Consider the following 288338-nt stretch of genomic DNA (forward strand, 5'->3'; position numbering starts at 1 on the left):
ACTTGTTTATTTCAGAATTTGAAACTGTATTTCAAAGACTTACACCCGTTGCACAAAAGTCTGTTAACTTTTAATCCCGATTAACGCCACGACAACCAATCGGAGAAGTCTTCTTTTCAGAAAACCTCTTATTGATTCTCGTGGAATTTAATCATAGTTATAATCCAACAGGCTTTTTTGCAACCGGGTCTCTGAAGATAAACTATTTTTCTAAGATTCGCTGAGATTTATTTATTAGAAAAAACTATCAACTTTCTCCCATTAATCAGCGCCAGATTTAAATAATTACCCGCTAAATTCGGGATAAGGTTTTTTTTTGCTGAGGATGATAGAGACTTCACAGTATTAAAGTTTTTGAGGTCGATGACTGTCGAATTTGAACTGTACTTTAAAGACCTTCACCCGGTTGCCCACAAGTCTGTTAACTTTTAATCCGGATTAACGCCACGAGAACAGAGAAGTCTTCTTTTCAGAAAAACCTCTGATTGGTTCTCGTGGAATTTAATCATAGTTAAAATCCAACAGGCTCTTGTGCAACCGGGTATCTGAAGATATACTATTTTTCTAAGATTTTATGAGATTTATTTATTAAAAACTAACAACTTTATCCCATTCAGTAGCGCCAGATTTAAATAATTACTCTCTAATTTAGGTACTCGGGGTTTTTTGCTGAGGATAGACTTCAAAGTATTAAAGTTGTTTTTGAGGATGATGCCCACTTTAGATTTATGTGGCTTGTGCGTGGGTAATGAGACTGATGAGTGGACCTACAGTTTCAAGTGGGTTCCAAACCGTGATTTAAAATTTTTTCAATCAGTGGAATAATTAATGCTCACCCAGTACATTCCAATTTCGACCATTTGCTCACCTCTTACAAAGTCATCGTTATGATAGCGACAAAGTTATACAATAAATTGATTATTAAAAGATGAAATGAACTGCCAGTAAACACGAGTCTAATCACAGATTTATAACTCATTTTATTGATTCGCAGAGGTACTAGTCATCTCACAAGTTGAATGTTTACCAAGCCTCTGTGAAAATGTGAGTAAGAACTGATACCAGCTTTACGCCTTTCACTAGGGATATCTGATTCTATTCTAGAGATAGGTAGTTTCTGATATCCAAGATACTATTATAAATTAAGGCTGTGAAAAAAACTAGAAATAAACTTTCTACTCGTGATATTTTTCAAAGTTTCTCGATTTGTATATCATCAAGCTATCAAAATGAAAAAGTTTGCTCAGGAAAAAAAAATTCTGATCATTACTTTTTGAGATATGAGCGTCTAAAGATTAAATTTTTGGGTCAGAACATTTCAAATTCGGTAAGAGATAAATCCATGAGATTTAAAAGATGGATTCTTCATGGTAATGTTGATCTAGTAAAACAAAAATTTTCCGAAAATATCCATTTTCAAGATAGTTATTCAATTTACAAAAAATAACCAAAAATAACTTTTAGTTGAGTTATTTTTGGTAAATTGAATAACTTTTTCAAAAATTTATATTTTCAGAAAATTTTTGTTTTACTAGATCAACAATACCATGAAGAATACATCCTCTAAATCTCATGGATTCATATCTTACCGAATTTGAAATGATCTGTCCAAAAAATTCAAACTTCAGGCGCTCATATCTCAAAAAGTAATGATCGGAAAAAAATTCCTGAGAAAACGTTTTCATTTTGATAGCTTGATGATATACAAATCAAAAAACTTGGAAAAATATCACGAGTAGAAAGTTTATTTTTAGCCTTTTCACAGCCTTAATGACTGAAGCGAAAAAAAACTATAGTCTGTCTGTATTTTGCTCTGAATTGCTATGGTATTCTAAGGCTTATTCCAAATTAAACTAGAGTTGTTCTTAACAAAAATGGAGATATGGAGTTTCTGATATTCAAGACACTATTATAAATTATATTGAAACTGATATAAAGAAAATAAAAACAAGTATTTGCTGTCTGTCCCTTGCTCTGAATCGCTCTATTATTCTGGAGCATATTATTTAACCTTCCGGTAGTCGCGTGTTGAACTCAATCACACGAGCAGTCGCGTGTTGTACGTTTTACAACATCCTATTTTCCAAGTATTATGTACTCTGTTTACTGTCAAAACATATTAATTAATTGTATAATTACTTTCTCCATCTTCTTGGATTACTTTACGCTTATGAACATTTGGATGATTACCATTTTGTAGCCAAATAAGGTACATCGAGCAAAGCCATCAATTCTGTGTTATTGGTTCGTTTACAGTCCCCGTAAATAGTCTTTCCCTATCTTATGTACTGTGCAACTTATGGACTGTCGCGACTAAATGTCACCTAAAGACTGAACCATTGTTCGGTTGATACTGCAACTCAGTGGAGTGATGGGGAGTAAGTTTTGGAATGCATAGGTGACTTATTCACTGACACCACCCCATCCAATAGTTTTGTGCAGCAAAAAAACTGACACTGCTGTACTTTTTACATCAGCGCGACTGCCAGAAGGTTAAAATTTATCTAGAAATATTCTAAAACTGAAAAACCCTCAGATACAATCGTTTATTTTATATGTTGAAAGATCTTTAAGATAAGTTTGAAACCTCGGTTGGTGGCGACGACTTAATTTGGCAGCATGGAATTTGTACATATCTTTCATACCACCTACCGACTAATCCTACATTATCACTTTTTTGAAATAATTAATATATATTTGAATTTATAATATAATTACCATTGTTGAATACGTATTCCTTCTTCCTATACATCATGATAATTCGTCATCATTTGGATGATAAAAATCATTCAAATGATGGATCACATTATTTAGTCAAGACAGAAGGTTATGTTCAAGTATTTAATCATAGATCGAATAAAGAAAAATCGAAATAATATAATAAAAATGTAATAGCTATTATTTATTCGTCAATAACATAACCACCAATCATATAATGATTGGGAAAGAAAAACAGGCTTAGCCCTTATCATCCCATTCATGAATTTTGATTAAAATGAGAATTATAATCTTTATAGTATCTTAAGTATTTTAGTGTCATACACTCGACACAATAATGTATTAACACCTACTTTTATTAAGTTATATGTTTTATGTTATATGTTATTATGTTTGTATTATTCCCCTTATAGAAAATCTAGTGAAATATTCATCGTGCAAGTGTACAGTATTACTTAGAACTTCAATAATATTAATCAATCCGACATCACATCAGGTTAAATATCGTATCTCGTGCATTCAACTATACATAAAGTTCAAACAGAATAATTTTATATCATTGCCTTATCGTGTATCTAATAGACTGTATCAGTCAGATATAATCCACCATATTATACGAATGTTTTGCCAAAGCTTCAAGATTTGAATTTTAGTTTTTCTTGCTGGGAATTTTATCCCTTCAAGGGAAATTATAGATATGGTACCAATATTATAAAATGTATATTCTCAATGTATGGAAATCTATTTTATATTATCTTCTATCGACTGTATTATTAAATTTATATTATCGTATATTATGAAAGTATTGTAGTCTTATATTGATGTTTTATAAATGAATTGTATTTTGTATTCTATTAATAAAAATATTGTTTGATATATCAAATCTGTCAGATTTATCAAGTTTTTAACGAATTACCATTGTGTAGCATCCTAATTTTATTACCTTAATTAAAGTATGTCTGTAGTTTTAAATACTAAGGCCCAGTTGCACAAGAGCCGGTTAAATTTTAACCGTGATTCATTTCACGAGAACCAATTTGAGAAGGTTTTTTTGAAAAGACGACTTCTCTGATTGGTTCTCGTGGAATTAATCACAGTTAAAATTTAACCGGCTTTTGTGCAACCGGCACTAAATATCACAGGCCTACAATGTTTCAAATGAATTAAGAGTATACTGATTAGACAAGTTTTGCTTGAAAACAATATCCTAATTAATTAGTTAAACTTAAATGTTCACCTCATCAGGATATCAGGCAAAATTCTTTTCTATAGTTAAATTGGCTGTTAGTATGCATTGGATAGAAGAATTTACATATTCCAGTGCCTTTTAGCTCAATTCTAGGAGAAATTGGATTGAATCATAGAAAACTCATTCAAAAAATGTTACTTATTTGTTCTAATTAGAGAGTTGTACGGGAATAGTACTTCTTTTTACCAACTTTAAGAAAACAATTTCTCATATTTTATCATCCATAAGATATACTTATCATGGAGAGTTCCGATCCTATTCATGTCCGATATTTCTGTGGGGTAGAGAGGGATAGTGTGACAGGTCACATGACGTCATGTGTGACATGCACCATTCCAGGCCGTTGTCATATCACGGATCGCAGTGGGATCGGAAGCGTTACACATTGAAACACTTTAAAAGTTATCTATTACCATTTTTATTCCATCAAATCATAGATTATTATTTATAGGCTATGAGATTTGATAGAATGAAAAGGGTAGGCCTACTTGATAACTTTTAGGGTTTCAATAATTCCAGTACGGTAGTAGATCTTTGAGAAGAGTAAATATATTTATCAAATAATTGAATAGACTTAGAACGTTGTCAAAAATCAACTTCAATTAAATAAAAATTAATATTTTACAGGAGCATGCTTTCGTGTGTGATCACACATCTTCAGCTGTAAAGTTACAGGAAGTAGAAAGATTCCAACTTAACAAAAGCAAAAGCAAGAGCTACTTGATCATTCTGACTAATTATCATTCCTATTTTTAATTTATGATTTTAATTTCAATTCTAATTTATATTCTTAATTCTAACAAAATTATTAGAAATTATATGATTTCGGCCTACTTTTTATGAAAAACTTTTTACTTATTATAAAACTAACAAAAAGAAAAGCAAGAACCACTTGATCATTGTAATTGATTGTTAATTCTAATTTTCTTAATTCCAACAAATTACTTTAAATTACATGAATATTTCATATGAAATAATTATAAGAAAATAAATAGGTGTAAGGCAGTAAAATAGGTTATCTAAGTTGAAAAGATTTCAGAGTGGAAATTTGTAATAAAATGAAGAAATTGTGAAATATCATCATCACTGTTGGAAATACTTATCAAGAATCCCAGAAAACTACTGAAATTGGGTTAACAACCTAGTCTAAATTTTTTTCCTTAAATGTTCAATAAACTAATTTTTTTTCTCAACATGTTTAGATTTGGCTTGGTTTATTCTAGATGGTCTTGAACTAACCTACTTATATTACAGGGGAATATGTTAATATGATCATTAAGGCTTGTTATTGAACTGTCTTTTTATATTTTTTGAATTTCTACTGTTTCTAAATTATTCAATAGCCTGCTTTTAGGACAAAAGTGCAGTATGCAGTACTGCAGTGCAAGTGCAGTACTGCACAAAAGTGCAGTATTTATCAAATATCAGGTCATGTGCGTATATTATTTTTTTAATTCTGTAGTTTGATACATACACCCTTCCATGATACATATATCCTATATTGCAACAGTTACGTTCTAATAAGATGGTGGAATGAAGGCTAAGAATGAGGTATGCATTGAAAAATATCCATAAAATAGAATTATAGTACCCTTTGAAATTAATAAAATAAGAATACAAATAATAGTATTTTATTAATTTCAAAGGTACTATAATTCTATTTTATAAATACAAGAAAGTAGCCCTGAATTCATACATTTTATGAAAAATAACTATATGTTTAGAATTAGATACAAATTATTATAAGCTAATGAAAGATAAATTATAACTTCAAATAAAAAGTGAAAAAGTATCACACCGATGGTGGAATATGTGTAGGCTACTAGAACGCCATCAAAATGGATAATATATTTTTTGGAGGTTTGAAATACAGTACTCAATCATCCTGACAACTAGAGTTTCGTTACTCTAAGATAATTTACAATGTCAACAGTGAAAAAGAGTGATACTTTAGCATCTCGGTGTACACGGTACACAGATCGCGTTTGCGCTGAAGCAGAACTTAAAGTAACCCTATCAATTATTTTAATAGGCCTTGCCGACCACCTATTGAATAGATTAGCCGACTTCCGTCGAGTTACATCCAGGCTAAGCCCCCTCTAGGAACCCCCCTCTCCTCTCTCTCACTCCTCACCCACACCCCCCGCAACGTCATCACTCGGTTGCAGATCACACGCACCACTTCTAGTGTAGTATCCCTATCCTATCACCATCCTCCTCTTTGTTTAGCATCCCGTTTCAGCCTCGGTTCGCGCGGACAACACACACCGATAATCTATACAGAGTGTCCCAAAAGTGAAGTGCCAAACTTTGGGAATAGGTTCTATGGGTAAACAAAGAGAAAATGTGGAATAAATGTTTTTCCTAAAACGCTTCATTTACAAGATATTCGCCATTTTGTATTTTTTACAAACACATTTTTATCTTCAAAGTTTTCCAACCGATCGCTATAAAAATCGGTAGGTATGTTCAAATAAAAGAGATGAACTGTAGAAAAAAATATTCAACTTGGTCCAATTAGAAAATTAAAAATGGCGGCCATTTTAAACTTTCAATCCAAAATTGCGGGAGAATTTTAGATTGGATTAGATTAGATTTCTTTATTTATGTATGTTACAATAGAATTGATTGATTGATTGATTGATTGAGTACTTTATTTATGTAGATTACAATATATACTGTCTTATACACTTATATACAATAGCTTACAATACAGCAAAATTATAGATGAATTTACATGATATAGACTAAAAAAATAATTGTTGAACTGTATATGATATGAAAAAGCAATTTGTAATATAATAACTATAGATAATAATTATATTGTTATGCATCTACATAGATTGGCGGAGGTTTGGACATATCAATGTCCATTCTTTGGAAAGAATATTAAAAATATCCTCCCCACTAACTCTCTACCAAAACGTTAATTTCATTATTTAAACTAAGGATTTATTTATTAATGGAAATATTGTGAAAGTTTTAATCAATATGAATATTTAAGAGAAAAAAACAGAAAATTTATAAACTAAAATAATTATATAGGTAGATAGGATCAAATAATTGATTAATAAAATGAAGTAGGCTGAAAGTAGATCAGAGTAATCAACTTTCAGTAATATACAGCAGTATGCAGTGGATAATTGAAATAACATGAGTTTATATAGTATATATATATACAATTCGTTCTATAACAGGTTTAAAGGTTTGTATTTGTGGGATGGGTGGGGGATGGTTGTCATGTGATCGTTCTAGGGCCGGACAGTTTCAGTCATTTGTTCCAAAAGATGTTTTTTTAAAGTCAGGATAAAGCTCGCTCGGCTCTCGATGGACCTGATAGAAACAGGAAGTGCATTCCATGCACGACAGGCACTGACTAAGAAGGATTTTGTGAAAATAGTAGTTCGATGATTGGGTATCCTTAAAGTACTTTCTCCGGTTCTAGTATGTGAAGCATCTATCCTCCTACCTTCAGAGACAAATTTGAAATCATCTTTGAAATAGTTCGGATTACCGTATTTCAAGATATCTCTAACAAGCTTGACTATTCGAAAAAGCCTTTGATTGGGAAGCTTTAATGTTGAACTAGCAATGTGGGCTGGGGTGATATGATCATGGCGTTGGAGAGAGTAGACGAAACGTAGACAATAATTTTGGCAACGCTGTAGTTTATCATTCAGAGTGACTTGCATATCGTTAAGAACAGAATTACAATATATTAAATGTGGGAAGATGAGAGATTGAACCAATAATAATTTAATGTTTCTAGGGAGAATATCGTGCATTTTCTTCAACGCATGCATGGCTGAGAATACCTTTTTACAAGTTTTGTTCACTTGTTCTGACCAGTCAAGAGTATTATTCATAATAATGCCTAAATTTTTAACTGAGCTACGGTAAGGAATGTCATTACCATCTACACTAATTTTGTGAATCGATTCAAGGTCAATATTGTTTATAAGACGAGAATATCCAATTATAATGGGCTGTGTTTTGATGGGATTAAGCTTAAGGCCATTTTTCTTTGTCCATTCCACTATCGAATTGATATCCTGATTCATTATTCCAACTGTTTCGTTAATTTTTGTTATGGGACAGCTTAAATATATTTGAAGGTCGTCTGCATAAGTATGGAAACTGGAGAATTTGATAATGGAAGAAAGGTCATTAGCATACAAAGTGAAGAGGAGAGGGCCTAAAATTGAACCTTGTGGTACTCCATGCATAACGTTTTTCCAAGTTGACTTTTTGTCACCGACAGATACACATTGTTTCCTACCTAATAGATAGGATTTAAACCAAACTAACGAGTTGCGACTGAAACCAAGAATAGCCAACTTATTCAGAAGGACTGTATGATCAACAGTATCGAATGCTTTAGAAAAATCAAATAGGGTGAGGATGGTGCATTTTCTTTGGTCCATAGCTAACCTTATATCATCAGTGACACGAAGCAGAGCTGTCTCAGTTGAATGGAATTTTCTAAAGCCTGATTGAAAGTTATGAAGCTTACTATTGTTGTCTAGAAATTTTACAACTTGAGCATGAATGAGTCTTTCTAGCACTTTGGACAATGCAGGTAAAATACTGATTGGTCTAAAATCCTCAACTTTATTGGGTGATGGAACTTTATTTAGAGGGCGAACCAGAGCAAACTTCCAGTTTTCAGGGAAAATGCCTTCTTCAAGTGACTTGTTGAAAATGTATGTAATGGTTGGTAAAACAGCAAATAACATCTTCTTGATAAATTTAATAGGAATTTTGTCTACACCCGTAGCATTACTATGAATACGTTGAATTGCTCTGAAAGTGTCTTCTTCTGAGATTGGATGGAAATGAAATTGATCAGTGATTGGTAAATCTAAGTTTGTAACATGCTCTTCAAGATCATCTATATGATTAGCAATGACAACTTCGTCGCGTTGGTTAGAGTGTGAAACGAAATGGTCATTTATATTATTCAATGGTAAGTCAATTTGTGGATTCGATTTCTGTTTGCCAAGCCCGAATTCTTTTATTCCCTGCCAAAGTGATTTAGAGTCTTGTCTATTGTTTGTCATAAACGAATTCAAGTACCTAATCTTTGAGTTCCGTAATTCCTGTTTAACCCTATTTCTAAGGCTCCTGTACTCTATCAAACTGTCCAAGTCAAATGTCTTTTTAAATTTTCTATGTGCTTTGTCTCTACGTCCCATCATCTTAAGTATGTCTTCAGTCATCCACGGTACTCGTCGTTTTCTATTAATCCTCCTTGTCACATAAGGTGCATGTTTGTCATACAAAGTCAAAGTCCAATTTTCGAAAGTCTTGACCATGTCATCAACTGAGGGTAATGCTTCAATTTGATGCCATGGAGTCTGAGCCACATCAGTCAGGAAGGCGGCTTCATCAAAGTTTTTGAAGTCTCTATAAGTGATAATTTTCTGTTCTGGCTTGGGTATCTTATGGGAAAGTACACAGTAGATCAAATCATGTCTAGAAATAGCTGGGACTGAGATTTGGCCTGCTTGAACAACCTCATTGGGATCACTAACAATGAGAAGGTCAATGAGTGTGTCTGATTCATTAGTATGATGAGTTGGATCGAGGGGTAAAATAGTCATGTTTAGGCATTGGAAAATTGTAGTCAGTTGAAAGTAGTCAAAGTTACGATTCGTCATGTTCAAGTCGGTGTTCATATCCCCCATAACTAGTATACGGTTATAACGAGGCATAAGAGAAAGCAAGGCATTTTCGAAATCTGTGAAATGACCTATTTTTGGTGGGCGATAACAGATACCAACGAGTAATTTATCATTACTAGATAAGGATAATTCAAGTAGCATAAACTCTGGTCTGGAACAATACTCTTGTTTAGATGTGATTAAAACTTTTGTTTTGATACCATCTTTCACATAAATTGCTACACCCCCACAAGCTTTATTTAATCTATCATTCCGGAAAAGATTGTATCCAGGCAATGCAACAAAATTTGATGAAATACTAGGCTTCAAAAATGATTCGGAAATTCCGATTATATTGAAGTCCTGAAAACGGAAGATTGCTCTGAGTTCATCAATGTGGCAACTGAGGGATTGTACGTTAAGGTGAGCAGCCTTGAAAAGTTTTTTGAAAGAGTGGAGCTTATTTGCTAGAAACATACCTGCGTCATTATTACTATTATTGAAATAATCATACCTACTTGAGGGCGAGCGAGCTGACGTGTCAGTAAGAGGCATCATGGAAGCAGCAGACCAATCGTGAACCGACCTCAGAACGACACATGACGGGGGAAATGGGGATGAAACTGATAAAACTTAACCTAAATGAAAAAGTCTCTTGATTCGAGTGCATTCAGTATGCCTTGACAGTTCGGCTCCCTTCACTATTTAAAGCACTAGTTCAGAAATTCACTAAACACAATAAGATGTAGATGTGTGGAGTTTCGGTGATGAATAATCCTAATGGTGAATAAGATGAAGATTGAGGAAGAACTGGTAGTGGGAGATCTGGTCCAAGTGGAGATAGATAATATCCAGTAGTGGAAGAATCGGGTCCAAGTGGAGGTAGAGCGAGAAGGAATCCAGTAGTGGAAGATCGAGTCCAAGTGGAGACAGAGAGAGATGGAATCCAGTGGTGGAAAATCGAGTCCAAGTGGAGATAGAGAGAGATGAAATCCGGTAAAAACTGAAAAAGAGAAGAAGAAGCCAGCAGAAAAACGAAAAATCTTTGAAGAAAGTTATCAATAGAGGAAAGATACATAATACAACTGATAATGAATAATATTCGCATAAAATTGAAGAGGATAGTATGATTTAATGTGGGAAAGAATCGAATATTATATGGATAAATATATGGATATTATAATATAATATATGGATATTAGTAGAAGGTAATTAGATAGAAAGAGAAAAGGTAGAAAGATAAATAGTTATAGAAAGAAAAATAAACATTTGAACATGCTGGATAGCTAGTGGAAAAATCACAGGGAAAATAATGATAATAATAGGGAAGGAAAGAAGAGAAAGAAGGAATGTGCACAAATTGAGAAGAACTTATGAAACTGAACTATAGAATAAGAAATAGAACATTGTATTGTGATCTTGAATTAATCAAGGAGAGAAGAAAAAGAAGAAAAGAAAGAGAAGAAGAAGAAGAAGAAGAAGAAGAAGAAGAAGAAGAAGAAGAAGAAGAAGAGAAGAAGAAGAAGAAGAAGAAGAGAAGAAGAAGAAGAAGAAGAAGAAGAAGAATAAGAAGAAGAAGAAGAAGAAGAAGAAGAAGAAGAAGAAGAAGAGAAGAAGAAGAAGAAGAAGAAGAAGAATAAGAAGAAGAAGAAGAAGAAGAAGAAGAAGAAGAATAAGAAGAAGAAGAAGAAGAAGAAGAAGAAGAAGAAGAAGAAGAAGAAGAAGAAGAAGAAGAAGAAGAAGAAGAAGAAGAATAGAAAAGAATACTAATCATCATCGCAAACAACAATATTCAAGTAATCATTATAAATATAAGATCAAGAAGAGAAACGATTGTTCGATGAACACCGTTCAGATGGGGAAAGTGCTAGATTATTATAGATGAGTTTTAAATAGTATTGAACGGTGAAGTGTGAAAAATATTATATAGTATTAGAAGTATAATTAACTATTGGGAGTTGCAATAACAATAAAAGTAGTAAATTGAGAACTGTAATAGTTTAGTGATGAATGTCTAAGATAACGTTAAATGAAACACAGCCCCTATATAAGCATATGAACAGACTACCACCCCTCCGTTCTATCAATAATTCTCCACACATTAGCTTTTATTGTTCGAGCTGTGGCAATAGTAGAAGATATCATTCTGTATACCTAAATATAGAAGAGATTACTATCTATACCTATAGATTACATCTATATCTATAACGTATGTTAATCATCCATTTTATTTGTAATTTAGCATTTCGAAAATGATTATTAATTATGAATTAAGAATAAGATTTAATTATTTAGTTATGAATAAGAATAATAAAGAATTTAGCATTTCGAAAATAATCATTAATTATGGAAATACTTTTGGTAAGAGATGTAATTATTAGTAAGAATAGAGATAATGATTTTCTTAGTCCCCTCTGGAGTAAAGTAGTTGATGCATTGAACGTAGTTTTGGGAATTAATATCAAGATAAATCAGTATTAACAAATGTGGATCTCTTCAGTTTGAAATAATTGCCTTATTATAATCATAAATAGCAGTGGAAGGATTCATTTATAGAACAGAAAGCCAGCTCATGAAAAATGCCAAGGTATATCTACTGTGAAATCTTTTAATACGAATTTCCTATTATTGTAGTGAAGGGCACCTTAGTCATTGAATCCTGAAATGATTTAATTTACCTTTATTTTTTGAAGGTCGGTCATCCTCTCGACTGTGTGGACCCTCTTGGATCCTCCCTCGCCGATAGAGATCTTAATCCTCCCGTCAGATGACCAGACATTCCTGTGCCCATGACGGTCGGCCGCAGCGTTGAGGATCTTGAGACGCTCCGCGGTCAGATCCTCGCGAATGGTGACGCCGGAACCCTTCAGCTTCCTCTTAGCGTCGAAGATCATCTTCCTGGTCCGGTAGCTGCAGAGTCGAACTATGATGGGTCGGTCCTTGGGTTTAGCTTGCCCTTGTTGAGGTGGTTGACGCCTTCCAACGCGATGCGAGCGGTTTACATCCGCCAGAGTCACGGGCACGTTCAGCTTCTTGTTGAAGACATCGAGCGCCAGCAGGTCCGTGTCTTCTTTGTCGCTCTCCGGGATCCCAAAAATACGTATGGAATGTCGGCGCCCATATTGCTCGAGGTCGTCGACCTTCAGGTGACAAGACACCTCCAGTTCACGAATTCTATCCTGCAGCTGTTTGTTTTCCCCCTTCAATGCCTGAAGTTCCTTTTTTCTAATTCGGAGGGTCTCTTCAGACAGTGATCCAGAAATAGCTGGCCCTGGCTTCGGAGCATTGACCTCATTCTTAGGCGTGCCTCTGTTCGGTCGAACCATCGTGTACCGTTAGGTGGATTTACACTTTTATAGGCTAGGCGAGAAGGTGAACTGAAGAATTAGGAATGTTTTTTTCAACGGAGTGTTTTTTAGAACGGTGATAGATAGAAAAATTGTTAGGAAATTTTATTCATAATCAGTCAACACCAAAAAATGAGAATCGGACAAAGCATAACATTTTCTCAGTACTTTGACTTTCTGATGGAATGAAGCATGCTCAAATGAAAAATGCAGGCGAGCGAAGCGAGCCCGCTGATCTCATTTTTGGACGATCCAGTCGGGGTCCAGGGGGTGGAGCCCCCTGGTTAGACGGATATGGCGAGCGAAGCGAGCCAACACACACCGATAATAACATATATGAAAGGGATGATAACAGATTTAAAAATAAACTTAAGAAGCACCTGATAGAATTAGTTTCTTATAATTGTGATGAATTTTATAATGCTAGACGATGATTGTATTATACAGAGTGACACAGAAAAACGGAAACTTTTAAAAACACCATAAAACATTAGTGGGAAGGGGAAAAATGATTTTATTCAAACTAATGTAAAGTTCAAGATTTGCCATTTGAGATTTGAGAATTATTAATAACATCTATCCCTGTTTTATGATTACTTCTTCAAGATGGCTTCCTCCTGAACAAATACAATCTTGAAATATGTGTTGACGATCCCTCATTGATCGCTGAAACATCTGCGTTTCCTGGTCCCATGATCTGTCCACCTGCGATTTTCTGTTTGTGCAGCTATCTCAAATGAAATGTTGCAGCAGTCGTTCAGGAATCTCAATACAGATTTCAACAGTGTATTCATGTAATTGTCAAAAAAGATAGATGTTGTTAATAGTTCTCAGATGGCAAGTCTTGAACTTTACATTTATTATTAGTTTGAATAAAATCATTTTTGCCCTTCCCACTAATGTTTTATGGCGTTTTTAAAAGTTCCCGTTATTCTGTGTCACTCTACTTTTTATTTCCAATGACGTATTCATGTACATAATCAATTGAACTTTTTGGTGACTACATTCTTCTCGCTGCAAAACAGTAATATAACAAGAGTCCTAGATTAGACGAGTTGTGATTCAAAAAACATGAAACTATAAAAAGTCAAAACTCCTCCCGCTCATGGGTATAGTTGAATTAGATTTTCTCATTGGGACCGAAACTTCTCACATCCTTTCAGATCAAACTTGGCCCTGTTCCAGGAGATGTAGAAACATATGTGTGTGATACCCTGTCACAATATCAGCATTACCGTACATTAAGATTTCTATTCTAGTGGGCGTCTACACTTCAAAGTAATTTATTCGCAGGTCTAGATCACTCATTGCGAATGAAATTCGCTACACGCCCTATCCAAATACGAAACAACATAAACTATCTTGCCTTTACAAAGCTTTGAGCAGTGTTTGTCACTCTCTACGGTTATAGTGCTGGCCCATTAAAGTTTGAGGTTGAAATTTGCACATTGATGTGGCCCCATAGTTGACTCAAGTACGCAAATAAGAGTGTCTCCACTCTCCACTACTCTCCAACACTCGGTGAACAATCGCTTATAAATAGTCCATCAGAACTGAAAAGGTTGATTGAATTTGCATAAGAAATAGATGAGAGATGGAATTATCATACATTTTGGAAACCAATTTCTCCAAATATAAGATTTAAAACTATATAAATAAATGTTTTTCCCAAAAAACTAAAACTACTACATCAATTATTACAGAAAATATTAGATAGTTTACAATTACACACAATAGTTTCAGAAATTTCTTATAATGTGTCCTCTACATGTTTAGTGTTTTTGTGTGTGGAAATTGACCTATGAAAATATAAAAACTATAAAACCTTAAAACTATAAAAATAAATGCTTATTTCCGAAAAAAACTGAAACTACTACATCAATTACAGGAAATATTAGATAGTAACAATTACATACCTAGTATCAGAAATTTCTTATCTTCTACATGTTTAGTGTTTTTGTGTGTGGAAATTGACCTACTCCACTATGGCGTACCATGTTCTAGAGTAGGTTTTAGACTATGTTGATTTTATCATTTTTATTTATCATGAACCATTTCAACTGACTGCTGACTCGATCAGATTTTAGTGAGGAATTTAAATCAAATCAAACAATAGTGGAATCAGCTGATAATCAGCCAATTGGAGAGCTTCCTGCCCAGCCGATTCGTCCCTCGCCTGTGCAAAAACGCTTCATGTGGCTTGGCCCTCAAAATACAGTTGAACAATTGATTTTATTACAAATAGATGGAACAGCTTCATTCAAAACTATATTACTTCAAGAGCTTTTCAGTGAATTAAATGGAATTCATTATCCTGGAATCACAATAATTCAGAAAAGTAGCTATACGGAAGTAAGGAAGAGTCAGTAGTAGACCATGTGTGCATATTTATGAATTCATTACAAACAGGTCCAAGTAATATAAGAAACATCACTATGATAATATAATAGTGATTTGTTTCTTATATTACTTTGAAAGTACAGAGATCAAACTCTGATCAAAGAAGAGAAAAAAGTGAACTTCTTTCCATATTCTTTCAAGTTGTGCTATTACACTATCTCTTCAAAAAATATTCTTCATGACTCACATAAATATAGCTGGCACACATGTTCTATACTATTCAGGTACTGGCTCTCTAATAGTGATTATGATTAAGAGAATTTATTTGACTAAGGGAATATATTATATGAGTAAGGGAAATCACACCTCTGCATGGGTGTGAAACCTGTGTGCCAGTTATATTTATGTGAGTCATGGAATAGTACTTTACGTAACAAGTCCGGTAACGATAATTTACCGCATAAGTATGATTTTTTTCTGTCCGAAACGTAGTTGAGGGCAGAATTATCATACGAATGCGGTAAATACGTTAACGTGCAAGTTATACGTACAATATTTTTTGTCATACTTATCTGAGAAAGGATAATATTGCTGAGAAACAGAAACCATTACCTGCTGCTGCTCGAGCTACTGCATTCTATAAACATGACCTAGCCCGTAGCGCCTAGTTCATAACAGACAGACCCTTTGAGCTCAAATAAAATAATAAAGGCCTAAATTATAAGATTTCAGATGAGTTCATATAACTTGAAACTCCTTAAATGAGTTCTTTAATTATTTGAGTTAGTATATTAATTACTCAGATGTTATTAATCCTAAGATACTCGACTGTAAAGAGAAGATATGATCTCTTTACAGTATAGTATGCTGTAATGAAAATCACATGTTTTCTTTTTCTGAAAACAGCTGTTTACCGGCTTGATTTGATGCATGGAAAACAGCTGCAATTGAATAAGTATGACAAAATAGTTATTTGTGCAACTAGTGCGCAAAGTGACAGTTTGCTGCACCGAAAGAAACGTTTACGCCCGAGCCGTAGGCGAGGGCGGAATGGTTTCTTGAGTGCAGCAGAGGAACTTTGCGCACGTATTTCACATTAAGTTTTTCCTACAGTTACCATTGAATATGAAAAGTGGGTAATTATGGGTAAAATTGCCTGAAATGCATCAAATGTTTTTCTGTGTAATTTTATTATTGATAAAAACCTTAATTTATTGTCAAATTGAATAAAAATGTTGTCCTTGGTTATAATATATAATAGTAATAATTAGCGCGTTGTGCTTCGTTGCACCTCTGCTCACTATAGCAGCCCAGTCACTGTTACCAACTTCATTTTGATTTTGCTGCACTGTTGCTCCATATAACCTACTAAGTAATTTGCGTTGCCATGTTGCAAATCTGGAGTGCAGAATAGTATATTTTGCACCTAGGGCCGAAAATGAGATATTTCTGGCTCGAAATCGGTTTTTAAGTCCGAGGCCGTAGGCCGAGGACTAGAAAAGATTGAGAGCCGGAAATACATTTTTGCCCATGGTGCGAACGCTATTTTTCGCCACACCCAAAAAAAACTCCCCAATATATAAGAAATTAAAAAATAAATAAAATTCAAACAGCCTATTTTGATAGTTTGAATCTTGGTTATGACAACTTTTACTGTCAATTAATTTCAATATTACTAATTAATAATTTACAATAATGACCATATTTTTATACTATTAATATTAGGCGCGAGCTTTGCGCCCGGTGCAATATCATGGATAGATAGAATTTTCATTACTATTTTGAAATAATGTGATGAAAAAATTAATATAATTGCATATTTCACAGTTTTGTCTCAAAATATATCTAAAAAATTGATTGAAATTTAAATTACGGTAAATAATATAAAAAATAGGTAATAAAAGTCGAAATTCATCGACAAAAAAAAAAATCATTGACCGAGATTCGAACCTAGATAATGTTTGTTCACTGACCATTGAGTTCTGACTGAACGCCTTTACGCACTCGGCCATTCCGTACTGTTGAACGTCGGGGCCTGACTGATAACACTTAGCACACACGTAATACTGTAATACTAGACTTCTAAAAAAGTTTACTTCACTCCTAAAAAGCGTACCGTACAACAGACTTTGGCTCATGACTTATATTATTAAAATTAATATTATTATCTGTCTCACAATAAAATTTTCACTCTGAATTAAGTCAGATAACGTAGGCTATGTAGGCTACTATAATAATAGAGTATAGCGCAAATTTGAAGCCGGTTTGCTGGCATTTTCACAACAAAATATTGCTCTGAAAATAGTTAAATCATAGAGAAAACATTCGAAGATTCAATCTTGAGTGGGCCTAATGTTTTCTCTATATGGTTTAATATTGAAGAAAAATTATCAATAATGTTAAAAAATAATTATTAAATATTGAAAAAAGTTTTAATAATGAATTACGGAAAAATTACTAGGAATTTTTCAGTCAAGGCTGAGTTTCACCAGTAGGCTTACCTTAAACTTAAGATCTGTGCTGTATTTGCTTATTATTATTGTTGATTGTATTGCATTAAGAAGTGGAATTCGATAATAAAAAAGAAACAATTACTACTCTACCTCACTTTTAAATATTGATACAATTATTGTACTTTGAATTCAAATTCTATTCTTCACTTTTAAATACTTGCGATACGTACCTTTCTGACAATGGACAATGTAGCCAACATTATATTGTTGAGGCTATGGAGATATATCATCGTATTCTATTGTTTGATATCAAAAACACAATAATAATTAATATTAAATTATGAAACAGTAATTTATATATATTATTATAGACATAATACCGCGATTCACGATACATAATTATATATAGATTATATATAATAGATATAGATTTATATAATTAGATATAGATTATTACAGTCATTATGAGATTATCTCTCTATGATTTTTGTGAGATCGGACACGATCAGCTGTTATTCAAGGTCATTTTACAGCCCTAGGGCCGTAAAGTTTTACCGGCCTGGTCGGAAAACAATCACTTTCGGCCTCCATATGACGCACGTAAACCAGCTCATTACATCCCAGTGTGGCGAAAAAATTTTTCCCGCACTAGAGCGGAAAAGTGATTCTTTGTGTTCTGTAATCAGTGCAGCAATGGCCACTTTTCAACGTAACTGTAGGAAATAGTTATTTGTGCATCTAGGGACTAAAGTGCAACTTTTTCTCCCTGAGGGAAACTGTTGTCGCCCGATGGCGTAGCCGAGGGCGACAATTTCCCTGAGGGAGAATAAGTACTTTAGTCCCGTGATGCACACAACATTTTTCCTCCACCTACACCAATACCTATAACAATGAATAATTTGTATATTGAATAATTAAATAAAAGTTCGCATAAACGAAAACGTACCTTTAGATGAACGCTCTCGTAGGGATGCCGATGACGTTAGAGGTGTGTACTTTTTCATATCCACGTTAGAGGTGTGTACTTTTTCATATCCACCAACGGTTGAACATAACCTAACAATCGAAATAGAGCTACTTATTTCCTAGAGCTAAAATATTCCAAAGATCGAAATAGAGCTCTTTTAGCACACTTGAAATTTGGACAATATGAATGTCAACAATGCTTGCCGTCGTCGACTGCGGGGAAAAGTTCGCATAAACGAAAACGTACCTTTAGATGAACGCTCTCGTAGAGATGCCGATGACGTTAGAGGTGTGTACTTTTTCATATCCACCAACGGTTGAACATAACCTAACAATCGAAATAGAGCTACTTATTTCCTAGAGCTAAAATATTCCAAAGATCGAAATAGAGCTCTTTTACTTTTCCTCTACCGACCACGACAGTGTTGCCACATTCCTCATTCTTCAATCGCGGCGTTGTCGGACTTCTTCCCATGTTAATCTTATGGGTTTATTTTTACTCCCTTGGGAGTAAAAGTGATCACTTTTCCCGCTGGGAATTATTTTTAGTCCCATGGGAGGAAAAGTAGTACTTTAGTATTCGATTCCAGGGTGTAAAATGAGACTTTTGATAGTAGGTGGAGGAAAAATATTTTTCGAAGAGATAGTGTGATAGTACAAATTGAAAGAGGATGAAAAGAAGTTCACTTTTTTCTCTTCTTTGTTCACAGTTTCACTTCTTTGTATTTTCCATTCTTCACTTCACTACTGTAGAAGTTCGCTTCTTCTATATATTATATGAATGAGTAAATGGGAGAGTTAGGTACATTGTTGTTGCACTCTTATTGATCATATCAAAGATAATGTGGCGAAGGGGCTAATAAGTGAAGGTTGGGGACTATTGAAATTATTCACCAGTTGTGAGTTCAAAAATCACTATAATATTCCTCTGTTTATTGCAAATTTGTAAATGGCCAACTTTCAGTAATCAGGAAAAAAATAAAGTTGAATGAATATATTCAGTAATGTTTTAAATAGTTTTTTCTGTTTTGAATAAACAATAAATTCCATGACTGGATGTTGGCTAGGGTCAAAGTGTTCAAATTGTGTTCAAAGTGATTAAAATTTATATTGACAGAATTTGGGAAATCGTAGCTTATTAGAATTTTCACAATAAATGAACAAAGATAAGAGATGTAATGTGCTCGATGGTCACCTTAAATGTCGGTCCCGGCTGCCTAAATAACAGTCGTTAAATCATGTCTGAGGCCAGGAGATCAATCTGGTTGATTACTATTATTCATCAGTGAGTTTAAACATTACTATAATATTTCTCATCTCTATAGCCAATTTGTAATTTCATTTAATATTCAGGAAAAATTAATAAAGTTGAAAGAATAGTTATGTTTATTTAGTAATGTTTTAAATAGTTTTTCTGTTTTGAATGAACATTTCCATGACTGGATGTTGACGAGGGTAAAAGTGTACATGATTAGAATAAGTAATTGAGATTGACAGAATTTGGGGAATCGTAGCTTATTAGTATTTTCACAATAATTGAACATAGATAAGAGTTGCAATGTACTCGGAGTATCATCTCAACTCTTTCCTACTCTATTGAGTTGCATACCACAACTGTTAGAGAGTTAGTTTGAGCCGCCTACTAATAAATAGGTCAAACTTATTGACGTGAGGGATACTATACGTTTAATTAACCAGTATTTCCTCCAGAATTAGACCAAGCGCCGAATTTTAATTACGACAATCACCCTATTTCCGCCCAAACTAGTCATCCGAATTCCGCTCTCGAATTCCATGCAATGTGCCCATGATGACAGGATCCAGCACTTGGTTATCACACTTGATCTTTGATCTTGTCACCCATTGAGAGCAATTAAAACTAGTCTTACTGCTATTGAGATGGATATCACATAGAGGACAACTAGTTGTAACTGGCAAAATTATCGGGTAGCAAACTTTATGTGGCATTTAAATTCCAGATCAAAGTCTCTCGTTCATCAAAATAACTGGACAAAACCTGCCCAGAGTTCAGACCTATTCGTTTACACATAAACAAGTTGTGCAAATTCAATTAAATTATAGTTTTGCTCTGTATAGAAGTATTATGAGACCTCAGTTATTAAGGAGAAATTCTTCTCGCAAGAATGAGACATTTTCTCAGGGATTCAACAGTTTAAACTCATAGTCATGCCTCCTGTTCAAGTGAATGAGTAAACCAGTGTGAGTGTACTCATGCATGCTATGACCCGTACCGAAGAACTTAGCAGAACATCGTGATGCTTTGATTCTCCGTGTATTAATATTGCCAGTAATTTATTCATTTATTTATTTACAACAATATGGGAGCGTACGGGAAAAACCCCCAAAATTGCTCCCTAATCAAAAAATTACAATAATCACTTCACAAAGAAATTGAAAATCGAGAGAAAGAAACAAGGAAAAAACGATTTCATATTAGTGATGAAAAAAAATGTTATGAGAAACTAAATATACTGAGTACTAGAGACTATACTATATAGGTACTAGAAATCATTTACAATATCAGAAAATAATAAGAGAGGAATCAAGAAATTACTAATAACATTCCAAGAATGATGTGAACTATATGCTGAGAATAAATTAAGAATAGGAATGAGGTGAATGATAACAGAGCTAAGAATGAAAGAAAGTCATCTACTAAATATAGTACTCTATGTAAGTTGATGAGGTAATATAAGATAAGAGAAGTGTACAATGTTTTGTTTTGGCTCATCAACTTTGTCCCACTTGATTTACTCACTCGCTGACTCACTCTATTAGTATAGAGTGTGTTAGTAGAACTCTGTGTTTTAGTTTTACTTAGAATTGTATTGGAGGGTTAAGTGTAAGAGAGGGCCGGCTGCATCCTAACTTCGCCCTCCTAGGTTTTTAATAAAGGCAGCTAATCAATCAATCAATCTATTTATTATGTGTTCAAGATAATTGTTAAGAGGTCTACTGTTCATGATGCCGTTTCATTTTCAGTTGAAAACACATGCAAAACTTATAAAAAGGAAAACAAATAGTAAAATCCATGCATGATTTACATCAAAGATAGGTGAAATATTTTGAATTGTCCTAAAAGTTGAAAACTACAAATTGAAAATGTCTTTATCCCAACTGTCATTTCAAATCAGATTGATGAAATGTAATAAAGAGCAAATTAGGTATATACCGTGACTTCAATAGTCAGAGTCAATTGCTAGGTTACATGTATAGCCAGGTCAAAAGTACCTAGGCTATGTGTAGGTACTCTGTTCTTTTTATACTGAACATATATTTAATTTGAAATCGACCAGATTTTCAATAAACTCTTCATAAAATTCACCTGGGTAAAGTACATTATTTTGATGGATTCAAAGCAAACACCTACATCAAAATTAGTTTCAAGAAGACTGAATAGAGCTACGTACAGATTTGCGCGTCACACAAACAAAACCCGAGAGTACGCAGGATGATCGCAGGTCGCGCGACTTAGGTTCGCGCGCAACGAACTGGCCAAGCTCACGCCGAAAACAATCGATCGTGGAGGAAAACTCTCCAATCGCGATCACTTGTTTGAGGAATCCTTGTTTGAGGAACGCGCGTTTGTAACGCAGCGTGTAAATGTGTACGCAGCTTAATGATACATCCACTTTGCTGCTTGTTTTATTCAGATATAGGCCTATATTGTGTAAAAAGAAGCTGAAAAATCTGGTGTGGCGCACTCACACAACTTTCCTTGCCGTTATGAAAATTGATCACCTGACGCTAGTGTTCCCACGCATCTCAAGTCCACTATTCAAAGATTTGAGCCAGCTGGTGACAGGGCAATAACGCTGAAGACACACGAGGTGTGCTATCTCTTCATAGTGAATCATTTAATAGAATCAACAGTTGCCAACAGCTTGCAATTTTGGATAATCACATTTTCTCGAATTTCGAGCTTATTTTCAACTTTAGGTGAAAATGTTACTTAACATTAGTTGTAGAGATTCTCATGCTGAATCTTTTCCACTCGAAATTTTTTGTTTAAATTGTATCTGAAGCCTGATAATTGAGAATCTAAAATCAAACTTTGCTTAGATGGGGCGTAGCTCCTGAAATTTTTACAGATATGGGACTTGTGGCAGTTGATAAAGCTTATCGATGACTATTGCAGGTATAACTTTAAACAAAATCTTTGAAGCCGTTTTCGAGAAAATCGCGAAAAACCCTGTTTTTGACAACATTTTCGCCATTTTAGCCGCCATCTTGAATCGCATTTGATCGAAATTGCTCGTGTCGGATCCTTATATTGTAAGGGCCTAACGTTCCAAATTTCAAGTCATTCCGTTAATTGGGAGATGAAATATCGTGTACACAGACGCACATACACACACACATACACACACACACACACACACACACACACACACCACACACACACACACACACACACACACACACACATACAGACCAATACCCAAAAACCACTTTTTTGGACTCAGGGGACCTTGAAACGTATAGAAATTTAGAAATTGGGGTACCTTAATTTTTTTCGGAAAGCAATACTTTCCTTACCTATGGTAATAGGGCAAGGAAAGTAAAAACGTCTGAAGCTCATCTTCAGTCGTAGAATATGAGCTTTCAAACAAATTATGAAAAGGGTAAAAGGATTCTAACGCTTCACCATAGTTGAATAGGAATTCGATTGCAAAAACATTTTTACAATGTAGCCTATATGGACTAGCTTGCAGCTTAATAATTTATCTCAACCTTGTGTTTAAATTGTTTTGATAAAAAATTACCATCCAGGTGTAGTCCTATTTTAATACGAGTTTTTAATTGAAGAACTTGTTGGAATGTTTCTTGGTTCTTACGTGCTCAAAACTGGATCTGTTCTGGACATTGTAATATTAGCCCACTGTGTACACCGTAACTCACGTATGATTCTATAATTTTATAACAAACGTTTTAAACTACTCCATCTTCGTCCCATTGTGGTAATTAATCATAACATTAGAGACTACCACTATCAAACAACAAATTCAAATCAGTATTTTCATTAATTATTACTGTATATCAATGTAAATTATAATGAATCATAACATTTGAGACTGCCGTTATCAAACAACAAATTCAAATCAGTTTTTCCATTAGCCTAATTATTACTGTATATCAGTGTGAATGATAATGAATCAAAACATTAGAGACTGCCGTTATCAAATTTATTATAGTTTGTATAAAATACGTTGGAGAAAATATCCGTGTTGCCGAACTGTTCAAAATTTCAATTTTTTTAATGCAATCCAATATGACTGGATACATTCAAATTGACGACTCTGCATCGTCGAATTCAAAAAATTCTGTCATAATATGCGATCGCAAAAAAAAAATTGAAATTTTGCACAATTTGGCAACACGGGTTTTCACTTTCCTTGCCCTAATACCATAGGTATTAGGGCTAATACCATAATTGGGATTACCTATAGGTAAGGAAAGTATTGCTTTCCGAAAAAAATTAAGGTACCCCAATTTCCAAATTTCTATTCGTTTCAAGGTCCCCTGAGTCCAAAAAAATGGTTTTTGGGTATTGGTCTGTATGTGTGTATGTGTGTGTGTGTGTGTGTGTGTGTGTGTGTGTGTGTGTGTGTGTGTGGTGTGTGTGTGTGTCTGTGTACACGATATCTCATCTCCCCTTCAACGGAATGACTTGAAATTTGGAACTTAAGGTCCTCACACTATAAGGATCCGACACGAACAATTTCGATCAAATGCAATACAAGATGGCGGCTAAAATGGCGAAAATGTTGTCAAAAACACGGTTTCTCGAAAATGGCTCCAACGATTTTGATCAAATTTGAGCCTAAAATAGTCATTGATAAGCTATATCAACTGCCACAAGTCCCATATCTGTTAAAATTTCAGGAGCTCCGCCTCATCTATGCAAAGTTCGATTTTAGATTCCCAATTATCTGGCTCCAGATACAATTTAAACAAAAAATTTCTAGTGGAAAAGATTGAGCATGAAAATCTCTACAATCAATGTTCAGTAACATTTTCACCTAAAATTGAAAATAAGCTCGGAATTCGAGAAAAATGTGATTATTCAATTGCAAACTGTTGGCAACTGTTGATTCTATTAAATAATTCACTATGAAGAGATAGCAGACCTCGTGTGTCTCCAGCGTTATTGTTCTGTCACCAGCTGGCTTAGATCTTTGTTTATAAGTAGACTTGAGATGCGCGTGAACACTAGTGTCAGGTGATCAATTCTCATAACGGCTAGGAAAGTTGTGTGAGTGCGGCACACCAAATTTTTTCTTCATATCTACACATATTTTATACAGACTCTAGTGTGTTTATTGTTTTGATTATCAATGAATATTCAGCGGTGTTTTTTGTTTTGATTATTAATACAATCAGCAGTTTTTTGTTTTAATTATTATTGATTCAATCAGCGGCGTTTTTTGTTTTAATTATTAATGCAATCAGCAGTGTAATCACTGTTGCTGAACAACAGCTTCACTACAGCTATTGCGCATTGATAATGACTAGCGTACTCTCCAACATCCGGCCTGAACAATGAGGCCTACCTGTCCGATTTACACGCAGAGCGATCATCCAGTGCACTGGAACCTGTTTGATGCGAGAAAGTGTCCGATTTGATTTCCAGCTGAGGCCAAATCCGTACCTACAGTCAGTTCGCCTGTCAGATTGACAGCGTTAACATGCTGGCTAGTCGCTAGTACATCGGCCACACCTGGATGCCGGCTTCAAATCGCTCGTGTGAAACGTAGAGACGCCGCGTCAAGGTCGTAGAAGAAGAGAGCGAATATCACTCAAGGAAAGATTATCTCTGTTGTATTAGTCGACCAGGAGAAGCTCTGTACGCCAGGTGCGCTTGAGCCGTAACTGCGACATCTAGAAGTGAACCAAAGTGAGGATTATTGGGTCCAAATTTTCAAATTCATCTACGGGTACCTTGACAGTCTATCTAGAAGTGATCAAAGTTAGAATCATTGGGTACAAATTTTGAAATTCATCTACAGATACCGTAACTGTCTACCTAGAAGTGAACCAAAGTGAGAACCATCGGGTAAAATCTTTCAAAATTCATCTACAGATACCGTAACGGTATCTATAAGTGAATCAAAGTGAGAACCATTGGGTACAAATCTTCAAATTCATTCGAGGGTCTATCTAGAAGTGAACAAAAGTGAAAACCGTTCGATACATTCATACATATTTCAAAATTCATTTGCGGGTACCGTAACGGTCTATCTAGAAGTGAACCAATGTGAGAACTATCTAGAACCATTAGGTACAAGTTTTCAAATTCATTTAAGGGTATAGAAGTGAACAAAAGTGAAAACCATTGGATACATTAATACATATTTTAAAATTCATGTGCGGATATCATAACGGTCTTTGAGCTCCGTACTGTAAATACCGAAAGGTAGAAATTGAGAGCTCCTCTGCCAGAAGTTGCAAGCTATAAGAAAGTGAAAGGTGCCTCTTTATGTGATTCGACTATAAGTAACATAACTGAATAGCCTACACGTGTTTGTTATGAGTTGTAGCAGAGATTAAATATTTTCTCTGTGGTTTTAGATTGTATCACGTGTGGAGATTACAGTAGACCTACACGTGCTTTGTTTTGAGTTTTAGTCTCGCTTGTGGAGATTAAACTCACTACATGTGATTGTTTTGCTTGGGATCGTGCTTGTAGAGATTACAGTAGGAACCTGTGCTGGAGTCGAGGTTCCAGGAGATTATCTCTACTGAAAGAGGAGGTAGAAGAGTTTAGAAGTGTTCTAGAATATTACTACTTTTTCACTACCTATCTTTTTACGGATATCTACAGAGTGAATAAAAGGTGAATAAAAAGTGTTTGGATTATCATCATGGTCATTATCAGTGAGTATAATTATTTTATCACTTTTCTAATGAACCTATATAGTAGAAGTATAGTGAGGTCCACATTATATAATGGCAGATTTGCAATGGTATAGCTATCCTTGTCTATTATTCAACAAATCGGATAGCGCTATCTCTTTCTCGCTTTGCTCTGTTGCCAGGTCGTCTTTTACAATGTAAAATTAATAATTAATTTGCAAAATATTCAATCTTAATATGAAAAATACAATTTCTTGCTTAATAAAATACAATTTATTATTTTAAACAAGAATGAACAGTTATTTATTACATCAATAAACCTGTATCAGCTACCATCTATAGAAGGCATTGACAAGACAGAGGATCGGCAACGTTTTTCTTCTATCTTTCTCCACTGCCATTATAAGGTGGACCTCACTATAGTAAACAAAGTAGAGAAACTCCTACTCTGTATTGGTGATGTACGTTAGTGACAATTTGTGAATAGAATATGATTGTCACTAACATTGTTTATTTTCCACAAGTCTTCTTCCCGTAAAAGTCTTCTCTGATTGGTTCCCGTGACATTTAATCATGATTAAAATTTAACAGGCTTTTGTGCAACAGAGCTTTAATGATTTCAGGGCACTTTCCATCTGAAGTTGAAGACAAACCTTCTCAGAGTAAATCACTACTTTAATTTATTCAGTAGCCCACTTAGGCCCGGTTGCACAAGAACCGGTTGAATTTTAACCGTGATTAATTTCACAAGAACCAATCAGAGAAGGCCTTTTTGATAAGACGGCTTCTCTGATTGGTTCTCGTGGAATTAATCACGGTTAAAATTTATCCGGCTTTTGCGCTACCAGCACTAATATGCTGATTCTAGAACGTTTAGAACATGAACAATATAATAGCATTTCGGAAAAATTTGATTCATTTCAAATGCGATCGTTTTGAAGGAAAAAATTAATGTGAGTCATGTCTATGACACAAACATAGAAGTAAAGATAAAACAGAATAGACGAAGGTTGTCAAACTTGAAAAACTACCTCAAATAAATAAAAAAATTATGTCATTCCACACAAAATTCTCTTACAACCTTGACCTCAGCCGTTCTTTGTGTTTTTACGATCGACTACAGGATGCCTGCAGCCTCTCCTTCTTCTTCTCCTTTTCCAGAAATGCCTCTCCTTCTCCTACCTCTGTTTGCTTGTTCAAATCAAATTTATTTGTCCTTTTCGCTATTTCCTATCTTTATAATCTTATACAACTTGCAGAGAAATAAAATTAAACTATAGAATTGAGAATCTCTGATCAATCAATCAATCATTTATTTCTTTCCAAAACATACATGAAAATGTACATGAAAAACTTAAAAACTAAAAACTAACGCTAAAACTAAAGCTAGAGAGAAATAGTGACAGTTTAAAATTCATTTTTTTACAGTGAACTCGTTTATACTGTAGCATGCTAAATCTATCAAATATGCTCTCAACGATTCCTATATTTATACTTTATAGCCTGAATCAACTCCTGAATGCAATAGAACAAATTAATTATAATCATGGCAAAGTCAATCAAAATCAAAAATCAAAATTCTTTATTGGTTCTTCAATAGGCCTACAATAACTATACAAAAAAAATACTCTCAGCAAAAATGTAAGAAACCAATCACCTGCAAGGAAAAGTGATTTGAAAACAATAATATATTTCTCTGGAATCCTGGCATGACGATTATGACCTCCAAACTTGAATTTGTAACGAGGAACAAAACAAAATCAAACTTGTTTTTCTTATATCTTTCAGGGGTTCAAGAAGAATTTAGTTCTGAAACTACTGGACTGAATATTTATTCATTCTATTTTGCTTTAGAAGTTATCCATGATTGAAATACTGGGATAAACATATTGACATTATACAGAGTGTTTCAGGGAAACGGGAAATTTTGAAGGTTGAATAATTTCAAGAGAAACAAATCTTCAAATAAAGTTTTTCATATCATTCAATAGTAAAAATAATGCTATTTTAGAATAAATAATACCTTAACATTTATTATTTTGTTGAATATGACATCTTGCAGGTGTATTCCTTTTCTATGCAAACATTCCTGTAGTCTCTTCATCACATTGTCCATGGTTTGACGTAACATTACAACTGGAATTTGAAATCGCTTCTCGAATCTTGGCTTTCAATTCTTCCTTGTTGCAGAATTGAAGGGCAAGATTCGAGAATTCCAGTTGTAATGTTACGTCAAACCATGGACATTGTGATGAAGAGACTACAGGAATGTTAGCGTAGAAAAGGAAGACACCTGCAAGATGTCATCTTCAAAAAATAAATGTTACGGTATTATTTATTCTAAAATAACATTATTTTTACTAGTGAATGATATGAAAAACTTTATTTGAAGATTTGTTTTTCTTGAAATTATTTAACTTTCAAAATTTCCCGTTTCTCTGAAACACCCTGCATTGAAGACTATCGTGATTAATTATTTGGTCTTGGAAGTTATCCCTGATTTGAATACTGGAATGAAGATATCGATGATATTTTATTGGAGATGATCATGAATATTGTATTTGTTAATTATTGAGCTTTTGATTATATGAGATTGATTGATTGGATCTGAAAATCTGAATCAATATTGTTGTATCTCAAAATAGATTATGCATGAAACAGGATAGCGGTATCAGAAATTGTATTACAATGTGAACTTTCATTTTCATTTCCAGCTCCCGAAGAAATGGCTACCAGGAAAACGGACAATTTTGTCAAGAAAAATCTGTTGACAATTTTGACTGTGGGTGGAGTAATAGGAGGAGTTATAGTTGGGTTGATCCTTAAGAACTCTGCAAGTGAGAGGTGAGCTTTAGCAATAGAAGTTTCCTAGTTAAATGACATTTTAAATATAAATTTTTTTCTAGTAAGAGTTTTAAGTGACAAGATTGAATAATTTATCCATCCGGTCCAAGTATTAGAAGATTTGGTATACAAGTTAAATTAAACTACATTGTTAGGGTAACCACTTTAACAGTCGAACTTCTCTAAATCTAAATACCATCTATGAGTTTAGAAATCGTTTCCTGGTGATTCGGAACCCACCAAAAGCGGTAGGTTCACTCATATCTCATCATCATCCGTCTCATTACCCAAGCACAAGCCTGAAGCTCATTTGGGAATCATCCTCAGAGAAAACTTCAATAATTTGAAGTCTATCTTCTTCGTTTTGTTCCGAATGTCTTGTAGCTTAGGTTCAGAAGGAATAAATCAAACTCAGTTCAGTAACGAACTTATAATACTGTAGTATCAAATAGCGTTTGAGCGTAGCGTTCATAGTAACGAACTAGTGTTACTAGCGTTACTAGTATACTAGTGTGGTACTAGTATAGCGTTCATTGTGACGTAAGTTTCTTGAGTGAATCACCAGTGATGGCTTTGCTAATAAGAGTTTTTTGCAAGCTGCTTTAGATGAAGGAAATCCATGGTCAAGTTGTATGACGTAACTTACTGTGATAACTTATTGTGTTTGTTCAATAACGTGACAAAGAAGGACAATAAAGTGAGCACAGCACTCAATTCAAGAGAGAATCCTTTGTATTAAAGGACTCAATCCTTTGGTTACAAAGTTTCAATATTGGAATCTTTTCACTGCTGTGAGATAAGTTTGAATCCATTATAAACTGGAAATTGAATAAAATTGGTATGACTATTGAAGTTTTTGTCAAATGTTATCTATAATATATATTGTAGCTGATACGGCGCTCATTGATGTTACTTGGCAAACATTATTATCAATGAGACTATATCGGAGAAATAACCTGAGGTTCTTCCATAAGGTAATATATTACAAAAATTGTTAGCTGCTAATATGTTAATTCTGAACAAAGAAAAAACCAAAGAAATACCTTTTCGAACTACTAAGGGGGGTAGCTTGAAAATTGAAGGCAATGATATAGATTCTGTAAGTAGTATAAGAGTTCTTGGAGTGGTGATCGACTCTGATCTTTCATAGAAACCACATCTGGAATGCCTGAAAACCAAACTTAATTCAGCAATTTTCATTCTCAGAAACCTCGATGCGCCCAAGATGCGCCCAGTCTCTTGCCTTATGGAGCTTTACACCTGACCCATACTGTGAATGTGGCGAGATACAGACAATGGAGCACTTGGTTTCAAACTGCCCTCTGTTCCCATGTGAGGGAGGATTGCAGGAGGTGCATGCGGCAAGTGATGTGGGGCTTAAATGGATCGAAGGAGTATTACAGAGAATTGACATTTGAGGCAGACCCATAGAGGCCATTCCAAAATATGCAGTAATACTGCATATTATAGCATACTGTCCTTCAATGTACATCTTTGATGTAATTTCTGTTTTGTATTTTTTAAATTATGACAAGTCACTTCTGACGCTTCCACATGCTGGCCCATGAAGCATAAGCTTATATTATATATATATATATATATATATTCTCAGAAAACTAAAGGCTTCTCTGGATTCGATGGCTCTTAAAAGTGTGTATTTCGCCCTGTTTCACTCCCTCCTGAACTATGGAATTATTTTTTGGGGTAATTCTAGCAGTGTAGTGGAGGTGTTTAGACTTCAGAAGTGGGCATTGAGGGTGATGATAGGGGTGTCAATCTGAACTAGTTGTAGGCCCTACTTCAAAAAACTTGGAATTCTCCCACTTCCTAGCATATATATCCTGGAAACAATCTGCTTTTTAAAAAAACACATAAATGAATTCAATACAGGAGAAGCATTTCACCAATATTCGACCAGATACAGGAATAATTTGAGAGATGATGCACACCTCGCTCATACATGGTACGTATGAGCGAGGGGTAAGGAGTTCAGGTATCCGGATGTACATCTTATTGCATCTCACATAAAAGAAAAAAGTCAGGTAAAGCTTTCAGATTTTTATTGAAAAAAGAGCTGCTATCCATATGTGCCTACTCAGTTGAGGAATACAAAGATTTTCACAAACCTCAAGATGGAGGTTTGAGAAGATAGATAACATGTTACTGTTTGATTAATGACAAATTGACATATTCTTATACCCCTTTTACAGGTGGTCAGTGGATGAAATAATAATAAAAAAAAAATTTTTTTCCTTCGTCCTGGTACCCCCAGAAGAAGGGAGTTTATTATAGAAAATATAACAAACAAAAATGAAAAATACACTTATAAAAAGAAATCTTACAAACAAAACAAATGAAGAATAATGAAAAAAAGCAAGAATGACAAAAGATAAGAAGATTCCCTTTCAGTAGAACATTTCAAATATTATAAACCAGACGAATTATAAATTCTCCAAAACCTTCTAAAGAAGGTTTGACTGGAGGAGTCAAGTTTTACATTATATTAAAAAAAAAACCCATAGAAATAGTACATTGATACAATCAATCAGTGATCCCAAAATAATAATTTAATAATAATAATAATAATAATAAAAATATTGACGAGCTTATTAAACTCCAGAACATAGAATGCAATCTATCAACATGAAATCAACAATCTGTCAACAGAGCCTGGATTTTCATCAATCTATAAAAACGAGCTCAACTAAACATTGAATCATCAGTGGAAACTATCTGTAGAGCGTGTTCACGTGGGTTGGCGTAATAGTTGTAGGCTTCATGCAAAAGGAAAATCATGTAGAAAGATTCGATGAATCAATCATTCGTAGAACCCCTTATTTATCACATTGTTTTTTGCTAGTACAGTGTAGGCGGTGAATATTAATCATATTGATCTTGAATTAAATACATCAATTCTCGCCTGGACAGCTATTAATAGATTCCAAGAATATATATCACTTTCTCTCACAGTCTCACTCCTTCCCCTCGCTCTTTTTATATCTCTCACTTTGTCTCTCACTATAACATAATCAATCAATCAATCAATCTCTCTTTCTCACACTATCTCTCACTCTCTCATACACACTCACACACACACTCTCTCTCTCTATCACTATCATTCTATATTTCATTCATTCATTCATCCCATAATTCTAAGATTCAAATCATTTATATTATTTATTTATAATTTTTACAAAGTAGCACTGATTGGGAGAGAAAAACTAAGGATACTCCTTGTACCATTTTTCTCCCAAATTTAGATAACATTTTAAAAGTCCAAGATAGGGTTATGGTTTCACTTTTATAAAATTTAGTCCATTTTCACTAAAAAAACAACGAAAAGTCAAAAAAAAACAACTTAATAAGTTAATCAACTAGTTTTTAACTTATTAAGTAGAGTTTCTTATTTGAACATTACTTCGAGTTATAATTTCCAACCGCTCTAATTCACCACAACCCGGTCGTGTGTTAATGGGAAGGATATTATTTACATCCTTCTGAAAGAATCGACAATTATTTGTTGAAACACCGCCGATTTATGAAGTTACATCACATTATTATATTATCGTTATTCTAATTGCATTTCTATATTTATTCTCATTGATTAATTATATACTTTGTGAAATTCGTTGAATAACTAGCATTATCGTCATTTAATGTAAATTACTGTATAAGCCAGTAAACATTGTAACATTCAAATAAAGAAATCTAATCTAATCTAATCTCCTCTCTGTGCCCTTCTCTCATTGTCTCTGTCTTTCTCTCATTGATTAATTTCTCATACTTTGTGAAAATCGTGGAATAATTATCGTGAATCTCCTATCCCGTAGATTCTTTCCTTCATTATTATAATCTAAGTTTTGTTTCAATGTGCAAGTTGGTGAAGAATTGAAAAGTCGCACACAACCTTTATTTGGACAATTTATTTTATGAAATTGGGATGAAAAGAAGTTTTGGACTGAGTCTGTTTCTTTGTCCTTAAATTGATTGTAAATGATAAATAAATAAATATGTTGAATAATTGATGAGACAACTCAATTGAATTGAAAAAACGTCAATTCTTTCCTTCATTATTATAATCTAAGTTTTGTTTCAATGTGCAAGTTGGTGAAGAATTGAAAAGTCGCACACAACCTTTATTTGGACAATTTATTTTATGAAATTGGGATGAAAAGAAGTTTTGGACTGAGTCTGTTTCTTTGTCCTTAAGTTGATTGTAAATGATAAATAAATAAATATGTTGAATAATTGATGAGACAACTCAATTGAACTCTGGTTCAATAAGAAGAATTCACCCGTTTAACACAAGGACAATCTCTGTTGAATCCTGCGGTTCAATGAAATCTCGATAAGTATTTTCTATTGAGAGAAGATCTTGTGATTTTAGTAATCATTCTTGGAACAAGATGTCTGATAGTGATAGGTTTGAGATTAAACAATGAACAATGTCATGAAAGTGATGAAAGATCATTGTTCTAGAACAATAAACTGCAGCGTGTAAAACTTTCATAGTATGGTGATACAATATCTCATTCAGTATAAAATTAATGAAACGTTATTAGCAACAGCTGCCTTATTAATAGCAATAAGGCAGCAGTGAAATCTAAATGCTGAACCAGAGGTTTCTCATATTAATTATAGAGGGGTCCCGTTATCATTGCAGTGGAGAAAGATAGGAGAACAACCTTGACGATTCTCTTCCTTGCCACTGCCTTCTAAAAAAAATAAAAATAAATAAAGGCCTTTATTGAACAATTGCATGCGTAATAAACATTAGATAGTAATTATTAACAATATTAAACAATATAAATATTAACAATAATAAATATTCATTACATTAAATAAACAGGTACAGGCAAAATGTCGGCTAATTCCCCATGGCATATCGCCGTCTGGGGGAGACCACTGCCTTCTATATGATAGCATAGAGAAACAATAGCGTAAGTAGATATCCCTTTTACTGTTATCTCAAGCCGATTACTGTCGATTATTGTCGATTTTCACTGTTTTGACCGGGTAAGAGGGTATAAATGGTACAATATGAGAGACTACCAGCATCATAAAGCTTCACAGGAAAGAAGTACGTGAACTATAGGCTTGAGATAACAGTAAAAGTTGCGACATAAACGCCCTATACCATGGGATATCTACTTATGATATTGTTTCTCTATGATGATAGCTTCTATATGATACCAGTATATCTGATGTAATAATAACTGTTCATTCCTGTTTAAAATAGTCAGTTATATTTTATTTGTCAAGAAACATATGTTCCAATGATTAAGTAATAAATTTTCATAATTGAGATAAAATATTTTGTTGATCAATTATATTGAGAAAAGATCTTGCAACGTTGCGAAGCTAGAAATGGATGACGCTATCTGCTTTGTCGAATAATAAACAAGGATGAAAAATGTTTACATTGTTAGAAAACGACCTGGCTGGCAACGTTCCGGTGCTAGAAAAGGATAGCGCTATCTGCTTTGACGAATGATAGACAAGGATAGCAACATCAACGCTACTCAACTACTACCGTAATAACGTGGACCTCACTATAGGAACATAGACTATTCAAAATAATGTATTTCATCAAATATATCAATACTGAATACAAAATGTGAATATTTTCGTTTGAGAGATGATTGAAGTTTCATTGAGTGTTTTGAGAGCTCGCGAGTAGTATTTGAACTCTACCAGACAGAAAAGTTTTCTAAGCAAATCATCAGCAAGTGTTTCTAGATTTTAAATCGACTCCGTGCTTAATATTTAAAATCTACCAGACAGAAAGTTTTTTTTTCAATTTGCAATTCTAAAGCAAGCTTGAAGTCTGTGTACAATTTAATCTGTCATGAAGACATGCTCTGTCAGTTGTAGTTAGACTTTATGGGCTATGACGAATTGAAAGTTTTTAGTATTATGTAGTAGCTAACATCACCATTTCTGCATTTTCTATGCAGCTCAGAAGTCACTGCTTGAATAATATTTACAGCTTTGACTTGATAAGAAACCTAGCCGCACTGCTGCGTGTTCAAGACATTGTCATAACAATGAATTTTTTCTGAGATATTATCATGGAGATTTGTTTCGATATTTTTTACTGACCGCATTCCACTACATTCAATAATATGAAATAACTTTTTGATGATGGGTTCATGAAAATTATAGAATCAAAATAATATGTTGGATTGAGAAAATAAGATATAGAATCCTTATGGTAGGTATCAATACATTTTTCTCCTGCGAACGTTACAGTTACCTCATCAAATGGAAAATCTCATGCAATAGAAGGCCAACATGCAGAGAGAATAGGATAGGAATTTAGAATTAAAGAAATTAGCTCTATTTCCAGCTTATCTGCAAATAGATATCCTTCCGTACAGATTTCTGTAACGGATTTTTCATAATTTGAATTTGAATTTATTTCAACATTTACAAAACAATCACAAGAATGATGAATAACTATAAATATTCCTGAGTTGTTATAGAACTCTTATTCAATCCCCCACGAACAATCCCATGTAGGTAAGTAGTTCATTCATTCAGTCGTATGGTCCGACGCCTACACCAGCCTTGAAATTCTTTTCAGGAAATAAAATTAATAATCAGGTCTTAAACCCTCGTCTCCAAAACATAGAGTATCACTTTCAGGCCTAACCTGAAAATAAAAATATTCCGTTCTTCTTCCAGAGTCACTCACAGTTCTATTGTTAGCTGCTTTAACCAGTCTACAGGTCTGTTTGTGGCTTCATGCAGCTCTCTTAGGTCTCCCTCAAAAGAATGGATTGGGCATTCAGCAGTTATGTGGCTCATGGTTTGTGTTTGGCCACACTCACACAAATTTGACTGCTGTAGGCCCCATCTCTTTTGCTCCTGAGCGCATCGCCCTATTCCCGATTGAGAGCACTCCACTCTTTCCTCTGGAGATCAAATCCATGCACTCTTTTAGTTGGATCTTCAACTAGGAAGCTATTTGTGGGTGTATCTTGTGCCCACTTCGATTTCCACCTCTCTCTCATGTTACCACGCTCCATAATCTTTGGGTACATCTTCCATGGGGGATTTCTGGACTTGAGGGTACTTTGTGGAAAGAGTGGTATGTAGTCATCATCAGCAAGCAAACATAAATCATTCTTGCTATACTTCTCTTCTTTAAACGGTTCCACCGATCCAACAAGAAAACCGATATGATACTGCTCATCATAATCAGTGTAATAGGATGATCTTATCTATTTTTTGGGAGGAGGACGTAATTCCTCTGTGATGTAAGTTGTACTCAGTTTCCGAAACAACTTCTTACATCTCTCACCTTCATCTTTAGCCTGTATTATTGAAATAAAGGATAGTCATAAACAAGTTAAGTAGTTTATCTACCTACCTTGAGTCATAAAACATCAATTACAAGTACATTTACCTCGTGTATTATCTATTTATTTATTTCAATAAATCCCAGGGTGCCCATCCCCCCATGGTCCATGTCGCAAATCGTTAATCCCCCCCCCAAAATTTGGCATTCATTTAGGTACTTGAGAACCTTTAGGTACTTAGACTAAAAAAACCTAAAAACTATTTAGGTACTTTAAATTGTATAAGTCCTCCCCATTTTCATAGTTTTTTTTCTTAAAATCCCCCCAAAATTCAGCCTCATGTCGCAACCTGCGACATCAAAACATGCTGTTGGCACCCCTGCTTGTATCCACAAGTTCTACAAGTTCCCGTAATTCAAATTCTACGTATATTGCTGTAATCTGTAGTGATGGAAACAATACTGAATAGAGAATTGTTATAATAATAAAAAAGTACTTTTTATAGGACGATTTTCATGTCATTTTAATGGAGAGTTGGTGTTTGGTTTGAAAGACTTCCTCATGACATATATGATTTTTTTGACAATTAACTATTTTGATATTTTGTCAGATGGACGGGCCGAGAGGTGACAATACATCTAAGTGATAATCATGGTAGCTTTAGATGGCAGTTTCTAGATTTAAAAATGTGTTTGCGAAATGCTTTGTTATGACATGATGATGCTATTTTGATTTTGTCAGATGGACGGGTCGAGAAGTTATGTACGTCCAGTTCGTCGGTGACGTGTTCCTGCGTATGCTGAAGGGCCTGATGATCCCCCTGGTGGTGTCGTCGATCGTGTCGGCGATCGGATCGCTCGATCTGAGCCTGTCGCGTCTGATCGGCACACGTGCCGTCTGCTGGTACCTGTGCACCACCCTGTTGGCGGTCGTAGAGGGCATGCTGCTTGTCAGCCTCATTCAGCCGGGAGTCGGCACACAGAGCGTCCTCGAGTCGTCTGCAAGCATCGGACGTAACATCACTACTGTTGACACGCTGCTAGATCTTGTGAGGTAAGTCATCGGATCATTCGTTCGAGTTGACAAAATTACTACAATTAAGGTACACCATATTTCTTCTTCATGTGTCTCTCCGCTCCCAGACGTTGACTGACTACAGTAAATAAACTGCTACAAGTGTCGATTAAATAAAAGCTAGCAATTGCTGATTCTAATGTCAGGTTGCACAAAGTCCCGTTCAATTTTGAAAATGTATCACTTTAGAACCTCTGCAAAACAAAACTTGTAAATAAAAGTTGGCAATTGCTGATTCTAATGCCAGGTTGCACAAAGTCCCGTTCAATTTCGAAAATTTATCACTTTAGAACCTCTGCAAAACAAAACTTGTAGGAAATTTATTAAGCTTCATTTTCATGCCTCATCACTACAACACATGATGTAGGGGTTGGGATTTTTGATAAGCTCACCTCCAAACTAGTCTCAACAAAGCTGCAAAGTCGAAAATTGTGTTCCAAACATTCCCTCCAAATTCCATTGACAATTGATCTATTGTTGCTGAACAGAAAATTTCACTCTCAGCACTAAAACTGCTGCAATAGTCGTAGGGAAATGCGTAAAATAGTGAAAATATACATCAAATTGAAGATAATTTGATGCTTTATCAGCTCATGACCAGTACAGATTTTTTTCATCAATCGTTCAAAAATTATAATGCCGAAAAGATGAAAAAATTGGAGGGAGAGTTTTTTCAAAAAATGTCTCACCTCCAAGACCGGATATCTCAGAAACTATGGGAGAAATGGAAAAAATGTAAAGGACAAATATTTTTGGTTGTAAGCTTCAATTTTGCACAGAATACAAATGTTCATAAGATGCATAGTTTCCGAGATATATGCGAGAAATGAAAAAATGGTACTTTCAAACCACCCCCACCCCTTTAGCACAGGGGGTAGGGTTGAGGAATTTTGATATGTTAATCCTCTTACTATCCTTAAAAGAGCTGTGGAGTTGAAAATTGTGTTCTAAACTTTTCCCTCTATACCTTTATTTGAGCATTCATTGCCTGGACTATAGTCACAAGATTCTATTTTTCATTCAATCGACCCATAGACTGGCATGGAATTTAAGCTATAGGGTTGAAGCATATATTGGAGCGACGAAGATAGAGCGGAGAAGGAGAGCAAGAGTTGCTGAGAGGGTTCAAAACAATGAATCTAAACGCTAGAGACAAGAGTGTCCCATACTTTGTAACGACGCTCCCACATCTTCAAACTTTCATGTATCAACTGCGAATTCTAATAGATCCCAGATTAGATTTGTTTTGAAACTGTGTTCAAAGAAAAAGTTGAGTGGCATTGGAATTATATATTATGATCCCAAATTAGAATAACTTTGACACTGTTCTCAGAAAAAAAGGTTGAGTTGACATTGGAATTCTATATTATGATTCCAAATTAGAATAGTTTTGATACTGTGCTCAGAAAAAAGGTAGAGTGGCATTGAGATTGGCCACACAGCACGTGAAGAGCGAACTCGTGAATTGTAGGCTGAATAAGTTGAACTAGTTAGTGGAGAAATTGAGAAGAACTTGGATTTGACCCAACAATAATATTACAAGTCGTTTCAGAGGATAAAGAAGAAAACATTTTTGTATCACGAGGATTTTTAGCTTTCAACTCACGGCGAATTTTTAAGGACAGATTAATCTAGTTTTTTATATCTGACGGAATTTATAGTAGCTACTTTATGAATATAAAAATTTTCCCAATAATCTCATTCTTCAACGGGAACTAATCCTGTGTCAGTAGGAATGAGAGAGAAGTTGAGTTTGAGATAGTCAACAGCGAAATGGATTGTCATCTGGCAACAATTATTATTGAGAACATCATGTTGACAAGATTAGTGGATTGTCAACTGGAAGCTCACCTTCCATGTGGAATCATGCTTCTGTCGAATTGAATTTTGCGTTTTCAGAGAATAAAGGGTTTATAATACCCTTTAGAATTTCTAGAGTTATTTGATAATAAAGGGTTTATTATGATTATAATTTCATTTTCAGGAATATGTTCCCGTCCAATATCTTCGAAGCATGCATAGCTCAGGTAAGAATTTTGATTTGAATGTATATTCTTAAATCTAGAATTATTTAATTTATTATATTAAAATAAAATTTATATTCTTAAATCTATAGACTGTCAATATATTATAGAATTTGGAAAACTTATTACATCATTCTCAATTTCAGCTTTCGATTCAATATCTTTTGAATTTTCTGAAGATAGTACTACAGACAAGCTAGTATGTAGCTCTCTTTCTCCTATTTGTTTTTTCCCGTAGCTTTTTTGTCATTCTTGGATTTTATTTTTCTTGGAAAAAGTCTCCTGAACTCATTTATCTAGTTCTGGCTGCACTCATGTGAAAAAATAAAAAAACTGCAAATATATTTTCTCTTCATAGACTTTCAAGAAGAGAATACAAATATTTTTCATGGTCTCAGCTATAATATTATCTCTCTTGTTGATCACTGAAGTTTTTCTTAAACATGAATAGGCCTACAACTGCGATGGCATATCTACATATTTACGATATAGGCTATGCCGGCTTATACACGAGTTCATCATAATATTGGAAATATGATGTGTAGGTTAAATTCAATGAATTTCACAAAATGAAAGATCAGAATGGAAGATTATTGTTCAGAATGAAGGTGAAATGCAATTTGAATTATGATGTAATTCTAGATTCAGGAGTGAGTAGGACAATAATGTTGGGGGAAAGATGGAGAATTGGAAAGTTGGAGAGAGAAAAAAGAACCAATCACAGTCTAGGTGACACATTACTAGCTCCGCCTACTCGGTCTCTCATTGGCCGACAATTACTACTTCTCAATTATGCCACTAGATGGCAGCAGTTACTGGCTTTTTCAACAGTCTCTTCTCCTTCTTCCAATTCTTCAGTAGAGTGTTAATTCAGAGGCACTGAAATTAATCACCTGAATATGTCACCGGCTAGAATAATCTGATAACTGGATTATAATGGAACTGGCCTAAAACAGTCACCCTTCCAATCCAATAGGAAAGCATAAAAAATTATTGTATAGCATAATATTGCAAAGCATAATATATTGTACCCGCGCGAGTAATGATGAAACTCAATTCGCGCGAGTAGGCCTAATTCAGGGATAATAATCTTGAAAACAATAACTATATTAAAATTACTACATCAGAATTTTCCAGGATGGCTGTAAATAAGATATCCTTAGTCAGGCTGATCGCCAATATTCGGAACGAATAGGCACTAGTAGAAGATATTGGAAATCATATTTTAAAAAGGTCAACCCAAAGATAATGTAAACCCGACTACTGTGTTATTCAGTGTAACTATGTTTCAAATTACCTTTTATTCATTATAATTTTTTCAAATTTGTTTTCTCAATCTTTGCAGTACAGGACAGTACTTGTTCCACCAAAGAACGCATCCTTGGAAGGTGAGCAAAATTTTCTATCTTAGCTATTGAAACAGTAAGATGTAATCAATATTGTAACCTATTTCATTCTAAACCAGTCCTGCGAAACCCTCACACAACTTCATCTTCTGAAGCTAAAAAATGTGGCCATAGTGGTGTTGGTGATAAATGACTCTCCGAGAGATATTACGTTTATACAGGGGTCTCTCTCGAAGACTCTCTACAGCCTTCAAACTGTGTAAGGAAAAATCGGTTTTGCCTCTTCATGTTAAAGTAATATCTCTCGAACTAATAAGCTCTCCTCAAACGGTTAGTAGTTTTCTCCCCTGTCAAACGGTTTCCTCACTACGGCTAGGCCCACACCAGTTAGTCAAGACAAGACAAGACATGATCAGACACAATACTTCACATAGTTGCTTAGCACGCAACACACACTGATAAGTCATTGCAATTAGACAAGTCTTCATACGCAATATATGAAGTATTATGTCTGATTATGTCTTGTCTTGACTAACTGGTGTGTGCCTAGCCTAAACAGCATGACTATAATTGAAATCGATTTTTCTTGAAGTGCTCCTAGGTGGTTGAAGATGTAGGAGATATCCTCTCCATTGTAAGGAAAAGGGGTCTGAAGGAAATGTTTGAATACCTAGGTGTCAAAAAGTGGAAATTGAAGCTCCGGAACTACAAAGTTTCTCTCTTTTAAAAATTCGATTGGATTGAACAGACATGATGGTGTCGAACAGATTATGTTTGTAAAGTTGCGTTTTTAATCTGATGGAATTCATAAGGTCGGCAAAAAATCGAACGTCCAAAATCGATGGGTGTGGCTTTATCAGACTAGAATATTATAAAATCGTTCTACAGTATCTGAATCAACACATATCAGTATCAGTTCTACGTCCCTAGTACAGTGAAAATATTATTTCCATGATTTCTTATGGGACTATTCCCATTGAACCCGACCAAGCGAGTACGAATACTCCCATAAGAAGTCATAGGAATTATATTTTCACTATAACGGACACGTTCTCTGATATATGTGGGAATACAGATACTGTATACGTTTATGTAGCCAGCAGTCCCAAACATTAGCCAACTCATGTGAACAAGATTACCGATGGATGAATAGAAGGGTATGTATTACAATGTTTTATTGAGCTATATGTCAATGCTCTCTTTGTACAATACAGTAGCCTAATGAGAAAATAAACAACGCGATGAACCTCCTCAATTACGCCCTCGCCTATAGTGACCTCTCTTCAACCCCTAAACCAAAATAAGTCGGATTTAGTTATCGAATGGACACATTCTCATGCTTTCAACTGAACACTTTATGCACGGCAGGTATTACAGGGGTTGCACTGAACTACAATATTTGAAGTAAATTATACAATAGTTGAAGTGAACTAAAATATTCAAATTAAACTACAAGATTTGAGGTAATAAGCTACAATATTTGAAGTAAGTAAACTGCAATATTCAAAGTAATTTACAACACTTGAACCAAACTTGAAAAAATTTTTTTTATCAAGTGAGCTGTTGGAGAAAACGATATTTTTGAAATCCAATACTCTATTTCTTTAAAGTCATCTTAGTATGTGCCACAGCAGAGAATCGGGTTCGATTCCCGGTCTGGGCAGAATTTTTGGACAGTCTCATTCTTCAAATTTCCTTCTGCTATTCACTTCTTCGGTCAATATTTGCAGTAGCAGAAGTCTATTGGTTCTATTTATATAGCTTTCATTGGATATTTGAAATCATTATTATAAAGAATAGTTATGCATTGATTGGTTTTTAATGACGACAGGTAACATAATGAACTGGGATGTGAGCTCTGAGACAGCCAAGGGCTCCAACATTCTGGGTCTAGTTGTGTTCGCATCGGTGCTTGGAATAGCGATCGGCCAATCAGGGCCAAGCGGCGCTCCCGTCCTCAGGTTCTTCCAATCCATGGGCGATATCATCATGTTGATGACGAATTGGGTCATATGGTGAGTACAACAACAACTACTACTTCTACTATATCAATTCAATCTTATCCAATCTTTTCCAAGTGAATGAGTTCTAGAATATTTTGGATGTTTATACAGTATTTCATAGTCCATTTTTCATTACCGGTAGTTCAAGTTGTAACACTAATGCCCGATTTCACCAAGCTTGGTCAAGACATTTGAACATGGTCAAGCCGATTAAGCTACATTATATTCATAAGTGTGCACTGGAATTACCGATAGTAGCTATTGTCATAGAAGTTCCAGTGCACTTATTGTACGAGTAAATCGTCATTTATGACGAATTGCAGATTGATATATATATTTTTTTTTGGTAGTTAAGAAGTTGATATTGTGGTAATTATTCATATTAAATGGAAAACACTAAGAAATTGTCAAAAAACCACAGATTTATTGATACTTAAAAAGACCGGTTTCGGTTATTACACCATTGTCAATCTCTGATGAACTGAAACCGGTCTTTCCAAGTATCAATAAAACTGTGTTTTTTTGACAATTTATTAGTGTTTTTCATTTAATTGATATTATTGTCTAGATCTCTAGACTTATAACTATTTATCATATTAGTCTGCTAGTCGTTAGCTAACCGTTTTAGTGTTAAAACTTGATGAAACATAGCAGTTTGTAATGGATCAAGAAATTCAAGTCATCATAATCATTCAAAAATGATGATTACCGGTGCACTATAACGATGATTATCATTTCGTCAGTCAATCATTGATTTATGAATCAATCATCTAGGAACAATAATAGTATAAATATCTATAATAAATCAAATACAGTATTGATTTGAATCCAAGCAATATTCTTCTCTTGGTACTGTACTTATATCTTGGAAGCTCATTATTATAATAGCCTATCCCGTAATTCATTCAGTTTAAGATCTGATTGGTCAATTTGGGAAAAGACTTTGTATAAAGCTTAGTTTCTCGGTCGATTTGAATAAAATTTTTCTGCAAAAACATACTTTCGATCAGATTTTGATAACGAAGAAGTAAATTACAATTCGATTTGAATAAAATTTTTCTGCAAAAACGTAGGCCTACTTTCGATCAGATTTTGACAACGAAGAAATAAATTAAATGTCATCTATGTTCCAATAACTCGAGAGTTCAATGCTCTCATTCTCATTTAGCTCTAAAAATATTCATAGACTTTCGCGTGGAATAAAACTCAGCCTACCATAATTGAATGATTTGCATATTCTGATGGCATCAAAGCACTGATGAACACAGCTTATCGACATTTTTATGAATTGGTCATGAAAACTGCTCATGAATTTATTGACATTCATTAACATAAACTGATCGATATCCTACTTATTCTTAGTCACAGCAAACCTCAAGGCAGCTATTTTCCATTTTTTCCAAGGATAAGTTGATTATGTTGAGGTCCTTTTACTACCATACTATATTACTACCATCATTAAGCCAGACCATATTTGGCGTCATTCAAGCGTTTTTTAGGCGTTTTTGTATGTTATGTATGTATAATGGAATTGGAATTGATTTGTGTGTGCCGTGAATCCATTCCTTTCCACTATTAATTTGAACTTTGAATAGAAACAAACTCAGAACATGACCAACAACAGGACAAATCGACGTCACTACTAGAAGGTAAAACGGCAAGACCATATTTGGCGTCATTCAAGCGTTTTTTAGGCGTTTTTCCAGGAGCCATCCGAATCAGCCAATCGGAGAGCTTCCTGCCTTACCTACTCTAAAAACGCCGTCCTGAATACGCCTTAACAATCGCTTTATATGGTTTGGGCTGAAGTGTTTCCACTTTACAAGTTAGTGTTCTTTATTTGAAAATGATTTACAACAATGCGCATATAACTTTATCACAATTATAGCCTACTGCTGTCTGATCTTTTGTTTTCTGTTTTTATTGATGTTAGGTTGTCACCGAAGAGAATTTTCTTTCTGGGGAAGTCAAAGCTTGTCGAGATGACAAGCATCACATTTATTACTACCGTACTAGTAGTTCTGTGAACAGTAGACCTCGCGCAGTTGTAAACCACCGTCTCCTAAGAGTACTGTCCATCAGAGTAAATTCTGTCCTGTCCTGTCGTGTTGTCGAGATAAAAGATTCGGTGTATAAACGAATAATGGCTGTTTGGGTTGTTGTATCGACAATACTGATAATTTGATGTAAACAGCTGTATGCTACTATCATCTAAAGCTTACCCAGTTGAAAGCAGAGAAAATTCGGGAGAAATGCCACTTCAAGTTATCAATTGCATGCCTCACTGCATGCAATTAATAGTCCACACTACATTTTTTTTTCATTAAGTTACATTGAGATATTGAATTGCATGCGTCAATGCATGCAATTTATAATCCACTCGACAGCTGATTTATGATTAATAATTCTATAGTCTGATTTTTACTCTAATATTGGCGTGTGAAGGAGGCTCCTTTTCCTTTTATATTATCCTTGAAATGCAAAATTTCCAAAAACCTTGTATATACATCGCAATTCAAAAAGGAACATACCTGTCAAATTTCATGAAAATCTATTACTGCGTTTCGCCGTAAATTCGCAACATAAAAACATATAAAGAGAATTGCAAAACCGTCGACTTGAATCTTGGACCTAACTTCGCTCGGTTAATGAATCTTAGACCTCATTTCGCTCGGTCAACTACTGTATTGGAATTGAGTTCTGAGTTCTGTATTTTATCCAAATGTTTACAATTTCACCCCAATTACTCTGATGTCTAATTTTGTTTTTTCTTTGATGATATAGGTTATCACTGGTGGGAATTTTCTTTCTGGTGACGTCAAAGATAGTCGAAATTTTTTTTCCCTGGTGAAGTCAAAACTTGTCGAGATGACAAGCATCACATCTATTACTACTGTATTGGAATTGAGCTCTATATTTTATCCAAGTGTTTACAATTTAACCCCAATTGTTCTGATGTCTGATCTTGTTTTTCTTTGATTATATAGGTTATCACCGGTGGGAATTTTCTTTCTGGTGACGTCGAAGATAGTCGAGATGTCAAGCATCACAGAAGTGATGGGGCAGCTGGGGCTTTACTTCGCCACTGTCATGATTGGTCTCCTCTTCCACGGCCTCATTCTGCTGCCCACCTTCTTCTTCCTCTTCACACGTCGTCTGCCGTTCTCCTTCATCGGAAACATGAGTCAGGCGATTGTCACCGCTTTCGGAACGGCTTCCAGGTAGGCACAACTCACACTTACGCCACTCAGGTCGAGAAGAGACTCGACTTGAGTTGAGAGCATGTGTTTCCAAATGGTGACACTCAGACCAGCCGACTATAGTCTTCGCGACTGTCACCATTTGGAAACACATGCTCTCGACTAGAGCCTTATAAAGATCAAATATCAACAATTGCACGGAAACCAAACTCATAGAGCAGATTATTTTCTTTTGGTGTTCATCTTGAATATTTTTAAATTTCTTGTTTGTGCAATTATCTCTTTTCTTCTATTTATATATAAAATATTGTTAATGCCCAATATAGGAATACGATTATGGCATTCAATGTTAAAATAGTATTGATTTATATGTAATATTGTATCCTAGTGGGTATTGTATTCGAGGTATAGAGGTATTGTATTTACTAGTAGTTCTGTGAACAGTAGACCTCACGCAGTTTTCTCATGCACAAGTATCTAATGTCACCTGTTTGAAATCTTAATGGAAATACAGTTCCGTGAGAATATTTCAACCCTGCATAAAAATTAATAATACATAAATTAATACGTCTTCACAGACGGGAGTTGGCAAATCGCTAATGGAAATACAGTTCCGTGAGAATACTTCAACCCTGTATAAAAATTAATAATACATAAATTAATACGTCTTCACAGACGGAAGTTGGCAAATCGCTAATGGAAATACAGTTCCGTGAGAATACTTCAACCCTGCATAAAAATTAATAATACATAAATTAATACGTCTTCACAGACGGAAGTTGGCAAAAGTCCTTAAGTTGGAAAATTATTTTTCAACATAAAAATAAATTTCTCACGATTAAAATTTACTAAGTGTATGTTTTCTGTAATGACCTTGTGTTTGTAGTTCGGCGACTCTACCTGTGTCGATGCACTGCGTTGAGGAGAAGAACGGCGTCGATCCGCGTGTGTCACGCTTCATCCTGCCGATAGGCGCCACTATTAACATGGACGGCACTGCCCTCTACGAAGCCGTCGCGGCGCTATTCATCGCCCAACTGCGAAATGTCGATCTGAGTCTGGCTCACATCATTGGTGTTAGGTGAGATTTTTACATTGCAAGATAAGAACTGATTCCTGAAAATACTTCATGCAAACCTCAGAGCTCTTATTCATACTGAAATAATTCAAACCTCTCTGAGAAGAGTTTTTTCTTTATAACCTGACGATGGTGTGATCATCGAAGCTAGTTGTTGAAATATTTTAGAGTTTTTTGAAACATAAAGGGTGCTTTAAGATTTTTATATTGTTTTATTAATTAAAAATCTGGTGTGGCGCACACTCACACAACATCCTTGCCGTTATGAAAATTGTTCAACAGACGCTAGTGTTCCCGCGCATATCAAATCTAATATTCTAAGATCTGAGACAGCTGGTGACAGGACAATAGCGCTGGAGACACACGAAGTCTGCTATCTCTTCATAGTGAATGATTTAATAGAATCAACAGTTGCCAACAGTTTGCAATTGAATAATCTTCATGCTGAATCTTTTCCACTTATTTTTTTTTGGTTTAAATTGTATCTGAAGCCTGATAATTGGGAATCTAAAATCAAATTTTGCATGGATGGGGCGGTGCTCCTGAAATTTTTACAGATATGGGACTAGTGGCAGTTGATAGAGCTTATCAATGACTATTTTGGGTATGAATTTGATCAAAATCGTTGGAGCCGTTTTCAAGAAAATCGAGAAAACCCCTGTTTTTGACAACATTTTCGCCATTTCAGCCGCCATCTTGAATTGCATTTGATCGAAATTCTTCGTGTCGGATCCTTATAGTGTAAGGACTTTCAGTTCCAAATTTCAAGTCATTCTGTTGATTGGGAGATGAGATGTCGTATACACGAATTTTGTTTTACCTTATTTTTTTTCGGAAAGCAATACTTTCCTTACCTATGGTAATAGGGCAAGGACAGTAAAAAGTAGTCCATGTGAATGAAGTGTTCTTCTCAGAGCTCTATTAAATGAAAAACTTGCTGAGAATAGCTCTATTATAAAATGCAAAACTCTCTGAGAAGAGCTCTCTCAGAGCTCTGTTATATTCAAACCTCTCTCTTTGAAGAGTTATCTCAAATCTTTCAGAGTCTAGTCAGAGTCTAGTCAGAGCTCTATTATAAGCAAACCTCTTCTCCGAGAGATTTTCATGTTATAGAGCTCTGAATAGATAAGATGTGTATTGATAAAGTATTCATTCAACAATAACATTCTTCTTCTTCTTCTTCACTTCAAGGATTATATTTAAACCTCTCTGAGAAGAGCTCTTTCAGATCTCTGTCTTGTCAGAGCTCTATTGTATGCAAACCTTTTCTAAATAAATTTGTAATAGAGCTCAAGAATATTGATCATGCATTCAACAATCGATAACAGGAACACATAAAAATCAAATCAAATCAAATAGTGAGTATAAATTTTGGAAATAATTTACTAGAAAAACTAATGCAAAGGGAAAAACCTCAAAGCAATTGAAACTCAAGTAACCCATCATCGAGTTACTTGATCTTGAGGAAATATATTATAATACAATCAATACCTCGATTAATTGTCATGAAAATAATCAAATATACTCTAGACATTTTTCCATATTTCGTGTCTGGTTGAAGACAAGGGTATTTGCTGGGACGGGAGTAAAAAAAACGGGTAGTCAAGTGGCTCAACCCGCAAGAACCATACATCAGGCAGGTTTCCTTCCCAAAACAGGAGTTAACCCTCAGATGAGTGCCGTTACCGACAGGAGACTGGTACTAATCACCACGAGTTAACTTTTTATTGAGCTCTAACTTACTGTGGACAATTCTGGAATCATATCTTGCTTCATTTGATATTTGGTTATTCTGCTGTTGAATTGATTGTATTGATTGTTGTAGTATCTGTTATGCAGTACAATAAAACTCATGCAAAGAATACAGTATTATTATGCTGTATTTTCCTGTTAAATTCCACGACAAATTAAAATCATATCTTGCTTCATTAAATATCATTTTTCTATTCTGTTTTTGAATTTGAAGAGAAGTTTCATTGATCTCTCCATTGTTTTTGATTTAGTATAACGGCGACCCTAGCAAGTATTGGAGCCGCAGGCATTCCTCAGGCTGGCCTTGTAACTCTGGTGATGGTACTGGATACAGTCGGTCTGCCTGCCGAAGATGTCACGCTAGTCATCGCCATCGACTGGATCTTGTGAGTTCAATCAATTCCGTCAAAATTGATTCAACAATCAATCATCACAATGCGCATGAACCGCATTCTCAAGGATATAGTTGGAAAGAGGAAGAAATATCCAATGAGGTTCATATGAAACAAAATATAATTTGAAATTTGCAATAGAATTTATAGTGAAATTCTCTTATATCGACCTTAGTTTTCGAGATCTATAGAATTTTCGATACTTTTGAAAACTCCAATAACTAGAGAACTATCAGTTACAATCTAATTCTTAAGACATGGTTGGAAAGAGGAAGAAATTTCCCATGAGGTTAATATGAAACAAATTATAATTTGAAATTTGCAATAGAGTTTCTAGTGAAATTCTCTTATATCGACCTTAGTTTTCGAGATCTATCGAATTTTCCATACTTTTAAAAACTCCAATAACTAGAGAACTATCAGTTACAATCTAATTCTCAAGACATGGTTGGAAAGAGGAAGAAATTTCCAATGAGGTTCATATGAAACAAATTATGATTTGAAATTTGCAATAGAATTTCTAGTGAAATTCTCTTATATCGACCTTAGTTTTCGAGATCTATCGAATTTTCGATACTTTTGAAAACTCTAATAACTAGAGAACTATCTGTCACAATCTAGTACTAAAGAAATGGTTGGAAATGTTTGAAAGAAATGAAGGAAGAAATGTTCAATAAGATTCATATTGTTAATAATGTAATGTTCAATAATGTAATTTTCTGATAACTTGCTACTATGAATTATTTCCCACAACTTACTCTCTGCAGAAAAATATTCCACATAATTATAATATCTTCTATTCTGGTAGAAACTAGTTTATGTTATGACTGGTGAAGTAGGACATCGTACTAGTGTCATCTGGTTGGGTATAGACGTGATCTTCTCTCAGTTGATACAGAAATTCAACTGGACCTTTAACTCAGAATTTCTTTTCTTAAGCCAGTTACACTCATTGATTTTTAGACGGTCAATTTTTGCCGCCCTTATGAAATCGAAATCTAGCAGATTAAATAGAACTTGACAAACACATGATAACATCATCTGTTTGCCAAGTTATGTTCAATCTAATCACATTTATAAGGACGGTAAAAAATTCGTACGACCAAAAATCGATGAGTGTGTGTAACACTAGACTTATAGTTTATTATTGTAGTCTATTTCTATTTGTATCAATTGATTACTTTGATTTCTCAGGGATCGATTCAGAACGACCGTGAATGTCCTTGGGGATGCCATAGGAGCCGGAGTGGTCAATCATGTAAGCAAAGACGAGCTGAAACTGATGTCAGAAGTATCTATGAAGATGAAAACTATGAACGGCGAAAGCGAACCACAAATTGAGAGCAATCACTTATAGATCACAATCACAAGATTCTCTTGAGAAATTTGGGAGAATAAAGCCTCGTAATGTATTTTACAGGAAAACATTATTTGAATAATATTAATTGGTTGACTCAAATCTGATGTTACACGATTATACTACTGATTTTCTAAAATCGAAATACTACATAGAATAATTAATTAAATAATACGAGCAGGTGTTACGCAAGGATCTGTTAAGAGCACTGAGATTGAATTCAGTTTTATGGTTCTTTGCTATTATTGAAAGTATTAACTACTGTAATAATTCACATTGGAAAAACTATATTTGATTGGGCTTCTATCTCAAGTAAAGATAAATTGATTAACCTATAATATAATGAAGGAAAAAATTGGCTTATACACGTATAGGAAAGGAAATTCACGAATGACGCGCATCATCACGTCTAAACTACTGGACTTATTAACTTGAAATTTCGCATAAAGATTCTTAATTTACCGAGTATGGTTATAGGTCTATTTAAGATTACTCAACATTTCAGTTCTAAGTTTGTCAAGATTTCAGTTCTAAGTTTCTCAAGATTTCAATTGGAACCTTGCGAAGCACAGGGTACCTGCTTGTTGCTTAATATATATGGAAATTGGCCTATAACTATCCTTGGTAAATAAGGAATCCTCATGCAAAATTTCAAGTTAATCAGTTCATCAGTAGATACGTGATGATGCGCCATCATATGTTTTGTATCCCGCAAATGTATAAGACAATTCCTTCCTTACAGTATAATAGTACATATAGATCACGGTAACATTATTGGGATAGTATATATAACTCGAATAGACAAATAATAAATATTATCATTCCCCAACTAATGTCTTCTATTTAGTTAGAAAATGTTACGAGAATATTGACCAATTACAAGTCCCTTTGAGGGTCTTGCTGTAAATATTACCTTATACACTCTAGATCTCCACACTTGATATAGGTTCTAATCTTATTTCATAATCCAATATGACATTAGAATTAGCTGCTACTTAGCTCATAAGTATAACAAAACTTATAATTTTTGTGATTACAACAATTTTTATTTCATGTTTTGTCTCTTACCTATTATCGGAAATAAATAAACTCTTGAATAGCACAAGTTCATAATTCATTTTCCTATAATCACTTTATCTTGAGCTGATCCAATTTTTGTTTCAATAATTGGAATATATAAATGAATTTAACAACATGGGAAATAAAACTGACGTACCGGCGTAGCCTGGCTGTTCTAGAGCAAAAATTTCAACATCAGTCGCTGAACCGGCATTGATTCTCTCGTTTCTCCATGCAAGCCACATGGAGCGTTCTTCCAGGCATTTTCCAGACTAGTCGGCAGAGCAGGAAGGTCTCCGATTGGCTGATTGAGTTAGCGTTAATATGATCAGCTAATAATCAGTCAATCAAAAAGCTTCCTGCCTTGCTGACTCGTCACCTGAAAAAACGCTTCATATGGCTTGGTTCTTACTTGTTGATATACTCGCATTCATTCCAATAAATTACATTCGGGGTTGAACGATCAGCTGATTTATCTCCGTTTAAGGGTCGCTTTCTCCAAAAATGTTGAACTGAAATTATTCTAGTTTAAACCAACAGCTGACTCTATTGAAACACATCATATAAATGCTGTCGTTTCAACTGGTTTAAGATAATAGTTGAACCAAATTTGGAGAGAGCGACCCTAAATGGTGCATATTAATTTTAGAAACTTACAGGCCACTCTCTAAATACACATTTTGAGGGTCGCTTTCTCCAAAAATGTTGAACTGAAATTCTAGTTTGAACCAACAGCTGACTCAATTGAAACACATCATAATAAATGATATCGTTTCAACTGGTTTGAGTTAATAGTTAAACCAACTTTGGAGAAAGCGACTCTAAATGGTGCATATTAATCTTAGAAACTTACAGGCCACTCTTTAAATACAGCGAGTGGTTCCAGAGATTCCATCTAAGTTATAGCATAGAGAAACAATAGCGTAAGTAGATATCCCATGGTATAGGGAATTTATGTCGCAATTTTTACTGTTATCTCAAGCCGATTACTGTCGATTATTGTTAATTTTTACTGTTTTGTTGGGGTGAGAGTGTATGAACGGCACAATTTGAGAGACTACCAGCGTCACACAGCTGCATATGAAAGAACTATGAATAATTGTGAACTATCGGCTTGGGATAACAGTAAAACTTGCGACATAAACGCCCTATACCATGGGATATCTACTTATGCTATCGTTTCTCTATGGTTATAGTGAGGTCCACGTTATATGGCAGTGTTTGATTAGCAATGGTATTGCTATCCTTGTCCATTATTCAACAAATCGGATAGCGCTATCTCTTTATCGCTTTGCTCTGTTGCCAGTTCGTCTTTCAACAATGTAGAATTAATAATATTAATCAACAAGATATTTAATTTTAATTATGAAAATTCATTATGTAATTATTGAGAAATATAATTCCATGATTAATAAAATATAATTTATTATTTTAAACGAGAATGAGCAGTTAATATTACATCAATAAACAATATCGGGGCACCGAGCTTCGTTCGTTATTTTTGTATTTATTGACTAGCTGACCCGGCAAACTTCGTACCGCCAAATAGTTTAATGCATCTCATGACAAACTTTAGCTGAATGCATACCTGAGGAGGCGCGATGCTGTATTTTATTTACATAGGTAATTTTCTAATTGCAAAATAAATTATAATTATAATTCGTTTCGTTTATTTCACTGCATTTTTACAATAATTTGTAATACAAATACATACATTAAACATAATGGTTGAACATTACAATTGGTAATACAAATACATACCTTAAGCATAATAATTGAACATAGATAATAATATTAAGCATGTAACAGAAAAAACCACAGTGCATCCCTCTTTAGGCTAAACCTGTGTTAAGGAAGGTGTCTCGCTCTCTAGTTAAGTCAACTTAATTATAATACAATAACAATTATGAGGTATCAAACAATAAAGTAAATTTTATACAATAATCAGTGTGCTTTTCACAAGATGGGATTATGAATCTTTAACAATAAATTACATTTGAATGAAGACAGCAAAAAAATGTAAATAATATTACACCTCTATTAAACGTTTTTCTTCATAGAAGCGATTAAGTCTATTCTTAAACAAATTGTAACTGGGTGCATCTGATATATCTGATTTCAGTTTATTGAAAAGTCGTGGTCCCTTAGCAAAAGCATGTAAGGAGGCCACTCTACTTCTTGTAAAGGGTTCTTTTAATTTATTAGCAAGATTTCGACGAGTGGAATATACATGTTCATCCATAACTGGAAACTCTGAACGTCTTAAATACACAAACTTCAAAAGATTTATTTCAAATAGGGTATCAACACTAAAAACGCCAAATTCTCTATACAATACTTCGGTTGGATATCTTATGGGTCTCTTTAAACATATTTTTATTATTCTTTTATAAAGAATTATGAGAGGTTGCAAAATTGAACTCCCACAACTTCCCCAGGATACAATACCATAGCAGATAATTGACTGTATCAGTGCCAAGAATACCATTCTTAATTGATAGATAGGAAGGACATTCCTTAATTGAACGAATTTATAAATTAATTTTCTAAGTTTTGAACAGATGTATGAAATGTGCGAGCTCCACCGTAAATGTACATCCAATACTACACCTAAATATTTTATTTCATTTTCTTTCTCTAATGTAGGACATCCACAGCTGTAGTATGGACTGGCACAATTTATATTATGTGATACTAGTTTACAGTCAGTATTATCTGGAGGCAATCCAGAGGACGACAATGAAAAGGGAAGAAATCTAGTTTTTTGAATATTCAAATGTAGGAGACTATTCTTTAACCAGGACTTGATAACATCAAAGCATTTATTAGCTCTCTGGAAGGTGATTGGCCAAGTTTCCCCCCAAACTATAGCAACTGTGTCATCCGCAAAAGAGTACAAGGAGCAATTCCCTAGATTTATATTTAATAAATCATTTATGTATATTAAGAACAAAACTGGCCCAAGCACTGTTCCTTGTGGAACTCCAATATTCACATTTAATAGTCCACTTGTCTTTTTATCAAGCCTAACTTTTTGTCTTCTACAATTTAAATATGACTCAAAGAATGACAATGCAATACCTCTTATTCCTATTGCTTCCATTTTATCCATTAGAATTCTATGGTCAACTGTGTCAAATGCTTTTTGTAAATCCAGAAATATTCCTAAGCATTTGTCCCCATTATCTAATTTGCTCAAAATTTCTCTTGTTACTCTAAAAATTGCATCGGATGTACTCATACCTTTTCGAAATCCATATTGATTACTGAACAAAATGTTGTGTTTTTCCAAATAGGATACCAGCCTCGACTTTACACACTTTTCAATTACTTTGGATATACTTGAGAGTAGGGAGATAGGACGATAGTTACCAAGTTCAGTCCTACTACCACCCTTATAGAGAGGAATAACTGTAGCTATTTTCATTTCATCTGGAAAATACCCCTGTTGGAAGCAAAGATTTATAATATGCTTCAACGGGTCACATATTGCTGAAGAATTTTCTATCAGACATTTTGAATAGATTCCATCTACTCCCGGAGCAGTACCTTTTTTAAGCCCCAATATGTTATTTCTCACCTCACAGGCCGTAGCTGGATAAAAGAAAAACGACCTACAAAATGATCTATCGACCTTATACTGGATATGATTTGAATTTTAACCTGTCTCTTTGACCCTATTCGAAATTTTCTGTCCAACATCAATGAAAAATTTATTAAACTCTTCAGCCATTTGTTCACTTTCAGTGGATTTTACTACTCTACCATCAGGTATATTAATTTCTTGAATAACATTTTGGTCTCGAGATTTGGAATCAGTAGCGTCATTTATAGTTTTCCACACCTTTTTCAAGTCTTACCGCAATTTACAAACTCATTTCTAAAGAAAATCTCCTTTGCAGAACGTATCAGTGCCTTCAAAATAGTGTTGTATTTCTTATAATAACGAACATTAATCGTGTTAAACGGCTGCTCCCTTATTTTAAGTGACATATTATTCCTTTTCCTGATACATTTCAATAACCCTTTAGTTATCCAAGGTTTCAATCGTTTCTTTCTATTACTACTTTTCTGCTTCGAAGATGAACACGAATTAAAAACATCTACTATTTTATCATAGAATCTGTTAAAAGCTACTTTAGCATCCTTTTCATAATAGACTCCATCCCATGACACTTCTTTAATTTTAATTTTAAACAGGTGGTCGTCAAAAAATAATGCATCATACTGTACAGGCTTCTTATTAGGCTCTAAACTACTATTTTATTCATAAATAATTCACTAGAAATCAATTAATCTATTTGTATAAAAAATGTATTTTGTTTTTAGTCGACGCGTTTAGAATAAAATACATGGGTGGTTAAGGAGCAGCACACATTCTTGTCCACTATCTACCGACGGCTGCTGTATGACGTAATGATTGTAACAGCTGATTTTTATTTCTGTGTGTGGCCAGTTCACAAATCTTCTCCCATAAGGATTACATGTAAACTTTGAAGGACCGTAGAAAGAGTCTTGGAGTCGGATTATAAATTTGATAGGCCATAAACCTGGTCCTGAACATAACAAACACAACTAATAAGGAATCATAAAATTCTCATAATGAAAAAGTTATTGAATGTCAAAATTTGAGGCTCGATTTTTATTTATAAGATAAGATAAACAGAACAATATTATTCTCTGTAATGATCGTGTTCATATTTCACAGCTGGCTATATGTCATCTTATGAATTTCGGAGATGCGATATTTTGATTTTTCACATACTCACTCGCTCACTAACTTTTTTACTATCCACAGCTGTTTCAGTCAAGGATGAATTATTATTTTAATGTCGTTCAGCGAGTTTTTCCAAGGATGGGACCGAGTGCAATCGAATCTTTATATCATGATCCTTCTATGCTCCAAATTTCGTGAAAATCGTTGGAGCCGTTTTCGAGATCCGTTGAACATAAATAATCAGATATAAAAATAGCCAAATATAAAAATAACCAGATATAAAAATACAGAAATTGCTCGCTTAATATAATTGGATTTATCAGCTACCGTCTATAGAAGGCTCCACTGCCGTTATAAATAAATAAATAAAATAAATAAAATTTTATTGTCGAAAAGCCTTTACAGCATAGACAACGTTATAACGTGGACATCACTATAGAGCAGTCAGGTATTGTAGCTATCCCTGCACTCTTTTCGACGACATTCGAATCAGAGCCAGGCAATCAGAAAGCAGACAAAAGAAGTGATGAACAAGTAGTAAGTTAAGACCTGAGGCGCTTTGCATTGAGAGCCCGAGATTCCACAATGGAACAGTCACCCACAATCTTTTTCTAGTGCCAATTTGACAAATGGTGATGTAGCTCCGTATTACTTAATCTCCGATCAAGTGTGCAGTGCATCAATGGTGGAGAAGAGGATCAATCTTCCATTGTTAGATGTGTCGTGTATCACAGATTGTAGCCTACTTCTACCTCAATGCTTCAAGTGAGGTTTAACCTCAACTGGCATGTTCTCAACAATAGGAATGACCTTGAATATTCTACAGATGGAAATTACTGGGATATTGCAATTATTTAAATGCTAATGAATCAATTATTATTATTAAACGAAAATCCAAATTAAATGCTGTAATTATTCACCCCGAAGACTTCTGCTGCTGCAAATATTGACAACAGGGTAAACACCTAGATGGAAATTCGATGAGCGCTACTATTTTCATCTAGCTGTTTACCCTGTTGTCAATATTTGCAGTAGCAGAAGTCTTCGGGGTGAATTACAGTATTTAATTTGGATTTTCGTTTAATAATAATTAATACATTAGCATTTGAATAATTGCAATATCTCAGTAATTTCCATCTGTAGACTGGCTGGCCGCTATGGCTTCGTATAAAATGAGCGCTGCTTTCCATAGATTGTCAGTTTGGTGTAAGGGTAAGCATTCCTGACCGGCAATTAGGAGGTACTGGGTTTGATTCCCGGGCTGACAAATAATTTTTGAATAGTAGCGCTCATCGAATTTCCATCTAGCTATAACCCTGTTGTCAATATTTGCAGTAGCAGAAGTCTTCGGGGTGAATTACAGCATTTAATTTGGATTTTCGTTAAATAATAATAAAAAACTTGAATATTCTTCCTCCGTCCTATTTGTGCAGAAACAGCTAACGGAAATCAATCATGCAAATTGAGCAAATTCAAAAAAAAAAATCAAATTCATTTTATCAAGCTAAAAAAGAACATACAGGCCAAGTCAAAACATAAAAATAGACAGAACAACAATGTATAATTGAAATATATATATAATTTAAGCATATAACTATGGTAGAACACAAGAGAAGAGACAATTTTGAACAAATTTCAAAGAATATAACAATGATATAATGAGCTGAGGAAAATCATCTGAGGAAAATTGGAATGCGAGTGTTAGTGGCGGTTAAGTATGTACGCACCTTCACATTCCTTCATGATTTGAGATGATAATGAATCTGGCTAATGGGAATTGTCGTGGAAATTCACCATGCAAATCGAAACAAGAGAAGAGACAATATTTTGAATAAATTTCAAAGAATATGACACAGGGAATCCATTTTTTCTACTCCCTTACGCTCCGCACACATACATTGATTTTTATTTGTACGATATTTTGTCCTCCTTATGAATTCTATCAGATTAAACGGAACTTGACAAACATCATCTGTTTAATCATAAAACTTCATTGTTTTAATTTTATCAAATGTTATAATATTCCAATTTGTATAGTAATTGTCTTTGATGAATAAACTTTGATTTGATTTCAATTCAAATCTCTTTCAAACAATTCATTTAATCGATTTATTAGGAGTAGTACAACCCACTCGGCCTAGGTTGTCTACATTTCTTATTTTTTATCATTATCGTGAAATTAATGAATTGATTGATTGAATGACACCGCAGATCACAGAGTTGTCATGAGTTAACATAAGTCAGTTGTCAGAGTAAACATAAATTAGATATTTACAAAATATCAGCTATTTTGATAAGTCAATGTGAATAATCTAAATCAATAATTTCTAAATAATTAAAATTCTTAATGTATTATACATTATATTTCTGGATGCTGCGGAGCTAATATTTATTTTATAAATCAAAATGGGTAGGTATTTATCCAATCAATCATTCAGAGTTATACAACTTACAGGAAAGTACCACAGGCTAACTTGGGTATGTAAGATGAGCAAGATTATAAGATCAATTTTAATATTATTCACAAATTTAATTTGAATTTTCCAGTTCAGTCGTTACTGTAATAAATGTATAACAATTTTATTGCAGTCTTAATGTTGAATCCACTTCTGAGAGAAATAACATGAAATATTGATGAAGGAATGGCTAATTTAGTGGTGCACGCCTCAAAAACCTAGGAGCACAGAATTACAAGGATTATAAGAGTTTTCTCTGCTAGGAGCTATCTGATTGGTCAATGGGTTGAGTAGCCGCCATTTCACTTCCACAGCTCACTGTCACTACCAATAGGAAGCAGGCAGCTTGAGAACGTCACATGCAAGTCATCGACCAATGAGACTGCACGTTGTCTTGAGTTAGTTCTGGCTTTCTCCGCTGGAATCATTCTTCTCCAAAATCTCGGAAGTGAACAAAACATTATATTCTTCTTAATATTAGAATAAATATCGGGGCACCGAACTTCGCTCATTATTTTTATTTATTTATAAACAGAACCATAGCCTACTATAGATAGAGTAAGCCATGACAGAACAAAATTATCTCAAATGATCGTGTTTATATTTTACAGCTGGCTATACGTCAGCTTATGAATTTCATTTATGATATGTCACTCGCTCACTTTCCACTATCCACAGACGACGAAAGTCTCAGCTGTTTCAGCCAAGGATGAATTATCCTTTCAATGTCGTTCAGCGAGTTTTCCCAAGAATGAGATCTAGTGCAATCGAATTTCTATATCATAAACCTACTATGTTCCAAATTTCGTGAAAATCGTTAGAGCCGTTTTCGAGATCCGTTTAACATAAATAACCAGATACAGTAACCAGATATAAAAATATAAACAGATATACAGAAATAGCTCGCTTAATATAATAGGATTATAAAGCTGCATCATGATTTATGGTTTTCAAGTAATTAAAATAATAGGCCTGCTATAAATTTCCAAGATATAAGTTGAGGTCCAATTTGTAAGAGACGACTGTACGATTATAGCCGCGCGACGCGCGACGACTGTAGTCTATCACCGCACATAGTTTGTATAAAATGAGTCGAGACTTGGTCCTCCATCTGAAGAAATTACAGCGTTGCCAAATTGTGTAGAATTGCAACTTTCTCAAATGAATAATTCAACCAAAGAATTGTATGTAAATTATCATCCCCGATATTCAGTAGTGCTGAAAAGTTTCAGGGGTAACTTAGTTTAAGGGCTAACAAAGTACAAGGGCTTGCCCCACTCTGATAACTGATAATGCAATATCCACTTCAATGACCGAGCGAAGTGAGGTCTAAGATTCAAGTCGACGGTTTTCATTTCTCTTTATGTTTAAATGTTTATATGTTACGCTTTTACGGTGAAACGCGGTAATAGATTTTCATGAAATTTGACAGGTATGTTCCTTTTTAAATTGTGCGTCGACTTATATACAAGGTTTTTGGAAATTTTGAATTTCATGGATAAAACTGTATATAAGAGGAAAAGGAGCCTCCTTCATACGCCAATATTAGAGTAAAAATCAGACTATAGAATTATTCATCATAAATCAGCAGTCGAGTGGATTATGAATTGCATGCCATGACGCATGCATGCGATTCAATATCTCAATGTGACTTGGTGAAAAATCAGCTGTGTGTGGACTATTAATTGCATGCCTCATTGAATAATTTTATGCACTATTAAATGAACTATTTATTGCATGAAATAACGAACGCAATTATTAATAACTAAAAAAACTTAGTATTGTCTCTCGACTTTTCTCTGCTTTGAACTCGGGCTGCCAGTATGTCTTGAAGGAGATTAGCATTTTGATACACCAACCCCATTAGCCATTTCACACCGATATCTCGCCGACACGACATACAGACAGGATTTACTCTGATGGTCAGTACAAGAGAAATAGAATTTGAGATCATAGAATTCGAAATCATTAACCAGACTGATATGAATTACCCTCAAACTACATTACAACCGTAAAAAAGAATTGCAGTTGTTTTCCCATCACGAAACACTTTTATATAACTCTGTTGTAGTTTCGCCCGATTGCACAGAGGTCAGTTGAATTTTAATCATGTTTAAATTCCAGGAGAAGCAATCAGGGAAGGTTTTTTTTTAAAAAAAAGGCTTCTAAAATAAAAGGTGAACTAATACCTCAGTAATAATATTACAACCTAAACAAATCCATCTCTTACGTCTTACGGAAATTATAATTTCTTATTCTGATTAGTTCTTGTGGCATTTAAGTGGAATTAAAATTGAATAGACTTCTATACAACCGGGTGTTTGTTTGTTTCAAAGTTTAGAGTAGGTACAATGTCTAAGCTACAACAGAGTAAAACATTTTTTTATTTGAATTGAAATAAATACTCCGGTTTAAGTAAAAATAATTGATACCAATGTGCCAAAAACATGTACCAACCAGAGACTTATATCATAGAGAAAGGATAAGCGTAATTTTGTCTCTGCTCATATTATAGAATGTAATCACATTCCATACTCTCTGGTTACAACCGGTAATTGTGGCTGCTAAAAAGCAGACAACGAGCAACAGTAGATCAACAAAAGCGATGATCGACAAAGTTGTTGAATTTGATGAAGTGTAGATCTGTGTGTTGGTAGGAGAGTAGCAAACCTGGTGGGGGGAAGGGAGATTGCGTCGATGGGAGTGCTCAAGTAGCATGGGGGACTGAATAATACTGGGGACCTTGGATTTTAGGGGGGAACGCGACGAGGAGCGGGGGGGACCAAAGTTGCGGATCCAGGGTCGCATTGTTGCGCCCGCGTCAGTCGAACACCGGCTGTGAGCGAGGAGTGTTGTCATGTCACAGGCAGGACGTCGATTCTGAGGAAGTGGTGACAAGCAGGCCGGATGGGACAGTGTGTTTTAGTGCATAGTTGAAAAATTGCTAGTTTTCTCGATATTTGGCGCGAGTTTTCAGTTCAAATATTCTCCAATAGTGTCGCGTCTGTGCTGAAGCTCGGCTCGCACCTGTTGAATTTCGACCAAACTTGGAGCGTCTCAGCGACCACACACACTCCGACTCCTCGACGAACCGATCCACGGTCAGTGCTAAAACCAGGCAATTTCACTGTTGACCTATCCCTATCCACCGCACCTGTCTCCCTTTGTCTTTATGCGTTTATTTTCGGACACAACGCACTCGTGGCGACAAAACACTTGTAGCCTTCCTCACGCTTAATTCTATTTCTAACCGGCATTTGGCATGGATCGCAACTAATCCTTGAATTAATATCTGAATGCATATTAAAATAAAAATACGTTTGCCAACTTCTATTCTAATTCTGATATGGAATATTGTGTGGTGGCTCACAAAGGTTGTAAATGATACTGGATAGCCTACTGTAGGCCTGTTTGACAAATACGATGTGTTTACATGGGAAATCAAGCTATCTGATTCAGAATTTGAGAAATGAGTTAATTGACCAAACGTAGTGAGGTCTATGTTTTAACTCGGATTTTCATTTGTCAGTCTGTATGTAACGCGATCACGGCCAAACACGTTGATAGAATTCGTTGAAATTTGGCAGGAATATTCCTTTTTCAACTGTGCGTCGATGTATACACAAAGTTTTTTGAAATTTTGCATTTTAAGGATAATATGAAAAGAAAAGGAATTCCTCCATATTCTGATATCACTATATATATATATATCATCCACTTTGAAGATAGGATAAATCAGACTATAGAATTATTCATAATCAATCAGCTGACAAGTGGATTATCCATTGCATGCATTAAACAGATGTCTGGCCGTGTCTATTTCTATAAAGTAGGGTTTCAATATTTTTTATGATGCGTGCCCATCAGTATCAATATTCTCACAGTTGAAAAACAAATTTAATAGGTGATTGAAAATAAAATGAAAAATAATTTAATTAACTGGATAATGCTGAATAAATTATAATATTCTTGATTGAAAAAATTAATTTTAAAATAGTTGAGAAATATTTTTATCAGATGGAAAGATTATCACGGAACTGGATGAATTATCATATGGGATACAAATTCAAACGTAAACTGAGTTTAAACATAAGTGAGTTTTTGATCTTGGAGAAAACAAATAACAGTTTTTGAGTGTAAATTATGATTCAACTGAATCAAATAGAACAGGTGACATCAGATACTTGTGAATGAGATAACTGCGTGAGGTCTACTGTTCACAGAACTACTAGTAATATCGCAATCGTATATCTTGGAAAATTTTATTGTGGCCTAAGCCTGACTTAACATTGAACAATGATGTGCCTTTTGAATGCTTGCTACCGTCGGACTTCCTATAGGATATTGCATTGTCCAATGTTAAAATAGAAAATTAATTCAATATTTCTGATTACAATTAGAACTATTAGACATGGAATTCTAGCATACCATGAACGACTTTTTATCGAGGTGCTCGTAAGCGCTGCATCGTTTGAGAGAGATCAATAAAACATTTTATTAAATTTTAGTTAAAGTGAGCCTAATATAGGAGAATCATATCCCAAAAAGATCTTTCGTGTTTGGCAGACTTTGCTTCATATCACCCCCCTCCCTCAATCCCAATTTGGTAGAGAGTTAGTGGGGAGGATATTTTTAATATTCTTTCCGAAGAATGGACATTGATATGTCCAAAGCTCCGCCAATTTATGTAGATGCATAACAATATAATTATTATCTATAGTTATTATATTACAAATTGCTTTTTCATATCATATACAGTTCAATAATTATTTTCTTAGTCTATATCATGTAAATTCATCTATAATTTTGCTGTATTGTAAGCTATTGTATATAAGTGTATAAGACAGTATATATTGTAATCTACATAAATAAAGTACTCAATCAATCAATCTTCAGTGAAGTCCCAAAACCAATATGTGGCTGGCTAAGCCATTAAACCAGCTACTTTATAGTATAAAAGTTTAAGGATAAAGTTACAATCTTCTTCTTACAAACAAGGATTAGGCTTTATGTTCCGACTCACATCTAGCCAATTATTCAAATAAACATAATAAATCATATTATTGGCACCGCTTGCCTGGTCTGCCAACATCTCTTTTGTCTACTGGCTGATAATTATAGTCTTTAATGGTATTCTTTCAGCTGACATCTTTGAACTTGCTCCCTACAATTGTAAAGTTACAATTGTACAATGAATTACGACAATGATGATCTTGTGAATGTGGGAAGGAAAAGATCTATTAGAGAATATCATCTCAATAGAAAGGTCGACAGTAGAATGTCCTAGGACCTGGAGAGTTTAGCAAAGTTAAAATTCTACTATTATACCTCTCCTTCTCTACAGTCATCTGCTGATAGATTAAATATTGCAATACTTAGCTTGAAGCGTGAGCTGTTTCTCGAATCTAGAATAAATCGAGAGGTTTGAGTTTACACAAGAGTTTGTATTTGAACCGTGCAATGAATTGCATTCGAACCGTTTGCGAATTCCCGTTTAAGTACTCAATTCACACTTTCTCAAAACGTACTTATAGGAAAGATTACTATAAAACTTCATCCGGAAATAGAATTTTTAAATCCCATAAACTCACTTAATTATACCTGAAATATTAATTTATCATCTAATCCTGTGGGGTCAAACCTGTGGAGCTATCAGGAAGTATCCTATAGATCCAATCTCAATTTACATACCTGGTATTGGCTCGCTAACTGAAGAAAAACTGATAAACCCAGCACCTATTGAAGTCCACCTTATAATGGCAGCATTTGACTAACATTGGTGTTGCTATCCTTATGCCTATCATTTGACAAATGATTAACGGATGGACACCTTAAGTTCGGTCCCGGCTGCCTAAAAAGCAGTAGTTAGGTCATGTCAGAGGCCCTGAAATTGATCAGTTGCGACCTGAAAACTCTGACACCAGACCTGAGCCAGCCATTATTATTTATTTGACAAAGCAGATAGCACAAAATGAAAAATAGTACTACTTAAAAACCTTGCAAAAGGATTTCATCCATAATATTCATTGAAGAAGAGAAGAGTGAATATCTTTGTTTATTTGCATTGAAACGCACGTACGAGAACAACTTATTCTCTCACGCTGTTTATTCAGGAATATTTACTTGACAATTATCACACGTTCAATAACGTTAATGTTTTGTTAGACGAGTGAAGTTTAACTCACTCATTAGAACCAGAATGTTGTAGTTTGTCATCATCATAGCATAAGTGCTGCTAACCACTGTTTGCTTGTTCGAAACAAATTTGTTTTAATATAATTTTTTGCAATCCCGTTTCAGTTCATTTATACAACGCTGATTACGCAGTTTCCACGTGTTTTGTAGCAATAATCTTGAGACTCAGTTGAACTATTATTGAATTAACTATATTGAAAATAATTATTTTCAATCATTCTTAAGTTGACCATGTTCATCAGAGGTGGCGTTTTCCATTATCACTAGTGGTGAGTGATATGTAAAACATAAACATAAAATAAAACAATTTTACCTTTTTTGTAACCTTGTTTCGAACTTCATTTGCCCCCCCCCCTCAAGAAAAAATCAACATCAACATAAATTTAAAACAATTTAAAAATTTCAACACATTATAAAACATCAACATAAAATAAAACCCTTTTACCTTTTTTTGAGACCTTTTTTCGAACTTCATTGCCTCCCCTCAAAAAATGTCTTCGTCATAGACTAAAGAAACTTAGTTGATAAAGCGTACTACTCCTCGGTGGCAGAATTCTATCAACCATAAACTCTGCACTCAATGACACAAATTAAAATGATCACATTTGCTCTATTTTTAGGACTAAGAATAGCCTAATGATAGACCTAATATAGGATACACTTTGTTATATAATTTTTTATATACTGTTACTGTTTATTTTACCTGTTAGAAATATTACTTAGTTCTAAGGATGCAATTATTTGACAAATCACCTATCAAGTGGGAGTATTCCCAATATTATGATGTAATGTGATGAAATAATAAATAAATAAATAGCCCTCCTCCGGTGGCCATCGCTCTCATATGTAAAATTAAAATTAAATTCTTGTTTTAGAATTGATTAGAATGACATTATTCAATTTGACTCAACCCATATTGTTAAATCATAACAGACCCTCATGATCCCAAACGGAATCATTGCATTATTTTTCAATAAAGATAATCGAATTGAATAAGACACCCAATTTTTGAGAGGTATTTTTCTTCGTATTCATTTTCTATACATCTTTATCTTCATAAATGATAATTCATTTTCATGATCCGCCTATATATCATTGTGAAACTGGCCTCTTTCCACTAACAAAGTCCAGTATTGTGGGTACTTTTGTGAGTACTAGGCCTACATTGGTAACTTTGAAACTCATCATCATCATCTATCATGGACTAGGCTTGTAAAGCCTGTTCCGGTGTCCACCGCTTCCTCGGTCTTCTGAGAGACATCCTTTTCCCATCTTATCTATAAATTACCCTCTTTTACTTTCTTTCAAGACAAGACCTTTTCCAGCAAATTTTGCATGAATGTTTACAAAATTTTTGACACTTTATCATGTTATCAATTATCTTAAATGGAACTTCAACTGCACCTTCCAAGCTTGTAGTGGAAGACGCATTGGTGACATACTTCGCAGGTCATTAATTGTCCGCTTCGATCTGTGTTGTTTTATAATTACTGCTAGTGGTTGCACATTGCAATCACTACGGATTGTTACATTCACATTGCACTCACTACGGATTATTTCATTTTGAAACTTGTCTTTTTGTATATTTTGAGAACATTTTGAGTGAGTAAAAGTCAACGTTAGTTAGTCTGTCCACTAACTTTGAGTAAAAGTAACTTATCTCCAATCTCAATCAATGAAACTGTCTTCTCACTTCTCTATGCGGAAGAGAATACTTTTCTGTGCAATTTTGCAAGAGAGTGTTTCTCTAGGGAACATCAACAGATTTTTCTCATTAATTTAGTTCTTAATGTCTTGCAAATCCATCAGAGAAAAAACTAACATACAAAACACAAAGCATTCTTCATCTATCAAAAAGAGCAACAGCATGCTCATTTCATTGAAGACGTAGACAGAGAGAAAGAGTTAGAAGAAAGTGTGAGTAAAGAATGAGAGATGTGGAGAGAGAGAGAGAAAAACAGAGAGAGAGAGATAGTCAGCATGAGAGTGGAAGAGCAACAGCAATATGTTTGTGAGAATATTAATTTTCTTGGACGAGGCTCTACAAAATGTTCAAGCTGTGTGTAAATTGTTTTGTAAAAATAGTAGATTCACGCTTCTTCATAGATGCTATAACTCAACTTGACATCCACATATGCAGAGATATTAAAAAAACTCTAGGCTTCGCTCATAATAATTCTCAATTCCAAAACAAACTCTACGAAAATAATTTTTCTAATAGTAATATTATAATTGAATCCATAACTCACTCTGGTTTTTTTCAAGTATGACTTTATATCAGAAATATTTTTTGTTCTCGACTAATTAATTTGAATGGTGATGAATTATGAAGTTAGAACTTGGGAAAACAACTGAAACTCGTTCTTCAGCTGATATTATAGTTATTTCTAATCACGTGATCATTAGAAGCTTCTGTAATATAAATCTGAAAATAGAGATTGTCTACTTGAAATTATTGTTTTCTTTTATTCTCACCAAGACTCAATTCATAAATTCTTAGGACAGTCTATGAAAGTGCGTCATCCACTAAAGGTGGCACTCGACAAAGGTCCTATACCTTGTATAAGTGACCAAGGCTTGTTCATCAAGCCGTTTTTCATTGGCTGTTTTCATTAGTTATTGTTTTCATTTGATGTTCTCTTCTGTGATAAAACATTTATATCAATTTATTCAAAAATGTGTTTCAATTTACGGTAACTAATTTTAAACTGCAGACCTTTAGTCAGTGAACACCTTTAGTAGGTGAACACCTTTAATGAGTGACATACACCACAGTCTATAATATTACTTTTTGAATCCTATAAAGACTTGAAGATACTCTCAAATCACTGATTTATTTGAAAGAATTTGAGATTACTTTCGGTTATTACACCATAATTCATCTCTAGTAAACTAAAAGTTTTTGCAACAAATGTAAAAAATGAAAAAAAGGATTGAGTAGGAGAATACACAGTATAAGTGAAGCCTTACGATTGGCCATTAGCTGTTGACCAATGAAGATTGAGTTCAAACATGAGTTTACCTTATTGGAATACTTTGGAGTTACTTACTAGTCTCGACCAATGAGAGTCGAGCTCAACCTTCCTTCATTGGTCAACAGCTAATGGCCAATCGCAGAGCTTCACCCACACTTTATATTCTCCTGCTCAATGTTTGAGCTTTCAGCTAACTGGAGATTGATAATGATGTAACAACAGAAACTAGTATTTCAAATTGTGTTAGTGTGTGTGTGTGTGTGTGTGTGTGTGTGTGTGTGTGAGAGAGAGAGAGAGATTATATTAGATTAGATTAGATTTCTTTATTTATGTATGTTACAATAGTTACAATATGTATGTTACTAGAGAGTGAGTGCGAGAGAGGGAGAGAGAAAGAGAGTGAGAGTGTGTGTGTGAGAGAGAGAGCATGAGAGTGGAAGAGCAATAGCAATATGTTTATGAGACTATTATTTATTTTCTTGGACGAGGCTCTGAAACTAGTATCTAAAATTGTTTCAATGAATTGGTGGTTTGACAATATCAGGTAGTTTTTATTCAATATGGATATCAACCTCAATATCACTCATTTTCACTTCACAAAAACACACAAAGAACAAATAAATTACTTTTTTGTTCGTATTCCAATCAAATTATGAAGCTGTTAAGTTAAACACCAGTATCAATATTGTTTTAGTGAATATAAATAATCGATCAGAATTGTGAATTTCAACTAACAAAAATGAGAAGACAAACTGGATATTGGGTTAAAAATACTGGTTAGTTAACTTCTAGTTAAAATGTGCTGAATCATGAAAACGGAAATGAAAATAGAATTTGGAAACATGCTTGTTGGAAAACTGTTTCTCCAAAAAGAATAATAGGGATTTTCAAGATATTAGTGTCACAATCTCGATCGCAATGAGGGAAATGATTTTTTTGGGAGAATACATTCTCCAATAAAACTAACTTATGATTTCCAAGACATTTGTCACAATATGAAACTCAAGAAAACACTTTTCTTATCATTGGTCCTTAAATTAATATGAAAACAAAGAAATTAGAACCTTATTATCCTATACTATTAAATTAGCAACTTCTGTTTAGAAGTTTGGATGTTTATATGTTTGTATTTCACCGGATCTCGAAAACGGCTCTAACGATTCTCATGAAATTCAGAACATAGTAGGTTTATAATATAAAGATTCGATTGCACTAGGTTTCATCCCTGGGAAAACGAAAACTTGCTGAAGGACATTAAAATGATACTTATTATTCATCCTTGGACAGCTGATAACAACTATTTCGTCGTCTGTTGGTGATGAAGTGAGTGAGCGAGTTCATGTGTGTGGGACTGAGTCAAAATCATGACTCAGCTGTTGAACTTTTGTAATCATTCAATCAGGTACTACTTAGTGCCGGGTGCAAAAAAGCCGGGTTATTTTCAATCCTGATTAATTCCAGTAGATCCATCTTTTTGAAATGGTCTTCTCTGATTTGGTTCACGTGAAGTTAATCAGGATTAAAATTTAACCAGCTTTTGTGCAACTGGGCCTTTGTGAGGGAAATTCTTGCATTCTTCTGGGAATTATTCTCAATTTACTGTCATTAGATAGAACATTTATGTATGAATGTTATTATAATTTTTTCTTTCGTAACAAATTTTTTATGCCTTTGTACTCCAGAGCGTAGCTCGGTCCCCGATATTTACTATAGTACACAACTAAATTATTGTCTCTTCATTTAAAATTAATTTATTTTATCGCTTTCCCATTCGCATCAACTGATTATCAATAAAACTCGAATAAACAGCAATAAATAATAAACAAATATAGAGCAGAGGTTAATGAGCATCCCAACAGTCCAATGACTTGTAGTAGTAGTATAGTGATCTGGCATATTCACGACCTTGACCTGCTTTGCATAAAGAAAAATATTCTTCTATCTGAATAGAATGGGACGGGAGAACGCCCATTCCAATTGTCTATTCTTTTTCAGATTGACGATTCAGTAGCTAAAATTCCAGCGAAACTACGCTAAAATTTCATTGTTAGCCTTACCATTCTTGTTGGAGATATGCTGACATTATCACAAATTATGCATATTATTTGATTCTTCGATGTTCCAAAAATTGATATCAAAATTCACACTAGAATACCATTATCGCATTATTTATTTAAAACTTTGAAAATCACAATATCATTTTCAATTCATGAATGATTGGGAAAGGAACAACAGGAAACAATCTATATAAAATAATTATAATATTATGTAATAAGAGGAAAAAATTGGCTTGTACACGTAGGAAATAGGAAAATTATGTTTGACACATCATCACGTTTGAACTAATATACTGATTAACTTGAAATTTGGCAGATCTTTAAGAATTCAAAATAGGCCTATAACCATCCTCGATTATAGGCCTATTTTGAATTCTTTAAGATTTTATCACGTCTTTTCAGTTTGTCAAGTTTCAAGTTGCGGGGCACGTATTACCTGCTAGTCAGGAATAAATTAATTTTGAATGAAGAGACAATAATTCAGTTATTTACTACAGTATTTGACTCATCCATTCCACCATCCATGACGGACTGCAAGTAATAATCCGTTTTGAACTATCTTTGACGACACTATAGTCTGATTTTTGAATATTAGCCATTAAAACTAGTACTCACATGCGGAGCGCTTTCGGATTTTTTAAATCCATTTTGGATTCAAAAGTCAGACTGTAGTGTCGAAAATAGTATCATATCATATCATATCATATCATAATTTCTTTATTCATAAATTTGTACAGAGTATAGAATGAATAGTGTCATAAATATATATATTTGATTAGATACAATTAAAAATAAAATACATAACAAATAAAACATCTACAGAGTACAACAATACAAACATACAAACATACAATACAATTCAACTCATAGGAGCTGATTTCATTCATTCAAATATTCTTTGATATTATAAAGAGCTCTTCCAGTTAAATATCTCTTTAATTCCAATTTGAATTTATTGGGATTCAGCTCTTGTTGGATTCGCGTCGGTAGCTTGTTATAGAACTTGGCTCCTATGTATGTGGGCTTCTTCTTGTAGAACTCAAGTCTATGGCTTTGCAAATGTAAAAGTGTAAACTGACAGTTCTAACTCCTTTGTTTTCATATTGATTTTCAAGGACCAATGATAGGAAAATGGTATTCTTGAGTTTCATATTGTGACCAATGTCTTGGAAATCATAAATTAGTTTTATTGGAAAATGTATTTTCTCAAAAAAAAATTATTCCCCTCAATTTGATCGAGATTGTGACATTGTGTCTAATATCTTTAAATTCCCGATCAAATTTGTTGGAGAATACAGTTTCCAAATTCTATTTTCATTGCTTTTTCAAGTCGTTTTCATGACTCATAGTTCTTCTAGAAGTTAACTAACCAGTGAATATCCAGACCACGAGTTATGTATGTACTGTATTCAGCCTAATAGAGCTGCTTGCTTTATGTTCTGTATTTAGAGATTCAGATTCAAGTTCAATTTCTTGGCATAAAATTGAATTATATTCAGCAAGGCTGATCTACTGTAACCTTCATTCTAAGTCTATTTCATGATTCCATTAATATATTATTTTGAATAGCAGTGTTGTATGTAAACACATAATATCTATGAACATAGAAAGGTATTATACAATAGTATAACCAAGTTTGGAAGATGGGTTTTAAACGTAGATTCAGATCGTTCTAATTCTTCAAACGTGCATTTAATTGTCTACCACAAATCGGAGGTGCGCCCTTGCATAGCATAACATTTTTACTTTCCTTGCCCTATTACCATAGGTAAGGAAAGTATTGCTTTCCGAAAAAAATTAAGGTACCCCAATTTCTAAATTTCTATACGTTTCAAGGTCCCCTGAGTCCAAAAAACTGGTTTTTGAAAATTGGTCTGTATGTGTGTGTGTGTGTGTGTGTGTGTGTGTGTGTGTGTGTGTGTGTGTGTGTGTGTGTGTGTGTGTGTGTATGAGTGTATGTGTGTCTGTGTACACGATATCTCATCTCCCAATTAACGGAATGACTTGAAATTTGGAACTTAAGGTCCTTTCACTATAAGGATCCGACACGAACAATTTCGATCAAATGCAATTCAAGATGGCGGCTAAAATGGCGAAAATGTTGTGAAAACAGGGTTTTTCGTGATTTTCTCGGAAACGGCTCCAACGATTTTCATCAAATTCATACCTGAAAAATTCATCGATAAGTTCTATCAACTGCCACAAGTCCCATATCTGTAAAAATTTCAGGAGCTCCGCCCCATCAATGCAGATAGATTCCCAATTATCAGGCTTCAGATATAATTGAAACAAAGAAAATCAAGTGGAGTAGATTGAGCATGAAAATCTCTACAATTAATGTTCAGCTAACATTTTTACCTAAAATTGAAAATAAGCTATAAATTCGAGAAAATGTGATTATTCAATTGCAAATTATTGTTGATTCTATTAAATCATTCACTATGAAGAGATAGCAGACCTCATGTGTGTCTCCAGCGTTATTGCCCTGTTACTAGCTGGCTCAAATCTTTGAATTGTAGACTTGAGATGCGCGGGTACACTAGCGTCAGGTGATCAATTTTCATAACGGCAAGGAAAGTTGTGTGAGTGCGCCACACCAGATTTTTGTTTATACAGTAATGTCAAAATCAATTTTTTCATAATATGAAGTTAGTTCGTGTTCTATGTTGATTACAAGGTAGGTACTTCCCTACAGTAGGCCTACGCTACAGTACAACAATAGTATCTCCTCTCACACACAATGATATTCGCAGGATCGCAGTTTCTTAAGATTTATGCGACAAGAACACGCGTATTTCACTTTTCATCAACTGATGCCTTATATAAATATATAAATGATGTATTCTTTATACTGATGCTTTATATAGACTAAACTAGATACTTTTTATCAACTTATATTAATGTATTTTTTGAACGAGCGTCAGCGAGTTCTCACTTTTGACTTAATGGAACCCAAATTCGTATTTCTGTTTGTTTGTATGTTCTACAAAAAGTTTTGTGAGAATTAATCAATCAGCTTCGAATAATTGTAAACATGCATTCATCGAACCTTTTTACAGATCAAGTTAGTTGGACAACAAAATTGACTAACTCCTCCGTCCTTTTTCAGGATATAATAATAACATTGGAAGTGCATAAGAGAAAATTTTTTATGATGTATCATTTAGTCAGCTAAATTGCATGTAATTACTACAGTTTTTTCATTCATTCATTCATAACATCAGCTTAAGGTGCTACTTAGCACCAGTGATGCATCAGTGATGAGAAAAGTGAGGAGCTATCACACGTGCTGACACATAATTTCAGCTGATTAATATACAACATATTTCACAACTTTCACATCAACGAAATGATACGGATTGTTATAATATCAATATGCGGTTTATGCCATTTATCTTCGTCGTAATTTAAGTATTTGAAAGAAGAATATTCATTTTCTCTTGAAACTCTGTATAGAAATCATGTATCACATTTGACCACCTTCTCATTAGAAAAAATGAATTTGGATTCATATGAGGGTCAAAGATCTTGAAGCGACAAAATAATATTTGAAAAGTAGCCTAATTATTTTTGATTTCAAATGGGATCCCCAATGAAACTTACTGTCAAATTATTCTTGTAAGAAAAATATTTCGCTTTCATCATTTTCATCAAATCTGTAGAATTGAAAGTTGCGGGTTTCAAAGATTACAATACAACAGTTCTTGAGCTAGTTCTCCAACCCAGAGGGTCAATAGCTCAAATGTTTAATCATTTTGAAACTTCTAACCAACAGTATCTTAATTTTTCTGTAAAAATACAGATTGGCTATAATAAGCGATCAGTTGATAAAAAGTGGAATGCGTATGTTTTGTGACGCAAAAGGCTAGTTACACACCAGTTAGTCAAGAAAAGACAAGACACGTTTAGTCACAATACTTCACATAGTTGCTTATGAAGACATGTCTAATTGCAATGATTCATTAGTGTGAGTTGTGTGTCTTAAGCAGCAATGTGAAGTATTGTGACTAAACGTGACTAGTCTTGTCTTGACTAATCGGTGTGTGACCAGCCTAAGTCTGTATGCACCTTCAAGTTGTGGAGTAAAATAATATTTATTTTCGCTGGTCTCTGACGAGATTTGAAGGCGAACTCAGAATAGTAGTCCTATTCGATCTCCTTATTGTGTGAAATATATCTTAAGGTTGTGGAGTAGAATTATATTTTTATTTACATTGGTCTCTGACGAAATTTGTTGGCGAACTCAGAATAGTAGTCCTATTCGAACTCCTTGTGTAAAATATCTGAAGGTTGTGGAGTACAATTATATTTTTATTTTCGCTGGTCTCAGACGAAATTTGTAGGCGAACTCAGTCCTTTTCAGGCTCCTATTGTGTGAGATCGAGACCTCTAGATCGGTTCTAAACGAGCTACGAAGGTTCGCTTCTATTATGGTTATAGACATATTACACAATAGTCTGAGATGGTCCCTTTCGTCTGCGACTGTGTAGCGTCTGAAAAAAAATCGCCCACTCTGTCTACAAATAAAACAAGTTCAAGGCCCAATTTGAGCAAGCCTATGTGATAATAACTACACTAGCATTGCTTTCATGAATCGAAATAAATTGCTGCTTCTAAATTAGCGGTAATCTTTTATTTGTTTGGAAGGAATTTGCACCTCAGGTGAGGTGAAGCTTTGAACAGCGAAAACATCTTGAAAATTAAGGCTCTTTTCAAAAACGTCTTCAGCAGTCAACCAGTTTTCAATTCAATTCAATTTATTCACAACACACAAAAATACAATGAGTAAAAGCAATATACAACAAATCAATAACAATGATATTAACACATTAAAAGACAATATTGCTAAAATGATGTGTGCTGGAAGAGAGAGGGGGAAATACCTTGCCAACTATGGTTTCCCATGTAATAGGCACTTTTGGACTGCGTAAACATCTCTATCTACGTTCTTATCGAACGAGGTGTCTCAATGTAATTCTTGGCTGATCAATTCATAGATTGACCAATTTGATCAATAGATTGGTCAATAGTAATTTGATTGATAGCCAATTCTTGACTGACCAATAAATAGAGACTCTGTATGAGTACTTGCTCTAGAACAAATAATAATAAAACTATTTGATTTGATTTGATTAATAGAGACTTCAGACACTGTTTTTGTGGGATATAGTGATATTAATCCATGATAAAACACCAGAATATTGTCTAGAAATATCAGGAATCTATTAAAGAGTTATAAAAATACTTCAACACCTGTAGTATTATTAATATATTAGTAATATTATACATAAAATATTCAGCAACACTGGAGACCATGGGTGTCGAAACATGATTGGAATTTTTTTTTTAATAAAGTCGTGATATTTTTAGACAATATACTAGTGTTTTATTGGAATAGAGACTCTTGTTGGAGCATTGTACAATAATTAATAGAAAGCAAGTATTACTTTCAAATGGGATGATCACTGAATAACTTGAAAATCAAGGGGCTTATCGAAAAAAGCGACTCAATACATTTCTTGGCTGATTGATAAAGATTAGGATAGTCTTAGGTTGAATCGTTGTTTAATGGAAGGCAGGTCTTATTCTATAACAAAAGTATGTATGATGCTTCTTTTCGATTGTGTATTATACCGCAGTTTATGTTTTTTTTTTCAAATCTAGAATTTAATTAAAATCTTGTTGGCTACAAAATTTAAATATTGTTGGAGAATAAACTGTTTTTAGCATATCATGTTGTTCACTTTAAAATCTCCTAATATTCCTATTCCTCCTGTTACGAGATATTATTTCCATCACGAAGAAAGTAAACAAATAGAATATAGCTCTGATACTTTGGAATTTGAGTCTGCTCATCATGGAAAGATGGTTGGTTTCTTTTAATATAGATTCCAAAAATATTTGAAAAAAAATTCAAGTCCTTGAAGGTGCTTACTTAATTTTCCTGAAAGGAAACTCACTCAAACGGATTAAGGTATTTACTCTTTAGTGAAGTGTTTGAAAAAGTACGAAGCTGCTTCCCAAAGTCGGCTCATAATTACCACGCTGAAAAAGCCTTGATTTGAACTACAGTAGTACCATAGAGTAAAGATATTTAAGATTTATTATTTGTCTAAGTAATAATCAAACCCCAGATTATTTGTCTCTGATAGTACTATACATTGAACTGTATGTCCCGCGCTTGCACAAAAGCCGGTTAAATTTTAATCTTTATTAATTCCACGAGAACCAAACAGAGAAGCCGTCTTATCAAAAAGGCCTACTCTGATTGGTTCTCGTTAAATTAATCACGGTTAAAATTCAACCGGCTTTTGTGCAACCGGGCCTAAATGTTCACCAACATTTAAAAAGAGTGAATGTTCTCATTCATTTCATTTATATATGATTAATTATTAACTTTGAAAGGGAATAAATAGCTTTGAAACGGTTTGAGATATCGATTTGCGATTTCCGAAATTCATTTTTTATTGAAATTCTATACGAAAATCATGTATCACATGACCACCTTCCTATTCAAGATTTGTTCTGATTTCAATCAGAGAGCTGTCTGTAATCAGTACTCAATCACGGTTGAAAGTTAAATTAACTCTTAAAGTGATTGAGTACTATACTATTTCATAGGAGAATATTAAAGATATTAAGGATTTATTATTTGTTTAAGTAATAATCAAAACCCAGATTATTTGTCTCTGATAGTACTATACATTGAACTGTATTCCGGGATTATTGATAAACAGTTTTTTGATGTTGTGATAATTAAGCATAGACAAAGCATTTGTCCTAATGAATCACCTAATTAATAGCTCAACTTCGTAAACTGGAAAACCAGTTTTCGGTAACTATTGACCCCAATTCGTTTCATGTTAAAAGTGAGTTTACTCCATAAACAAGCAATTTGAGGTCAACTAAACGGATTTGAGGTTATCAGTAAAAGTAATGAAGACTAGGCCTACACGGGATAAATTTCTATCAGTTTATTCAAATCCTATAGCTATTTTATGATAATATTGATGCGATGGCCTTCCTGGGAATGGGTATGCCCAAGTTTGGTCACTGTAGATGAAGATGAATGAATTCGAAATATGCTCTGTGGCCTAGGATGTGACCTAGATTTTCAAGCATTGTTTGCACTAGAAATGACACAGTATTGTCAAACGATGTTGTAATAATCTCAGCCAGATTTTAAAGTATTAGTGCACCAGGAATGACACAGTATTGTCAAACGATGGTGTAATAGAAGTTCCAGTTGGGCTTCAATGCGATATCATTATATCATTAGTATTATTTATCAAGCTACAATTGTGATATTGTAATTCCTACATACCAAACTTCAGAACTTCATGGCACTTGCTTCTCTCCCCGCTTCCTCTCCAAGTTCTCCACCACAAAACCTTTTCAAAGAGAAATATCTTGATTACTGCAATCTCTCGAACTAATTTTTTCTTTCCTTGCCCTATTACTATAGGTAAGGAAAGTATTGCTTTCCGAAAAAAATTAAGGTACCCCAATTTCTAAATTTCTATACGTTTCAAGGTCCCCTGAGTCCAAAAAAGTGGTTTTTGGGTATTGGTCTGTATGTATGTGTGTGTGTGTGTGTTGTGTGTGTGTGTGTGTGTGTGTGTGGTGTGTGTGTGTGTGTGTGTGTGTGGTGTGTGTGTGTGTGGTGTGTGTGTGTGTGTGTGTGTGTATGAGTGTATGTGCGTCTGTGTACACGATATCTCATCTCCCAATTAACGGAATGACTTGAAATTTGGAACTTAAGGTCCTTACAATATAAGGATCCGACTCCGACACAAACAATTTCGATCAAATTCAATTAAAGATGGCGGCTAAAATGGCGAAAATGTTGTCAAGAACAGCGTTTTTCGCGATTTTCCCGAAAACGGCTCCAACGATTTTGATCAAATTCATACCTAAATTAGTCATTTATAAGCTCTATCAACTGTGCAATCCCAATCGCCCCATCTATGCAAAGTTCGATTTTAGATTCCCAATTATCAGGCTTCAGATATAATTTAAACAAAAGATTTCAAGTGGAAATGATTGAGCATGAAAATCTCTACAATTAATACTCAGTAACATTTTCACCTAAAATTAAAATAAGCTCGAAATTCGAGAAAATATGATTATTTCATTGCAAACTGTTGAAAACTGTTGATTCTATTAAATCATTCACTATGAAGAGATAGCAGACCTCGTGTGTTTCCAGCGTTATTGTCCTGTCACCAGCTGGCTCAGATCTCTGAATAGTAGTAGACTTGAGATGCGCGGGAACACTAGCGTCAGGTGATCAATTTCCATAACGGCAAGGAAAGTTGTGTGAGTGCGCCACACCAGATTTTTAGTTATAGCTCTCAAATTTTCAATCCGGGAAAGCTTTAGAACCACAGATCACAATCAATAGCCTTTTAGTCCTTATAGCCTTATAGCTAATAGCGTCATATTAGATTTGATTGTTACAAGATGGATTTATATTGCTACTACATAAGTCTTATTACAATAAGATTCAGTACTAGATAGCCTATATCTATTGATCTCTTTACTATAGTGAGGTCCACGTTATAGTGACAATAGTCAAAGATAGGTGAACAGCGTTGCAGAGTTTCTGCCTTGACACTGGCTTCTACAGAGGATAGCTGGTACTTGTATATCTGATGTAATATCAACTGTTCATTCATGATTCAAATGATCAATTATATTTTATTCGTTTTGAAAATATTTTTCAAATGATCAAATAATAAACTCTCAAGACTTGGATCAAATATTTTGTTAATCAATCATATTTCTTCATTGTTAAAGAACGATCTGACAACGTTGCGGAGCTAGAAAAGGATAGTGCTATCTGCTTTGTCGGATGATAGACAATGATAGTAGCACCAATGTTGATCCAATACTGTCATTATAACGTGGACCACATTATAGGCACTATATAATTAATAGAATCTATGATGTGTAACAGGAAAAATGCTAATATGTATGAATTTTTCCTGTATATTATAATCAGTCTGCTGTAAAGAATGGAGAAGCGTAGACGATTGCTTTTGCCGTTCTTTATTGAGATTGAATATTTTGTTAATTAATTTTATTTCTACATTCTTGAAAACTGATCTTGCAACGCTTCGGAGCTAGAAAGGATCTGCTTTGTCGAATGATAGCCACAGTATTGCATATAAAATATTGCCATTATAACGTGGACCTCACTATATGTACCTGATAACAAATCTGTTGTAATAATATAATTATGATCTAAAACAGAAAAAGTTTGTATTTGCCCTGTATATGAGTATGTTATAAAGAATTTAGATGCGTAGACTGTAGACGATTACTTTTGTCGATGACATAATTTCTAAACTAGGGCAAAGATAGCCGACTGAAATCATTTTGAATTACGAAATACACTGATAACAAGGATGGTAGGGTATATGGCTTCGCAAACTTATCGTTTTCTGATAACCTTTGTTGCCCTCGACTGGATTTTTTATCACTAATGAATGTCTTAATCAACAAGAATAGCTCATTACCTCACTTTGACTGAGATTCTCGGTACCAAATATAGAGACTGAAAAGTACGATATTGAGAATTCTGAAATTAAATAAAAACGCACATATATTGAATAAAAAAGACTTAGAAATTGTCAAAAACCACAGATTTATTTAGACTTAGAAAGACCGGTTTCGGTTATTACACCATTGTCAATCTCTGATAAACAGAGAATGTACCATTGTTTATCAGAGATTGACAATGGTGTAATAAACGAAACTGTTCTTTCTAAGTATAAATAAATCTGACAATTTCTTTGTCTTTTTCATTCAATATGAACAATTACCACAATATCAACTTCTCAACTACGGTACACAAAAACGCACATAATATATTATCAAGTTCTACAGTTTCATGGAACGGTTCTACAACGTTGATAGTAGAATTTTTGAGAATTCTGATTAAATTATACAAAAGCAAAACATCAACGGAAAATCAGTGAGTATGGAATGTTACATTCTTTACGGAAAACCGCAACAAATAGAGGTTATGAATGAATCTCATTTTACATAAATTCTATTAAATCCGTGTTTCCACGTAAATTCATATCAAATTATTCAAAAATTCGACTGAGTCACTGTCAATGTTGAACTGTTCCATAATGAAATAAGAGCACAAATATATTGTCAAAATCTTCGTGACCACACAGGTAACATTTTCAAGCTGACCAAAGTTGAAAGGTACCGCAAACATTTAATGATTGAATGAATATTCAATCAGGTCACATTTTCAAGCTGACTGAAGTTGAAATCTGACAATTTATAAACCGTAAACAGTGAATGATTGAATGAATATTCAATCAGGTCACATTTTCAAGCTGACTAAAGTTAAAAGGTACCGTGAACATTGAATGATTGAATGTTGATTGAATGGAATATTCAATCATTCAATGTTCACGGTACATTTTAACTTTTATTAGTCATCTTGAAAATGTGACCTGTGTAGTCACGAAACCATGGTCCTAAACCAAATAAAACGGTAGAATTTGACAATATATTTCTGCTTCTATTTCAAATGATTCACATAAATTCTAGTGAGCTGATAAGAATGAGAATGTTTTTATTCCTTTGGAGCACATTTACATGGCCATTGGAAACGCCAGTTATAACACTAATCATTATAATACATTGGGACAATCATTGAATAAAATAACATCGAATTACACATTAACAATGGATCAGTCAATATTATAGAATGTTTAAATGTGATAAAGCCTTCAAAGTTTGAAAAAATCCATTTTTATTTGACAGAAGTCTTCAAGAGAGTAGAGAAGGAAGAGAGAGAAAGAAAGAGAGATTGATTGATTGAGTACTTTATCTATGTAGATAACAATATATATTGGCTTATACACTTACATACAATAGGCTACAGTACAGCAAAATTATAGATGAATTTACATAATTTAAACTGAAATAATAATTATTGAACTGTATATGATATGAAAAAAAACAATACGCAATAACTATAGATGATATTGTTATGCATCTACATTAATTGGTGGAGCTTTGGACATAATTACCAATGCCCATTCTTCAGAAAGAATATTCTAAATATCCTTCCCCAGAGAAGAAAGAGAGGTATCAATTTGGGGAGCGGTTTGACTTAGTGGTCGCGCTGATAAGCTATCGCTTAGACATAAGTTAAGAATCTTGGGCCTGCTACTCCCGTTGGATGGGTGACTCTTGAGCCAACTCCTCTGAATATGATTCATGAGTTGTGAAATCGATCTCCGGTAGTTCGGAGCCCACCTAAAACTGTAGGTCCATTCATCTCTCATAATCAACCGCCTCATTACCCACGCACTAGCCTAAAGCTCATGTGGGCATAACCCTCAGAAAAAAATTGAGCTTGAAAGATCAATCTTGAAATTCTCTGATTTCTCCAGTATATACAAATTGAATACCGACGGTAACTATTTATAGTATACATTAAGCACTTTCAAGTAGGTTACTGTAGGTTACTCTAGATAACAATTTCCACTTCATGAAACGTCGAGTGGCTTGAAACGGAAGACTTTTATAGAATAATGGGTACTTGCTACCGGCAATAAAAAGAATGACTACCTGTACTTTGAAATAGCTTTAGTTCTGGAAGTTTATCGAAAAACACCATAAAAAATGAGATAAGATAAATCATAATGGTTGCAGCGAATGGTTGAAATATCAATTAAATTCATGCTACCTAGATTGTTGGATATTCTATGCGTATCGTATGTACTATTTCAACTACTTCAAATATTCCTACTGTATTATCAAATTGTTATATGATTTAGGCCTACCATAAACTATCAAAATTTGAAGCATCATAATATACTCAAAACTATCATATCTAACGCTTCCAAATTCAAATCTTCTTGAAGAATCTAAAAAAAAACACCTTATCAATAAGATAAGTTAAGCTCCATGCGTCACTACCTTCGTAAACAAAACCATAGTGCATTCTGGTGACGTCAGCACAGGTAGGGCTCCTACACCAATAAAAACACTAGATGATATAGACCGGCTGAAACCAACAAATTCTTATTGGTGTAGGAGCCCTACCTGTGCTGACGTCACCAGAATGCACTATGGCTTTGTTTACGGAGGTAGTGCTTGCATGCGCCCGCTATTTTCAGAGCCGATCTCCTCTAAATACCATTTATGAGTTTGAAAATTGCTTCCCGATTGTTCGGAACCTACCTAAAGAGAATATTCATCTCTCATCATCATACGTCTCATTACCCACGCACAAGTTTAGAGCTCATGTGAGCACCATCTTCAACAAAAAACGTCCTCCACCCCAGAACTCACGTCTCGTTGTATTGGAAAATACATCAGTACAAAAATAGTAGCCCACTATAGAATCAATAAATTGAGAATGTTTTGTACTATTGACGTAGGCCTTCTGTATTTCACATTGTGTTTTCAGTTGATAAATCACTAAATGAATGTGATTATATCTATGATCACAATAGCTTGATCATGTAAACTCGTATATAACAGCTATTTACAGTTACAATGTGATACACACTAATAGTAAAAACATGTCCAATTAATTGGGTTTAAAGTTTGCATGATCGCATTAAAAGTTGAACATTGATGGCCTACACCTTTATAAATATGTAAGCCATCATGAACTGTCGATCCTTGTCTATCAATCCACAAAACAGATAGTGTTATCCTTTTCTAGATCCGCCACGTTGCCGGATCATTTTAAAACAATGTGGAAATATGGTTGATTAACACAATATTATCTCAATCATAAAAATATATTATTTGATAATTGAAAAATATTTTTTTATGAATAAAATATAATTGATTGCTTCAAACAAGAAATAACAGTAAATTCTACAGTAGCTACAGTATCTTAGTCAGCACTACACCGAACAGTAGATACCGGTATCAGTCATCCTATATAGAAGGCGATAGCAAAGTAGAGAATCGGCAACGCTGTGAATTTTTCTCCACTGCAATTATAACGTGGACCTCACTATAGGATCGAGGGTGAAAATAATTGGTTGTTATAGAGCTGCACTGCACCTTCATCGCATAATTATAGAGTGCCACAAATACAAACAGTAGAGAGTAGAGCACAGTATTCAACAGTAGAGCATGTATTGTACGCCTGTCATTGAGCCTTCCCCTCGTTCGCTAAAGAGGAAGATAGTTTCCTCAACCATTGGCACGCTGACTGTACACATTGATATACGTAGTCTAGAAATTTAAATCTCTTACACTAGTAGTTCTGTGAAAAATAGACCTTGCGCAGTTAAAAACCACAGCCTCTAATGTCCGAATTATGTCCTGCCTTGACGTGTCGGCGAGATATCGGTGTATAAATAGCTAATGGCTGTTTGAAATGTTGTATCGACTATAATTTATTAATATTAATAATAAATATTATCTTTAGAATGCTAATAATTTGTTGTAAACAACTATCATTGAAAGCTTACCGAGTTGAAAGCAGAGAAAAGTCGGGAGAAAATAATGAGCTACTTTGAGTTATCAAAATTGCATGCCTCATCGTTTGCAATCAATAATAGTCCACACCACAGCTGATTTTTTACCAAATCACATTGGGATGATAAGCTACTTTGAGTTATCAATATTGCATGCCTCATCGTTTGCAATTAATAGTCCACTCGACAGCTGATTTATGATGAATAATTTCTAATTTTTTTTACGGTAACATTGGCGTTCAAAGGAGACTCCTTTTCCTTTTGTATTATCCTTAAAATGCAAAATTTCAAAAAAACCTTATGTATACGTCAACGCGAAATTCAAAAAGGAACATACCTGTCAAATTTCATGAAAATCTATTGCTGCGTTTCGCTGTAAATGCGGAACAAAAATATAATCATATAAACATAAAGAGAAATGCAAAACCGTCGACTTGAATCTTAGACCTCACTTTGCTCGGTCAATTATTTGCAATAATTGGGAAATGAACGATGCAAATCATCATCGAGCTATGATAAGGGCTGATCACAGACACGGATACACTCTTCACGGAATATTGTTTTGTGAAGAAGTGAGAGATACTATTCTCTAATCATCACACACACCTACTTGGCTTATCAATGGATAAACTTAAGTTTTGTAGTTTCTCATAGTGTAAGACTTATAGTGGAATGAAAATCAATGGTTGGTCTCTGAAACCAGTTGTAATGACAATCCACATGAAAAATACCTGAAAAGATACCTGGTCATCGTTGAAATTTTAAAGTCCCACGTATCAAGATGTTACAATATTCATATTTGAAATTTACCTTGAGTCCATGAGGATAGTTACTATTCTTACATTACAGAGCGATCGATAAGACTGAATTCACATTAACAAAACATAAGAAATGGATACTTAAATTTCAGCAGATCTTGCTTGGTATGCGAATGTATGTACTGTAGTTTGGTAGTGTAATTTTTACTGAATTGATATGTAGCTTAATCATCTTTCAGAAATTGATGATATGAGGGTGAATTCGTGTATTAGATTTTGATGGTAGGCTATATATATATCCGTCCACTTGATTGGATTTACATGTGCACGGTGCATAAATTTGAAGCTGATGAATCAACACTAAAATAACAATGAAGCTCGTATTCTTCTGTTCATCCTCTTCTTAACATAGGCTATATTATGATAATAATATATAAATATGATTCATGAGTTGTGAAATCGCTTACCGGTAGTACGGAACTCATCTAGAACTGTAGTTGCATCCATATCTCATTATAATCCGTCTCATTACCCACGCACAAGGTGGCCTAGAGCTCATGTGGGCATCACCTTCAGCAAAAAATGATTGATTGTTATCAACAATCCAACGTGAAAAAAAACCATTTACTGTCCGATTTCTTCTGCATTGAATTTACTTTCTTATGAAAGTAGTTAATAAGAGATTGATAATTTTCCATAGGAAAAGAGCAATCGTATTCTAATCCTAGCTTGACATTATTCCAATGTTGTGGCCCAAATCAATTTCAATATTATCCATAGGAAAAGAACAATCGTATTCTAATCCTCGCTTGACATTTTCAATGTTGTAGCCCAAATCAATTTCAATATTCTCCATAGGAAAAGAACAATCGTATTCTAATCCTTGCTTGACATTTTCAATGTTGTGGCCCAAATGAATTTCAATATTATCCATAGGAATAGAACAATCGTATTCTAATCCTTGCTTGACATTCCCAATGTTGTAGCCCAAATCAATTTCAATATTATCCATAGGAATAGAACAATCGTATTCTAATCCTTGCTTGACATTTTCAATGTTGTGGCCCAAATAAATTTCAATATTATCCATAGGAAGAGAACAATCGTATTCTAATCCTTGCTTGACATTCCCAATGTTGTAGCCCAAATCAATTTCAATATTATCCATAGGAATAGAACAATCGTATTCTAATCCTCACTTGACATTATTCCAATGTTGTGGCCCAAATAAATTTCAATATTATCCATAGGAAAAGAACAATCGTATTCTAATCCTCGCTTGACATTTTCAATGTTGTAGCCCAAATCAATTTCAATATTCTCCATAAGAAATGGATACTTAAATTTCAGCAGATCTTGCTTGGTATGCGAATGTATGTACTGTAGTTTGGTAGTGTAATTTTTACTGAATTGATATGTAGCTTAATCATCTTTCAGAAATTGATGATATGAGGGTGAATTCGTGTATTAGATTTTGATGGTAGGCTATATATATATCCGTCCACTTGATTGGATTTACATGTGCACGGTGCATAAATTTGAAGCTGATGAATCAACACTAAAATAACAATGAAGCTCGTATTCTTCTGTTCATCCTCTTCTTAACATAGGCTATATTATGATAATAATATATAAATATGATTCATGAGTTGTGAAATCGCTTACCGGTAGTACGGAACTCATCTAGAACTGTAGTTGCATCCATATCTCATTATAATCCGTCTCATTACCCACGCACAAGGTGGCCTAGAGCTCATGTGGGCATCACCTTCAGCAAAAAATGATTGATTGTTATCAACAATCCAACGTGAAAAAAACCATTTACTGTCCGATTTCTTCTGCATTGAATTTACTTTCTTATGAAAGTAGTTAATAAGAGATTGATAATTTTCCATAGGAAAAGAGCAATCGTATTCTAATCCTCGCTTGACATTATTCCAATGTTGTGGCCCAAATAAATTTCAATATTATCCATAGGAAAAGAACAATCGTATTCTAATCCTCGCTTGACATTTTCAATGTTGTAGCCCAAATCAATTTCAATATTCTCCATAGGAAAAGAACAATCGTATTCTAATCCTTGCTTGACATTTTCAATGTTGTGGCCCAAATAAATTTCAATATTATCCATAGGAAGAGAACAATCGTATTCTAATCCTCGCTTGACATTTTCAATGTTGTAGCCCAAATCAATTTCAATATTATCCATAGGAAGAGAACAATCGTATTCTAATCCTCGCTTGACATTTTCAATGTTGTAGCCCAAATCAATTTCAATATTATCCATAGGAAAACAACAATCGTATTCTAATCCTTGCTTGACATTTCCAATGTTGTAGCCCAAATCAATTTCAATATTATCCATAGGAAGAGAACAATCGTATTCTAATCCTCACTTGACATTTCCAATGTTGTGGCCCAAATCAATGTTAATATTAACCATAGGAAAAAAGCAATCGTATTCTAATCTTCACTTGACATTTTCAATGTTGTAGCCCAAATAAATTTCAATATTATCCATAGGAAGAGAACAATCGTATTCTAATCCTCGCTTGACATTTTCTATGTTGTAGCCCAAATCAATTTCAATATTATCAACTACTGAGTGTAGACCAGCTTCTTGACCAATCCTCAATGAAAAGGGAAAAATAAAGCCCATCTTTAGCATGAGAGGACGCTTGTTATGTGTTTTGATTAATGTATCATTAGCAGGCAGGACACGTTAACGATGTGCAATCCAGACACTCCCTAGATTGAGAGTGATATATTGCTTCATCTCATGCACAGCTCTAATCATAATTAGCGTTAGAGCATGGAATTTAGTTGGAATTCATGTCTTCACTGACACACATTGGATAACACTCACTTTATTAATTGAGCTATTCAAGAATCAAGAATAAATTATACTAATTAATCAGCTGAATCCTGAATGGAAAGGAGCTTAAATGGATATTGGGAAATGCGCAACGCAGTTCAAGGTTAGCCTGGGTCTTCATGTTATGCTTTACAGACTACAGATATTTATTTATAATGAATAATGTAGCCTAATCTGTCATATTGTAAGGAGTGTATTTATATTTATTTATTCATAGGAGTGCCAAACATGATAGAAGCTGCTCAAGATAATCCTATCTTTTCAATTCATCCGAATATCCTATTCAATTGATCCAATTCCCTTCTTAATAGATGTTTATGGATGAAATAAGGAGCAAGTTGTATTCTATTTTTCTTCTCGTCTAAAAACATCGTTCCTCTTGATTCATTCATAAGTAGTTTTGTATAGAGTACCATTTAATATACAGAGTGAATCATGTATGGGAACCCTTCAATAAATTTGAGACTAATAATTTGATTGTATGGTATGAGATATTGTGGTATTTCTCCATTTGAGACTGTTGAAGATGTGACACTGTAACTTTCAGGATGGTCAAATATAATTATTTACATCTGTCGTTTATGACCAGTCATTGCAATATGTTGAATTTATACAATCTTTTAAATCTCTCCAATACAATAATACAGTTTTGGTCAAATTCTCTACCTTATGATGTACAAATCAATTTCAATATTATCCATAGGAAAAGAACAATCGTATTCTAATCCTCACTTGACATTATTCCAATGTTGTGGCCCAAATAAATTTCAATATTATCCATAGGAAAAGAACAATCGTATTCTAATCCTCGCTTGACATTTTCAATGTTGTAGCCCAAATCAATTTCAATATTATCCATAGGAAGAGAACAATCGTATTCTAATCCTCGCTTGACATTTTCAATGTTGTAGCCCAAATCAATTTCAATATTATCCATAGGAAAACAACAATCGTATTCTAATCCTCACTTGACATTTCCAATGTTGTAGCCCAAATCAATTTCAATATTATCCATAGGAAAAGAACAATCGTATTCTAATCTTCACTTGACATTTTCAATGTTGTAGCCCAAATAAATTTCAATATTATCCATAGGAAGAGAACAATCGTATTCTAATCCTCGCTTGACATTTTCTATGTTGTAGCCCAAATCAATTTCAATATTATCAACTACTGAGTGTAGACCAGCTTCTTGACCAATCCTCAATGAAAAGGGAAAAATAAAGCCCATCTTTAGCATGAGAGGACGCTTGTTATGTGTTTTGATTAATGTATCATTAGCAGGCAGGACACGTTAACGATGTGCAATCCAGACACTCCCTAGATTGAGAGTGATATATTGCTTCATCTCATGCACAGCTCTAATCATAATTAGCGTTAGAGCATGGAATTTAGTTGGAATTCATGTCTTCACTGACACACATTGGATAACACTCACTTTATTAATTGAGCTATTCAAGAATCAAGAATAAATTATACTAATTAATCAGCTGAATCCTGAATGGAAAGGAGCTTAAATGGATATTGGGAAATGCGCAACGCAGTTCAAGGTTAGCCTGGGTCTTCATGTTATGCTTTACAGACTACAGATATTTATTTATAATGAATAATGTAGCCTAATCTGTCATATTGTAAGGAGTGTATTTATATTTATTTATTCATAGGAGTGCCAAACATGATAGAAGCTGCTCAAGATAATCCTATCTTTTCAATTCATCCGAATATCCTATTCAATTGATCCAATTCCCTTCTTAATAGATGTTTATGGATGAAATAAGGAGCAAGTTGTATTCTATTTTTCTTCTCGTCTAAAAACATCGTTCCTCTTGATTCATTCATAAGTAGTTTTGTATAGAGTACCATTTAATATACAGAGTGAATCATGTATGGGAACCCTTCAATAAATTTGAGACTAATAATTTGATTGTATGGTATGAGATATTGTGGTATTTCTCCATTTGAGACTGTTGAAGATGTGACACTGTAACTTTCAGGATGGTCAAATATAATTATTTACATCTGTCGTTTATGACCAGTCATTGCAATATGTTGAATTTATACAATCTTTTAAATCTCTCCAATACAATAATACAGTTTTGGTCAAATTCTCTACCTTATGATGTACAACTGAATTTCAACCCCTAATAAGAGTTTGACTTAGGGGTGTATCGAATATTTTGATTGTAAACACCCATTGTGTGGTACATCATTTTAATGGCCTTTTTGAAACAAGAAAGATCTCATCGACAAAAATGTGCTATGATACTTGTATCCAAAATGGCGACTGATTGAAATTCGAGTTTTTAAATAAATAATTGATAAATTTTAATCAGCCGCATCATAAAAGTATCATAGAACATTTTTGTCGATGTCATATTTCTTGTTTCAAAAAGTTATATTAAATTAATGATGTACTACACAATGGGTGTTTACATTTTAAATATTCGAGTTACAATCCCTAAGTTACCTTCTTATGAGGGGTTGGAATTCAGTTGTACCTCATAAGGTAGAGTATTCGACCAATAACTTATCCTGAAAGTTAAAGTATTATATCTACAACAGTCACCAATTTATTGAAGGGTTCCCATACATATGACTCACTCTGTATCGTATATAATTTACATCTGTCGTTTATGACCAGTCATTGCATTATGTTGAATATACAATCTTTTAAATCTCTCCAATACAATAATACAGGTTGTAATAAATAAGAATGAGAGATTATAGAAATAGAATATCTGGAAACAGAAAACTCTGAAAATAGACCTCAGCCAACCAGATCACTTGGTATTTATTCATTATAATATTCCAGATATTAGGATCACACGTGATATGGAGTGTAATAGCTCCGGCTCGTTTGTTTCTATCCTCCATGAAAATATACGAGGCCAGCTCAATTCCCGATTTTAAAAATTCTTATCAGGAACGGCCCTGACCTTGGTCCTTTTTAATTATCTTTTTTTGGTAGCTTGACTTTCGCTGTTAGTCTCTCGGGGAAAAAATGCGTAATTCACCTGTCATGTTCATCATGCGTGTCCTACATTAGCGAATATCACCTTGCGTTACGCCTTAATCATTTAATGCTTTAGATTATTATTGCTCTCAAGAGAGAGTATATGTTAACAACGGCACGCTTCAAATTCATGAAATAGCTATGTTCAGCGGCATTATCGTCAGTTATTACTGATTGTATTGGTTATTGAATATCACTTGTTTTATCACAATACACACATTAAAGTGACATGATTGGAGACTTGAAAATCTGAACTAAACTACCAAACTACCTGGTAAAAGATATTCTAATTAAAACAAAATAGATATTCTGGGAAGATTGTGTTCCAGACAAGAACAAGAACTATTAAATAACTTGTGTACGATATCCATTCAGTGAGAATGGATGGAAATGAATAGAAAGAATTCACAAAGGTTATTTATCTAAATAACCATCATTTATCTAATATCTAACTGGCATTTATCTAAACAACAGGATCTCTCCAGGTGCCTTAATAAAATGTCTTAATAATAATATCGTGTTACCTGGCTGGCTCAGGTCTTGTGTAAGAGTTTCAAGGTCGCTCCTGACCAATTTCATGGCCTCTGGCGTGACCTGAAGACTGTCATTAGGCAGCCGGGACAAACATTTTAACGTGTCCATCTGAAACAAGTGAGTGGCCTGAGAAAGTAGATTCTATAGAAGTATAGTAACTCAATGATATTAGTATAGAAATGGTACCTTCCATTCCGTCATTGAGTTGGAACACGAAGCTACAGCATGTCACTAAAATTTTCGAATTCATGTGTCCATTCATGACGACATCTACTCTACCTCGATGAGATAGTAGTATACACTATACAGACACTATACTTTTAGTCTGATAAAATTTGTTGAAAATATTAAACATGATATTCGTGTTGCTCTCTTTGAATCTCTTCGATTAAAATTATTATTTGAAGGAGATGGAGTGAATATCGATCTGAAATTATTTGCTACATTCTATGTCGTTCGAGAAAAAGAATATCAATCCTATTTATATGCTAATATTCCAACAATAAACTTCCAGCCCAATAATCTTTGACAAGCAAGTACAAAAGTGAGCATTCTGTTCTGCCTTGCTTGTGTGAGCCGGGATTTTTTTAAACGGTTATTAATTTTGTTAGATTTCTGGAAATCTTGATTAGAGCTTCACGAATATCGAACGCCCAATGATGACTTAAAATATCACTTTTCATCCATCTTCCAGAGTAGACCTACGTTATCTTACCTCTCAATTCAAGTTGTTCCCTACGGAAATTAAAAAATAACACGTTTTAAGAGATAGTTATAAGCAACAATCTTCAGAAACGAGCTCTCTCATTTTGAAATGGTATGAAGTCCTCAATATACCGTACGAAATCTTGATTTCTGAAATCCCATGATTAAATTTTGACTTTCTCTCATTTTCACTGTAACTGAGAATTTTAGAGAAAACTAATTCTAGCTGAGGAAGGGAGAATTAACTTATGACATCCTGCTCGCTTTCTATTGGTCGTGACTAGTGAGCTGTGAAGGTGAAATGGCGACTAATCAACCCATTGACCAATCAGACAGCTCCCTTTTTTTGGAGGCGTGGACTACTAATTCAGCCACTCAATTTCACTTTATTCATCCTGAGATGTGTATCCAACAATAAGAAAGTGATAGAACGGTTATTTATTCATCCCAAAAACAAACGAAGTAGAAAAGTTTAAATTCGAATCATATCACAGGTTTACCTGGAAGGCTGGGCTGAGAGTTTAGAGACTTTCTCTCATTAATTTATGTTCACGTTTCTAAGGCATTTCATAAGAATTAATTAAATCAACATGTAATTTCCTTTGAGAAGAAGCGACTGCAAATCAGCTCTATATGAAACTTTTAACTCTGGTAATCCCCATTTTCAACTAATATTCTATCAAGCTCAAAGAGCTATACGTGTATAATTTTCTGTCTGAATTTACTGTGTGTATCTATAAGTTATTGTGTATTTTGTATGACAACTCTAACAACTGGTAATTTCATTATGATAGGTAATTATGGCCAGGATCAGATTTTCTTCGAGATTTTAGCTCCAGTTCCAGAGCTTCATACTAGAAATCAACTATATTTTTAATCTTTTCACTCTACATAATCACATTATTCATTTGTCTATCATGAAGATAGACAGTTTTGTATCATGAAGTCTTGTATCAAGTTTTGTATCATGAAGTCTACCGATATGGCCATAAAATAAAAGGCGTCTTCTTCTAATGTCTGTATCAGATCATTAAATTACATTGTAGTATCGTAGCTGCAAAGAAGTTTCAGACCTCTTTAAACTTGTAGCGAATCAGAGGCTACCCAGCTAATACATGAGAACAAACAGAAAAAATGATGAGACAGTGGGAACTCTTCCAACACAAGGAACTAATGTGTGGGCTACATTAATTGTAATATCTGTATTTCACTAAAAATTGACTTGACTGCCAAAATTTTTTGGCACGTAAAAACGCACTGACACTCACCACTTATGAAAACATTGGAACTTTAAAAACATTTTGTTTTACTTCGAGTGGAGGCCACAGGAACGTTTGATGAAACATGTAAATATTGTGAGCATCCTTCTTATGGTCATTACACACCAACGTGGCGTTGCTAGAAATACGTATTTTCAAAGACGTAGCCGACGTATTTTCTAAGTTTTCATTCAGATTAGTATTCCTTTCTCTGTGATTTGATGCTCTAAACTAACATAAACTCACGTAACAATGCACGTCTCAGTAATGAAGTACCATCTTTTAGATAAGGATGATTATTATTATAGCCTATTACCCAAGACCTCAGTAATATCCATGCTCATACTTATTTATGAGCTATTCCTCTAGCATTTCAGAAGGTAACTACTAGATATAAAAGAGTTGATAATACAAACATAAACATCTCAAGATATGATAATTAGTGAGAAGTCATGAAACGTCATAGCTTAACACTGATTGTTGTGGGATAAGATTATACAAGCAAATCTCTATGCAGAAAACGAAGACTATTCTAATCCAGTCAGTTGTGAAGAGTTTTATAAATTTTTTAATTAACAAGAAAGTACTGGAGCGATGTAATGAAATGAATAAGATTATACAAGCAAATCGCTACGCAGAGAACAAAAACCCAAACGAAGACTATACTTAGAATATTCTAATCCAATCAGTTATGAAGAGTTTTATTAATTCTTTAACAAGGAAGTACTGGAGCTCTACCACAGTTACGAAATAGTTGGCTTTCTTGGTCAAAGAGGGGTTACGGGTACCTCATCCCCTTAAGGATACACATACCTTATTGGTATGATATGGTCATTACACTAATGATGTATCGATACATCCCAATTAGCTTCCCGATTCAGTCCACTTTTCGTTCAGTATGTTTATTGGTGTTTGAGATTTTCAATGAAAATGAATTCTGGGATAATTTCATCTTGAAAAGTTTTATTAACTCCATCCTCAATTTTGGTGATGACTTGATATCAATATGGGTGTAACAACTAATATTGAAATGGAATAAAATCATCCGAATATCGTCCATATTTTAACATGTAACAACTATAGTGACAATATCGGGGAAATGATAAAGTAGGTCACAAGGTTGACGTGCATATGATCCCCGAGAATGATTTATCATTGTAATGATTGACCGTTGTCGAAGTCACCGATTCGTCGAAGACACGACAGGACAGGAAGCTTTCCGATTGGCTGGTTCTGGACAGATAGAGGAGTCAATAGAAGAGTGTCAACCCAATCACCCAATCGGAGAGCTACTCGATACTTCAACCTAATCAGCCAATCGGAGAACTTCTCGATACATAAACCTAATCAGCCAATCGGAGAGCTTCTCGATACATCAACCTAATCAGCCAATTGGAGAACTTCTTGATACGCCAACCTAATCAGCCAATTGGAGAACTTCTTGATATGCCAACCTAATCAGCCAATCGGAGAGCTACTCGATACTTCAACCTAATCAGCCAATTGGAGAGCTTCTCGATACTTAAACGTAATCAGCCAATTGGAGAACTTCTTGATACGCCAACCTAATCAACCAATCGGAGAGCTTCACGATACGTCAACCTAATCAGCCACTCGGAAAGCTTCTCGATATGTAAACCTAATCAGCCAATCGGAGCTTCTCGATATGTTAACCTAATCAGTCAATCGGAGCTTCTCGATACGTCAACCGATAAGTTTGGGAACGATCAATGTTGAATGGTCGAGGAATTCTGTGGGAGATATGTTTGTTGCCAGTGTGTCTTTTGAAGGAAATTGAGACTTGAAAAATCTCAATCCTTCTAGAGACAATCATAGATTCCAGGAGCCGGTCACGTGGCTCTTATATCCAATGACTCTCATTATACTGAATAAAGAGACTAGATATTGTTCAAATGAAGGATTTTTTATAAAGGTTGTCCTTCTATATAATAAGAGAGAGTAGGGTTGCGTTTGTTCGCATCAAAACGTTTCTGCATGTGGATTGCATACTGGAAAACGGGAATGATTAAGATCTCCAAATTTTGGACACATATTCTAAAAATATCAATCTCGTGCACCTCGAAGCCCAAATTTGAATTTTCCTTCTAGATTTTTCAAAATTAATGTTTAAATTTCTTTCATTCATGGGACATGAATACATAACATATATGTTAATATAGAACTATAATCTAGAGAGATTACCTTTTCGAAACAGATGGTTAAAATTGGTAACTAAATTAATAACCAGTCCAATTTTGTCAGTTTGCCATTGAGCTGAGGAAGGTTTTCAAACAGGATTTGAGCTCTGTCACTTTATTACGTTAGTACCAAGTTGAAGAACTATACTATAATAAAGGAAAGAACTGGCTTATACAAGTACGGGATAGGACAATTATATTTGACGCATCATCACGTCTATACTTCTGAACTGAAATTAAATTTAAATTTCGCATATAGATTCTTAATTAACCGAGGATGGTTCTAGGCCTACTACAAACTCTTCAAGATTCCACTCGGTCAAGATTCCACTCTGTCAAGTTTTGAAATAGACCCTTGCGGAGCACGGGTTACCTGCTAGTATTAAAATAAAGCATTTATGTAAAGGTGAGCAACATCTAGTCTTTCATCCAGTATGAATAGCTACCACAATATCACCTTCACAGCTACTAAATAAGAAAACTCAGAAAATATACTCAGAAAACTCTTAATATAGACAATATCACTCTAGTCGATACAAACATTTCATTGACAATTCGTATCTTTTGAACTTGTGAATCTTTTGATACAACTCCTTATACTTGTTATAGTCTGTGTAAAATAATTTGAGACTTGGCCCTCAATCCGAAAAAATTACAAGGTTGCCAATTCGTGTAAAATTGCAACTTTCTCAAATTTCCAATTCAACATCAGAGTTGTATGTAAACATGATCCAGACACCAATAGAAAGGAGGCATTCTCTTCTTCAATTTGATATAAAATTATTAAGCATTACGACGTCCCATGACTCTGAGAGGAGTGATATTCAAAAGAAAAACAAATCTTCGCGAAGTTTCAATTTAATCATAAAAGTTGAATATTTCCTTTCAATCCCTCAACCCTGAAACTTTTTTACCACTACTAAGATATCGGGGATGATATTCTACATCCAATTCTGACGTTGAATGTTTAATTTGAGAAAGTTGTAATCTTACACGAGTTGGCAACCCTGTATTTTCTTCGGATGGAGGGCCAAGTCTCAACTTATTTTACACAGACTATACACGATTCGTATCCTTGATACACGATTCGTATCCTTGATACACGATTCGTATCCTTGTGACACGTTTAGTATTCTTGTTACACAATTCGTATCTCTAATACACAATTCGTATCTTTGATGCACTATTAGTATCCTTGATACTCAATTCGTATCCTTTTGACACGTTTCGTATCCTTGGTACACAATTCGCACCTGTGACACACAATTCATCTTTTGATACTCTTCTACTCTATACAGCTCTTCTTATATTCTCATTTTTCATTTCCAGGTTGTAACATAACATGGCGAAAACGAAGGAGAAGAGGAGTTTCTTCATGCGAAATCTTCTCACAATACTCACAGTAGTTGGCGTCTTCTCCGGTGTTATAGTCGGCCTCATCCTTAGGGCAACCAGTTCAACAAAGTGAGTGCAAAGAACTATATTCATTCATATTCAAGCGAACACGTGCAACTTTAGAGAATCTGGACACATTATTGACCGAGCGAAGTGAGGTCTAAGATTCAAATCGACGGTTTTGTATTTCTCGCTATGTTTCTTTATATTCTTATATAGCTTTAGAGAATTTGGACACATTATTGACCGAGCGAAGTGAGGTCTAGGATTCAAATCGACTGTTTTATATTTCTCCCTATGCATCTTTATATTTTGTTATGTTCCGCATTGAAGCGGAACGTAGCAATAGATTTTCATGAAATTTTACTAGTATGTTCCTTTTTTAATTGCGCGTTGACGTACAGGCTATAGGTATAAGGAATTTTGCATTTTGAGGAATAGTATAAAATATCTTCACCACGACTTTCTCCTTATGTTCCCACCTTCATTCTAGAAAATCATCAACTCATCGTAGAGTGGAAGAGAGTTATACGAGAATTATATCTGGAGTTATTGACAATTATTCAAGTTAATATAGAGTTAATATCGGGGCACCGAGCTTCTTTCGTTATCCTATTATATTAAGCGAGCGATTTCTGTATTTATATATCTGGTTATTTATATATATGGTTATTTTTATAACTGGTTATTCTTATATCTGGCTATTTTTATATCTGGTTATTTATGTCTAACGGATCTCGAAAATGGCTCTAACGATTTTCACGAAATTTGGAACATAGTAGGTTTATGATATAAAGATTCGATTGCACTAGGTCTCATCCTTGAAAAAACTCGCTGAACGACATTAAAAGGATAATTCATCCTTGGCTGAAACAGCTGTAGATGGTGAAAAAGTGAGTATGTGAAAAATCAAAATATCGCATCCCCGAAATTCATAAGATGACGTATAGCCAGCTGTGAAATATAAACACAATCATTCTAGAGAATTGTGTTCTGTTTATCAATAAATAAAAATAACGAGCGAAGCTCGGTGCCCCGATATTTTTTTATTTATTGATAAACAGAACAAAATTCTCTAAAATGATTGTGTTTATATTTCACAGCAGGCTATACGTCATATTATGAATTTCGGGGATGCGATATTTTGATTTTTCACATACTCACTCGCTCACTCACTTTTTTACTATCCTCAGCTGTTTCAGCCAAGAATGAATTATCCTTTTAATGTCGTTCAGCTAGTTTTCCCAAGGATGAGACCTAGTGCAATCGAATCTTTATATCATAAACCTACTATGTTCCAAATTTCGTGAAAATCGTTAGAGCCGTTTTCGAGATCCGTTGAACATGAATAGCCAGATATAAATATAAATATAAAAATACAGAAATTGCTAGCTTGATATAATAGGATAGTGCAAGTAAGGAAGGAACCAAGGATATAGTATAGTAGGCCCTATATAGGTTTACTAGTCTTGAGAAAGAACAGCATGGATATGGTTACTAAGATAAACTACTCCCTCTCCTGGATGAGAAATAGGGTGAAGGTACAAGCAGAACTAATCTGGAAATTTAATAACTCCTATTTAAAAACTATTTTTCATTTTGATTCTAAAAAATCAGTACTATGATATTTTGCTGATAAAAGACAATCCCCTCACAAAGCATTGAACACTGCAATTGACTTCTAGACAGCAAGTCCAAGTTTTTAGAAAGAATCAAGCAAGTCCATTATCTTCCAAGATCTCTCATAGTTAATATGGCAGCCTAGCACGCTTTTGCGGCCCTAAGTTATGGCAAAAACGTGTTCACTTACATCACCGTTCAATAAAATTTATTCAAACGATCACTTGACTCTTTAGATGGCAAAACTCATTCATGTAGTTGAAAGTTGTTTAGATTTATCTGAAGTCTGTTAGGCTAACTTGCAATCTGATGGCAAAAAACCAACCCATTGGCCAACCATTCAACCTATAGTTAGGTCCACGTTATAATGACAGTATTCGATTAGCAGAAGGCAGTGGACAAGGTAGAGGATCGGCAACTCCTATCTTTCCACACTGCCATTATAACGTGAACCTCACTATAGCATTGCTGGGCAGCGGATTTGAAATGCCAATTATATAACAGTTTCTGAATGATGCATTCTGAGAGTGAGAATGAAAAATAATTACAGGGCGTGGGTCTGATCGTAGATTGAATGAATTTATTAGCATTATAATATTATAGTGGAGTGAGTAGAGGGTGTTCTACAAAAGGAGACTATTAACTTCGGTAATTATACTTATAAAGGCTTGTAAATCTGCTTTGTGTTGGAGATATTTCGTTATTTCTAATCTTCATCATCGTCATGGATTAGTCTTTTCAAGCCTGTTCCGGCGTCCATCTCTTCCTCGGTCTACCAATACTTCTTCTGCCTATTGACTTGTGGAGTAGGGCATTCAATGGGAAACGGTCTTCAGGCATTCTAAAGACATGATCTGACCACTTATTTCTATATGTTTTTATCAACTCAACACTGGTTGGACATCACATTCTCTTCTTATATTTTCATTTCGAATCCGATCCTCTCTTGTGCATCCTTTGACTTGTCTAAGGAATCGCATCTCTGCTGACTGTATTTTTCATTCAAGTTTCCTTGTCAGCATCCATGCTTCACTTCCGTAAGTCAAAGTAGGTATCGCCATGGCTCTATAAAATTTAATCAAGGTGTTCTTCCAGGCTCTACCTTTAAGGGATCGAGTGATTGCTCGGCATACCAGGTTGAATTTTGATATCTTTTTTTGGACATCCTGGTCGTAATCATATGTGATGTCGCAGCCTAAATATTTGAAATTTGAAATCTGCTCCAGAATCCTGTCTCCTAATAGCCTACTATTTTTGATCGTATCGGCCACTTGCCATTAAAAGCCATGATTTTCGTTTTGATTGCCGAAATTTTCATTTTAAAATGTTCGCTTATTATGTTGAGCTTATGCATTGCAATTTGTAGCTTGTCCTCAGATTCCTGTATGATTACTGTGTCTTCCGCAAACATTAAATGGTTCATATAAGTGCGTCTCATATAAGTGTGGTCTCAATTGTAAAATCACTGTCAACGCGTTCTAATCTTTACACCAGGTAAAATAAGTAGCCTCAAAACTTGAATTCAAATCTCGCTCATTTTACAATTCAATAATAGTTCTTGTGAATATATCTCTCGCTTTGAGTACTGTACTTGTTGATTGGAAGTGATGCTCATACATAAAATCATTCCAACAGCAGTCCAGAAACTTTTTATATGTGATTGTTGGTCATGTTCGTATGTCACATATCGTTATTACTCGAATATATCAGTTTTGATATTCATATTTTATTTAATAAGTTTTCATTGAAGTGAATCAAATCTTTTACTCACTGCCTACATCTCCCCTTAAACTGAAGCTATAAGGTCTCAATTACTCTTGTGAGACAATACAACTCAGAAGTTAGCGGTTGTGGAGAAAATAATGTGGTTAGCGGTCGAAACAAGCTCGAGTCAAAACTACCGTGGGAGACAACTTTCATCAAGAAAAAAATCAGTTTTAGTTCGGCTCACTGATAGCTAGCGTCAAATATTTTAATCCTTAAGGACCGAAGCACACAAGGCGGTTTTTCTGACGAGTCGGCATGGCAGACAGTATAAGAATCTCCCCGTTTGGCCGATTGGTTTGGCGTATCAAGAATCAGGTAATCGGGGAGCTTCCTGTCCTGTCTTGCCATGCCGACTCGTCTGAAGAAACGCCTCGTGTGTGTCGGCCCTAATCCATTGTACTTCTATACAAGCCTGAACGTAAGTGACACATGTTGACTAGGTATTACAAATTAGAATTAAGTTAGAGGAAAAAAATTGAAATTTCTTTGAGGAATTAAAATTAGGCTCTCCAAATAAGTAAGAAACAAGAAAGTACTAGCATCTATTTTACATTACAGTTGTATTGTGTTGCGATGCACTGGTACTTTTCCATAATATATGAATTACCATAATTACATGGAATTGTCAACCAATAAAAGTGGTGTTTGTGTTTTCAGCATTTATTTTATTATATTTTTTCTTTCCATTTAATAAAATATAATATTATAGTATAGTACTACAGTAGGTGAATCAGAAGTTTAACTTTACAGATGTTGAAAGATTAGATTGTAAAAGCTCCATTACAGAGATAATTGGATCGGCCAATAATGAAGAAGCTAAGAATTAGAATGTTGCAAAGCTTCATCGTGAAAATCAAAATTAATATATGAAAGGAAAATCAGAAGCTTGATTTCAACACAATGTTTAGCAATTTTGTGTGAAAATTTAATAATATAAATCAAATAATGAACTCTACATAGCGTCTGGACTGTTTATTTTAAATTAAGGTTGGAAGAAGTTTTGGGGAATGCCTCTGTTGTTCACACCTGAATTGAATCTATTGTCTATGAATGAATGAATAAATGAACATTGCCAGCCTATAAATAGTTCTTATTTGATAGAGTAAACAGTCCAGGATCCTTTTGACTATTGGACACACTATCTCTGTCTTCTTTCAGTTCTCTTCTGTATCATATCACTCACTAGCGCGGATTTCAAGTCAAAACTAACTGATCGAACAAAATGTTATGTGCACGAGCTTCCATTTATTACTACTTGTTTATTTGTTTTAGTACGTGACGTCGAAAAATGTTTACACAACTGCCGATACACTCTGTCGGAAATACTTTTCAACTGTGTGCGCTCATTAGGGGCTGCTTATTAATCTCAGCTCCTCTTGACCTAGAATTATTTCGAGTTCGACTCAACTAAATCCAAATTAGGATTGTGTGACTAGCTTGCCAAAACACCTCGCTACAGTCGCCAAGATCAGTTCAATGCCTCCGTCGTGTCTCAGCTGAAGTAGACTTTGTTCAACTAACCGATTTGTTCGATTTGTCTCACAACCCTGGCGTTTCGAGAACCAGCTAATCGGAGAGCTTCCTGTCCTGCCTTGCAATGCCGACTCGTCTGTAAAAACGCCCCGTGTGTTTCGGTCCTAATCCACTGTATTTCTGTGCAAGCCTGAACGCAGGCCAAGTGACACAACATGTTGACTGGGTATTACAAATTGGAATTAAGTTGGAGGAAAAATTTGGAATTTGTTTGAGATATTGAAATATTGAACAGGCTTTCCAAATACGTATAAACAAGGAAATTACTATAGTGAGGTCCACGTTATAATGGCAGTGTTTCATTAGCAATGGTATTGCTATCCTTCTCTATCATTCAACAAAGCGGATAGCGCTATCTCTTCCTTGCTTTGCTCTGTTGCCAGATCGTCTTTAAACAATGTAAAATTAATAATTAATTAACAAAATAGGCCTAGTTCATCTTAATTATAAAAAATTATTATGAAATTATTGAAAAATATAATTTCTTGCTTATTCAAATATAATTGATTAATTTAAACTAGAATAAACAGTTAATATTACATCAACAAACCTGTATCAGCTACCGTCTATAGAAGGCATTGACAAGACAAAGGATCGGCAACTTTGTTCTCCTATCTTTCTCCACTGCCATTATAACGTGGACCTCACTATAGTACAATTTATTGATTATGTCATAAGCAGAACGTAGAATGTGAATGTACATTCTATACTCACTGGTCATAAGTTTCATCTTTTTCGAAATTATTGAGTATGCTATCCTGATATATGAGAATGAAAACAATCAAAAACAATAAGTAATCAAAAACAAATCTCTAAGTAAACAAGAATAACCTCTTCTGTGGTCCTCTCCCTCTTCTCCCTCTTCTTCTTCTTCTTCTTCCTCTTCTTCCTCTTCTTCCTCTTCTTCCTCTTCTTCCTCTTCTTCCTCTTCTTCCTCTTCTTTCTCTTCTTCTTCTTCTTCTTCTTCTCCTGTCTTCTTCTTCTGTCTTCTTCTTCTCCTATCTTCTTCTTCTTCTCCTGTCTTCTTCTTCTTCTCCTCCTTCTTCTTTTTCGTTTCCTTTTTCTCCTCCTTCTCCTTCTTCAACTTCTCCTCCTCCTTCTTCTTTTTCTCCTCATTCAGCTCCTTCCTCTTCTACATCTCCTCCTTCTCCTTCTAACTCCTTCCTCTTTTACTTCTTCTTCTTCTTCTTCTTCATCTTCTTCTTCTTCTTCATCTTCTTCTTTTTCTTTATCTTCTTCTTCTTCATCTTCTTCTCCTTCTCCTTTTCTTGCTGCTGAATGATCGAACTATCAAACACAAAATAGGCTATTCATCAGGAGTTGCTTCATTGCTTTATTTATTGACCAACTTCAATTGACTGGTGACTATTGATTCCAAAAAGCCAGTTTGAACCGGTTAAGTGCAGTGCGATACAGGTATATAGTATGCAGGACAATGCTATCATATTCTTATTTTAAGTCTGGCAAACGGTTGCTCAATCAAATTCCTGCATCGGCTACATATTTGGACAGGAGCCCAAATCATTCCTGCTTCAATGTTTATAGGCTATCTGTGAATTCTCCAATACTAGGATGTCAGTCACGTAGGAGTTTGACGAAAAATACAGCGCGTTACCGGACTACGTTATATTTTGAGCCACATTTTGTTAATGCAGATGTCACACTCTTCCGGATGCAATAAATTCTCCTCTGTATGTGCAACTCAAACGGAAATAAGATCGTATGCTTCAAGCATACATGATAACTTGCAGGAATAATCTAAAAAAATCTGGTGTGGCGCACTCACACAACTTTCCTTGCCGTTATGAAAATTGATCACCTGACGCTAGTGTTCCCGCGCATCTCAAGTCTACTATTCAAAGATTTGAGCCAGCTGGTGACAGGGCAATAACACTGGGGACACACATGAGGTCTGCTATCTCTGCATAGTGAATGATTTAATAGAATCAACAATAATTTGCAATTGAATAATCACATTTTCTCGAATTTAGAGCTTATTTTCAATTTTAGGTGAAAATGTTACTGAACATTAATTGTAGAGATTTTCATGCTCAATCTACTCCACTTGATTTTTTTTGTTTCAATTGTATCTGAAGCCTGATAATTGGAAATCTATCTGCATTGATGGGGTGGAGCTCCTGAAATTTTTACAGATATGGGACTTGTGGCAGTTGATAGAGCTTATCGATGACTATTTTAGGAATGAATTTGATCAAAATCGTTGGAGCCGTTTCCGAGAAAATCACGAAAAACCCTGTTTTTGACAACATTTTCGCCATTTTAGCCGCCATCTTGAATTGCATTTGATCGAAATTGTTCGTGTCGGATCCTTATAGTGAAAGGACCTTAAGTTCCAAATTTCAAGTCATTCCGTTAATTGGGAGATGAGATATCGTGTACACAGACGCACATACACTCATATACACACACACACACACACACACACACACACACACACACACACCACACACACACACACACACACACACACACACACACACACATACAGACCAATACCCAAAAACCAGTTTTTTGGACTCGGGGGACTTAGAAACGTATAGAAATTTAGAAATTGGGTTCCTTAATTTTTTTCGGAAAGCAATACTTTCCTTACCTATGGTAATAGGGCAAGGAAAGTAAAAACATCTGCACATTTGCTAGAAGGGAGAAAGTGCACTCACATGGAACTCGAACTGACTTGGATGTGCCGCGCTTTCGCCTGTCAAGAGTGAGAGACAGTTTTCCAAGGAAAGTAATATATTACCGAACTTTGATGATGTTGTTTACGTTAATAGATGTAATCTGTAAGCTTTCAAATTTCAAGGATTTTACACATAGTTCTCTATATAATAGAGATCCCGGCATTTCTTACTCAAGCGATACATACGGTTGGTACATGGTTGAATTGGGAACGCGCCAACTAAGTTCCCCGACAGCTGAGCTCCCCGTCAGTAAAGCTCCTTTTAAAACCACTTTCGAGGGGATCAACTGACGGCGTCAACTGAGCTCCTGAGAGAGGAGCTTAACTGACGGGGAGATTGATTGTAGTGAGCATCCGAGGAGCTTGATTGTCGTCTACGGTCCCACCTGAACCAGTAGGGAATTTTCTGTCGGTGAGACTAGTTAATGCTAGCGTGACAGGAGCTTGGTTGTCGTCACCGAATCCGACAACCGAACTTTTCGCAAGCTCCGAGTTTGCCGGAGTTTTCGCGAGTGACCTGACATAATACTTCATGCACTCACTCCATGGATTTCCTCAAATCACGTCTGGTTTTCCCAGTCATTCATTGCTTTTTGATGAGTGATATCAGTTTTTTCAAGAACCAATTGTTCAAACTTCATAATGAGGTTCAAATCAATGTAGAATTATTCCTACAGTTCACATTGCATGGGAAAACAAAAATATCTATATATATATATATATATATATATATATATATATATATATATATATATATAAGCGAAATGGCACTCACTGACTGACTGACTGACTGACTGACTGACTCACTCACTCAATCACTCACTCGCATAACTAAAAATCTACCGGACCAAAAACGTTCAAATTTGGTAGGTATGTTCAGTTGGCCATTTAGAGGCGCACTAAGAAATCTTTTGGCAATATTTTAAATCTAAGGGTTGTTTTTGAGGGTTTAAAGTTCGTCTTTTAGCATGTATATTCTTCTTCTCCCAATCTCTTAATTATAATTGAAATTTCCATATCATATGTTACTACAGAACTATAATCAAGATAGAGTACCTCTTCGAAACAGTTGTTAACTGGCAACTAAATTAATAATTTTGTCAGGTTGGCACCAAGTTGAAGATTTAAATGCATTTGTCGCGGAAAAATTGATTGGGCACTGCTACTTCAATCCTGGGAATATTATATTACTAGCCGTCAGGCTCGCTTCGCTCGCCATATCCGTTTAGCCAGGCGTTTAGTCTGGACCCCCGACTGGATTGTTCTAACATATGATAAAAATGCTCAAATGAGAAATGCAGGCGAGCGAAGCGAGCCTGCTGATCTCATTCTTGGACGACCCAGTCGGGGGACCAGGGGGCGGAGCCCCCTGGCTAGACGGATATGGCGAGCGAAGCGAGCCTGACGGCTAGTAATAGTATAAAGTTTCAATCTGAATTTTTGATTCCATAAGTTGAAGACTAAACAGTAGATCAGAGTTTTGCTTGATAATAATATGGGTTGTTTTTCCAAACTTAACTGCTTAGATATTGTAAGGGAATACACTCGTATTTTGTGCACAGATATTTATTGAATTACATAATCGATAGAATACACGAATACAATCACGCGTTTAAACGAGCGTAGTGAGTACTTACTGTTGACTAGAGCCTCGAGTCCATGTTCGTTTGTTCAACGATAACTTTCGATTGATTTCATCTTCTAAATTTCAAAACATATTCTTTGAACCATTATACAGATCAAGTTCGTTGGTCAACGGAATTGACTCACTCATCTGTCCTTTTTGAGGACAAATGAGTCCTTTTAAGGAGATCTATTAAATACAGTACCGGTACCGGTATATATCAAGATAACATTTGACTCATAGGTACTCCACCCTTCTCCATTATCAATGTTTTCACCGAAAGGATGGAGAAACATTCATCAAAATACAAAGATCCTTCACAATTCAAATTCTAATTCAATTTTTCAATTGAAATGGAAACTTTGATTTTACGCTTATTATAATATTATTTGATTCACGCGTATTATAGTATAAAATAATTTCATGCGTTTCTCAAAGTTTGTTTGGGCCCCTACAGTTTTTAATTTATATAAAAAATACTGGCAATATGCTTCAATGCTTCCAAATTCTTCGTTACCGGCTTCTGTGAGTGATCAGCTACATTATTCATTCTGGTTGTGAAAATATAAAAGCAGAGCTCAGGATTTTTTAACAGGAACAAAAATAATACAAGTATAATAATTGCAAGATACATCTGTATCTTCACTCTCTATGTTTTCACGTTTTTTTATTGTATCAGTCTCACTGCCAAACCTACAACTCCGTATGTGATTAACATTTTCGCCAACCAGAGAATTCACAGTCAATTGATTTTGAAACTATGCCAAAGATAAGAATAGTCATGGTGATGTCTTCTCTTCCGTACTCTGATAATTACTTTGTGTTTGAGTGGGATGTATTTTGAAATGTAATCAACCAGTTATATCTTACAAAAAAGGTATCTGCATTAAATAAAAGATACTCTTACGCCTTCTTCCTTAATCTCGTAGTATTACTCCACGCCTTTCAATACTCCCAATTTTTGTATTCATGCTCAATTGTTTCCGATTACATGCCTGACGACCTTGAACTGAACTTCAAAGAACTTCTCTCTCCATCCTCTATTTTTGTTTATTTATTAAGTTTAAAAATGGCTACTCTTTTGTTATTATCACTTCTACTTCTTTACCATGTCGTGTTATATTATAAGTGGAGTTCTGTAGCAATAAAGGCTTCACAGCTTTTTGTAACAATTATGAGTAAAAACTCCTATTCTATCCTATACTATTAAACGAGCAACTTCAGTTTATATGTTCATATGTTTAGATGTTTGGATGTTTATATGTTTGTATTTCACCGGATCTCGAAAACGGCTCTAGCGATTCTCACGAAATTCAGAACATAGTAGGTTTATAATATAAAGATTCGATTGCACTAGGTCTCATCCCTGGGAAAACTGGCTGAAGGACATTAAAAGCATAATAATCATTCATCCTTGGGAAAACATCTGATGATAATTATTTCGTTGTCTGTTGGTGATGGAAGTGAGTGAGCGAGTTCATGTGTGTGGGACTGTGTCAAAATTATGACTCAGCTGAGCTTTTGTAATGATTTAATCAGGTGCTTAGTGCCGGTTGCAAAAAAACCGGGTTATTTTCAATCCTGATTAATTCCAGTAGATCCATCTTTCTGAAATGAAAATCACTCTGATTTGGTTCACGTGAAGTTGATCATTATTGAAATTTAACCGGCTTATGTGCAACTGGGCCTTTGTGAGGGAAATTTTTGCATTCCTCTGGGAATTAATCTCAATTTACTGTGATTAGATAGAACATTTCTGTTTGAATGTTATTATGATTTCTTCTTTCGTAATAGATTTATTATGCTTTTGTACTCCAGAGCGAAGCTCGGTCCCCGATATTATTCATTCATCAATAGACCCTATTTATTGATCATGAGACCACTAAAAGTCGGTAGGCCATTCTGTTTATATAATAATATTGTCTGTGTTTTGTGAAGATGATGTTGTGGTGAATGTACTTTTCAATAAGCTCCCTCTGATTGGTTCTCGTAGCGTTTAATCATGATTGAAGTTTAACAGGCTTTTGTACAACTGGGCTTTAGTTCACTAAAGATTACCATAAAACTCTAACGTCCCTTGTTTGTTTAATTAGATACCTGATAAAGGAGTCTAATGTGATTCATATGTCAAGATTGAGAGATCGAGAGATAAATGTCTCTTTGGAAGTATCTAGTAATGATTATTCATTAGCCCAAATTTTGTATGAATACTTTCTAATATAGCTCCAAAGTCATAGCCTAATACATTCAGTCAAGTCAATAATAAACTCAACTTCAATTCATGTACGTTATTCTCAGTGGCGCCATTTCACCTAACTGCTAGGGGGAGGGGGGCAAAAACCAAGAGGTATAAGGGGGGGGAAGGAATACCCCCAAAGGATAAAGGATCCTGGATTTTTCCCCATAAATGTTACATTCGAAGATGTTTTAATATATGCTTCATTTTTACAGTTTTATACAAATGTGGTTGAAGTATCAATATAATACATAATAATACAAACATATACATTATTAGTTATTAAATCATGAAATATTTATTAGAAATATAGGTCTCCAGAGAGGTCCTAAAGTACGAATACATTGGAACAGATTTCTTAAAAATCATGGAAACAGATAATTTTTTCTTTTACAATGACAATTTCATAGGGGATCATATTCTAATTGGAAAAAACTTTCAGTTACAGAGCTAAAGAAACATTGAGCTGTTCCCATAATTCTCACCAACTCTGTATATGTACATTTTTGATTTTCTGATTGTGCCCTCTCTTTTGCTTTCACTCTGACATCTTGCAACTTGTTATTCTCACGTTGAAATTTATGCAATAACTCACTTACTGTGCACGATCAATAATTGTACCCATTCTATATTTAGCTTCAACTATACAACAGAGAAAAATATATTATTTATTACTCCATACCCGTAGCCATACTTTCAAGGCAATTTTGCTACATTGTTGATACTGTGTAGAAGGAATTATACGACTGCTGTTTAAAAACAGTATTAAATCAGTATGAAATTCTAAGGATTCGTGTAGATAGACCCGCATTTTCATTATTTATCTGATCCTTGGGGGGGGGGGGGGGCTAGGCCCGCCTGGCCCCCCCCTCAAATGGTTATCCTATCCAGAGAAATGAGCATTTAAAAATTTGGATCATTTTGTTCCAGATGGAAACCCAGAGAGATAATGTACGTGAACTTCCTGGGAGACATGTTCCTCCAGATGCTGAAGGGACTTATAATTCCACTGCTGTTGGCTTCGATAGTGTCAGCAATCGGCTCTCTCGATCTGAGCCTTTCGAGGAAAATAGGAGCGAGAGCGATCGCCTACTACATGACAACAACCGTGGTGGCGGTGGTGGAAGGAATCATCCTTGTCTCCATCATAGAGCCAGGCAGAGGTTCAAAGGCTGAGACCGGCATGACACCAATCACTGGCAGGAATGTCACAACTGCCGACACACTCCTCGATCTTATAAGGTATGTTATAAATTATTCTACAAATCCCGGAACAAAATTGAATTGTAAAGCCGGGTCCACACTGAACAAATGTTCGAAATACCTGTTTGTTGAAGCAGTTTGAGCGAATTTTATTATGTTTCACAAAAAATGATTGCTCGTGGCCAGTGTGGACGCGTCACCAAACAAAATATTTTATAAGTGGGGAGATCATGTTTTGGGAAAACTGTGATTTTCTGTTAGGCAAACAATGATTGTCCAAACTTTTTAAAATGTTTGTACCTGAGTTCCTCAACGAACATGTTTACCGAACATGTACGTCGAACATTTGCTCAGTGTGGATGCAGCTCAATAGAGTGTCTTTACTATTATAGTTTTTTTCACATCACTATTATGTGAAATACACTATAGAACCCCTCGCATATCTACCTGTTTGCTTCCTTGTACCGTTTACATGTAGATATGGTTGCCTTTATATCTTAATGTGTTTCATTCGAGGTATGAACGAACAGCTGCTGTCATTTCTCTGTTTAAACCGAGTATCTGAATATGGCCCCCTCACCCATTTTTCAAAGTGGTGTTTGAAAAAAGTGTTGAGGGTGCAGAAATGAGTATCATGACCTTGGCATTGGGATGAACAAATTTAAAAATCGCGAATTATTATTTAAAATATAGCTCTCAAATGCTGTTTTCAATTAGAAACTTCAACAATTTTCCGAGTGGATGAGTCGAACGGGGGGGGGGAGTCCTGGATTCGCGCCTGTAGTGAGTCCACGTTATAATGGTAGTGGAGAAGGATAGGAGAAGAGTGCGTTGCCGTTTCTCTGCCTTGCTGTAGAGGATAGCTGATACCAGTATATCTGTTGTTATATTAAGTGGTCATTCTTGTTAAAAATAATAAATTATATCTTATTCGTCAAGAAAAAATATTTCTCAATCATCAAATAATTAATTTTATTATTTGAGAATGAATGTTTTGTTAATTGATTATATTTCTACATTGTTAAAAAACAATCTGGCAACGCTGCGAAGATAGAAAAGGATAGCGCTATCTGCTTTGTCGAATGATAGACAAGGATAGCAACACCAATGTTAATGAAATACTGTCACTATAACGAGTACCTTACTACAGAATGCTTTCTACAGAGTTCTATGAGGACCATTTAAGGATCATAGACTCAATTCAATTTTCATCTATTCGATGATAACCGAGGACGCCCTAGTGCTACAGACCATCTATGAGCTTTGTTTCATTTGAAAACTTATTCATTTTTTTCCTCCATGACCAGCCTCACGCGTTTTTTCCTGGCACCCATTTTCCACTTAACTTTCACTCGTCATCCTCTAACCAAATAAGGTTTTCCAAGACCTTCTCTTAGACCTTTCCAAGAGTAAGGGCCTCTTCTCCTTTCTGAGGAGGTTAGGATAGAGATGAATATCTCTATAAAACATGAGGTACAAGCAGAGGTACTATAATGTATTCTGTAAACTACTACAATAATATGCTGTATTCTGTGGTAGAAATAAAAGATCGGAGTGGAGAAAGAGGTACAGTACCTTAATGTTCTCAATATAACAAGAATAGGCCTACATGTTGTACAAAATAGCATCTCTATCTCTCTATCCTTCTCAATGAGGGAGCACCCTTGCACTTCCATTGTCTGAAAACTCATTTAACGTCTTTTAAGAGGCTCATTCTCTCTGACTCACTTTATCAACTCAACGTCCAACTTCAATCTTTTTCAAAAAAATAGAAATTGAAATCAATTAAAATTCAACATCTTAATTTTTTCTACAAATTGAATATTTCTACTTGAACGTTATGTTCCAAAATTTTTTTTAAACCTGGTTGACCGTGAATCCATGAAATCAATTCAATTACTGCTGCGAAATATTCTTCAACTTTTTTTTGTTATTGCTGAAACCCCAGGACTCTGCTCAACACAACGCAGAGTTTTAAACTTTGTAGCTATAGTGAGGTCCACGTTATGAAGGCAGTGAAGAAAGATAGCAGAACAACGTTGCCGATCCTCGAGGATCTATAGAAGGCAGTCTATAGAAGGCATTGACTAGATAGATCTATCTAGTCAATGCCTTCTATAGACTGTAGCTGATACAGGTTTATAAATGTAATATTAATTGTTCATTCTCGTTTAAAATAATCAATTACATTTTATTAAGCAAGAAATTATATTTTTCAATAATTCATCATGAATTTTCATAATTAAGATGAAATATTTTGTCAGTATATTATTAATTCTACATTGTTAAAAGACGATCTGGCAAAGCGAGAAAGAGATAGCTCTATCCACTTTGTTGAATGATAGCAATACCATTGCTACTCTTACACTGCCATTATAACGTGGACCTCACTAAAGCTTCTCTTTTATTTACATTTCTCTTTCATGATTATACGTCATCATAGTTGTTCACTATTATGATTACATCAGGGTATTTAGCTCATATAAGAACCCTCCAAGCGATCATAAACTATAAGGACATCCAATTCTAATGCTGGAGAATTGATTTTTTTTTTTTAAATGGTTCAAGCGATTTCTCAATGGTTCAAAAAATTGAGCTTGTGGGGGATTTACTCGTTCAATTACAGGTTATTATCCTGCAGAATTCTATTCTCAGAGCCTGTTGATCAACATTGAAATAATGAGAAGATTATTAAAACTTCCACTGAATGTTCAATTCAGATATAGCTGTGGCTTCAATTTATACATAATTATATATAGCTTTATAATAACTTTATTTAGCTTTCATTCAGATTTAACTTAATGACAATAGTCCTCTTCCTTCTACTTCAAGTCAATAAAATTTTTTAATCGTATGATTTTTCTTTTTTTCAGAAATATGTTCCCTCCAAACATAGTCAAAGCATGCGTTTCACAGGTAAAAGCAATATTCTTTCCTCATTCACACTCAGCCTAATAAAATGTTCTGTCAAAAAATATTTTCAACTGAAACTGTATGGTATCGAATCAAGCAATACAGTAGGCCTACTAAACCTTACTAGAAAATAGCATTCCGTACTATATTATATTTTGATGATAAATATTAATTAATACAGTATCATAGAAACCTTATAGAAGTTTATGTGTGTGTAACTTAGTATGAATAACTTAGCATTCCAGTTGTATAAGAATAAAACTGGAATAAGAATATTTTATAAAAATAAATAGCTCACGTACCTATTAGTTTTATCTCACAGTACAATGAAAGTTGAAACTCTGCAGTTATGATATTTTGCTATTTATGATATTTTTGTATGCAAAGAAAATATTACTGATATAAAAATTTAAATTCTATTTCTGTTTCAGTACCGAACTGTGATCACAGCGCCAAAAGTGAATTACACTGACAGTAAGAAAAATAATATATTTAAAAATTTTAATAAAATGTAGGAGTATGAAGAGACAAAAGCTCGTTATATATTTATAACCTATATGTTCACTGATATAAATTGGCAAACAGTCGAGACTATCGCTATACAGTGAGCATTATGCGTGGTTCAACACTTTCTTATAGCAGGCATCTCTTAATTATTATAAATTTTATCATCTTTCAATTGTAAATTGTAATATCTGGATTCTAGAATAATTTTTTCCCTATTGCATCAGCAACTCTAAGGTAATTTCATATGATAAATGATTGACAGTGGCGATACTATAATAATATTCATACTTTCGAAACAAAGGTATACATACCGTATGCAAGGAATAAGGTTGAAGATATAATATGGAAATATATTCACTTTCATTATAATTATCTATTGGATTTGAAGAAGGGTGAGACTTTTTGGAAGTTTGAATTCATTTAATTGATCATAATAGAATAATATAAAATGTAGGCTAATAGTAGCATCAAATATATACCTATATGTTTTGTAAAACAATCGAGTAGTATTGAAATTTTCCACACTTTCATCTCATATTTTAGACTTCTAGACACTACCTTAATCTATGTGAGGGGTTGATTTTCAAAAATACATTTCAATTTCATGGATATAATAAATTATACCGTATTATTGATCACATTCTTGAAGTGTAATGATTGCAGATAGAATTAGACTACAATTAGTATTTATGAATTAAAGAAAGAAATTTGATATCCTTTTCAAAATAAATCAATGAATGAGCATCAAAACCCACCACCAGTGCAAAATTCAGTGAGCCAACGATCATCAATAATTACATAAACTATTAAAGCACATTATTTCCCAATTTTAATACCTCCTGACATGCTCTTGATCATTATATATTATAAATCATTGTTGTCACCATCATTCGTATGATTCAGACCATATAGAGAAAATAAGAAGCATAAGAAAATACAAAGCATAAAAAGGTATCTCATGTTATAGGTAGTTTATGCTCCAAATTTTAAGCCTATTTTTTGTTAACTCAAGCCGATGATTGTCGGCTATATACTGTCTATTATTACTGTGCTTTTAGGGCGAGAGTGTAAGAACGGCACAGTATGAGAGACTACAATCGTCACATAGCTTCATCAAAAACAACTACCTACTAGATTTATCGGCTTGAGTTAACAGTGAAACTTGCAACATAAATAATGACCTATATATTTTGGCCTTCCAGAATTAAGTTTTTTTTGGTTCTTTAAATAATTTCTTTTATATGTGAATATTTCCTATTTTAGTGATAATAATGTGAAATTTCTCTTCTATGTTTGGTTTTGAAGAATCTAAATATTCAAGTCTACTTTGTAAAAATATTAAGAACTGAAAATTTTTTGAAGGGTGCAACTACAAGACTTTCGGACTATGTGTAACCGTATCTAAATTTGGGAGAGAAATAGCACAAGGTTACCTTATTGTTTCTCTCCCTATCATTTTTGATAATGTACTTGTTGTATGAATCAATATATTACAATATACAGTATACAACGGGATATCTTCTTATGCCATATTTTCTGTATGCTGAGACCCACATATTTTCTCTCATTTCATGTAGATTTTATTACAAATGTAGCACACATATCTGCAGAAATATTACCTATTTAACTTAGTCTTGTCATCCAGTCACATAACAATGTATAATTATATCAATTCAATTGTTAACTTTCAATTGACACATTGAAGTGTCCAGCTTCCAATAAAAATTGATCAGAATTAATTTTGCAGATTTGTACGAATGGGACATAAGCGGCGAGTACACAGATGGATCGAACATTTTGGGAGTAGTTGTGTTTGGAGTTGTGCTTGGTATTGCTATTGGTCAGCTTGGTCCGATCGGCCTTCCCTTGTTGAAGGTGTTCCAATCATTGGGAGACGTTACTATGCTCATGACAACTTGGGTGATATGGTGAGTATCCACCCTATTACACTACATTAATATTAATATCGGGGACCGAGCTCCGCTCTGGAGTACAGAAGCATAATTATAAATTTATTACGAAAGCAGAAATTATAGTTAACATAACTATGCATAGTTCATACAGAATTTTTCTATCTAATCGCAATGAATTGAGATTAATTCCCAAAGGAATGCAAAAATTTCACTCACAAAGGCCCGGTTGCAAAAAAGCCGTTTAAATTTTAATCCTAAATAATTTCACGTGAATCAAGTCAGAGAAGACCATTTCAAAAAGATGGTTCTACTGGAATTAATCAGGATTAAAAATAACCCGGCTTTTTTGCAACCGGCACTAAGTACCTGATTGAATGATTACAAAAGTTCAACAGCTGAGTCATAATTTTGACACAGTCCCACACACATGAACTCGTTCTTTCACTTCCATGTCAACAGACGACGAAATAATTATTATCAGCTGTTTTTCCAAGGATGAATGATAATTATTGTCCGTTTAATGTCCTTCAGCGAGTTTTCCCCGGGATTAGACTTAGTGCAGTCGAATTTTTATATCATAAACCTACTATGTTCTGATTTCATGAGAGTCGTTAGAGCCGTTTTCGTGATCCGGTAAAATACAAACATAAAAACAGAAATTGCTCGTTTAATAGTATAGGATATTCTTTAATAAACGAAAACCCCAACAAATGCTGTAAATCACCCTGAAGACTTCTGCTACTGCAACTATTGACAACAGGGTAAACAGCTAGATGGAAATAGATGAGCGCTACTATACAAAAATTATTTGTCAGCCCGGGAATCGAACTCAGTACCTCCTAATTGCCGGTCATGAATGCTTATCCTTAAACATTCCTGACCGGTAATTAGGAGGTACTGGGATGACAAATGATTTTTGTAAAGAAGCGCTCATCGAATTTCCATCTAGCTGTTTACCCTGTTGTCAATATTTGCAGTACCAGAAGTCTTCGGGGTGATTTACAGTATTTAATTAGGTTTTTTTGTTCTATAATAATGATTTATTAATTAGCATTTGACAATAATGCAACTTCAAATTTATTTCCATCTAATATTATAATCAGTTTATTTTATATCTTTTTATTACACACCCTACACATTGGTATAAGAATTTTGTAAAAAAAATCTACAAAAGAGGTGATCATCGTTCTCCATAGCGTATTTTGAATGGATGGGGATTGATTAATATTTTTATAATACACCTGACGAATTGGCAACGTCTATGAGTGCAGGGTGGTGAGGAAGTACTCAGCCGTTCCAATTTCCATCGGACTACTTTCGTGCGGTTGACTTTTATAATATTCATATGATCAATATATACTCATGTCGGTATGCCTAGATAGCACTTCTTAATTTGGAGAAAATTGGAAGATGAAACATCTAAATTTAAAAATCTACTTTGTGGAAATAAAATTAAGGACTGGATATTTTATGAATTGAACATCTACAAGACTTGAACTATTTCGGACTATGTATAACCTTTTCTAAATTTGATTGATTGATTGATTGATTGATTGATTGATTGATTGAGTACTTTATTTATGTAGATTACAATATATACTGGCTTATACACTTATATACAATAGCTTACAATACAGCAAAATTATAGATGAATTCACATAATATAGACTAAGAAAATAACTATTGAACTGTATATGATATGAAAAAGCAATTTTTAATATAATAACTATAGATAGTAATCATATTGTTATGCATCTACATAAATTGGCGGAGCTTTGGACATATCAATGTCCATTCTTTGGGAAGAATATTAAAAATATCCTCCCCACTAACTCTCTACCAAAACGTTAATTTCGTTATTTAAACTAAGGATTTATTTATTAATGGAAATATTGTAAAAGTTTTAATCAATATGAATATTGAAGAGAAAAAAAACAGAAAATTGATAAAGTAAAATAATTATATAGGTAGATAAGATCAAATAATTGATTAATAAAATGAAGTAGGCTGAAAGTAGATCAGGGTTATCAAATTTCAGTAATATACAGCAGTATGCAGTGGATAATTGAAATAACATGAGTTTATATAATTATATATATATATATATATACAATTCGTTCTATAACATGGTTTAAAGGTTTATATTGGTGGAATGGGTGAGGGATGGTTGTCATGTGATCGTTCTAGGGCCGGACAGTTTCAGTCATTTGTTTCAAAATATGTTTTTTTAAAGTCAGGTTGAAGCTCGCTCGGCTCTCGATAGACCTGATAGAAACAGGAAGTGTATTCCATGCACGACAGGCACTGACTAAGAAGGATTTTGTGAAAATAGTAGTTCGATGATTGGGTATCCTTAAAGTACTTTCTCCGGTTCTAGTATGTGAAGCATCTATCCTCCTACCTTCAGAGACAAATTTGAAATCTGAAATTTGGTAGAGGAATAGCACAAGGATACCTTATTTTTTCTCTCCCTATCATTTTGATGATTCACTTATTGTATGAATCAATAGAGAATAAAGGATTAAGTAAATTAAGTGTATCAGTATTAAATTGCTAAAAATTGGATAACAATTAGAATATTATTGCGATCAATGCTATTACATTTTTATACATTTTGGTAATATAGTTAGTTAGGTATACTTTTAGTCGTTTTTTGCGCATTTTTTTATAATATTCAGACCTTATTGAAACTCTATCTTAAAGCCAGTATTAGTCGTCATAGAGGTATTCCATTTTCAATTTTTCTTTGACAAATGGAATATATTATTGTATCTTTTATTGTAACATTAATTTATTTTTTTTAAATAAATAATAATTAAATATGAATATCGTATTCACTGACAGAGATAATTGTATCTACTAACGTATATTTCTTAAATATTAAAAACCTTCTCTTTTCTCTCACTATCATTTTGATGGTGTACTTGTTGTATGAATCATAAAGATAGATTGAAAAATAAAATTAATATTCACCTTTATTCACTTACAGGTTATCCCCAGGAGGAGTGTTTTTCCTTGTGGCCTCAAAAATTCTCGAGATGAAAAGCTTCGTGGAGATGATGGAGAAACTAGGTTTATATTTTGCAACAGTGCTCTTCGGACTGTTCGTCCACGGCTTCGTTGTGCTTCCAGCCGTCTTCACAGTCGTCACGAAAACACTTCCGTTCAGGTTCCTGGGAAACATGAGTCAAGCTCTCATCACTGCGTTTGGAACGGCTTCCAGGTGAGCAAGGCACATGCATGTAGAAAAAATCTGGTGTGGTACACTCACACAACTTTCCTTGCTCATTGAACTGTAAGCCTCATTCTCAAACGAGAATAATTTAGGGGAATAACATCATGACAATTATTGGCGGCAACATATTATTTGCAACTACGATCAGACTATTGTATATGTGTATATATAATTATTGTTTTCAGATCCTTCGTGTAAATAAAATTGTGGAATTAGATGATTTTTTTTAAGTCGTCAAAACAGCTGTTCTACAGATGAATTATCTTGACTATGACTGTGTACTTTTTATAAACTGCTCTACCTACCTACCTACCTCATGCACGAGATGGAGGTTACAAAGTCCATTTCTCAAGGATAGGGTGGACCCCCCATTAGTTTCCCAGAAAAAAGACTCATGCCAGTTGATAGATCTGATAAATAACTATACAGGGTATGAATTTGAAAAAAATCGTTAGAGCCGTTTTTGAGAAAATCGTGAAACATGGTTTTTAGTCATTATCCGCCATTTTTCTCAATAATATTACGGAGCTCCTGGAATTTTCCCAGAAATGAGACTCATGCCAGTTGATAGGGCTTATAGATAGCTATCTATGATATAAATTTGAAGAAAATCGTTAGAGCCGTTTTCGAGAAAACCGTGAAAAACATGTTTTTTTCGTCATTATCCGCCATTTTTCTCAAGAATATTACAGAGCTCCTGAAATTTTCCCAGAAATGAGACTCATGCCAGTTGATAGGGCTTATAAATAGCTATTCATGGTATAAATTTGAAGAAAATCGTTAGAGCCGTTTTCGAGAAAACCGTGAAAAACATGGTTTTTTCGTCATTATCCGCCATTTTTCTCAAGAATATTACAGAGCTCCTGAAATTTTCCCAGAAATGAGACTCATGCCAGTTTATAGGGCTTATAAATAGCTATCCATGGTATGAATTTGAAGAAAATCGTTAGAGCCGTTTTCGAGAATAACGTGAAAAACATGGTTTTTTAGTAATTATCCGCCATTTTTTCCGCCATATTGAGTTGAATTTTATTGAATTTCTTATTGTCGGATCCTCATTGTATAAGGACCTTAAGTTTAAAATTTCAAGTCAATCGGTTGATTAGGAATGGAGTTATCGTGTTCACAGACATACACACATACACACACACACACACACATACACACACACACACACCACACACACACACACACACACACACACACACACACACACACACACACATACACACACACACATACACACACACACATACACACACACAGACCAACACCCAAAAATCATGTTTTTGGACTCAGGGGGACTTGAAACGTATAGAAAACTTGAAATCAGGGTACCTTAATTTTTTTTGGAAAGCAATACTTTCCTTACCTATGGTAATAGGGCAAGGAAAGTAAAAATATGAAACTTGCTAAGTAATGAATAACTGCCATGGAAACTAATCTTTTTTTATTTAATATAACTGTTACTAGTACTAGGACTATCGATCGGTTTCTTTCTATCCTAAATCAATATTCGTGTCATTTTACAAAAATAATCTTGTAATAGCTTCTCCTAGTTTCAAATCAGTTCATTCATTAATCACTGCACTGAATTGATATTGGTAATTTTTTCTTTTTCTTTTTGTGTAGTTGAGAAGTTGATATTGTGTTTAATTATTCATATTGAATTAAAAAGAATAAGAGATTGTCAAAAAACCACAGATTTCTGTCAAAAATTTATGGTTTTTTGACAATTTTTTAGTATTTTTCATTCAATATTGGTAATTTTTTCCACTTTCACTAAGCACTCCTGGAGGTTTACACCACATTTGTTGGCTTCATCCTTTTCAATCTCCTCGTCAATGTTGACTTTTCCAAAAGCTGGATTGCCTCAACATTTTGGTGGTCATGTAGAGCCTCTTCATAGGTCCTTGCTGTTTCTACAATCATCTCCTTGACTGTCTCCACCTGAAGGTCGGCGCTCCTGATGAAGTATGGAAAATTGAAAGCATTTCGCAGAAACTTGTTTTGGAATCGTTGGGTGATTCCAATATTGCTCTCTGCTGTACGAAACTAATCATGATTAAATAAAACATTGACAGTGACTTACTCAGTCGAATTTTTAATAATCATGTTAAAAATGAAACATACAAAATAATGAATAGCTTGGTTTTGATATAGGTAATTTCTAGTGGCTCCATAGCAAGATTCATATCACATGGAAAGAGCTGCTTGGAAAGTAAGCCTATCCATGGAAAAATATATGAGACTTGCAAAATAATGAATATCTTGGTCTTTTTTATTCAGGGCTACTCTTAAATATAAATAGAAATTAGAAATCCTTTTGAAATTGTTTAATCACAATCTCAATCTTACATTTTTAAATATAATTTATGAATAAAAAATATTGGTTTTGATGATTAATATTTTAGTGGCTCTAAAGTCCAAAGAAAGAGCTTCGATGGAAACTAATCATGATAGAAATGAAACACAAAATGATGAAAAAATTGATTTTTGGTGGCACTAAGTGAGAGTTATATCGATATTTAAAAGTGGGCCCCATCCATGAAAAAATATGAGACCTACAAAATAATGCTGGGTTTTTTTTGGTTTTGTTGATGAATATTTTAGTGGCTCCAAACTCCAAAGAAGGAGTCATGGAAAGTAACCAGGAAAAATGGAACATACAAAATTATGAATAAATTGATTTTTGGTGGCACAAAGTGAGAGTTATATAGATTTAAAAGTAGGCCTATTCATGAAAAAATATGAGACTTGAAAAATAATGAATGAATTTTGGTTTTGATATAGTGGCTCCAAAGTAGAAGTTACAGCTTGAAAGTCATTAGCTATTTACTGATACCTCGTCTTTATAATTTTATTTATTCACAATAATAAATAAATAAGCCTTTGTTTTTCGTGATCATTAATGGTGGACATAGACACAGTTTGATTGATACTTGAAATGTTTGCGGCCATAAATCTCATGATAAATACATATTGAATAAAATGGTCTTTATTGTGAAAAAATGAAAGATACATTATATATTGCACAATAAAATTTCGACAGAACCGTATATAATACAAATAGACAATAGGACATGCATTTTACTGCAATATCATCAGATAACTTATGGCATCCGAATTATTCAAATACCTATACTTTCAAGTGAAGTCAACTTTTATGAATGTAGAACTGAAATTCTAGAATTTTTCAAGAGGTAATTTTTAGTTCGGATAACGGTACTTTTACACTCGAACATTTCTTGTCGAAATATTTTTCTTTCTTTGAAATATTGTATCCTTTTCCCATTAAATCGATTCATATTTCTATTTATACATCTTTTTCCACTCAAGCAGTGATCCATGATAAATGAAATAAGTACCTATTCACGTCTCATGCTAATCGATACCGTTTATACTCTTACAAAGCTGTACGGTATTTACATACAGCAACAGTGACGGTGAACGGCAGTGAAACTATATTAATTCTAATTGGATCATCCCGGCCGGGTTAGTATGAATAATACCATTAGAGCTTATGGGAATTGAATTTCACTGTTCACTTTCACTGTTGGGTGTGAATCCAGCTCCAGCTTGATGGACTCCATCAGACTACTGCTGTAATATAAATATTCTTTCTTCATTGAAAAAAGGTAAAGAACATACTATATTAGATAAATAAATCATACAATTTTAACATTGAATGCCCTAAACGTATTCCTGTAGAAGAGAAAAGAAAATTGCACAAACAAGGAATTTAAAAATATTCAAGTTGAACATCAAAAGAAAAAAATCTATTGTATGAGTTTGGTTTCCGTGCAGTTGGCATTCAGAATACAGTCTTTGTACGTATTTTGTTTTAATCAACTAATCTCAATTAATTACTTAACCATCGATACCATATATTTTATAGACAGTTTTTATTCTTATCTTGAAACCCAAAGAAATTGTCACTGTAATCGAAAATTAAAATACAAAAAAATATTGAACCAATTAGAAGAAGATTTCAATATTATCAATTGATTGAATGAAATCCCTCAAACTAACTCTCAACTGCCCTACTAGAATTAAGCTCTCTTATTTCTAAAGGTAGAACATTCTAAATTTTCAATGCAATATAATTTAAAAATCTTCTGTTATGCTCTAATCTTGGCATTGGCAAACTTATATTATTCTGATACCGTGTGGAATACAATGCTGGACGCTCATGAATTTGAATGAGTTTACCCTTATTCTTAAAAATGTGCACAAAAATTGCTTTATGTGAATAACCATTCAAAATCGGAATCCATCGATCATGTTTGCCTTGGCAGTGCCAAAAGCATGAATAAAAAGTAACTCCTATTATTCTTATTAGAGGAACTTTATCAATTTTGATACTGATAATGATTGATACTGGACATGCCATATAAGATTATATAATTGTATTTTTTTCTTTAGAACTACTCTTGAATATAAATAATAAAAATAGGAATATAAGTACCCTTTTTAAAACTGTTTAGTCGATTGTTTAAACAATTTTGAAAGGGGTACTTGGTTTTCTTTTTTTATTGATATGATAATATTGATATGATTGATTATGATATATGATATGATATGATACTGATGTGTTCCAGTTCAGCCTCGCTGCCTGTATCGATGTCTTGCCTTGAAGACCTGAACAACGTCGACCCGAGAGTGTCTCGATTCGTGATGCCAATAGGAGCCACAATCAACATGGATGGCACTGCTCTCTACGAGGCTGTAGCCGCCTTGTTCATAGCGCAGCTCAGAAGTGTTCCCCTCACTTTTGGGAATATTGTTGCTGTCAGGTAAAGTTTCAATTATTATTCTGTGTTGTCAATCCATTCTTCTCCACTTATTATGAACTTTAAATAAAATCATGAAGTAGAAACACTTGTTTTTTAGCAATGACAACGTTTCATGAACTTTAAAATAAAATCGCATGAAGTAGAAACACTCTTGCTTTTTAGCAATGACAACGTTTCAACTTGTTTTGAGTAGTTTTTTTGGGTCATCACTTGTTTTGGGAAAACTGATTCTTGCTTCAAGGTTGAGAGGTTGAGTATCCTCAGTCAAAAACTGACCAACGACAGGTTAAAACGTCCACGTTTTAATGGCAGTGGAGGAAGATATGAGAAAAACGTTGCCGATCATCTGTTTATTCCTGTTTAAATTTATTTATTTATTTATTCATTTACAATGCAAATGACACTAATGTAATAACATTGAAAGATAAAATTAATAAGATAGTCCTTGTTCTATTTTTCTTCCAAATTTATAGGTGAAAAAGTCCGAAATAGGGTTAGAATTTCACGTGTACAATTTTGTTAAAATTTCAGTCCAAAACAAAAATTATAACTATAAATTTTGAATTTAGATGGCTTGAATTAATAAATTAATTAGAAATATTACACTCAATTACCACTTGTAACGAATAATATTGAGTTATTTAAGAAAATTTGGAACCATTCAAGCAACACAAACTCGTAAACACTGTTAAAATAATCAGTTAAATTTTGTTAAGCAAAAAATTATATTTTTCAATAATTTCTTAATGAATTTTCATGATGAGGATGAAATATTTTGTTGATTAATTAATAATATATTCTACATTGTTAAAAGACGATCTGGCAACAGAGCAAAGCGAGAAAGAGATAGCGCTATCTGATTTGTTGAATGATAGACAAGGATAGCAACACCAGTATAAATCAAATACTGCCATTATAACGTGGACCTCACTATAGGAAGATGATACGAAGATGATACAAGGATGATAGACAAGGATAGCAACACCAATGTTAATCAAATACTGCCATTATAACGTGGACCTCACTATAAAAAGATGATACAAGGATAGCAGTACAATATTGCTAATCAAACACTGCCATTTAACTTGGAGCTCACTATAGTGTTGCAATATAGTGTAAAAAATATTTGATCATGAAAATGATGTTGTCAATGACAGTGTTTGTTTGTGTTGACAGTATAACCGCGACTATGGCCAGTATTGGAGCGGCTGGAATTCCCCAAGCGGGACTTGTAACCATGGTGATGGTGTTGGACACAGTCGGGCTTCCAGCTCAAGACGTAACACTTATCATTGCTGTCGATTGGCTACTGTAAGTTTTGCTTATCACAATCAATCAATTATTATCAACCGATATGTGCAATTTTCAAAGAAATAGTTTTTTTAAACGAAAAAGGTTTTCCAGATTTTCTCAATCTAAATGGGGAGAGTACTTATGTTTTTATTGCTGGGCACACAATAAATGTGATAATAGAAATTTTACAGAGTGACACAGAATAACGGGAACTTTTAAAAACGCCATAAAACATTAGTGGGAAGGGCAAAAATGATTTTAATCATACTAATGTAAAGTTCAAGACTTCTCATTTGAGAATTATCAATAATCTCTATCACGTTTTGACAATTATTTACTTCTTCAAGATGGCTTCTTCTTGCACGAATACACTCTTGAAATCTGTGTTGAGATTCCTGAACGATTGCTGCAACATTTCAGCTGGGATATTGTTAATTTCATTTTGAATTGTCTGTTATGATTCAACCACAGCTATTGGTCAAGTTGTGAAAACGTTTGATTTGAGATAGCTCCACAGACAGAAGATTGCAGGTGGACAGATCATTGTACCAGGAAACGCAGATGTTGCAGCGATCAGTGAGGAATCGTCAACACAGATTTCAAGAGTGTATTCGTTAAAAATGAAGCCATCTTAAAGAAGTAATTGTCGAGAAGTGATAGATGTTATATTAATAATTCTCAAATGGCAAGTCTTGAACTTTACATTAGTTGAAATAAAATCATTTCTGCCCTTCCCACTAATGTTTCATGGCGTTATAAAAATTCCCTTTATTCTGTGTCACCTAGTATATTTTTAGACTGAGTAAATTCAAGTTGAACAATAGCTGTGGTTGAATCATAACAGACAATTCAAAATGAAATTAACAATATCCCAGCTGAAAAGTTGCAGCAATCGTTCAGGAATCTCAACACAGATTTCAAGAGTGTATTCGTGCAAGAGGAAGCCATCTTGAAGAAGTAATTGTCAAAAAGTGATAGATGTTATTGATAACTCTCAAATGGCAAGTCTTGAACTTTACATTAGTATGATTAAAATCATTTTTGTTTCAAATCAAAATTGGAATAATTTGTAAAACATTCCGGTACAATACTGGAGAAATGAAAGAGGTCACAGAAGATCTTTAATATAGAGAAGAGATAGCAAGCATATAAGGTATACTAAAGAGTGATTTTTCAGTCCTGTTACCCTATTTAAAATGTGTGGTAATTTACTATTAATGAGGGAAAATTTTGTTTTGTCGATTGAAGCTAGTAGCCCTACTCAATCAGTACCGGTAGTACTTTGTGTGATTACTTATTTACATAAATACATACATGCAGACAACAGGTTAAACCCTTATATGTCTCCTTCAAACATTACAACATCTCAATTCAAAAATTATATTTAGAATAAACAACAAGCTAAGGATAAAACAAGAGTAAAATAGAATAAGAACAAAATAAATTGGTAACAAGAAAAAACGTCCTAACAATAGAAATATGGGTTTTTATAGAAATCCTATCTTAAAATTATTTCTGAATCTACTTCCCAGGAGAAAGAATGAGAGGTGAAAGAATATACACTTAAAATATCTTACATGGGCTCAAACCATGTAATACAGAACAAAGATTCATGTGGGAACTGAGAGAAAATAGAAAGAAAAATGTAATAAAAAAAAAGATGAAAAATGTCACATAGAAAATGTCGTCTGCTATGATGAAAGGTAAAGTCGTCTTATGATGAGAAGAATGTATTCTACCTTAGAACATGAATATAATATGATGAAAAGAGTTGAAGCGTGTATAACTTTAATGGGTATTAGGTACTTCAACTGTATAAATATAACTTTTGAGCATATCTTTTGATAATCTTCAGTAACTATATGAAATGAGTAATAAAATATCATATTTCTATAATATACAGCAACTATACACTTATATTAAAACTAAATTTCAGCTTTATGAATTAATTAGTGAAAATAAAAAAAAACTTACAGGAGTTTCGTTTTTTCTATTTATTTTCTCTATGTGAAAGATTAACTGTCATGATAGCCTCAAGACGTCACAATAATTAATTGGATTATCACTTTACCATATAATATGTAGTATTCTTAAGTTTTGTTTTTTCCAAACATTTTTGATTTTTGTAAATTAGTGTAATACTCTCTTTAACATCATCAAATTTGAATTTATATTAAATACTTGAAGCAGAATAAGTGAACTTCAACTCACTGCTAACACACAAGGTTTCTTATGTTGGCAGTGCCAAATATTACATTGATAATATTGTTATACTCAAGTTGAAATCAATGTATATTTGTATTGTATACTCTTGTAATTAATATTGTACAAAGATGTATTTTCGATTTTTGGCAATAAATTAAAAACTGGGTAAACGAACTAAAAATTCACCCAATACTTTTTACCTTATGCTATGTTCTCTCTATGATTTCAATAAATTGATGAATTTTTAATCAAGCATTCACAAATATAAAAATTATTTCACTTTTTATTCTCAGTGACCGATTCCGAACAACAATCAGTATATTTTATGCTATCTTTTCTCTATGATTTCTTGATTCATTTATACAATAAGTACCTACACTATGAAAATATTTTTATCACTGCACTTTCAATCTAGCATTTACAAATATAAAAATCCTTTCACTTTTCATTTTCCATGACCGATTCCGAACAGCAATCAGTATAAGTTATGCTATCTTTTCTCTATGATTTATTCATTCATTTATACAATAAGTACTCTATCAATATATTTCTATTACTGCACTTTCAATCAAGCATTTACAAATATAAAAATCCTTTTACTTTTTATTTTCAGTGACCGATTCCGAACAACAATCAGTATAAGTTATGCTATCTTTTCTCTATGATTTCTTGACTCATTTATACAATAAGTACACTATAAAAATATTTTTATCACTGCACTTTCAATCTACTTTCATTTACAAATATAAAAATCCTTTCATTTTTCATTTTCCATGACCGATTCCGAACAACAATCAGTATAAGTTATGCTATCTTTTCTCTATGATTTCTTGATTCATTTATACAATAAGTACACTATAAAAATATTTCTATCACTGCACTTTCAATCAAGCGTTTACAAATATAAAAATCCTTTCATTTTTCATTTTCCATGACCGATTCCGAACAGCAATCAGTATAAGTTATGCTATCTTTTCTCTATGATTTATTTATTCATTTATACAATAAGTACACTATCAATATATTCCTATTACTGCACTTTCAATCATAAGCATTTACAAATATAAAAATCCTTTTACTTTTTATTTTCAGTGACCGATTCCGAACAACAATCAGTATAAGTTACGGTATGCTATCTTTCCTCTATGATTTCTATTACTGCACTTTCAGTCAAGCAAATATAGAAATCCGCTCTTCTTTGAATTTTCAGTGACCGATTCCGAACAACAATCAACGTTGTGGGCGATTCTCTTGGGGCAGGCATTGTGAACCATTTGAGCAAGCGCGAGCTAGAGGCGATGTCCGAAATGCCCATGAGTAGGATCGCTACCTCTGATCCAGACCATGTGGAATCATAAAGCTACAATTCACAGCTCAGGTCTCTTTGATTTGTGAAGGGAGGAACAATAATACCAAGATTCAAATCTTTGTGTTCAACAAAATTCAACATCTCTTATTAGTTGTAATTTGTAATGTGCGAACAAGAAAACTCAACAGTGGGGTGTGGTCACATTGGATGTGTGTATGTGCAAGTGCACACTTGGTTATACATGACCAAGCGTTCAGTTGAGGAACAAAATTTGGAAAGAGCACAGTAGGAATATACTGAAAGCGTGCACTTGCTGTTCAATGTGAGCAGGTACGTCATGCAAGTCACAACGTGTTTCAATGGCACTTTCCAGATTTTGTTTCCCGACTGATGCCTACTGCGTGAATGGAGAAGGGCTTGCCCAGTTAAACATTTCTCCATTAAAAATTCCCATAAATAATTCTAACATCCAATCTCTTTATTTCTGATTGAGTACCTAGTTCAGTTAATCATGTGTCAGTTATGCTGTTGAAGTCTCTGTCGAAGTGCACTTGAACATCTACCGGTACGCTTTCAATGTGATCACACCCCAAGAGGAAACAGGTATCTTTTTCATATTAATAGTAGAATTGAAACAACCTCTGGCTTGAAGGGAAATGCGGAGTACCACTTAAGCCAATGAGAGTGATGAATAGATTCATAGATAGGAGCGCGGTTGCCAAGTTGACGATCAGACTCAGTTAATGCACAGTGCTTTTAGAAAGAAAACTGGGTGTTATGAGGTGTTAAACACTCCCTAAAGACTATAGAACGCTGTCTGCTCCAGCACGGCAACATCGCCGCCGCTATATCCTTAAGCCAGGCACACACAGATCGTCATCTGACGGACGGCACGCATCGGACGGATCGGAAGATTAGATTTGATACATTGTTTTCTATTGGAGTGTGCATACCTATACAATGCGGATAGGTATGCGCACTCCAATTGAAAATAATGAATCAAATCTAATCTTCCGATCCGTCCGATGCGTGCCGTCCGTCCGATGACGATCTGTTTGCGCCTACCTTTACACTCCACATATCCCTCCAAGTCAGAAGTTTTTTTTTTAATTCGACTACGGTATAGCATGACAGTAGATGTGAGTTCGACCTTTTGCATTTATGTAGGATTTGAAAGTTCATCAAAATTATATTTTTAGCAATGAAAATTTGATGGTTTTAAACCGTCATGAAACATCATTTTTCATCTTAAAACAACAGCATTTATGTAGGATTAAATAACTCATCAAAATTTATATTTTTAACAATGAATCTTTGATGGTTATAGGCCGTCATGAAACATCATTTTTCATCTTAGAACAACAAATCGTGATGCATATTATTGATAATAGTGAATGTAGCCTGTAGTTTTCATCCTACTGAATAGAAGAAATAAAATATTTGAAAATCTCATCTTCATTTGGTATCACAAACTTAAATTTAAATTACGGGAATGCTGCAAGATATATTTTGATTATTATTGAAAGAATCTCTGGAAAAAAACAGAACATTTTTTCCAAATCTTACAATTTTTAGACGATTTATCAATGGAAATGAGCCGTATTTAGAACTTCAAATAATAAAATTTAGATGTTCAGTGTTGTTATGATTGAAATTCCATATAATTTTTCAATCAGTCAACAACTTGCTTGAGGCTTAGTGTAGAATAATGAAGAATTTTTATAGAATTACAAACAAAAAAATTATAAGAAACTAAATATTTTCACTAACATAAAACATAAGGTTTGTGTTACCACCATTAAAATTAGTTCTATGAATGATAGCATTTAAGTATTTTAGTACAACTCTTGTAATGATATTATTTATTTTAAGGCATAGCCATTTTTAATTATAATTATTAATTAGATAAACCGAATTTCAATATTAAGAATAAAACTATTACTAGTCAAAGACGATGTGATTTTTGTACGATCCACAATCCTCTTGTTGTCAGGAACACTAAAAATATTATTTCTTAATGGACTAGTAAAAATTATGTTCTCCTCACCGAAAACTACACAACATCTGAAAGAATTTGGAAATATACAGTGTATATCTAGGCATTTGAGACTCATGAGCTAAATACAGAGTGTTTCAGAGGTAGTGTCGAACATTTTAGGATATTGTTCCTGGATGATAGGAGACTACAAATGTCCTATTTGAAGTGTCCAAAACTCAGCTGTTATCCTTATAGCTGTCATTTTGTTTTTTTCACTTATGAATTTTATCTCAAGAACGATTTATGATGTATTGATCAGAAATTTGGCATGAATATTCATGTTATGAAGACTCAACTTGAAAAAATAAAAAGTAAAAGTCTCGATGTAAATTTTCAAAATGGCGGCTATTTCAAACTTTTGATGGCAAATTTCACGAAAACCGTTCACTTTACAGAAAATTTATAACAGACAAAAGTTAGCAAATTTTATCGAAATTTCAAGGGTACCTCATTTATTAAGATTGGTTGAGGAATAACAGGGGAATTTATTATTTTTGTATTGCATGCATGACCACTTTCCACAATTTAAACATCAATATTACATTTTTAATTCCAATTGTATTTAAGATGAAGCTTTGAAACTCAGTATGGCTCCATATGGCCATCCAGCTGATTTTACAATGTTTTCCAGATGATCTTTTTTGTTCATGATCATGCATGCTGTACGAGAATAATTAATTTCTCTGTTATTCTTTGACCAATCTTGATAAGTGAGGGGTATCCTTGAAATATTGATAAAATTTGCTAATTTTTTTGTCTCTTGTAAATTTTCTGTTAAGTGAACGGTTTTCGAGAAAATTGCATTCAACAATTTTAAATGGCTGCCATTTTGAAAATTCACATCGAGAAGTTTTCATTTTATTTTTCAAAGTTGAGTCTTTATAGCATAAATATTCATGCCAGATTTCAGATAAATACAACATTTCGGTGTTGAGATGAAAACTCCTAAGTGAAGAAAACAAAATGGCAGCTATAAAGATAACCGCTGAGTTTTGGACACTTTAAATACGCCATTTGTAGTCTCCTATCATCCAGGAACAACAACCTAAAATGTTCGACACTACTTCTGAAACCCTGTATATTTGTTGTGTATCTGCCATATGCTAAATAATGATTATTATTATTTCTAATGGCATTATTCAAACTAGCTCGGCCGGGCTAAGTGAGAATAGTCCCATAAGAACTGATAGGAATAATATCTTCACTGTGCCTGACACCTTTACTGATAGGTACTGATAAGTGGGATCATCCAGCTTGACCTTGAGAAATGTCCAATTAACACCGCAGCAGACATCTGCTATTATATTGAGGTCGTCCACGTTATAATGGCAGTATTTGATTAGCATTTGTGTTGATATCCTTGTCTACCATTCAACAAAGCAGATAGCGCCATCCTTTCCTGGCTCCGCAACGTTTCCAGGTCGTTTTCTAAAAATGTATAGATATAATCAATTGACAAAATATATACAAAATATTCCATCTCATTCATAGCAATTTATTATTTAATAATGGAGAGATATATTTTATTTTCTTGACAAATAAAATATACCTAGGAATTGATTATTTGAAACAAGAATTAACACTTAATATCACATCAGATATGCCGCTATAAGTAATCCTCTATAGACGGTAATGGCAAGGCAGACAATCGACAACGCTGCCTCCTATCTTTCTCCACTGCCATTATAACGTGGACCTCACTATAGCCCCAAAGCCTAAACTGAGACATCTTCCAGGGGTGTTACCCGAAAAGGGCCATCTGATATACCAGTTTCAGCTGTAGAAGACAGAAAATTAGCAACCGTTTGCAGATTCGGATTCCACGCTTCAAGGAGCATAAGGAGGCATAGTTGATGTCGATTCTCTTCACACCGGAAGAGTTGATAATGATCCTCTTCATAGGCGCCGACTCCATGGGGCCCAAGGGGCTCGAGCCCCCCCAAAAATTTAGTTGAGGGGGCGGAGCCCCCCCAATAATTTGTTGAGAAGGATAATTACATTTTGCTTGTAAGTTTAAAGCATCGCGTGATACGCTACTATAAACTCTTTAAACAGTACTAAACCAATTACTCTCAACACAATGTCATACTGTGTTGTGCTTTTACGAACTTAATACGATGTAAAACTGAGTAAGTTTAGCCAAAGAGATGAGTGTTGAAGCATGAGGGTAAGGGGAGTCATAGATAGTTATAAGAATTTGGAACTGTGCTGCGACGCGAACCACTGTTATTGTTATTGTCTACTTGTTATTGTTATTGTCTAGAAGGCGTAGAGGGCGACGACCCGGTAAGTCAAACAACCCACCCCTCCCCGCACACTCATGCCAAAAATTGCGCCACTGCTCCTGCACTCACTCTAGCAGTGTGTCCAGCCGTAGTACATTTTGCGAGGGATATTTTGATAATTAGTACTTAATTTTTCCCGGGCTGGACACACTGCATTCTAGTCTGTCTTGTGTTGTGTAGTTGTGATAGTTGGCTAGTTGCTTCTTGCTTGTCAAGTGAGTTATGACACGGTCGCGTTCGCGTATAACCTAATTTCATGTGTTGACGTGTTGTTAGGGCTGCAATTGTTAGAATTGTGCACAGTATGTAGTGTTTTTAGAGTAAGTGTTTATTTTGTCGGCTTCTGCATTAGTGATTTTTTTTGTAGCCTATAATGGATAAATTCATCACTAAGAAGCCTCGCATTGACACTGCAACCCCGGCAAATGTCGAAACAACTGCTTCAACATCAGGCGTGAGCTTTTCACAGCAAAATACAAAACCTAATGACAAGCCTATTGGAGGAAGATCGTTCCAGAAGTCTTGGGTGACTAAATATAAATGGTTACAATATGACGCAACAATGGATAAAGTTTTTTGTCAGACCTGCAAAGAGGCAGAGGCCAAGGGCCTTCTCCAATTGACTACCAAGAAAGAAGATGCGTTTACTACTGTTGGTTTTTCTAACTGGAAAAAGGGATTGGACAAATTTCGTACTCATGAAAATACGTCTGTGCATAAGGAAGGAGTTTTAAAACTTTCATCTTTAGCAAAACCAAGTGTAGCCGCTCAATTAAATGATCAATTGAACAGTGACATGAAGAAAGCCCGTTTGGCTCTTGAAATTATTTTTACAACAGTTAAGTACCTTTGCCGGCAAGGTTTGGCCATAAGAGGACATGAAGATATTAACTCAAATTTTTTGCAATTGCTAGAACTTAGGAAAAAAGACGTTCCTGAGTTAAAAGACTGGTTGGGGCGTTCTGGGTATAAATGGATCTCACATGACGTTCAAAATGAGATAATTGATATATTGGGCAAATCTGTTGTGCGCTCAGTGCTAGATAAAATCAAGAATAGTGAACACTTTTCAATTATTGTGGACGAAACAAGTGATATATCGATTCATGAGCAAGTGTCATTTTGTGTTCGAACTGTAAGTGACGATTTAATAATCAATGAAGACTTTATTGGTTTATATGAGACTCCTAATACCGAAGCACAAACTCTTTTCAAAATTGTTAAGGACATTTTTGCGCGGCTTAATTTACCTATTGAAAAATTGAGAGGACAGTGCTATGATGGAGCGGCAAACATGAGAGGAAGATTTAAAGGCCTGCAAAAGTTACTTTTGGATATTCAGCCCCAGGCACACTACGTGCACTGTACAGCCCATAGTTTGAACTTAGCAGTGCAGGACAGCCTTTCTTGCCTCCCATGCATGAGGGATGTTATGGCCTTAGCCAAAGATCTAATAAATACAGTTAAGGAATCTAACAAAAGAATCAATTTATTTAGAAACATACGCCTCGAAAGTGAAAATGATCAAGCCAATCTTCGACCACTTTGCCCGACCCGATGGACAATGCGAGCTTCAAGTATACAGAGGATTTTGAAAAACTATGAAGATCTCCTACAGTTTTTTGAGATATTTTCCTCAACAGACAAAACTGAAGCAGGTTATAAATGTGCGGGTTTTCTTGAATCTATGATACTGTTCAGGACTTATTTATTTTTGAATTTATATTGCCATGTAATGAACGTAGTAGAAGAAGTTAACGAAAACATTCAGAGCCCTCATCTAAGTGTAACTGAAGTGGAAGGCATGTTTAAAGGATTGATTAGCATTTTAGATGATAAGCGAGATGGCTTTGAGGAGTTTTGGAAGTCGTGCTTAAAAAACAAATTTTCACAAGTAGAAGAGCCTGTGATTCCAAGGAAACGGCGCGTTCCAAATAGATATGAAAACGACGGAGCCAGCTCACCACATAACTTCAACACCCCAAAGGACTACTTCAAAGCTCTCTACATCGAGGTGTGTGAAACGGTGCGATCTTGCATCAAAGAACGCTTTGAGTCCACGGGCTTGTCGCGGCTCGTTGCGGTCGAAAAAGAGTTTTTGAGTGTGTTAGTGGCGAACGAAGAAGGTTCAAGTTTCGAACAGTCGAAAGATTTTTTTAAAAATGACCTGGATGTTGAAAGGTTGCAAATACATCTAAACATGTTAGCCGATATTAATAGGCAAAATAATTTAAAAATGAAATCAATGCGTGATGTAAGGAAATATCTTTCACAAGAGCCAGCCATTAAAAAAATGCTGTCAGAAGTGGTTAAAGTGATCAAGCTTCTTCAAGTAGTGCCAATTTCGTCGGCAACGGCAGAACGCTCTTTTAGTGCACTCCGTCGACTGAAGACGTATCTGAGATCAACAATGGGACAGAAACGGCTGAACAATTTAGCAGTCCTTCACGCCCACCGTGATGTCCTGGACGAAGTTCACTTGAGCACGGTGATGAACGAGTTTATAAGCAGCAATGAACTCAGAAGGCATACTTTTTCAATGGTATAAGGAGAAGGACATTGGCCAATCAATGGATATGTATGTAAGTTAAACTGAATTAAATACAGTAATTATTTTATTCTTCATACTCTCTGTATTTTAAGTAAGTAGACCTAGGCTTTTTATCTTCTGAAAATTTGGCTTTTCGAGTAATATTAGATATTCTTTATGCTATTTTTAGTTCATTAATTTTGCTCATTTTTATTTTATTTTAGTGTGAAAGAGTAAAATGTGATTTGTTTCTGCCTATATTCTTTATACTGCATAATTAAATACAGCGTTTTAGGTCTTATAAATTCAAAATTGGTCCATGATTTAGGGACATTGGCCAACCAATCAATATGTATATATACATATTGGGTTAAATACAGTAATTTATTCTTCATACTCTCTGTATTTTTAATAAATAGAAAGAAGTAAGCTTTTTTCTTCCATAAATTTGACTTTTTGAAAAATATTTTATACCAGTAGTTAAATAAAGCATTTCTAGGCCTTATAAATTTTTAAAATATTTTATTCTATTCAAAATACCAGCCAACAAATATTTTTGATCTGCAATTCAAATCTGAACCGCGTGATCTGGAGTCAGCCATTTTTGGTAGCTGCTCAGCTGATATAGTTGCTACAACTTTTGCCGATAGATAGCGCAATCGGCAGTGCCAATCAGACGACCGGTTTTTAGGTTTTAGATTTAGGTTATGTTGTAAGGAATCATTGTCACCAATACGTAAGTTATTAGAATGATTTTATTTGCAGTTTCTATAAAAAAATGTAGATGGAGGAAAAATGTTGTGTACATCACGAGCGAAAAATACTTTTTCTCCCTCAGGAAAATTGCTGCCCTCGGCTTCGCCTCGGGCTTCAAACTTTTTCCCACAGGGAGAAAAAGTCGTACTTTTCACTCTAGATATACAAATAACTATTGATCAATTATTATTATCTTTCCATAAGCAACAAATGTTCTTTTGTATCTTCTCAGAAGCAACGTGTTGCATCCGAAAAAAGGATGCCACAATTGACCATCCTACAAGTTGACAGTCATTATGACGTCATAAGGACCAGATGGTAATGAATGATACAGAAGGAGCTCTATAGTGAGGTCCACGTTATAATGGCAGAAGATAAAGATAGGACAATAGCAATGCCGATTCTCTGCATTAATTATAATTATTTTTCTACACTGTCAAAAACATAGGGCATCGTTGTGAACGTAGAAAAGGATAGTACTACCGGCTTTGTCGAATGATAGACAAGGATAGCAAAACCAAAGTTGATCAAATACTGTCATAATAACGTGGACCTCACTATAGTAGATCTTTCCATGAGCAACAGATCCTCTTTTGTATCTTCTCAAAAGCAGCGTGTTGCATTCGAAAAGATACATGAGAAGCTTCAAAGTATCTTTCCATAAGCAACAGACGCTCTTTTGTGTCATCCCAAAACCCACTTGCCGCATCTGAAAAAAAACACCTTGTAAAAAAGCAACAGATGCTCTTCTGTATTTTCTCGAAAGCAACGTGTTACATCTGAAAAGATACAGAAAGAGATTTTTGCTTTTTGGTAATGTATCTTTCCATGAGCAACAGATGCTCTTTTGTATCTTCTCAGAAGCAACGTGTTGCATCTGAAAATATCTTTCCGGGGTGTCACAATCCTCAGACCGGGTATAGAAACCCTTTTGTTACTTCTCAAAAGCAACGTGTTGCAGCTAAAAAGATACATTGGGAGCTTCACTGTTATCCATAAACAACAGATGCACTTTTGTTAACGTATTGCATCCGAAAAGATACAGAAGGAACTCTATAGTGAGGTCCACGTTATAATGGCAGTGTACGATTGACAATAGTGTTGCTATTCTTGTCTTTCATGCAACAAAGCAGATAGCTATCTCTAAGCTTTGCAATGTTGTCAGTTTAGTTAGCCAGAAATATTTTATTTTTACTTTTGACAGTGACTGTACAGATGACTGGAAAAAGTAATCAAGTCTAGATTGATTGGTTACTTAGTCAAACACGAGGTCATTCATAAACAGCAGTATGGCTTTCAGACTAACAAAAATACAATTGATTCTATAACTCTCTTAACTCAAACAATTGCCAATAACTTCACTAATAATAAGAAAACAATAGCCATTTTCCTGGATTTAGCTAAGGCCTTTGACACCATTCCTCATTCAAAATTACTGAACAAGATGGAGAAATTAGGAATTCGTGGTGTACCCCTTAGATTATTCACCAGTTACCTGAGTGATAGACATCAAAAGCTTACCTTAGAAAATAAAACTAGTTCTAGATTTTTGAGTGATTTTGGTCTCCCACAGGGCACGGTGCTATCTCCTATCCTTTTTCTCATTTACATTAATGATTTAATCAAACTTGATATTGAGAACTGTGTGACACTTGCTTTTGCAGATGACACCGCCTTAATATTTACTGGAAATTCATGGGAAGAGGTTAAAAATAGGGCTGAATCTGGATTAAGAACTGTTAAAGCCTGGTTAGATGAGCATATTCTTACCCTCAACGCAAAGAAAAGTGTATTTTTAGCCTTTTCACCGAATGTTGTTGGTTTGCCGCTTGATCTCACTCATATTCATATTAATAGTCCTAATTGTAACCTTTCAGATCCATCAGATTGTAGTTGTCCAAAATTAGGTAGAGAAAAATTCTTCAAGTATCTGGGTGTCACTGTTGATCAACATCTTCGGTGGGATGTCCACATCAATGTCACTTGTAATAAGCTTAAACACTGGATCAACAAATTCTACACTATCAGTAAATTGAGTAACATAGCCGTTTCTAGATTGGTTTATTGTGCTTACATACAGTCTTTTCTTCAATATGGGATTATCGTTTGGGGCGTTGCCTACATGAATCACTTGAATAAGATAATTGTTATTCAGAAGACCTCATTAAAGGCAATTTTTGGAAAGCCCAGACGTTTCCCTAGTGACAATCTTTTCAGGGAACTGAATGTGCTGACTGTCAGGCAGCTTCACACGAAAAACTTGATAATCTACATGAATAAGCTTAGTAATCTTTTCAATCTCCGTTTATCACCGTACAATCTTCGTCCCTCATCCATCACTTTCGAATCTCATCATACAGTTTTATCCATTTGTAGAAGGCAGTTCAATTACATTGTCCATAAACTTGTTAACGTAATACCTGATCATTTTATCTCCAACAATTTGACCAGAAATCTTTCTAACGAAATAAGTCAATGGATCACATCGTATAACTCTACTGATTTGTTCGATTTCTTGTAACTTTTCACCTTTCAACTCTTATTTTTCTCTCAAATAAGCTCATTATTTCTTGTTAATTGTCTGTATTCTCGAGATTTTTTATTATACAAATCTCATACTTATAATTTATATTTTTGTTTTATATGCTTTCACTTTGGTTCTGTAGTTTTTTTGTAACACTCGGCTCCTGCGCACAGGCTTTGCCTTTGCAGGGACCTTCCGTGTTTTTGTTAACCTGCTATTTTAAGTTATTTATTTCATAACTACTTTGTACAATAACTATGTTGTAAAAAGTGTAATATTACATTTTTCTTCTCACATTTGAATCGAATCTTCAATTTGAGATCTATGGAACTTTATAGTAAATGTCAGAGTTATCAATAGACGGACAAATTTTTTGACGGAGAATTTATTATCGTAAATGTTTGTTGCATTGTTCCATGGTGTCACTGAGGCAGGGTTAACAAATTACTAAATAAATCGTTTATTTAAATCGAGATATATATAAAAATTTAAAATAACATTTTCAAAATAAAGTTTTATTGAGAATAGATGTAGAATGTGAATTCTAAACTTATAAGTTATAATTTTTTGATGACGTGTCTGTGGAGATCGATATTGAACAGGGCGTTGTTTTCATGACTGGCAACTTATGTTTTTTTCCTGTTCAGCCCTTCTTCAGAAAACATGGCTGGCTGTTGCTTGTGTAATTTTGTGCTCTGAATTATTGTCTGTTTAAGTGAATTTATTAATGTTTTAAATTGAGTTTTATATAAATTTTTGTGCATAATTTGCTGTTTGTATAGTCAAGCCAATAGCCACTATGTTTCAACTGTAAACTAGATAAGTATTTTAGTTCGTAGTTACTTGAAATAATTAGTCTTAAGATATTTTCTCTTTCTGTATTTTGTGTATTTTCATCTGAAGATTATAAGTTAATTTGCTCTGAAAACTGGATTTCTCATTCATAGGCAATAGATCCATTCACAGTTTATCAAGAATCTATTTTATTGGAGCCGACAACTATTCTTAGGTTGATAGGTGTTAAATGCTATTCCAACCGTTTAAGGAAAAATTGGTAGCACGGCAAATATTACCCCTGTGGTGGGACCGAATTACAAAATAAATATGTCCCAAATGGTACGCCCTGGTGTGGGACTCAAACTACAAAATATATCCCTGGTTATAAAAAAAAAATTATTGGTAGGATAGATATCTTGATGAATTGTGAATGGGAGATGCTGCTGAGTGGGAAATCGGTTAAAGAAAGTTCAGATTTTAATGAGTAAATATTTTTTATGCAGTAGCAAGATGGAGAGCAATAAAAATAATGAAGTTTTATCCAGTGAAAACATTCAAAACTTAGATGAAGAATCACAAGATTTAGACCTAACCTTAAACAATGACTCAAACGATAGTGTAGCTGTAAGTGAAAACATTTCAAATGTAACAAGTCATGAGAAAGTAGTAGAAATATCAAATGAAACAAGTATGGTAGGAGCTAAAAATGATATAAATCTTATAGAGTTCTTAACACAAAAGTTTGATAGACAAGATGCTAGAATTGATGAGCAAAATGCTAAGTTTAATGCTAGATTTGATGAGCAAAATGCTAGATTTGATGAGCAAAATGCTAGATTTGATGAACAAAATGCTAAGTTTAATGCTAGGTTTGATGATATGAAGCAAGAATTTGCTAGCATAAGCCTAGATCAGGTTAGTACAAAGCGGGAAATAAAAGAGATAAAAGGTACATTAAGTAAAAATCACAAAGAAATAGGTCAACTACAGCAGAAAACTAATGATCTTGAAACATCAATGTTAGATGTAGAAACATCAATGCAAAACAAAATCATTCAAGTTTCTGATAGGGTCAGTGAGGTTAATGAAAGAGTAAATAAAAATAAGATCATAGTTGAGCAACAAAATACGACACAAAATGCTATCAATGCAGAAAATAATGAAAGTATTAAGCATGTTGAAAAAGAGGTTGTAGAATTAAACGAAAAAGTAGACAAGGAAATCAAGGTATTATCCTCTTTGAAAATAGATTGTCAAGAAAATACAGCTGCTATAACTGAGGTTAGAAAAAACATAAATAAAATTAACATGTCAACAAAACCGATGTGTAATCATACTGGTAACAATAGTAATTTCGATAAGTTTGAATTCCAAATGCAAATTGACAAAAAGAATCCAATGCATTTCTTAATAAACTTGACCGAGTATCTTGAGAGAAATGAAATCACAAACTGGATCAAAATTAAGGGTATTTTGGAAAACAATTTTAATTCAAATTTTGCTCATCGTGATTGGTGGATTTTCATTCGTTTTGATATAAATAACTTTGAAGAATTTAAAGAGAAATTCATTGCTAGAATGTGGTCAGACAACATTCAGTCATCTGCTAGAGATGATTTGAGATTTGGAAAATATAAGCCAAACTTATCTAAGAATCTTACTGAGTATTATATTTCTCGTTTCAACATTGCTAAGAATCTAATTCCAGCCTTAGATAAAGATACTATTTTCAAGTTTTTGAAAGGTCATTTTGATGAAACCATATCTACAGCTGCTATTATTCGTAACATTAAGACTAGTGATGAGTTTATTTGTTTGTTGAATGAGTTTGACAATACTGACACTTACAAAGTAAACAGACAAATGCCCCGTGATCATAACAATGCTCAAGCTGGAAGTCAAAACAAAACAATAAGTTTTCATCAGAGTGAACATAGGGATGATAGAAATAGGTCTCAGAATTCAAATGGTGTGATGTTTCATGATAATAATAAGCAGTATCAAGGAGGTAGGAATTATTTCCAAAATCGACGGTACCAAAATGGACCAAACAATAATGGTTATAGAGATCAAAATTTTCAGCATAATTTCAGAGATAATAGAAATCATCAACTTGGGAATTCAAATCAATCAAATCCAAATCGACCAGCTAACAACTACCAGTTAGATTTCAGCCTACCACCGCCAGGTTATATGTCTGCTCAAACTTCAAATCAGACAAATGCAAATCGTCCAAGACATAATGCTCCTTTAAACTAATAATGGGACGACGAAACGACAGCCCTGCTCTCCCAGTTAAGGAAAGGTCAAATTTTGATATAACTGTAGACATGAATAAAATAAATTTTGATTCAGAAACTTCAAACAGGTTTGAAGTAAGAAAGCCAGAATTAATCAGTCAAATTCATGTGCAAGAAAATAGCTGTAAGAATTTAAGTAATGAAGTAATGCCTAGTTATCAAGAAAGTCATATTAAAGCATCAAGTGTAAATATGGTACATACTCCAGAAATTTAGGTAGATGAAGCTATGAGTAAATCTGAAATTGTTTGTCAAGAAGAACCATACATGATAGGTTGTATTTTTAATGAACTATTGGAGGAACAAGAGAATACTCCACCCACTGGATATGACTTAGCAGAAATAGAAGTACAAATTTTCAATAAGAAATATCAAATGATTATTGACACCGGCTCTGAGGTAAATGTAATTAATGAGAAACTTGTTGATGAAATGAAGAAAAACAATCTCAAGTTGAACTTGGTACCAGCTCCTAATGTAAGTATAGTTGTAGCTACTGGTATGAGACATAAGAAGATAAATAAACAGATTATGTTAGAGGTATTTTTTGGTAAGTTAGAATTGCCAATAGTTTTTCTTATAGTTCAAGATTTAAATGTGGATATTTTGGTGGGTTGTGATTTCTTAAAAGATGCTGGAGCAATTATTGATTTTAATCAAAATATGATATCACTGAAAGATTGTTGTTTTCCATTTATAAAAAAGGATACCTTGAAGTACAATAGACTTTTTCATGTTAACATGGTAAGAGACCAAGAAACGTTTGATACTTTATGGAAGCAGCAGATTGATAATTTAAGATTACAGCTAAGCGATGAATCTCCTGAATTGGTAAACAAATTAATTGAAGTATTTGAAAATAACAAAGATATTTTCTCTGATAGTCCTGGATCTGCAAAAGACTATTTATGTCAACTTAAAATGAAAGATGATGTGAAATTAGATAAGAAGAGTTATCCGATTCCATATCAGTATAGAGATCAAGTCAAGAAAGAATTGAAGAAAATGTTAGATCAGAAAATCATTGAACCGGGTAGCTCTGAATATACAAGCCCTATGGTAGTAGTGAAAAAGCCAAACAATGAAATTCGATTATGTTTAGATGGAAGAGAAATAAATAAGTACATAATAAGGGATTTTACAGAAACTGAACCAATAGATAACTTGATCATTCGTTTCAATAAGTGCAACTACATTAGCAGTTTTGATCTCACTCAAGGTTTCAATCAGGTAAAATTAACTGAAGATAGTAAAAAGTATGTAGCTTTCAATGTTTTTGGACAGACTTATCAATATACACATCTACCATTTGGATTGAATATTAGTGGTTCTGAATTTATCAAGTGCTTGTACAAAATGCTAGGTGAAGAGGTTTGTGAGTTTACTATTGCTTATATTGATGATGTTGCCATTTCTAGTATATCTCTTGAACAACATATCAGTCGAATTGAACTATTATTCAATAAGTTGAGGGAAAGTAATTTGAAGTTGAAACTGAATAAATCGAAATTTATTGCAGATAAGATAAAGTATTTGGGTTATATTATCAGTAAAAATGGTATTGAAGCAGATGACTCTAAGCTAAATGCTATTCAGAAATTTCCCATTCCTCAAAATTTGAAACAATTGCAGTCATTCATAGGTCTCTGTAATTTTTACAGAAAGTTTCAGAAAAATTATTCATACTTGACAAATCGTTTTAAGCATCTTCTATGCAAGAAAAATAAATTCATTTGGACTGAAAAAGATAATGATACCTTTCAAGAAATCAAAGATAGGTTCATTGACTGTGTGATCTTGAAACATCCTGATTATAACAAAAATTTCATTTTGGCCACTGATGCCAGTGATGTAGGAATTGCAGCTGAGTTATTTCAGGAAGGTGAAGATAAGGAACACTGTGTCATTGGAGCGCGCCTAATTGTAGCGGGATTCGAAGGTGAACTTTGGTGTCACATTGTAAAAATTTCATATCAAAATCCTTAGCATAATCAATCATTCAACTTCAATTTATTTTGTCCATTCAAATAAATTTATTCAACCGTCAAAATATTTACAATTATATTTTTATATGATTTTGTCATTGCCATCTCGATCATACTGTTAACTGTTCCAAGGAGGATAATAAACTGTTCTAATACTCTGTTACAGAATGTAGTATCTGTTCCATTTTTAAATTATTACTATAGAAGTACTGTTTTGATTTGAATAAATTATTATTATACAAGCTTTACTAACTGATCTTCACCTTCCAGTCTTATGTTTTGTTAAGACTTTATTATGAGTTCAAAATGTAATTATATTTAGTATACTGTTGAGTGTTTTTTGAATGTGATAATTGAGTTTCTTATCTAAAATATTTAAAAGTGAATCTCAATATAGAACTATCTTTTTGCAAATATTTCTGTAATAGCCGGTCTTGAGCTGTTCTTGAAGGTAAAACTAGTTTGTTTTTTTAATTTTCTATAATAGAATGTTTATAGTTTATGTAGTCTGTTGAGATTTGATGTATTTATTTTTACACTTATTCTTTCTTAAATGTATTTTTTAAAGGTAGGCTAGTGTATAATACAAATACAGTAAAGCTAAAGTTTATCTAATAAGCTCAATTTTTTATGTTGAATGATTCAATTAAGCCTATTTAAATTGTGCGAGCAATTAAATTTTGTAGAAATTGGGCAGCAAGGATTATAATTTACAACTGAAGCTTTCAGTTAGGTAACTATTGAAATCACGTAACCTATAGAGATTTGGTGAAAGACTCCAATGTTGGCCATAAAATGTATCATTTATTCAGAAGACAAAATATTTCAATAGAGTAGTAAAAGTAAAGAATAGAAATAATGTGATTTTTTATAATAATATACAAAAACCATTTAAAGTAAATGAAAGGTTAGTCAAATTTGTAGGTTAGGATTGGAGTGCAAGGATGCTAATCTATTTAAAACTTTTATTCATTTATTGGATAGAGCAAACAATACAATAGTTGGTGGAGAAAAAACAGGCTATTGCCTAAAACTTCTTCAATTTCCTAATTCTCTCTTGAATTGTCCAAATATTATGTTGGTTAGGTATGTCCATTTTAATTTATACACTAAATCATTAATCTGAATATACAAATCAGAATAAAACAAACAATTGATATGATATTCAAGTCAAGTCAACTCCATACAACAAATATTTTTACTCGAGTAGGTAACTTGAGCATAAAGAGTAACATAAACTAAATTCTACTTAGAACTGTGCTTTAGTAAACTAGGCCTATATCCTGCTCAATTATAAACTTCCTATTGCTTGAAATTTCTAAAAAAAAGTGCCCTATATGGGTGTCTGTCAATAAATCTTCATGATTTAAATAGGTAGTTCTTTTTCAGATGAATATCTTTTCAAATGGCAATAAAATACGGTACACCTTTTTCCAAATGTATGAATCTACAGTAATCAATTGATCGCTTGGAAAGATCATTAAAATATCATCTGGTTTGTTCATACTAATTTAAAATTCACGTCACTTCTAGAAAAGCTCATACACTGCAACCTGTGGGAGTAAAATAATAATATAGGCTACATCGACTTTTGTGATAAACATTGATCAGTACGGTACTGTATGGATTTAAAACCTACACAACCCATACCAAACCTAACTAACTTAATTGTCAGAAGCCCATAAATATAGTGCACTACACCAAAATTGTTGTTTATTATATTACTCATACTATATTATGTCATAAACTATCTTATTACGGGTTGAATCAATTGGCTGTTGACCCTATTTATTCCTATCTCACAAATAGAGTACCATACAGTATGTTTTAAAAAAATGGCGAGTATTATAGAGGTGGAATAGTCAAATACGGTGTGCCACAAGGTTTCATTCTTGGTCCACTGTTATTCATTGTTTATATTAATGATTTGCCTAATATTATTGATTCTTGTAATGACGATAGTGCTTCGTATTTGTTTGCAGATGACTTAGGTTTGAAAGTGGCTAATAAGAATAAGGATCATTTGTATTCTAACACATTGAATAATACCTCTAAAATTGAAGATTGGTGTGCAGCAAACAATCTGAGCATTAATTCCACAAAAACAGAGGATATAACTTTGAGCTTTGACAGAAAAATTAATGACATAAACTCAATTAAGCCTAAGTTTCTTGGCGTGAGAATTGATACTAACCTGACTTGGAAATGTCATATAGGCTAACTAATCTATAAAAAAATCAACAAGGGCATCTTCCTTTTACGTAGATTATGTAATATTGTAGATATGTCTGTTTTAATGAGTGTTTAGTTTGCCCTTATTCATAGCCTTTTGCTATATGGAATCCAGCTGTGGGGAAATGGCTCAACTACAGACATCTTGTTTAAATGTCAAAAGAAAGCAGTGAGAATAATTGCCACAAGGCTCCTCGTAGTCCATGCAAATCATTATTTATTGAACTCGGACTATTAACTCTGCCATCTTTGTATGTATTGTCATGCTTGATTTCAGTGAAGAAAACTGAAAATCAATATGATGTTAACTCTAGTATACACCAACATAACACTAGAAATAGGAATAATATAAGAGTCGAGTATTGCCAGTTTACAAGTTCCCAAAAAAACTGGCAATACATGTCAATAAAACTTTATAACTCTTTGCCTGAAAATATCAAAAGAATGAGCTTTAATAGTTACTGTAAATATTTAAAAAAGTATTGGTCAATGAAAGTTGAATATTTCTTTGTAATAGATTTTTAAACTGATGTTTCTGTGTTATTAATGACGTTGTTGTAACATTTTAATGTTGTGTGACAATAAATGATTTGATTTTGATATTATTTAACGCATAGCCTAAGTTAAATTGTGTACGGTATATAAAATCATTTTATTTCAATTTACTTCCCAAAGTGCTATTCCCAACAACTCATCGCTAAGGGATTACGCCTTTAGTGAACAATTGTAGAAACCAACTGATTAACAACTTCTAAACTTGAATTATTCTTCTTTATAGAATGAAGTGCAAGAATATTCCGGCTGAGTTCCATCGTGAAAGAGTTGGCGTTGCATCTAGTGCAGATGCTCGATTCACCCATAACAAGATCGAAGGTAAAGGTCTAATTTATTTTTCATTTAAAATTACCATATAACGCAAGCGGCAAATGTCACGTTGAATATTATAAGATACAGTGTAGGCTATAACAAGGTCCTTAAACAATAAGGATCCGACTCGAACAATTTCGATCAACTGCAATTTATGATGGCGGCTAGAATGGTGAAAATGTTGTCAAAAACAGGGTTTTTCACAATCAAATTTATACCTAAAATAGTCATCGATAAGCTCTATCAACTGCCACAAGTCCCACATCTGTAGAAATTTCAAGAGCTCCGCCCCATCTATGCAAAGTTTGATTTTAGATTCCCAATAATCAGGCTTCAGATACAATTTAAACACAAAATAAGTGGGAAAGATTGAGAATGAAAATCTCTACAATTAATGTTCAGTAAAATGTTCACCTAAAATTGAAAATAAGCTTGAAATTCAAGAAAATGTTATTATTCAATTGCAAACTGTTGGCCACTGTTGATTCTATTAAATCATTCACTATGAAGAGATAGCAGACCTCGTGTGTCTCCAGCGTTATTGTCCTGTCACCAGCTGGCTCAGATCTTTGGATAATAGACTGGATGCGCGTGAACACTAGCGTCAGGTGATCAATAATTTTCATAATAGCAAAGAAAAGTTGTGTGAGTGCGCCACACCAGATTTTTACATCAATTTTCACTGGATCCAAACTGCTCTCGTAGATATGAACCACTAGAAGTAAGGAAAAAGTTGAATTTTCTTGGTATTCACATTGTTGAAAAACTGACCCGGGAAGATCATATCAATTACATCACAAATAAAATAAATAGAAATTCCTACATTCTCAAAAGGCTTTCCAAATATTTAACTGAAGATCGGCTTCTTCTGATTTATTATGGAATCATGTACTCTCATCTAGCCTATGGTATAATATGGGGAGGAGCTGCCAATAAATACATGAATAGACCTTTTCCCGTTCAAAAAAGAATATTGAGATATATTTTTAGACTAGGATATAGAGACTCTTGTAGAACTACATTTCAAAACTATAAAATATTGACAGTTTATGCTCTCTACATATATAAAACCATAATCTTCATCCACAAAAATTTACATAAATTGACTGCTTCAAGTGACATACATAGCAAGAACAGTAGAAACTCTAAATTTTATCACAGTATAAGGGTAAATAAGAAACTAACAGAGAATGATTAATTTATTAAAGGTGTCATATTTTTCAATAAATTGCCAGAGCACATCAAATCCCTGAAAGGCAACCAATCAAAATCTCAATTAAGAAAGATCTTGGGAGACAGGCCGATATATAGTAGGCCTATTAGTGACTACTAATATCGATCATATTACTATATGATATTAATAAAACAAAATAAAACTTGAACAACTAGTTTCGGTTCTAAAACCATCTTCAGGTTCTAAAATAAATAAATAAAATTCAATAACTGTTTACTAACTGATATAAAACTGACATATGTTTAAATTCATATGACTAATATTTATGGTAAAAGTTATTAAATTTAAATTTATATTTTAAAATTTTAATTTTATTTATTCATTTTTAATTTTATCAAAAATAGGATTATTTAAGTCAAATTGGATTATATTTATTAAATTATTCTTGATAATTTCTTGATAGTTTCTTTGGAATCTTGGTCACGCTTTCTTGGCAGTAAATATGCAGGTGAGAGGGAACAATTGTTTGTGTTAAGTGATGCTAGACACCCCTTTCTGGATAGAGAATTCACTTTGTGGGAGTTAGATCAGGTAATATCTAAATCAAAGAACAAAAAAACACCTGGTGTCGACGGAATACATTATGAATTTTTCAAGGCTCTACCAATGCAATGGAGAGATTATTTGCTAAGATGAAACTCTACGATGCGGTAGTGCTGCCTTCGATTCTGTATGGCTCTGAAGTTTGGGGTCTTGGTTGTGCTGACGTTTTGGAAAGAGCACAGTTGTATTTTCTGAAACGTGTTCTTCTGTTGAATGTCACATCGCCGAGTTGGGCGGTACGTTTGGAATTGGGCAGATTGAGGCTCAGTCACATTCTATTGAAGAGAACTTTTGGTTTTCTTTTAAGGGTCCTACAGATGTCTGAGTGTAGATACCCTAAACTCTGTTTCTCGGTGTTGTTGGACTGTGCACTGGAGCAGAACAATATACATGGAGCCTCGGGATGGTTGTCTCATCTCCAGAAAAAGTGCGGTGATCAGGGTATCGTAATTGCATGGGGAGATAGAGCTGACCTTTTTCACAGGTTGAAGGCTGTACAGGGAATCTTGTTCAGAAATCACGCAGATAGTTTGTATGCGGAAGATGTAGGAGCAGCACTCAGCTCTATGAATTGCCCTCACTATAGAGAATTAAATCCTAATTTCAAGATGGGTGAGCAGCTTGGATTCCAAATGCCCATTGTCAAAGTCCGTTGTATCACTCAATTGCGAATGGCCACTAATGTATCTATATACTTGTATGTTAATAATAGAGGTACAAAATTGAACTGTATGTCGAATTGTCCTATTTGTAATATTCGTGAGAGAGAAGATATAGAACATTTCTTAGTACGCTGTCCAATGTATAACTCTATTCGTTCCTACTTTCTTGGCGAATTCATCCAAAATGTTGTGTCAGATGCCGACAAAGTAATGGTACTTCTATCAAATTTGAGTGAGAGGAAAATAAATAGAGTATTCCTTTATGTAGTAAAAGCAATTGATATTCGCTTCTTGATTTGTAGTGTTGATACTTGAGTACGTGATTTCACAAGTGGATTTCCTGTAACTCATATAAAATATGTGTGATGATTGCTATTGCATGCCCCAAGTAAATTAATCACATTTTGTTTGGCTTGAAAAATTGAATTTCCACCCAAGTTTAGTGTAGTCTTATTGTAAATCAATCGTTCTGACTTAACTACCATCATTATACTCATTAGAATGCCTGTAAGTTTATTCAATTGCTTGAAACCTTGTAGTTAAAATTATTTAGTAATGTACCTGTCCTAAAGTACCTGTTCCAATCCAAAGTAGTATTATAATGTAATGTTAATGTTCCTGTAAATTTTGGTAATATGCTATGAAGTATTGTTCGATCTATAATTGTGATATTGCTGTGTTCTTTAAGTATTATTTAAATTATAATTGTTCCATTGATGTCTTGATACAATATTTCATGTTATAAATTTTCAGATATGCAGTAATATTCTATAAGTCCTGATTGTTTGATAATCCACATGGAGTGGAGACATTTATAACAGACATAGAGAGTGAAATCGTGCTCTCTCACGAACTGACACTTTACTTTAGAATTCATTTCTATTGGAGGTTATTGTTGGAATTATAGAATAATTGTGCATGTATCTCTATTTAACTGTATTTCTGTATTTGTATGGCTGGTCCAAGAACAAATAAAATGATTATTTATTTATTTATTTATTAAATTATTCCTATTCAATTTTGCAGTTTTATAGATATAAAATTCTTCTTTTACATTCAATTTATTACTTTCACTACCAATGCTTAATATTTTCATATTAGAATTTATATTGATATAATTATGATTATTCTCAATCAAATGTTCAGCAAACGCTGATTTTTGAGTAGTATTTTTTGAATTTAAAGCCTGAATATGTTCATTGAACCTTTTTTGAAAACATCTACGTGTTTGACCAATGTAAAATTTTTCACAATTACTACATTCCAGTTTATAAACGCCTGATTTTTTAAATTGTTCTTGTTGTATTTTTTTATTAGAAATCTTCTTTATTAAATTAAAAGCATTATTTGTTGTTTTGTATCCTAAATAAAATTGTTTTGCAAATGTCTTCCTAATTGCCTTATTGAGAATAGTGTTGTATGGAACACAAATATATTCCTTATTTTCTGAATTTTTATCATTTTGTGGATTAATTTGTTTATATTTTTGCTTATATATCATCTTATCAATAAATTTGGTATCATATCCATTTGTTACTGCAAAATGTTTTATAATTTTCACTTCTTTTTCATAATTTTCTTTTGACATAGGAATATTTATCAATCTATAAATCATTGATCTGAATGCTGCTGTTTTTTGCTGCCATGGATGGTTAGAGTCTTTTGGAATAAGAGTATTTGTATGCGTGGGTTTCCTGAAGATATTAAAATTATGTTTCTCATTTCTCTTACTTATTTCCAAGTCTAAAAAATTTATTTTCTCTTTTTGAACTTCCATAGTAAATTTTATAGAAGGTGAAATTGAGTTTAAATATTTTTCTAAATCTTCATGTGTTTCATCGTTATTATTATTGTATAAGCATATTATATCATCAACATATCTATACCAATAAATGATATTTTCTCTCAAAGGATTATTATCATTCATAATTTTAGACTTTTCCAAATTGTTCATATATATGTTAGCAAGGTATCCTGATAATGGTGATCCCATAGCTAAACCTTCCTTTTGCTTATAAATTTTGTCATTGAAAGTGAAATAATTTTGATCTATGCATGTTTTTGCTAATGCTATTAAATCATCTATTTCATTACTGTTCACATCATTTTCAATCAAGTTTTGCTTTAAAATGTTAATAGTTTCATTAATTGGGATAGAAGTATACATGTTGACTACATCAAATGATAGAAAAATTGCGTGACTTGGAATAGTTATTCCCTTGATTTTTTGAACTAGTTGGTAAGAATTTGTTACATTATAATTTTCATTTATTATTATTTTTTGAGGAAGTACTTTATTCAGATATTTACAAGCTTTATAAGTTGGAGCATTTCTATAGTTTACCACAGGTCTTATAGGTATACCTACTTTGTGAATTTTAGGTTGACCTCTGAAAATTGGTGAGGCAGGATTAATCATTTTCATTTTAAACTGATCTATTTTAGAAATAGTTCCACATTTTGATATAATATTATTTATATTTTTGCAGTATTCTTTAGTTGGGTCTTTTCCTAAAGTTTGAAATTTATTTTCTCTAATAAATTGTTCTACTTTATCATTATAATCTATTTCTTTAATGATAACTGTAGTGTTTCCTTTATCTGCTTTTGTTATCATAGCTTTTCCATTAATTAATTTTTTTGAAATTGAATTAATAATTTTCATATCTTCTTTTGCTTTTACTAAAATTTCTTTTTTCTTAAGATTGTTATCTTTTCCGAGTTCCTGCGCAAAATTGTTCCTCAAAGTACCTTGGATCTCTCTCTTCTTGAATCTAATTGAGGTTTCAATATCAAAAAGTTGTTCTTCAATTACATTCGTTTTATTATCCAAATTGACGTTATATTTTGAAGCTTTTGAAAGTAATTCATTCTCTTTCTTATTAAACTCAATATCTGTTAAATTTTTCATTTTTTCAAATGATTCATACTCATCAATTTTATAATATTGATTTGAGTCAATATTTTTCTTTTGTTCAAAGGTTAGCATTTCTATTTTTTTCAAATGTATGAATTTCTTCTTTTCAATGTATGGAGTAATCCAAGATTTAATTTGTAATTCAAATTCTTCGATCGATTCCTCATGGAATAGTTCATTTATTTGTGTATGTATTATCTTTTCTTCTACTTTAAGCTTTCTAAGTTTTGCAAAAATTTAAATAATATTATATCAAAATGTGGAACTATTTCTAAAATAGATCAGTTTAAAATGAAAATGATTAATCCTGCCTCACCAATTTTCAGAGGTCAACCTAAAATTCACAAAGTAGGTATACCTATAAGACCTGTGGTAAACTATAGAAATGCTCCAACTTATAAAGCTTGTAAATATCTGAATAAAGTACTTCCTCAAAAAATAATAATAAATGAAAATTATAATGTAACAAATTCTTACCAACTAGTTCAAAAAATCAAGGGAATAACTATTCCAAGTCACGCAATTTTTCTATCATTTGATGTAGTCAACATGTATACTTCTATCCCAATTAATGAAACTATTAACATTTTAAAGCAAAACTTGATTGAAAATGATGTGAACAGTAATGAAATAGATGATTTAATAGCATTAGCAAAAACATGCATAGATCAAAATTATTTCACTTTCAATGACAAAATTTATAAGCAAAAGGAAGGTTTAGCTATGGGATCACCATTATCAGGATACCTTGCTAACATATATATGAACAATTTGGAAAAGTCTAAAATTATGAATGATAATAATCCTTTGAGAGAAAATATCATTTATTGGTATAGATATGTTGATGATATAATATGCTTATACAATAATAATAACGATGAAACACATGAAGATTTAGAAAAATATTTAAACTCAATTTCACCTTCTATAAAATTTACTATGGAAGTTCAAAAAGAGAAAATAAATTTTTTAGACTTGGAAATAAGTAAGAGAAATGAGAAACATAATTTTAATATCTTCAGGAAACCCACGCATACAAATACTCTTATTCCAAAAGACTCTAACCATCCATGGCAGCAAAAAACAGCAGCATTCAGATCAATGATTATAGATTGATAAATATTCCTATGTCAAAAGAAAATTATGAAAAAGAAGTGAAAATTATAAAACATTTTGCAGTAACAAATGGATATGATACCAAATTTATTGATAAGATGATATATAAGCAAAAATATAAACAAATTAATCCACAAAATGATAAAAATTCAGAAAATAAGGAATATATTTGTGTTCCATACAACACTATTCTCAATAAGGCAATTAGGAAGACATTTGCAAAACAATTTTATTTAGGATACAAAACAACAAATAATGCTTTTAATTTAATAAAGAAGATTTCTAATAAAAAAATACAACAAGAACAATTTAAAAAATCAGGCGTTTATAAACTGGAATGTAGTAATTGTGAAAAATTTTACATTGGTCAAACACGTAGATGTTTTCAAAAAAGGTTCAATGAACATATTCAGGCTTTAAATTCAAAAAATACTACTCAAAAATCAGCGTTTGCTGAACATTTGATTGAGAATAATCATAATTATATCAATATAAATTCTAATATGAAAATATTAAGCATTGGTAGTGAAAGTAATAAATTGAATGTAAAAGAAGAATTTTATATCTATAAAACTGCAAAATTGAATAGGAATAATTTAATAAATATAATCCAATTTGACTTAAATAATCATATTTTTGATAAAATTAAAAATGAATAAATAAAATTAAAATTTTAAAATATAAATTTAAATTTAATAACTTTTACCATAAATAATTAGTCATATGAATTTAAACATATGTCAGTTTTATATCAGTTAGTAAACAGTTATTGAATTTTATTTATTTATTTTAGAACCTGAAGATGGTTTTAGAACCGAAACTAGTTGTTCAACTATTTTAAGTTTTTTAATAAATAAAGGGTGCTACAAGTTTTATTTGGTTTTTATTCTTTATCCATACGATCCAAGGGCCAAGCCACATGAGGCGTTTTTCAGACGAGTCGGCAGGGCAGGAAGCTCACCGATTGGCTAATTATCAGCTGATTCCGGAACGCCTACCCAATCAGTCAATCTGAGAGCTTCCTGCCCTGTCGACTCGTCTGAAAAACGCCTCATATGGCTTGGCTCCAAATCTTACGAACGGCACGTTAATCCTCGGTTTCTTTCTCTCTTCAGTGATATTGTTATGTTGGTATTAAGCATCTACTTGATGCAGTCATTATCCCTCACTACTTAACGTATTCAATAGAAACGATACTTTGATTACTCACGTTACTTCATTTAGTACTTGGTACTCAAATGCATCTGATTTCCGGTAACCACACATTATTAAAATAATTTTCAGATTTATGCTGAACTTTTGCATTTTGCTTGCAAAAACTAATAACGCTACGTAACTAGCACTTGGCAGCAGACTCAAGTTAGGCGGCCATGTTTGTGTTTGTGGTTCTATAACTATCAAAAATTCACGTTCTGGCCGCATGGATCACAGGGCGTTTGGTGGGAATGATATTTAACTGTTGAGCTCTGTGAAAGTTGCCCCCCTATCGCTTGTCTGTGTCTTATGATATGAGATCGGAGGTTGAAAAAGATGACCCTGGTATAATCCTGCTTACAAACAATAATAATTCATTCTCTTCAGCGACCATACAACTTCCTATAGTGAGGTCCACGTTATAATGGCAGTGTTTGATTAGCAATCGTATTACTATCCTTGTCGATCATTCAATAAAGCAAATAGCGCTATCTCTTTCTCGCTTTACTCTGTTGCCAAATCGTCTTTTAACAATGTAGAATTAATAATAAATTAACAAAATATTTCATCTTCATCATTAAAATTCAGTATGAAATTATTGGAAAATATAATTTCGTGCTTAATAAAATAAAATTGATTATTTCAAACAAGAAATAAGTTAAATATTATATCAATAAACCTGTATTAGCTACCGTCTATAGAAGGCATTGACAATACAGAGGATCGGCAACGTTGTTTTGCTATCTTTCTCCACTGCCATTATAACGTGGACCTCACTATAGAATGGTTGTGAATATCATAGAAATTATATGAGCAGTGATGAACGAGAGATGATGGGTGAGCTCATTTAGCTTACTACATCCTAACAAGAATTATTTCTTTCCTACTGTAATCACAACTCACAAAATTTCATTCAGTTGGCAGTGTCAAAAGTGAAATCTTTTTACAGTTTTTGGATATCTCATATTGTAGTTTGGAATGTAGTTTTGTAAGTTTTAATTGTCTGTATTGTGAATATTTCATACTCATATTGTTTGAAATGTAATAGTGTGATATTGAGTGGATATAATTGTAGTTATTTTTTTCTGTGCATCTTATATTCTTTTGCAGGTTATTGAACTGAAAGAACTTTGATTTTTACCTTATGTTGAACCTTGAGTTTTTAGTATGAGAATTGACCATGTTTTTATTGAATTTGCTAACTTGTTGCTTAGTTGTCGAAATTAAAGCAATTTTCGTGCATTTTTAAATACAATTTCAATTTCATGTCGAAAAAGCTTCTTTATTTGGGAATTTTACGAACGTTGACCTTTTTGCAGCTTTGGCTTTTCCACTGAAAGTTATGCTCAACGCTAGTGGAAGGGGAATAATTTTCAGTGAAAAGGCCACAGTCCTAATTGAGACGTTACCGGAAAACATCGTGTAACGGTGTGCGAGCCTCGGTCCTCTGAATGGGTCAATTTCCCATCCAGAGGGACTAATTGACAAATTTCAGTTATCAGTAATTTTTATCTATATAAATAGGAAATCAAATTTTATAGAGTTAGTAAGAGAAGAATCAGGAAATAATTTGTGCGTGTGAGCTCAAGTATAGTGAGTTTTCTTAAATCGTATGTGAGTGTCTCTGAAGAGTCCAAGTTTAAATTGTTAAAATGGTGAGTGGCAAACTCTTGTTGTTTTCTTATAAGCTTATAGCTCAAAATTCAGTTTCATAGAATGACCGAGGCCCAAACCTACAATAGTTGCAGCAAGTTAGCAAGTTCCCAAGTATTGAAATTAAAAATTGAATATGCCTTCTTGACCTGAATTGATTGCTGAATAACTTTGTTTTGTTTGAAAATTTCAAATGTGACATGATTCTATTTATTAGTTTTGATTAGTTTAATAAGCCTGAAGTCGAATTTTATGAATATTTTTCATTAAAGTTCCTGGCTCGTAGTTGCTAGTTTCTTAACTAGGTGACAATTGAATAATGATAATAATCTGTGCATTTGTCACTATAAGCTCCTAAACCAATCAAAAGAGATTTCATAGCAGTTATTTTAGAAAATATTATTGAAGAGAAGAAACACCCCCTCGATATACCTCGCACAGCAGTAGTATAATGTCTATCGAACCACATGCATTTTTATATATTTCATATTTTGGAAAATTAACTAAGTCATCGTATAGAGAGATTCTCAGCTACATAATTTTATGTACGGTGTGAGTTGAAGAGGCTTATAAATAACCATAGCCACTTCTAATACAAGGCCCCGGCCTACGATATTGCAACGTCGCAGTGTAGGCCTAGAATCTAATACATGATTGGTAAAAAGATTTTTTAAAATACCAGCTGATCTTTTTCACCAATCATGTATTAGATTCTAGGCCTACGCTGCGACGTTGCAAGGCCGGGGCCTTGTATTAGAGGTGGCTATGATAAAACACTCCACCGTTTACAAGAAATATTCATATATTGAATATTTTTCATATTCAATATTCAATAATTTCAGCACTTATATGCCTTGTAATGAAGTAATAACAAATTTCATTAAAAGCTTATTATTCCTTGGTATTTTGCTGTTGTTTCTGATCGCTTTTCTCTCCTGTTTCAGTTGAACTGGTTTGTCGCCGCTTCAACGGAACTTGCTATTATACCACACAACCAAGAATATCACCATCTATTTCACTTGACTATTTCGTATGGATTGGTGATTTATACACTTTGACTGTTCTGTACTGTATGGAATTTGAGTATTCATAAGAATGACTTGTCTTATACTCCCTCCTGAAGTCTCCAAGACGAAATCTTAAAAAAAATCTAGTCTATACACCAGGCTGCATCATAGATTACTTCTGCTTGGATCACCATGCTATAATAAGTCAATTGATAACATCTCCGATATGTCAATAATCCTCATTTTATAGTAAACCCTTGAGATTGAAGTGCTAGATGAATTACTTGAAAAGGTGACGGTCAACCCGAATTTATGTTTCTTGAATTATCTTTGTTCGGTTGTGAATCACCCAGAATTGTGCATGGGTTTTTGCCAGATCAATGCGAATGAAGTTTACCATAAAAATATTTTAAGGGACGGTTTCCGAGCTCGGGATTTAGCTAAGTTCTAGACTTTAAACAGCTGGAGTCAGAAAACTGGCTTTCCGAAACGGGGCCTCGTCGTAGTCCACGTTTAAATTAAATTTCCCAAAAACACTTAAGTTGAACACAAAATAAAATAACGACTAAATTGTGTAAAGTTTCAGCTATTTTAATTATTTAGGAATGCTTCATTTTGTCAAGAAAAAATGTTTCCAATATTTTAGAAATGAGAAAATAAATATCTTAAAAACCACGACTACTCTCCATATCGGAAAGCCAATTTTCTGACTCCAGCTGTTTAAAGTCTAGAACTAAGCTAAATCTCGAACTCGGAGGCCGGCCCTAAAATTATGTCTCCTTGTTGCTCTACTTTCAAGTTACTTAAACATAAATTTGAATTGAACTTCTAATAATTTTTTTTATACAGTGATGAAAAATCGTTAGCGATCCATACCGATATTTCCATCAGTCAATAAATGAAATTAATATTCATGTAATAGGAAAAAAGACTCACCACTTTTGTATTAACTTATTGTTAACAAGATAGCTGACAAACAAGGATCTCTGGGCCGCTTTTGGTAAAGTGAGGAAGTTGTTTTTAAAATTGATAATTTCCCATTCTACTGGAAGCGGCTGGAGAGGTATCTACACGAAGAAACTATTATTCTGCTCATATCATATACGGTAGTTAAGTTAGTTGAGTTGAAAATGTATTTATACAGAGTAAGTCATAATGTATGGGAACCCTTCAATAAGTTGGAGACTGTTGTAGTTATAATACTGTAACTTTCAGATAAGTTATTAGACGAATACTCTACCTTTTGACGTACAACTGAATTTCAACCCCTCATAAGGAAGGGGGTGACTTAGGGGTTGTAACTCTAATATTGTTAACACCATTGTGTGCTACATCATTTTAAATGCTTTTTTAAAACTAGAAATATGGCATCAATAAAAATTTTCTATTATACTTCTACCAAAAATGGCGGTTGATTGAAGTTTTAGTTTGTAAAGAAATGATAGGTAAAGTAATGAAACTTAAATCAACACTTTTTTGAATGAATAACGAAATACATTGAAAAACATGGTTATTTATTTAGTAATCTGTCTGCTACTAACATTTCATTTTAAAAGATGCTTGAAATTACTACCTCCTTCTCTCGTTTGACAGTGAGCCAGTCTGTCATAAATGTAAATGAAATGAATATAGTAGTATGTAAAATAAAATGTAAATAGTAGGAGACTGATTACTATATAAATAAACAGTTTTTTCAATGTGTTGCGTTATTCATTCAAAATGTTACTCGTAAATGTGGATCTTCTAGAGCTAGATTAACACTAATTCCACTTCTGTATTGAATTGCAACTAGCATTTCGCTTCTGGATAATCAGTGTGATTTTGACTTATTGAAAATATTGTTCTCAATAAATATCCTAATTTAGTATGGCTGATAATTTATGTTTCTTCCGATGATAAAATTAGTTCCTTATGTGTAATGTGAACGTTGTGTGTTGTTGTAAGATACAGAATGGCCCAAAAAGGATGGTCGGTTTTTAAATTACTATAACTTGAATAATTTCCAACATACATTTAGTTTTCTATATTGCTGTGTTTGTTCAATTGTCAAATTTCAGAAAACGTCATAATTAACATACATAATACTGTAAAGGAAGAGCGGCAAACAAAGGCCAAAAGATAATCACGCCACCTAATGGAACGTCGACGACTTTGAAGCAGTTTTGTTAATTATGACGTTTTCTGAAATTAGACAATTGAACAAGCTCATAATATATAGAAATAAAATGTATGTTGGAAATTATTCTATAGTCACTTAAAAGCCGACCATTCTTTTTGGGTCATTCTGTAACAACCTAAATCTCTTGAATTGTATAACCTACAAGTTGATAAAATCTAATATTGGGGCACTCTGTTTGTTGAAGTAGTGTAATGGTAATCTTTTTTAACAATTTGATTATTTTGCCTCTAAAATAAGTGTTTTTGTTTAGAATTATATCGTAAAATTGTAATTGAGTCTATTTTTTACTATCTATGAATTAAACAGCATTAATTATAATTATTGAATTCATGTCATTTTTTCCGTTTTCTCACTTTAACTACTCTATTGTTATTATTTAAATCTACTTTTGGCGTCTACTAGACCTGGTAGCGGCTACTGAAAATCGGTTTATTATCCCTGTGAGGAGGGATTCGGACGGGACGTTGCTAATTGTATCCTGCCAAGAGGTGGAATCATATTTTTTTAATGGGTCACAATTTATCAACTTCGTTAATTCACTCATACATACAGCTGAATGGAATGAACGGACTGGAATAATTGGAGTGATTTGAAAATATAAAATATTAGGGCCAGTTTCTGAGCTCGGGATTTAGCTAAGTTCTAGAATTTAAACAACTGGAGTCAGAAAATTGGCTTTCCGAAACGGGGCGTCGTCGTAGTCCACGTTTAAATTAAATTTTGAAAAACTATAAAATTGAACACAAAATAAAATAAAGAGAAAATAGTGTAAAGTTTCAGCTACCTATTTTGAATTATTTAGAAATGTATCATTTCGTCAAGGCAATAAACGTCTCCAATAATTATAGAAATGAGAAAATGAAGATTAGCATAAAAACTACGAATACGCCCTTTTTCGGAAAGCCAATTTTCTGGCTCCAGCTGTTTAAAGTCTAGAACTTAGCTAAATCCCGAGCTCGAAAATGAGCCCTTGAATTTACTTGACGAACAAGTGGAAATGTGGCAGCACATCCACCAGAGACGGCACTCTTATTTTAAGGGACGTGAGTTTTTTTGTCTTATTTACAATTGCATAGATATAACTGTGATTAATTATTTTGAATTTGAAGTTGCAATGGGCATTGAGATTTTATTCAATAATTTTATAGAAGATGTCGATATAAAAAACTAAAATATAATTTTTTAAACAATAAATAAAGAGCGCAAATGATTTATACGTTATTAAGAATTAAAAATTTTTATGATAGTCTGTTTTCCTATTTTTTGTGGAAGTTTTTTACTGAACGTGTTCCTCGGAAGAGCGGGTACAGTATGTGAAATAATGATGATGTGGATATGGAAAGGATATAATATATCAATATTTTTGATGGATATGATATAATATTATTCCAAGGTGGGGTTCGATTATTAAGCAGAGCCAGTTCAAGTGCGGTCATTGGTTTAAAGGAGTACGGTAGCAGCCTTGAATCTTTCATCGTTTTGAGCGATAAGATACAATATATTGTATAATAACTGCATTCTATATTGTAGGCCCATACAGGTAGGCTATATAATTATGTGCATAATATTTTTTTAAATAGAAATCTAAAAAAGCATAGTTAATTATTTGATACTTGACACAAGAAAGTACCGGAGCTATGCTCCGGGAGGGTATGGAATGCCTCCCATGTGGAAGGGAGTATACTGTAGTCTTCCCCCGGGAAATTTTTTTCTTTATTTAATAAAATTGGCCAATTTGTATCAATTTTGATTACTATTCAAACGAAATTTTTCCTGTGTCAGGTTTAAATAAAAATCATCAGCATTAGGTCAATAGTATTTTATATCATGATGACGATTCATTTTCATGTTTCAGTTTTAGTTGAAAGACAGCAAACATAACATATACAGGATTAGAATAGGATTTAAATTCTCTTAAATGTATTAACTGGGATGAAATTAAACTGCTGAATATATGCCTAGGTAGAGGTAGGTACTAATATTGTTCAGCTCTGTTGTGCACCGGTTTAAATCTAGCACTGCTTGGCAGTAATATTCATGAAAAAAATCCTCATAATATTACTGAAAACGGAATGAAATAAAAATTCTCATTGCAAGTAAGTAGTTACCTATATAGCTTTCAAAATGTTTCATCAATTTACCGACTACTGACATGAATCGACTATTTTTCTTTGCCATTTTCAATTAATTAAGTTACTGTAATTGAAAAATTAATCAATATTATAATCAAACATTTCAATAAATTACTTAAGAATTTTCATTGATTCTATCAATTTTGATGGCCATATAAGGAGAAGTGAATATATACGGTAACTTTGTTTCCATATTGCAATTATTATTTTTAAAATGTAATGTTATTTATTTACTTGCTTAGATCTTTCTAGTTTTCAATTCAACAATATGCTGGATAAATAAGGAAGGATATTATTTATCTAGGAATTAGTCACCATCATTCAATTTTATTTGATGAAGTAGGCTAAGTTTTGTAGCTTGATGAAAAATAATAATCGAACCTGGCATTTGAAAAATCTCAATAATTATCAAAAGATAAATTTTGTCAGTCAAATCATATTTTTTGTTCATTTCAGCATGGTCGTAACAGCATACTTTATTGCTTGATTTTTCAAATGACAGGTTCGACTATTAATTTTTCATCAAGCTACAAAACTTAGCCTACTTCATCAAATAAAATCTCGTAATTCATCCATCAAACAAATTTATTCCTAGTAAATTAATATAATTCGCAATGTATGAATCTCGTGATTGAAATTAAAAATTCGCGGTTAAGTAGGAATAGGAAGTGATAAAAAGGTAACAGCTAACAAGAACTGCTATCCATCCGCTACAGTAGCGGTTACCAGGTTTAGTTGGTAGCTCTGTCTTATCACTGTTTCCGACACCAAAGTCTGCTAGTGAAATCGGGGGAACCCCAACTGTTCGATGGGAGAGCCGATCGACAGTAAACAGAGATGGCCTTGAAGTTCCTAGCGTTCCACAATTCCACTATGAATACTTTGAAGTAATGCGCATGCGCTGGATCGACCAATAGAATTTACACGCGCGACTAGCCATTACATTTTAAAATTGCTAATACTTTGAAGTAATGCGCGTGCGCTGGATCGACCAATAGAATTTACATGCGCGACTAGCCACTACCACAGAATTAATAATAGCAGAATTAATTATAGGAGTTTTCTCTGCCACTACATTTTAAAGCCTAGGTTTCTCTTGACGTAATCACGCAAAAGTCTGCTGCAGCTATTGCTAGGGAAGTGTTTTCTCTGACTTCACGCGCGCAATCTCTGTAATTCCCTCTGCGTCGCGCACTCAAGAATTTTACTAGTAATTCAATTGTTCCAAAAAATAATAATGCTAATAGGTTTCAACTTGATTCAAATCAAATCATTTATTTGCCATACAACAAATACATATTCAAAACGAATAAAAGAGAATACATAATTTTATAAACAAAAGTATAAAATAATAAAACAGAAAGTAAGCATAAATAATACCAAAATCATAATTAGATACTTTTCATTAACTGTTTTGATCAATTTTTCATAATTTTTACTTCAGTTCTTGAACTTGAATTTTTTCTAGGGGAGAGGAATAAACAATTTTCCCAAATATTCAGGGATGTATCTCCCCTGTTAACGATGGAAATTAGGCTACCCCCATTTATCATAACCGGGAAATTTTAAGGGTAGAAGAAGCTGCTGGTGCATTGTTTAAGGATATGAACTACTATAGGTGGCCATACTTGTCTTCTCAACCACATACTTGAAACTCAATAAACTATGATCAACTCTGAAAAAATATAAGCTACATTGAATTTCTTCAATATAATAGATGGTGAAAAGTAACAAAATTGACTCACTTTAAAGTGCTATATTTTTATTTTCATGCTATCTCAGTCCATATATATACTAGACCATTCACTGTCTAGCTTATAATTTCATAATTATCATTGTGCTATTCTCTCATCTCCTAGATATTTGTTCGACTCATACAATATAAAGAAAGCTAACTAAGTAGTTGCTGAATGGGCCACGAAATAAATGTAGGTCTCATTTCGCTGGGGGGGGGATACATCCTCATATCCCCCCTGGATATGCCACTGACACAACAGCACAGGACAGAATTTACTCTGATGGACAGTATTAGAGGAGGCTGTGGTTTATAACTGCGCGAGGTCTACTATTCACAGAACAGTACCTCATAAAACAAAATGTATTGAAAGCCTAAAATATTCCCTAAACTTGGTATCTTTATCAAACAGATGCCTGGTAATCACAATTATAGAAAACCCTTCTTATCCCCAGTCAATAAAAAGTTCAATGGGTTTTCATTTACAAAATTCATTAATAGATCATTAGCTACAGTAACATGTTGGACATCTATGTTGCCTATGACTGAAAATATAATCGCGCGCTGCGAGGTTGCTGTCAGAGAAAACACCCACTTTTTTATCACACACGCGTGATTTTCGCGTATCACGGTTGACAGAACCCACAATAACGCTGCGTGGTTCAGAGAAACCTAAACTTAAAATAATTGCTAATACTTTGAAGTAATGCACATGCGCTGGATCGATCAATCGAATTTACAAAAATTGCTAATATTCTCAAGCATGAGCAACGATCAACAAGAACCTATTATGTTAACATAAATGTTATGTTATTATATGTGTAGACTTGGTTTGACCGAAGTATAATACTAGTAGTTCTGTAAACAGTAGACCTCGCACAGTTTATAAACCGCAGCCTCCTCATATACTGTCCATCAGAGTAAATTCTATCCTGTTGTGTCGTGTCGGCAAGATATCGGTGTGAAAACGGCTAATGGCTGTTCGGGTTGGTGTATCAAAAATGCTAACATCAAAAGCTAATCTCCTTCAAGACATACTGGCAACAGGACAGCCCGAGTTCAAAGCAGAGAAAATTTGAGAGCCAATACTATGGTATTTTAGTTATTAATTGCATGCGTTATTGCACGCAATCAATAATTCATTTAATAGTGCATAAAAATTGCATTCAATGAGGCATGCAATCAATAGTCTACACAGCTGATGATTTCTTTCCCAAGTTACATTGAGATATGCGTCATGGCATGCAATTTATATTATAATCCACTCAACAGCTGATTTATGATGAATAATTCTATAGTCTGATTTTTACTCTAATATATTGGCGTACGAAGGAGGCTCCTTTTTCCTTTTATATTATCCTTGAAATTTCCAAAAACCTTGTATATACGTCGACGCACAATTTGAAAAGGAATATCTGTCAAATTGCATGAAAATCTATTACCGAGTTTCGTCGTAAATGCGCAACATATGAACATTTAAACATAAAGAGAAATGCCAAACCGTCGACTTGAATCTTAGACCTCACTTCGCTCAGTCAATTGATAGACCTGCAGTTTTACTTATGCTAGGATCGAAATTTCAGGTGGGTTCCCAACCACGGAGACGTGATTATGCAGCTCATAATTTTCTGAGCTGGCCTATGAGATCCTACGTTTATTCATTTATTCAACGAAGATTTAATCGATGATATTATTCGAACAACAGCTGTTTTTCTTCAATTTACATTGATATATTAAATTGCTTGCGTCATTGCATGCAATTTATAATCCTCTCGACAGCTGATCTATGATGAATAATATTCTAGTGTGATTTTTACTCTAATATTGATGTATGAAGGATGCGCCTATTCCATTTATATTATCCTTGAAATGCAAAATTTCCAAAAGCCTTGTATATACGTTGACCCACAACTTAAAAAGGTACCTGTCAAATTTCATGAAAATCTATTACCGCGTTTCGCCGTAAATGCGGAACATAATTATAAACATAAAGAGAAATGCAAAACTGTCGACTTAAATCTTAGACCTCACTTTGCTCGGTCAATTATGTTCCTATATATTGTTTATTATATATTATTTACTACATCTATATAGGCCTATTGCTATACAGTTTATACAAGCACACTATATTCAAATTGCTATACAGTCGAGCCTCTCTATAACAAGCCACCACTTAATAAATTCTTCTAAGCAACAAATATTTTCACCTTGTCCCATGACATTTCAGAATTTTGGCTCCTTATTTTCTTCTATAACGAATTTTGTACCTCTCAACTACAAAGTTATCTCTCTTCACTTCAACATACAAAATGTAGTGTGAATAAGAAGCCAACAGTCAGAATTGTTTAGTTTCAGCAGAAAGGTCAATAAACTAAAAATAATGACAAGTTCAGGTAGGGAGAAGATAGGATGGTAAACAGTGAATAGAGTTTGAAACACATGTTGGAAATTGAATGCAAGTTACTGGAAATAGAATTTCAAAAACCTGTCATTCGTAGAACAGGCAGGTAGACAGGACTTTCCCATCCTTCTGCTTTTGTCACGAATTTCAATTCTTAGAGCTGATGATGATGATGATGATGATGATGACTGTGACGAATCTGAAGAGAAGAATCCGTCAGATCAAGAAGTTCTACAAGCTTTCAAAATTATCAGGCGAGGATTACAACTGAAAATAGTGTAGACTACCAGACAACATTTTCAACTGTTTGAATAGAGATGTGAGTCATTTATTGAACGTGATGTTTCACTCAAATGCAAAATTTAACCGAAAATTACTCACTTTTTCAAGTAAAACGTTAGAAAATGGAAAAATTGAGTCATTATAGTAACTATTTATAGTAAAGTTATTGACAAAATTACTTCTTATTCTCTTATCCGATTTCCCATGGAATAATGTGTTCTATATCCTGTATACACTGTATAAAATATGAATAAGGAAGAGAGTTCCGTAGTTTAGTATAAGATATTTCAGAGAACTTTAAATTTAATTTTTTTCCTACTCACACTGGCGATCAAGAGTCATCTCACGCCAGTGGTTTTTTCCCTTACCATCTACTATCAAATTATTGAATTGTATTATCATGCTGAACTTTATTTGAATTCTGCATTATATATTTATGTGTCTGTGTGAAGTATTTAATATCTTTTATAGATTCATAAATAAAGTGATATTGAATATTTTTCATATTGGTCTCATTCGATGGAGCCCATTCCTATACTATTCTCATAATTTGTCTCAAAAAATTCAACCGTGAGAGACTTTAAAAGTTTTCAAATTTGGCAGGCCAGCTCCACTACGTCCAGATTGGAGAAAAGTGTGAATCAATGAAAACAATTCTGGGCTTCAGTTCTATACCATTTTCATAGTTTGGGATCAAAAATCATGCTGTCAGCGGAGGAGAAGGATGTAGGTAATGAGGTCCTCTGCTGCCCCAGGTAAGAATTATTGAAGGAAACTGTGATGAGAATTTATGAATCAAGTCTTCAGCTATCACAATAAACTTTCATAATTTGGGCTCAACTAAGATGCTGCCAGAAGACGGAATGGTTGTAAGTAGCCAGGTCCTTTGCAGCCTCCAGAGAAGAACTATTTTTAAAATATGATGAATTCCAATAGGATAACGCATCATGCCATCATATTACGTTCATCCATCATATTACCTCATAATTTCCGCTCGACAAGTACATGGTACGCTCTCAACAGAAGTTAGCACGTCTGCGAAGTTGGCCCGGATGATGTCAGCCCTCTCAATGAAAGTGTTATAAATCATTAGTTTAGCGTTAGTTTAGGTTTGTTTTAACAAATTTGACGTTTGTTTGGGTTTCTAAATACCAAATTTGAAAGTTTCAAATTTTCCGGGCCAACTTCACACTAGCCCGGAAATTTTCACAAAATTAGTTGAAAATAGTCTAGATCGTTGGTTTAAGTTTGTTTTGACAAATTTGACGTTTGTTTAGGTTTCTGAATACCAAATTTTTGGAAACTTCAAATTTTCCGGGCCAACTTCACACCAGCCTGGGAATTTTCATAAAACTAGTTGAAAATAGTCTAGATCGTTAGTTTAGCGTTAGTTTAGGTTTGTTTTGACAAATTTGACATTTATTTAGGTTTCTAAATATCAAATTTGGAAGTTTCAAATTTTCGTCCGGGCCAACTTCACACCCCAGCCACAGACCACATTAATCAATGGAATTGGTTGAAAACTGTATAGATCGTTAGTGTAGCTTATAATAGATAAGATTTTAGCTTATAATAGGGTATAGACTAATAGATTGGAACCCACCAGTCATGTAAGTGGCTTCTTATACATTCATATCTCCTATTGTAACAGTCATGAAAGCGTTTCTACGTGTACTGCTGAGGTGAATAGGATTTTTATTAGCAGTTGGCAGTGCATTCTTTCAAAATCATTTTTTTCCATTATATCAATGGAACTATTGCTCATATCTATCAGGAACTATAGAACTATTGTGTCTGCATCCAGAACTATCGTTTTCTAATGTACCGTACTTCTGACAAATGTTCTGCTAACTTCACACTGACCAATAGTGTCTGTAATCTTGTTATTCTTCAATAGGCTTAATTACAGCATTATAATATAGCATTATGACTTATGTTATTCAACATTGAAGAATATTATCTACCTCTAAACAGAGTATTAAAATATGCTTATTATTACAATTATCTGTACTTCTATAAATGAGTGTGAGTGAAATATAATATTGACTGCAGAAAATTTTCTTCATAATAATATCGATTGAGAAATTCACCAGGAATGAGTTTTTTCACGTGGTTTAATAACCTGAATAGTTGAAACATAATATATACATCGAAAGTGGGCTTTATAATAAAATATATATATATAGGCTGACGTGAGACCGGCTAGTCGATGGGTGAAGATGTCAAAAACAAATGCCATAATGGAGATACAAGTCACATGTCATGGTCTCGAATAAAGAGAAGCAGACATAGAGCGAATGGCGCCGAAATGAATACCCTACTGTTCAAACAAAAAAGTAGAAAGGGCACTCCGTGCTACGAGCATGGTCATGCTAATCAGTGTTGTCTTGTGGACAGTGTTGGGGAAGGCCAGGCAGGTTAATAAATTCGTCAGTGTCCACAACGATAAAGATGACTTTTGGCGCACTAATGCAACAATATGAGCACAGAAGCTAATAAGGGGCATACGTCTGAAAGAATTCTGTCTCTGAATCCAACCAACCATATACTAATGTACCATAGCTAATATTTTTCTATTTGAAACAGTCTACATTATTTCAAAGATTTTCAATAGAAGGGTTTCCAAGAATTTTGTAGAAAGAAAGCCGACAGTTGGTGACAATGTTGAGGAATGGAGAAAGAAGAAGGATGACCTTGTAAAAATCTCTGTATGTCCGCCACCAGCAGTACCTGCATTCAGATGAATTCAACATAAAATATAGCATTTATTCAGCATTTATAATAGTTGCGATTCAAAGTTCTATCAAAATTATATAAAAAACCGCGTTTTTCTCAAAAACCACTCCAACAATTTTGATCAAGCTCATAATATAAATTGACATTGGTAAGATCATCACCTGCCACAAGTGCCATATCTGTGAAGGTGCGTACAGATATACGCGCCGCGAACATGAACAATTCACTTTTAATCAGCTGACTATATCTGTATTTTCACAGAAACAGAAAGATACAGATATAAAAAGCTTGGCATCAGCTGTTTCGGATGGACACGTTAAGTCATCGGTCCCGGCTGCCTAAAAAGCAGTCGTTAGGTCATGTCAGAGGCCCTGAAATTGATCAGTTGCGACCTGAAAACTCTGTCACCAGACCTGAGCCAGCCAGGTAACTCGACATTATTATTATTATTAGCTGATTAAAAGTGAATTGCTCATGTTCGCTGCGCGTATATCTGTACGCACCTTAAGAATTGCAGGTGCTCCGCCTTATCCATGTAAATTTTTATTTTCAATTTCTAATTTCTGAGCGAGCCGAAGGTGAGCAAAGCTCTTATACATGAAATTGTTATTATTTGTTGGATACTCCTCCTAGACCGTTCGACCAATGGTCATGAAATTTTGCAGAGATATTAAGTTTGACACGGTGACTGCTACTAGCAAATAATATTCTTTATCCGACTTCAGGACTTCTTATTGATTTTTAATAAATTCAGGAAGGTTATTGTGTTATCTTTATTTGAAAAAGTATGAAACATTTTGTCCAATATCCTTTTCCACTGAAACTTCGAGGTCAACATTTGAAGTCCAAGACTTAAAAACCAGAAAATCCTTTAAGCCACGTTTATACCAAAGTTGTTAACAAAATGCTAATAACTCAATCCTTATAGATTCTATTAGATTGAACGGAACTTGACAAACTCATATGATCATCATGTGTAACTATGATAAGTTATGTTCAATCTGATGAAATCTATAAGGATTAAGTTATCAAGATATTGTTAATAACTTTGGTGTAAACGCAGCTTAAGAGCATTTAATTTATTATATGGAATTCTAAATAATAATATTCATGCCAGATTTCAGCAATTTGAAAAATTGCCATGTTCCATGCAATAGAAAAAGACTTCTTGGTGAAAAAAATCTTGTGAAAAATTATGCTGCTCAATTGATGATTAAATTATTATTTTTGAGCTCTACCAACTCTTTCTTCTTTCAACTGTTTCTTATTTCTTTGTATAAACATATTTTTCATACCCCTTCACTAACTTACCTGAATCTAACTAAAATACTGTTCTCTTCTAATCTTATTAGTTATACTGAATCGTTGAGAATATTTAATTAAGTTCGTTATTATTTTCTTCTGTTTTCCTTTTTAATTGTAAAACTATAATTATTATATAACTACACGGACACGGACACGTAAGGACAGGACATAATTCACTCTGATGGACAGTATTACAAGAGTTTTGAACTGCGCGAGGTCTACTGTTCATTGAACTACTAGTCAGCTGATCAATTTCAAAATAATAATACATCACAATGTGGTAGGTTAAATCCAAATTCATATCACATATGGATTTCAAATCATAGTCCTAAACCGAGGTTTATTGTGATAGTGGTTTATTACAATAAGGCTTTGAGCCAAGTTTGCTCAAACCTCTGTTCACACGACACCAACTTTAATACAAACCTTTATTATAAACTAAACCATATATAAATATTCTATATGAAGTCTTTGAAGTGTTTATAAACATGAGATGAATAGTAACTCAAGCCTCCTCCTCCTACTCCTTCTCCTCCTTGACCTCCTCCATCACCTCCTCAACCCTCCACCTACTCCTCCTCCTCCTCCCCCAACTACTCCTCCTTCACCTCCTCATCAACCCCTCCTTCTCCCCCACCTACTCCTCCCCACCCTTCTCTTCCTCCTCCTCCTCCTCACCCTACTCTTCCTCCTCCTCCAACTATTCCCCCTCCTCCTCAACTCCTCCTCTCCCTCTTCTACCTTCTCCTTCGCCTCCTCCTCCTCTTCCTCCTCCTCCTCGCCCACCTACTCCTCCTGCATTACAGATCTGACTCGACTGAAGTTATAAAAAGTATAATGTACAGCAGACAGCATTGGAATATTCAAGAAATAGATTGAGAGTCATAAGAAAATATGATTGGACTAATGTGAATAATAGTGCTTACTATTTAATTTATAAAATCGATCACTTTATTTTTTAATCACACAATAATTATAATACAACTTGGATAAAATATAAAAATGAAAAATATAAATGAATGTTTAAATATAGATTGAAATACAAACCTCAGTACCCTTTTAAATTATTTTATCACAACATGATTCAGATATTAAATACCATTTTCAAGTTTGAAAATTAATCTGAATGTTTCAGACTTGGAAATGGCATTTAATGTACGAATCATGTTGTGATAAAATAATTTAAAAGAGTACTGAGATTTGTATTTCTATTTATATTACAAAAAGCCCTAAAGAAAAAGACAAATGAGTGTTTGTATGTGATTGAGAAACTACTAGACCAATAAATTATTATGAAAGTTTGGGAATATGTTGTGTGAATAAGTCTTAAGTCTAGTAACACACACATCAATTTTTGAACTTTTTTATGCCATCCTAATAAATTTGATTAAATTGAACAAAATTTGACAAACATATATTATGATGTGATCATGAGTTTGTCAAGCTCCTGGTAGAGTTTATAAGGACGAAAAAAATTGTTCATTCAAAAATTGATGTGCGTGTAGTTAGACTTTGGACGTTCGATAAAAACTTGTTAGAATTTTTATTGTACAACCAAAACTTGAAGTAGCTTTTAGACACATTGATTCTATATCGTGGACGTGCATTTTCAATTATTTGCTCCAGCTGCTTGCCAGCAGTAACATATTGCCATTTAAAAGCCAAAACATGAACTCCCACACATTTTCTTTTACCTTTGAACCAAATAAAATACAATTTATTAGGTCATGTTTATTTATGACTCGACTGCCTGTGTATCAGCCTGCAATGTAAACGCAATGCTGTGACAACGTCCCATGTTCATGAACATCACAATGTCCTACTTTTGTTTCTGTTTGTCTGGTAGGAATATGCACTCGAAGATGTGAGACACTCCCTAAAGTAGGAACTTTGAATAATTTTACCCATTGAATAGTCAATATTGTAAATGAGGATATTTATTTAAAAAAACTCTTATTTTTCTGAAATACAAAAGTTTTTCAAGTTGCCCGATTTGAAAAAAATGTCATAATTAGTTTGTGGTTTATTTCTGGTTCAAAATTTTTCTTAATAACTCAATATCTTCAAGTTTTGAGAGTTTATTGAATGTCATCATTCTATTATATTCGGTTTTTAATCAAATAAAAATTTTTAGTTTTATTTCTGGATTGAAAAAATAACTCAAATCAATTCAAGAGGATAGCATAACCTATCATTTTTATTCATTCATAACTCCACCTTCATTGTATTATCATTCATCCCATCATCATCACCTAGGCTTACAATACTTCTACAAAGTCGCCTTTGTAAAATAATAAATAATCAATATTATTGATTGATAAATTAACAGGATTGGCTCGTCAAGTGCTTCAAAGGCCTAGAAATATTTCTAGTTTGATCACCGTATGACTTGTTTATCAATAATCACCTCGGTCGGTCTTCTAAAGCTGCGTTTATACCAAAGTTATTAACAAAATGTTTATTTTTCCGTCCTTATAGATTCTATTAGATCTTGACAAACACATAGGCACATCATTTGTATGATAAGCTACAGTATGTTCAATCTAATAGAATCTATGAGGAAGGAAAAATAAACATTTTGTTAATAACTTTGGTGTAGACGCAGCTTTAGCTAGCCACTAAAAAGCCTTCCAACGGATACCACCAAATAGTAGCAAAACTGCCTTAAATATTACTAAGAATATTTCTGATATGAATTATGGAGTTGTCTGATACTTTCATTTAGGATGAAACTTTCATTACACATAGGATGTCTAATCTGGCAAGTCAAGCAGTTTATTCAGATCCAGTTATTGCAGATTCGGCTCATAGTTTCCAATACCGTACCTATGATTGACTCTTATTGGTAGAGAGATTATCGGTATATTTAACTTTGAATATCATATTTTTACACTTTTGAAAATGAATATTTTTACAAATTTTGAATTTTCTTGGGAAGCTGTCAATTGTAATTAGGAATTGTGAATTGTTATTGAGAAATAGTAAGATGTAAGTTACTTGGGAAAGTGTTAATTGAAGATTAGAAAATAATCCACTTGTCCAACATCATATTCCATACTTGCATTCTTTGCATGAATTTTAATTCATGAACAAGATCAACTGGATTTTCAATCAGATTTCTTAATCAAAACAGAAACTTCTGACTAACAAATCTTATTACCGCATCTCAAATTGAATTCATACTTTCTCAAATACAATTTACTATTCTTAATATTACATGATGTGATAACTTCTAAAATACAAATGTCTATTCTCAATTATTACAATTGATACTTTCTTGAAATTTAAAAAGGTATAGGTTATTACAAGTCTGGTATAGGTAATACCTACACATTTATAATCAATTCAACCAGATTTTAGCTAATACTTAGCCGTGATAAAAAATAACCATTTAATAACAATAATAATGCTTTTATTAAATCAAGAGCAATGTTGAATTAATACAATATAAAATACCTTTAAATAATAACTTATCCACTGAGTAAACTAAATTTCATTCAATCACAACAATACATGAAAAAGGATTGTCTGTTTCATTGTTAAATCATGACTAAGTGCCAAAAGCCGGTTAAATTTTAATCGTGATTAATTCCAGGAGAGCCTATCAGACAAACTGTCTTATAAAAAATGCCTTTTCTGATTGGTTCTCGTGAAATTAATCACGGTTAAAATTTAGCCGGCTTCTGTGCAACTAACATTAATTAGAGATTATTAATATAAAATTTATCAAACAAATATGAGAAAAATAACATTGTAACAAATCATCTGTCTGTAATAATCATTTTAGTAAAAATAGAATATTGCTATTACCCGATTTCATTCTTTACCTATTCTTCCAGTTTTTTTTTTAATAATGCAATGTTTCCAAATACCGGTAACATTGCCTATTAAAATTACGCCAAAGATAAGGCTAAAAACAGCGTTTTGAAGTGCATTATTGCATTTCGAAAATTACACAAAGTACATCTAATTGAAATTTTGTGAAGTTTATAACAAGATAAGCAATGCAATTATTACTGATAAGAATGTACTAGAATAATAATGTTTTAACAAAGTGAAACCGGTGATTAGGTTAGTGATTAGTTTCCATAATGGGCCTACATTTTTAATTCATAATAAATTATTTTAAGTTGCTGTACTACTAACAAAGAATCTACTTTATTATTGTAGCTACAATACATACAGCCTATCTAAATAATCTTCTACATAATTTATTTTATACATTAATACAAATAAATGTGAAAATGATTCAAACTTTTCTTTTAGTTAGCTCTACGTAACGTATTAAATATATATTGTTTTAAATTATTTTCATATAAGTATGTTAAGTTTTAAATCAGTTACCTTTGATTAAGCATGTAAGCAATAAACAGTAACATAACCTTTAAACCGTGAAGTGTAAAGCCACTGTGGTAAAGCTTTTACAGAGTGGAACCGTGGAACGATCCTATCGTTCCACTCAAGTTTATTTTTGTTTACATTTTTGACTGTCGACCAGCTCTCCAGTCGAACAGTTTATACCCACCCGTGAAATCCGCGTTTCTTAGGCGACTCGGTACCATTGCATATGCTAGCAGAAGCTTAACGAAATCTGAATTAAATTACACAATATGTGAGAAAGAATGTTTAGCTGTATTATTTGGCTTGATGAAACTTCAAAATTATTTTGGTAATCAAAAAATAGTTGTCCGTACAGATCATAAAGCCTTGACCTTTTTAAAAAAATGTAAGATAGGACATGGTCGTTTGGGAAGATGGATTCTTGCATTACAGAATTTTAATATTGAGTGGGAATTTGTAGCAGGAAAGGATAACATTGTGCCAGATATCATTTCTAGAACTGATTATGAAGGTAATTTAGAAAATCGAAATTCAAATGAATTCAAGGTATTGAATATCATTAAGAGTGATAACAAGTTAATCGAGATAGTAAAGAAGATCAAAGAAATTCAAAAAGATGATGTTTGGTTAAAAAATGTAAGAGAAAAGTTGGAGACAGGTAATTTGAATATCAACAAATTTTTTAAAGTAAATGATGATCTTTTGTTCACTAGAAAATCTGGAAAGAATAGTTTTTGGAAAGTTTGTGTGCCTTCAGCACTGTATGAAGAATTGATAGTTGAATTTCATGAAAGATTAGGTCATGTAGGTATATCAAAAACATGCAAATTTATTGAAGAAACTTTTTACATAAAAGATTGTTACAGACTTGTTACCAAAACTATAAGATACTGTAAGTATTGTCAACTTGTAAAGACATCAAATGAAAAGAAATTATTAGAAATGCATACCATAATTTCTGAGAAAAAACATCACAAAGTGTTCATTGATGTCTATGGAGAATTACCAGGTGGCAAGTACAAATGGATGTGCATTATTCATGATGGCTTTACTAAGTTTACAAAGTTGTATCCTATAGTTAAGGCTAACGCTCATAATTTAGTAAAAGTTGTTGAGAAATATGTAAATGAATTTGGTAAATTTGAATATATAATCAGTGATAATGGTACTTGTTTTCAAAGCAGATTGTGGAAAGAATCTATGGAAAGATTAGGTATAAAATATTACTACATTTCAGTTTATCATCCCCAGGCAAATCTTAGTGAAAGACCGTTGAAAGAGGTCAATCGCATATTGAGAACTTACGTTCCTGTAAATAAGCATAATATTTGGTACAAGTATATTGATAAGGTTGAATTTGTCATCAACAACAATTTTCATGAATCGACTGGTCACATACCCATGGAGCTTATGATGAATCATAAATTGGCACATCTTGTTTTCAAATATATCAAATATCCTGTAGAAAATAAGTTTGAACTTGAAGAAGAAAGTATCAGAAACAAACGAATACTGTACAGAATAAAAAATAGAGGTGTCATCAGGAGATTCAAACAGAATATGCATAATAAACCCAAGTATAAATTCAAAGTTGATGATCTAGTTGTAATTCGAAATTACATTTTGTCGAGCAAGCTGAAGAAGTTTTCTGCCAAGCTGTGTCCTAAATATCGTGGACCTCACATAATAAGAGATGATCTCAATAAAGGGTGTTTCAAACTGGAAGAGATAAGTACAGGTAAAATTGTGAGAGTCAATCAATATATGATGAAGAAATACCATCAGAAAGCACACAATGATTAGGAATCCTGTGTCATGCCGGGATTCAGAATAGCAATGACCGTAAATACTACGTATGGTAAGAGTCCATAATTGTATCTTTTTTCTTTCCTGTAGCCTATTTTTCTTGGCCCTTAATCTTTTCAATTTTCGATTCTTTCCTGTCTTTGTGTAATATTCAGTAAATTTCTTCTATGAAGCATATCTTAACCAATCTTGTCCATAGTCATTTAAATTTGTATTTTTTTCTGAAATAATATTAGAAGTTGAAATAGTAGCTTATTTTCCTAATCTTTAAATTGTTGATAAAAATTAACTTTTCTAAAATCTATCCATTGTTGTGTAAATAATTGTTTGCTTGCGGTATATTTTTTCATCATGTATTACTTATTTTAATTATGTCTATTTTGTCAGGTATCATATTAGGTAATTAGGTTTTTCAGAGCAATTTTGTCCCATGTTCTCATCTTTCATTGCATATTGTGCCATAAGCCATATGTAATTAGGTTATAGTTTTCTTCTGGGCTTTTAACCCATTTTGCATTTTATTTTTTCTTTGCTGTCCAATACTTTGGATTTTTGGTAGACAAGTAGGTGTGATTTTTTTTTTAGAGGTGTGGGCGTGAACCACATACGGCTGGACTCGATTATCTGACCTACTTGTTTGCGATATAAAAACCTTAAGACTGCAACATCAAATGTTTGTAAAACCTTTTGCATACTTTTGTTTTTGTGGTCCGATACTAGAGTCTGCTATCACATTGCCTTACAGACATCTAGGAACTTTCCACCCAGTCACAATAGTCAACATATTTTTTCCTTCACCAGTTGTTTTTGTGGGAGTGATAGCTCACAATTATAACAAATTAGAGTCATACTTGGAATTTACAAAATTCCATAGTAGTATATTTTATTAAATATACTTCCTCATGAAAGTTCAGTACTGACATGTAGGATAGGCTCTAATTAATCTTTCTCTTCTTTGTATTGTTTTAGGGAATTTATTTACCCAGTTTTCTTTTTCTCTTGTTTGTATTTTTTAGGGAACTTATTTACCCATATTTCATCTTGATCATCTTTGTATTATAATCTTGAAATGTTTATACTTATTATACAGTCTTTAAAATTTTAAATTATTTAAAAAAAAATATAATTGGTTCAATTTAAAACGTTTTGTTATATTATTAATTGAAATAAGTTTTTGTGATTGATTTTTTTTTAAATTTTAAATTTGTTTGTTCTATAAATTTTGATATGATTGATTATCGTTTGAAATGGATGCTGGAGTGTATGTAGAATTTTTAGTGGGGTTTGTTGATTAGAATTTTGCTGGTATGTGATTGTTTTTTGAGATGGAAACCCATTATTGCCTAAAGAAGGAATAACAGAGGTTATGACTTAGAGAGGCAGTAATGAGATAATATTTTTTGTGTTGATTACTTATGTTGATTGCCATAGATGCAAAAATAATGATTAATAATGTTGATTGCCATAGATGCAAAATGATGATTAATTATGAATATTGTTTGCCTTTGAAGCAAAATGTTATTGATGTTTTGAATGGTTTCTTGTTTAATGATTGATAGTAAAGTTTTGTCATGAAATGTAGTTTGTGTTTAGAACATTGAAAAGTCGAAATAAACTATAGTATCCAACAAACGATGATTAACAATATTAAATAATTTGCTTTTTATACAATTTTTGAACAAAATTAAAACTAAATAATTTTGAAACCCTGAATGATAAATCATAAATGTGAAATGAACATGCTATAAATGGAATGTTATATTAAATAATAATGAAATGCAGATATATTATGAAATGATTGTGAATAGAAGACCAATTGTCTGAAATTATTGAAATATGTATTGAAATTAAATTTTTTGTTGTGATAATCTGATGTTTTTTTACAATTTTGATAATGATACAGGGTGTTATGAAATTATATTTCTATTTTGAAGAATGGATTAAAATTTTGATATTTGAACAGTGAATAGATGAAAATGATTTTTTTTTAAATTTATCATTGATATGTCCATATTTCACAATTTATGTATTGCTGACTGTATAATAAGATGTTAACAAATTTCAATTTCATAGATACTTAAAATAATTTTTATGTGTATTAGATTGTATTGATAGCCTAATCAAGTTTTTCTTTTTAGTTTATAAGCATTTTAAGATAACAGGTACAGCACAAACATTAACATTGAAATAGTTATCATGTGAATCTCGAAATCAGTAACAAGTGAACGCCATGAAGAGTGTTAAGAACATTTGGGTGATTTTCAAACTAGTGTGACATAACTACGCCAATATCTACGCCTAAATCTACGCTGCGGCCTACACCAATAACTACGCTAATGTCAACACCAATATCAACACCAATAACTACGCCAAAATCTACGCTGATGCCTGTGCTGATGTCAACGCCAATATCTACGCCGATGCCTGCGCCGAAGCCAATATCTGCGCCAATGCTGATGCCAAAATCTGCGCCAATGCTGATGCCAACAACAAAAATCAATGCCAATGCCTGCGCCAATGCCAATAGCTACGCCAATGCCAAAATCTGCGCCAATGCTGATGCCAAAATCTGCGCCAATGCTGATGCCAACAACAAAAATCAATGCCAATAGCTACGCCAATGCCAAAATCTGCGCCAATGCCAACAACAAAAATCAATGCCAATAGCTACGCCAATGCCTGCGCCAATGCTGATGCCAATGCCAATATCAACGCCGATGCCAAAGCCGACACCAAAGCATACACCAATAGCAATGCCAATGCTTATTGCTGACTCTGTATCTCAAACTTCAACACTACTGCATTACCTGGAGGTAATTGCCATCCATGTTCACATTCACAACTTGGAATTCAGAAGAACAGTCACAGTATCATGAAAGAATTGATTCAAAAAATCCTCTCCTAAATTATTCCTGTATGCAGAACTCTAAACCTTGAAAGCTGAAAATATAAAAAAACCAAACCTTACCTAAATTAATCCTCACCTAAATTAATCCTGTATGCAGCGTCCATCTCTTTTCCAAAAAACGAATTACATTGTCATTTCAAGCCTGAAATGTACATTGTATAATTACAAATATGATACAAAATTTATGTGACTCTGTATTGAATTTGGAATGCAGCCGTCTACTACAAACATGAAGCAATGCTAACTGAGATGTCACCTGTATCGAGTTTGATATGCATCAGTCGACTACAAGTATCAGCTCAACACTACGTGCATCCAGATCAGCCCAACACTTAACGTCATCACATTGGAGTCACACTTAACTGAAAATCATACTGAGTGCCTTAACAGACTGTTTTCCAAAATGTGCATCAATAAAATCAACCGCGTCAATAGTGAAAGAAATGAACATTTTTTGATTTATTGAAATTTTATGTGAAAATTAAATGTAACAATTCATCAATTCATTTAAAAAAAAATAATAATAATAATAAATTTTTCATTCAACATACTAAATTTTTTTTATGCAATAAAAATTAAATTTTTCTATCTATTAAATTTATGTGCAATTTCAAAAAACTATTCTTTACATATTAAACTTTCTGTTGAGATATTTTTCTTTAAATTATAAGCTAAATCAAAAGTAATATTGATATTCTATATTTTGAGATATTGTTTGGAAACATATAACAAACGCTATTGATGAATTTTTATAATAATTTTCAATATTTTTGGATGACATGTATTGTTTTTTTTTCTAGAAAAAATTGTTACTGTTCTCGAATTTAAATTTCAACAATTTTCATTAGGGTCAATGTAAATTTTTTTTTTTAAATTTTCAAACCGTAAAATTTTTTTATGTCAAGAGGGGGGTATTTGTAATATTACATTTTTCTTCTCACATTTGAATCGAATCTTCAATTCGAGATCTATGGAACTTTATAGTAAATGTCAGAGTTATCAATAGACGGACAAATTTTTTGACGGAGAATTTATTATCGTAAATGTTTGTTGCATTGTTCCATGGTGTCACTGAGGCAGGGTTAACAAATTACTAAATAAATCGTTTATTTAAATCGAGATATATATAAAAATTTAAAATAACATTTTCAAAATAAAGTTTTATTGAGAATAGATGTAGAATGTGAATTCTAAACTTATAAGTTATAATTTTTTGATGATGTGTCTGTGGAGATCGATATTGAACAGGGCGTTGTTTTCGTGACTGGCAACTTATGTTTTTCGCTGTGGCTACAGTTACGGTAACCGTAACTCCATTCGCGTTCCGGTAAACATTTGCGCAGGCGCGGCTACCGCTATTTACATGTGCATTGTGGTGTTGATGGTTTTTGGTGACATGGTTATGATAACCTATCGTTTCAATGAAGTTAGTTAGGAATAAGTTAGTTAATAATGAAGTTAGTTAGTTACTTAGAAATCATAACCATGTGACCAAAAACTACAAGCACCACAATGCACATGTAAATAGCGGTAGCCGCGCATGCTCAAATGTTTACCGGAACTCGATACGAGCTACGGTTACCGTAACTGTAGCCACAGCGTATGTTTTTTTCCTGTTCAGCCCTTCTTCTGAAAACATGGCTGGCTGTTGCTTGTGTAATTTTGTGCTCTGAATTATTGTCTGTTTAAGTGAATTTATTAATGTTTTAAATTGAGTTTTATATAAATTTTTGTGCATAATTTGCTGTTTGTATAGTCAAGCCAATAGCCACTATGTTTCAACTGTAAACTAGATAAGTATTTTAGTTCGTAGTTACTTGAAATAATTAGTCTTAAGATATTTTCTCTTTCTGTATTTTGTGTATTTTCATCTGAAGATTATAAGTTAATTTGCTCTGAAAACTGGATTTCTCATTCATAGGCAATAGATCCATTCACAGTTTATCAAGAATCTATTTTATTGGAGCCGACAACTATTCTTAGGTTGATAGGTGTTAAATGCTATTCCAACCGTTTAAGGAAAAATTGGTAGCACGGCAAAAGGATAAATAAATTGAATTGAATTGACTGTAACAGACAATTCTCAGCCGTCATATTTTTCTTCATTCTACCAAAATACTTCAGTAGCCTACACAAGTCGTCCTATAATTGATTTTAAATGTAAATCAATTCATTGATTTGATTTTGTGCTAACTATATTATTTCATGAAAACTGATTCCAATTATTTAAACTGTATCAATGATCAAAAGGACTATAAGTCGTAGAAGATAACGGCTGCATCTTCTGAAGATGTATTTTCATGAATGTAGGTAATGTGAAGAGATAGAAAAAAGTAGCCTACAAGATGGTAGAGTCAATGTCATTGTCCAGGCCACTCGCATAATTGATTGGGAATAGATTCCCACTATTGTTATAATTATACTAATGTCATATAATTATGCTGAAGGTTAACAGTTTTTTGATGAGGAAATAGCGTTGGTAAGTTGTTGAAAAAGTGAGCGACCTTTGTTGCACTGCCAGTGCAGAGTGCTAGAAAATGAAAGTCATCATGATTATACTTAATTAAGTGTAGGCTACTTTGAAATTGACAGCTTTTCTCTGTGCTCTTTCTCGTTGGTCATTGCAATAAATGAATGGCCCTACTGAGTAATCAAAAGTGAGTTAATGTTTTGGTTTGCAATAATACCTATTTCAATTTGGTTTTCGTTTTGATATTGTTCAATATATAGGTACCTGCATATTTTATCGCGTACCGGTAAGTACCGTCACGTACCGTGCACATACAATCTGTGTTTTGGTCCTTGGCTCTCCAAAATTTTATGAATGAAACCTGTCTATTTATTTTCATGGAATGCTGACAGATTAAAGAGAATTTAATTAATTTACTGTATGTTCTCAATAAATTGCTCAACTGTTTGAATAATTTCTTATTTCTCAGCTGTTCATGAAGAATTGTCAAGGAAGAAGGAAGGGGAATTTACAGATAACCTCTCTTTATGTTGACTGTTATCTGTCAGAGTGACTGTCATTTCTTTGTTATCAGGGTAATTTTTTTATTTATATCACATTACATAATATTTACTCTATAATAATGTACATACCTTTTTATTCTTCTATTTTCATTGACATTTGAGTGGTGTGAGGGTATTATTTTTTGGTAAAGTAGGCTGAACATCCAATGTTATCAACCAATAATAATATTTTAAGGTTAGCTTTAAAGCTTCCCGATAAGTACCTTACTAAGTTTATTCCTTTTACTGCAAGGAGGTTTGTGGTTTTGATTTTCCTTTTTGTGTTTTAAGCGTTTCTTTAACCATACTGTCTTTATCAATTAACAATTCTAATATTTTTTTTTAAATATAGGGTAATTTTAGCATTATATAATAAAGAAGTGATAACATAACCTATATAAATATAGTCCAAATTTTGGACTATTTGTGTCAAAATTTGGGAAAGAAAAAACTAGTTTGAAGCCACAAACGGTTTATAATTAGTTAGAAAGTGTTATTGTATCTACATAAAATGGAGGTATAAGTAAATGTTTAAAATTAAAATAATTTATTAGCCTATAGCCTAACTTGTAATGATTGGGCAAATTTCAAATGCCCTATCCATTACGAAAAATTAGTTTGAGTTTATAAAGAGAAATCTAACCACATTGATATCAAAAGTTTAGTAAAAATGTGTATAAACTACTGTGATGAGGGTAATAGTATATCTTGTGTTTATTTTCGAACAAATAATGTGTTGTAATCAACGGTTTTACATCAAATGAATTTTAAACAAGTATTTAAATCAGATACGAAAAATTTGGGATGATTGAGAATTTTTTCATTTTTATATAGAAATGTATAGTGAGATATGGTACCAATGATATAATGTATCAATAAAATAAGATTCTGTAGACTACCACAGCGAAGAAAGAAATTTCTTTTACTTTGTGAGTCTACCCAGAGCATTATGTTATTCAAATTGGTACAGTTTCGTATGTGGTGTCCCTGTAATCGATATTGAAAATATGGAATGCAGTACCATTATACGATAATAATTATGTATGTATTCTTTATAATACCAGAATTTTAGCATTTAAGAGCAAAATCCTAATCTTCCTAACCTACTGTTTCATTTTTTGAATACTAACCTTTAGGTTCTAAAAGGTAATGTTAGGCTCTAGGTAGGTAAGGTTAGGTTTTACGTTAAAACAGAACCTTTTAAACTTGAGTGTAGTGTATCTTTCTGCCTAGGAAATCATTCAATTCAGTTTATTTACAACACACAATAATACAATAATAAAAGGCAATTTACAAAAAAAAGTAACAATGATATTAACACATTAAAAGACAATATTGCTAAAATGATATGTGCTGGAAGAAAGAGGGAAAAAATACCTTGCCAACTATGGTTTCTCATGTAATAACTGAAAGGGAAGAGTGTGTGATAGGGACATGAAAGGAGATACTGTAGTTAGATAGGCAGGGCTGAGGGAAGGGAAAATAGGATGTAAAATAACAATACAGATAACGGTTACAATAATTTAAAGATTTAAAAAATAATTGCTTTTTTCCAATTAATGATTTCCTGCTTCATTTTCTTTGTAATTATAGCATTGTTGAGATGATGATCCGAAATTTTATTGATTATTATAGTACTTAGATGTATAAATAAGTTGGCGTCTAATTGTTTCAATATTAGTATTATTTATCAAATACTTTTTTGAAGTAGGTCTCAAGCTGTAATGTCTATTTAATGACATTAATGCTTGGTTTTGATAAATAATAGACTGTATATCATAACACATTAGAACATTAAAGTTCTATTGTAGAATGTATGCTAATATCCTACAAAGGTCATCTTCTTTGGAGTATGAATGCATTTAATTTTTTGAGTTGTTGAATGTCCACAACACAATTAACAATGCCGGTTTTATTTTATTAATAAAACTGGTTTTGTAGAGGCTGAAAACTGTTCTCAAAGTATTGTGATACTTCTTTAATAAGATAGAAGCAGCCTATTCACTTCTTTCCAAAGTATTGATTTCTAGGCAGAGAAGGAATCAGGTCCGAGTAGTTAGTCTCTGCATTTTAAAAATTTTTAATTGAAATCTTGTATTGCATTATTACCTTCCTATATAAAAAATTAACTCACTATTAAAATGGTCTTGATTTTGAAGTCACAAAAAAGTAGTATTTTGAATAATTTCAGTAGAAATCTCAATCCCATAATATGTCCAAAATATGATCTGTTTTGTTTATTCTTTTAAAATATAGTTCCTTTTTCATGAGTTAGAGTTGGATCAATTTAACCTCTCGCAAGCCAAGCGATTCCCCCATTATAAATTGTTACCATATAATGTCTAAGGTTGTTCTCACAACCCTATAATACCAGCTCACTACCATACATAATATAACCCCAATAATATATTATATTCCTATTTTAAATACCCCATTAGCCTACATGGTGGAGGCGCAGTAATCATGGAGTATTTAATAATATGGAAATATATTGTAATGGGGTAATTATTATTGGTAATTGGGGTTATATTATAGGGTTGGTTTTGAGCTGGTATTATAGGGTTGTGAGAACAACCCTAGACATTATGGTAACAATTTATAATGGGGGAATCGCTTGGCTTGCAAGAGGTTAAATTGATCTAACTCTATAACTCATGAGAAAGGAACTATATTTTAAAAGAATAAACAAAACCGATTATATTTTAGAGAACTAAGTAATCGATTTAATTAAATTGTAACTCAAAATGAAACTGGAAACTTGAATAAAATAATATTAAGAAACTTTATAAACAAACAATAGAATAATTACAGGATTTGCCTTCAATAAAAAAAGATGAATAATATATAATAATAAAATTGATAATATTAGCAACTCACTGATCCAGAAAAATGGTGTCTCGGAACAGAGGGGTAGAGCCGGGCCCGATTATCTGCTGTAGATAGTTCCAGGTCCCGTCCTCGTAACCGACTGCCAAGAGGCATACATTTTACTTGTCATGAATTTTCACCGTCGTCGACACTTTTAATTTTTAAAAAATGGATGCTCTCGGATTGTGAAAATTCATGTCAAATAATCGGCTACATTACAGTCTACATTATCCAATATCCAAAGTTTTGATCGGGGCCAGGTCGTCCTGGAAAGATCGTGTCAATTAAAAACATGGTACATAAACTGTAGGCAGCGTCACAGTCCAGCAAACCTTTTGCCGAAAAAATCATCTAACTGGGAGAAGCTCCTCCCAACAAGCCACTTTGACAATGAGCTTCTGAACTTATTGACTGATCGTGCCAAAACTGAGTTCGGCAGGCAGTTGAACATTTGCACTGCCAAAACAGGAAAACTGTCTCTCACTCTTGACAGGCGAAAGCGCGGCACATCCAAGTCAGTTCGAGTTCCATGTGAGTGCACTTTCTCCCTTCTAGCAAATGTGCAGATGTTTTTACTTTCCTTGCCCTATTACCATAGGTAAGGAAAGTATTGCTTTCCGAAAAAAATTAAGGTACCCCAATTTCCAAATTTCTATACGTCTCAAGGTCCCCTGAGTCCAAAAATGTGGTTTTTGGGTATTGGTCTGTATGTGTGTGTGTGTGTGTGTATGAGTGTATGTGCGTCTATGTACACGATATCTCATCTCCAAATTAACGGAATGACTTGAAATTCGGAACTTAAGGTCCTTACAATATACACGAACAATTTCGATCAAATGCAATTCAAGATGGCGGCTAAAATTGAGAAAATGTTGTCAAAAACAGGGGTTTTCGCGATTTTCTGGAAAACGGCTCCAACGATTTTGATTAAATTTATACCTATTAATTAATTTATAGTCATTGATAAGCTCTATCAACTGCCACAAGTCCCATATCTGTAAAAATTCCAGGAGCTCCGCCCCATCTATGCAAAGTTTGATTTTAGATTTTGAATTATAAGGCTTCAGATACAATTTGAACAAAAAATTTCGAGTGGAAAAGTTTGAGCATGAAAATCTCTACAATTAATGTTCAGTAACATTTTCACCTAAAATTTAAAATAAGCTCGAAATTCGAGAAAAAGTGATTATCCAATTGCAAACGGTTGGCAACTGTTGATTCTATTAAATGATTCACTATAAAGAGATAGCAGACCTCGTGTGTCTCCAGCGTTATCATCCTGTCACCAGCTGGCTCAAATCTTTGAATAGTAGACTTGAGATGCGCGGGAACACTAGCGTCAGGTGATCAATTTTCATAACGGCAAGGAAAGTTGTGTGAGTGCGCCACACCAGATTTTTACTATGATATTGGCGTATGAAGGAGGCTCCTTTTTCCTTTTATATTATCCTTGAAATGCAAAATTTCCAAAAACCTTGTATATAGGCCTACGTCGACACGCAATTTAAATGTCAAATATCATGAAAATCTATTACCGCGTTTCGCCGTAAATGCGCAACATATAAACATTTAAAAATTAAGAGAAATGCCAAACCGTCCACTTGAATCTTAGACCTCACTTCGCTCGGTCAATTAAGTCGTTTCCAAAATTCTCACCACTCTATATAGTTTGAACCAAGAATTAATTTTCAATTCTAGTTTTTTCAAACATTAAACGCCCAACTAAACGGTTGTCTTAGAAGCGCTGCTATTTTTTTGTTCTTAAACCGGATGCATTGTCCCTTATTGGCCTTATAGGGTAAACTACACAAGCGTGAAAGACACTCCCCAAAGATGCCATGCATACTGAGGACGCGCAAAATAAATTCATTGATGCCTGTATAGTTGGGGTCTAAAAATAGGTTCCAAAGTGGTTCAATTACATGTATAGTATAGTGAGGTCCACGTTAGAGTGGCAGTGGAGAAAGATAGGAAACCAGCGTTACCGATATCTGCCTTCCCACTGCCTTTTATAAAAGATAGATGATACCAGTATATTTGTTGTAACATTAACTGTTCATTTATCTCTTTTCTGTATAGGGCTATTTTTTATAGAAATGGAAAGAAAAATAAAAATCTCAGTACCCTTTTTGAATTATTCAATCACAACATGTTTCGGACATTGATGCCATTTTCAAGTTAATTTTGAAGGCATCAATGTCCGAAACATGTTGTGATTAAATAATTCAAAAAGGGTACTGATATTTTTATTTTTCTTTCTATTAACTGTTCATTCTTGTTTCAAAAAAATCAATTATATTCTATTCGTCAAAAACATTTTTTTCTGATGATTTTTTTTTATAGCATACCTAGATAAAGACTAATACGCTATTCTCTTTCGACTTAAATTTATAAGAATGTTGTTTGTGAAGGTAAAACCCATTGGTTACGCCTTATATATTGGTCAAGGATTAAATTGAAGATTATTTTCAGCATAAAAGGATACAGTATTCTTCTTTTGTACTTCTATTTGAACACTTTAGCACTTAGTTGCTGATGATTTTCTGATGATCAATAACTGAGATGTTTATAACTGAGATTGTAAATTAGCTAATTGAATATAATCTATATTATAAAAATGACCTGGCATCGTTGCGGAAAAAGAAAATCTACTTGTCTATCTACTTTGTCGAATGATAGAAACTTATACTGATATTTTGCAATCAAATACTGCCATTATAACGTTGACATCACTTTAGTTGTTTGTTCAAACTCAATCCAAATTTGATGCACTAACCCTTGTAGTTTTGACTATTCTTTGACAGAATTCTGTCTATAGTCAGAGCTTGTAGTCAAAGTATCAATATATTAATTTTTATTAACAATATGCGTACTTTATTTATAGATTGTTGTAAATCGTTTAGCTCAAAAACAGAGAGAAATACAGATTTTTTCTTTTTTATGTTTTCAGGAAAAAATTATCAACAATGGCGGCCAATTTGAAATTTAATGATCGAGTTGTAGTTGTGACTGGAGCGGGAGCTGGTAAGTTCCATTACATATGAATTCATTAAATAAATTATTGGTTTATGTCTGTAAATATTCAATAATTTTGGATTCTATTTTGTGGATACTATAATTTTTGTTTGTGCAATTTGAAGTTAGTACATTGTAGCAAGTGAACAAAGAATTTAATTGTTTTAAATAATAGTGCTTCAAAAGATTTTTCAATTGAAAGTAAAGAGAGAGAAGTTAACTCTCTAAAAGAAAATAACAATAAACTAGAGACAAAGCTTTTATGTTACTTTACATTTGTTTGAAGTTGAATAATGAAATTGAACTCTGCTGTAGTTATTATCTTATCTTTTCATTGCCGTATCCATTACAGAAAACTTAATTGAAGCACGAATAAAAATTGAATTTAAATAAAAATAGAATTCCAAGTACCAGTTTTAAAATTATTTAGTTACAACATGTTTTGGCTATATGATGCCATTAACGAGTGATTGGAAATATAATGTCATTTTATTTATTTTCCAATCACTTGATAATGGCATCATATAGCCAAAACATGTTGTGACTAAATAATAAAAATTTATTTGCCAAAAATAAAATTACATTATAAAACTTACTATAATTTAAATTATACAATTCGAATAATTTAAGTTTTTTACAATAGAACAAAATAAATATTACTTGTTGGCACAGCCGGCAAGGAAAACCTGGAGCGCCTGCTGCGTTTAATATTTAAATAATTTTAAAAACGGTACTCAGATTTCTATTTTTATTTAAATTCAAGAGTAATGCGTTCTTGCATTACACAATATTGAAAGAAACTTTTTCAAAATTAATTTTCACTGTAATGAGGTCCACGTAATAATGACAGTATTTGATCAACATTGGTGTTGCTATCCTTATCTACCATTCGACAAAGCAGAGAGCGCTATCCTTCTATAGCTCCACAACATTGCCAGATTGTTTTTCAATAATGTAGAAATATAATTAATTGAAAAAATAGTCTATTTTAATTAGGTATAAAAATTTATATTTCATTAAATCATTGAGAAATATTTTTTCTTGACGAATAAAATATAATTGGTTATTCTAAACAAGAATGAACAGTTGATATTACATCTGATGTAACCAGAGATCTTGAAGATGCATAGACTCACATGCAGCGTATGTGTCGTACTTGGAAGTGAAATCGGCCATTGAGTGGGCAACCTGATAGATTATTACCTACCAAAGACTTCATATCTATGATATTGCAAATTATATATCATATCTCGCGCTGAAATACCTCAATGGCAGCCTTCAATTTCAAGTAAGAGCTAGCATTGGGAAGGCATATCCATTGTGGATCCATACCTTTTTACTTTCCTTGCCCTATTACCATAGGTAAGGAAAGTATTGCTTTCCGAAAAAAAATAAGGTACCCCAATTTCCAAATTTCCATACGTTTTAAGGTCATCTGACTCCAAAAAAGTGGTTTTTGGGTATTAGTCTGTATGTGTGTGTGTGTGTATGAGTGTATGTGCGTCTGAGTACACGATATCTCATCTCCAAATTAACGGAATGACTTGAAATTCGGAACTTAAGGTCCTTACACTATAAGGATCAGACACGAACAATTTCGATCAAATCCAATTCAAGATGGCGGCTAAAATGACGAGAATGTTGTCAAAAACAGGGTTTTTCGCGATTTACTCGAAAACGGCTTCAACGATTTTGATCAAATTTATACTTAAAATAGTAATTGATAAGCTCTATCAACTGCTACAAGTCCCATATCTGTAAAAATTTCAGGAGCTCCGCCCCACCTATGCAAAGTTTGATTTTAGATTCCTAATTATTAGGCTTCAGGTAAAATTTAAACAAAAAATTTCGAGTGGAAAAGATTGTGCATGAAAATCTCTACAATTAATGTTCAGTAACATTTTCACCTACAATTGAAAATAAGCTCGACGTTCTACAAAATGTGATTGTTCAATTGCAAACTGTTGGAAACTGTTGATTCTATTAAATCATTCACTATTCGAAGAGATAGCAGACCTCATGTGTCTCCAGCGTTATTGTCCTGTCACCAGCTGGCTCAGATCTTTGAATACTATACTTGAGATGTGCTTGAACACTAGCGTCAGGTGATCAATTTTCATAACGACAAGGAAAGTTGTGTGAGTGCGCCACACCAATTTTTAAGGTCTCAGGATGTAACGGTATCAACTATTCTCTATAGAAGGCAGTGGTAAGGCAGAGAATCTGCAACGCTATTCTCCTTGCTTTCTCCACTGCCATTATAACGTGGACCTCACTATAACTTATATGTTCTGTCTAGATTCTATTGACTATTTCTCTCTTTTTATTCAGGTTTGGGCAGGGCGTATGCATTGTTGTTTGCCGAGCGAGGAGCTTCAGTTGTTGTGAATGACTTGGGAGGGAGTCGCGATGGCGCAGGGAAAAGTAGCAATGCCGCTGATATTGTTGTCAATGAGATCAAGTCAAAAGGTACAGTACACATTTTTCTAACCATCATCTTCTACAGAGTCCGGCATAAAAACTCGGCATGATAATTAAAGTGTGTTTCGTACAATAAAGTGAAAAGTGTAAATTTAAAGTATTGTGCTCAATATAACCTTAGTGTCCGGTGTTTCCCATTAGGGAACTTTGGACTATATATGGTGAGGTGGAACTACCCTTGGGTCTCCCCACCATTCAAAGCCGTACGCTAATAATAATAATAATAATGATAATAACAATTAAAACATGTAATATCCTATTATATTAAGCGAGCAATTTCTGTATATATCTGGCTATTTTTATATCTGGTTATCTGGATATTTATATGGTTATTTATGTTCAATGGATCTCGAAAACGGCTCTAACGATTTTCACGAAATTTAGAACATAGTAGGTTTATGATATAAAAATTCGATTGCACTAGGTCTTATCCCTGGGAAAACTAGCTGAAGGCATGAAAAGGATAACTCATCCTTGGAAAACAGATGATAATTTCGTCGTCTCTCGATAACAGAAGATGCGTGTGCCTGTGTGGGAGAGAGACAGAATTATTTCCAGCTGTGTAATCATAATCAATCAGCGAGAAATTTTATCTAGCTAGACAATTTAATCGACTTGATCAACATAATCTGATTTGTTGACATGACATGATAATCCTCCTAAAACTAGAGTATATCATAATTTTCAATGTTGATCATTATTTGACAATTTTAAGTGATTAGTGAGTGTTATTTTGTTATTCAATTTGGTTCGTAAATAATCTAAATTAGAAATTTTTTGTTTTCAAATGTTTGAACAGAAAATTGAACCTGGAATCAAGTGCATGGAACATAACCTACTTTCTGGACTATTTATAGTGTATAAATCAAAACTCGGGGAAGAAACAGTTTTGGGCTGAGCCTGTTAGTCCTTCCCCAATCATTTTAAAGAATTGTGTTCGGTTTATCAAAAGTCCATAAATAAATAACGAGCGAAGCTCGGTGCCCCGATATTATCAAATTAAAGATCAAATTCTGCAATTCACAGTAGATTACTCACAAAGTATTTTATTTGAAGATTATGTCATCCAAATGTTTTCCGTTACTTTTCACACACTCACTTAATATAATTTTAAAATTTGCCATTGCTCGCTCAATCATCACTTGTGGTATTGCTTCAATTTCTCGTTGAATGGCTTCCTTTAGTTCTGCAATTGACTGTGGTCGACTACTGAAGACTTTATGTTTGAGATAGCCCCACAGAAATAAATCAGAAACTGCTAATCAGATGAACTTGGCGCTGGCCAAGGGTTGTCGTTGAATCGGGAAATCAAACATCCCGGAAAGGTTTCACGCACAACATTCATTGCGATTCTCTCCGTATGGGCGGTGGCCAAATTTCATGTCCTTGAAAGTCATTCAGTTTCGGTAACATGTTTAGGTATCGATGAGATGTTACTGTTACTCCGCGATTCAAATCTTTAAAAAATAGCTTCAATCACAAACGCTTGATGTTCACTTGACTACGACATACTGTCTACTGAAATAGACCTGTCGATGTACAACATTCCCGCCTTTTCAATGACAGTGGTGCCAAAATAACAATTACTACAAAATCGTCAGATTAATGTGCCGATCCCTGTACTCAATCTTGAAGCAATCTTGTTCAATATTTTCTCCTACCTACCATGCAACAGGGATACTACACTCCAAAATACCACAGTATTCATGGAATAAATTCAACTGCCAAGTCTACGTGGTTATTTTTATGTTTTAGGCCGGTTACAGAGCTCGACCGACCGTCAGTGCGTACGTCAGTCGCGGTTTCCTTTTCCATAGATATTCCATGTATCCGTACAGAGCAGGACTGACGGCACGCATGCGCACAGTCAGGACCATGTGTTTCATACTGCGTACGAAGACCATCGGTGGAGCTCGTGCGCATCCGTTCCATCGGTCGACTGACGTGCTATTGAAACAAATAGAAGCTTTCAGAGCTGTACTGATCAGTAGCCCGATCGCAACATAACCAATGTGCTGACACCTCTGCCCGACAATCAGCTGATATTGAATTCAATTGCATAATGAATGAATTCAATTAATGGTGTCTTAATTTTTTTGAATTTAGAGTTTTTCTATACATTTCTTCAATCATTTCTAAATTTTTTATTGGAAAAATCATATTTTATTATTATCTACCTTTATGTGATCCGTAGCTTAAAGTGACAGCAAGTATTCCCAATGGTGATACAAGCTCGAAATAACTCATCAAAATTTCTGATGGACATTCTAAGGTAATTAAAAAATGTATCTTCATCCCCAAGCAATGAATTATATAATGGTACTAAATTCCCTTCGAAATGCTCTTTGGGCGACCATCGGGTGAACTTGATATCTACGTCTTTTAATCTTTCGTTTACGAAGATAATAAGCTGCAATTAAATAATCTGTGAAGGCGTCCATTTTGTGAGTCAGAAAAACTGATGTATGGATGCGTATGGTCAGGATGGTACATACGCACTGACGGTCGGTCGAGCTCTGTAACCGTCCTAAAGCCCATATGTGCCATCTCGATTTAAACGGAGATAGATAAGCTGTTGGTTTAGACCCGCGATGAAACAAATTATATTAAATGTGATCATGCCCACATGTAATCATAGATTAGTGCTCAACGTATAATATCATGCTTCATATGACTTTCATGCAGTATAGGTACAATAGTATCTTGATTAAAAAGTCCTGAAAAATTGCTTCAACCCTCTTATCATCAATTTTGATTGTATGATTTTTGAGAATTACATAAATAGTAATTAAATCACTATGGGCTCACCATCTCTAAAATCTCTATCTCTTATATCAGTAAATCAATCATTTACCAATACAATATTACAATGATCTGCAATAATATATATCATAATCTGAAAACTAAGCTTTCCTCTTTCAAATGTTAAGGCTGTGCAAAGGCTAAAAATAAACTTTTTACTGGTGATATTTTTCAAAGTTTTTCGATGTGTATACTATCAAGCTATCAAAATAAACAAGTTTTTTCAGGAAAACATTTTTTTTCCGATCATTACTTTTTGAGATATGAGCGCCTAAAGTCTAAAGATCAAATTTTTGGGACAGAACATTTCAAATTCGGTAAGAGATAAATCCATGAGATTTAGAGGATAGATTTTTCATGGTATTGTTGATATAGTAAAATAAAAATTTTCTGAAACTAGCAATTTTTGAGAAAGTTATTCAATTTACCAAAAATAACTCAACTAATAAAAAGCTCAAATAACTAAATAAATAACTAATAATAAATAACTAAAAAAAAAAATATTTTTGGTCATTTTTTGTTTATATGTTGCGCATTTACGGCGAAACGCGGTAATAGATTTTCATGAAATTTGACAGGTATGTTCCTTTTTAAATTGCGCGTCGACGTATATACAAGGATTTTGGAAACTATAAGGATAATATAAAAGGGAAAAGGAGCCTCCTTCATACGTCAATATTAGAGTGAAAATCAGACCATAGAATTATTCATCATAAATCAGCTGTCGAGTTGACTATAAATTGCATGCCATGACGCATGCAATTCAATATCTCAATGTAACTTTGTAAAAAATTAGCAGCTGTGTAGACTATAAATTGCATGCCTCATTGAATGCAATTTTTATGCACTATTTAATAGGATGCAAAGAACTTATAACAGCTCGTCTGGGCGCCTAGATGTCTTCTGGTTTTCTCGCGCTAAATTCCGGAAAGCGTTATATGATAATTAAATCTTGTGTAAGCATGATCTGATCAAATAAATAGTTAGGCCCTTGTTATACGGACAGAAAAAACGCGACAGATAAAACGCCGACGCTGAACTAACAATTCAGTGCTGTTATACGAGCAGCAATAACGCCGCGTCGTCGACGCCAGGGAGCTGTTATACGAGCAGCAAACACGCCGCGGCAGGCTCCGAGGGAGCCAATAGGGAGAAGTGTACGCCCGGAGGAGTATGGTGGGGGAGGAAGTACGGATCTGCCGCGTAAAAGCTGCCCGTATAACAGTACTCGCGTCATTTCTATCGCGTTTTTTCTGCCAATTTTACCGGTCCGGTCGCGTTGTCGACGCTGACGCCGGGTTTACAGGGTCCGACGCGACAGATAAAACGTTCGTATAACTTGCACACAGTGACGTCCATTGCTCGGTAGGCTTGGCGTCTACGTGGCGAAAAATCTGTCGGGTTTTTTCTGTCCGTATAACATGGGCCTAAGTGTATCAGTGTGGATGTGCTTATGGTTTGGGACGTCGTTATATCTGCGCGAGGTCTACTGTTCACAGAGCTACTAGTACATATTATTAACATACATGGCAGCAATCTCAATCAAGTGTTGAAAAGAAATCCGGAAGGACGACGACCGAGAGGAAGACCACGACGGAAATGGTGAGTCAAGTGAAGGCCGATATGGAGAGAATTGGAGCAACCGAGGAGGACGCGGAGAATCGAGAGAGGTGGAGGAGCTTTGTTGGTGCGGTTAAATATATACTTAGATATGTATGGCCTTGACAGTAAGTATATATGTATATACATATTATTGACATTCCTTCTTATTTGTTCTAGGTGGAAAAGCAGTCGCTGATTATAACTCTGTAGTGGATGGAGACAAAATAATTCAGACAGCTTTGGAAAATTTTGGAAGGGTTGATGTCGTCGTTAATAATGCTGGAATACTTCGAGATAAATCTTTCGCCAGGATAAGTGACACTGATTGGAGTAAGTAACTCTGTGATTTCCTAAATACTCGTACATCAGATTGAAATAACACTATATTGAGTTCCACGTTATAATGGCACTATTTGTTCGTGTTTTATTTCTGGTTCAAAATTCTTCTTAATATATCTCAATATTTTCAAGCTCTGAGAGTTTATTGAATGTAATCATTCTATTATATTCGGTTTTAATCAAATCAAATTCAAAATTTCTAGTTTATTTATTTCTGGACTGGAAAGTGGACTCAAATCGATTCAAGTGGATAGCATAACCTATAATTTTTATTCATTCATAACTCTACCTTCATTGTATTATCATTCATTCCATCATCATCACCTAGGCTTAAAATACTTCTAGAAAGTCGCCTATGTAAAATAATAAATAATAAATAAATAATTTAATTAGCATTGGTGCTGCTATAACTTGTCTGTCATTCGACAAAGCAGACAGAGCTAACCTTTTCTACCTTTTCCACTTGTTAGATCATCTCTTAACATATAAAATATACAAGTATAATCGATTATAAAATATTCAAGCTCATTTATGATAGTTTATTATTTATTTAAGCATTGATAGATACAATATAATTCTCAACTATGAATGATTGGGGGAGGAACAACAGGCTTGAAGCCCAAAACTGTTCCTTTCTTAATCATTGAAAAATATTTTTTCTTGACGAATAAAATATAATTGATTATTTTAAACTTGGAATAAACAGTACCGGTATCAGTTATCCTCCATAGAAGACAGTAGCAAGGCCGAGAATCGGCAACATTGTTCTCCAATCTCTCTCCACTGCCATTATAACGTGGACATCACTATAGTTCTCACACGAAACTGAGAGGCTAACAATGCCCATTAGGCCCTTTGCACACTGGGCCACCATGGAAGCGCTTCCACGGAAGCGCCACCATCAAAATTTGATAACATTGCACACTACAGCCACCACCACGCAGCCACCGATTGACTCATCACTCCAGTTCACTAGTCAACTCATGATCAGTTGAAGAATGTACGTGGAAGAAGCACGACTATTGGCAGATGTTGAATAATATAATGAATAATGCTCAAGAAAAGTGGTTATATGACGTAACAAATTCATTTTGTTTATTTTTTGTGAGTTTATGTTTTTCAATGAAAAGATTTACCAGCTCCCTCCAAGAATTTTTCTTCACATCCCGGCCTGCATATAATTTTGAAGACATGTCCCATATAGCTGGTCTGCTTTCAACTTCAAGAATGAACCTTTCTGTATCAAATTGTTCGCTATTCATTACGTCGACTTCAGACAACTGTACTGAACTTGATTTGTATTGAAACTGGACTGGAGATGATTTTGTGGTGGCTGGTAGCTGGTGGCTCTAGTGTGCAATGACAGATAATACTCAATGGTATGACGTGGTGGCGCGACAGTCTGCTGGCTAACAAAATCGGCGGCTCGAGCCACCACATTCCTGGAAGCTCGGCTGGTGGCGGGTGGCTCTAGTGTGCAATGACAGATAATACTCAATGGTATGAGGTGTTATGAGGTGTATGAGGTGTTAATTTTCATAAAAATATTTCTATACATTCACATTACACTAGACATAGGGATGATATAACTAGACCTACAGTTGGATTGACTAAAACTCTAAAAAGTCATAAGTACCTACAAATTCGCATGTTTAATTTACTACCAGATAATGTTGAGCAGTTACCATTGAAAACGTTTTGTATTGCTGTTGATAAATGGCTCAGGTCTGAAGCTTTCTATTCTGTTAATGAGTACCTGGAATATTTCAATATATATGTGTGAATTTGTTCGTTTCTATAGTCCAACTTGTGATATTTTACTACAATATTTCAATGTGTATTTGTAAATTTGTTCGTTTTTATAGTCCAACTTGTAATATTTTACTTATTATTGACGAAGCCTATTTTGCTTACATTTTTGTAATGTTGTTTTATGGCCAATAAAATTCTTGATTCTTGACTCTTAATAATTTACAGGTGTTTAAAAAACGAGTTCTTCATTAAAAAACTGTTTTTAATAGCAAAATTTATTATTTCTTCATCATTTTGAAAAAAATTGTACACAATCACTTTGAAACAATATTTAAAATAGGTTTCACAATTTAAAATGGTATCTAACGTTCAGATAATTTTGAATTTCTAAAAACCTATATTCACATGGGCAGCTTGCTAGATTTACTGGTATTAGAATGATTAGATTTACTGGTATTAGAATACCATAGAGAAAAGATAGTATTAGAAGATATCACTGTTTGTACAAGCCGATAATCCACGTAGTTCTTTTACTTCAAGCTATGTGACGCTGTTAATCTCTTATACTGTTCCGATAGTGTGAAATAGCTAAAAACCTATATATTTTTTTAACATCTTTATTGCCCATAAAAACAAAATGAAAAACTTACAAAAGAAATATTCTAGATTAATATTATGCTACTTTACAAATAAATTAAAATACTTGGCACCACCCAGCAAGGGCAAAACTCTGACCGCTGAGTGAGAGTATCAGCTGTTTAGACAATATAAAAATTTATTTACTAATAATCAAAGCTACAAAAAATCGAAGTTTAACAATAAATTACTAGTAATTATAATATTTGACTGATATTTACATAGGGCAGCTTGCTAGATAATAGAGAAAAGATAGTATTAGAAGATATCACTGTTTGTACTAGCCGATAATCTACGTAGTTCTTTTACGTTATGCTATGTGACGCTGTTAATCTCTTATACTGTGCCGTTCAGGTACTCTCACCCGATCAAGACAGTAGTAAACTAAATATTATTATTAAACGAAAATCCAAATTAAATGCTGTAATTCACCACGAAGACTTCAAGTAAACAAGACTTCAGTAAACAGCTAGATGAAAATTCGATGAGCGCTACTATACAAAAATTATTTGTCAGCCCGGGAATCGAACCCAGTACCTCCTAATTGCCGGTCAGGAATGCTTACCCTTACACCAAACTGACAATCTCTGGATAGCAGCGCTCATTTTATACGAAGCCATAGCGGCCTGCCAGTCTACAGATGGAAATTACAGTAGTAAACGACAACCGTCGAAAATAATCGGCTTGAAATAACAGTAAAATTTGGAACACAAAATTAACTAAACTGAACTTTATTTTCTAAAAAACATTACAAACAAAGAAAACGAAAAACAATAAGGGAACTTACTTATTGCATTAGCATGCATATTACAAGTTGATGCTAACTGTAGCCATATATTTATAGTTTATTAAAAAGAAAGTAACATTTCTGCTAGAATAATTCTTATGTCTATTATAAATAATTACGGGTAATATTTGAGGGAAAATGATACCTACATAGGTTTAAAACCTGTGCGCAGGTAGGTGTGCGCAAACGAGATATATTCTTATGCTATTTTTCCTCTATGATAATACACACAGTAGTAAATGAAGTGTAGTTCAAATTATCTGTTATTTTTACAAAAAGCACATAATTGAAATGACCGAGAGAGAAAATTGAGCTGATACATTTGAGTTTCATTCTATTGAATTGGTCGTGTACTAACTCAAAAACGTGCTGTTTCTATCTTCCAGAATTGATATATTATTTGATGCTTCATTTCTCTTTATTAGATTGATTTGATCGTCTACAAACTTATATACGTGTTCTTTACTCTTCCAGATTTGATATTCCTTCATTATATTTATTTGATCGTGTACAAACTAATATGTGTGATCTTTACTCTTCAGATTTGATATTTGATGTCCATGTGAAGGGCTCATTTAAAACCACCCAGGCGGCTTGGCCACATTTCAAGAAGCAAAACTTTGGAAGAATCATCATGACGTCATTAAATGCTGTAATTCACCACGAAGACTTCAAGTAAACAAGACTTCAGTAAACAGCTAGATGAAAATTCGATGAGCGCTACTATACAAAAATTATTTGTCAGCCCGGGAATCGAACCCAGTACCTCCTAATTGCCGGTCAGGAATGCTTACCCTTACACCAAACTGACAATCTCTGGATAGCAGCGCTCATTTTATACGAAGCCATAGCGGCCTGCCAGTCTACAGATGGAAATTACAGTAGTAAACGACAACCGTCGAAAATAATCGGCTTGAAATAACAGTAAAATTTGGAACACAAAATTAACTAAACTGAACTTTATTTTCTAAAAAACATTACAAACAAAGAAAACGAAAAACAATAAGGGAACTTACTTATTGCATTAGCATGCATATTACAAGTTGATGCTAACTGTAGCCATATATTTATAGTTTATTAAAAAGAAAGTAACATTTCTGCTAGAATAATTCTTATGTCTATTATAAATAATTACGGGTAATATTTGAGGGAAAATGATACCTACATAGGTTTAAAACCTGTGCGCAGGTAGGTGTGCGCAAACGAGATATATCTTATGCTATTTTTCCTCTATGATAATACACACAGTAGTAAATGAAGTGTAGTTCAAATTATCTGTTATTTTTACAAAAAGCACATAATTGAAATGACCGAGAGAGAAAATTGAGCTGATACATTTGAGTTTCATTCTATTGAATTGGTCGTGTACTAACTCAAAAACGTGCTGTTTCTATCTTCCAGAATTGATATATTATTTGATGCTTCATTTCTCTTTATTAGATTGATTTGATCGTCTACAAACTTATATACGTGTTCTTTACTCTTCCAGATTTGATATTCCTTCATTATATTTATTTGATCGTGTACAAACTAATATGTGTGATCTTTACTCTTCAGATTTGATATTTGATGTCCATGTGAAGGGCTCATTTAAAACCACCCAGGCGGCTTGGCCACATTTCAAGAAGCAAAACTTTGGAAGAATCATCATGACGTCATCAGCTGCTGGCTTATATGGAAACTTTGGTCAAGCCAATTACAGGTAAAGTAGGCCTACATTTCAAAGTATACTCTATAGGCTAGTTGTATAAAAATTCAATAAATTCGACTGTTGTAGAATGAAGTAATCTTAACTCATCGAAAGCAAGGAGAAACTGAACGAATCTGACGTAAATGCGCAAAAATCCAATGAATTTAACTGGTGTAGAATGATGTCATCTTGGAGTAACAAAAGAATCAAGAAACTATGTACGAATCTGACGTAAATGCACAAAAATCCAATGAATTTAACTGTTGTAGAATGATGTCATCTTGGAGTAACAAAAGAAATGAGAAACTATGTACGAATCTGACGTAAATGCACAAAAATCCAATGAATTTAACTGGTGTAGAATGATGTCATCTTGGAGTAACAGAAGAATCGAGAAACTATGTACGAATCTGACGTAAATGCACAAAAATCCAATGAATTTAACTGGTGTAGAATGAAGTCATCTTGGAGTAACAAAAGAAACGAGAAACTATGTACGAATCTGATGTAAATGCACAAAAATCCAATGAATTTAACTGGTGTAGAATGATGTCAACTTGGAGTAACAAAAGAAACGAGAAACTATGTACGAATCTGACGTAAATGCACAAAAATCCAATGAATTTAACTGTTGTAGAATGATGTCATCTTGGAGTAACAACAGAAATGAGAAACTATGTACGAATCTGACGTAAATGCACAAAAATCCAATGAATTTAACTGTTGTAGAATGATGTCATCTTGGAGTAACAAAAGAAACGAGAAACTATGTACGAATCTGATGTAAATGCACAAAAATCCAATGAATTTAACTGGTGTAGAATGATGTCATCTTGGAGTAACAAAAGAAACGAGAAACTATGTACGAATCTGACGTAAATGCACAAAAATCCAATGAATTTAACTGTTGTAGAATGATGTCATCTTGGAGTAACAAAAGAAACGAGAAACTATGTACGAATCTGACGTAAATGCACAAAAATCCAATGAATTTAACTGGTGTAGAATGATGTCATCTTGGAGTAACAAAAGAAACGAGAAACTATGTACGAATCTGACGTAAATGCACAAAAATCCAATGAATTTAACTGGTGTAGAATGATGTCATCTTGGAGTAACAAAAGAAACGAGAAACTATGTACGAATCTGACGTAAATGCACAAAAATCCAATGAATTTAACTGTTGTAGAATGATGTCATCTTGAGTAACAAAAGAAACGAGAAACTATGTACGAATCTGACGTAAATGCACAAAAATCCAATGAATTTAACTGGTGTAGAATGATGTCATCTCGGAGTAACAAAATAAAAAGAGAAACTATGTACGAATCTGACGTAAATGCACAAAAATCCAATGAATTTAACTGTTGTAGAATGATGTCATCTTTGAGTAACAAAAGAAACGAGAAACTATGTACGAATCTGACGTAAATGCACAAAAATCCAATGAATTTAACTGTTGTAGAATGATGTCATCTTGAAGTAACAAAAGAAACGAGAAACTATGAACTAATCTGACGTAAATGCACAAAAATCCAATGAATTTAACTGTTGTAGAATGATGTCATCTTGAAGTAACAAAAGAAACGAGAAACTATGAACTAATCTGACGTAAATGCACAAAAATCCAATGAATTTAACTGTTGTAGAATGATGTCATCTTGAAGTAACAAAAGAAACGAGAAACTATGAACTAATCTGACGTAAATGCACAAAAATCCAATGAATTTAACTGTTGTAGAATGATGATATCTCGAAGTAACCAAAGCACCGTAAAACTATAAGTGAATCAGTCTTTAATGCGATGATGGTAGCTAAATTTAATTTGATTTTCTTGCAACTGACTCTATAACTTTCAATATCATACGAGTTAGCAATGATGTATGTGATTTTTTAATTTTGAATCTCTTATTCAGTGAATTGACTAATATACCAATATACAGATATTTGATTTAAATTTGTGTAGCTCCTACACAAAAAAGGCACAACAAGAAGAGATTATTTTGCGTGTTGTTTTTAAAAGAATAATAATATAGTTCACCAATAACATATTGAAATGACAATGGTACCTGCTGAAAAACCTACAGTTTAAGCAGGACCCCACACTGTACACACATTTCCAATAAATTGATTGATTGATAACCTAGCGAACTGTCTTGGATTTTAGGGGTTCTAAATAACAATAGCAAAGTGCCTTAGGCCCACGTTATACGAGCGCTAATGCCGCGGCGTTGGCAACGCTAATCCAAGTTATACACAGCGTTGTTAGCGCGCGCTATGGAAGTACCATTGCCCAGTTAACGCTATGCTAAAACGCCGCGGCATTAGCGCTCGTTTAACATGGGCCCTAATCCCGCCCACAATAGTCTAATTGGTGTTTAGTTACTATTCAGAATGCTCAGTTTAGTCATGGCTGCTCTAAACAATGGAAGAAAATTTTTCAATTTAAACAACTATTGTCAAATTGTTTGGGTTGTCAAATGTGTTTTAACAAATTGTTTGGGTTGTCAAATAATGTTGATTGTCATATGTAATGTTTGGGTTGTATTGAATGGTCTCTTGGACTCTGTGGTAAACCCATCAATAAATTGAAGTCTTATGTTGTGAGCAATGTAAGGGTGGCCACTTACGACAGGACAAGTATGTTGAACATGTGTGTACACACCGTCATGTCGTCATAGATTGTTATATCAGCACAGCTAAATGCTTCGAATAAAAGTTTTTGAGGTCAAGCTTTTTGTATATTCGATTTTTGTTGTTTATTTTTCCGCTGCTCTATTTGAGGCTGAATTATTATTGAATGATTGGTTGAGTTCAAAGCCACTGATCGGTGAGTGAACGATGAGACCGGTGAGTGAACGTGGCTCTGAACGAAGCACTTTTTGGTCGTTAAACGATGCATAGACTCACATGCAGCGCTAGAATAGTTGGAATTGAAATCGGCCATTGAGGGGACAACCTGAAAGATTATTACTACTAAAGATCTTGAAGATTTTTGTAATTTGTATTACAAAAATATGTAATATATAATATCTCGCGCTAAAATACCTCAATGGCAGCCTTTAATTTCAAGTAAGAGCTAGCAATGGGAAGGCTTAGGCATTGTGAGTTTATACCTCTTCAAGGTCGTTGGTCTAACAGTGTAACTGATAAGAAAAAATATGTCATATCCTGCGATCGTTTACTGATCAACTTACTTTTTTAACCGATGAAAAAGAACGTAGAGTAGCTGAACGTAAACAGACATGGCTGAATACGAGGTTGTTTACAATTATAATGGACTCCATTATAATGTATTTGGGAGCACAGAAATGCATGGTTTTATAAATTCAATAACATTTAAAATATTATCCAAAGCATTTCTAACAACTCCAATCACTTGATGGGTTTCATTACAATTAATTATACAATGAGATAGGTTAGGTTCTAGTTTTGTTTACAAAATAAGTAGCAGTTTCATCTGTCAGTCATGACCCATGAGCAACCGTTCAGCCACAGAATACATACAGAATGGAAGGTATCAATCTAACCAAGACTTGAGTGCACCAAGTCCTCGACAAATGACTGCATCATATTGTTAGAAATTAAAATTACCGCTATATTACAATGTTACACTTTCTTTCAAGACGGCGGATTTTGGCGTCAGGATACTAGCCGACTTTCCATTCTGTGATTCATCTGTGATCAGGTTTTTTACTGAACGTAAACAAAAACGATGGAATTGATCAGTGGCTTTGAACGCAACCATTACAATTTTCAATAATTTCCAGTGGTTTATTTATTGTAATTCGTTATTTTTTCTATGTTATAAACTGCTGTAAAACAGCTGTTTTTAGGATGGTGTAGAGAAATCGCATGTTTTCCGAACCGCTAGTACTCGGCGACGGGAGGGAGTATTGCCCTTGAACGAACGTTGGCAGACGACCCATACCACAGAATAGATACAGAATGGAAACTAGCAATCAAACGCCTATCCAACCAATGCTTTTTACATGTCACAAATACTTGAGTGCACCAAGACACGTCACGTGACTGCGCCATCTTGTTAGAAATCAAAATCCTGGTCTTTTTATTGGCTCGCGGCAGTGAACGAGATCAATTGATCCGCATTAGTAAAGTGATCCGAACCTCCCATCTATACTATTACTAGTAGTTCTATGAACAGTAGACTTCGCGCAGTTATAAACCGCAGCCTCCTCTTATACTGTCCATCAGAGTAAACCCTGTATGTATGTCGTGTCGGCGAGATATCGGTGTGAAAGCGGCTAATGGCTGTTCGGGTTGGTATATCAAAAATTCTAACATCAAAAGCTAAACTCCTTTCAAGACATACTGGCAACATGACAGCCCGAGTTCAAAGCAGGGAAAGCTCGAGAAACAATACTATGTTATTTTAATTATTTATTGCACGCAATCAGTAGTTCATTCAATAGTGCATAAAAATTGCATTCAATGAGGCATGCAATAAGCAGGGAAAGCTCGAGAAACAATACTATGTTATTTTAATTATTTATTGCACGCAATCAGTAGTTCATTCAATAGTGCATAAAAATTGCATTCAATGAGGCATGCAATTAATAGTCTACACAGCTTTTTTACCAAGTTACATTGAGATATTGAATTGCATGCGTCATGACATGCAATTTATAATCTTTCGAAAGCTGATTTATGATGAATAATTATATAGTCTGATTTTTACTCTAATATTGTCGTATGAAGGAGGCGTCTTTTTCCTTTTATATTATCCTTGAAATGAAAAATTTCCAAAAACCTTGTATATACGTCGACGCGCAATTTAAAAAGGAACATACCTGTCAAATTTCATGAAAATCTATTACCGCGTTTCGCCGTAAATGCGCAACATATAAACATTTAAACATTAAGAGAAATGGCAAACCGTCGACTTGAATCTAGACCTCAGTTCGCTTGGTCAACAATGCTGAACTTTCTAAGAAGATGGCGGATTTTTGTACCAGGATACGAGCCGAGATTCCATTCTGTATCTATTCTGTGCCCATACTATGCCGTTTCAGTCACTTTGGAGCATTGGAACATCGTATGTTTGCAGTAGAGCAGTTTTTTTTAGAAACAATGAATCTGTAGTCACGTCTTTTCCGTCAATATTTTAGAGTTGGACGTCGAGGTCCATTGCCTCATCGAAATACTGTACTCCGATGAGTTCCAGCGTTCAGAAGTACTGGTTCTGTGATGAAAAGAAACCACCTGGTCTTCCCTCGTTCAGTTCGTAGTTCGGAAAATGTTGATCGAGTCCGAATATTTACGGAAAATACGTTGCACCGTAAATACAGATTCAGATTCATTGTTTCTAGAAAGCTGCTCGACAGCGAACACACGATTTGTTCGTTCCAACGCTCCATAGCGAATAAAACGGCTTAGTATTGACCGTTGGCCAGCATTTGTATAAGGTCAATACCCCCTCCTGTCGCCGAGTACTAGCTGTTCAAAAAACATGCGTTTCCTCTGGACTAACCTGTACGAAGCCTCGCGCTGACGACACAGCATGCATGACGAGCATGTGTGTACACACAAGTTCAACACACTTGTCCTGTTGTTAGTGGCCACCCTTAGCAAAGGTTGTTTAAATATCTTAATAAATTCTTAGCCATTTGAAGCAACCATCTTTATTCACGTAGATAACAAACTAAACTCAGTAAACAACTTATTATATTATCAAACAGTTATCATGTGATTAAGTAACATCACATGATATACAAACATCTTCCCCTTTTGCTACCTCAAACATTTCCTTTTTCAACCTTTCCTTTGATTTCATCGTCTTCTTAAAAACCTCTCATTTCTTCTTAATATTCTTCCACTATTGGACTTCACCACATAGGACCGTGGGGCATCAGCTTCATTAATAACTACTCCAGGCTCCCATAATTTTGTTCTCCAATCTTGGAAATAAATGGGCTGATTTTCTTTGAAATAAGAAACATGTTTCCGTGACTGCTTATCGTATGTTTCTTTCTGTTGAAATTTATGGTTCTTCATTTGCACTGCTATTTCTTCTCGAGGAAGTTGATGAAGTTTTAAACTATCTTGAGGATTAGGGAACTTTGTTCTTATCATTCGACCAAACATTAACTGAGCAGGAGAATAATTGAGACCCGCAACACAACTATTCCGATAGTTAAGCAAACTCAAGTTTAAATCGGTTTTGCTTTCAGCACACTTTCTTATCATAGTCTTTGCTCACCCCCTTTTCAGCTAAGCCGTTAGACTGAGAATAACGAGGACTTATTGTAATAAATGATTGACCTTCCTCTTGTTTGCAAGCTATAAAATTGTATACATTCATGATCTCATTCTTCTTTGGTAAACAATAGCTCTCTAATATTTTTAACATTGATTCTACCGTTTCTGGCTCATCCACATCTTGTAACGATTCATATAAAATCAAAGCTTCATTGCCTAACAAGTTTTTAAATCTTGCAACTTGAATTTGGTTGGATTTTTTATTTGTTTCAGTCGCTATAAAATAATTTACGATATTTTTCTTGAATAATTCGAAATTTTGTGAAACATTTTCCCCGTTGCATAGTAACGGTTCTGGCTTGTTGAATTCCATGTTCGTCTTTTAAGAAAAAATATAATAATACGATAATTACCCAATCTCATTACTCACTCAATCCTGTCGTTGTTCACTCACTCAATTATTCTCCTTTTCTGTTCAATTCCTTGACTGCGCCATGTTTAAATATCTTAATAAATTCTTAGCCATTTGAAGCAACCATCTTTATTCACGTAGATAACAAACTAAACTCAGTAAACAACTTATTATATTATCAAACAGTTATCATGTGATTAAGTAACATCACATGATATACAAACAAAGGTATACAAAATAAATTCGCCTCTGATACTAGTTTTTATATTATGAAAATAATTTTAGAATTCACTTATTTCAGTGCTGCAAAAATGGCTCTCGTTGGTCTATCAAACACGCTTGCCATTGAAGGTGCCAAGAATAACATCCACTGCAATGTAATTGTCCCCACTGCGGCGTCTCGGCTCACTGAGGATATTCTACCTCCAGGTGAGACATTCACTTCATCAAGATCTCATTTGATCAAGAATCAGCCCGGCTGGGCAACATCAAGATTTCAGTTCGTCCAGTTCAGTTTAGTTCAACAATGGATACGGTATCATACATTAAGGGCCGATTTCCGAGCTCGGGATTTATAATTCACTCGACAGCTGATTTATGATGAATAATTCTATAGTCTGATTTTTACGGTAATATTGGCGTCCGAAGAAGACTCCTTTTCCTTTTGTATTATCCTCAAAATGCAAAATTTCAAAAAAACCTTTTATATACGTCGACGCGCCTTGTTTCAAAGTACTTGTATACAAAATTTTATACAAATCAGGCAATAACTGCGACTGTAACTGCAGTACAAACAAACAAACAGACAAAAGCCGATTAAGTCGAAACTAAGACCTCAGCTTCGCTTCGGTCAATTAATTGTTAAGATCTTGAAGAAGTAAATATCTCACCTCCTGGAGGTAAAATGTCTTCAGTCGACCGGTATTATTTGATAATTTTACAATTTAGGGCCGGTTTCCGAGCTCGGGATTTGGCTAAGTTCTAGACTTTAAACAGCTGGTGTCAGAAAATTAGCTTTCCAAAACGGGGCGTAGTCGCAGTTTTTATTTTCTCATTTCTATAATTGGAAACGTTTTTCTTTGACGAAATTAAACATTTCTAAATAATTCAAAATAGCTGATACTTTACACTATTTTCTCTTTATTTTATTCTGTGTTTAATTTTCTAGTTTTTTGAAATTTAATTCAAACGTGACTTTGAAAAATGATTACGACTACGCCCCGTTTCGGAAAGCTAATTTTCTTACTCCAGCTGTTTAAAGTCTAGAACTTAGCCAAATCCCGAGCTCGGAAACCGGCCCTAAATTGTAAAATTATCAAATAATACCGGTTGACTGAAGACATTTTACCTTCAGGAGGTGAGATATTCCCTTCTTCAAGATCTTAACATTTAATTGACCAAAGCGAAGCTGAGGTCTTAGTTTCGACTCGATCGGCTTTTGTCTGTTTGTTTGTTTGTTTGTAATGCAGTTACAGTCGCAGTTATTGCCCGATTTAAATAAAATTTGGTATACAAGTACTTTGAAACAAGGCGCGTCAACGTATATAAAAGGTCGCCATTGATCAGATATCAATACTGCATGGAAAAAATAGGGATATTGTATTCTCATTTAAAAAAGATTAAAACAATAACTAAAGTACTTTTGTTTTTATTGACCTTTCAAATAAGTAAGTTTCTCTGGCGCACCGTGTACATTCATGAATTCATGCATAGTTCTCCATTCATTTATCTTTTTCTATTTTTTTTTATTTTCTTTATATTCTCCATTCATCACTTTCATCTTCTCTTTCCATCTGAAATAATCATTAATAGAAACGTTTGTATTGTCATTCATCACCTAGGCTTGAAATACTTGTGGAAAGATGCGTTTGTAAATAAATGAAGCTATCTACTATAGAAGGCGGTTGGAAAAAATGCATGACAACAATGGTGTCCTATAATTTCCACTGACTAAATTACTAAACGTAAATTACATTACGGCAAACTTGTAATATTGTGAAATTAAGTGGGTATATTGTAGTTGTTTTTTTGTGTGTCTTATTTTTCAGGTTTTTGAACTGGAATGAACTTTGATTCGTACTTTCAGATTTTAGTGTGAGAATATTTGACCATGTTTATTGAATTTGCTAACTTATTGCTTAGTTGTCGAAATTAAAGCAATTATCGTGCATTTTTCAAATATAGTTTCAATTTCATGTCGAAAAAGCCACTATATTTGAAAATTGTACGAGCATTGACCTTTTCCAAGCTTAGGCTTTTCCTCTGGAAGCTATGCTCGTGGAGGGGGAATAATTTTCAGTGAAAAGGCGACAGTTCGAATTGAGACGTAACCGGGAAAACATGTAACGGTGTGCGAGCCTCGGTCCTCTGAATGGATTTGTTTTCCATTCAGAGGGACAAATTGACAAGTTCTCGTTATATTATCATTAATTTTGATCTAGTTTGAAGAAGAAACCGATAAAATTAGTAGAAGTAGAATTAGGAGATTAATTACGTGGGTGAATCTGAGTAAAGTGTAGTGAGTTTTCTTAAATCGTATGTGAGTGTTTCTAAGGAGTCGACGTTTATATTGTTATAATGATGAGTGCCGAACTTATGTTGTTTTTCTTATTAAGCTCAAAATTTAGTTTCATAGAATGACCGAGCCCCAAATTTAAATACAGCAAGTTAGCAAGTTCCCAAGTCTAGAAATTGAAAATTAAACATGCCTTCTGTCCGAAACTGGATTTGTTTGAAAATTTGACAAGTTACATGACTTTTATTAATTCGTTTTTATTTAATAAACCTGAGGTTAAATTTTAAAAGTATTTTTCATTGAATTTCCTGGCTCGTAGTTGCTAGTTGCTAGAATAGGCGACAATTAAATAATGATGATAATCTGTGCATTTGTATGAACGAATCCACTGTAAGCTCCCAACCAATCATGGATTCAAACATAAGTTTAGTAGTATAATTTCAGCAAATATTGTAGAAGAGTAGAAACACGCCCCTTCCGTTTACAAACTCATTAAGGCATCTTTAGCAGCAAGCTTTCTTGTAGTGCACAGTGAACTATACCATAGCCACCTCTAATACAAGGCCTCGGCCTTCGATATTGCAACGTCGCAGTGTAGGTCTAGAATCTAATACAAGATCAGCTGGTATTTTTTTAAATTTTTTTCACCAATCATGTATTAGATTCTAGGCCTACACTGCGATGTTGCAATATCGTAGGCCGAGGCCTTGTATAAAGCTGCGTACACATATTCGCGCTTCCAACCCGCACCGAGCACGCTCCTCCCTCGTACCGCCCTCGTACCACCATCGAACCACAGTCGCTCCTCCCACGCACCCATCATGAACGTTACGGAAGATGTTAGATCTTCTCGCGTTCCCCGGTCGAACCACTGTTGCTCCCCGGTCGATCATCAATCGCTCTGCTGGAGTGACGTTCGGTTGCGGAGCAGAGCGAAAGTCTGTACGCACCTTTAGAGGTGGCTATGACTAACTCATGAATATATAGAGAGAATAACAGGTTCTTTAACTCGTTTATTATATTTTTGAAAATACTTTCAATGAACATTTTCTTCAATCATTCTAATATGTTTGCATTACAATACTTGTTGTCTTTACATCCAGTTTCATTATTTTTGTCACTGTTTCAACTTTTTACTGTAAATTGTTTACAGATTTCTTTGCTGAGTTGAAGCCTGAACTTATAGCTCCTGTAGTTGTGTGGCTGTGCCATGAATCTTGCGATGAAAATGGATCAATTATAGATTCTGCTGTTGGGTGGGCATCCAAATGTAAGTATTCAATTCACATGAACTTTCATGAATTTTATAGCCAAAACCTTGCTGACATTTAGAGAGATCTTATCATTATCTTATTATATTAGAGCAATTTCTGTATATAACTTATTTACATTTTTATATCTGGTTATTTTCATATCTGGCTATTTTTATATCTGGTTATTTATGTTTCACGGATCTCGAAAACTGGTCTAACGATTTTCACGAAATTTGGAACATAGTAGGTTTATGATATAAAGATTCGATTGCACTAGGTCTCATTCTTTGGAAAACTCGCTGAACGACATTAAAAGGATAATTCATCCTTGGAAAACAGATGATAATTTCTTCGTCTCTCGATAACAGAAGATGCGTGTGCCTGTGTGGGAGAGAGAGAATTATTTCCAGCTGTGTAATCATAATCAATCAGCGAGAAATTTTATCTAGCTAGACAATTTTTAAACGATTTGATCAACATAATCTGATTTGTTGACATGACATGATAATCCTCCTAAACTAGAGTATATCATTATTTTCAAAGTTGATCATTATTTGACAATTTCAAGTGATTAGTGAGTGTTATTTTGTTATTCAATTTGGTTTGTATAATATAATCTGCATTATAAATTTTTCGTTTTCAAATGTTTGAACAGAAAATTGAACCTGAATTCAAGTGTATGGAACATAACCTACTTTCTGGACTATTTATAGTGTATAAATCAAAATTCGGGGAAAAAATAGTTTTGGGCTGTGCCTGTTAGTACTTTCCCAATCATTTTAAAGAATTGTGATCGGTTTATGAAAAGTCAATAAATAAATAACGAGCGAAGCTCGGTGCCCCGATATTATTTGAATTAAAATAAATATGCCTTATAATTAAATGAATTAAAACCTGTAATGAGGTCCACGGTATAAGACCCGCCGCAAAGTAGACCCACGCCAATCCACGAAAAGCAACCCACGTCGTGGGATGTTTTGTAAACCATTGCTAGGCTTCTCCAGACATCTGTGTAATGATAATAATACATGCAATGAATAATCTACTTGTCAGCTGATTGATTATGAATAGTTCTATAGCAATGGTTTACTAAACATCCCAAGGCGTGGGTTGCTTTTCGTGGATTAGAGTGAGTCTACTTTGCAGCGGGCCCAATGTCAGTGTTTGATTAGGAATGGTATTGCTATCCTTGTCTATCATTCAACGGAGCGGATAGCGCTATCTCATTCTCGCTTTGCTCTGTTGCCAGATCGTCTTTTAACAATGTAGAATTAATAATTAATTAACAGAATATTTCATCTTAATTATGAAAATTCGTTATGAAATTATTGAAAAATATAATTTCTTGCTCAATTGACCGAACGTAGTGAGGTCTATGTTATATGCTGCTGTGTGGACTATTAATTGCATGCCTCATTGAATGCAATCTTTATGCACTATTAAATGAACTATTGATTGCATGCAATAACGCATGCAATTAATAGCCAAAATAGCATAGTATTGTCTCTCGACCCTTCTCTGCTTTGAACTCGGGCTGACCTGTTGCCAGTATGTCTTGAAGGAGATTAGCTTTTGATGTTTGCATTTTTGATACACCAACCCCAACAGCCATTAGCCGTTTTCACACCGATATCCCGCCGACACGACATACAGACAGGATTTATTGTGATGGACAGTATAAAAGGAGGCTGTGGTTTATAACTGTGCGAGGTCTACTGTTCACAGAACTACTAGTTATTAAACGAAAATACAAATTAAATGCAGTCAACATGGTTATTTACAACCGTCAACACAAGAATTCGTTTATTTATTTATTTATTTATTTCATTGACAATCATAAATCATAATTATAATATATAATATGATTGGGAGAAGACAACAGCATAGCCCAAAACTGTCTTCTCCCAAATATTTACAAATAAAAGTTTCAAAAAAGAATGAGGTTAATATTTCACTTTTCACTTCAAAAAGTCTGATTTCCACTTCAAAACTAATAAATAAACTAAAAATCTTAAATTTTGATGATTAAAAACTAATTGAAAACAAAAACATTTCACTCAAACATCTACAAATTGGATTTTTTTTATGGGCTATTTTATCTATTGATTCAAGATACACAATAATTATTCATTAAATAATTATCTGTAATTCTTGCTTAGGTCAAATTGTGAGAAGCAAAGGCTCGATCATCAGGCATTCTATCGCGGATAAAGTGACTCCAGAGTCTGTCCAGAACAATTGGAGAGTCATCACAAACATGGATAAAGCATGTAATCCAGGATCTATTCAGGTTTGTCAAATTATTTTCAGTTTTTCAACTTCTGCTCTAATATAATTTCATACATAGGTTTAGGACACTTAGGCCCGGTTGCAGAACAGCCGGTTAAATTCTAACCGTGATTAATTCTACGAGAACCAATCAGAGAAGCCGTCTTTTCAAAAACGCCCTCTCTCATTGGTTCTTATGGAATTAATCACGGATAAAATTTAACCGGCTTTTGTGGAACCGGGCCTCAGAGTCGTTTCAATTGTTGAATTTTGCTTCCATTTAAGTTCAGCAACTACCTCTAAGTGGGGTTTCACACCAAAGCTGGGCCGAGCCGAGCGGAATCCAAGTGCGCGCTAACTATGCAGGATTTAGTCGCGAGCATTCAATTCAACGCCGGGCCGAGCCGAGCGGTGCTGGGCCGAGCCGAGTGGTGCTGGGCCGAGCCGAGCGGTTTTTTGCAGTCGGCTTGACGCCCAACTCGAGCGTTTTCGGCCAAGCGGATTCTGCCTTCTTTCAGTTTAGTTCGATCTTCCCACGTAGTGAGTTCTTACTACAAGGCTAGAGAACCTACTGAGTGAATCGGCTTCAGTGCGAACGCAGGCAGATTCCGCTCGGCCGATCCGCCTCCGCCTGATTCCGCTCGGAAATGGGCCTAAGGCTCAACTCACACTTACGCGACTCAAGTCGAGAAGAGACTGCGACTCCAGTTTCTTCTCGACGCAGCATGTGTTTTCAAATGGTGGTGACACTCAGACCAGTCGATTCAAGTCCTCGCGACCTCACGACTGTGAAACTGAGTCGAGAATCGACTCGACATGTTGGTCGAGCCTCGACTTGAGTTGCATAGGACCGTGCATTTTTAATGAAAGTGAGGTTATGTTAGATGAAAGTGATGTTCTATCATTTTAGATAATACAATAATAGGAATTAGATAAGACAATATATTCGTAATAATTATTATACAACTTGTTACATGCGCAGAAGTGTCAAATTGGATCTCATATTTTTAATAATGTGAGGTTAGAAATGGAGTAGCATGGAACAAAGAACTTGAAGAGATATAGACCCACAATGCCTATGCCTTCCCAATGATAGCTCTTACTTGAAATTGAAGGCCGCCATTGGGGTATTTTAGCACGAGATATTATATAAATAATATTTGTAATACTATAGATCACAAAGGCATTGGTGGCATTGGTATGTAATAATCTTATGGGTTGCCCCCTCAATGGCGGATTTCAATTCCAAGTACGAAACTAGCGCTGCATGTGAGTCTATGCATCTTTAAGGTCTTTGGCATGGAACTAAAGTAGTGACAATGAGCAAGTGAGTCGTAAGGTCGGGAGACTGGAGTATCCTCGACTTGAGTCGTACGATTTGAGTCGAGGTAGTGTGAGTTGAGCCTAAAGGTGCAATTCCTTTGTGGAGAGACGGCGCGACACGCGCACCTTTAAGCAGGTGTGTCAAGACGCGTGCGGCTATAAGCAGGCAGCACGTGGCGCGTCATTACAGCTGTCACGGCTGGAGCACAAAATCTATAAATTTATTAGATTTAATGATTCATTAGATATGTATCATAAAAGCAACATTACTAATTCATCTGTCGCCAAAACGTTCTTCATACAACATAAAAATCCAATGATTGAATCATTCAATGAGTCATTGAATCGAATGAGTTTTATTTTTATTTATTTTTCCTCCACCTACTGTCTAAAGTACTTACTTTACTCCCTGAAACCTAATACTAAAGTGACACTTTTTCGCTCTCGGTAGTAAAAAACAGAAAAACTCCCTAGGGAGTAAAAGTGATTCCATTTAAATAACATGGGGTGCATCTCTATATTGAAACTTACATTGTAATAGGTTAGAAGGTCTAAGCTCAGATGAGAAAGCATAATAGAGGTGTCTGTCATTGAGTCAACTGAATTCAATACCACAACCAGAAATTTGATTAACTCATGAAATATATGTTTGTATGATAATTATTATATTCTTAATATTAGTAGATGATAAAAATTAATACAATTTTTAAAATATTTTATTCTATTCAAAATACCAGCCAACAAATATTTTTGATCTGCAATTCAAATCTGAACCGCGTGATCTGGAGTCAGCCATTTTTGGTTGCTGCTCAGCTGATATAATTGTTACAACTTTTGCCGATAGATAGCGCAATCGGCAGTGCCAATCAGACGACCGGTTTTTAGGTTTTAGATTTAGGTTATGTTGTTAGGAATCATTGTCACCAATACGTAAGTTATTAGAATGATTTTATTTGCAGTTTCTATAAAAAAATGTAGATGGAGGAAAAATGTTGTGTACATCACAAGCGAAAAATACTTTTTCTCCCTCAGGAAAATTGCTGCCCTCGGCTTCGCCTCGGGCTTCAAACTTTTTCCCACAGGGAGAAAAAGTCGTACTTTTCATAGATATACAAATAACTATTATTAATTTATTATTTTACAAAGGCGACTTTCTTGAAGTATTTTAAGCCTAGGTGATGATGATGGGATGAATGATAATACAATGAAGGTAGAGTTATGAATAAATAAAAATTATAGGTTGTAGGTAAATTATAGGTAATTTGAGTTTGATTTGATTAAAAACCTAATATAATAGAATGATTACATTCAATAAACTCTCAGAACTTGAAAATATTGAGCTATTAAGAAATTTTTTAACCAGAAATAAAACAAAAACTATTTCACTGAAAGCACAGCTGTTATAGTTCATAGGTTATGTGCTCTAGCCGTAACGTCTGTAACGACGCGTCTTGAGCTGAGCTGCCTCCTTATAGCCGCGCGTGTCTCGACACGTCTCTTGGGAATTAGGCCCGCCTCAAAGTAGACCCACGCTAATCCACGAAAATCAACCTCTGTAATGATAATAATACATGTAATGAATAATCCACTTGTCAGCTGATTGATTGTGTATAATTTTATAGCGATGGTTTACAAAACATCCCACGGCGGGGGTTGCTTTTCGTGGATTAGCGTGGGTCTACTTTGCGGCGTGCCCGACACCTTTACAATATATATTGATACCTGATGTATTTCTAGTCAATTCCGTTATTAGTAGACTCCTTATAAGTCACAGTTCTAATAGTCAAAGATCTAATATGAAAATACTGTTTTATACTGTAGTTGTACTGTGAGTGATGTTGTGTGCTTCTCCGTAGTAAAAATATGGTTGAAAACATTACTGAGTGCCGGTTGCACAAAAGCCGGCTAAATTTTAATCGTGATTAATTCCACAAGAACCAATCAGAGAAACCGTTTTATCAAAAAGGCCCTCTGTGATTGGTTCTCGTGAAATTAATCACGATTAAAATTTAACCGGCTTTTGTGCAACGGGCCTTAGTCTTTTGTTTATTCAAATATTGTATTCTTGAGCTCATTTACTTTGTCAATCTTTATGATTCTTGTTGTGAATAATAGTTCTGTAATGTTTAATATCAATTTATATATTCTAATCTGTAATGTAGAAGCTAAAATTGAAGCTCAAGGTTTTTATTTTTTAAAGTTACAACTTTTATTTTATTATCTTTTTTCATCAGGAAGCTACGGCTGGATTGATGGAACATCTGGAAACTATGAAGAATCACGCAGACCCCAACACACCAAAGAATATCGTGAGTATGATCGTCATGAAGCTGTGATTTTTGGAGTGAGTTTAGTTTTGATTTTGGTTTCTAAATTTCTAAATAATTCAATGTTTTCAAGTTTTGAAAACTTTACAGTTTACAGTTTGGTGCAATATTTTTATTCTTTTCGTTTTTCAATCTAATTAAATTCTAAATTTTGGTCTGTATATTTCTGTACTCGGAATTTGATTGAAAGTGAAGCAACACTTTTACGCAACATAAAGCAACATAACCTAACTTTTAGACATTGGCTTACTACTATCAAAATTCGGGAAGGGAACAGTTTTGGGCTAGGCCTGTTGGTCCTTTTCTTACCATGTATTTGATTTGTGCATTTGTTAATGTGAATGAATAATTGAATTTTATGAATTGAACACTATTTGTGTGTACTTTTGAGCTTGTCTGTTAAATTTCAGTCATAATAGAATGCCACGAGAAACAATCACAGAATCCTATTATATTAAGCGAGCAATTTCTGTATTTATATATCTGGTTATTTATGTTTAACGGATCTCGAAAACGGCTCTAACGATTTTCACGAAATTTGGAACATAGTAGGTTCATGATATATAAAGATTCGATTGCATTAGGTCTCATCCTTGAGAAAACTCGCTGAACGACAATAAAAGGATAATTCATCCTTGGCTGAAACAGCTGTGGATAGTAAAAAAGTGAGTATGTGACAAATCGAAATATCGCATCCCCGAAATTCATAAGATGACGTATAGCCTGCTGTGAAATAAAAACACGATCATTTTAGAGAATTGTTTTCTGTTTATCAATAACGAGCGAAGCTCGGTGCCCCGATATTGCTTTTTTGAAGGCTTCTCTGATTGGTTCTTGTGACATTTAATCAAAGTTGAAATTTCACAGACGTTTGTGCAACCAAACCTTAGCCACTAAAAGGGATATGATTATATTTGAATCACCAAGACCAAGAAAAATTGAAGACGAATTTTTGATCACGGTATTTAAATTACCTTATTTTGTATAGCAGGTACCAACTACGACTCTGGGTCCCGGTTGCACAACAGCCGGTTAAATTTTAACTGTGATTAATTTCACGAGAACCAATCAGAGATGGCCTTTTTGATAAGACGGCTTCTCTGATTGGTTCTCGTAGAATTAATCACGGTTAAAATTCAACCGGCTGTTGTGCAACCGGCACTGAGACTTCATGTTACAACAGCTTTTCAATGTGATGATTCTTTTCCTAAGTTATATACAGAATTTCCTTTATGCTTTGCAGGAGGAATCTTCATTCAGCTTTACGGCTAGAGATGCTATATTATATGCACTTGGAGGTATGCTATTTTAGATTTGTAAAAATTATTTTCGAGACAATTTTCTTTTTTGAAATTAATTTTATTTGCCAAATACAAAATACAGGGTGATTATAAAAGGACTCTACAACTTTGTAAGCACATAAATATTTATTGAAATTACTTACAGAATTGAGAAAGGTGCCATTTTGTTGCAAAACACGTTAAGTTTAAGGTGTGGCCGTGCTATTTTGGTTGGATGTGACAGCCATTGGTAATGCGACATACATCCCACCGATAATCGATTTCTTGCCACACTCGTACCAGCATATCAGACTTAACTTGTGCAACCGCAGCGATCCTATTTCGGAGCTCATTAAGATTTGTCTGGTAGAGGCTGAACATAGACCTTATCCTTAATAAAACCCCTCAGGAAGAAATCCATCGGTCTTAAATCCGGTTAGCGAGGTGACAATGCAATTGGCCCTGCACGGCCAATCCAGCGAAGTTGAAAGCGAATGTCTAGAAAATCCCAAACTTCTCCGTGGAAATGAGGTGTTGTACCGTTATGCTAAACAAGATGAACAAGTGCCCTTTTACTTTCAGCATTTATTTATTTATTATTTTACAAAGGCGACTTTCTAGAAGTATTTTAAGCCTAGGTGATGATGATTGGATGAATGATAATACAATATTTTTGACCTTATTTTTTATTTATTTATTTATTGAAAACAAGAATATGTGGAAGCAATGATCCATTTTGCTTCCATTACATTAATCGTTTGAAAAACAAAGAAAATTTGAAGTAAAACTGAACAAATTAATATTGGAAATAAGAAATTAAATGTAGAAACATTTATGATGATGATTATAAATATAATACAATAATATAAAATGCAATTACATCAAGTGATTATACAATTTTAAGTAAAACTTCAACTGAGTTGTGGTCGATGTTGCAGAAACGTTCCATGATGAAATAAAAACACATAGATGTTGTCAGTTTTCTACACTTTAATTTGGTACACGACCATGGTTTCGAAACCATGGTCGTGTACCAAATTAAAGTGTAGAAAACTGACAACATCTATGTGTTTTTATTTCAACAATTTTAAGTATTGCACCAAATACTAAAATGAAAAATGAGTGAAATGAAATAATACTTGGAAATAAGATTAATTCTCCCACACTCTATGGATCAACGACAGTTCAACTCTCCCATACTCCCTTCCATCCAGTAGGGCCTCTCTAACTTCACGACGAAACCGACTCCCAGAAAGGTGAAATTAGTCAATTCTGTCCGCAACCGTATTGAACAGCCTGGGCAGCGGGTGCACCATCTCATTCGCACGGAGAAGTTCGGATTTTCTAGACAATTGCTTCCAACTTCACTGGATTTACCATGTAGGACCAATTGCATGGCCACCTCGGTCACTGGATTTAACAGCGATGGATTTCTTCCTGAGGGGTTTTATTACGGATAAGGTCAATGTTCCGCCTCTACCAGACAATCTTAATGATCTCTGAAAATATCGGATCACAGCGGTTGCACAAGTTACGCCTGATATGCTGGTACGAGTGTGGCAGGAAATCAATTATCGGTGGGGGATGTATGTTGCATTACCAACGGCTGTCACATCGAACCAAATTAACACTCACACCTCAACCTTAAGTGTTTTATAACAAAATGACATCTTTCTCAATTCTGTAAGTAATTTCAATAAATATTTATGTGCTTACAAAGTTGTAGAGTCCTTTTATAATCACTCTGTATAAGCAAACTTGAAAAAATATAAGAATATGCTAATCTACTAAAGTAAATACATAACTTGAAGTATAATACAGAAACTGCTTATTAATAAATTAGAAATAATTATTAAATAGTGATTTGATAATCCTTGTTCAATATTCATTATTCGCTTCCATTAATACGAATTATCAGTGAATAATGTTGCATTCAATCTTCATTGTAATTAATAAGTTTTTATAATATGTGAGATTTGTTGCATAATTAGCTGCTATACATACTATTTATTGTAAATTCGTGTATAAAGCAGAATGTATTGTGACTTACGTGAATAAATAAATAATTCTTAATTCTTAAAAAAAACCTTTAGAGCCTATATAAATGGTACAGAGATTTTTGACGTGACTACTGCAATTTCTTGTCATTTAGTGCAAAGTAATATCCTATCGCATATAGTATTGGTGGCAATAGTAACTACACATATCAGTTCTGCACTTTTAAAGTATACTGAAATAACAAAATTATAATGTCAAACTAATTTGTAAGCATAGTACGAGTAATAATTGAATCAAATTCTTTAACAATTGTTATAGAAATATGATCATTTATCTCTACATCCGAACGGTGATTAATAACGCTATAATATTATATTTTTCATGGAATAAATGGGGTTGGAGCCGTATTATAATATAATGAATGATTCTCACGGAGTGATCCGTGGTCTAGTGGATAGAGTGCTTGCGTAGCAACCTAGAGATCCCGGTTCGAACCCACTCAGTGCCGAAAGTTTTTGAACAGGTCACTCCCGTGTTATCAAATGGGCACGTTAACAGACGGTCCCGGCTGAAGTATGACAGTCGTAAGGCCCATTGACGGCTCAAATGATATATTCAGGCGAGGTGGAACTTCCGTCAGGGACTCCCCACCAATAAAAGCCATACAAATATTATTATTATTCTCAGATTATCTTAGTACTTTGTTGCCTAGCAATAATTGTACTTATTTCTCGCTCTTATTGGTTGCTAGGCTAAAACGTCTTGCTTAGTCAAGAAGAATTGAAGTGCCGGTTGCACAATCTTCTTCTTCTAGTGCGTCTCCTATCGGAGGTTCGCTATCAGCACAGCAATCCGGATCTTATTCACTGCTGCTCGAAACAAGTCTTTGCTGCTGCAGTCAAACCAATCCCTCAAATTTTTAAGTCAGGAAACACGTCGCCTTCCAACACTCCTTTAAACAATAGCCGGTTAAATTTTAACATGATAAATTTCACGAGAACCAATAAGAGTATCCTTCTTTCTCTCTAAAGCCTTCTCTGATTGGTCCTAGTGAAACTAATCACGATTAAAATTTAATCGACTTTTGTGCAACCGGGCTCAAGTCTTGTATGGAGAGTTAGTGTTAGAGTTCCCTGGGCAAGTATTAACTATCTTGTGAACTCTCCCAATGAAAACGTTCATGGTAGAATAGAATGACCGCCTTCATTTTATACCTGGGAGAGCGAAGTTAGGGCGCAGTCGGCCCTCTCTTACACTCAACCCTCTAACTAGTGGTAGAGTAGTCATGCTAGAGTAATAGTTTTTAGTAGAGTAGAGTGGGATAGTACCATAGCCACCTCTAATACAAGGCCCCCGGCCTACGATATTGCAACGTCGCAGTGTAGACCTAGAATCTAATACGTGATTGGTGGAAAATATTTAAAAAAATACCAGCTGATCTTTTTCACCAATCATGCATTAGATTCTAGGCCTACACTGCAACGTTGCAATATCGTAGGCCGGGGCCTTGTATTAAAGGTGGCTATGATAGTACTCTACCACTTGCCTTCCCCCACCACCGCTTCTCACTCTACTCGACCACTTCTATGCTAATGAAAACAGTCCCAAGCTTGTAGAGTCCAATTTAATTTTCTTCTTCTTCAATAGCCGAATCTCTGCAAGCAAAAGATCAGCCGCATATATCAATGCTTTTTTTAAAACTTTTGTGACTGAACGGCGATAATCAATGTTCTGTATTGAAATTTTAAGGTTAGTTCTGTTCACTAGATAACACGTTTTACCTACTATTCTCAATTGTAGTGAAAAAAGTTACTCGACCAAGTAAGTAGAGTAGAGTTAGCTCGGTAGAGTTAGCATGCCAGCTACTCGACCACTAACTCTACTAGTGAAAAAAAACTATCAAATCAAAATCCATTTATTGCCAAAGACAAATTACAATTTGTATAGGCCACGTCATGAGAAAATTACATAAATCATTACATATATAATCATACAACATAAAAACAACAAGTAATCATCACATCAACGTCTTGAAAATTCTCCATATTGAAGGCAAAATATTCATCATTGGTATAAAAACAGTTTCTTATTAGAAAATCCTTAATTTTAAGTTTATATTCACTTACTAGTAAGCCTCATATATGTAACGGTAACTGATTATAAAACCGAATTGCGCAAGCCCTAAAACTAATATGACTAGATTTGTACCGACAATATTCGTTTCTAAGGTTCAACCTATTTCTTGTGTTGTGCGAATGAACATCAAAATGACTAGAGAATGAGAGCAAGTTAGTATTTACAAATAATAAACATTGAAAAATAAAAACACATAATTTTTAATTTAACAGATAGCGGTTTGCAGTGCGTAAGGGGAGGAACATAACACATGGTTCTTATTGTTCTTTTTTGCAAAACAAAAAGTGAATTGGGAATCACTACAATTGGCCCATAATGTAGCTCCATACAAAAGATGTGATTGCACATAACTATAGTAGACATTTACTAAAATTTTTTGAGACACTATTTCCTTTAATCTTCTCAACATAAAAGCACCTCTTGTAACCTTGGGGATAGTGCAGTCAATATGACACTTCCATTTCATATTATTCTGTATATTGATGCCTAGAAATTTGACAGAATGCCCTGAATTCAAGTTATTATAGGATATAGTTTTGTGTTTTGTTCAAATTCAGAGCAATTTTATTAGCATTACACCAATCAGACATTAGTTCTAATTTTTCATTTGGTAAGGTTTCTCTTCTGTTGAGATCGGTCATGATATTCAGGCAGACCCTAAAAAATGGATGTATTAATAGTTGAAACTGCGCTTGTCGACAGTTGGCGCCACAGTGAGAAACGGCGATGACTTGAGGTTTCTGTACGAGGGACATGAGGACTTCTCCCCGCTGCCAACATTCGCTGTCATCCCAGGTATGGTGGGAATCATGAACTCTGACGTCATCACATCAGCCATCCCCGGCAAAACTATCGAGTTGTCCAGTGTAAGTTGACATTATGATATAATTTTGAAATTATTTTATGTTATCAACTGTTTATTCTAAGGGTACTAACAAAACGGTCTGGTCCATGAAGATTTCAGCTCGCCAGCATTCTAAATTTTATTGACCGAGCAAAGTGAGGTCTAAGATTCAAGTCGACGGTTTTGCATTTCTCTTTGATGGATATGCTTATATTTATGTTCCAAATTAAAGGCGGAAACAGATTTTCATGAAATTTCACAGGTATGTTCCTTTTTGAATTGCGCGTCGATAAAAAGGAGTCTCCTTCGAACGCCAATATTACCTTAAAATCGGACTATAGAATAAATTGTTCATAATAATAATAATATAATTTTTTCTTGTCATTCAACATAATAACAGTTATAGACAACGTCAAATCAGCTAGTCAATTATAGTTACAGTCAACAAATAACTTAATCATAACATAATATATACCGTACCATAACCATTAAAACGTGGTTTAGGTTTCCCTAATTAGGTTTAAAATATTCTATTTCATAGAATAGGATCTCTTACGTCTAAAAATTCATTCACTGAATAAAATGGGTTTTTAATCAACCAACTATATAACTTACTCCTGGACACTTGGAATGGTGCATCTATTAGATCATGTGGCAATTTATTAAACATTTTCACTCCAATTAAAACAACTATTCTGTGACTTACCCAGTCTACAGAAAGGTGCATCGATATGTCTATTTCTCCTAGTATTATGAGAGTGTATATTACTTCTTACATGATGTTTAGACAGGCTGTTTTTTGTGTATATGAGAACAGTAAATATGTAAAGATTTATTATGGTCAATATCCTTGTTTCAACAAATAATGGTTTGCAGTGAGCCAATCTGTCAGAGTTTGTAATAATCCTGATAACGTTTTTCTGAATTAATAGAAGATCCTGCACATGTGCGCTATTCCTCCAGAATAGAAGCCCATATGAAATAATATTCTGGAAGAACGCAAAATATGCAGACATCACATATGACTTGGGGACGTAGTTCATCAAGTTTCTCAATAAGTAGACAACTCTGGACAGTTTAACACTGACATATCTGATATGTGGCTCCCATGTCAATTTGCCATCAACAAAAATACCCAAAAATTTTACACTACCAGTATCCAAATTGCTCTCCACAGGTGAATTTCTCAAACTAAATAGATTTTCTTGGGTCTTAATCTCATTTAGCAAAAAACCATTAGAACCAAATTGAAACTTGTGATAAGGTGTTTTCAGCAACAGCTTGAAGGTCGTTAAAGTTTGTGCAGCATAGATCAGCTGGATTATTAATTACATGCAATGACGCATGACGCATGCGATTAATAACTGAAAGTAACATAGTATTTTCTCTCGACCTTTCTCTGCTTTCAACTCGGGCTGAGCTGTTACCAGTATGTCTTGAAGGAGATTAGCTTTTGATACACCAACCCCAACAGCCATTAGCCGTTTTCACACCGATATCTCGCTGACACGACATACAGACAGGATTTACTCTGATGGACAGTATAAGAGGAGGCTGCGGTTTATAACTGCGCGAGGTCTTATGTTTACAGAACTACTAGTAGGCTTGAATTAACAAAAATAGGCTTGAAATTTAAAACATGAACGACTTATAGGTACGGTACCATGAAATATTCTCTTATGCTTTTCTCTTTGGTTATATGCAATTTTTAAGGAGGGAAAAAACTATGATAACAAAAGAGAACAGAATAACTAGAACTTTAATGAGTCTTTAACATATTTTACATTTAAACAAACAAGATTAATTTTATCATAAAAAACAATATTGATATGAAATTAATGGGGAAGCTACTCGCTGCTGCTAAAGATACAATCTTTGTGGTTATGATTAATTAGCAAAGAAAACTCAAAAAAGATAACACCTACCTTTTGAAGATGGCTTCTCCCTTTGGAATTCACTGGTTGAAACGCGACCTTAATTATTAGTTTAAAAAAATCAAAATAATTGATCTTGTCACAAAGTGAATTTTTGTGACGGATGGAGAGCCGTCGTCCAGCGTAAAATTAGCGAAATTATTCTATTTTAGAATAGGAATAGGATCGACTGCCGGATATATTTTGTTAGATTTGTAGTTGTGTATATGCATTATCACCATCGCCGTCAACCCCTTTAAATCATCAGCAACAGGTTCATCATAACCAGAAATTTCCAGATTTTGTTTACCACTCTGAGCGTCCTCGTATTTTATATTGCATTAGCAGCATCCGTATCATCAAAACGATAAGCGGCTACCGAGTCGGGTCGCTATCGCTCTTCATGAAATTTCTGGAATAGAAATATTGTTTACCGGCCTGAATTAGTGTAGCAATTAGTATCATTGTCATCATTAGCTGCACCCTTAGCATCAGCACTAGTGGATTCAAACCCTGTCACATGACCAGTGGCGTGATCGTCTTTTCAGACTCCCATTGGTCGGCAATCTCTTTTCCCCCGGCCTCCTAACTTTCAGCGACCCGGTATTGCTTCAAGAAGACCTGGGAGAGAAGCAGTTGTTCGGTGGTTGAGCGTGAGATCGGGTCGCGAATCTCCTCTCCTTACGACGTTACCGATACTAATTATTATTCTATCTTGTGTTAACATAGAATATTGTAGGTCGAGTTCCGAACAACTCGGAGTTAGAACTCCCTGTTGGGTTTTTCTTTCTTGTCAGCTATTTTTCCCGAATTCGTATCACTGGGGGTGAACGAGTTATCCTTGGTTTTGAAACCTGTAAGGGATCTCAAGTTTGTGCTACAAATAGTTGAGTGGGGAAATTTAGCTAGGCTCTTATAGCAGATTATTTTTTGAGGGCTTAATTCTTAAGTCTCGACTCTGTCGCTTCACGACGTTTAAGTTTTGTGCGGGAATTTGTTCGCTATTCTCAGTATTTGGTCCTGCAGTGATTCAGGTAACTGTATGTTAGGACTGGTCACTTGTGTGCATTTCCTCTTCTGTAATAAGGTAATCTCAGTTTTTAGGGATGTATTTTCCTTATTAATTTTCATACTATAGAGTGGCCCTGTATTTTAAATTCGCTTAGCAGTTTCTGACTTGCTGTAATTCCAAGTAGGAAAAGCCCAATCCTTTTCCTAGAGAACTCAGGTGCAGCTTGAGCTCGTCCTCGTCGAAGTTTCTAGACTGCGACATCCTTTCTCTTTCTCTCTCTTAACTTTCCCTATTCTATAATCCTTCTAGCTCTCAGGTACAGCTTGAGGACTTCCTCACCGAAGTTTCTAGACTGCGGCATCCTTTCTCTTTCTCTCTCTTAACTTTCCCTATTCTAGAATCCTTCTAGCTCTCAGGTACAGCTTGAGGACTTCCTGGCCGAAGTTTCTAGACTGCGGCATCCTTTCTCTTTCTCTCTCTTAACATTCCCTATTCTAGAATCCTTCTAGCTCTCAGGTACAGCTTGAGGACTTCATCGCCGAAGTTCCTAGACTGCGGCATCCTTTCTCTTTCTCTCTCTTAACATTCCCTATTCTATAATCCTTCTAGCTCTCAGGTACAGCTTGAGGACTTCCTGGCCGAAGTTTCTAGACTGCGGCATCCTTTCTCTTTCTCTCTCTTAACTTTCCCTATTCTAGAATCCTTCTAGCTCTCAGGTACAACTTGAGAACGTCCTTGTTGAAGTCACAGACTGCAACGCTTCCTGCTCTCAGGTACAGCTTGAGAACGTCCTTGTTGAAGTCACAGACTGCAACGCTTCCTGCTCTCAGGTACAACTTGAGAACGTCCTTGTCGAAGTTCCCAGACTGCGACGCTTCCTGCTCTCAGGTACAGCTTGAGAACGTCCTTGTTGAAGTCACAGACTGCAACGCTTCCTGCTCTCAGGTACAACTTGAGAACGTCCTTGTCGAAGTTCCCAGACTGCGACGCTTCCTGCTCTCAGGTACAGCTTGAGAACGTCCTCGCCGAAGTCCCCAGACTGCGGCATCCTTTCTCTTACTTTCTCTTCACTTTCCCTATTCTAAAATCCTTCCTGCTCTCAGGTACAACTTGAGAAGTCCTTGTTGAAGTCACAGACTGCAACGCTTCCTGCTCTCAGGTACAGCTTGAGAACGTCCTTGTTGAAGTCACAGACTGCAACGCTTCCTGCTCTCAGGTACAACTTGAGAACGTCCTTGTCGAAGTTCCCAGACTGCGACGCTTCCTGCTCTCAGGTACAGCTTGAGAACGTCCTTGTTGAAGTCACAGACTGCAACGCTTCCTGCTCTCAGGTACAACTTGAGAACGTCCTTGTTGAAGTCACAGACTGCAACGCTTCCTGCTCTCAGGTACAACTTGAGAACGTCCTTGTCGAAGTTCCCAGACTGCGACGCTTCCTGCTCTCAGGTACAGCTTGAGAACGTCCTTGTTGAAGTCACAGACTGCAACGCTTCCTGCTCTCAGGTACAACTTGAGAACGTCCTTGTCGAAGTTCCCAGACTGCGACGCCTCCTGCTCTCAGGTACAGCTTGAGGACTCCCTTGCCGAAGTTCCTAGACTGCGGCATCCTCTCTCTTTCTTCCTCTTAATTTTTCCTACCCTGTATAGCGCGAGATCTCAGTTCCAGACTTGAGATCGTTCCCGTCGCGGTCCTCAGACCAGCGAGAGGTGTAGGAAACCTTGTGTAGAGCAGGATCTCAGTCACAGATTAGAGATCGACCCAGTCGCGGTTCTCAGACCAGCGAGAAGCTTAGGAGAATCCTTGTAAACCCTACCCTATCCTCTCATAATAGTCGACATACTGACTATTAATTTAAAAGCGTTTCGGACGATTGAGAGTGATTCCCATACCCTTAAGGGCAGTCACAGATTGGCCCTTAATAACCGGCGCGCAGTCATCAGATTAGCGCGGGAATCCTGTTTAGCAGTTTCAGAATTGCTGAAAATCCTTTCGCAGCTGCAGGCTCGCGATTCAGAAATCCGACACCCGAAACCTCATCCTTCGAGCTTTAGTTATCATAAAATTGACATAGATATACTATCTTTAGCTAGCAGGTTCAGCTTGCTGAGAACTATATCGCGATTCACAGATCGCGAGTTATTGAACCAAACCCCATTAGTTACAGGAAGGAACAATCCTATTAACGAATCTCCATTCCCCAGGCCCGATAAAATATTCCCTATACCTCAAACTCGGTATACCATATCCTGTACCTTATACCACTTACGCCTCTCCAATCATATTGATCTAATACCGGGTGCGCAGGTTCAGTCTGCACACCGACAGCCCGCAGTCTCAGATTGCGAAAACCGTAACAAAAATTCTATATCATTCCTTGTTAAACCCCATCCCGAGTTCCTCCACCTACAACCTTTATTCCGGGCTTGCAGGTACAGCTTTGCTCGCCGTCAACTCGCAGTTGGTTCAGATTGCGTACTACCTTTACAAATATAATTATTTGTGGGGATCTGATATCCGGTTCCGTATCCTTGGTTAAGGTTACCTCAATTCTCCCTAACACCCAACCTGAATTCCAAGAGCCGAGGGCCGAATCGGCCAACAACGGCACGGGCACACACTCTTCCCTTCAAGTTAAATACCTCCCGCCAAAGACAGAGGGTAAAGAATCAGGACAGGGGGAGAAGTGTAGGTCCAGTATCTCCACCAGTCAATACGGTCACCGACCCCGACCCATACCCGGCTGTAGCTAGTCCGCGTCGTAGCAATACTTCGCAATTATTAGGAAACCTAGAGGGTGGAATAGGACATTCTAATAATCTAGTGAAATGGGATCAGATCCCGTCTTATTCAATAATAAAATTCTCTTTAAACTGCCCGAACTGCGACAGGAAAATCTATCCTTTTCACCAGAACAGCCGGACTTTACTGTCAGTCCTAACGAACGAGCTCTTCCCCAAAAGCTAAATTTTGGGTATTAATATAAACTCAGTCAATGCCAAACATAAAAGCCATTTCAAGTACATATTTTTAGAAACAAAGCGAAGCTACGTTAATATTGACAACAAATAAAATAAACAATCTTTCTGTCGATGACAAAGATTGTTCAAAGACAAAAACACTGTTCATTGAACTTTTAATTAAAAAACTCTAAAATTCTGATCAATATGAGATAAATATATTATTCATATATATGTCCCATATGACCAGGTGACAAATTTGACTGAATTTACATGAAAAAACTCATTAGGAGTACATTCTATTTATCAGCAAATTATTGATCAATTCACCTGTTACAGATTCTCCACGGTGAACAGTATTTGGAGCTGTACAAACCAATTCCGGCAAGTGGAGAATTGAACTCTGTCATTCATGTGGCTGATGTCTTGGACAAAGGGAAAGGTGCTGTTATTCTGTGCAATGGTAAGTACAGCTCTTGCCGCAGCCATATGTTGGCCCAGCTGCTGGGGCCTGGTAAATGTGCGTGCAATTCCTTACGAAGGCCAGAGCTGGCAACATGAACGACTTATAGGTACCATGAAATATTCCATCCATACACTGGCGCTGGTCGACATTGGGCCAACATAAAGATGCGGCATCTCAATGTTTCCTATATGCTGGATATTTAAAAGAACATATTTATAAAATAGAATTATAGTACCCTTTGAAATCAATAAAATAATAGATTAAAGCTGCGTTTACACCAAATTTATTAGCTCCAAATTGTGTTGAATGAGGACTTAGAGTTAATGGCAGAATACTTCCAGCAGTGGTTCTTGAAGCCAAACCCGTCCAAAACTGTCTCAACAATATTCCATCTCAGTAACCAGCCTGCAAAAAAGACAATTGATCTCAGGTTATGTGGCAAAAGAATATCTCATCAGGAAGCTCCCCGTTACCTAGGAGTCAGACTTGATAGATCCCTCACATATCGACAACATCTGCAGGGGTTGAGAGATAAACTGAAGACAAGGCTAAATATCATCAGCAAACTTGCGGGAACAACCTGGGGTTGTGACATGAATGCCCTTCGAACATCAAGTCTTGCATTTCTGTACAGTACAGGGGAGTACTGCTCTTCTGTCTGGGCTCGCAGCAGACATGTTGAGAAAATTGATACAGTTTTCAATGAAACTATGAGGAAGATTAGTGGGACATTGAGACCAACAGAGACTGAGTGGTTGCCTGTGCTTAGTAACATCATGCCTCCAGATCTCAGAAGGTTGGAGAAGAAGAACAAGTTCATTTCCCAGTTGCAACACATTCATGAGGATCTCCCAGTCTCTAGAGATTTGGCTAACCCTCCACCAAGGCGCCTCAAGTCGAGAAGATACTTGAGACTTGACGAGCAAGAGGAAATTAGAAATGCAAGGGAGTTATGGAGACTGAGATGGTTGCAGGGAGAGGTCAGGAACAAAGGCCTTGTGGATGACCCTAATGACATTGTTCCTGGCACCCAGCTGAGACGTAGAGAGTGGTGTGGCCTTAACCGGTTCAGGACGCAGGTCGGAAGGTGTGCTGAGCTGATGACAGCATGGGGATACACATCTGATCCTCTGTGCCAATGTGGACAAATCCAATCAATGGACCACCTAATATCTGAGTGTCCACAACACTCCTATCATGGAGGGCTGTCGGCCCTCCATGATGCTGGAGAAGATGCGTGTCAGTGGCTCCAGAACGTTCTAAATTCTATTGGTATTTGAAATATTAAGTGTAAAATTATGTTTTTTTCTAATTTTGGCCTATGTATGCATATGCATATATATATATATATATATCAAATTTATTAATAAAATGTTTATTTTTTCGTCCCTATAGATTCTATTAGATTTTTTTTATTGTAATTTGACTGCAATCTAACACTTTGGTTAATGAACAGTTCAATTCTAGCTTAAATTAATAGGTTAAAGTTTGACATTAAAGGGGTATTCACTCCTTCACAGTCTAAGTGAGCAATGCCCATGCACTGTTTCTTTCAGAATCACTCTTACTACATTCATCCGAGATCTGTAGGCCTCTTCGTTTTCAGTCTTCTCACTGTATTAGAGTTGTCAATGAGGTGTAGAGCTTGGATGTTCTGATGATTATGTAGAGTCTCTTCATGGATTCTGGCAGCCTTTGTGATCATGACATCGACTTCTTCCATCTGCAGGTCCCTGTGGAGATCCGAGTTTCTGACAAAGTATGGAGCATTGACAGCATTCCTCAAAACCTTGTTCTGGAATTTCGGGATAGTGTTGATGTTACTTTTTCTTGCACAGCCCCACAGCTGGATGCCATACAACCACACAGGCCGAAGAAGTTGTCTATACAATAGTAATTTATTGTAGGTTGAAAGGCTTGAATTTCTCCCCAATAACCAGTACATTTTCGAGTATTTGAAATCCAGTTCTTTTTTTTTTCTTGACGTGTGACTTCCATCGTAGCTTTGCATCTAGTGTCATTCCAAGATACTTAGCTTCATTTGCAAACGGAACTTCTTTGTTGTTTAATCTTATTGGGATGTACACATAATGCCTATTTGTGAAGACAACATGTGTGGACTTGCTTTCACTCAACTTAATCCTATTCTATTAGATTGAACATAACTCATTATACACATGATGTGCATATGTGTTTGTCAAGCTCCGTTTAATCTAATAGAAACTATAAGGACGGAGAAATAAACATTTTGTTAATAACTTTGGTGTAAACGCAGATTAAATACTGTACATTAAATATATAGGAGGAGAAGAACAGAGAAGTATTGGATAAGAAAGTAGGAAAAAATAAAAAATGTGCGAAAAGTCCACTTTCAACAAATGTATCTAAAAGAATTGACCTTGCAATTAGTAGTTTGAGCAAAAATCTCGAGATTCATACGTCGATATGGAAGAAAAAGTTACTGTATGTCCAGGTTTTTATTTCTAGTTTAGATGTTTTACTAATCTTAGAGTCTATGAGGAAGTGATCCGGAATAAGGTCTATTATTTTGTGCTTATATAGATCAACTGTTTCCTTAAACATTCAATATTGGTGTGATATGTGACATATCTATTTGCAGTGGGCCTTGAATGATAATTATTTACAATTGAATTTAAAGTGCGAGGAAAAAGGGATTTATATTTTGAATAGATGCCTATAGTAAGGTCCACGTTATAATGGCAGTGTACAATTGACAATACTGCTGCTGTCCTTCTCTATCATAGAACAAAACAGATAGCGCTATCTCTCTCTCGCTTTGCAATGTTGTCAGTTTGCCAGAATATTTTATTTTTATTTTTGACAGTGACTGTATAAAAGTAGACAGACATTATTCTCAGCCGCCATTTTTTTCCTTCATTCTATCAAAATATTTGAGTACACGAGTCGTAATTGATTTGAAATGTATTTTTGAACAATAAAATAATTTTTAGACATTACCGTATGAGAAACACAAATTAAAATACCTGAAATAAGATTTTAAAAGTTGATAACCAATCATCCTAGACTTCAACCATGCTTCAGTTGGCGTACACGTATAGGTTAGACCTACTGGTACCGGTATAAATAATATCGAAAGGTTTTTTCAGAATTATTTACATTGAAATTACTTTTTTTGGATATTACTATTTTTCTATTATCTTTAAAAGGAATTGGAGTGGAATACCTACCAAATAACTTAATTTCTGTTGTTTTGAAATTCAGATTGTTGTATCACAGCTTTTTAAATTAGCCACCATTTCAGGTTTGTATAAAAATAAAAATCTGATCCCAGTTATTAAAGCAAATTTATGAAAAAATATATTTTCTTGATTAATTTGACATTAAATTGATTATTTTATCAAGGAAATTATAATTATCACTAGATCAAATTTAATGGGATGAATTGAGTAACAGCTGTGTACACTCAGTGGCAAAATGGAGAGACTTGGCAACGTTTTTCTCCTATCTTTCTTCACTGCCATTATAACGTGGACCTCACTATATCAATCAAAATCTAATTCGGTTGGAAAGAGGAAAAAAATTCTAATAAGATTCATACAATTTGTTCCTTTGTTTGAACTTTTTTTGTGTTTTCTTGTGTGTTTCTAGTTGAAACATTCGATGAGAGAGGTGAAAAGGTGGCATTCTGTCAAACGAGTGCCTTTGCCGTTGGCTGTGGTGGTTTTGGAGGCAAGAGAACATCTGACAAATCCATTGCCACATTTGATGCACCCAGTAGAGAGCCAGACACTGTTGCCATTGCTAAAACCAGCGCTGATCAGGTAATCATTGTCTTAATCAGAAAGGCGCAAATTGATAGGTTTTGTATTTCCAAAAATCAAACTGAAAATTCTAAGAATATAAGATAGGTTTTGTATTTCCAAAATATCACAAAAATAAACTGAAATTTCTAAGAATATAAGATACTCAAAAATATACTGATAATATTATACTCTGTATATACAGCTACAACCTATGAGTTATTAGTTCTCTCCTCATAAAACAGCAAATTTTTGTGGTGTAATGTACTAAATAAGAATACATTTTATTCAACATTCATTTAAATTTAGTTTACACAGCTTACATAATTCTTTTCAGAATTAAATTCTTTACTATTTTTGTTGCGAAAAATTATTGGTTTACTGGTCGTTAAAGAAAGTTATTGGACATCAAACGTATAAGTCTGTGTTTTTCTACTTAGATTTTTTGCATATTTCAACTTTTTTCTCAAAAACTACTTACACTACAGCTTCCAGACTAGTTTTATTCAATTTTTCAGATATTTTCCATATGAATCCAGCATAAGTTTTTCAAAAACTAGTCCCCAAACAATTCAGCATCGGTGTATTTCACCAGAGAAAATGAATTCCGGGCGAAATCTTTCACCCTGTATAGCTCGCTAATGAAGCGTTTATGGATATATGTTTATAAGATCTTTTTTTCTTATTTTCACCTCTACTATCACGTATTAAATTATTTTACCATAATAAGGAATCACCCTGTAGTATACACGGACATTTTGACGAAAGTTTTCCCTTGTTCACTTCAGCTACTACCATGGTATATAAACTGAATATCCATAGCAATTGTAAGTTTGAATAAATCTCAAGCCGCAATTCCTCAGCGATCATTCGAGACGCGTGCCTAAAGTGAGGTCCACGTTATAATGGCAGTGTTTGATTAGCAATGGTACTGCTATCATTCAACATCCTGTCGTTAGTGATCAAACTAAGGTTTGCACGGACCATAGCTACTACTACTTCTGACTAACTAGCAAGTCCCCCCGGCCTAAACTACTTGCCTACAGCCTAATTAAAACAAATTTTAGAATATTGGTACTTGTTTATAGCAATGAGAATGCATATTGCTAGGTTTGTATTATTAGTAATAATTTTGTAGAGAGTTTATTGATATAGTGTAAACTGTGGACTGAGAACTTGAACTGAAAGATTTTTTATTTCTATTAAAACTAGTCACTAGGACTAACCATTCATTTTGTTCTCTTTTTTCTTATCCTGAAATATTTATTCTTATTGCTAAAGTCTTCCAGTGAAGCCTTTAGTTCCAATCTATAATTTCACTACTTTAAATTTTTTCATTACACTTTTATTTAATTAACCGAAGAAAAACTGAGGTCTTAGTTTCGACTCGATCGGCTTTTGTCTGTTTGTTTGTTTGTACCGCAGTTATTGTCCGATTTGGATGAAAATTTGGTATACAAGTTCTTTGAAACAAGGCGCAGAAACGTATGTGTAACGATTTTTGATAAGACCTCCGGTTTTTTTGTAATTTGAAAAACCGCAGACCAACCTACTTCCATAAAGTTACTTTTTCGTATCTAGCGCCGTTATTTTGCAAGATACAGCAATTTCATTCTATCAAAATATTTGAGTACACGAGTCGTAATTGATTTGAAATGTATTTTGAACAATAAAATAATTTTAGACATTACCGTATGAGAAACACAAATTAAAATACCTGAAATAAGATTTTAAAAGTTGATAACCAATCATCCTAGACTTCAACCATGCTTCAGTGGCGTACACGTATAGGTTAGACCTACTGGTACCGGTATAAATAATATCGAAGGTTTTTTTCAGAATTATTTACATTGAAATTACTTTTTTTGGATATTACTATTTTTCTATTATCTTTAAAAGGAATTGGAGTGGAATACCTACCAAATAACTTAATTTCTGTTGTTTTGAAATTCAGATTGTTGTATCACAGCTTTTTAAATTAGCCACCATTTCAGGTTTGTATAAAAAAAAAAATCTGATCCCAGTTATTAAAGCAAATTATGAAAAAATATATTTTCTTGATTAATTTGACATTAAATTGATTATTTATCAAGGAAATTATAATTATCACTAGATCAATTTAATGGGATGAATTGAGTAACAGCTGTGTACACTCAGTGGCAAAATGGAGAGACTTGGCAACGTTTTTCTCCTATCTTTCTTCACTGCCATTATAACGTGGACCTCACTATATCAATCAAAATCTAATTCGGTTGGAAAGAGGAAAAAAATTCTAATAAGATTCATACAATGTTCCTTTGTTTGAATTTTTTGTGTTTTCTTGTGTGTTTCTAGTTGAAACATTCGATGAGAGAGGTGAAAAGGTGGCATTCTGTCAAACGAGTGCCTTTGCCGTTGGCTGTGGTGGTTTTGGAGGCAAGAGAACATCTGACAAATCCATTGCCACATTTGATGCACCCAGTAGAGAGCCAGACACTGTTGCCATTGCTAAAACCAGCGCTGATCAGGTAATCATTGTCTTAATCAGAAAGGCGCAAATTGATAGGTTTTGTATTTCCAAAAATCAAACTGAAAATTCTAAGAATATAAGATAGGTTTTGTATTTCCAAAATATCACAAAATAAACTGAAATTTCTAAGAATATAAGATACTCAAAAATATACTGATAATATTATACTCTGTATATACAGCTACAACCTATGAGTTATTAGTTCTCTCCTCATAAAACAGCAAATTTTTGTGGTGTAATGTACTAAATAAGAATACATTTTATTCAACATTCATTTAAATTTAGTTTACACAGCTTACATAATTCTTTTCAGAATTAAATTCTTTACTATTTTTGTTGCGAAAAATTATTGGTTTACTGGTCGTTAAAGAAAGTTATTGGACATCAAACGTAAGTCTGTGTTTTTCTACTTAGATTTTTGCATATTTCAACTTTTTTCTCAAAAACTACTTACACTACAGCTTCCAGACTAGTTTTATTCAATTTTCAGATATTTTCCATATGAATCCAGCATAAGTTTTTCAAAAACTAGTCCCCAAACAATTCAGCATCGGTGTATTTCACCAGAGAAAATGAATTCCGGGCGAAATCTTTCACCCTGTATAGCTCGCTAATGAAGCGTTTATGGATATATGTTTATAAGATCTTTTTTTCTTATTTTCACCTCTACTATCACGTATTAAATTATTTTACCATAATAAGGAATCACCCTGTAGTATACACGGACATTTTGACGAAAGTTTTCCCTTGTTCACTTCAGCTACTACCATGGTATATAAACTGAATATCCATAGCAATTGTAAGTTTGAATAAATCTCAAGCCGCAATTCCTCAGCGATCATTCGAGACGCGTGCCTAAAGTGAGGTCCACGTTATAATGGCAGTGTTTGATTAGCAATGGTACTGCTATCATTCAACATCCTGTCGTTAGTGATCAAACTAAGGTTTGCACGGACCATAGCTACTACTACTTCTGACTAACTAGCAAGTCCCCCGGCCTAAACTACTTGCCTACAGCCTAATTAAAACAAATTTTAGAATATTGGTACTTGTTTATAGCAATGAGAATGCATATTGCTAGGTTTGTATTATTAGTAATAATTTGTAGAGAGTTTATTGATATAGTGTAAACTGTGGACTGAGAACTTGAACTGAAAGATTTTTTTATTTCTATTAAAACTAGTCACTAGGACTAACCATTCATTTTGTTCTCTTTTTTCTTATCCTGAAATATTTATTCTTATTGCTAAAGTCTTCCAGTGAAGCCTTTAGTTCCAATCTATAATTTCACTACTTTAAATTTTTTCATTACACTTTTATTTAATTAACCGAAGAAAAACTGAGGTCTTAGTTTCGACTCGATCGGCTTTTGTCTGTTTGTTTGTTTGTACCGCAGTTATTGTCCGATTTGGATGAAATTTGGTATACAAGTTCTTTGAAACAAGGCGCAGAAACGTATGTGTAACGATTTTTGATAAGACCTCCGGTTTTTTTGTAATTTGAAAAACCGCAGACCAACCTACTTCCATAAAGTTACTTTTTCGTATCTAGCGCCGTTATTTTGCAAGATACAGCAATTTTTATTCTTTTCAAAATGAAAGATTATTGTATTTACAATAAATGTTAAGAGTGAATCTTGCCCAAAATAAATATAGGTAAAAAAATAGCTCTAATTTTTCATAATTGAACTTGTGCCGCTCTAAAATGTGCTGTATTTATTAACTGTAGAAAACTCTCTTAGATGCACAATTTTTTCCATTTTCAACACGAAATTTCCCTGTTTCATAGACGAATAGTTTCTAGAAAACTATTAGCTTTATTTGGTTTTCCTTCTAGTATGAGAAGGGAAACCGAGTTGTGAGCATTCAACATTCTGCATTGCATAACAAGCCATAACATTAGAACCACTTTCCATTAAAACCATCATTAGCAACCTCCTGTTATTGACACCTACAAACCTATCTTATTTAGAATAATTTTCTGTCTCACTATCATCTGTGAGACGATTCATCGTCTAAATTGCCTACTGCATATTCCATTTTTCCGTCAGTTGACCAATATCGTATAATTCATTATTAAAAAAGTTGTAGTATAGGTTAATATTGTAAATATGGGGACGATGTGAAGGTACTTCCTCGAAAGAAATTTATAAGTCCGATGCCCCTGGAAACATTTTCACTAGCATCTTCAATTTAGGGGCGACTGCACCAACATGACAACGTCGAGGCGATCCAGCTGCTAGACAATGGAGGGTTGGTGCGGAGGCTCAAAAGGAGGAAACCATTTGAACTAGTGTTGTGCTTGTTCAAGTAGTGTCCAGTGAAAGAGCAGAGCAGTGATTGAGTGAATCTAGCTTCTATAGTGCAGTCAATAAGTGTACATATTAATTAAACAATAGCAGTAAGAGTTTCTAATGAGAAATTCACTGTTCAATTTTTCAAGTAGTAATTTAGGATAGAAAAAATTAGCTCATTAGTCTTTAGACTAGATGGCTATAGTATTAACCAATAGAAAAAAAATCTTCAATGGAAAAATAATAGATGACATTGCTAAATCTTCACAATATACTGTACTTTCATAATGGCCCTTCTCATTATTTTGAAAGTTATATCCATGAGCGAGGTCTACTGTTCGCAGAACTACTAGTATACGTTTTTTACTTCACTAGCACTACACTAATTCGAAAGTCTTTGTTCTTCTCAGCCTCCTTTTGAGTTCAGTGTTGTCCAGTAGTTGGATGACTTCGGTGATGTCGTGTTGATAAAAACGTGACTCATAATGGGCTGCCGATCGTCTTATCTCACTGTTCACAGAGGGGATGTGCAGATCTCGGTGCAAATCGCTGTTCCTTATGTACCAGGGCGCATGCACCATGCTCCGCAGTACTTTGTTTTGGAATGTTTGAATCTGATTGATGTTAGAAGTTCTAGAGCAGCCCCAAAGCTGAATTGCATACGTCCAGACAGGTTTTAGAATTTGTTTGTTAATCAATATTTTGTCGTCCAATGACAGTTGTGATTGTCGGCCCAACAGCCAATAGATTTTACTGTATTTGAGTCCTAGCTCGATCTTTAGCATGCTCTTTCTGCACTCTTGAACTGAAAGTGTCGAAACCTTTGTAGCGGTTCTACTTTCTATGTTTTCTGCAATGAAGATTTTGATTTGAAAAGGCTATTTATTCATTCATATAATTACTAACTTACTTATCATTAAAATTATTTTACAGATGAACCCTTTAATATTCCTCTCCCAAATTTAGATTATATGAGTTCTGAATAAAGCTGTTACTTTTTACTTTCCTTGCCCTATTACCATAGGAAAGGAAAGTATTGCTTTCCGAAAAAAATTAAGGTACCCCAATTTCCAAATTTCTATACGTTTGAAGGTCCCCTGAGTCCAAAAAAGTGGTTTTTGGGCATTGGTCTGTGTGTGTGTATGAGTGTATGTGGGTCTGTGTACACGATATCTCATCTCCCAATTAACGGAATGACTTGAGATTCGAAACTTAAGGTCGTTACACTATAAGGATCCGACACGAACAATTTCGATTAATGCAATTCAAGATTGCGGATAAAATAGCGAAAATGTTGTCAAAAGCAGGGTTTTCCGCAATTTCTCGAGAACGGCTCCAACGATTTTGATCTAATTTATACCTAAAATAGTCATTGATAAGCTCTATCAACTACCAAAAGTCCTATATCTGTAAAAATTCCAGGAGCTTCGCCCCTTCTATGCAAAGTTTGATTTTAGATTACCAATTATCATGCTACAGATACAATTTAAACAAAAAGTGGAAAAGATTGAGCATGAAAATCTCTACAATTTATGCTCAGTAACATTTTCACCTAAAATTGAAAATAAGCTTCAAATTCGATAAAATGTGATTTTTCAATTGCAAACTGTTGGCAAGTGTTGATTCTATTAAATGATTCACTATGAAGAGATAGCAGAGCTAGTGTGTCTCCAGCGTTATCACCCTGTCACCAGCTGGCTCAAATCTTTGAATAGTAGACTTGAGATGCGCGTGAACACTAGCGTCAGGTGATCAATTTTCATAACGACACGGAAAGTTGTGTGAGTGCACCACACCAGATTTTTACTTTTCACTTCACAACGCAATAAATTTTGTTTGTTTCAGGCAGCGCTGTATAGATTGTCTGGAGACTTTAATCCTCTGCATATAGACCCTCAATTCGCAGCCATCGGTGGATATTCTGAGCCCATTCTGCATGGACTGTGTTCATTGGGCTTCTCAGTGAGACATGTCCTTGCCCAGTATGGTGGCAACGATGTTGCTAATTTCAAAGCACTCAAGGTAGGCCTAAGTCTTACTAGATTCAGAAACCCCGCTTTTCAATTTTAGTACGGGCGCAATGTCATGAATAAGGCACTCCGTGGTCATTTTTGAGTAACAGCCGTGGAAGATGTCTCAATTTCTTCGTTAGGTCTAGCATAATAAGGATCGTGATGATGATAAGTCGAAATCACAGGCAAACACCTCGGAAACAAGATGGCCGCCAAAATTTTCAGGGTTTTAGAACAGTCACAAACACGATATTTGGAAAGAGAAACAGGCAATTGCCCAAAACTTCTTCAATTCCTTGATTTTGGCACATAAATAGTCCAAAGTGAGGTTAAGTTTAAAATTTCTGTTTTCACCAAAGATTAACACTCAGAGAATACGTATTCGAGATATGACTGATGAATTTTGAATTTCGAAGGGTTGATAAGTGCCGGAAATAACACTAAACAATCCGAAAGTTTCAATAATATTGAAATAAACTTGAGAATCTTGAGCAGAAAAACTACTATTACTGCAACTATCAGCTGATTTTTTGCTGTATAGCTTGTATTTCAATAACCGTTCAAGATATTCAATCGTTTTGTTCGACGAAAATATTTTAAAACTCTTCCTCTACAATTTTTGCTTTATAAAATTTTCCTCTAAAACGTATATTTTTTAGTTATAACCTTCAAAAGCACAAAAAAAAGTTTTTTCTAAATTTGCTGAAATTTAATTCCATTATAACTTTCTTTTTGCAGAGATATTTTTAATCTATGAAATTTAGAGCGTTTTTTCAACTTTGGAACGATATATCTTCATGCGCTATACGTCAAAAAATGAGTTCTTCAGCGCCCGCCAATTTTCCATATGCATGAGGTAACAAGCTAGAACTATAAAATCGATTTTTCATGGCTACTTTGGTCTCAATCTCATGGCTACTTTGGTCTCAATATCTTCGTTACAACAAGACGAATAAGAATATTGATGATGGAAACAACGAAAATATTCGACATTACTGAAAAATACAAGAAGGCGGTCATTATTGACAGAAAATTTTATATCGCTTGTTATTCAGTTATTGTGAGAGATATCGGATTGGTTTTACCATTAAAGTGTTTAGAATTAACAAAACAATGATGTTCGAGAGAATCATCTCATTTCAACCACTCTTACCATTATTTATTCAACTTCAAAAACTTGAAACATACATTTTTCGGGGACAATATTTTACTTTCCACTCTGTATATGTATTCGCAGTAAACAAACACTAGTATTATTGGCACAATGTTGTAGAATATTTCCAAAGCTTCAAAATGACATCTGGTTGGAGGCTGTGAGTTCATTACATCTGTATTCTATGGCTGGAGCGTCATCGGAAAAAGAGTAAAAAGTACTGTTTGCAGCGGAAAACACGCTTTTTCCACCAATGCCAATCCCTACAATTAGAAAACCGTGTAACTCATGACTCCTTGAAGGTTATAAAACAAAAATTGTAGAGGAAGAGTTTTAAAATATTTTCGTCGAACAAAACGGTTGAATATCTTGAACGGTTATTGAAATACAAGCTACATAGCAAAACCCTGAACATTTTTGCGGCCATCTTGTTTCCGAGGTGTTTGTCTATGATTTCGACTTATCATCATCACGATCCTTATTAGGCTAGAGCTAACGAAGAAATTGAGATATTTTCCACGGCTGTTACTCAAAAATGACCTCGGAATGACATTTGCGCCCGGACTATTTCTAGGTAATTCTAGCTATAGTGAGGTCCACGTTATAATGGCAGTGTTTGATTAGCAACGGTCCTTGTCTATCATTCAACAAAGCGGATAGCGCTATCTCTTTCTCGCTTTACTCTGTTGCCAGATCGTCTTTTTGACAATGAAGAATAAATAATTTAACAGTAGACGTCTACTGTTCAAAATATTTCATCTTAGTTGACCGAGCGAAGTGAGGTCCAAGATTCAAGTCAACGGTTTTTGCATTTCTCTTTATGTTTTTATATATTGCGCATTTACGGCGAAACGCGGTAATAGATTTTCATGAAATTTGACACGTATGTTCCTTTTTAAATTGCACGTCGACGTATATACAAGGTTTTTGGAAATTTTGCATTTCAAGGATAATATAAAAGGAAAAAGGAGCCTCCTCCATACGCCAATATTAGAGTAAAAATCAGACTATAGAATTATTCATCATAAATCAGATGTCGAGTGGATTATAAATTGCATGCAATGACGCATGCAATTCAATATCTCAATGTAACTTGGTGAAAAAACAGCTGTTGTGTGGACTATTAATTGCATGCAGCGAGGCATGCAATTGATAATTAGAAGTAGCATAGTATTTTCTCCCGATTTTTCTCTGCTTTCAACTCGGTAAGCTTTTGATGATACTGTAGTAGCATAGTTGTTTACAACAAATTATTAGCATTCTAATGATAATAATTATAATTAATATGAATAATTATTGTCGATACAACATTTGAAACAGCCATTAGTTGTTTACACACCGATATCTCGCCGACACGTCAGGACAGGACATAATTCACTCTGATGGAGGCTGCAGTTTTCAACTGCGTGACGTCTACTGCTCACAGAACTACTAATTATGAAAATTCATTATAAAAGTATTGAAAAATAGAATTTCTTGCTTAATAAAATATAATTGATCATTTAAAACGAGAATGAACCGTTGATATTACATCAATACACCTGTATCAGCTACCGTCTATAGAAGGCATTGACAAGACAGAGGATCGACAACGATTTTCTCCTATCTTTCTCCACTGCTATTATAACGTGGACCTCACTATAGATTTAGAAACTCAGCTTTTCAATTTTCAATTGTTTCTTGTCAATTGTTACCGTACTTATTTATTTTACTCCTTCAGAGAATTTTCACTTTCCCAGTATGGTGGAATAGTATATTTCGCACCTAGGGCCGAAAATGAGACTTTTCCGGCTCGAAATCGGTTTTCAAGTCCGAGGCCGTAGGCCGAGGACTAGAAAAGATTGAGAGCCGGAAAAAACATTTTTGCCCATGGTGAGAACGTTATTTTTCGCCACACAGAAAAATAAACAATATAAATATGAGAATAATATTGTTTATTAGGCACTTCTGAAAGCAAAACAGGAAGGTCATAGCTCTAGCAAATCTGAGGTAATCTGAATATCAGGAAATTGTCCAAGTATTTTTATATTTATTCTGATTTGTCTAAATAACCTAAAAGATTATGTTCAATTATGTAAGAGGTTGAGTTTATACTTTTTATTCTTCCAAATGACAATAAGATGATATGATATTATTATAAATGTTTTGATTCTTGAATAATAAACACAAATAATGAAAAGTTTTTTGATCAGCTGTTTTAGCACACTTGAAATTTGGCCAATCTGAATGTCAACGTCAACAATGCTTGTTGTCGTTGACTTCGGAAGTTTAGGTTAGAAGTTCTATCCTACTCTGAAAATCGAATTTGAATAGATTATAATATATATCTTATCTGTATTTTATTCATCCAAATAAAATGATAGTATCTTATTGCAGAATACTTATTCAATTCTAGAAGCATAAACTGATTCCGTTTCATAAACCATTTTGTAAACACGTTCACATCAAATCAGAATCAGCTGACTTCAAGGTTATTTTACAGCCCTAGGGCCGTAAAACTTTTACCGGCCTGGTCAGAAAACAATCATTTTCGGCCTCCATATGACGCACGAAAACCAGCTCATTACATCCAAGTGGGGCGAAAACTATATTACTAATTTCAAAGCATTGAAGGTAAATTAACGAGATTTGGAAACCCCGCTTCTGAATATCCATTCATTTCTTGTCAGGTGAATAACATCCATACAAATTCGATTCGGTTCGAATCTCAACCGGGGCAAATGTTTTTGACCACAGCACAATCACATAGATACGGCCACCCCCCGTCTTTCGGAGGAGACGATAACTGTCGGTCCCGACTACCGAAATAGTAGTCGTCATCTCTCATCATCACCCCTCTCACTCATTACCCACGTGCAAGCCTATGAGCTTATGTGGGCATCACCCTCAGTATTATTTATTTATCATTTACAATCAACTTAAGGACAAAGAAACAGACTACAGTCCAAAACTTCTTTTCATTTTATTATTATAATTAAATTTAAGAATATTCAAGGTAATGTATTTGAAGGTTTCAACTCATGAAATAATTCGGGTGGGTACTGAGGTTCAAATACAAATAAAGACTGATTCAATTTGATTTGATTTGATGACAAGTGCTCATCGTTCTATAGTGAGGTCCACGTTATAATGGCAGTGGAAAAAGACAGGAGAACAGCGAGGCCGTTTCTCTACCTTGTCATTGCCTTCCAGGCCCGGCCCCAGGGGTGGGCGGACCGGGCGGCCGCACAGGGCGGCAGATTTTTGGGGGCGGCAAATTTTAAGGAACGGAAATTTGTTAAATGCAAATAAATAATAAATTCAATGTGAATAGTAAAATTTTATAAGAAGCTTTTCCAAACTCAAGCTAATGAAGACATATATCTAAGATCAACAATGTCCCAGGAACGTCTGAGTGGTCTAGCGAACATAAAATAGCTCAGTCCCTAGATCTTGAAGAACTGGAGAAGGAATTTTTCTATGCAAAGGTCAGACGAGTTTTACTTAATTGAACAAGTGTGTTGAACAAACTCGTGTTGTAGCAATTGTAGTTTTGATTACTTAGCAAGTTAAATAGGCCCAATACTATGTTGCAGTCTCTTGATTTGGAACTACCGTCTTAATTATGTTTTCTTATTGTGTACCGTATCTGTTCCGAACATAAAAATAGTTTAATCAGATATTTTATGTTACTGTTCTAGTCCAGTCAATTAAAGATTATAGAATGAAAAGTTTGGAACACAATTTTCAACTCCACAGCTCTTTTAAGGATAGTAAGAGGATTAACATATCAAAAGTCCTCACCCCTACCTCATGTGCTTAAGGAGTAGAGGTGGTTTGAAAGTACCATTTTCTCATTTTTCTCATATATCTCGGAAACTATGCATCATATGAACATTTGTACACTGAACAAAATTGAAGCTCACAAAATTACCAACAAGTTTTGTTCTCTACATTTTCTTCATATATCTCATACTTTCTCAGATATCCATCCGCTCTTGAAGGTGAGACATTTTTTGAAAAACCACTTCTGCCTCCAATTTTTTCATCTTTTCGGCCTTATAATTTTTGAACGATTGATGAGAAAAATCCGGGCTGATTATAAGCTGACGGAGCATCTAATTATCTTCAATTTGATGTATATTTTCACTATTTCACTATTTCCCGCATTTCCCTACGACTGTTGCAGCAGTTTTAGTGTTGAGAGTGACATTTTCTGTTCAGCAACAATAGATCAGTTGACAATGAAATTTGAAGGGAATGTTTGGAACTCAATTTTAGGCTTTGCAGCTCTGTTGACACTAGTTTGGAGGTGAGCATATCAAAAATTCCAACCCCCACATCATGTGCTAAAGGGATGAGGGTGGTTTGAAAGTTGCATTTTCCACTTTTACTTACATGCTTATATCTTGGAAACAATGAGTTCTATTGACATAATCATCCACATAAAAATGAAGCTCAATGAATTTCCTACAAGTTTTGTTTTGTAGAGGTTTTCAATAAATATGATACTAACTTTTCAAGATATATATGTTCTAAAGTGATTCATTCTCAAAAACCCAGTTTTTCTTCCATTTTACGCTCTTTCAAGTCTTTTAACTTCTCAACAATTGATGAAAACAGAATGTGCTAATTACGAGATTTGAGAGCATTAAATCATCTTCCATTTCATGTATAATTCGACTATTTCAAGCATTCCTTTACGACTGTTGCAGTAGTTTTAGTTTTGAATGTCTTGTTTGGTAGGAAGTTTAGAAACACCCCCTGTGTTCAGTTCCGCAGACGTTCCAATACGTCTGGTACCAATAAGTTCCAGGTACTCAATATGGATGTTCATACTGAAGCACACTCCAATTTATCATCACAGAATAGTGTGATATTCGAAAAAAGTCACTTGTTGCAAATCTTGATATTTGACTCTCAAACCTAAAACTGCTGGAACAGTCATAATTATGGGAATGCGTGAAATAGTCGAATTATACATGAAATGAATGATAATTTAATGCTCTACAATCTCGTAGTAAGCACATTCTTTTTCCATCAATTGTTGGAACGTTATAAGAATTGAAAGAGCGAAAAATGGAAAAAACTGGGTTTTTGAAAATGCATCACTTTAGAACATAATATATCTCAAAAAGTATCAGATTTATCGAAATCCTCTACCAAACAAAACTTTCACTCTCAACACTAAAACTGCTGCAACAGTCGTAGGGAAATGCGTAAAATAGTGAAAATATACATCAAATTGAAGATAATTTGATGCTCGCGCTTATAATCAGCACGGATATTTTCATCAATCATTCAAAAATTATATGGCCGAAAAGATGAAAACATTGGAGGTAGAAGTGTTTTTCAAAAAATGTCTCACCTTCAAGAGCGGATATCTCAGAAACTATAAGAGATATAAAAAAAGTGTAGAGAACAAAACTTGTTGGTAATTTTGTGTGCTTCAATTTTGTACGGAATACAAATGTTCATAAGATGCATAGTTCCCGAGATATATGAGAAAAATTAAAAAATGGTACTTTCAAACCACCCCCACCCCATTGGCACATGGGGTAAGGGTGAGGACTTTTGATATGTTAATCCTCTTACTATCCTTAAAAGAGCTGTAGAGTTGAAAATTTTGTTCCAAAATTTTCCCTCCATACCTTTATTTGAGCATTCGTTGCCTGCACTTATTCCTCAATATTTATATTTGTCAAATATTTGTTTAAATGTCATTTTCAACTTGAAAAGCTGATAACCTTCGGGCAAATTTTTAAGTAAACAATATTATTAGATGGGATACCTGGGGTGGGGGGGGCGGCGTTTGCCGATTTCGCCCAGGGCGGCAAAGTCCCTAGGGCCGTGCCTGTTGCCTTCTATAGACGGTAGCTGATACAGGTTTATTGATGTAATACTGTTCATTCTCGTTTAAAATAATCAATTATATTTTTTAAGCAAGAAATTATTCTTTTCAATAATTTCATAATGAATTTTTAAGATTAGGATGAAATATTTTTTTAGCTGATATATCTTATGTTCTTTCTAGTTGAAAATAATAAATTATACCTATTTTATTCGTCAAGCAAATGTATGTTTCAATGATTAAATTATGAATTTTCATAATTGAGATTAGGTTTGTGTTAATTGATTATCCTATCATATTAAGCGAGCAATTTCTGTATATTTATATCTGGTTATTTTTTATATCTGGTTATTTATGTTCAACGGATCTCGAAAAACGGCTCTAACGATTTTCACGAAATTTGGAACATAGTAGGTTTACGATACAAAAATTCGATTGCACTAGGTCTCATTCTTTGGAGAGCTCGCTGAACGACATTAAAAGGATAATTCATCCTTGGAAAACAGATGATAATTTCGTCGTCTCTCGATAACAGAAGATGCGTGTGCCTGTGTGGGAGAGAGACAGAATAAATTATTTCCAGCTGTGTAATCATAATCAATCAGCGAGAAATTTTATATAGCTAGACAATTTAATTGATTTGATCAACATAATCTGATTTGTTGACATGCCATGACAATCCTCCTAAATTAGAGTATATCATAATAATATTTTCAAAGTTGATAATTATTTGACAATTTTAAGAGATTAGTGAGTGTTATTTTGTTATTCAATTTGGTTTCTATATAATCTAAATTATAATTTTTTTTTGTTTTCAAATGTTTGAACAGAAAATTGAACCTGAATTCAAGTGTATGGAACATAACCTACTTTCTGGACTATTAATAGTGTATAAATTAAAATTCGGGAAAAAACAGTTTTGGGCTGTGCCTGTTAGTACTTCACCAATCATTTTAAAGAATTGTGTTGCGGAGGTATAAGAGAATAGTGCTATCTGCGTTGATGAATGATAGACAAGGATAGCAACACCAATTACTGTCATAAGTTTTTGACATGAGCCTGTTGTGCCTTCTCACATAATTAGTCTAATAATTGTACATGACTGAATAAATAAATAACTTTATAACGTGGACCTCACTATATGCTACTTGTTAAGGAAGCTGGATTATAAATTGATGGAATTATTCATTCTCTGTAACCTTGGTGAACTTAATAAATTTGGCGGAATCTGCGTTTCTGGTAGAAATATTAAATTTAAATTTTTTGTAGTTTAAATTTTTGGGACAGAACATTTCAAATTCGGTAAGAGATAAATCCATGAGATTTAGAGGCTAAATTCTTCATGATATTGTTGATGTAGTTAAAAAAAATGTTCTGAAAATATAGATTTTCATGAAATTTATTCAATTTACCAAAAATAACTCAACTAAAAGTTATTTTTTGTCATTTTTAGTAAATTGAATAACTATCTTGAAAATTGATATTTTTAGAAAATTTTTGTTCTACTACATCAACAAAAACCATGAAGAATCTACCCTCTAGATCTCATGGATTTATCTCTTACCGAATTTGAAATGTTCTGTCCCAGAAATTTAATCTTCGGGCGCTCATATCTCAAAAAGTAATGATCGAAAAAAATGTTCTCCTGAGAAAACTTTTTCATTTTGATAGCTTGATGATATACAAATTGAAAAACTTTGAAAAATATCACCAGTAGAAAGTTTATTTTTAGCCTTTGCACAGCCTTAAGGCGAACGAATCAAATGAAACGGCTAGCTAATGTCATTGCACTCTTATCTATTAGACAATATTGTCAATAATAACATTATTCGTATCTCATAAATATATTGATGCTGTCGAAAATCTGGTTGTGATTCAACCAACTAAATAAATCTCAATGAGATACGCTAAGTAGGCCAACTCTGTTTTTTACATCGAGATATAACATTGAAGGTTGAAATACTGGTTTCAGCAAAGAGTGTGTGACTGGTTTTTTATGTGAATCTTCAAGACTGCTACTCGCTACTGAATCAATAGTCATGCACTGCAAACAGTTCTGCTCTATTGTCTGTGGTTCTCACATTAATGCAGCTTGTTGAATTGATAATAGCTCAACGTTTCAGTCTTGTCTTCCGTTTCTATTGAAAAGCTTTTCGGTTAACTGCGTTGGAAGCGAATTATTACCTCATACTTTAGGCTTACCTGTAAGTTTCATCCAAGTACATTGTATAATTTTTCAATCAAATTCAAATTTAGATCTGCTATCTTATAGACAGGAATACATCTTACATCACACACGAATAAATCTATAATTACACGAATATACCTTTATGGAATACATATAAAATGAATCTATTATTACCAAAAATACAACACGTAAAAATACCAATCTTATTACCAAAAATACAAAAATCATAAATTTTATATGGATTTGATTTGTGACTAATCAATTAATATCAATCATTGAATAAATATATTGAATGAAATAATATAGGAAATACTTTCAGAAATGAAATAATAATACTATAGTGAGGTCCACGTTATAATGGCAGTGTTTGATTAGCAATTTTATTGCTATCCTTGTCTATCATTCAACAAAGCGGATAGCGCTATCTCTTTCTCGCTTTGCTCTGTTGCCAGATTGTCTTTTAACAATGTTCAATAAAATATTTTGTTAATTAATAATTAACTAACAAAATATTTCATTTTAATCATGAAAATTCATTATTAAATTATTGAAAAATATAATTTATTGCTTAATAAAATATAATTGATTATTTCAAACGAGAATGAACAGTTAATATTACATCAATAAACCTGTAAATCAACTACCGTCTATAGAAGACATTGACAAGTTAGAGGATCGGCAACGTTGTTCTTCTATCTTTCTCCACTGTCATTATAACGTGGACCTCACTATAGTCATTCTTTGTATTTATTAATAAATAATTCACAATATAATTCATTAATAAATTAGAACTATAATATTATTATATTATTTATTAGAATAGATGAGTGCTTAATTCAAAAAAAAAATTATCGTCTCGATAATATTATGCATTTGTGTATTGAAATTGATTTGTAATGTTGTATAAATTGAAATGAGTTTTGGGCATAAGCCTGTTGGGTCATTTGAAGAGTTATAATATTGTACAATATGATATCAATAAATAAATATTCTAATCAGTTGAATTATTGGTGTCAAATTCATTTTTCAATACTAGGCTTATTAGTGTCAATATCTTTTGTATGTGTATTTCAGCTTCTCTATTCATGAAATTGAGTTGCATCAATATAAGATATAATTATTGATGTGTGAAACATTGTGATTCACGTGAGGTCATCAGTTATTTTTAGCTCATGAAATGGTTTTATATTGATAAATTTAAAAATATCTGGATAGTAGCTCTTATCAAAATTATTTTCAACTTGTTGAAGTCAATTCCTTTCAACTATAGTGAAATCCACGTTAAAATGACAGTGGCTTTATGGTTTGCACAGGAGTCAATAATAATTGATTCCTTTGATGAGAAAATTTACATTTTATAGTCCCTGGATGTACAATTTTCTAAATTTTAATATCTTGTAATTATCGTTTTCAGGCAAGATTTTCAAAGCCCGTTACCCCAGGAGAAACACTGAAAACAGCCATGTGGCGGTCGGGAAACAGGGTTCACTTCCAGACTTCGGTTGTCGAGAGCGGGAATGTCGTTCTATCTGGTCAGTACTATTTGGTTTTTTTAATGTACAAACATATTCTGTCAAACTTCAAAATTAATAATAAAGAGCTTCGTATTAATGTAGTTCAGCTATTTGTACAATCTCATCCTTAACATATCACCCCAGCACACATTGCTAGCTCTACCCTGAAGCTTCCCGATCAGAGACGTTTCAGAATAATCAAACTTGTTAGAGATACTTCAAAATATGGCAATCCCAACTATTTCAAAAATGATTTTAAATTTGTTTCCGATGGTAGGAGGATAGATGCTTCCCATACTAGAACTGGTGCAAATACTCTCAGGATACCTAATCATCGAACTCCAAATCGTTCCTTGTCAGTGCTTGTCGTGAATGGAATAAACTTCCCAACTCTATTAGATGCATTGAGAGCCGAGCGGGCTTTATCCTGTCTTTGAAAAAGTATCTTATAGAGAAAATGACTGAGTCTGTCCAACCCTAGAGCACCGCATGACAAATATTCTAATCTCTCTTCCTTTCCATTCTTCATCCCATTCATTCATCCATTTTCCACATCCAATCTCCATTCTACATAATACATACGGTATTCATCTTCCCAAAAGAATGCAATGTTGAACCTTTTTTAGCAGAGCTTTTCATGAAAAACAACCATAATCTTGACGAAAATGAATTTTTTTTATTAATAATTGTATTTGATGAAATTGATACTTATCTCATAATAAGCCTGTTGTCTTCTCCCAATCATATTATATTATTATTGTAATTATGATTTGTGATTGTCAATGAAATAAATAAATATATGAATCCGTCCCTTCAAAACATCTACATCTATCTCATAGATGACAAATATTCTAATCTATCTTCCTTTCCATTCTTCATCCCATTCATTCATCCATTTTCCACATCCCATCTCCATTCTACATAATACATACGGTATTTATCTTCCCATCTCAAGATTTTCTGTTCTTTAGTATTGTACATTGTTAATATTGCCCAATCAATTTCTGAAATTTTAATTGAATCTCACCCTATAACATTTGTTTCATTTATCTAATTTCAATAATTAATGCAATATTGTATTCACTATCATTCATTCATTCATCCCATAAATTCTAAGATTCAAATCAACAAGTTTTCAACTTATGAAGTAGAGTTTCTTATTTGAACATTACTTCGAGTTATATTCCCAACAGCTCTTATTCATCACAACCCGGTCGTGTGTTCATGAGAAAAATATTTTATATCCTTCTAAAAGAATCGACAATTATTTGTTGAAACACCGCCGATTTATGAAGTTACATCACATTATTTATTATATTATCGTTTTTCTAATTGCATTCTATATTTATTCTCATTGATTAATTATTTATACTCTGTGAAATTCGTTGAATAACTAGCATTATCGTCATTTAATGTAAATTAGTGTGTAAGCCAGTAAATATTGTAACTTACATAAATAAATAAATATTATGAATCCGTCCCTTCAAAACATCTACATCTATCTCATAGATGACAAATATTCTAATCTCCCTTCCTTTCCATTCTTCATCCCATTCATTCATCCATTTTCCACATCCCATCTCCATTCTACATAATACATACGGTATTTATCTTCCCATCTCAAGATTTTCTGTTCTTTAGTATTGTATATTGCTAATATTGTCCAATCAATTTCTGAAATTTTAATTGAATCTCACCCTATAACATTTGTTTCATTTATCTAATTTCAATAATTAATGCAATATTGTATTCACTATCATTCATTCATTCATCCCATAAATTCTAAGATTCAAATCAACAAGTTTTCAACTTATGAAGTAGAGTTTCTTATTTGAACATTACTTCGAGTTATATTCCCAACAGCTCTTATTCATCACAACCCGGTCGTGTGTTCATGAGAAAAATATTTTATATCCTTCTAAAAGAATCGACAATTATTTGTTGAAACACCGCCGATTTATGAAGTTACATCACATTATTTATTATATTATCGTTTTTCTAATTGCATTCTATATTTATTCTCATTGATTAATTATTTATACTCTGTGAAATTCGTTGAATAACTAGCATTATCGTCATTTAATGTAAATTAGTGTGTAAGCCAGTAAATATTGTAACTTACATAAATAAAGAAATGTAATCTAATCCTGTCAAACGATCAACATTAATAATAGAGAACTACGTCGTAGCTAAATGAATTTAAATTTAACAACGGTTAGTTAATCGGTTAGTGACGTCTTGTTAAGTCTATGACGTCTGAGGGTCATATGTACTATAGTGAGGTCCACGTTATAATGGCAGTGGAGAAAGATAGGAGAAAAACGTTGCCGATCCTCTGTCTTGTAATGCCTTCTATAGACAGTAGCTGATACAGGTTTGTTGATGTAATATTAACTGTTTATTCTAGTTTAAATTAATCAATTATATTTTATCAAGCAAGACATTATATTTTTCAATAACTTCATAATGAATTTTCTTAACTGAGAAATATTTTGTTAATTAATTATCAATATTCTAGATGTTGAAAGACGATCTGGCAACAGAGCAAAGCGAGAAAGAGATATCGCTATCCACTTTGTTGAATGATAGACAAGGATGTGCAATACCATTTCTTATCAAACACTGCCATTATAACGTGGACTTAACTATATCTAAGTGAAACCTTAGAGAAGAGAGTATAAGACGATATCCCATAGTATAGGTCGTTTATGTTCCAAATTTCAAGCCGATTACTGTCGACCACTGTCTATTATTTCTGTTTTGTTGGGGTGAGAGTGTAAGAACGGCACAGTATGAGAGACTACCAGCGTCACATAGCTTCACTAATATAGCTACTAGGACTATCGACTGGCGTTAACAGTGGAATTTAGAACATTTCTATGGTTAAACACTGAAGCACGATTACTTGTTGATATGGTCGCATTCATTCTAATGTATTTCACTGCTTTTTTACAATAATTTGTAATACAAATACATACATTAAACAGAATGGTTGAACATTACAATTGGTAATACAAATACATACCTTAGGCATAATAATTGAACATAGATAATAATATTAAGCATGTAACAGAAAAAAACCACAGTGCATCCCTCTTTAGGCTAAACCTGTGTTGAGGGATGTCTCAAATTTCAAGCCGATTACTGTCGATATCGCTATATCGTGAACGGAAATTTCGCAACGAAAGCCCACTTCAAGTTGAAATAATTTATATTGTAACAATATCGGAACGATGCTGGAAGATGATTTCAAATGAGGTTAAGATTCGACAACACTGTTCATTTATCTTTACATTCTGGGTTTAAACGATCAGCTGATTTCAATCCATAAAGTTAGAGAACGATTTAGGCGGGCTACACACTGGTGTCGTAGACATGATGTCTACGACAAATCTCATGTCCGAGGCATGTCGCATATGAAACCAACCTGTGTTGTAAAATCATAGCTTACTCACTGCTTGCGACAGATGTTCGAGGCATCGCCTGTGTATCGGACAGGTGTCGATACCGGTTAGCCGGTTCCATGCGACTCGATGTCGTGCGAGACATCACTCCGAGCATGCGCTCCAGCCACTGTCTACTGCCAGCACTGAGCACTTTTTGTCACTGCTCATGCTCAGTTTGTAAAACAGACAACAACAGCCGAAAATCACAAGACATGCGACAAGCGACAGAGACATGCAAAAGACACGCATGTCTCATGAAATTTGATAAGACACGACACCAGTAAGTAGCCCGTCTAACGTTTCAAATTTCAAGCTGTTTTTACTTTCCTTGCCCTACTACCATAGGTAAGGAAAGTATTGCTTTCCAAAAAAAATTAAGGTACCCCAATTTCAAATTTTCTATACGTTTAAGGTCCCCTGAGTCCAAAAACATGATTTTTGGGTGTTGGTCTGTGTGTGTGTGTGTGTGTGTGTGTATGTGTTTGTGTGTATGTGTATGTGTGTATGTCTGTGAACACGATAACTCCATTCCTTATTAACCGATTGACTTGAAATTTTAAACTTAAGGTCCTTATACCATGAGGACCCGACAATAAGAAATTCAATAAAATTCAATTCAAGATGGCGGAAAAAATGGCGGATAATTACTAAAAAAACCATGTTTTTCACGATTTTCTCAAAAACGGCTCTAACGATTTTCTTCAAGTTTATACCATGGATAGCTATTTATAAGCCCTATCAACTGACATGAGTCTCATTTCCAGGAAAATTGCAGGAGCTGCGTAATATTCTCGAGAAAAATGGCGGATAATTACTGAGAAACCATGTTTTTCACGATTTTCTCAAAAATTACTCGACTGATTTATTTCAAATTCATACTCTTTATAGTTATTTATCAGCTCCATCAACTGGCATGAGTCTCCTTTCTGGGAAACTAATGGGGGGTTCATCCCATCCTTGAGAAATGGACTTTGTAACCTCCTTCTCGTGCATGAGGTAGGTAGGTAGAGCAGTCTATAAAAATAACACATAGTCGAGATATTTTATCTGTAGAACAGCTTTTAAAAAATCATCGGATTTCACAATTTACACAAAGGAAAAAGTACTCTGAAAACAATTATATACACACATATACAGTAGTCTGATCGTAGTTTCAAATAATTATGTTGCCGCCAATCGTCATTATGTTATTTTTCTAAATTATTGTCGTTCAAGAATGAGGCTATAGATCAATGAGCAAGGAAAGTTGTGTGAGTGTACCACACCAGATTTTTTGTTATCTCAAGCCGATTAATCCCTGTGCACAAACATTGATTTTTGTTCGTACGGTATTTTTCCCTCCTTATGAATTCTATCAGATTAAACAGAACTTGACTAAAATCATCTGTTTAATCTAATAAAATCTATAAGGACGGCAAAATATCGTACGAACAAAAATCGATGTGTGTGTGTGTGTGTGTGTGTATGTGTGTGTGTGTGTGTGTGTGTGTGTGTGTGTTTGTAGCTAGCCTTAAGGTAGGCGCACACAGATCGTCATCGGACGGACGGAACGCATCGGACGATTAGATTTGATGCATTGTATTCAATTGGAGTGCATATACCCATCCGCATCGTATAGAACGCATCGGAAGGATCGGACGATTAGATTTGATGTATTGTATTCAATTGGAGTGCACATACCTATCCGCATCGTATAGGTATGCGAACTCCAATTGAAAACAATGCATCAAATCTAATCGTCCGATGCGTGCCGTCCGTCCGATGACGATCTGTGTGAACCTACCTTTATGCCCTGCACACACACATCAATTTTTGTTCATACGATATTTTGCCGTCCTTATGAATTCTATTAGATTAAACATGATTTCAGTCAAGTTCTGTTAAATCTGATAGAATTCATAAGGAGGGCAAAATATCGTACGAACAAAAATCGATGTGAGTGTGCGGGCCTTACTCTTAATGTCGATTATCCTTATCACTGTTTTGGCCGGGGTGACAGTGTTATGCTATCTTTTCTCTATGGTTTAAACTGAGATGGTGCATACGTCCCTGAGAATAATTATTCCTTACTTTTCAAGTATCCTAAAACATTGTTTTGCTTTGAAAGTAATTGTTTCAAAGCCATACATGTTCAAAGTATGGTAGTGTAGATGGCTTAGTTTGCAATTGTTTCGTCAATTTCTTAGTGGGGAAAAAGTAAAAATTTTTATGAAGTGAACAACTAAAAGACAACCTATATATATTGAACTATCTGTAAACTTATCTAAATTTGGGAGAGGAATAGCACAAGGTTACCTTATTTTTTCACTCCCTATCATTTTGATGATGTACTTATTGTATGAATTAATCAATAAGCTGAAACGGTTTGGTACACCATGTTCCCCCAAACAAGTGGGGATCACTTGTTTAGACCTTTTGGGTCTCCTCACGAAAAATAACCCACCATTATTAATAATAATTAACAGAGCGAAGTGAGGTCTAAGATTCAAGTCGACGGTTTGGCATTTCTCTTAATGTTTAAATGTTCATATGTTGCGCATTTACGGCGAAACGCGGTAATAGATTTTCATGAAATTTGACAGGTATGTTCCATTTTAAATTGCGCGTCGACGTATATACAAGGTTTTTCTAAATTTTGCATTTCAAGGATAATATAAAAGGAAAAAGGAGCCTCCCTCATACGCCAATATTAGAGTAAAAATCAGACTATAGAATTATTCATCGTAAATCAGCTGACAAGTGATTACACAGATGTGTGGAGAAGCCAGTCTATTACTGTATTATTGTATAAGGTCTATAGTTTCAATCAAAGACCTTGAAGAGGTATGCATCTTTAAGCTGGGTTTACACCAAAGTTATTAACAAAATGTTGATAACTTAATCCTTATAGATTCTATTAGATTGAACGCAAGTTGACAAACACACATGTTCATCATGTGTATGATAAGTTATATTCAATCTAATATAATCTATAAGGATTGAGTTATTAACATTTTGTTAACTAGTAGTTCTGTGAACAGTAGACCTCACGTAGTATTCTCATCCAAGAGTACCTGATGTCAACTGTTTTAAATGTTAACAAAATCAGTTCACGTTTGAATTTGTATTCCATAATAAATTATTAATATTTAAGTTAATTTAAACGATGAATAGAATATATTTCTATTCCAGAATTTATATAATAGGCCTATTCATCCAGTTCTGTGATAATCTTTCCATCTAATTTTTTCAATCAAAAATATTATAATTTCTTCAGCATTATTTAGTTCATTTGATTTTTTTAATCACCTATTAAATTAGTTCTTTCGAATGTGAGAATATTGATACTGATGGACACGCATAATAATACCATGACTGCAAAGCAAAATATTGAAACCAAAGACCTTAAATCTGCGATTAGACCAAATTTATTAACAAAATGTTAATAACTCAATCCTTATAGATTATATTAGATTGAACATAACTTACCGTATAACTTACATGATGGACATGTGTGTTTGTCAACTTGCGTTCAATCCAATAGAATCTATAAGGATTAAGTTCTAACATTTTGTTAATAAATATAAAGAAAATAAAAAACTCAGTACCATTTTTTGAAAAATGTTATCATTACATGTTTTGGACATTTATGCCATTTTCAAGTCATAAACTTGGGTAATGAGATTTTTATTTTCTTTATATCTATATTTTGTTAACAACTTTGGTGTAAACCCAGCTTAAAGATGCATACCTCTTTAAGGTCTTTGATTGAAACTATAGACCTTATACAAATAATACAGTAATAGACTGGCTTCTCCACACATCTTTGTAATCACTTGTCAGCTGATTTACGATGAATAATTCTATAGGCTGATTTTTACTCTAATATTGGCGTATGAGGGAGGCTCCTTTTTCCTTTTATGTTATCCTTGAAATGCAAAATTTCCAAAAAACCTTGTATATACGTCGACGCGCAATTTAAAAAGGAACATACCTGTCAAATTTCATGAAAATCTATTACCGCGTTTCGCCGTAAATGCGCAACATATAAACATTCAAACATTAAGAGAAATGCCAAACCGTCGACTTGAATCTTGGACCTCACTTCGTTCGGTCAATAAATTTGGTCCAATCGCAGCTTTAAGGTCTTTGGTTTCAATATTTTGTTTTGCAGTCATGGTATTATTATGCGTGTCCATCAGTATCAATATTCTCACATTCGAAAAAACTAATTTAATAGGTGATTAAAAATAATCGAATGAACTAAATAATGCTGAAGAAATTATAATATTTTTGATTGAAAAAAATCAATTTCCATTAGATGGAAAGATTATCACGGAACTGGATGAATATTATATAAATTCTGGAATAGAAATATATTCTATTCATCGTTTAAATTAACATAAATATTAATAAATTACGGAATACAAATTCAAACGTGAACTGATTTTGTTAACATTTAAAACAGTTGACATCAGGTACTTGTGGTTGAGAATACTGCGTGAGGTCTACTGTTCACAGAACTACTAGTAATAAGAGGGGGGAAGGAACATATTTCTCTAAGAACTTTACTAATTTGATATGTTTTATTCGTAGGAGCGTATGTGGACTTTCATAAAATAGTCGCATCCGACATTGTCCAGAAACTACTATCAAGCTCAGAGCTTCAGAGCGAAACCATCTTCTCAGCTATGTCCGAGCAAGTGAATGCCAACTTGGATAAAGTGAAGAAAATCAACGGAGTCTTCTTGTATGTCATTACAAAGAATGGCCAAGCGGCTGGAAAATGGAGTAAGTAGATTCTATTTTGTTTTCATTGTAGTCCAAGTTATTACTGTACTCGTTAATTATTACTTTCCTTGCCCTATTCATAGGTAAGGAAAGTATTGCTTTCCAAAAAAAATCAAGGTACCCCAATTTCATGTTTTCTATACGTTTCAAGGTCCCGAGTCCAAAAAATTGGTTTTTGGGTATTGGTGTGTGTGTGTGTTGTGTGTGTGTGTGTGTGTGTGTGTGTGTGTGTGTGTGTGTGTGTGTTGTGTGTGTGTGTGTGTGTTGTGTGTGTGTGTGTGTGTGTGTGTGTGTGTGTTGTGTGTGTGTGTGTGTATGAGTATGAGTATATGTGCGTCTGTGTACACGATATCTCACCTGCCAATTAACGGAGTGACTTACCCACACACAAGCCTAGAGCTCATGTGGCATCACATTCTACAAAATTTAGTTATACATTGTTTGTTTAATGTTTAATGGCCAATAAAAATTCTTATTCTTATGTACAGTGCTATTTTTTTGTACCTCTATGTGCTGGTTGCACAAAATCCGGTTAAATTCTAACCGTGATTAATCTCACGAAAATCAATCAGAGAAGCCGTCTATTCTAAAATGCCTTCTCTGATTGGTTCTCGTGAGATTAATCACGGTTGAAATTTAACCGGATTTTGTGCAACCGGCCCTATGTCTCATCAGACTCAGTGGAAATTGTCGAAATAAATAAGTAGTTTGTTTTGTTGGAATAATTTCAACTAATAAATACTGCAAACCTTCATATTGTGTGTATTGTGAAAGTTGTGTGTATATTTTTGGCTTCAAATTTTTCTGAAATAACTCAATTTATTCAAAGTGCGGTGATATTAAGTGCAAAATTTGACTATAATTTGGTATTTTAATCATTCTAAATTCAAAATTTCTAGCTAATATATATTCTTGGACAGAACTTTGAACTTTAAATTTCCTCAGTAAGAACATAATTATTAACCTATTTTTTCGGACACTTCATTATTTATCAAAATTTGGGAACAGAATAGTTTTAGGCTATGCCTGTTGTTCTATCCCGATCATATTGATATGCTTTGTAATTATATCAACGAATAAATAAATAAATAAATATTCAAATACTTTTTTTAAAATTAATAACGGCTACTTGAACTGTAATATAGGGCTAATTTACTTGCAATTCCTCCCAGCTGCTAACCAAAAAATTAGTGATCCTATATGTATCGTTTTTTCGTATTGTACGGAAAAATCGAAAATAATTTACTGAAAATCTATTTAAATGATTCAAAAATGTAAAGCAAATATAATTGTTGACGCCAATTCGCGAGGTTTTGATGGAACTGCAAAATGTTTAGAATCAAGTGCTTGATGAATTACTAGATAAGACGTTGGAAAATATCAACTAAGGTTGAGCCTAGTTATCAACTCATTTTATTGGGTGGCTCGTTGGAGTAAGTGATAACGCGTCGGTCTACTGATTATGAGAGTTCGAATCTCGACCGGGGCAAAAGTTTTTGCCCATAGCACAATCTCATTGAACGGCCACCACCCTGTCTTCCGGAGGAGACGATAAGTCGGTCCCCGACTACCTAATAAGTAGTCGTCATCTCTCATCATCATCATCATCATCATCATCATCATCATCATCCCTCTCACTCATTATCCACCCACAAGCCTAAGAGCTTATGTGAGCATCATCCTCAGTATTGTTGTTATTATTCTAGAAAGATATAACATTTTTATTTGAATCGAAGGGTCGTTAAATTAACAATTTTAATTGCTCATTGAATATCTAGAACGACTTAAATTATTGCTCATGATAGAATAAAAAATAACGAATTTATTACAAAATTATATATAAACAGTTGCTAGAGAAACTTTTAAAGTGTGGGTTTAAAGAAATTCATTGCCAAAAATAAATGCTGAAATTAATTTTAAAAAAATTCTTTTGTATAACAAGCATATTCCTTGTCGTCTATTCAACCCAAAATAGTAGTGGAGCTAGAAATTTACTTCTACCTTAATCATTTGTTAATAATATTCTGTAATTTGTTTTCAAATCTGCCGACCTATTGTAATTTATTGAACTGTATACTTGATTCTTTGAATACTGATGGTATAATATTGTTGAAAATATTATCTATACTATAATAAAGGAAAGAACTGGCTTATCCAAGTACGGGATAGGAAATTCACGAATGACGCACATCACGTCTCAACTACTGGACTAGAAATTTTGCATAAAAATTATTTATCTACCGATCATGATTATAGGCCTATAGTTCTTCAAGATTTCAGTAGGTCAAGTTTTCAGTTTGTTAATCCGATGTTAAAGCCGATGATAATATTCTGTAATTTGTTTTCAAATCTGCCGACCTACTGTAATTTATTGAATTTATTTATACACATGATTATATGATGGCATAATATTGTTGAAAATATTACCTATACTATAATAAAGGAAAGAACTTGCTTATACACGTACGGGATAGAAAATTCACGAATGACGCACATCACGTCTCAACTACTGGACTGATAAACTTGAAATTTTGCATAAAAATTCTTTATCTACCGATTATAATAAGGCCTATAGTTCTTCAAGATTTCAGTAGGTCAAGTTTTCAGTTTGTTAATCTGCTAGCATAGCCACCACTAATACAGGTATTGCTGCTAGTTAATAGATAAAATTAGAACTATAGAATTATATGAATTGAAATATTGAATAGATGAGTGCGTTCAATTAAAAAATATATTATCAAATCGTGTTAATAATATATTATGGGTATGTATATTCTAATCAGTAGGAAAATTAATAATAATAATTTCTCTGATTGCCAATGAATTGCAACCAGAAGAGTTTATTGACAAAACATATACATAATTATTATAATATACATACAAAAGTTGCTAATAATAAACTTATTTCTAATTATGATACCCCACTATAATAATATGTGTCGGGGTGATCATAATATTCTTTTATAAAACATGTTTTAAAAAATTTAGTTAGTAATTTTAGTTATGAAGGTTTGTTAGTTAACTAACTTTTAAGTTAGTTAATTATGATTGACGCATCATCAAGTCTGAAGTACTGGACTGATTTAACTTGAAATTTTGCATATAGATTCTTAATTAACCGAGGATGGTTATAGAGGATGGATTTCATTACGTCAAGTTTTCAGTTTGTCAAGTTTTAAAATAAACCCTTGAGGAGCACGGTTTTCATGCTAGTATTAATTAAATTTCAATTTTTGTTTTAGCTTTGGATTTGAAAAAAGGCAAAGTGTACAAGGGTGAACCGGAAAGTGGAGTAAAAGCTGACACGACTCTGACATGTGACGATGATGTAATGGTTGATATTGTAAGTATCCTCTCAATCTTCTCTGATTATCTGTAATGGTGCGAATTGAATGAGTGGGTCGCGGTTCAGCTTTCATTACAGTCGATGCTACCCAACAGCTGGCAAAGTTAGAAACATTTGAATGTCATATAAGCCTGGTTTTCACTAGTAGAGTCGTGTAACTGGCATACTAACTCTACCGAGCTACTTACTTGGTCGAGTTAGGCTCAACTCACACTACCTCGACTCAAATCGGACGACTCCAGTAGAGGATACTCCAGTCTCTCGACCTTACGACTTTCTTGCTCATTGTCACTACTTCAGTTCCATGCTATTCCATTTTCTAACCTTAGTTTATTAAAAATATAAGATCTAAATCGTCACAACTTAGCATGTGACAAATTTTATAATAATTATTATGAATAAATTGTCTTATCTAATCCTTATCTAAAATGATAAAACATCACTTTCATCAAACATAACCTGACTTTCATTAAAAATGCACGGTCATATGCAACTCAAGTCGAGGCTCGACCAACATGTCGAGTCGACGCTCCACTCAGGCTCACAGTCGTGAGGTCGCGGCGACTAGAATCGACTGGTCTGAGTGTCACCATTTGAAAACACATGCTGCGTCGAGTCGCAGTCTCTTCTCGACTTGAGTCGCGTAAGTGTGAGTTCAGCCTAACTGTTTTCACTACAATTGAGAATATTAGGTAAAGTGTGTTGTCTAGTGAACAGAACTAACCTTAAAATCTCAATACGGAACATCCACTATCGCCGTTCAGCCACAAATTTTACAAAAATCATTGATATATGCGGCTGATCTTTTGCTTGCAGAGATAACTACGGCTATTGAAGAAGAAGAAAATTAAATTAGACTCTATAGTCTGAGATATATTACTTTTAACATGAAGAGGAGAAACTCATTTCTCCCTCCACAATTTGTAGCGTAGACACAGACAGACATCCTGCGCACAATTTGGATGCGCCGTGTCATTTTGCTTCATGCTCTTGTGATGAGAACAATATTATACCTGCTGACCAGTATATGACTTGGAACATTGCCAGCAATAGCTGGAAGGGGAGTGTTGGTGCGTCGCGTTGGAAAGCTCTCTCACACAGACACAAAAGAAGGAGAATGCTGCTAGGTAGTGGGAGTGATTAGTAGAGGATAGAGCATCGGACCTCTCCGTCTTCGAGAAAGAGCCGTGTTAAAAGTATTTTCTCTCCAACTTTAGAAGTTTGAGAATCTTTTAATTAGCATAGTAGTGGTAGAGTAGAGTGAGAAGCGGTGGTGGGGGAAGGCAAGTGGTAGAGTACTATCCCACTGTGCTATCCCACTCTACTCTACTAAAAACTAGTACTCTACCATGAACGTTTTCATTGGGAGAGTTCACAAGATAGTTAATACTAGCCCAGGGAACTCTAACACTAACTCTACTAATGAAAACCAGGCTATAGAGCTAGAACGCGTTCGAGACCTAGGCCCAAATTCACCAAAAACGAAATCTAGGTTTGAACGGCAGTTGCTTCTAAGTCAGATGATTTTTTGTTTATTTAGAATCAACTGGCGCTCAAACCAAGTTTTTGTTTTGATAAATTCGGTCCTTAACCATTCTGATCACTCCCATGCTTCTTAATATGTTTATGTCACATGAAGGTCGATTTATTTATTTATGCATACATTATATGATTATGCAAGCGCGACCTAAACTGAAATCTAAACATCGACCTGATTGTTCTGTTCGTACCTTTAAGATGTTCAAATATTTTATAGCTATATTCAGCTGATGGAAAATACTTAGAAATATTCAAGTTCATTTACGAGAGAATGAAAATCGAGGTTAAATTGGGAGGAAAAGAGAAAGTCGTGGAAGTAAGAAGAGGATTAAGACAAGGCGACATTCCTTCGGCAAAAATATTCAATGCTGTCTTGGAAACATGTTTCAGAAATCTCAATTGGGAAGGATATGGAATAGACATTAATGGCCAAAAATTAAATACCTTGAAATTTGCTGATGACGTAGTTCTAATAGGGAGCAGCGCAGAAGAAGTTCGTTGTATGCTAGAGGAACTAAATAGCGAAACAAGGAGGATTGGATTGAAGGTGAACTATGATAAATCCAAAGTCATGTCATTCAACTGCCAAGAAGAGGAAAATTACTGGAGGAAGGGAAAATAGAGAGAGTGGAAAACTTCATTTATTTGGGACAAAAGATTGGAAAGGACGGTCAAAGGGGAGAGATTACCAGGAGGATTGCGTTGGGCTGGTCGATGTTCAGACGTTTCAATTACCTATTCCGATCTAAAATCGACATGAGTGGCAAAAAGAAAATTATTTCAAATGAGCGTTCTGCCAGTGATATTATACGGCTGTGAAACTTGGACATTGAATGAAAAATTAATAAAAAAGCTAAGAACTAGAATAAGATCGATGGAAAGAATAATGATCGGAGTGACAAGAAGAGATAGGAAAAGAAATACTTGGGTTAGGAATGAAACAAAAATCGAAGACCTTGGCAAGATAATAGTAGAAAGGAAATGGAATTGGGCTGGCCATGTGGTGCGAACAAAGGACAACAGATAGACGAGAAGAATATTGGACTGGCATTCACGGAATAGGAAAAGAAGCAGAGGAAGACCTAGCTACAGATGGGATGAAGAATTCCGGCGAGTTTGTGGAGGAGTAACTTGGCAGAGAGTCGCACGGGAAAGAAAGGAATGGGAGAGGATGAAAAACGTGTACAAACACGTGGCTCTACAGGGATTGAAATGTTTAAGTTGAAATTAATTTTATATGAACTCTTACTAATATGATAATATACTCATTTTATCCTAAATACGATACCCCAGCAGATGCTGAATTGCGAAGAATATAATTTTATTGTAATTGCAATTATATTAATTATATTATGTATATTAAGTTTTAGAAGCAAAAAAGGGTTATTTATTTATTTATTCAGCTGATTTCAAAAAGCTCTATCGCTTCTTTATTGGTGCTAGAAAGATCTCATTACTGTACATTCAAGTAAACGTAAAACAGAATAAATTCTTCAAATCAAAGTTCATATGAATTTTGAAACCTTTCAGTATTTCTGTCCCAGGATTGTTTATAAGGTTGATCAGTTCTATAAGACAGGAGCAGTGAACTATAGTAGTATGTGCATTTGAGATAAACGCCAAATTTACATTTCGACGTTCTAAGCTTATCATTTTTATACTATGTTCACATTTTGTAGTCAATTGTTCTTGTATCAAAATTTATTGACCGAGCGAAGTGAGGTCTAAGTTTCAAGTCGACGGTTTGGCATTTCTTTTAATGTTTATATGTTTATATGTTGCGCATTTACGGTGAAACTCGGAAATAGATTTTCATGAAATTTGACAGGTATGTTCCTTTTTAAATTGCGCGTCGACGTATGTATAAGGTTTTTTGGAAATTTCGCATTTCAAGGATAATATAAAAGGAAAAAGGAGCCTCCTTCATACGCCAATATTACCGTAACAATCAGACTTTAGAATATTATTAATCATAAATCAGCTGTCTAGTGTACTATAATACTAGCCTACCCGTTCAAAAACATCGAACATCTTGAAAATGTATCTTTCCATCGACGTTAGTAGACAGTTGACTACTAACTTTGTCTTTCCATAAGCTGAGGCCATGATTCTAGTTTAGAGTTTGAAGTTATTGATAGAAAACATTTTTTTTACATTTTTCTTTTTAATCTGATGATCAAAATTGCAACAAATATTATTGAAAAGAAATTGATTTTAGTCCAGTCAAGGAAAGGTTATAGAGGGAAAAGTTGGGAAGATAGTTTTTGACCCCACAGTTCTGTTTAGGGTAGTAAGGAGGTAAACATATCAAAAGTCCCAACCCGTACCCCCTGTGCTAAGGGGGTGGGGGTGGTTTAAAGGTACCATTTTTTGGTTTCTCGCATAAAACTAATAAAAATCTGGTGTGGCGCACTCACACAACTTTCCTTGCCGTTATGAAAATTGATCACCTGACGCTACGGTAGTGTTCCCGCGCATCTCAAGTCTACTATTCAAAGATTAGAGCCAGCTGGTTACAGGGTAATAACGCTGGAAACACTCGAGGTCTGCTATCTCTTCATAGTGAATCATTTAATAGAATCAACAGTTGTCAATAGTTTGCAATTGGATAATCACATTTTCTGGATTTTTGAGTTTATTTTTAATTTCAGGTGAAAATGTTACTGAACATTATTTGTAGAGATTCTCATGCTCAATCTATTCCACTCAAAAATTTTTGTTTGAATTGTATCTGAAACTTGATAATTAAGAATCTAAAATCAAACTTTGCATAGATGGGGCGGAACTCCTGGAATTTTTACAGATATGGGACTTGTGGCAGTTGATAGAGCTTATCGATGACTATTCTAGGTATAACTTTAATCAAAATCGTTGGAGCCGTTTTCGAGAAAATTGCGAAAAACCCTGTTTTTGACAACATTTTCGCCATTTTAGCCGCCATCTTGAATCGCATTTGATCGAAATTGTTCGTGTCGGATCCTTCTATTGTAAGGAGCTTACGTTCCAAATTTCAAGTCATCCCGTTAATTGAGAGATGAGATATCGTGTACACAGACGCACATACACTCATATATATATATATACACACACACACACACACACACACACACACATACCCAAAAACCACTTTTTTGGACTTAGGGGACCTTGAAACGTTTAGAAATTGGGGTACCTTAATTTTTTTCGGAAAGCAATACTTTCCTTACCTATGGTAATAGGGCAAGGAAAGTAAAAAGGAACATACCTGTCAAATTTCATGAAAATCTATTGCCGCATTTCGCCGTAAATGCGGAACATAAATAAATATAAACATACGTCAATTTGAATCTTAGACCTCACTTCGCTCGGTCAAATATGAACCTCCACCCCTCAAACGTTGAAAAAGTGGCTGGCGTGATAGGGATTTAGGGGTTGGAATATCTCTCTCACACAATACAACTCACGGCCTAAAGCACCAACCGATGTATTATTTTTCTGGTTTATTTGTTTTGTATTTACCTAGAAAATATTTCTTAGGACTTTCCTAATCTAATAATTAATACTGATATAATAATAATTAATATTGAAATCAGCTTTCAATATTTTGTTTTCTTTGTTGCAGGCAACAAGTAAACTCAATCCACAAGTAGCCTTCATGAAAGGAAAGCTGAAAATCAAAGGCAATATAATGTTGACACAAAAACTAAAGGACTTGATGAATGCTCAATCGAAACTCTAAGATAACTGACGTACAGAAGACATCACTTTTCATATTCAATAAGGAGATGGGTTGATTATTTTAAAACTTTTATGAACTTTCAGCTACTTCCAAATGTGAAATTCGTTCTTATGGATTTCATTTTTTTATTTTTTAAACTCATAATGAGAACCAAGACTTGGAGTGGTGGTGTATAGACTATTATTGGTCAGTATTTTTACATAGGCTACTTCTGTCAAATTTAGGTTTAATTAATTAATTCCAATTGATTGAAGAGAATAAAGATTTATCAGTTTGGTGGTGGGAAGTACGAAACCAAAATTACCAACTGAAATAATTATCTAGACGAAAATTAAGATAACATTATCTATAAAAGCACAATCAACAAATACTTATCATTCATTGGAACTCCAGAGAAAATAATATGTCTTTATGCAAGTGATATGCCACATCTAAATATGATATTGATTATCATTCGTTGATTTCCATCCAAATAGCAATGTGGCACAAGGAATTAAGCTGGAACAAATTATTCCCTTGACTTGATATTATTGTTATGATTCTTTCAAATACTCTTTTCATACATTTCAAATACATATTTATATGTTTTATATTGTTTCTATTATCGAATTATATATATTTACGATTTGTTAAACGTTTTCTTCTTCATCCTTACTTTATATTCTCATTTATTTATGTAGACAACAGGTTACTCACTACGGTACCTTTTTAGGCTCTAATATTCAAAAACATTGAAATTTTAGTGTAATATTTAAAAGCAAAAGAAGATATTCACTATTTTGGCGTACCGCATCTTGGTCCAAGCTCCAAATTTTCAATTTATAAGATCAAATAGGAGCATAAATACAGTAGAAGAAGGTGGATTTTAATAAATTATCAGAGCCTGTTCTCTAGTTAAATATTATTAGAGCCCTAAGAGTAGTTCAGAACGCATACCAGATTCGAAATTTGTAAGTAAATCATCATTCAAAAGTGAAACTGTCAAATTTCTTCATCTCATAAACATTTAGTATGGTAGTGCACATACTCCACCAAAATTACAGGTGGTAGTGGTATGTGACACCGGATATTTCATATTCGGTACAGCCTTTGACCGTTTTCACACTTACCGATTCCGAGACGGCACGGCATGGCAGGACAGGTAGCTCTTCGATTGGCTGAGTCTCGATACGTCAACCTAATCAGCCAATTGGAGAGCTTCCTGTCCTGTCGTGTCGTCGAAAAATCGGTGATTATGAAACCAGCTGATGGGTATAAATTTTGACGGATTGGGCTAAGCTGGAAATATAACATATTTCATCATTCTAGTTGACTGATATACCTCTTTTTCAATAATAAGCAACTATAGTCTGAAAGGAGAGAGTGACATGAATTCAAGTTGACTTTTGTGAACATAATGGTTGAGATATGTGTTGAGAACTTTCCCAAAATTGCTCTTAGCAATTTAGCAGCCACTATGACCTCCTCTCGAAGGGGTATATGGACTTGTCAATCATTTAAATTATATAACTTGAATTTTGCATTTATAAAACTGATTAAATCGTTTATTTATATACTTATTTTATTTTAATTTATACTTTCTTGACTCATTCTCTGTCTGATCATCAGATGTTTAGGATTCAATTAGAAATTGAATGAATCCCTTGAAATCTGGGAACACTCAACTCCATAAGAGCAATGCTGCAGTGTAGAGGTAGACGCACACAGATCGTCATCGGACGGACGGCACGCATCGGATTATTAGATTTGATGCATTGTTTTCAATTGGAGTGCGCATACCAATCCGCATCCGTATAGGTGTGTGCACTCCAATTGACAACAATGCATCAAATCTAATCATCCGATGCGTGCCGTCCGTCCGATGACGATCTGTGTGCGCCTACCTTAAAGATGCAATTTAATTCTAAATTTGGGACAGAAATAGTACAAGGAGTATCCTTAGTTTTTCTTTCCCAGTCAGTGCTACTTTGTAGAAATTATAAAGAATAAATAAATAAAAATAAACAAAATTCGATTCCAGACGCGTGGCCAGCCACTGAGGCTAGAGCGCATAACCTATTAATTCATAATTATGTATAGTTGACCTATTAAGCTACATACCACTCATAGATCAGAGAAATCACTCATCTTCAAATGCTTATAAGTCAAGAATAGGAGTGAATTTCAATAACTCATTGGATTATTATGTTGTATGAACGTTTTGGCGGCAGATGAATTTAGAAGTCTTGTCTACTATATTGCTTCTACGATCCATGCCTAATCAATCATCGATCCCAAGGTATTTATTGGTATGTGCTCTAGCACTACCTCCCTAAACAAAGCCATAGTGCATTCTGGTGACGTCAGCACAGGTAGGGCTCCTACACAAATAAAAACACTAGCTGATGTAGATCAGCTGAAATCAACAAATGTTTATTGGTGTAGGAGCAATACCTACTATTACTATTAAGTAATAGTAGGCAATACCTACTATTACTATTAAGTAATAGTAGGTAATGGTAGGAGCCCTACCTGTGCTGACGTCACCAGAATGCACTATGACTTTGTTTACGGAGGTAGATGCTCTAGCCGCCGCGGCAGCTCTTACCACGCGCCTCGATACGCCGCTAAGGAATTCACCTTCAGATTTGCACAGAATATAGATAAAATTTGATAAAGGTTTGAGATAAAAACACTAAAAATATCAAACATATCTGAAAAACGTGTAATTTTACAACTTCAACATTACGGAGAGACGCATTTAAATTAAGATGATGATGATGAATGAAAGACAATGATGGAGACTACATCTAGGATGAAAGGCTGAGATGAGATGTCAGGAACACAATGAGATGATGAAGAACGAATGTACAGTTTTTCATTTCACTTTCACGTTCATTCTTTACTGCCTTTGTCTTTTTTGGGCTTGTTCATCTTCTCGTACTTGTTCTTGCTGGTCCACCACAACAGGAATGGAATGCCGAGTGAAGGCAGCGCCATCAAGGCGAATGCACCCCAGTCAATCTGCAACAATATGTTTTTTAAACATAAAATATAATCAGAAATTACAATGACAATGGTTAAGTTCAAAGCCACTAATCGGTGAGTGAACGTGGCTCTGAACGAAGCACTGTTTGGTCGTTGAACGATGCATAGACTCACATGCAGCGCTAGTATACTTGGAATTGAAATCGGCCATTGAGGGGACAACCTGGAAGATTATTACATACTAAAGATCTTGAAGATTTTTGTAATCTATAATATTACAAAAAAAATATATAATATCTCGCGCTAAAATACTTCAATGGTAGCCTTTAATTTTAAGTAAGAGCTTGGGAAGGCATAGGCATTGTGGGTTTATACCTCTTCAAGGTCTTTGGTCTAACTGATAAAAAAGAAAAAGAATATATCCGGTTCGTTTACTGACTAGCAGCTCATCGTACTTTTCTACCGATGGAAAAGAACGTAAACAGAGTAGCTGAACGTAAATATACATGGCTGAATACGAGGTTGTTTACAATATTATTATTATTTATTTAGGAGCAGAGAAATGCATGATTACATAAATTCAATAACATTTAAAATATCTTACAAAGCATTCAAAACATTGGTTTTCCATTTTAATTCATTATACAATGAGATAGGTTAGCTTCTATTTTTGTTTACAAAAATATAAGCAGCAGGGGAAACATCTGTCTCATTAGCAAGCGTTCAGCCACAGAATACATACAGAATGGAAGGTATCAATCTAACCAAGACTTAAGTGCACCAAGACCACGACACGTGACTGCATCATCTTGTTAGAAATTAAAATTACTGCTATATTACAATGCTAAATTTTCTTTCAAGATGGCGGATTTTGGCGTCAGGATACTAGCCGAGTTTCCATTCTGTGGTTCATTCTGTGATCAGGTTTTTTACTGAACGTAAAAAAACACGATGGAATTGATCAGTGAGTTTGAACGCAACCAATCAAGATTGTCAGAACAAATAGAGTACAGTCCAGGTCCTGCACCTTTGCCTATCGGCGGAAGGCCACTACACTACAATACTACCCGTTCAAAAACATGGGAACATTTTTGAAAATGTATATTTTCATAAGCAGCAGATGCTATTTTGTATCTTCTCAAAAGCAACGTGTTGCATCCGAAAAGATACATACACAAGGAGCTTTTTGGAGTTACGTCCTTTTAGCACAACACAGCCTATCAGCTGACATTCGTTCAACATGCTCTTTCCATTGTTGGTGATACGTTGCAACTCGATTATTCACGAAGAATCTTTGTATGTAGGGAGCTTCCTCCATCTAGGGATACAGGGGCCCTGAAGCCTGATGTTTTTGCAAAGCCGTGAATATTACCCCGCGAACCATACCTTGCCTATATGCCGTTTCAAAGACACGTAGGCAAAGCTGAGGAACGCGTAATGTACAAGTGTAAGAAAATGAAAAAACTGCGACTTTCTATTAAAACCAATGACATTTATCATTTTGGTGGAAAATTTGCCGTGGTGAAAGTTCTATAAATTGATACAACAAGAATAGGCTATGAAATGGAAAACAGTACAGTACAGTTACTGTACAATACAGTACAGTACAGTAACTGGAAAGTTAAGTTAATATTTATGAGAAATAGCAGCATTTAGTGCCTTGCAAAAGTCGAGCTGGTACTATCAAGCCCTGACTGGAAGCTACTTTTCAATTTTTCTTTTGAGAACATTCTGTTTATGTTGGGAATCTGTTACAATTATGAAAAAAAATTGTGGCACCGGTCGAGACAGTTCTATTACCACGTGAAATATGCTGGTGAGAAATGAACTAATTTTCATTAAATAAGATTTTAACTGCAGAGTATCAAAATGTATAAGTATCAAAAAATAAATCTATTCACATTAAACGAAATACTTTGATATTCATTCTTTTGGTTGTCATTGGAGAAAAATGCGCTCATTTTCATTAAATACGATTTCAACTGCAGAGTATCAAAATGTATTTAAGTCTATTCACATTCAACGAAAGACTGTGATATTTATTTATTTATTTATTAGAACAGTCACAAACACGATATTTGGAAAGAGAAACAGGCAATTGCCCAAAACTTCTTCAATTCCTTGATTTTGGCACATAAATAGTCCAAAGTGAGGTTAAGTTTAAAATTTCTGTTTTCACCAAAGATTAACACTCAGAGAATACGTATTCGAGATATGACTGATGAATTTTGAATTTCGAAGGGTTGATAAGAGCCGGAAATAACACTAAACAATCCGAAAGTTTCAATAATATTGAAATAAACTTGAAAATTTTGAGCAGAAAAATTAAAACTACTATTACTGCAACTATCAGCTAATATTCATTCTAAGCAATCATTATTCAATAGATTATTCCATTAAATGGTAGTAGCTATGGAGATAGCTTTCAAAAAACTATAGGCCTATTAAAATTCAGCCAAGGAATATGAATTTACAAGATTATTAAACCAGACGTAACAAAACGTCAACTTACCAAATGTGGAGAGAACTTCTTGTCAAAATCAATGTAAGCAATGATAAGTCCCTCGCCAGGCTCACTGGTGACTGCTACTTGCACCTGCAAGAAAAATACATATATTTTAAATAAATACTTCATGATAATGACAAAAATAGCAATTTCACTTTCTATGAAAAAATTCATCCGTACGAATAAAAATGTATCAAATGAACAGTATCTAACTAGTGTCATAGTATGATGAAGGTGACAAATTGTGATGGCAAGTTATTGCATTATTTTTAAATTACTGTTGCATAATAATTTACAAGACGAGTTCCAGACCGGTAGAAAATGTACCTGGACCTTTATCAATATTGGAAGGACAAGAATACAGCTGCATTATAATTTATTGATTGATTGTCTCTATGAAGGCTAGGGCCACACGAGCGCACAAAGTGCGTCTGTTGCAACTCACTTTTTGCGGCCGTCGCCAATGACACCACACGAGCGTTGAGTGTGGTGCGTCAAAGTCAGTTGGGTTTACATAATTGAACCAGACGAAGCAATAACTTTTGCATGTCTCGACGTGCGTTGTAGCATTTCTGCGCAGTTCAAAAATCACCGTCCGTTACGACTTCCGTTTTCTTGGTATGCACGCACGTACCTCGTGTGTTGTCACCAATTCACTTCTATGTATTTCTACAACGGACGTCAAAAAGTAAGTTGCAAAAATAAGTGAGTTTAGGAGATCGAATAAATTTTTTTCACTTACATGCCTGTTGTTTACAAACTTATGCTTCTAAATGAAATTGTACTTTTGTAATTTATACAGAGCTATTTCTAGTCTCTACAACATGAGAATGAAGAAGATATCAAGGTCCTGTTTCAAGGGAATTTATATTAATAAATATTTCCTAGAAACAGAGTACGAACTACAGTTCTAACTAACAATCGAATCATGAAAAGTTTCAACTATCAATACAGTATTATCAGTGAATTCAATTATTGAGTCGCCTTCTTCTTGGCTAAGCCTTATCCATGGGGTCAGCATTTCCCTTCTTCAGCCGTCTCCTCCACAAAATCCTGTCCATCTCCTCCCCGCGTCACCAACCCCTCTCCCGCGAATCAGCCTCCACTCTTTCTCTTCACCTAATCCTTGGCCTTTTCCGCCCTCTTGTCCCACCCAGATTCAAATCACGCACCCTCCGTCCCACATAATCCTCCTCACGTCTCTGCACAAATGTGCAAACCACCTCATCCTGGCCTCCTGCATCTCCCTACCCAATGGTCCGACCCTAACTGTATCTCTAATCACCTCAATAAGAAACCTATCCCTTCTCGTGACCCACACAACCTTCTTAGCATTCTCATCTAAACCATTTCCATTTTCTTCTCTTGCCACTTTGAAACAGGCCAGGTTGCCGCGACATTCAACTAACTTAGCTGGTCTCTGAAACTCCAGGCACAAATGTGGGTCAAGGCTGGCCGGGCGCCCTAGAGGCAGCTTGGCCACCCCTTCCTCAGCGGTAGGACCTTCAAAGAAGGCCAGTAGTGGAACTCACGTAGGTCACGAGGACTAATCAGTCTAAAGAGACTGACAAGCATATCACACTAAATTGCAACAAGCAACCGGGTGATGAATGGGATGTTAGTATAGGGAAAGACTCCTGGTTCTTGTAAAGGACACAGGTATTGGTTTGCCTAACTAATATACTACTTGGGAACACAATAAGCTTCGGTTGACGTGTGGGGTTCTTTGAACCTTTGGATCCTTGAATCCGTCCCTTCAAAACAATAAACAATAGCTGGTCTCACCAGCTTACACCAAGTCATCATAAGCTACGTACACATATAAGCGCATCCAACCCGCACCGAGCACGCTCCGCCCTCGTACCGCCCTCGTTCCTCCATCGAACCACAGTCGCGCCGCCCACGCACCCATCATGAACGTTACGGAAGATGTTAGATCTTCTCGCGTTCCCCGGTCGAACCACTGTTGCTCCCCAGTCGATCATCAATCGCTCTGCTGGAGTGACGTTCGGTCTTGGAGCAGAGCGAAAGTCTGTACGCACCTTTACAGTTCACTCTCTTATCGCAGAGCACACCACTCATCCTTCTCCAGTTGGACCATTCGCACTTCAGTCTATGCTGTATTTCTGCATCCAGCCCACCGTCCCTCTGCAAACTTGAACCCAGATACTTGAAGCTCACAGATGATTTGAGCTGGCTTCCATCTATAGTGAGGTCCACGTTATAATGGCAGTGTACGATTGACAATACTGTTGCTGTCCTTTTCTACCATACAACAAAACAGATAGCGCTATCTCTCTCTCACTTTGCAATGTTGTCAGTTACAACCTATGAGTTATTAGTTCTCTCCTCGTAAAACAGCAAATTTTTGTGGTGTAATGTACTACATAAGAATACATTTTATTCAACTTTTATTTGAATTTAGTTTACACAGCTCACATAATTCTTTTCAGAATTAAATTCTCTACGATTTTTATTGCGAAAAATTATTTGTTTACTGGTCATTAAAGAAAGTTATTGGGCAACAAACGTAGAAGTCTGTGTTTTTCTACTTAGATTTTTTGCATATTTCAACTTTTTTCTCAAAAACTACTCACACTACAGCTTCCAGACTAGTTTTATTCAATTTTTTAAATATTTTTCCATATGAATCCAGCATAAGTTTTTCAAAAACTAGTCCCCAAACAATTCAGCATCGGTGTATTTTACCAGAGGAACTGAATTCTGGGCGAAATCTTTCAACTGTATAGCTCGCTAATGAAGCGTTTATGGATATATGTTTATATGAACTTTTTTTCTTATTTTTACCTCTACTATCACGTATTAAAATATTTTACCATAATTATGAATTTTTTGATAGTGACTGTACAAAAGTAAACAATTCTCAGCCGCCATTTTTTTCTTCATTCTATCAAAATACTTGAGTACACAAGTCGTATAACTGATTAAAAATGTATTCTTGGAACAATTAAAATAATTTTTAGACATTACCGTATGATAAACACAAATAAAATACCTGAAATGACATTTTAAAAGTTGATAACTAACCATCCTGGACTTCATCCATGCTTCAGTTAGCCTTTACGTAAAGGTTAGACCTACTCGTAACGGTATAAAATAATATTGAAAGGTTATTTTAGAATTATTTCCGTTGAAATTACTTATTTTCAAAAATATCTATATTTTTCTATTATTTTTAAAAGAAATTGGAATAGAATAACTACCAAATAACTTAATTTCCGTTGTTTTGAAATTCAGATTGTTGTATCACAGCTTTTTAAATTAAATTTCAGGTTTGTATAAAAATCTGATCTCAGTTATGAAAGCAAATTTTTTAATCAAATTATGGAGAAAAATTATTGATTAATTTGACATCAAATTGATTATTTTATCAAGGGAATGATAATTATTAGATCAAATTCAATGGGATGAATTGAGTAACAGCTGTGTACACTCAGTGGCAAAATGGAGAGACTTGGCAACGTTTTTCTCCTATCTTTTTTCACTGCCATTATAAAGTGGACCTCACTGTAGTTCCACGGTCAGTTCCTCATCGTTCCCCAATAAACTCTTGTCTTTGTCCGGCTTTTCTCATGCCTCTTTCCTCAAGCGTTTTTCGCCAGCTTTCCAATCTCTCTTCCAACCGGTTTCTAGTCGCTTCGCAGAGCACAATTTCATCCGCAAACAGCATGCACCATGGCACTGGCTCTTAGCCTCAGATGATCCTATGACATCGATAATCAAGTCAAACAAGTATGGACTGAGTGCTGAGCCTTGGTGAAGACCGACTTGTACTTGGAAATTATCAGTTCTTCCCACTCGGGTTCTTAATTGAATTCAACCATTGAGTACTTAAATAAAAGTGGATTTTTTTCGAAGATAATAGGATAATCTTGAGAGATTCTGTGACTCTAAAATTGAAGCGGAGACTAAAACACAATTTGGAAATCAACCGTTTGTTTACCTGTTTAGCATCCTCAATAGGTTTGTAGTTGACCTATAGCAGCGTTGGTGGGAATGCGAGCGGCCGCAGTAACATCTTCCACCCAGCAATGTTCGGCGTAGTTCCGCCTAGCGGACAGACGAATGATCAATCCAGTCGGTTATTTGATCCCTCCAGCCAGGCTCAGCCAAGCAGCCGAGACAATAGAACAATGGAGTGACGGTCTTATTCGCGTTCATCAGCAGTTTTCTTTCTCACGATTATTTTGATTTTTGTGTGTCAATAATAACTCCAGTCACCAGTAAACAGTCACCCAGAAACGTGGTGTACTACCATATTAATGACTTTTCATGATGATTTTTAATTATTTAAAAACATTGTTGACATTCTGAGCCTTCAGACTAAACTTGGGGTCGCTGAGAACGAATCTGCAATCAGAATTTCTCTATCACGAAAAATAACGAAAAAAATCCAGCTGTTGATCTTCCGTCAACCGTTAACAGTCATCCTGCAATGCGGCCGAAACTCTTCCAAGCCAGACACCCATCTCGAACGACAACAACGCCAAGCTGTGAGAAACCATCCTGCACTGCCGCGCTAGGTTAAGGGCCAGGCGTTTTTCAGACTAGTCGGCAGGGCAGGAAATTCTCCGATTGACTGATTTTATAAACAGATTTTTAAATGCCAATCCATTAGCCAATTGGAGAGCTTTCTTCGCTGCCGAATCGGCTGAAAAAAAAACACTCGTGTGGCCTGTCCTTAAGGAACGGCTACTATGCCACCGCTCGCCTTCACTTTCCTTCGCTCTGCATTTTTTGGAGATAAGACGAGCAACTTCCTTCTACTGATCTTCATGGGGCGCTCGTCTTCTGCCTTCTGGTCACATTGCAGTGTTACTACAACCATAGCCACCTCTAATACAAGACCCCGGCCTATGATATTGCAACGTCGCAGTGTAGGCCTAAAATGTAATACATGATTGGTGAAAAAGATTCTAAAAAATACCAGCTGATCTTTTCCACCAATCATGTATTAGATTCTAGGTCTACACTGTGACGTTGCAATATCGTAGGCCGGGGACTTGTATTAGAGGTGGCTATGCTACAACTCAAGCCGTTCCTGTTGACTATTTGGCGAGCGACTTGGAAAAAGTGTGGACTAAGCGTGAGACTGAGCAGGCCATACTACAGTGTTGGTGAATATATGAGTGATGATTTGTCGGAAATGCGGTCTTGCTAAACATGCCTTATGAATGAATGAAGTTTTATTCTCAATAAGCTTAATAATACAAGAAAATGTAAAATACATGCATATCAAAAACAAATAAACAAGTTTATAATATACAGAACTGCATTGTAACGAATCACAAACCAAATTTAATATAACTTATTGAGAAACATACGATCCAGCATATAAGATGCAACTTACGGACCGCTGGAGAAGATGCAACTTACGGTCCGCTGGAGGAGATGCAACTTACGGACCGCTTATGTATGTTTGTTTTTGTGTATATGTTTTTGACGCCATCAATCCCATATTTTGGGTAAAGGACACAGATGTAGGTATAAAGGTACTGTGAGACATTTGTTGTTGAATGCACAAGTGTAACTTCAATTTAGAACTAACAAACTCCAACTAGATAAGGTATACCGTATTAAAATTTTAGATGGAATCAAAAATGTTTTTTAATATTTGATTCATATATAATGTGGCACAGCAACTAGCAGCTATTGACTGTCAAAATTTTACATACATTAATCATAAAACAGACAATATAATACACCATTAAACCCGCTGAAGATTAAATAATAATCTCTTAAATATCACATTGAAAATGAAATTGTAAAAAAACATACCTGAACAGCAATATCCATATTTTCAACTAAGTATTTGTTCAAAATTTGTTTTGAAACTAGAAGGCGTGCTCCAGATGATGCAGCAACTGTTTCTTCACCAGATAATACTGATGAGACAACTCCCAAAAGGAGTAGAAAGACCAACTTTGTTCTCATTCTGAAAGAAGAAGAAAATAATAAATTAACAGCTGTCAAAAATCTAGCAAAAATCATTACGGTCTTAATGTCTTGACACCAATTAGTTAGCAAACAGCAGTAAGAGTACAAAAAGTAAATAGCCTAGGCATGTTTGTTTGATTAATAGCTCAAGTAAAATTAATTTCAAAGCTGATCCAGAGTTATCTTGTTGAGTATAAAAAAAGATAGACGAGGTGGACGGCTATAATTAGACTCCCAGAAAAATTCTCTAGTGATGTATTTGGTCATCTAATTGTATATCATAGGTTAGGAATATGGTTTTCCCAAAAAAATGTTTTAAAAGATACAAATCAAAAGTTTATGAAATGTTGCTACTCTGGAAAGGATACAAAATTAGAGGAAAACAACGTGATCGTATTATATACCTCATAAAGATAAGAATATTATGCTTCAAGTGATGTAGGTTGAGTAACGGCTTCCTTGTAAACAGTTGTAGAAACCAAAAGTAAAACTGCAGTTTCTAAACCCCAAAAATAAACGCTAATATACAAGAAAATGAATAGAAACGAATAATACATTTTTAGATTTACCTGCAACTTTAGATGTCTTCTTCTCCTGAACTAAAATTTTGCCAGCACAAAATAGACGTGACCAAATTAACCCTGCTGCTGTTGAAAGAATTCACTCCAGCAGAAGCGTAGCGAAGCAGACTGCCGTGTTGGTTGCTTTTTTGATCATGTGTACTGTTTTGGATTGGGATTGCCAACGTGGTATTGTACCAGCCACGTAATATTATATTCTCCTATATAAAACCAAAATGAATCTAATCTTGAGCCTGAAAAAATATTTAATCACAAACTTTCGCAAATATAAAAGTTTATTCCTCAAATTTTATTCTGTAATTTCTTTATACAGTGCCGTCTGCATTATGAACAGCTGATTTTGACATCTTGACAAAATTTATGGTTATGTTTACTTTCCTGCTGTGAGCTGTATTTTGATTTGATGGATGTCTTGAATTTTGAAATGGTAAAAAGTAATTACATTTTACCATACTTCTGACAAGTTGATAAAAAACTTCATGTGTTTTATCAGGTTATGATTTGAGTTTCATTGGTGAGTATATATTTCATGGAAAAATATTTCATGCCTTCATGTCATGTAACATAACTTACATGCTTGTTTTTATTTATTTAATTCAATACAAACCTTAAGCTGGTTAGATCTTGTCAATAATAATAAAAGTAAAACATTTTAACGCAAATTTCACGAAGATAGAACTATAAGATGTGAGGATAAAATAACTCGCCATCAACAATGGTGGAGGAGCTTGACCTCTTGTCCGCCAAAGGGAGGTGGATCAAGCCTCAGTGTACACAGAAGATTCTGAGTCTTTCCCTCATTCAGGCACAACTTGTTTGATGAAAGCCACTCGTCAGCCTTGTCATGGATGGGCTGCATATGGCCGTCTGGGGAGCTTCATCAATGCAATTAAGGTGGTATCATACACAAATAAGAGAGCCTTTCATCTGAAAGACGTCGGAAAAGCAGTAGACCCAATATGAAACCCTGTGGGACACCATACATGACATCCTGCTCCTGAGATTCTGCTCTCTGATCAGTGACAACCTGCTTTCTTCTGGCAAGATAATCCCTCAACGTCCTAATAGCTACTCCAGATATACCATATCTCTCCAGTTTTCCCAGCAGTATGTCATGCAAGACACAATCAAATGCCTTTGTCAGGTCACACTGGGTCTTAAGGCCGCCTACTCTTAGAAGTCCTCAACAGTCTCTCAACCAAACAATGCAGAGCGCCAGATGTTGATCTTCCACGGCGAATTCCAAACTGTTCAGCCTGGAAGACAAACTTACTCTCAAAATAGAGAGACATTTGCATATACATGACTGACTCTATTATCTTAGCAAATATCGGGATGATTGATTTGACAGCACGTCTGGATTACCCTTTTTGAAGATGGGTAAAATCCTCGTTCTTTTCAATTGAACAGAAAATACTCCACAATTCAGACAGTCCAGATCATCCAGATGAAATGAAATATTCTTTATTAGGCGGAGTTAGGACTTTCAAGTTCTCTCTACCACTCAACCTCCAGATCAATCTGCACAGGGGAGGGGGCTGCTAACACCTCAATAACAGCTTTGGTGACAACAGTTGAAATGCCATATATGTCAATACTTTGTGAGTTTTGTAACTGCTTGCAATATCAATTACATCCATTGTAATTATTCTTTCCCACTTTGAGAATGATAATAAATTATTTAAGAGTAGCCCTAAATAAAGACAATCTATGATAATGTAGAGGAACATGATCTATTACACTATATATTCTGGAAATGCCTTCACTAGAGCTATATTAGAAAGGAACATTAAAATAAAATTGATAATTTTAAAGAGAATAAACAGTTAATATTACATCAATAAACCTGTATCAATTACCGTCTATAGAAGGCTTTGAATAAAAAAATGTCATAATCATCTTGCATTTCTTAGCGGTAAAGGGTTTTTATTCTTTGAACTATTGATGATGCCCCAAGCAGCCTTACAGGGGTTTGATGCACTCTTTATCAACCTCTCATTGCTAGCCTTCATGGTCCTGCTAAATTTCTGGTGATATATCCTCTTGAGTAGGATGGAAAGCAGAGTAGAAATTTTACCTTGCCTCAGCACCTGAACTATTCTTATGTAGATTATATGAGTCATAAGTATGAACATACTTATGTAGAGTATGGAGATTATATAATAATAGAAGTGTTGACAATTTCAATTTGTGTTTTCATTATGGCTTATGTAGAGCATCTTATCCAACTAATTTATGTACCAGGATTTATCAACTTTCATACTGGAGGCTCTCATCTTCACGACAGGTTGCTTCAATTTTGATGGAAATAAATTATTGAAGAGCTCTAAAAACTTATTAAAAAATTGACAAAAAAAAAATCATCACAGTTAATAACAAGATACCAATCCACTCCCTCTAGTACTCCAGCAAAGAAATACAAATCATAGAGTCTCTTGACATCCAATGACCTTGCTCTTATTCAAAAAGTATGAATCAATTTTCATTCATGAATTTTTGCTCATTATTCATGCTGGAGGTAGCAAATCAATTATTTCTCTCTCTCTTTTCGTTTTACTCATATCTTTCATCAGTTTTCTAAAATACCTCGTCTCTTCATCATTCTCACTTTACTCTTTCAACACAATTTTTCCAACTTTTCCATCCATTTTCAGCTTCCTCTTCATCTTCATTCCTCTCCCACCTATATGTTCTTCTCAATGATTTTCTCTCCTACTCCCGACCATTAGAATATTGAGTATTTACTTACTTACTCCTTGGCGCTACAGCTCATTCAGAGCCTTGACCTCATTCAAAAAGGCTCTCCATTCGTCTCTATCGGCAGCCTTACGTCTCCATCCCCCAACACCCAGCTTCCTAATGTCGTCCTCAACATCCTCCAGCCAACGCTTTCTCGGACGTCCTCTCAGCCTTCTCCCTCCTGGGTTGTTCCTGAAGACCTATTTTACAATTCTTGAGTCACTCATCCTCTCAACGTGTCCCAGCTAACTCAAACGCCTCAGTTTTATCTCGTCAACAATTTGAAATTTCTGGTACAGATCACGCAGCTCTTGATTTGATCGTATTCGCCATTCACATATACAGGGCCAAAAAACTTTCTCAAAACCTTTCGCTCCCAATTATTTAATAGATCATCATCCTTCTTTGTCAAAACCCATGTCTCTGATCAATTGGCTTTATGACTGTTTCATATATATTTGTATTTTCACTTTCCTGTACAGGGTTTTGGATCTCAAATATTGGGTTACAGCATAATAGCATCTGTTTGCGGCAGCTAGTTTGCTTTTGCTAGAATATTGAGTATTTATAGAATATTCTTCTCTCCTTCAACTTCTAACATTATCTCTAGCATCCTCTCTCTTATCCATATTCTATCTTTGTCATGCTCCATTTCTCTCTTCATCACGTTTCCTTTTCCACTCATCTATTATCGGTATTACCGGCGCTAAGAAGTACAAAAAAGAATTCAATTCTAGAATGGATTTGAAATTGATTTGAAGCTCGATTTGAGGAATGGTGGTAAACTGCTTTAGCCTGCTATTAAACATGATATATCACTGCTTATTAAACTACGTATCAAGGAATATTACCGTGCAAATCAATTTATGGGTGATAATTTGAATTTTACTGAATAACTGTCATCTAAATCCATTTAAGAGGAAATTCAAGTTATTCAAGCTACTGAAGTTTGAGATTTTCTGACTAGCCCAATATACACTGTTGATAAAATAACACATTTCATGTTAAAAAATTGTTTGTAATGTTAGGAAAATTTTTTCAGAGTCTGATAACAATTGTTCTGGAGAAAATCTTCTGAAAATGTCAACTACCTCCAAACTTCCAATTGAAACACCTAAGAATATCTCCAAGCTCTATATAGAAAAAATCAAGCGTGAGGTAAGAATTACAATTATCTTATCTTGAGTTGAAAAATCTGAATATTCAGCTCAAATAATCGAAAATGCACCCAGACTTTGGAAATGGATCTATATTGCATTTTGAATTATGCGCTTATTGGAATTGAAATGGTATTCCAATATTTTGGCGTATCCCGATTTTTCTGTTGTAACTTATAATAGCTAGCCTACATTTCAATTATCTATAATAGCCTACATTTCATCACTAGGATAATGTTGTTTTAACGAGTTCCATTCATAAAAATTACCAGTTCCTTACACTCAAATATAACTCCTCACACTTATATTTGAACGTGTAAAATCACGTTTCAGAGTGTGATCACATTGAATGCGTGTATGTGCAAGTGCACGCTTGGTTACGCATGACCAAGCGTGCAGATGAGAAAAAAAATCTGTAAAGAGCAATAGGAACACTCCCACTGAACACGTGCTCTTGCTGGTTGTGTTCAGTGTGAGCAGCTACATGCAAGTTACAACGTGTTTCATGGCTCTTTCCGGATCTTGTTTTTCAGCTCGTGTATGATCTGACGTGCACTTGCGCAGAACCAAATTTCACTAGAACCAATCAGAGAAGGCGTTTTTGAAAAGACGGCTTCTCAGATTGGTTGTCGTGGAATTAATCACGGTTAAAATTTAACCGGCTGTTGTGCATCCGGCACAAGTGTTATAAATCAGACTATGTATTCAAAATATCATTTGATATAGTAGAAGAAGGGGCTGGTAAGAAAGAGAGTTAGAAATTCAAGTATGATAAATGTAGTAAATAAATGAGTAAATGACTCAATTTGTGATAGGAAGACGAGGACCAGTGGATCTCTGGAGAGGAGCTGAACACGGACGGTAGCAGTGATGAGGAGGAGAAAGGTCGCGAAGGGTCGAGGGGCAAGAGGCAAGGTCACCGGGGAGGGGCACGACCCAAGGTGCCGCCCCTTGCGGCCCCCAAGGAGGGTGCCGCCTCCGAGTCAGCCGACGAACCGCCCCTCAATATCTCGTGGAAGCCCAAACGGGGCAGTATCCGTCTACCGCATGTCATCTCTGATACCGAAATCAACCCCAAAGACACTACTTCCCAAGTTCCCAAAGAATGAAAAATGTCCTCAATAATAACCGAATACAAAACTCTCAAATCTATCACCAATCTTAAAAATATTAAATATTGGTGATATCTTGAAGATTTGCATTGTGGCAATTCGGGCAATCTTGAAGAACCTCAAACTTATTTCTGAATGATAACCAATTTATAAAAATCTCAAACTGATTGTTCACTGTTGGTTATCATGGTATAAAATTTGGGCTCTTGTCACTTGGTATAAATCAATGAACAATGATAATCTGCAATTAGAATATTCAGATTAACTACTAGTCCTCAATGATAACCGAATTCAAAATCTTAACTAATTTCTGAATAATAACCAATTTAGAAAAGTCTCAAACTGATTGTCCACTGTTGGTTTTCAAGGTGTGAAATTTGGGCTCTTGTCACTTGGGATAAAGTAATGAAGAATGATAATCTGCAATTAAAATATGCAGGTTAATTCCAATAGAGATCAAACCTGGATCAAAATCCAGTGGTGCCACCAATATTTTGTTTATATTGTAGGATGATGTTTGGCCTAAATATGTACTTACCTCAAAAATTGAACAGAACTTGTCTGAGAATGTATGGCCTAAATGAATTACCATTACCATTTGTAGTGTATTCAACATTAGGGATAGTAATTTTATATGTTTAGAATTTTAATGAGAAATTGCATTTTATCATAGGCTAATGAATGTGAGATAATTATTAAACAAAATTTCAGTTATTATCATCGATTATTTCCCTTCTAGCTGTTCACTCTATTGTCAGTACTGTATTTGCAGTAGCAGAAGGTTGACCGCTTTCAATTTGGAATTCCGTTTACCAATTATTTTGTAATTTTGAACTATGCAGAATGTACTCTAGATAATATAATATTTTATACTTGCTTCACTATCCGCTCAAGAATCTGCAAATAATATTGAAGGACTTTTCCTCTGAAATAATTCGACAAATCCAAAGTTGAATGAGAAACAACTAGTTTTAGAAAACACTTATTGGAAGGTGTTACTTTGCAATAAGCTTGATTCTTAAAGCAATTGGAAATGAAAATATAGTACTTTATTTTATTATACAGTATTCTAATGGATAGAATAATTATTTCATAGTCGATATTATAGGAGATTGATTGTTACGATTTATTGAATATTTACCACAAAAATTAGCATTCGAGGATTATCTCCAATATGCTTGATGTCTTGAAAAAAAAATCCAAAAAGAACAACATTTTGAGTGAGGGTCAGAGTGATCTAGGCAAGCACCTAATTGAAGTAGTAAAGTTATAACTTTTCACTTCTGTCAAGCTTCTAAGGATTTATATAAGCTTCAGTTAGTTTACTTCTTAAAATGTATGTATTCAGAATGTATGTGTTTTTAATCTGTTATTTTATTTTTAAAACTTTTCAAAAAAGGTACTATGATGTTATTTTATAAAGCTTCAGTTAAATAAATAATACTCAACCAATATTGAACTTTGCAGTAAGCCTCAGTTATCTCAACTGTTTCTTGTAGAAAACACCTATGATGAAAAATGGCTCAAAGTTATGCTCATATAATATGTCCGGGACATGCTTGAGTAGGCCTACCTAATTTCTTGATTATTGATGCGTGGATAACATTTTCATGCAATTGATACAGTATTTTTAATGATACTCAATATACCAACATAAATATTCCTATACAAGTAGAGCTTCCAATCTATAATAACAGGGAAAGAGACTCATATCAATATTATTGAAGGTCTTTATAATCACGGTTAAAATTTAACCGGCTGTTGTGCATCCGGCACAAGTGTTATAAATCAGACTATGTATTCAAAATATCATTTGATATAGTAGAAGAAGGGGCTGGTAAGAAAGAGAGTTAGAAATTCAAGTATGATAAATGTAGTAAATAAATGAGTAAATGACTCAATTTGTGATAGGAAGACGAAGACCAGTGGATCTCTGGAGAGGAGCTGAACACGGACGGTAGCAGTGATGAGGAGGAGAAAGGTCGCGAAGGGTCGAGGGGCAAGAGGCAAGGTCACCGGGGAGGGGCACGACCCAAGGTGCCGCCCCTTGCGGCCCCCAAGGAGGGTGCCGCCTCCGAGTCAGCCGACGAACCGCCCCTCAATATCTCGTGGAAGCCCAAACGGGGCAGTATCCGTCTACCGCATGTCATCTCTGATACCGAAATCAACCCCAAAGACACTACTTCCCAAGTTCCCAAAGAATGAAAAATGTCCTCAATAATAACCGAATACAAAACTCTCAAATCTATCACTGAATGATAACCAATCTTAAAAATATTAAATATTGGTGATATCTTGAAGATTTGCATTGTGGCAATTTGGGCAATCTTGAAGAACCTCAAACTTATTTCTGAATGATAACCAATTTATAAAAATCTCAAACTGATTGTTCACTGTTGGTTATCATGGTATGAAATTTGGGCTCTTGTCACTTGGTATAAATCAATGAACAATGATAATCTGCAATTAGAATATTCAGATTAACTACTAGTCCTCAATGATAACCGAATTCAAAATCTTAACTAATTTCTGAATAATAACCAATTTAGAAAAGTCTCAAACTGATTGTCCACTGTTGGTTTTCAAGGTGTGAAATTTGGGCTCTTGTCACTTGGGATAAAGTAATGAAGAATGATAATCTGCAATTAAAATATGCAGGTTAATTCCGATAGAGATCAAACCTGGATCAAAATCCAGTGGTGCCACCAATATTTTGTTTATATTGTAGGATGATGTTTGGCCTAAATATGTACTTACCTCAAAAATTGAACAGAACTTGTCTGAGAATGTATGGCCTAAATGAATTACCATTACCATTTGTAGTGTATTCAACATTAGGGATAGTAATTTTATATGTTTAGAATTTTAATGAGAAATTGCATTTTATCATAGGCTAATGAATGTGAGATAATTATTAAACAAAATTTCAGTTATTATCATCGATTATTTCCCTTCTAGCTGTTCACTCTATTGTCAGTACTGTATTTGCAGTAGCAGAAGGTTGACCGCTTTCAATTTGGAATTCCGTTACCAATTATTTTGTAATTTTGAACTATGCAGAATGTACTCTAGATAATATAATATTTTATACTTGCTTCACTATCCGCTCAAGAATCTGCAAATAATATTGAAGGACTTTTCCTCTGAAATAATTCGACAAATCCAAAGTTGAATGAGAAACAACTAGTTTTAGAAAACACTTATTGGAAGGTGTTACTTTGCAATAAGCTTGATTCTTAAAGCAATTGGAAATGAAAATATAGTACTTTATTTTATTATACAGTATTCTAATGGATAGAATAATTATTTCATAGTCGATATTATAGGAGATTGATTGTTACGATTTATTGAATATTTACCACAAAAATTAGCATTCGAGGATTATCTCCAATATGCTTGATGTCTTGAAAAAAAAATCCAAAAAGAACAACATTTTGAGTGAGGGTCAGAGTGATCTAGGCAAGCACCTAATTGAAGTAGTAAAGTTATAACTTTTCACTTCTGTCAAGCTTCTAAGGATTTATATAAGCTTCAGTTAGTTTACTTCTTAAAATGTATGTATTCAGAATGTATGTGTTTTTAATCTGTTATTTTATTTTTAAAACTTTTCAAAAAAGGTACTATGATGTTATTTTATAAAGCTTCAGTTAAATAAATAATACTCAACCAATATTGAACTTTGCAGTAAGCCTCAGTTATCTCAACTGTTTCTTGTAGAAAACACCTATGATGAAAAATGGCTCAAAGTTATGCTCATATAATATGTCCGGGACATGCTTGAGTAGGCCTACCTAATTTCTTGATTATTGATGCGTGGATAACATTTTCATGCAATTGATACAGTATTTTTAATGATACTCAATATACCAACATAAATATTCCTATACAAGTAGAGCTTCCAATCTATAATAACAGGGAAAGAGACTCATATCAATATTATTGAAGGTCTTTATAATCATGCTCAATTGGAGTGCCAGCCAATGTCTGAATCAATCTCCCCTACCTCAAAATTGAATCTTTTCTATAAAACAAAAATGTTCTAATTTGAATATAGTTTGATAATTCAGATGAAATAGAACTTGTGTCCAGATTCTCAATTATTTTTGAGATCCACTCATAAATTATTTTGGAAGAGTTCTTCCTCGATGAAAGAAGGAGATTTGTGGGACAATTAACCAAAATGGGGACAATATGTTTTATGGGTGTAATAAATAAATATAGATAACCGGGGATGAATCCCAGGATGTATCTCCCCCAACAATAGGCCATTCAGACAATATTTTAAGGAATTTTGGGTCTTTTAGAAAATATTTCAACTATAAATTGAGTTTTGTTTGTAGCTCAAAACACATTTATTCTCAAAAATCAGTAATTTGATACTTTTTAAATATGTAAATCTAATTAGAATCTTGGATATTGAATTTGAACAGAACTTGTCTGAGAATGTATGGCCTAAATGAATTACCATTACCATTTGTAGTGTATTCAACATTAGGGATAGTAATTTTATATGTTTAGAATTTTAATGAGAAATTGCATTTTATCATAGGCTAATGAATGTGAGATAATTATTAAACAAAATTTCAGTTATTATCATCGATTATTTCCCTTCTAGCTGTTCACTCTATTGTCAGTACTGTATTTGCAGTAGCAGAAGGTTGACCGCTTTCAATTTGGAATTCCGTTTACCAATTATTTTGTAATTTTGAACTATGCAGAATGTACTCTAGATAATATAATATTTTATACTTGCTTCACTATCCGCTCAAGAATCTGCAAATAATATTGAAGGACTTTTCCTCTGAAATAATTCGACAAATCCAAAGTTGAATGAGAAACAACTAGTTTTAGAAAACACTTATTGGAAGGTGTTACTTTGCAATAAGCTTGATTCTTAAAGCAATTGGAAATGAAAATATAGTACTTTATTTTATTATACAGTATTCTAATGGATAGAATAATTATTTCATAGTCGATATTATAGGAGATTGATTGTTACGATTTATTGAATATTTACCACAAAAATTAGCATTCGAGGATTATCTCCAATATGCTTGATGTCTTGAAAAAAAAATCCAAAAAGAACAACATTTTGAGTGAGGGTCAGAGTGATCTAGGCAAGCACCTAATTGAAGTAGTAAAGTTATAACTTTTCACTTCTGTCAAGCTTCTAAGGATTTATATAAGCTTCAGTTAGTTTACTTCTTAAAATGTATGTATTCAGAATGTATGTGTTTTTAATCTGTTATTTTATTTTTAAAACTTTTCAAAAAAGGTACTATGATGTTATTTTATAAAGCTTCAGTTAAATAAATAATACTCAACCAATATTGAACTTTGCAGTAAGC

The 288338-nt window shown here is 34.2% G+C and overlaps 6 protein-coding genes and 1 long non-coding RNA gene across 10 annotated transcripts; 5 read left to right on the plus strand and 2 right to left on the minus strand.

The window, feature by feature from the left end:
- The first annotated feature begins 25415 nt into the window (after positions 1–25415).
- Positions 25416–52089, plus strand: LOC111046138 (excitatory amino acid transporter 1). The gene is made up of 10 exons (XM_039420775.1): positions 25416–26635; positions 29329–29458; positions 37504–37815; positions 39821–39863; positions 41206–41248; positions 43038–43221; positions 46197–46430; positions 47296–47490; positions 49491–49625; positions 50826–52089. The coding sequence occupies exons 1-10, from the start codon at positions 26623–26625 to the stop codon at positions 50986–50988; spliced, it is 1452 nt and encodes a 483-aa protein (XP_039276709.1). The 5' UTR covers positions 25416–26622; the 3' UTR covers positions 50989–52089.
- Positions 52090–62022: 9933 nt separating this feature from the next.
- On the plus strand, positions 62023–129467 carry LOC111046139 (excitatory amino acid transporter 3). 2 transcript variants are annotated; one of them, XM_039420777.1, is made up of 10 exons: positions 62023–62321; positions 96597–96731; positions 109074–109385; positions 112220–112262; positions 112691–112733; positions 114514–114694; positions 117669–117902; positions 122516–122710; positions 123887–124021; positions 126502–126568. In XM_039420777.1, exons 2-10 carry the CDS (start codon positions 96610–96612, stop codon positions 126551–126553), a joined length of 1317 nt encoding a protein of 438 aa, XP_039276711.1. In that variant the 5' UTR covers positions 62023–62321; positions 96597–96609; the 3' UTR covers positions 126554–126568. The 2 variants fall into 2 exon arrangements, with proteins under 2 accessions (XP_039276711.1, XP_039276710.1); XM_039420776.1 differs by lacking the exon at positions 126502–126568 and adding an exon at positions 127419–129467 and having other exon boundaries at positions 62044–62321.
- A 13171-nt stretch (positions 129468–142638) lies between these two features.
- LOC111058640 lies at positions 142639–156659 on the plus strand. 2 transcript variants are annotated; one of them, XR_005570432.1, is made up of 3 exons: positions 142639–143163; positions 145723–145817; positions 156075–156659. XR_005570432.1 is itself a non-coding variant. In XM_039420778.1 (2 exons), the coding sequence occupies exons 1-2, from the start codon at positions 145724–145726 to the stop codon at positions 156221–156223; spliced, it is 243 nt and encodes an 80-aa protein (XP_039276712.1). In that variant the 5' UTR covers positions 145155–145723; the 3' UTR covers positions 156224–156659. The 2 variants fall into 2 exon arrangements, 1 of the variants encoding a protein (XP_039276712.1); XM_039420778.1 differs by lacking the exon at positions 142639–143163 and having other exon boundaries at positions 145155–145817.
- Positions 156660–180964: 24305 nt separating this feature from the next.
- On the plus strand, positions 180965–266604 carry LOC111057072 (peroxisomal multifunctional enzyme type 2). Its single transcript, XM_039420779.1, has 18 exons — positions 180965–181230; positions 186793–186866; positions 189189–189326; positions 193920–194072; positions 198814–198958; positions 205879–206006; positions 209246–209362; positions 211505–211635; positions 215171–215245; positions 216507–216561; positions 221380–221543; positions 227744–227867; positions 231501–231673; positions 238300–238476; positions 249052–249169; positions 257173–257367; positions 260610–260710; positions 265854–266604. Exons 1-18 carry the CDS (start codon positions 181142–181144, stop codon positions 265968–265970), a joined length of 2274 nt encoding a protein of 757 aa, XP_039276713.1. The 5' UTR covers positions 180965–181141; the 3' UTR covers positions 265971–266604.
- Positions 266605–268651: 2047 nt separating this feature from the next.
- On the minus strand, positions 268652–276292 carry LOC111058792 (translocon-associated protein subunit beta). The gene is made up of 4 exons (XM_039420010.1): positions 276161–276292; positions 275408–275440; positions 271450–271533; positions 268652–268973 (listed from the first exon to the last, which is right to left on the minus strand). The coding sequence occupies exons 1-4, from the start codon at positions 276290–276292 to the stop codon at positions 268845–268847; spliced, it is 378 nt and encodes a 125-aa protein (XP_039275944.1). The 3' UTR covers positions 268652–268844.
- A 1006-nt stretch (positions 276293–277298) lies between these two features.
- Positions 277299–278124, minus strand: LOC120349815. Its single transcript, XR_005570433.1, has 2 exons — positions 277971–278124; positions 277299–277399 (listed from the first exon to the last, which is right to left on the minus strand). It is a non-coding gene; the product is annotated as an uncharacterized LOC120349815 (long non-coding RNA).
- On the plus strand, positions 278108–286841 carry LOC111058790. Of its 2 annotated transcripts, none has more exons than XM_039420780.1 (3): positions 278108–278496; positions 281764–281879; positions 284902–286841. In XM_039420780.1, the coding sequence occupies exons 2-3, from the start codon at positions 281802–281804 to the stop codon at positions 285193–285195; spliced, it is 372 nt and encodes a 123-aa protein (XP_039276714.1). In that variant the 5' UTR covers positions 278108–278496; positions 281764–281801; the 3' UTR covers positions 285196–286841. The 2 variants fall into 2 exon arrangements, with proteins under 2 accessions (XP_039276714.1, XP_022202054.2); XM_022346362.2 differs by lacking the exon at positions 284902–286841 and adding an exon at positions 282694–284623 and having other exon boundaries at positions 278330–278496.
- The last annotated feature ends 1497 nt before the right edge of the window (positions 286842–288338 follow it).

The sequence above is a fragment of the Nilaparvata lugens genome, chromosome 2, assembly GCF_014356525.2.
Source record: "Nilaparvata lugens isolate BPH chromosome 2, ASM1435652v1, whole genome shotgun sequence".
Taxonomy (NCBI): domain Eukaryota; kingdom Metazoa; phylum Arthropoda; class Insecta; order Hemiptera; family Delphacidae; genus Nilaparvata; species Nilaparvata lugens.

Coding starts and splice junctions, on each gene's coding strand:
- LOC111057072 (XM_039420779.1), top strand. CDS start 181,142: ATGTTATCAACCAATAATAATATTTTAAGGTTAGCTTTAAAGCTTCCC. Junction 181,231..186,792: donor ATTCCTTTTACTGCAAGGAG/GTTTGTGGTTTT, acceptor TTATGTTTTCAG/GAAAAAATTATCAACAATGG. Junction 215,246..216,506: donor CCAACACACCAAAGAATATC/GTGAGTATGATC, acceptor TATGCTTTGCAG/GAGGAATCTTCATTCAGCTT.
- LOC111046138 (XM_039420775.1), top strand. Junction 29,459..37,503: donor AAGAACTCTGCAAGTGAGAG/GTGAGCTTTAGC, acceptor TGATTTTGTCAG/ATGGACGGGTCGAGAAGTTA. Junction 37,816..39,820: donor ACGCTGCTAGATCTTGTGAG/GTAAGTCATCGG, acceptor TTTCATTTTCAG/GAATATGTTCCCGTCCAATA.
- LOC111058790 (XM_039420780.1), top strand. CDS start 281,802: ATGTCAACTACCTCCAAACTTCCAATTGAAACACCTAAGAATATCTCC. Junction 281,880..284,901: donor TAGAAAAAATCAAGCGTGAG/GTAAGAATTACA, acceptor AATTTGTGATAG/GAAGACGAAGACCAGTGGAT.
- LOC111058640 (XM_039420778.1), top strand. CDS start 145,724: ATGAAGTGCAAGAATATTCCGGCTGAGTTCCATCGTGAAAGAGTTGGC. Junction 145,818..156,074: donor CACCCATAACAAGATCGAAG/GTAAAGGTCTAA, acceptor CTCCTGTTTCAG/TTGAACTGGTTTGTCGCCGC.
- LOC111046139 (XM_039420776.1), top strand. CDS start 96,610: ATGGCGAAAACGAAGGAGAAGAGGAGTTTCTTCATGCGAAATCTTCTC. Junction 112,263..112,690: donor TCAAAGCATGCGTTTCACAG/GTAAAAGCAATA, acceptor TTTCTGTTTCAG/TACCGAACTGTGATCACAGC. Junction 117,903..122,515: donor GCGTTTGGAACGGCTTCCAG/GTGAGCAAGGCA, acceptor GATGTGTTCCAG/TTCAGCCTCGCTGCCTGTAT.
- LOC111058792 (XM_039420010.1), bottom strand. CDS start 276,292: ATGGTTGTAGTAACACTGCAATGTGACCAGAAGGCAGAAGACGAGCGC. Junction 271,534..275,407: donor CTATTGAGGATGCTAAACAG/GTAAACAAACGG, acceptor TTTTTCTTGCAG/GTGCAAGTAGCAGTCACCAG. Junction 268,974..271,449: donor AGAAGTTCTCTCCACATTTG/GTAAGTTGACGT, acceptor ATATTGTTGCAG/ATTGACTGGGGTGCATTCGC.